Source organism: Pleurodeles waltl, chromosome 10 (genome assembly GCF_031143425.1).
Source record: "Pleurodeles waltl isolate 20211129_DDA chromosome 10, aPleWal1.hap1.20221129, whole genome shotgun sequence".
Classification (NCBI taxonomy): Eukaryota; Metazoa; Chordata; class Amphibia; order Caudata; family Salamandridae; genus Pleurodeles; species Pleurodeles waltl.
The window spans coordinates 1076273705-1076562062 of NC_090449.1; the positions used below are offsets into that span (position 1 = coordinate 1076273705).

General features: G+C 49.1%; 2 protein-coding genes across 6 annotated transcripts; one reads left to right on the forward strand and one right to left on the reverse strand.

The window, feature by feature from the left end:
- The first annotated feature begins 1324 nt into the window (after window positions 1-1324).
- On the forward strand, window positions 1325-155602 carry TMLHE (trimethyllysine hydroxylase, epsilon). 5 transcript variants are annotated; one of them, XM_069212136.1, is made up of 8 exons: window positions 1325-1438; window positions 59429-59615; window positions 106835-107011; window positions 114919-115198; window positions 125225-125344; window positions 138570-138806; window positions 139327-139465; window positions 150188-155602. In XM_069212136.1, exons 2-8 carry the CDS (start codon window positions 59435-59437, stop codon window positions 150317-150319), a joined length of 1266 nt encoding a protein of 421 aa, XP_069068237.1. In that variant the 5' UTR covers window positions 1325-1438; window positions 59429-59434; the 3' UTR covers window positions 150320-155602. The 5 variants fall into 5 exon arrangements, with proteins under 5 accessions (XP_069068237.1, XP_069068240.1, XP_069068238.1 ...); XM_069212139.1 differs by lacking the exon at window positions 1325-1438 and adding an exon at window positions 32744-32769; XM_069212137.1 differs by lacking the exon at window positions 1325-1438 and adding an exon at window positions 43927-44082.
- A 99786-nt stretch (window positions 155603-255388) lies between these two features.
- On the reverse strand, window positions 255389-256411 carry LOC138262487 (probable G-protein coupled receptor 34). The gene has a single exon (XM_069212380.1). It carries the CDS (start codon window positions 256409-256411, stop codon window positions 255389-255391), a length of 1023 nt encoding a protein of 340 aa, XP_069068481.1.
- Between the last annotated feature and the right edge of the window lie 31947 nt (window positions 256412-288358).

Genomic DNA, 288358 nt, shown 5'->3' on the forward strand with positions numbered 1-288358 from the left:
CTGTTTAGAGTTTGATGTGACGGGAGGATGCTTGACACCAGTGAGCCAGGTCATGGCATAGGCCGCATTCCACACTTTATGAGTTTCGGTTTCTGGACAATGCAGTTGTAAGTTCCTTTTGGAGCGTCATTTATCTGACTGCTGGTGTTTCACCGCATGATAGATTGCATACATTTGAAACTGTGCTGTATTGAATTGTCAGAAGCTTCAGTGTTATAGAAGTGACTTCATGAGCAGACATTTTCCAGAAGACTTCAGTTTACAGCACTCGTAAAAAAAAATAAAAAAAAATCCTTCTTTTGTTTCTGTTTCTTTCCTTTCGTTGATTTCTTCTTCGTTTTCTTACTTTTATTCCTGCTTTTCTTTTTATTTCATTCTTTCCTTCCTTTTTGTTTCTTTCCTTCTTTTGCTCTTTTTTTTATTTCTTTCCTTCTTTCATTTTTTTTATTTATTTCCCTCTTTCTTTCTCAAAGGTAAGAGGTGGCACATAATCACACAAGTGTTGTTAGCCAAGAGCTTCTGTTTTTACTAAGATTCTGCATGTAACTTATTCACTTGTGGGGATTTACAGCCACGTCATGCATGTGTCTGGCTGTGCCAGGCAGATTGTTCTGCAGCCCCCTCGAGCATGCATCATGGAGCAAGCTGGCAGCTCTCTGCAGCCACTGGCTCCAGCAGGGATCGTGGCCTGCTGCCCTTTCCCAAGGAGCACGTGCACACTAGGTATCCCCTTCAGTGCCAGGGACTGCTGCGGGCACCTGTGCTTTTTGAGAACAAAAATATTTTTGCCTTGAGTCATTTTTTTAATGACAGGCAAGCAGAAGCTGTCCAAACAATGAGGTTTTGGTTTTGCAAGGGACGGTTGGGGAGAAGGTGCATCCACGCTGGATCTCTCTACAAGCGTCTGCAGCTGGTGTGCGGCTTACCCGCCCTGAATACACTTTATTTTATGTGTTTACCGTACTGCCAACAATGCAGTCCCGTGAGAGCTCTTTTTGGGAGGGGGGGGGGGGGTTCGTGCTTGTCACGCAAACGGCGTGACTCCCAGAGTACCACCGGCCCTGGGGGGCTTTAAGTTAGCATCACTACAAACCCCCCCGCTAGCGCCGCCTTACACTGGTCACCCCGGGACGAGATATCAGCGCCCCCAGGGTACCATCAGTAAACTTAGTACCCCATGGCAAAATGCCGGTGCCCCGGGGGTACGGTCTGTGAACACGGTACCCCAGTCATGAGGTGCCGGTGCCCCAGGGGGACTGTCCATCTCCCCGTGCCATTACAGTGAGTTCTGCTGTGCGCTGCCTCCTTTCAATATGGCGCCGGTGGGTCCGCTGCTTCCCTATCCAAGATGGCGGCCCTTGCGGGGTGCTTCTGCCAACTCTGCACAGCGGAGACGGCGTAGCCGCGAGCCCGGGACTTCCGGCTGCAGCAGCGCGAGGTGAGCGGGGTTTATACTGGGGGGACAGGGGAGGCCGGACCCCGGCCCAGCCCTCCCTTCACCAGGGGGCAACTTTGATTCTTTCTTGTACCAGTGATATTTTCTACCCACTCATGCTCTGGGTTACTTTGTATCCACTCGCTGGAATACTGTGCATTCACTTACCCCAGGGATACTGTGCATACGCTCACTGCCTGGGATACTGTGCATCCACCCCCTGGGATACTGTGCATCCACTCACCCCCTGGGATACTGTGCATCCACTCACCCCCTGGGATACTGTGCATCCGCTCACCCCCTGGGATACTGTGCATCCGCTCACCCCCTGGGATACTGTGCATCCACTCACCCCCTGGGATACTGTGCATCCGCTCACCCCCTGGGATACTGTGCATCCGCTCACCCCCTGGGATACTGTGCATCCACTCACCCCCTGGGATACTGTGCATCCACCCCCTGGGATACTGTGCATCCACCCCCTGGGATACTGTGCATCCACTCACCCCCTGGGATACTGTGCATCCACCCCCTGGGATACTGTGCATCCACTCACCCCCTGGGGATACTGTGCATCCGCTCACCCACTGGGGATACTGTGCATCCGCTCACCCCCTGGGATACTGTGCATCCACTCACCCCCTGGGATACTGTGCATCCGCTCACCCCCTGGGATACTGTGCATCCACTCACCCCCTGGGATACTGTGCATCCACCCCCTGGGATACTGTGCATCCGCTCACCCACTGGGGATACTGTGCATCCGCTCACCCCCTGGGATACTGTGCATCCGCTCACCCCCTGGGATACTGTGCATCCGCTCACCCCCTGGGGATACTGTGCATCCGCTCACCCACTGGGGATACTGTGCATCCGCTCACCCCCTGGGATACTGTGCATCCGCTCACCCACTGGGATACTGTGCATCCGCTCACCCCCTGGGATACTGTGCATCCGCTCACCCCCTGGGATACTGTGCATCCGCTCACCCCCTGGGATACTGTGCATCCGCTCACCCCCTGGGATACTGTGCATCCGCTCACCCCCTGGGATACTGTGCATCCGCTCACCCCCTGGGATACTGTGCATCCGCTCACCCCCTGGGATACTGTGCATCCGCTCACCCCCTGGGATACTGTGCATCCGCTCACCCCCTGGGATACTGTGCATCCGCTCACCCCCTGGGGATACTGTGCATCCGCTCACCCCCTGGGATACTGTGCATCCGCTCACCCCCTGGGATACTGTGCATCCACTCACCCCCTGGGATACTGTGCATCCACCCCCTGGGATACTGTGCATCCACTCACTCCCTGGGATACTGTGCATCCGCTCACCCCCTGGGATACTGTGCATCCGCTCACCCCCTGGGATACTGTGCATCCGCTCACCCCCTGGGATACTGTGCATCCGCTCACCCCCTGGGATACTGTGCATCCGCTCACCCCCTGGGATACTGTGCATCCGCTCACCCCCTGGGATACTGTGCATCCGCTCACCCCCTGGGATACTGTGCATCCGCTCACCCCCTGGGATACTGTGCATCCGCTCACCCCCTGGGATACTGTGCATCCGCTCACCCCCTGGGATACTGTGCATCCGCTCACTCCCTGGGATACTGTGCATCCGCTCACCCCCTGGGATACTGTGCATCCGCTCACCCCCTGGGATACTGTGCATCCGCTCACCCCCTGGGATACTGTGCATCCGCTCACCCCCTGGGATACTGTGCATCCGCTCACCCCCTGGGATACTGTACATCCGCTCACTCCCTGGGATACTGTGCACCCACTCACTCCCTGGGATACTGTGCACCCACTCACCCCCTGGGATACTGTACATCCACTCACCCCCTGGGATACTGTGCACCCACTCACTCCCTGGGATACTGTGCATCCGCTCACCCCCTGGGATACTGTGCATCCGCTCACCCCCTGGGATACTGTGCATCTACCCCCCGGGATACTGTGCATCCGCTCACCCCCCGGGATACTGTGCATCCACTCACCCCGGGGGATACTGTGCATACGCTCACTGCCTGGGATACTGTGCATCCACTCACTCCCTGGGATACTGTGCACCCACTCACCCCCTGGGATACTGTGCACCCGCTCACCCCCTGGGATACTGTGCATCCGCTCACCCCCTGGGATACTGTGCATCCGCTCACCCCCTGGGATACTGTGCATCCACTCACCCCCAGGGATACTGTGCATCTACCCCCCGGGATACTGTGCATCCGCTCACCCCCTGGGATACTGTGCATCCGCTCACCCCCTGGGATACTGTGCACCCGCTCACTCCCTGGGATACTGTGCACCCGCTCACTCCCTGGGATACTGTACACCCGCTCACCCCCTGGGATACTGTGCATCCGCTCACCCCCTGGGATACTGTGCATCCGCTCACCCCCTGGGATACTGTGCATCCGCTCACCCCCTGGGATACTGTGCATCCGCTCACCCCCTGGGATACTGTGCATCCACTCACCCCCTGGGATACTGTGCATCCACCCCCTGGGATACTGTGCATTCACTTACCCAAGGGATACTGTGCATCCGCTCACTGCCTGATATACTGTGCATCCAATCCGGGGCTCCTGTGCATCCGCTCACCCCCTGGCATACTGTTCATCCACCCCCTGGGATACTGTGCATCCACTCACCCCCTGGGATACTGTGCATTCACTTACCCCTGGGATACTGTGCATCCGCTCACTGCCTGATATACTGTGCATCCGCTCACTCCGTGGGATACTGTGCATCCACTCACCCCCTGGGATACTGTGCATCCACTCACCCCCTGGCATACTGTGCATCCGCTCACCCCCTGGGATACTGTGCATCCGCTCACCCCCTGGGATACTGTGCATCCACTCACTCCCTGGGATACTGTGCACCCACTCACTCCCTGGGATACTGTGCACCCACTCACCCCCTGGGATACTGTGCATCCGCTCACCCCCTGGGATACTGTGCATCTACCCCCCGGGATACTGTGCATCCGCTCACCCCCCGGGATACTGTGCATCCGCTCACCCACTGGGGATACTGTGCATCCGCTCAACCCCCTGATATACTGTGCATCCGCTCACCCCCGGGGATACTGTGCATCCACCCCCTGGGATACTGTGCATCCACACACCCCAGGAATACTGTGCATCCACTCACCCCCAGGGATACTGTGCATCCACTCACCCCCTGGGATACTGTGCATCCATTCACCCCTGGGATACTGTGCATCCACTCACTCCCTGGGATACTGTGCACCTGTAGGAAAGTACCATCTTGCCTGGCATGTTACCCCCATTTTTCACTGTATATATGTTGTTTTAGTTGTATGTGTCACTGGGACCCTGGTAACCCAGGGCCCCAGTGCTCATAAGTGTGCCTGAATGTGTTACCTGTGTAATGACTAACTGTCTCACTGAGGCTCTGCTAATCAGAACCTCAGTGGTTATGCTCTCTCATTTCTTTCCAAATTGTCACTAACAGGCTAGTGACCATTTTTACCAATTTACATTGGCTTACTGGAACACCCTTATAATTCCCTAGTATATGGTACTGAGGTACCCAGGGTATTGGGGTTCCAGGAGATCCCTATGGGCTGCAGCATTTCTTTTGCCACCCATAGGGAGCTCTGACAATTCTTACACAGGCCTGCCACTGCAGCCTGAGTGAAATAACGTCCACGTTATTTCACAGCCATTTTACACTGCACTTAAGTAACTTATAAGTCACCTATATGTCTAACCTTTACCTGGTAAAGGTTAGGTGCAAAGTTACTTAGTGTGAGGGCACCCTGGCACTAGCCAAGGTGCCCCCACATTGTTCAGAGCCAATTCCCTGAACTTTGTGAGTGCGGGGACACCATTACACGCGTGCACTACATATAGGTCACTACCTATATGTAGCTTCACAATGGTAACTCCGAATATGGCCATGTAACATGTCTATGATCATGGAATTGCCCCCTCTATGCCATCCTGGCATAGTTGGCACAATCCCATGATCCCAGTGGTCTGTAGCACAGACCCTGGTACTGCCAAACTGCCCTTCCTGGGGTTTCACTGCAGCTGCTGCTGCTGCCAACCCCTCAGACAGGCATCTGCCCTCCTGGGGTCCAGCCAGGCCTGGCCCAGGATGGCAGAACAAAGAACTTCCTCTGAGAGAGGGTGTGACACCCTCTCCCTTTGGAAAATGGTGTGAAGGCAGGTGAGGAGTAGCCTCCCCCAGCCTCTGGAAATGCTTTGTTGGGCACAGAGGTGCCCAATTCTGCATAAGCCAGTCTACACCGGTTCAGGGGACCCCTTAGCCCTGCTCTGGCGCGAAACTGGACAAAGGAAAGGGGAGTGACCACTCCCCTGACCTGCACCTCCCCTGGGAGGTGTCCAGAGCTCCTCCAGTGTGCTCCAGACCTCTGCCATCTTGGAAACAGAGGTGCTGCTGGCACACTAGACTGCTCTGAGTGGCCAGTGCCACCAGGTGACGTCAGAGACTCCTTCTGATAGGCTCCTTCAGGTGTTAGTAGCCTATCCTCTCTCCTAAGTAGCCAAACCCTCTTTTCTGGCTATTTAGGGTCTCTGTCTCTGGGGAAACTTTAGATAACGAATGCATGAGCTCAGCCGAGTTCCTCTGCATCTCTCTCTTCACCTTCTGATAAGGAATCGACTGCTGACCGCGCTGGAAGCCTGCAAACCTGCAACATAGTAGCAAAGACGACTACTGCAACTCTGTAACGCTGATCCTGCCGCCTTCTCGACTGTTTTCCTGCTTGTGCATGCTGTGGGGGTAGTCTGCCTCCTCTCTGCACCAGAAGCTCAGAAGAAATCTCCCGTGGGTCGACGGAATCTTCCCCCTGCAACCGCAGGCACCAAAAAGCTGCATTACCGGTCCCTTGGGTCTCCTCTCAGCACGACGAGCGAGGTCCCTCGAATCCAGCGACTCTGTCCAAGTGACCCGCACAGTCCAGTGACTCTTCAGTCCAAGTTTGGTGGAGGTAAGTCCTTGCCTCACCTCGCTGGGCTGCATTGCTGGGAACCGCGACTTTTGCAGCTACTCCGGCCCCTGTGCACTTCCGGCGGAAATCCTTTGTGCACAGCCAAGCCTGGGTCCATGGCACTCTAACCTGCATTGCACGACTTTCTAAGTTGGTCTCCGGCGACGTGGGACTCCTTTGTGCAACTTCGGCGAGCACCGTTTCACGCATCCTCGTAGTGCCTGTTTCTGGCACTTCTCCGGGTGCTACCTGCTTCAGAGAGGGCTCCTTGTCTTGCTCGACGTCCCCTCTCTCTGCTGGTCCAATTTGCGACCTCCTGGTCCCTCCTGGGCCTCAGCAGCGTCCAAAAACGCTAACCGCACGATTTGCAGCTTGCAAGGCTTGTTGGCATTCTTTCGGCGGGAAAACACTTCTGCACGACTCTCCAATGGCGAGAGGGATCCGTCCACCAAAGGGGAAGTCTCTAGCCCTTTTCGTTCCTGCAGAAACCTCAGCTTCTTCTGTCCAGTAGAAGCTTCTTTGCACCCGCAGCTGGCATTTCCTGGGCATTTGCCCATCTCCGACTTGCTTGTGACTTTTGGACTTGGTCCCCTTGTTCCACAGGTACCCTAGATTGGAAATCCACAGTTGTTGCATTGCTGGTTTGTGTCTTTCCTGCATTATTCCTCTAACACGACTTCTTTGTCCTTAGGGGAACTTTAGTGCACTTTGCACTCACTTTTTAGGGTCTTGGGGAGGGTTATTTTTCTAACTCTCACTATTTTCTAATAGTCCCAGCGACCCTCTACAAGGTCACATAGGTTTGGGGTCCATTCGTGGTTTGCATTCCACTTTTGGAGTATATGGTTTGTGTTGCCCCTATCCCTATGTTTCCCCATTGCATCCTATTGTAACTATACATTGATTGCACTGTTTTCTAAGACTATACTGCATATTTTTGCTATTGTGTATATATATCTTGTGTATATTTCCTATCCTCTCACTGAGGGTACACTCTAAGATACTTTGGCATATTGTCATAAAAATAAAGTACCTTTATTTTTAGTATAACTGTGTATTGTGTTTTCTTATGATATTGTGCATATGACACTAAGTGGTACTGTAGTAGCTTCACACGTCTCCTAGTTCAGCCTAAGCTGCTCTGCTAAGCTACCATTATCTATCAGCCTAAACTGCTAGACACCCTATACACTAATAAGGGATAACTGGGCCTGGTGCAAGGTGCAAGTACCCCTTGGTACTCACTACAAGCCAGTCCAGCCTCCTACAGCACCCACTCACCCCCTGGGATACTGTGCATCCACTCACCCCCAGGGATACTGTGCATCTACCCCCCGGGATACTGTGCATCCGCTCACCCCCTGGGATACTGTGCATCCACTCACTCCCTGGGATACTGTGCATCCACTCACTCCCTGGGATACTGTGCACCCACTCACCCCCTGGGATACTGTGCATCCGCTCACCCCCTGGGATACTGTGCATCCACTCACCCCGGGGGATACTGTGCATCCACTCACCCCCTGGGATACTGTGCATCCGCTCACCCCCTGGGATACTGTGCATCCACTCACTCCCTGGAATACTGTGATACTGTGCATCCACTCACTCCCTGGAATACTGTGCACCCACTCACTCCCTGGGCTTCTGTGCATCCACTCACCCCTGGGATACTGTGCATCCACCCCCTGGGATACTGTGCATCTACTCACCCCCTGGGATACTGTGCATCTACTCACCCCCTGGGCTTCTGTGCATCCACTCACCCCTGGGATACTGTGCATCCACCCCCTGATATACTGTGCATCCATCCACCCCCTGGGATACTGTGCATCAACCCCCTGATATACTGTGCATCCGCTCACCCCCGGGGATACTGTGCATCCACCCCCTGGGATACTGTGCATCCACACACCCCAGGAATACTGTGCATCCATCCACCCCCAGGGATACTGTGCATCCACTCACCCCCTGGGATACTGTGCATCCATTCACCCCTGGGATACTGTGCATCCATTCACCCCTGGGATACTGTGCATCCACTCACCCCCTGGGATACTCTGCATCCATTCACCCCCAGGGATACTGTGCATCCACCCCCAGCGCTACTGTGCATCTACCCCTGGGATACTGTGCATCCGCTCACCCCCTGGGATACTGTGCATCCACTCACTCCCTGGGATACTGTGCATCCACTCACTCCCTGGGATACTGTGCATCCACTCACTCCCTGGGATACTGTGCATCCATTCACCCCTGGGATACTGTGCATCCATTCACCCCTGGGATACTGTGCATCCATTCACCCCTGGGATACTGTGCATCCACTCACCCTTTGGGATACTCTGCATCCATTCACCCCCAGGTATACTGTGCATCCACCCCCAGCGCTACTGTGCATCTACCCCCTGGGATACTGTGCATCCGCTCACCCCCTGGGATACTGTGCATCCACTCACTCCCTGGGATACTGTGCATCCACTCACTCCCTGGGATACTGTGCATCCACTCACTCCCTGGGATACTGTGCACCCACTCACCCCCTGGGATACTGTGCATCCACTCACCCCCTGGGATACTGTGCATCCGCTCACCCCCTGGGATACTGTGCATCCGCTCACTCCCTGGGATACTGTGCATCCGCTCACTCCCTGGAATACTGTGCACCCACTCACTCCCTGGGCTTCTGTGCATCCACTCACCCCTGGGATACTGTGCATCCACCCCCCGGGATACTGTGCATTTACTCACCCCCTGGGATACTGTGCATTCACTCACCCCCTGGGATACTGTGCATCTACTCACCCCCTGGGATACTGTGCATCTACTCACCCCCTGGGCTTCTGTACATCCACTCACCCCTGGGATACTGTGCATCCACCCCCTGATATACTGTGCATCCATCCACCCCCTGATATACTGTGCATCCATCCACCCCCTGGGATACTGTGCATCTACCCCCGGGATACTGTGCATCCACTCACTCCCTGGAATACTGTGCACCCACTCACTCCCTGGGCTTCTGTGCATCCACTCACCCCTGGGATACTGTGCATCCACCCCCCGGGATACTGTGCATTTACTCACCCCCTGGGATACTGTGCATTCACTCACCCCCTGGGATACTGTGCATCTACTCACCCCCTGGGCTTCTGTGCATCCACTCACCCCTGGGATACTGTGCATCCACCCCCTGATATACTGTGCATCCACTCACCCCCAGGGATACTGTGCATCTACCCCCGGGATACTGTGCATCCGCTCACCCCCTGGGATACTGTGCATCCACTCACTCCCTGGGATACTGTGCATCCACTCACTCCCTGGGATACTGTGCACCCACTCACCCCCTGGGATACTGTGCATCCGCTCACCCCCTGGGATACTGTGCATCCACTCACCCCGGGGGATACTGTGCATCCACTCACCCCCTGGGATACTGTGCATCCACTCACCCCCTGGGATACTGTGCATCCGCTCACCCCCTGGGATACTGTGCATCCACTCACTCCCTGGGATACTGTGCATCCACTCACTCCCTGGAATACTGTGCACCCACTCACTCCCTGGGCTTCTGTGCATCCACTCACCCCTGGGATACTGTGCATCCACCCCCTGGGATACTGTGCATTCACTCACCCCCTGGGATACTGTGCATCTACTCACCCCCTGGGTTTCTGTGCATCCACTCACCCCTGGGATACTGTGCATCCACCCCCTGATATACTGTGCATCCATCCACCCCCTGGGATACTGTGCATCAACCCCCTGATATACTGTGCATCCGCTCACCCCCGGGGATACTGTGCATCCACCCGTTGGGATACTGTGCATCCACACACCCCAGGAATACTGTGCATCCATCCACCCCCAGGGATACTGTGCATCCACTCACCCCCTGGGATACTGTGCATCCACTCACCCCCTGGGATACTGTGCATCCATTCACCCCTGGGATACTGTGCATCCATTCACCCCTGGGATACTGTGCATCCACTCACCCCCTGGGATACTCTGCATCCATTCACCCCCAGGGATACTGTGCATCCACCCCCAGCGCTACTGTGCATCCACCCCCAGCGCTACTGTGCATCTACCCCCTGGGATACTGTGCATCCGCTCACCCCCTGGGATACTGTGCATCCACTCACTCCCTGGGATACTGTGCATCCACTCACTCCCTGGGATACTGTGCACCCACTCACCCCCTGGGATACTGTGCATCCACTCACCCCCTGGGATACTGTGCATCCGCTCACCCCCTGGGATACTGTGCATCCGCTCACTCCCTGGGATACTGTGCATCCACTCACTCCCTGGAATACTGTGCACCCACTCACTCCCTGGGCTTCTGTGCATCCACTCACCCCTGGGATACTGTGCATCCACCCCCCGGGATACTGTGCATTTACTCACCCCCTGGGATACTGTGCATTCACTCACCCCCTGGGATACTGTGCATCTACTCACCCCCTGGGCTTCTGTGCATCCACTCACCCCTGGGATACTGTGCATCCACCCCCTGATATACTGTGCATCCATCCACCCCCTGGGATACTGTGCATCAACCCCCTGATATACTGTGCATCCGCTCACCCCCGGGGATACTGTGCATCCACCCCCTGGGATACTGTGCATCCACACACCCCAGGGATACTGTGCATCCATCCACCCCCAGGGATACTGTGCATCCGCTCACTGCCTGGGATACTGTGCATCCATCCACCCCCAGGGATACTGTGCATCCACACACCCCAGGGATACTGTGCATCCACTCACCCCCTGGGATACTGTGCATCCGCTCACTCCGTGGGATACTGTGCATCCACTCACCCCTGGGATACTGTGCATCCACTCATCCCTGGGATACTGTGCATCCGCTCACCCCCTGGGATACTGTGCATCCGCTCACCCCCTGGGATACTGTGCATCCACTCACTCCCTGGGATACTGTGCACCCACTCACTCCCTGGGCTTCTGTGCATCCACTCACCCCTGGGGTACTGTGCATCCACCCCCTGGGGTACTGTGCATCCACCCCCTGGGATACTGTGCATCCACCCCCTGGGATACTGTGCATCCATCCACCCCCTGGGATACTGTGCATCAACCCCCTGATATACTGTGCATCCGCTCACCCCCGGGGATACTGTGCATCCACCCCCTGGGATACTGTGCATCCACACACCCCAGGGATACTGTGCATCCATCCACCCCCAGGGATACTGTGCATCCGCTCACTGCCTGGGATACTGTGCATCCATCCACCCCCAGGGATACTGTGCATCCACACACCCCAGGGATACTGTGCATCCACACACCCCAGGGATACTGTGCATCCGCTCACCCCCTGGGATACTGTGCATCCACTCACCCCCTGGGATACTGAGCATCCGCTCACTCCGTGGGATACTGTGCATCCACTCACCCCTGGGATACTGTGCATCCACTCACCCCCGGGATACTGTGCATCCACCCCCTGGGATACTGTGCATCCATCCACCCCCTGGGATACTGTGCATCAACCCCCTGATATACTGTGCATCCATCCACCCCCTGGGATACTGTGCATCCACTCACCCCCTGGGATACTGTGCATTCACTCACCCCTGGGATACTGTGCATCCATCCACCCCCTGGGATACTGTGCATCCATCCACCCCCTGGGATACTGTGCATCCATCCACCCCCTGGGATACTGTGCATCCACTCACCCCCTTGGATACTGTGCATCCACTCACCCCCTGGGATACTGTGCATCCACTCACCCCCTGGGATACTGTGCATCCACCCCCTGGGATACTGTGCATCCGCTCACTCCCTGAGATACTGTGCATCCACTCTTAGTGCTACTGTACATCTACCCCCTGGGATACTGTGCATCCACCCCCTGGGATACTGTGCATTCACTCACCCCAGGGATACTGTGCATCCACCCCCTGGGATACTGTGCATCCATCCACCCCCTGAGATACTGTGCATCCATCCACCCCCTGGGATACTGTACATCCATCCACCCCCTGGGATACTGTACATCCATCCACCCCCTGGGATACTGTGCATCCGCTCACTCCCTGGGATACTGTGCATCCACTCTTAGTGCTACTGTGCATCCACCCCCTGGGATACTGTGCATTCACTCACCCCAGGGATACTGTGCATCCATCCTCCCCCTGGGATACTGTGCATCCACTCACCCCTGGGATACTGTGCATCCACTCACTCCCTGGAATACTGTGCACCCACTCACCCCCTGGGCTTCTGTGCATCCACTCACCCCTGGGATACTGTGCATCCACCCCCTGATATACTGTCCATCCACCCCCTGATATACTGTGCATCCGCTCACCCCTGGGATACTGTGCATCCACCCCCTGGGATACTGTGCATCCACCCCCTGGGATACTGTGCATCCACCCCCTGGGATTCTGTGCATCCACCCCCTGGGATTCTGTGCATCCACCCCCTGGGATACTGTGCATCCACCCCCTGGAATTCTGTGCATGCACTCACCCCCTAGGATACTGTGCATCCACTCACCCCCTGGGATACTGTGCATCCACTCATCCCTGGGATACTGTGCATCCACTCATCCCTGGGATACTGTGCATCCACTCATATACTGGGCACCAATCATATACTGTGCATCCACTCACCCCCTGGGATACTGTGCATCCACTCATCCCTGGGATACTGTGCATCCACTCATCCCTGGGATACTGTGCATCCACTCATCCCCGGGAATACTGTGCATCCACTCACCCCCGGGGATACTGTGCATCCACTCACCCCCGGGGATACTGTGCATCCGCTCACTCCGTGGGATACTGTGCATCCACTCACCCCTGGGATACTGTGCATCCACTCACCCCCGGGATACTGTGCATCCACCCCCTGGGATACTGTGCATCCATCCACCCCCTGGGATACTGTTCATCCACCCCCTGATATACAGTGCATCCATCCACCCCCTGGGATACTGTGCATCCACTCACCTCTTGGGATACTGTGCATTCACTCTCCCCAGGGATACTGTGCATCCACCCCCTGGGATACTGTGCATCCATCCACCCCCGGGATACTGTGCATCCATCCACCCCCTGGGATACTGTGCATCCATCCACCCCCTGGGATATTGTGCAGCCACCCCCTTGGATACTGTGCATCCGCTCACTCCCTGGGATACTGTGCATCCACTCTTAGTGCTACTGTGCATCTACCCCCGGGATGCTGTGCATCCACCCCCTGGGATACTGTGCATTCACTCACCCCAGGGATACTGTGCATCCACCCCCTGGGATACTGTGCATCCATCCACCCCCTGGGATACTGTGCATCCATCCACCCCCTGGGATACTGTGCATTCATCCACCCCCTGGGATACTGTGCATCCACCCCCTGGGATACTGTGCATCCGCTCACTCCCTGGGATACTGTGCATCCACTCTTAGTGCTACTATGCATCTACCCCCTGGGATACTGTGCATCCACCCCCTGGGATACTGTGCATTCACGCACCCCAGGGATACTGTGCATCCATCCTCCCCCAGGGATACTGTGTATCCATCCTCCCCCTGGGATACTGTGCATCCACCCACCCCCTGGGATACTGTGCATCCATCCACCCCCTGGGATACTGTGCATCCACTCACCCCCTGGGATACTGTGCATCCACTCACCCCATGGGATACTGTGCATCCACTCACCCCCTGGGATACTGTACATCCACCCCCTGGGATACTGTGCATCCGCTCACTCCCTGAGATACTGTGCATCCACTCTTAGTGCTACTGTGCATCTGCCCCCTGGGATACTGTGCATCCACCCCCTGGGATACTGTGCATTCACTCACCCCAGGGATACTGTGCATCCACCCCCTGGGATACTGTGCATCCATCCACCCCCTGAGATACTGTGCATCCATCCACCCCCTGGGATACTGTGCATCCATCCACCCCCTGGGATACTGTACATCCATCCACCCCCTGGGATACTGTACATCCATCCACCCCCTGGGATACTGTGCATCCGCTCACTCCCTGGGATACTGTGCATCCACTCTTAGTGCTACTGTGCATCCACCCCCTGGGATACTGTGTGTAGGAAGTTGGCTCTGCATGTGCTATTTCAAAGTAAGGAATAGCATGCACAGAGTCCAAGGGTTCCCCTTAGAGGCAAAATAGTGGTAAAAATAGATAATACTAATGCTCTATTTTGTGGTAGTGTGGTCGAGCAGTAGGCTTATCCAAGGAGTAGTGTTAAGCATTTGTTGTACATACACATAGACAATAAATGAGGTACACACACTCAGAGACAAATCCAGCCAATAGGTTTTTATATAGAAAAATATCTTTTCTTAGTTTATTTTAAGAACCACAGGTTCAAATTCTACATGTAATAGCTCATTCGAAAGGTATTGCAGGTAAGTACTTTTAGGAACTTCAAATCATCAAAATTGCATGTATACTTTTCAAGTTATTGACAAATAGCTGTTTTAAAAGTGGACACTTAGTGCAATTTTCACAGTTCCTGGGGGAGGTAAGTTTTTGTTAGTTTTACCAGGTAAGTAGGACACTTACAGGGTTCAGTTCTTGGTCCAAGGTAGCCCACCGTTGGGGGTTCAGAGCAACCCCAAAGTCACCACACCAGCAGCTCAGGGCCGGTCAGGTGCAGAGTTCCAAGTGGTGCCCAAAACACATAGGCTAGAATGGAGAGAAGGGGGTGCCCCGGTTCCGGTCTGCTTGCAGGTAAGTACCCGCGTCTTCGGAGGGCAGACCAGGGGGGTTTTGTAGGGCACCGGGGGGGACACAGGTCCACACAGAAATTTCACCCTCAGCGGCGCGGGGGCGGCCGGGTGCAGTGTAGAAACAAGCGTCGGGTTCGCAATGTTAGTCTATGAGAGATCTCGGGATCGCTTCAGCGCTGCAGGCAGGCAAGGGGGGGGTTCCTCGGGGAAACCTCCACTTGGGCAAGGGAGAGGGGCTCCTGGGGGTCACTTCTCCAGTGAAAGTCCGGTCCTTCAGGTCCTGGGGGCTGCGGGTGCAGGGTCTCTCCCAGGCGTCGGGACTTTAGGTTCAAAGAGTCGCGGTCAGGGGAAGCCTCGGGATTCCCTCTGCAGGCGGCGCTGTGGGGGCTCAGGGGGGACAGGTTTTGGTACTCACAGAATCAGAGTAGTCCTGGGGTCCCTCCTGAGGTGTCGGATCGCCACCAGCCGAGTCGAGGTCGCCGGGTGCAGTGTTGCAAGTCTCACGCTTCTTGCGGGGAGCTTGCAGGGTTCTTTAAAGTTGCTGGAAACAAAGTTGCAGCTTTTCTTGGAGCAGGTCCGCTGTCCTCGGGAGTTTCTTGTCTTTTCGAAGCAGGGGCAGTCCTCAGTGGATGTCGAGGTCGCTGGTCCCTTCGGAAGGCGTCGCTGGAGCAGGATCTTTGGAAGGCAGGAGACAGGCCGGTGAGTTTCTGGAGCCAAGGCAGTTGTCGTCTTCTGGTCTTCCGCTGCAGGGGTTTTCAGCTGGGCAGTCCTTCTTCTTGTTGCAGGAAGCTAATTTTCTAGGGTTCAGGGTAGCCCTTAAATACTAAATTTAAGGGCGTGTTTAGGTCTGGGGGGTTAGTAGCCAATGGCTACTAGCCCTGAGGGTGGGTACACCCTCTTTGTGCCTCCTCCCAAGGGGAGGGGGTCACAATCCTAACCCTATTGGGGGAATCCTCCATCTGCAAGATGGAGGATTTCTAAAAGTTAGAGTCACTTCAGCTCAGGACACCTTAGGGGCTGTCCTGACTGGCCAGTGACTCCTCCTTGTTATTCTCATTATTTTCTCCGGCCTTGCCGCCAAAAGTGGGGCCTGGCCGGAGGGGGCGGGCAACTCCACTAGCTGGAGTGTCCTGCTGGGTTGGCACAAAGGAGGTGAGCCTTTGAGGCTCACCGCCAGGTGTGACAATTCCTGCCTGGGAGAGGTGTTAGCATCTCCACCCAGTGCAGGCTTTGTTACTGGCCTCAGAGTGACAAAGGCACTCTCCCCATGGGGCCAGCAACATGTCTCGGTTTGTGGCAGGCTGCTAGAACTAGTCAGCCTACACAGATAGTCGGTTAAGTTTCAGGGGGCACCTCTAAGGTGCCCTCTGTGGTGTATTTTACAATAAAATGTACACTGGCATCAGTGTGCATTTATTGTGCTGAGAAGTTTGATACCAAACTTCCCAGTTTTCAGTGTAGCCATTATGGTGCTGTGGAGTTCGTGTTTGACAAACTCCCAGACCATATACTCTTATGGCTACCCTGCACTTACAATGTCTAAGGTTTTGCTTAGACACTGTAGGGGTACCATGCTCATGCACTGGTACCCTCACCTATGGTATAGTGCACCCTGCCTTAGGGCTGTAAGGCCTGCTAGAGGGGTGTCTTACCTATACTGCATAGGCAGTGAGAGGCTGGCATGGCACCCTGAGGGGAGTGCCATGTCGACTTACTCGTTTTGTCCTCACTAGCACACACAAGCTGGCAAGCAGTGTGTCTGTGCTGAGTGAGAGGTCTCCAGGGTGGCATAAGACATGCTGCATCCCTTAGAGACCTTCCTTGGCATCAGGGCCCTTGGTACTAGAAGTACCAGTTACAAGGGACTTATCTGGATGCCAGGGTCTGCCAATTGTGGATACAAAAGTACAGGTTAGGGAAAGAACACTGGTGCTGGGGCCTGGTTAGCAGGCCTCAGCACACTTTCAATTGTAAACATAGCATCAGCAAAGGCAAAAAGTCAGGGGGCAACCATGCCAAGGAGGCATTTCCTTACACAACCCCCCCCCAAACGAAAGAGGATGAGACTAACCTTTCCCAAGAGAGTCTTCATTTTCTAAGTGGAAGAACCTGGAAAGGCCATCTGCATTGGCATGGGCAGTCCCAGGTCTGTGTTCCACTATAAAGTCCATTCCCTGTAGGGAGATGGACCACCTTAACAGTTTAGGATTTTCACCTTTCATTTGCATCAGCCATTTGAGAGGTCTGTGGTCGGTTTGAACTAGGAAGTGAGTCCCAAAGAGGTATGGTCTCAGCTTCTTCAGGGACCAAACCACAGCAAAGGCCTCCCTCTCAATGGCACTCCAACGCTGCTCCCTGGGGAGTAACCTCCTGCTAATGAAAGCAACAGGCTGGTCAAGGCCATCATCATTTGTTTGGGACAAAACTGCCCCTATCCCATGTTCAGAGGCATCAGTCTGCACAATGAACTGCTTAGAATAATCTGGAGCTTTGAGAACTGGTGCTGAGCACATTGCCTGTTTCAGGGTGTCAAAGGCCTGTTGGCATTCCACAGTCCAGTTTACTTTCTTGGGCATTTTCTTGGAGGTGAGTTCAGTGAGGGCTGTCACAATGGATCCATATCCCTTCACAAACCTCCTGTAATACCCAGTCAAGCCAAGGAATGCCCTGACTTGAGTCTGGGTTTTTGGAGCTACCCAGTCCAGAATAGTCTGGATCTTGGGTTGGAGTGGCTGAACTTGGCCTCCACCTACAAGGTGTCCCAAGTAAACCACAGTTCCCTGCCCTATCTGGCATTTGGATGCCTTGATAGAGAGGCCTGCAGATTGCAGAGCCTTCAAAACCTTCCTCAGGTGGACCAGGTGATCCTGCCAGGTGGAGCTAAAGACAGCAATATCATCAAGATAAGCTGTGCTAAAGGACTCCAAGCCAGAAAGGACTTGATTCACCAACCTTTGGAAGGTGGCAGGGGCATTCTTTAAACCAAAGGGCATAACAGTAAACTGATAATGCCCATCAGGTGTGGAGAATGCTGTCTTTTCTTTTGCTCCAGGTGCCATTTTTATTTGCCAGTACCCTGCTGTCAAGTCAAAGGTACTTAGAAATTTGGCAGCACCTAATTTATCAATGAGCTCATCAGCTCTTGGAATTGGATGGGCATCTGTCTTGGTGACAGAATTGAGCCCTCTGTAGTCCACACAAAACCTCATCTCTTTCTTTCCATCTTTGGTGTGAGGTTTGGGGACTAAGACCACTGGGCTAGCCCAGGGGCTGTCAGAGCGCTCAATTACTCCCAATTCCAGCATCTTGTGGACTTCCACCTTGATGCTTTCCTTAACATGGTCAGACTGTCTGAAGATTTTGTTCTTGACAGGCATGCTGTCTCCTGTGTCCACATCATGGGTACACAGGTGTGTCTGACCAGGGGTTAGGGAGAAAAGCTCAGGAAACTGTTGTAGGACTCTCCTACAATCAGCCTGCTGTTGGCCAGAGAGGGTGTCTGAGTAGATCACTCCATCTACTGTGCCATCTTTTGGGTCTGATGACAGAAGATCAGGGAGAGGTTCACTCTCTGCCTCCTGATCCTCATCTGTTACCATTAACAGATTCACATCAGCCCTGTCATGGAAGAGCTTAAGGCGGTTCACATGGATCACCCTCTTGGGGCTCCTGCTTGTGCCCAGGTCCACCAGGTAGGTGACCTGACTCTTCCTCTCTAGCACTGGGTAAGGGCCACTCCATTTGTCCTGGAGTGCCCTGGGAGCCACAGGCTCCAGAACCCAGACTTTCTGCCCTGGTTGGAACTCAACCAGTGCAGCCTTTTGGTCATACCAAAACTTCTGGAGTTGTTGGCTGGCCTCAAGGTTTTTGGTTGCCTTTTCCATGTACTCTGCCATTCTAGAGCGAAGGCCAAGTACATAGTCCACTATGTCCTGTTTAGGCTCATGGAGAGGTCTCTCCCAGCCTTCTTTAACAAGGGCAAGTGGTCCCCTTACAGGATGACCAAACAGAAGTTCAAAGGGTGAGAATCCTACTCCCTTCTGTGGTACCTCCCTGTAAGCGAAAAGCAGACATGGCAGGAGGACATCCCATCTCCTTTTGAGTTTTTCTGGGAGCCCCATGATCATGCCTTTTAATGTCTTGTTGAATCTCTCAACCAAGCCATTAGTTTGTGGATGGTATGGTGTAGTGAATTTATAAGTCACTCCACACTCATTCCACATGTGCTTTAGGTATGCTGACATGAAGTTGGTACCTCTGTCAGACACCACCTCCTTAGGGAAACCCACTCTGGTAAAGATACCAATGAGGGCCTTGGCTACTGCAGGGGCAGTAGTCGACCTAAGGGGAATAGCTTCAGGATACCTGGTAGCATGATCCACTACTACCAGGATATACATATTTCCTGAGGCTGTGGGAGGTTCTAGTGGACCAACTATGTCCACACCCACTCTTTCAAAGGGCACCCCCACCACTGGAAGTGGAATGAGGGGGGCCTTTGGATGCCCACCTGTCTTACCACTGGCTTGACAGGTGGGGCAGGAGAGGCAAAACTCCTTAACCATGTTGGACATATTGGGCCAGTAGAAGTGGTTGACTAACCTCTCCCACGTCTTGGTTTGTCCCAAATGTCCAGCAAGGGGAATGTCATGGGCCAATGTTAGGATGAACTCTCTGAACAGCTGAGGCACTACCACTCTCCTAGTGGCACCAGGTTTGGGGTCTCTGGCCTCAGTGTACAGGAGCCCATCTTCCCAATAGACCCTATGTGTTCCATTTTTCTTGCCTTTGGACTCTTCAGCAGCTTGCTGCCTAAGGCCTTCAAGAGAGGGACAGGTTTCTTGTCCCTTACACAGCTCTTCCCTTGAGGGTCCCCCTGGGCCCAAGAGCTCAACCTGATAAGGTTCAAGCTCCAAAGGCTCAGTTCCCTCAGAGGGCAGAACTTCTTCCTGAGAAGAGAGGTTCCCTTTCTTTTGCTGTGTTGCAGTTGGTTTCCCAACTGACTTTCCTTTTCTCTTGGTAGGCTGGGCCATTCTTCCAGACTCCAGCTCTACTTGTTCACCCTGTGCCTTGCACTGTGCTCTTGTTTTCACACACACCAGTTCAGGGATACCCAGCATGGCTGCATGGGTTTTTAGCTCTACCTCAGCCCATGCTGAGGACTCCAGGTCATTTCCAAGCAGACAGTCCACTGGGATATTTGAGGAGACCACCACCTGTTTCAGGCCATTGACCCCTCCCCATTCTAAAGTAACCATTGCCATGGGATGTACTTTTCTCTGATTGTCAGCGTTGGTGACTGTGTAAGTTTTTCCAGTCAGGTATTGGCCAGGGGAAACCAGTTTCTCTGTCACCATGGTGACACTGGCACCTGTATCCCTCAGGCCCTCTATTCTAGTCCCATTAATTAAGAGTTGCTGTCTGTATTTTTGCATGTTAGGCGGCCAGACAGCTAGTGTGGCTAAATCCACCCCACCCTCAGAAACTAGAGTAGCTTCAGTGTGGACCCTGATTTGCTCTGGGCACACTGTTGATCCCACTTGGAGACTAGCCATACCAGTGTTACCTGGATGGGAGTTTGGAGTGGAACCTTTCTTGGGACAGGCCTTGTCTCCAGTTTGGTGTCCATGCTGTTTACAGCTATGACACCAGGCCTTTTTGGGATCAAAGTTTTTACCCTTGTACCCATTGTTTTGTGAAGAGGCTCTGGGCCCACCCTCCTGTGCAGGTTTTTGGGGGCCTGTAGAAGACTCTTTACTATTTTTAGTTTTGGTTGTCTCATCACCCTTCCCCTGGGGAGTCTTTGTGACCCCTTTCTTTTGGTCACCCCCTGTTGAAGTCTTGGACACCCTTGTCTTGACCCAATGGTCCGCCTTCTTTCCCAATTCTTGGGGAGAAATTGGTCCTAGGTCTACCAGATGCTGATGCAGTTTATCATTGAAACAATTACTTAACAGGTGTTCTTTCACAAATAAATTGTACAGCCCATCATAATTACTTACACCACTGCCTTGAATCCAACCATCTAGTGTTTTCACTGAGTAGTCAACAAAGTCAACCCAGGTCTGGCTCGAGGATTTTTGAGCCCCCCTGAACCTAATCCTGTACTCCTCAGTGGAGAATCCAAAGCCCTCAATCAGGGTACCCTTCATGAGGTCATAAGATTCTGCATCTTGTCCAGAGAGTGTGAGGAGTCTATCCCTACACTTTCCTGTGAACATTTCCCAAAGGAGAGCACCCCAGTGAGATCTGTTCACTTTTCTGGTTACACAAGCCCTCTCAAAAGCTGTGAACCATTTGGTGATGTCATCACCATCTTCATATTTAGTTACAATCCCTTTGGGGATTTTCAACATGTCAGGAGAATCTCTGACCCTATTTATGTTGCTGCCACCATTGATGGGTCCTAGGCCCATCTCTTGTCTTTCCCTCTCTATGGCTAGGATCTGTCTTTCCAAAGCCAATCTTTTGGCCATCCTGGCTAACTGGATGTCCTCTTCACTGGGGCTATCCTCAGTGATTTCAGAGGTGTTGGTCTCTCCTGTGAGGGAACCAGCATCTCTGACTATTATTTTAGGAGTCAGGGTTTGAGGGACCCTGTTCTCCCTAGATAGGACTGGTAGGGGGGAATTGTCCTCCAAGTCACTATCCTCTTCCTCTGAGTTGCCACCCTCAGAGGGGTTGGCCTTTTCAAACTCTGCCAAAAGCTCCTGGAGCTGTATTTTGGTAGGTTTGGGGCCCATTGTTATTTTCTTTAGTTTACAGAGTGACCTTAGCTCTCTCATCTGTAGATGGAGGTAAGGTGTGGTGTCGAGTTCCACCACATTCACATCTGTGCTAGACATTATGCTTCTAAAAGTTGGAATACTTTTTAAGAGACTAAAACTGATTCTAGAATCTAATTCAAACTTTTACAAACTTTTAAACTCTAAAAGAACTGCTAAACAGGATCTAACACAAGGCCCTAGCAGGTCTTTTAAGAATTTAGAAAACTTTTCAAATTGCAAAAATCAATTTCTAATGACAATTTTGGAATTTGTCGTGTGATCAGGTATTGGCTGAGTAGTCCAGCAAATGCAAAGTCTTGTACCCCACCGCTGATCCACCAATGTAGGAAGTTGGCTCTGCATGTGCTATTTCAAAGTAAGGAATAGCATGCACAGAGTCCAAGGGTTCCCCTTAGAGGCAAAATAGTGGTAAAAATAGATAATACTAATGCTCTATTTTGTGGTAGTGTGGTCGAGCAGTAGGCTTATCCAAGGAGTAGTGTTAAGCATTTGTTGTACATACACATAGACAATAAATGAGGTACACACACTCAGAGACAAATCCAGCCAATAGGTTTTTATATAGAAAAATATCTTTTCTTAGTTTATTTTAAGAACCACAGGTTCAAATTCTACATGTAATAGCTCATTCGAAAGGTATTGCAGGTAAGTACTTTTAGGAACTTCAAATCATCAAAATTGCATGTATACTTTTCAAGTTATTGACAAATAGCTGTTTTAAAAGTGGACACTTAGTGCAATTTTCACAGTTCCTGGGGGAGGTAAGTTTTTGTTAGTTTTACCAGGTAAGTAGGACACTTACAGGGTTCAGTTCTTGGTCCAAGGTAGCCCACCGTTGGGGGTTCAGAGCAACCCCAAAGTCACCACACCAGCAGCTCAGGGCCGGTCAGGTGCAGAGTTCCAAGTGGTGCCCAAAACACATAGGCTAGAATGGAGAGAAGGGGGTGCCCCGGTTCCGGTCTGCTTGCAGGTAAGTACCCGCGTCTTCGGAGGGCAGACCAGGGGGGTTTTGTAGGGCACCGGGGGGGACACAGGTCCACACAGAAATTTCACCCTCAGCGGCGCGGGGGCGGCCGGGTGCAGTGTAGAAACAAGCGTCGGGTTCGCAATGTTAGTCTATGAGAGATCTCGGGATCGCTTCAGCGCTGCAGGCAGGCAAGGGGGGGGTTCCTCGGGGAAACCTCCACTTGGGCAAGGGAGAGGGGCTCCTGGGGGTCACTTCTCCAGTGAAAGTCCGGTCCTTCAGGTCCTGGGGGCTGCGGGTGCAGGGTCTCTCCCAGGCGTCGGGACTTTAGGTTCAAAGAGTCGCGGTCAGGGGAAGCCTCGGGATTCCCTCTGCAGGCGGCGCTGTGGGGGCTCAGGGGGGACAGGTTTTGGTACTCACAGAATCAGAGTAGTCCTGGGGTCCCTCCTGAGGTGTCGGATCGCCACCAGCCGAGTCGAGGTCGCCGGGTGCAGTGTTGCAAGTCTCACGCTTCTTGCGGGGAGCTTGCAGGGTTCTTTAAAGTTGCTGGAAACAAAGTTGCAGCTTTTCTTGGAGCAGGTCCGCTGTCCTCGGGAGTTTCTTGTCTTTTCGAAGCAGGGGCAGTCCTCAGTGGATGTCGAGGTCGCTGGTCCCTTCGGAAGGCGTCGCTGGAGCAGGATCTTTGGAAGGCAGGAGACAGGCCGGTGAGTTTCTGGAGCCAAGGCAGTTGTCGTCTTCTGGTCTTCCGCTGCAGGGGTTTTCAGCTGGGCAGTCCTTCTTCTTGTTGCAGGAAGCTAATTTTCTAGGGTTCAGGGTAGCCCTTAAATACTAAATTTAAGGGCGTGTTTAGGTCTGGGGGGTTAGTAGCCAATGGCTACTAGCCCTGAGGGTGGGTACACCCTCTTTGTGCCTCCTCCCAAGGGGAGGGGGTCACAATCCTAACCCTATTGGGGGAATCCTCCATCTGCAAGATGGAGGATTTCTAAAAGTTAGAGTCACTTCAGCTCAGGACACCTTAGGGGCTGTCCTGACTGGCCAGTGACTCCTCCTTGTTATTCTCATTATTTTCTCCGGCCTTGCCGCCAAAAGTGGGGCCTGGCCGGAGGGGGCGGGCAACTCCACTAGCTGGAGTGTCCTGCTGGGTTGGCACAAAGGAGGTGAGCCTTTGAGGCTCACCGCCAGGTGTGACAATTCCTGCCTGGGAGAGGTGTTAGCATCTCCACCCAGTGCAGGCTTTGTTACTGGCCTCAGAGTGACAAAGGCACTCTCCCCATGGGGCCAGCAACATGTCTCGGTTTGTGGCAGGCTGCTAGAACTAGTCAGCCTACACAGATAGTCGGTTAAGTTTCAGGGGGCACCTCTAAGGTGCCCTCTGTGGTGTATTTTACAATAAAATGTACACTGGCATCAGTGTGCATTTATTGTGCTGAGAAGTTTGATACCAAACTTCCCAGTTTTCAGTGTAGCCATTATGGTGCTGTGGAGTTCGTGTTTGACAAACTCCCAGACCATATACTCTTATGGCTACCCTGCACTTACAATGTCTAAGGTTTTGCTTAGACACTGTAGGGGTACCATGCTCATGCACTGGTACCCTCACCTATGGTATAGTGCACCCTGCCTTAGGGCTGTAAGGCCTGCTAGAGGGGTGTCTTACCTATACTGCATAGGCAGTGAGAGGCTGGCATGGCACCCTGAGGGGAGTGCCATGTCGACTTACTCGTTTTGTCCTCACTAGCACACACAAGCTGGCAAGCAGTGTGTCTGTGCTGAGTGAGAGGTCTCCAGGGTGGCATAAGACATGCTGCATCCCTTAGAGACCTTCCTTGGCATCAGGGCCCTTGGTACTAGAAGTACCAGTTACAAGGGACTTATCTGGATGCCAGGGTCTGCCAATTGTGGATACAAAAGTACAGGTTAGGGAAAGAACACTGGTGCTGGGGCCTGGTTAGCAGGCCTCAGCACACTTTCAATTGTAAACATAGCATCAGCAAAGGCAAAAAGTCAGGGGGCAACCATGCCAAGGAGGCATTTCCTTACACTGTGCATTCACTCACCCGAGGGATACTGTGCATCCATCCTCCCCCTGGGATACTGTGCATCCACTCACCCCTGGGATACTGTGCATCCACTCACTCCCTGGAATACTGTGCACCCACTCACCCCCTGGGCTTCTGTGCATCCACTCACCCCTGGGATACTGTGCATCCACCCCCTGATATACTGTGCATCCACCCCCTGATATACTGTGCATCCGCTCACCCCTGGGATACTGTGCATCCACCCCCTGGGATACTGTGCATCCACCCCCTGGGATACTGTGCATCCACCCCCTGGGATACTGTGCATCCACCCCCTGGGATTCTGTGCATCCACCCCCTGGGATACTGTGCATCCACCCCCTGGAATTCTGTGCATGCACTCACCCCCTAGAATTCTGTGCATGCACTCACCCCCTAGGATACTGTGCATCCACTCACCCCCTGGGATACTGTGCATCCACTCATCCCTGGGATACTGTGCATCCACTCATCCCTGGGATACTGTGCATCCACTCATCCCTGGGATACTGTGCATCCACTCATATACTGGGCACCAATCATATACTGTGCATCCACTCACCCCCTGGGATACTGTGCATCCACTCATCCCTGGGATACTGTGCATCCACTCATCCCTGGGATACTGTGCATCCACTCATCCCCGGGAATACTGTGCATCCACTCATCCCCGGGAATACTGTGCATCCACTCATCCCCGGGAATACTGTGCATCCACTCACCCCCGGGGATACTGTGCATCCACTCACCCCCGGGGATACTGTGCATCCACTCACCCCCGGGGATACTGTGCATCCGCTCACTCCGTGGGATACTGTGCATCCACTCACCCCTGGGATACTGTGCATCCACTCACCCCCGGGATACTGTGCATCCACCCCCTGGGATACTGTGCATCCATCCACCCCCTGGGATACTGTTCATCCACCCCCTGATATACTGTGCATCCATCCACCCCCTGGGATACTGTGCATCCACTCACCTCTTGGGATACTGTGCATTCACTCTCCCCAGGGATACTGTGCATCCACCCCCTTGGATACTGTGCATCCATCCACCCCCGGGATACTGTGCATCCATCCACCCCCTGGGATACTGTGCATCCATCCACCCCCTGGGATACTGTGCAGCCACCCCCTGGGATACTGTGCAGCCGCTCACTCCCTGGGATACTGTGCATCCACTCTTAGTGCTACTGTGCATCTACCCCCGGGATGCTGTGCATCCACCCCCTGGGATACTGTGCATCCACCCCCTGGGATACTGTGCATCCACCCCCTGGGATACTGTGCATCCACCCCCTGGGATTCTGTGCATCCACCCCCTGGGATACTGTGCATCCACCCCCTGGAATTCTGTGCATGCACTCACCCCCTAGAATTCTGTGCATGCACTCACCCCCTAGGATACTGTGCATCCACTCACCCCCTGGGATACTGTGCATCCACTCATCCCTGGGATACTGTGCATCCACTCATCCCTGGGATACTGTGCATCCACTCTTAGTGCTACTGTGCATCTACCCCCTGGGATACTGTGCATCCACTCTTAGTGCTACTGTGCATTCACTCACCCCAGGGATACTGTGCATCCATCCTCCCCCTGGGATACTGTGTATCCATCCTCCCCCTGGGATACTGTGCATCCACCCACCCTCTGGGATACTGTGCATCTACTCACCCCCTGGGTTTCTGTGCATCCACTCACCCCTGGGATACTGTGCATCCACCCCCTGATATACTGTGCATCCACCCACCCCCAGGGTTACTGTGCATCCACCCCCTGATATACTGTGCATCCGCTCACCCCTGGGATACTGTGCATCCACCCCTTGGGATTCTGTGCATCCACCCCCTGGGATACTGTGCATCCACCCCCTGGAATTCTGTGCATCCACTCACCCCCTGGAATTCTGTGCATCCACTCACCCCCTGGGATACTGTGCATCCACTCATCCCTGGGATACTGTGCATCCACTCATCCCTGGGATACTGTGCATCCACTCACCCCCTGGGATACTGTGCATCCACTCACCCCCTGGGATACTGTGCATCCACTCACCCCCTGGGATACTGTGCATCCACTCACCCCCTGGGATACTGTGCATCCACTCACCCCCTGGAGATACTGTGCATCCACTCACCCCTGGGGATACTGTGCATCCCCTCACCCCTGGGGATACTGTGCATCCCCTCACCCCAGGGGATACTGTGCATCCACCCACCCCCGGGATACTGTGCATCCACTCACCCCCTGGGTACTGTGCATCCACTCACCCCCTGGGATACTGTGCATCCACTCACCCCCTGGGATACTGTGCATCCACTCACCCCCTGGGATAATGTGCATCCACTCACTCCTGGTATACTGTGCATCCACTCACCCCGGGGGATACTGTGCATCCCTCACCCCCTGGGATACTGTGCATCCACTCACCCCCTGGGATACTGTGCATCCACTCACCCCCTGGGATACTGTGCATCCACTCACCCCCTGGGATACTGTGCATCCACTCACCCCCTGGGATACTGTGCATCCACTCATCCTGGGGGATACTGTGCATCCATTCACCCCTGGGATACTGTGCATCCACTGACCCCCTGGGATACTGTGCATCCACTGACCCCCTGGTATACTGTGCATCCACTCACTCCTGGTATACTGTGCATCCACTCACCCCCTGGGATACTGTGCATCCACTCACCCCCTGGGATACTGTGCATCCACTCACCCCCTGGGATACTGTGCATCCACTCACCCCCTGGGATACTGTGCATCCACTCACCCCCTGGGATACTGTGCATCCACTCATCCCCTGTGATACTGTGCATTCAATCAAAACCCCTCCACTCCCCCACCACCATTCCTCCCCCGGACACTTTGTGTCCACTAACCCTCCTGGGATACGGTATAAGGTATATCCACCCCATGGATACTTTGTATCCACCCACCCACCCTCATACAATCCGTGAGTACTTGTGCCCGGAGCTCTCACCTGCCTAAGTATTTGTGGGTGCACGCTCGCCCCCGCCCCGCCTGCTGTTTAAGATGAGATGAATTATGAATGCGGCCGGTCACCCCGAGAGAGTTGTGCTTTTCGGTGAAAGTCTCAAGATGAGACCGCTGCTTCCACGCGAGACCTCAGCTGTGTCTCAGCTCACACGTGCTGGGGCTCTGCCCTGGACTGTCCCGACTGTGCCCCGGACTGTCCCGACTGTGCCCCGGACTGCCCCGACTGTGCCCCGGACTGCCCCGACTGTGCCCCGGACTGCCCCGACTGTGCCCCGGACTGCCCCGACTCTGCCCTGGACCTGTCCCGACTCTGCCCTGGACCTGTCCCGACTCTGCCCTGGACCTGTCCCGACTCTGCCCTGGACTTTCCCGACTCTGCCCTGGACTTTCCCGACTGTGCCCCGGACTGCCCCGACTCTGCCCTGGACCTGTCCCGACTCTGCCCTGGACCTGTCCCGACTCTGCCCTGGACCTGTCCCGACTCTGCCCTGGACCTGTCCCGACTCTGCCCTGGACCTGTCCCGACTCTGCCCTGGACCTGTCCCGACTCTGCCCTGGACCTGTCCCGACTCTGCCCCGGACCGCCCCGACTCTACCCCGACTCTACCCTGGACCTGTCCCGACTCTGCCCTGGACTTTCCCGACTCTGCCCTGGACTTTCCCGACTCTGCCCTGGACCTGTCCCGACTCTGCCCTGGACCTGTCCCGACTCTGCCCTGGACCTGTCCCGACTCTGCCCTGGACTTTCCCGACTCTGCCCTGGACCTGTCCCGACTCTGCCCTGGACCTGTCCCGACTCTGCCCTGGACCTGTCCCGACTCTGCCCTGGACCTGTCCCGACTCTGCCCTGGACCTGTCCCGACTCTGCCCTGGACCTGTCCCGACTCTGCCCTGGCCTTGTCCCGACTCTGCCCTGGCCTTGTCCCGACTCTGCCCTAGCCTTGTCCCGACTCTGCCCTGGCCTTGTCCCGACTCTGCCCTGGCCTTGTCCCGACTCTGCCCTGGCCTTGTCCCGACTCTGCCCTGGCCTTGTCCCGACTCTGCCCTCGCACTCAGTCATTTTACTCACATTCACCTCTACTCTTCAGGCCCCTCTGCTCACTTCAGATGGGCCCCTGCTCACTTCAGATGGGCCCCTGCTCACTTCAGATGGGCCCCTTCCCTTCAGATGGGGCCGTGGGGGGGGGGGGGGCGTTAGAGAAGCCAGGATCCGTTTTTGAACTAACCCCGTGTAAAGCAGAAGTTTGGTATATGCAAAAAGCAGAGAACGGCGTACATTTTAGAATGCCAAAATATGTCATTTCTGTGATCTAGAAGGGAGTAGGTAAGCGATTGGGTCACAGACTTGCAACAGGAATAGTGGAGAGATCTTCCACCAGGTCCTGAGTAGGAGGAAACCAGAAGTGGCGAGATTAATAGGCTTGAAAGCGAGTTGTTGCTCACTGGTGATGCTGATATCATGGGCTGGAGACACAGAAGTAAAGTGCAGCGAACACGATTGGTTGGGACCGTGTGAAATGTTGCAGAAGGACATGGGAGAACCAGCCCTGCTGCACCTTCTGTGTCAAGGACATGTCCTGCCCAGGCTGGAACCAGTTCCATCCCAGGTGGGAGACGGAACTCTCCTGGGCGCGAGCCGGTGCAGGCCTCATCCTCTCCCAGCGGTCCAGGCTCCTCATGTGTCCCAAACTCTAAACATAGTCTCCCCTAGCTCACATACCACAAAGGGGTGCTTTCCTTTGCCTCAAAGGCACCAGTTCTCTCTCCTACACGTTAGTTGCGCCTCCAGGGTGTCGTGTGGGAACATTCTGAAGCTTCTGTTGGCAGCGGGCACAAGCATGCCAGTTTTGTAGCCCTCACTAGGGGGGTCACCTAGAGCTGGAGGGGCCCAGTGACCCCGTCTTCATCCCTGCTGATGTCTGTTCACTAGAGGGAGGCTCAGTCATGTTCATTCCTGCATCCTGACACACAGCCCTGGCTTCCCCGCCAGCTGCAGCCCTCCTTACATGTTCCCAGCACATTCCAAGCCTTGTCAATGCCAAGGTGCAGCCATGATCCCCCCCCCCGCAGGCCCGGTGGACTTCGAGTTCTGTCTCAAATCTCGGGTTTTCCAGACAAAGCTCTCAGTTATTGAAATCTACAAAGCGTTGTCCTCAGACTTACTGTACGAGTTGGTTACAGTGTGATTTAAATGTGATTCATGAATAGCAATAGTTTGTGAATTTGTCTTATATAAATGTATTGATATGACTAATATGTGCTAGGTTATCTGAACTAAATACAGAAAACCACATTTCCCCTTGCATTATGCGTAAATGCACTTGGAAGACACCAGCCTTACCTTAGGTCTGAGACCCCTGAGGCAGGTGTCTCCACTGCCCCAAACAGATCACTCAGTGCGAACTGTTGGGACCACCCCAGGGTGTTGTCTACGGCACCAACTACACAAGCTTAAACTTGTCTTTATCGCGCCAAGATAACGAGAGTGTGGGACGATTCAAACTGGAGAGTGGATCTTGCTATGTGTGGGTATTTGTATGTTGTGTCTGCTGACCAGGAGTAGTTATGTGTCAAATGTGTCTGCGTTTTGCGTTCAGTCTCAGTGGGTTCTGATGATCATAGGACCCAGGTGGCTGTAGGTGTGTGGTATACACACAGGGAGGAGCGTGTTCTCATCTTTGGTGAGCGCGTGGTATGGACAACACAAATAAAGCCAAGAATGATCGTGGACCTTCTTTAATTTGTGGACCTCTCAAACACGTGGTACATGAGGGGCTGAAACCGGAGGAGGGACATGCAGGTGAGAAATGTCATCCTTCAGTAGCGACCCAGACATCTTGCAGATCACCAGAACTGGGAGCAAGATGCATATGTTCTTGGTGATTCCAGCAGCCAGGATCCTACTCCTGTTAAAGCATGATTCTGCTGCTGTGAATGCTGATTCCTCTGCTGTGAATGCTGCTGATTCTGCTGCTGTGAATGCTGATTCTGCTGCTGTGAATGCTGATTCTTCTGCTGTGAATGCTGACTCTGCTTCTGTGAATGCTGATTCTTCTGCTGTGAATGCTGATTCTTCTGCTGTGAATGCTGATTCTTCTGCTGTGAATGCTGATTCTTCTGCTGTGAATGCAGATTCTGCTGCTGTGAATGCTGATTATTCTGCTGTGAATGCTGATTATTCTGCTGTGAATGCTGATTCTGCTTCTGTGAATGCTGATTCTTCTGCTGTGAATGCTGATTCTTCTGCTGTGAATGCTGAATCTGCTGCTGTGAATGTTGATTCTTCTGCTGTGAATGTTGATTCTTCTGCTGTGAATGCTTATACATCTGCTTCTGTGAATGCTGATTCTTCTGTGAATGCTGATTCTTCTGCTGTGAATGCTGATTCTGCTGCTGTGGATGTTGATTCTTCTGCTGTGAATGTTCATTCTTCTGCTGCGAATGCTGATTCTGCTGCTGTGAATGCTGCTTCTTCTGCTGTGAATGTTGATTCTTCTGCTGTGAATGTTGATTCTTCTGCTGTGAATGCTGATTCTGCTGCTGTGAATGCTGATTCTTCTGCTGTGAATGCTGATTCTGCTTCTGTGAATGCTGATTCTTCTGCTGTGAATGCTGATTCTTCTGATGTGAATGCTGATTCTCCTGCTGTGAATGCTGAATCTGCTGCTGTGAATGCTGATTCTGCTGTGAATGTTGATTCTTCTGCTGTGAATGCTGATTCTTCTGCTTCTGTGAATGCTGATTCTTCTGCTTCTGTGAATGCTGATTCTTCTTATGTGAATGCTGATTCTTCTTCTGTGAATGCTGATTCTTCTGCTGTGAATGCTGATTCTGCTGCTGTGGATGTTGATTCTTCTGCTGTGAATGTTCATTCTTCTGCTGTGAATGCTGATTCTGCTGCTGTGAATGCTGATTCTGCTGCTGTGAATGTTGATTCTTCTGCTGTGAATGCTGATTCTGCTGCTGTGAATGCTGATTCTTCTGCTGTGAATGCTGATTCTTCTGCTTCTGTGAATGCTGCTGAGGACTGATGGTTGTCCGCATGCCTACCTCAAACATCATTCCTCCCTCACCGTTCCCACTGAGCTCCGGCCTAGTTCATGTCATGTCATGGTGAGGTGATGGTGGGTTGTGGTACTGAAGCGCCTCTTTGCATCTTTTCAGCACTAGAGGTGAGCTGGCACCTGGTGACTGGTTCCCCATCTTCACCCCGGAGTTTGGCTAGTCGTCTTGAGGCCTTTGAGTTTTAAGATTAAACGCTCCTGCTCTAGCGGAGGAGAAATCTACAAACTATTGAGAACAGACTGGCACAACACTCTTCAGGGGTGACTATTACTGCATACTTGTGGACTGAGTGTCATTAGTACAGACTTTTTTGAACAAAAACGTGTTGCATTGTCAGCGTCTTTTCCAAAACTGCATTTTTTGGCTAGCTTGGCCATGGGTTTTCAGCGCTGTTTATAATATGGTGGAAAGTTGACTCTTAACCTGTGCAGAGTGAAAAGCATAGATGGTTTTTGTTCTGTTTTGTTTGTGTTTGTGTTGTTTCATACTTGTAGTTGCTCGCCCTCGCTCCTTATCTCCAGAGTTCTTCTCTTGTGAACATCGCCCTGCTGGTCCGAGGTGGCTCCCGGCTGAGAGTGCGCAGGTGACCGCACTGAGACCCACCCCTGTTACTGCTTAACTCACCCTATAGCTGCGCAGGTCTTGGGCCAAAGTCCAGTTCCTTCCTCAGACCGCTGGGCGCAGGATCCCTTCCCACGACGGTAAGTCACCGCACAGCCCCGAGACCCTGGGGTCCACTTAGTCACGGTGGGCTCACTGGTGGGACAAGGCGAGCTGCCTGGTGGTCAGCTAGGGTTAGTTGTGGACTTTGAACGAGCCCCACGTGTATGCATTGCAGTATTCCCCACAACGATGACTGTGGTGTGCTGGGGGCCCCTCGGTGGAGCCACAGTGTTAGTGTAGATTCCTTCACACCTTTGTTAGCAGGTGAATGCTACAGATAAGCCTACAAGTAAACCAGGGCCCTGCCACCTTTGTTAGCAGGTGAACGCTACAGATAAGCCTACAAGTAAACTAGGGCCCTGCTACCTTTGTTAGCAGGTGAACGCTACAGATAAGCCTACAAGTAAACCAGGGCCCTGCTACCTTTGTTAGCAGGTGAACGCTACAGATAAGCCTACAAGTAAACCAGGGCCCTGCTACCTTTGTTAGCAGGTGAACGCTACAGATAAGCCTACAAGTAAACCAGGGCCCTGCCACCGTTGTTAGCAGGTGAACGCTACAAATAAGCCTACAAGTAAACCTGGGCCCAGCTACCTTTGTTAGCAGGTGAACGCTACAGATAAGCCTACAAGTAAACTAGGGCCCTGCTTTATCTTAGGAGGAGGGCTCGGGAGAGAGTTCAGTGGAAGGAAGGGTTTGGGACCCGCAGCTGCTTCTCTCAGATTGTGTTCCTTGGCCCCGTCACAGTGGGGGCCTCTTACCCCCCCACAGATTCCTGACCCGGGCGCCATCACATACACCCCTCTTGTTCCCCCATCCCTTCAGTGCGTCCTGCCTCGACATCTTAGTCAAGGGCGGCGGAGTCAGGTGCGGCAGGAAGGCCAGTCAAGGGCTCGGTAAGAAACTCCTGGGATTCGGCTTTTCAAATAGGTTCTGTTCAGTGCTTAATTTGTAAATAAAAACGTGCCGGAGCCCAAAGCTCTCCTCTGAAACACGCGGCTGCTGCCGTTAAATGTGTGAGCACGGAATACTGAGGGAGCGTAATCCTGAAGCCCTCTCGGGCCACTTCAATCTATTTAAAGCCACTCCCTGCCCCTTCAGCTCACTCTTGCAGCTTTCTTCTTTCTCTAATTGTGACGCTTTTTCATTTTTCCCTTCATCTGTCTTTCCCATAAGTGTCTTTTGCTCGCAGTAAATGTTTGAGGCAGGAGAATAAGCCCCGGCCCTCAAAAATAAGTGCCGGTGCTCAGCACCGGGAAAAAACAAGCACAAATTAAGCAGTGGTTCTGTTTCACTTTTAAGAAGCACGTATTCCTGTTGGATGCTGCGTGGTAGGGCACACTATGCGTACAAACCACCTTTACACTCACTGCTTAGAAGGCCTTTCCTGTGGAACCCACTGCCCACCCTTGTCTGAGCCTGGACTGAACTGCTGTTATTCTGCAGTCCCTCCCATATTGCACATGGTCATTCTGTTCATGGGCTTGTTGCCTGGCATGCTGTGGAGGGCGCCTTTGTGAATGATACTTGGTGGCAGGTGGGCTGCTCCTACCAGGACCTTCCATTCATTGGCTGAGAAGCTCCCGAAAGGTCATGGAGGTCGGACAGTAAAGGTCATCTCTGTGGGTCAGGGAGACGTACATCAAACGTCATCTCTAAACGTCATCGAGGTTGTACAGTAGCTTTCCCAGTAATTTGTTTTTGCAAAATGTGTTCTCCTTGTCTCACTTCTGTGGTTACTCCGTATCCATGAGAGATATTCTGCGCCCTTTCATCTGCTACATGAGCTCTTGTAAACGCCTCACTTGGGCACCACTTTCAGATTCTGACACATTTCATGATGGGCTTTCTTTCTTGCTACAAAGTGATTAAATCTCATCATTATGCCTCTGCCAGCTTCCCTTGGTTGAGAAAATAAAGCCCCGGAGCCTCTGGTTCGAGGACCAGCTTCGAACCGCTTGTTTCTTCACGCTTCGATGATGGACATTCCATTTGGTTGGTTCACCCTTCTCCTTTGAAGCCTGTCTCCACACTGCTGCTTCTCTGATTTGTGGCACAACCAGATGTTTCTACTGTTTACTATTCACTAGTTACACATGCGCTTTAGAGTTAAGGACACACTTTGGCAGACACCGGTCACGGCTCTTCTCTTGAGTAAGCTCTTCTGAGAGGTTCGGGTGTTGGGCTCGTCTCGGACCAGGAGGACACCGACGGTGGTCTCGAAGCTTCTGCCCCCGCTGCCTCCTCTAATAGGCACTCGATGCTGGGGGCTCCTCTAGGCACTCGATGCGGGGCTCCTCTAGGCACTCGGTGCGGGGCTCCTCTAGGCACTCGGTGCGGGGCTCCTCTAGGCACTCGGTGCGGGGCTCCTCTAGGCACTCGATGCGGGGCTCCTCTAGGCACTCGGTGCGGGGCTCCTCTAGGCACTCGGTGCGGGGCTCCTCTAGGCACTCGGTGCGGGGCTCCTCTAGGCACTCGGTGCGGGGCTCCGCTTTCACACAGGTCAATCCCTGTAAATACTCACCGTGTCCGAGTCCTTCCAGCCGCAGCCCTTGAGGACTCTGGGCCTCCCGTGGAGTGTGATGGGTGGGTTACTCTTACAAAAGTGGCAGGTGCCCAGGTCACTGTATTACACGTGCATTACACCATCGGCGCTCCAGGAAAGTGAAAACAATAACGTGTAAAAGAATTTCAAAGAATGAGTCGGATTCAGGCAGAACATGGACGCCCTCCCTGTAGCTGTTTACCCATCATTATAGCTCCATGCCCTCAAGCCTTTCAGTCAGGTTTCTGCTACCACATGGCATTCCTTTGGCTTTATCGCTCTTAGACATACATATTTAGCATTTTCTTGATTTAATTTAGATTTTAAACGTGCGGCAGGGGCAGTGGCACCAGGGCACAAGGTGGCACAACTCCTCTACACATTGATTATTGCTAAATGTTACTACTACAGAGGTAGTCAAAAGTGACATCTTGGAGGCGTGAGTCATGATTTGAATGGTGCAGCAGGTTCAGTGGCCCCATGGACAAAAGCTCTAGGAACTCCAATAAACACAAATTATTATTAAATTTTGCTACTAAACCGCAGGTCACAAGTGCAGTAAGCTTGCAGGCACTAGCATCATAGTTTTAATTGTGCAGCAGGTGCAGTGACACTTTGCTAATTACACATTACTGTACTCCAGTACAATTCCATATTAAATAAGGTCCAAATTACAAGTTTGGAACCCTCGGGTACTAATTCAACATACATCACAACTATAAAGAACTATGAACGATTTATCAAATGTAGAACAAATATTATTATAAACTTGTTTCTAATATTTATAATCCAGTTTGTAATATAGAATACAAAAGAAAAAAGAAAGGTGAAACCTATTGGCTTTGCCAATGCTTGTTGCTAGTAAGACGGCCATAATTGGGGTGCAGTGGCCCCCACGCCCTTGCTCCAGTCCCACGGCACCTGCTGCATTAATGGCAGTGATGGCCACATAAAAAGGACCCAGTATCGCCCCCACCTTTCTCAGGGCATCTCTGAGGACGCTGTCCGTCCATTTGTAAATGAAAAGAATCATTGTCCTGGGTCATCTCATCCACACCGAGCCATAGGTGTCGCTGCGTTTACCGAGCCATAGGTGTCGCTGCGTTTACCGAGCCATAGGTGTCGCTGCGTTTACCGAGCCATAGGTGTCGCTGCGTTTACCGAGCCATAGGTGTCGCTGCGTTCCTCTTTAAGGTCACTACGAGGGCCCCGGGGTCCACACAATGTGATTTCTGTCCACAGAGTCAGGGAAGGAACAGGACCCCCCACTAGGGTACCTGCAGCTAGAATCAAAAGCAAATGTGTGCGGTCGATTTATCACCAGAAACAAAGGCTGCGTGGGAGCCATTATTGGCTTTATTTAATGTAGTTATTCTTTTTCAGAGGCGAGTAAGCGTGTGATCGCCTGAGTTCTGGGGTGCATGCTCTCAATGGGCACTTCTCAGCATGTTTGTACTCGGTTCAGTGTGATTACATGTTACAAAAATATATACTTTGGAAATAGCTGTTCTATCTTAAACATCAAATCATTGTGTGCAGCCCATCGTGTGCTGTAAGTAATCTGATTCTAGAAAATGGCTTACATGGTCACAGTGCTTTGGTTATAAACTGGAACCTCGTAGCACTATAAATACACATCACTGTCCGGAGCCGGGCCAATCTGGATTCAGTTCTCTTACTTTCTGATCACAGATACAAACCTCTCCAGTGATTGGCCATTGCCCAGCTGGGGTTTCAGAAGGGAAGAGTGCATTCTCCACAGATTAGTTTAGTGTTTATTTTTGATCTCAGTGCCCACGCTTTGTTGCACATCAACTGCTCCATGTAAATGAAACAGCCTAGAAACACACCTGATATGTAAAGTCCCACTTCCAGGCCAGCTTCACTTACAAGCACTTGATGAGGTCCTCACCCCTCAAGAGGACCACCCTCATCCCTCCACCCTGGGAACACAGCAACACCCACCATGGGGGCACACCCCACAGTTTGAAGACCTCTGTTCTGAGCGAACTTTAACCTCTCTGATAACCTTAAAGAACCCTATAGTTAGACAATAGTAAATAAATCTTCCTGCCCGATGCAGAATGTAGTGGCGCCCAACCAGGTGATGTCCCTGCAGACCTGTAATCAGTGCTCCCAAGCTGCAGCAAAACAGTAACCAAAAGAAACCGACCTCCACTTCCACCAGCCCTCTACTCTTATGTGGGGACACTGCTCCCGAAACAGGAGATGACTGTCACCCTAACATGAGGAATTAGCTCAAAACAGCCTGCAAAAAATGGACAAATTCACAAAAAGCAATTCCCAATGGGGATACCTGCCAAAAGGGAGTAGGGTACACCTACCGGTTCCCATCTCTCACACTGAGCCGAAACTAAGCATACGTACAGATCATAATCCATATACAGAAATAAGGCATTCGCTGATCCTGCTCCTTCACAGGTTCATCTGGGCCACTCTGTCCCTTTACATCAGCCGGTTGACAAATCCGGTTGCATTTGCTGAATCTCACTCCTTACTTGCTTGCATTTGAGCGTTGGTGGTAACCGGCACTGCCCATCCTTCTTGCAGGGGTGGCATCACCCAAGCAGGATCTGGAGCTCATTCACCACGTTGTGTTCTCAGTCCTGAAGCCGCTTGGAATGATCAGAGCCTTTTTCTGGTCTCCATCCCTCAAGCCGCTCCCAGACGTCTCCAGGACTAAGAAAGAGCTTTGGTTTCCATTCAGCATTGACACAAACTCTGGCTTGAAAGAAAGTCATATACATCATTGTCAGCTTCCTAGTTCCCATCTGATGGCTTCCGAAGTCCACCTCTGCTTTTGGACGGTCTTTGTAAAATCAGGAAAACCTAGGATTTTCACATGGACTACAAGCAATGGACCATGAGCCTCCTGCAGAAGAGCAATGAGCCTCCTGCAGAAAAGCATCCCTCTGCATGTAATTAAAGTTCTGGATCATCCCTCAAGAAGGACACAAGCAATGGACCATGAGCCGCCTGCAGAAGAGCGTCCCTCTGCATGTAATTAAAGTTCTGGATCATCCCTCAACAAGGACACAAGCAATGGACCATGAGCCTCCTGCAGAAGAGCGTCCCTCTGCAGGTAATTAAAGTTCTGGATCATCCCTCGAGAAGGACACAAGCAATGGACCATGAGCCTCCTGCAGAAGAGCGTCCCTCTGCAGGTAATTAAAGTTCTGGATCATCCCTCGAGAAGGACACAAGCAATGGACCATGAGCCTCCTGCAGAAGAGCGTCCCTCTGCAGGTAATTAAAGTTCTGGATCATCCCTCGAGAAGGACACAAGCAATGGACCATGAGCCTCCTGCAGAAGAGCGTCCCTCTGCATGTAATTAAAGTTCTGGATCATCCCTCGAGAAGGACACAAGCAATGGACCATGAGCCGCCTGCAGAAGAGCGTCCCTCTGCAGGTAATTAAAGTTCTGGATCATTCCTCAAGAAGGACACAAGCAATGGACCATGAGCCGCCTGCAGAAAAGCGTCCCTCTGCAGGTAATTAAAGTTCTGGATCATCCCTCAACAAGGACACAAGCAATGGACCATGAGCCGCCTGCAGAAGAGCGTCCCTCTGCAGGTAATTAAAGTTCTGGATCATCCCTCGAGAAGGACACAAGCAATGGACCATGAGCCGCCTACAGAAGAGCGTCCCTCTGCACGTAATTAACGTTCTGGATCATCCCTCAAGAAGGACATCCGAGCAGAAATGGAGGAAGAGAAACCCTGAGGACAGAGTACCTTCAGCATCAGGCGCACCCCTGCCCTTGGGGTTGTGGTAGAGCTCTGGGTTGTGTGTATCGCTCATATGACCCTGCAATTCTGCAAGCTTAGTTGTCAGTCGAAGACACATCGCTTTTAGTTTTGACACTGCGCCTTCCAGACCTTTGGGTTCTGTTACCACTCTATTCACCTTCTACTGAAATGTACCCTTCTCTGAAATGTTATTAGCGCCTGCTCTCAGTAGACTCAGATCAGCAAACACAGGTCTTCAGTACCTGCCATCAGTACTCTTCTCGCCATGGGCTGTGGATTGGTTCCTTCTGCTGTGGTAACTCCTCACGCAGATGTCAACCTTGGGTCTTGGACCTCCATTGCACAAAAAAGCATACTGCTCCCGCTTATGTTTTGTTGCTGCAGTGGGTGGCTCAGTAGCGACCCATTGGCTCTGTACTTCTGAGGGAGCAGGTACTCAGCTCTGCGACTGATTGATCTTTCATCGAGGATCTCAGCCAGTGCCACCAGGGACCTCATGGCGACCACCGCAGCATTAAAAGTCCAAAAGGAAACAGACTCCACGTTCTCTGGCACTCTCATAGTCGTAGTAGAGAAGCCCTACTCCTGGTTGTGGAAGCAAAGGTCACCCCTTGAAGGGATGATGATGAGACAGGATGTTGGAATCCGGTCCCTGCGTGGAATCCTGGAGGAGAGGCAATCCTACGTCAGCAGTTGCTGCAGAGCAGTTGATGCTCCGGTTTATTAAAACTTATATTCGTACTTACCCAGGGGTGTTTGTGTCTCCTTCGCAGTCGTGACAAGCGACTCCAAACCCATCCTCCTCATCAGATCCGGAGTCCAGGTGCAGAATGTTGTGGGATTAGAGATTTCAGCATAGTCGTTTGGTTTAACCCTGCTGCTGGTCAGTGTGGTGGTTCCAGGAGGGTATCTGCATATTTGTTTCAGGGCTTTTTGAAATATTGACAAAAGTGAGCCACATACAATGCTTCCCCAGTGGGACTCCATACCAAGCCCCACTGACCATCGAAAAACATGCCTGTGCAACAGTGGCAGCCATTTTAACTGGCCTGGATGGAATCTGCCACCACCAACCATCAAAACTTGATGTTTACAGCACTGCCAGCGACCATTTTGGAAAGTTGGGAATCTTTCCATTACCAACGAGGAAAAACACGTGTTCCTTAGCACACAGTACTTCAGTCACCGTTACCTGCACTGGTTACATGGATTGCCTGCGTCAGTTGTCGTCGACAGGTACACCTTTGTGTAATAATTAACACTGCAAATCCTTCAATGATTATTGCCTGCCCTTTCGACGAGACGCACACCTTGTTGCATTTGAAAAAGACGTACATAGTGATGCACTTGTGCAGTGCTTGGGCCGTTGCATTGTTAAAGTTTGTTGTAAGTTATAACATTTGTCTTGTGCAGGTGACTTCCATTTCGCATTGCGACGGTTTGTTGCGGTAGCAACTCACTCATGTGGTCACCTTGTGGGAGTCCCTCACTTAGTGGGGGAGCTCTGGAGGCTCATTTGGAAGCAGTGGATGGTGACACTTTCACTTTTAAAAAGTAACGCGCACTTCTGGTGCACACCTCAGGTTCAGAGGCGTTTTGCAAACTCTGCGTTTGGATGCCGCGCGCGTCCACGAGGGAACCACTGGATGTGGGGGATGAAGAACTCTCCATCAGTAAAACTCTTGTCAAAAGATTCAATCCTACAAAGAACAGCTTGTTGGAGCGACGCACGTTTTTGTAAGTTATTCAGTTTCATAGAAAGTCCATCGAGGGACATTTTAAGGATTTGGGGGTCTGTGGGTCTAACCTATTTTGGGGCCCCTGTTCGGAACATCTTTGAAGTTATGACCCAGTTTCAGCTGTTGATGCCCTCTTTGTCCAGGTCACTGACAGCCACAGACCCCGGTCCACATTCTAGACGTGTCTACATCCAACATTCATGGACAGTGAGTTGTGTTTTCAATATCGTCACACAAAAGCATCTCGCGAATATTACTGCAAATGATCTCTGCCCCCCCCCCCCATTTCTCACATGCGAGCTCCTCTTTTCATCTGAAATAATGTGTTTTATCAATGTTGCTTGAAACAAAAACCCAAAGTTTCTTTGCAAAATGTCTGTAATAGAGTCTCACATGTCCCTGCATTAAACTACAGGAAGACGTATTTAAAACAATGTATTCCAGAATTCTCAGGAAAAGGCTGTCTGCAGAACAGAGCTGGCTCTATCAGAGGTCCCCACTGGAAGGCTGGGCCCAGGACCTTCACACCTCTGAGTCCATCAGTCATTTTGTTTCATGGCTGCCATGGCTTGGGATTTAAAGATGGAAGGATTCGAGACCATCTCACTGAGAGGAGTGACCAGAACACTCAGGAGAGACCTCAGTCCACTGAAGACCCGGAGTAGAACCGGCTTTGGTGTGGGCAGAAGTCCTGTCCATTCTCAGGTGTGGATGGGAGCGTTTCATGGCTGTGCCCAGTGAAGGGAGTGAGCTCCCTGTGAGGGTGACTGAGCCTTCAAAGAGGGCCCTCACTTGAGGGTGTGTAGGGCAGGAGGGAGGATAGGGCTGAGAGTTATGCAACTACAATGAAATGCTCAGTTGGTCTCAACAAGACTGAAGCCTCTGACATTCAAATTGAGCATTAAGCACTGCCAGGGGTCTCTTAAGGACAATGTCTGGTGGTCTAGCATGTCTTTAGAAAGAGTCAGGGGCCAAGGCGCCTGTTGCACAGTGTGTGCGCATCCAACGGCTCTCAGGCTACAATACTGGCGAAATAGTTCAGGTGGGCCATGGACTTGCTGCAGGGATCTGTGTTGAGTCCGCAAGGCACACTTGTGAATGGTAACACAATATTTCAGGACTTTGCTTGCCTTTCACGGAGGGCACTGTGTAGGCTGTAAATCAATGCTTTGAATGTTCCAGCCTGTGTGGCAGAGATGCTTGTGTAACCTCAAGGTGACGTGTCTATGCTGTGAGTAGCTCAGTCTGAACACATCTGTGTGTAACAAGCCAGAAATAAATCTAAGCCTTTCAGGGCTGACTCAGACTTTCACTCTTAAGGTGATGATTAATACTGATTGGCCACATAGTCTAGTTTGTATTGTCTGCTTCTAATTATTTAATTACACACAAACACCGGCAGAACTGTGCTGTGCCACATTAGATGCCTTCGGCGTTCAGTAAACTTGTGATTCTCCGAGTCCTAATCGACACAGGATGCAACACTTACTGCAGCGAGGAACTGCTGATGCGCCTTCTGGCTCCTCAGGTACAGCCACACACGCTTCTGGGCGCTTCCTCTAGGAATCTTTTACATTCAGACCCCGCCTACAGGCACCTTTAGCTGTCTGGTATTGAAAGACCTATTGGGTAAAATACCTCTACTTAAACAGAGCTTTGGCTCCGCCCACTGCTTACCATTGGTTGGCTTTACTGTCACTCTCATTTGCTTGCTTTTTATTCAATGGTTTCCCGTATCCATCCTAAGCCTGTCCCTTCCCTGCAGCAGTGCCAGTTTATTTGTGCCTTTTCACGGCTTACTTTTAGAGAACTGGTTTATTCTTTTGTGTTAAGTACTTACAAGAGTGCATGTGTTTTCCAGCTGTCTCTCTAGAATGCTTCGGTCCGTGTTACTCTTTCGCACCCATGTGTTTATGCCCGCTTTGCTTTCATGTCATTATGGTTCTCCCTCTTCCCAGGTCTGTGTTGTTTTCTCTCTTGCCCGCCTGCTTTCCTCCAGTCAGCCAACGCTTTGGATGTGTTTGTCCCTTCCCCCTTTTTGGTAATTCAAGGCCCTTTAGATGATGAGATGCGCACAGCTGGTGATGGAGGTTTAGGCCCCATCTTGGATCCTTCCTCTGGTGCCCATGTGCAAGGGATGAGCTTCTATGCGCTTGGTACCCTCTCCGGTTTCCTTGTAGAGGCCCGAGCACCTGCGGATGAGATGCGCACAGCTGGTGATGGAGGTTTAGGATGCCATCTTGGATCCTTCCTCTGGTGCCCATGTGCAAGGGATGAGCTTCTATGCGCTTGGTAACCTCTCCGGTTTCCTTGTAGAGGCCCGAGCACCTGCGGATGAGATGCGCACAGCTGGTGATGGAGGTTTAGGATGCCATCTTGGATCCTTCCTCTGGTGCCCATGTGCAAGGGATCAGCTTCTGTGCGCTTGGTACCCTCTCCGCTCTCCTTGTAAGAGCCCGAGCACCTGCGGATGAGATGCGCACAGCTGGTGATGGAGGTTTAGGCCCCCATCTTGGATCCTTCCTCTGGTGCCCATGTGCAAGGGATCAGCTTCTATGCGCTTGGTGCCCTCCCCACTCTCGTTGTAGAAGCTGAAGCACCTCCTAATGAGATGTGCACAGCTGGTGATGGAGGTTTAGGCCCTCATCTTGGATCCTTCCTCTGGTGCCCATGTGCAAGGGATCAGCTTCTGTGCGCTTCAGCAACTCCTCGTAGGACCTTGCGCCTTTAAGAGCAGCTCATAGCAGCAGGTTGGTTCCTAATCCCTTCAGCAGAGCCCTGCTCCTTGTTGAGATTTCACTGAAAGGTGCAGGCAGGTGCAAAGGGCACATGCCTCTGTGGCTGGGCAGAGAGTGGCTGTGCCAGGCCCTGGATGGATGTGGGCTGCATCCGCACACTGAACATGAAAGGCATTTTTCTGTCGCCCTCCAGCGGACCAGAAGTAACTCAATAAACAGGACACGGTCTGTTGACTTAGTCATGTGTCCTGGCACCGCCTCAGTAGGCCCAACCTGACGTCCAGGCGCTGGGCGAGCGCTGGGTGTCTGCGAACCGACGAACAGATTCTTGGGTCTCCTGGGAAGCAGGATTTGACGTCATTAAAAGCCAGTGGTGCCCACGTCCTTCCTCTCTAAAGAGGCAGATTCTGAGCAGCTGTCACTGGGGGATTGCAGCAGAGAGAAGGCTCTCAGCAGACCGGGGACAGAGCAGGAGCAGGCAGGGGCCATCTGTCTGTCTAGCACCAGCAGCAGGCACTGGTGAGAGGTCTGCCGAGGCCCAGGAGAGAGCAGGCAGAGGTGAGAGGTCTGTCTAGCACCAGGAGCAGGCAGAGGTGAGAGGTCTGTCTATCACCAGGAGCAGGCAGAGGTGAGAGGTCTGTCTAGGACCAGGAACAGGCAGGGGCCCTCTGTCTGTCTAGGACCAGGAGCAGGCAGGGGCCATCTGTCTGTCTAGGACCAGCAGCAGGCACTGGTGAGAGGTCTGCCGAGGCACAGGAGAGAACAGGCAGAGGTGAGAGGTCTATCTAGCACCAGGAGCAGGCAGGGGTGACAGGTCTGTCTGTCTAGGACCGGGAGCAGGCACTGGTGAGAGGTCTGTGTAGGACCAGGAGCAGGCACTGGTGAGATGTCTGTCTAGGACCAGGAGCAGGCAGAGGTGAGAGGTCTGTCTAGGACCAGGAGCAGGCAGGGAGCATCTGTCTGTCTAGGACCAGGAGCAGGCAGAGGTGAGAGGTCTGTCTGTCTAGGACCGGGAGCAGGCAGGGGTGAGAGGTCTGTCTAGGACCAGGAACAGGCACTGGTGAGAGGTCTGTCTAGGACCAGGAGCAAGCAGAGGTGAGGGGTCTGTCTAGCACCAGGAGAGAGCAGGCAGGGGTGAGATGTCTGTCTTGGACCAGGAGCAGGCAGGGGCCATCTGTCTGTCTAGGACCAGGAGCAGGCAGAGGTGAGAGGTCTGTCTGTCTAGGACCGGGAGCAGGCAGATGTGAGAGGTCTTTCTATGACTAGGAGCAGGCAGGGGCCATCTGTCTGTCTAGGACCAGGAGCAGGTAGAGATGAGAGGTCTGTCTAGCACCAGGAGCAGGCAGAGGTGAGAGGTCTGTCTAGCACCAGGAGCAGGCAGAGGTGGGAGGTCTGTCTGTCTAGCACCATGAGAAGGCACTGGTGAGAGGTCTGTCTAGGACCAGGAGCAGGCAGAGGTGAGAGGTCTGTCTAGGACCAGGAGCAAGCACTGGTGAGAGGTCTGTCTAGGACCAGGAGCAGGCAGGGAGCATCTGTCTGTCTAGGACCAGGAGCAGGCAGAGGTGAGAGGTCTGTCTGTCTAGGACCAGGAGCAGGAACTGGTGAGAGGTCTGTCTAGGACCAGGAGCAGGCAGAGGTCTGTCTAGGACCAGAAGTAGGCACTGGTGAGAGGTTTGTCTAGGACCAGGAGCAGGCAGAGGTGAGAGGTCTGTCTAGGACCAGGAGCAGGCACTGGTGAGAGGTCTGTCTAGGACCAGGAGCAGGCAGGGAGCATCTGTTTGTCTAGGACCAGGGGCAGGCAGAGGTGAGAGGTCTGTCTGTCTAGGACCAGGAGCAGGCAGAGGTGAGAGGTCTGTCTAGGACTAGGAGCAGGCACTGGTGAGAGGTATGTCTAGGACCAGGCAGAGGTGAGAGGTCTGTCTAGCACCAGGAGAGAGCAGGCAGGGGTGAGAGGTCTGTCTAGGACCAGGAGCAGGCAGGGGCCATCTGTCTGTCTAGGACCAGGAGCGGGCAGAGGTGAGAGGTCTGTCTGTCTAGGACCGGGAGCAGGCACTAGTGAGAGGTCTGTCTAGGACCAGGAGCAGGCACTGGTGAGAGGTCTGTCTAGGATCAGGAGCAGGCAGAGGTGAGAGGTCTGTCTAGGACCAGGAGCAGGCACTGGTGAGAGGTCTGTCTAGGACCAGGAGCAGGCAGGGAGCATCTGTCTGTCTAGGACCAGGAGCAGGCAATGGTGGGAGGTCTGTCTGTCTAGGACCAGGAGCAGGCAGGGGTGTGAGGTCTGTCTAGGACCAGGAACAGGCACTGGTGTGAGGTCTGTCTGGTCCTAGGCAGGGGTGTGCGGTCTGTCTAGGACCAGGAGCAGGCAGAGGTGAGAGGGTTTTCTAGGACCAAGAGCAGGCAGAGGTGAGAGGTCTGTCTAGCACCAGGAGAGAGCAGGCAGAGGTGAGAGGTCTGTCTGCCTAGGACCGGGAGCAGGCAGAGGTGAGAGGTCTGTCTAGGAGCAGGCATAGGTGAGAGGTCTGTCTAGCACCGGGAGAGAGCAGGCAGGGGTGAGAGGTCTGTCTAGGACCAGGAGCAGGCAGAGGTGAGAGGGCTGTCTAGGACCAGGAGCAGGCAGAGGTCAGAGGTCTGTCTAGCACCAGGAGAGAGCAGGCAGGGGTGAGAGGTCTGTCTAGGACCAGGAGCAGGCACTGGTGAGAGGTCTGTCTAGGACCAGGAGCAGGCAGAGGTCTGTCTAGGACCAGAAGTAGGCACTGGTGAGATGTCTGTCTAGGACCAGGAGCAGGGATTGGTGAGAGGTCTGTCTAGGACCAGGAGCAGGCACTGGTGAGAGGTCTATCTAGGACCAGGAGCAGGCAGGGAGCATCTGTTTGTCTAGGACCAGGGGCAGGCAGAGGTGAGAGGTCTGTCTGTCTAGGACCAGGAGCGGGCAGAGGTGAGAGGTCTGTCTGTCTAGGACCGGGAGCAGGCACTAGTGAGAGGTCTGTCTAGGACCAGGAGCAGGCACTGGTGAGAGGTCTGTCTAGGACCAGGAGCAGGCACTGGTGAGAGGTCTGTGTAGGACTAGGAGCAGGCAGGGAGCATCTGTTTGTCTAGGACCAGGAGCAGGCAGTGGTGAGAGGTCTGTCTGTCTAGGACCAGGAGCAGGCAGGGGTGTGAGGTCTGTCTAGGACCAGGAACAGGCACTGGTGTGAGGTCTGTCTAGGACCAGGAGCAGGCAGAGGTGAGAGGTCTGTCTAGCACCAGGACAGAGCAGGCAGGGGTGAGAGGTCTGTCTAGGACCAGGAGCAGGAAGGGGCCATCTGTCTGTCTAGGAGCAGGAGCAGGCAGAGGTGAGAGGTCTGTCTGTCTAGGACCAGCAGCAGGCAGAGGTGAGAGGTCTGTCTAGCACCAGGAGAGAGCAGGCAGGGGTGAGAGGTCTGTCTAGGACCAGGAGCAGGCAGAGGTGAGAGGGTTGTCTAGGACCAGGAGCAGGCAGAGGTCAGAGGTCTGTCTAGCACCAGGAGAGAGCAGGCAGGGGTGAGAGGTCTGTCTGCCTAGGACCGGGAGCAGGCAGAGGTGAGAGGTCTGTCTAGGAGCAGGCAGAGGTGAGAGGTCTGTCTAGGAGCAGGCATAGGTGAGAGGTCTGTCTAGCACCGGGAGAGAGCAGGCAGGGGTGAGAGGTCCGTCTAGGACCAGGAGCAGGCAGAGGTGAGAGGTTTGTCTAGGACCAGGAGCAGGCAGAGGTGAGAGGTCTGTCTAGCACCAGGAGAGAGCAGCCAGGGTGAGAGGTCTGTCTAGGACCAGGAGCAGGCAGGGGCCATCTGTCTGTCTAGGACCAGGAGCAGGCAGAGGTGAGAGGTCTGTCTTTGACCAGGAGCAGGCAGGGGCCATCTGTCTGTCTAGGACCAGCAGCAGGCAGAGGTGAGAGGTCTGCCTAGGTCGAGGTGCAGGCAGAGGTGAGAGGTCTGTCTGTCTGGGACCAGGAGCTGGCAGAGGTGAGAGGTCTGTCTTGAACCAGGTGCAGGCAGATGTGAGAGGTCTGTCTGTCTAGGACCAGGAGCAGGCAGAGGTGAGAGGTCTGTCTAGCACCAGGAGAGAGCAGGCAGGAGTGAGAGGTCTGTCTGTCTAGGACCGGGAGCAGGCAGAGGTGAGAGGTCTGTCTAGCACCAGGAGAGAGCAGGCAGGGGTGAGAGTTCTGTCTAGGACCAGGAGCAGGCAGGGGCCATCTGTCTGTCTAGGACCAGGAGCAGGCAGAGGTGAGAGATCTGTCTGTCTAGGACCAGCAGCAGGCAGAGGTGAGAGGTCTGTCTGTCTAGGACCTGCAGCAGGCAGAGGTGAGAGGTCTGTCTAGGACCAACAGCAGGCAGAAGTGAGAGGTCTGACCATCTAGGGCGTGGGACCAGGAGGAGGCATAAGTGAGTGGATTATCCGTGCCACACCAGGAACACACACAAGTAAGAATGTCTTGTTGGCACTAGTTGCACAAGTGAGAGGACGGTCAGTCTTTGATCTTGGACGACTATCAGGCATTGGTGAGAGGATTGTCAGTCTACAGTGACTGATTACAAGTAGGGACTGGTGAGGGGCTTACCAGTTCAGTATCAGGAACACACACACGTGAGAAAAGTGTCCTGTTGACACCAGAGACCCAGTACTATTGAGAGGACTCAGTGTGTGATCTTGGACCAGGAGCAGGCGTCGATGAGAAGAAATGTCCATCCGGCACCCAGGACCAGGATCAGGTGCTGGGGAGGGGAAAGGCCACCTGGGTTCAGCAACCACAAGCAGGCACCAGTGAGTGGTTTTTCAGTCCAGCATCAGAGACCAGGAAGGCACCCAAGTGAAAAGACCGCCTAGTTAATGTCTGGGACCAAGCACAGATTAGAGGGCCTGGTCTGTAACCCTGGATCAGAAGTGGGAGGGAGACCACCCATCCGGCAGCTGGACCAGGATCAGGCAAGTGAACGGTTCATCTGGAGCCGGAGGCTGAAGCTGGTGAAAGGACCAGGAGCCAAGGACCAGAGCAGGCACGTGAGACCATCTCTCTGTCTAGCAGGAGACACCAGAAACAGGCACTGGTTAGAGGTCTCTCTCTGCAGGACCAGGACCAGGCAACGCCAGTGACCTATACATGAAACTCTAGTGTGAAGATGCTTGAAGGTAGTTTGTGATGTCGCGCGACACCCTGTGCACCGGCTGCCTCCTCACACTCCAGACGTGTGCACTGGAGGCCTAGGCGCTGCCTGCTGACGTCTAGGAGCTCTGTGGGTTCAGGCCCCAGCCCGGTACCCGCGGCAGCACCCCTACTCACCAGCCAGACACATTCCCTAACAGGGACCTGACGGCTTCCAACTTTATTGTGACTGAGCCACTTGCCAGCTCAGTCAGTGGCAATCACAAACGTGAATGTGCACTTTGTGTTATGTCATTTCCTCACCTGTGTCACCTCGGTCTTCATATAGCTTTGTGACGTCAAGAGGTATGTATGTGATCAGGACTGCCCCATATCACCTTCCCTAGAGTTCACAGCTGTGAACCACAGTCTATGACCAGTCCGATAGGGGTCATTCCACCGTGGAGAGAGTGATTACTGTCAGCGGTGAGCTGAGGTCAGTTCCGCAGACTGTGTAAACGCATTTGATGACTGTGAGGAATCCTGACACGTGTCATGTGCTTTTCATGCATCATTTCTACCCCAGCACAAGTCAATAGTTGTCGATGGGGGTTTGTTGTCCATTCCACGTGGCCAATGGTGGTGCTCCTGTATTGTGAACTTCTAAACACTATAAACAGAATATTGATCATCAAAATATCAGGGAGGTATGTGTGTGTGTGTGTGTGTATATATATGTGTGTGTGTGTGTGTATATATATATGTATGTGTGTGTGTGTGTGTGTGTGTGTGTGTGTGTGTGTATATATATGTGTGTGTGTGTGTGTGTGTGTGTGTATATATATATATATGTGTGTGTGTGTATATATATATATGTGTGTGTGTGTGTGTGTGTGTGTATATATATGTGTGTGTGTGTGTGTGTGTGTGTGTGTATATATATATATGTGTGTGTGTATATATATATGTGTGTGTGTGTGTGTGTGTATATATATGTGTGTGTGTGTGTGTGTGTGTGTGTATATATGTGTGTGTGTGTGTGTGTGTGTATATATATATATGTGTGTGTGTGTGTGTGTGTGTGTATATATATGTGTGTGTGTGTGTGTATATATATATGTATGTGTGTGTGTGTGTGTGTGTGTGTGTGTGTGTGTGTGTGTATATGTGTATATATGTGTGTGTGTCTAGGTATATAGTATGGAGATATTCTGGCAATCCGCTATTATAATTTGTAGTGCAACATTTTTCTACTCGATAAAATCTTGAATATTTTAGAGAATAATCTGATTTTCTATGATTCCAATCAGTGACCTGTGGGAAATCAGCACTGTTCACTTTATTAAAGATCCCCCCCAGAACTCTATCATTAAACTGAATTTTCTTTTCAGAAAAACGTTGCAATTCCTTTAACCTTTTTTATAACCTGAATTTAGTGAGTAAGGGAAGCTGAAACCAGGCCTTGCATGGGATACCTGTGCTGCACACGGGATCTCTGACGCACTGCTCTGCAGTGGGAGTTGTTATGTATATATTACAGATTGTCTCTGGCTCATCATGTAATGACTGATGCCGAGGAGGTTCAGTGGGTGGGAAGTACTTTACGGTCTCTCTTTCTCAGGCCTGTGAATCTTTGAGGTGAGTGAGTCCTTGTAGGAAGTTGGCTCTGTATGCACTATTTCAAAGTAAGGAATAGCATGCACAGAGTCCAAGGGTTCCCCTTAGAGGTAAAATAGTGGCAAAAAGAGATAATACTAATGCTCTGTTTTGTGGTAGTGTGGTCGAGCAGTAGGCTTATCAAAGGAGTAGTGTTAAGCATTTGTTGTACATACACACAGGCAATAAATGAGGAACACACACTCAGAGACAAATCCAGCCAATAGGTTTTTGTATAGAAAAATATCTTTTCTTAGTTTATTTTAAGAACCACAGGTTCAAGATTTACATGTAATACTTCAAATGAAAGGTATTGCAGGTAGGTACTTTAAGAACTTTGAATTAGCAAAATAGCACATACACGTTTCACATAAATGACATAGCTATTTTAAAACTAGACACTTAGTGCAATTTTCAACAGTTCCTGGGGGGAGTAAGAGTTTATTAGTTTTTGCAGGTAAGTAAACCACCTACGGGGTTCAAGTTTGGATCCCAGGTAGCCCACCGTTGGGGGTTCAGAGCAACCCCAAAGTTACCACACCAGCAGCTCAGGGCTGGCCAGGTGCAGAGTTCAAAGAGGTGCCCAAAACGCATAGGCTTCAATGGAGAAGGGGGTGCCCCAGTTCCAGTCTGCCAGCAGGTAAGTACCCGCTTCTTCGGAGGGCAGACCAGGGGGGGTTTGTAGGGCACCGGGGGGGGACACAAGTCCACACAGAAAGTACACCCTCAGCAGCGCAGGGGGCAGCCGGGTGCAGTGTGCAAACACGTGTCGGGTTTTCAATAGGTTTCAATGGGAGACCCCTCTTCAGCGATGCAGGCAGGCAAGGGGTGGGCTCCTCGGGGTAGCCACCACCTGGACAAGGGAGAGGGCCTCCTGGGGGTCACTCCTGCACTGGAGTTCAGATCCTTCAGGTCCTGGGGGCTGCGGGTGCAGAGTCTTTACCAGGCGTCGGTATCTGAGGAGCAGGCAGTCGCGGTCAGGGGGAGCCTCGGGATTCCCTCTGCAGACGTCGCTGTGGGAGCTCAGGGGGGGCAACTCTGGCTACTCACGGTCTCGCAGTCACCGGGGAGTCCTCCCTGAAGTGATTGTTCTCCACAAGTCGAGCCGGGGGCGTCAGGTGCAGAGTAGCAAGTCTCACGCTTCCGGCGGGAAACGCAAGTTGTTTCAAAGTTGCTGCTTTGTTTCAAAGTTGCAGTCTTTGGTGAACAGGGCTGCTGTCCTCAGGAGTTCTTGGTCCTTCTAGAGCAGGGCAGTCCTCTGAGGATTCAGAGGTCGCTGGTCCCTGGGGAAAGCGTCGCTGGAGCAGTGTCTTTAGAAGTGGGGAGACAGGCCAGTAGAGCTGAGGCCAAAGGAGTTGGTGTCTCCGTCTTCTATGCAGGGTTTTTCAGCTTAGCAGTCCTCTTCTTCTTAGGTTGCAGGAATCTACTTTCTAGGTTCTGGGGAGCCCTTAAATACTAAATTTAGGGGTGTGTTTTGGTCTGGGAGGGCAGTAGCCAATGGCTAGTGTCCTTGAGGGTGGCTAAACCCTCTTTGTGCCTCCTCCCTGAGGGGAGGGGGGCACATCCCTAAACCTATTGGGGGAATCCTCCATCTGCAAGATGGAGGATTTCTAAAAGTCAGAGTCACCTCAGCTCAGGACATCTTAGGGGCTGTCCTGACTGGCCAGTGACTCCTCCTTGTTTTTCTCATTATCTCTCCTGGACTTGCCGCCAAAAGTGGGGACTGTGTTCATGGGGCGGGCATCTCCACTAGCTGGAGTGCCCTGGGGCATTGTAACACGAAGCCTGAGCCTTTGAGGCTCAATGCTAGGTTTTACAGTTCCTGCAGGGGGGAGGTGTGAAGCATCTCCACCCAGAGCTGGCTTTTGTTTCTGTCCCCAGAGAGCACAAAGGTCCTCACCACATGGGGTCAGAAACTCGTCTCTCAGCAGCAGGCTGGCACAGACCAGTCAGTCAACTTCCCAGTATTCAGTGTAGCCATCATGGAGCTCTGGAGTTCGTTTTTGACAGACTCCCAGACCATATACTCTTATGGCTACCCTGCACTTACAATGTCTAAGGTTTTGCTTAGACACTGTAGGGGCATAGTGCTCATGCACCTATGCCCTCACCTGTGGTATAGTGCACCCTGCCTTAGGGATGTAAGGCCTGTTAGAGGGGTGACTTGCCTATGCCATAGGCAGTGTGAGGTTGGCATGGCACCCTGAGGGGACTTAGTCATTTTCTCCCCACCAGCACACACAAGCTGGCAAGCAGTGTGTCTGTGCTGAGTGAGGGGTCCCTAGGGTGGCATAAGACATGCTGCAGCCCTTAGAAACCTTCCCTGGCATCAGGGCCCTTGGTACCAGGGGTACCAGTTACAAGGGACTTACCTAGGTGCCAGGGTTGTGCCAATTGTGGAAACAATGGTACATTTTAGGTGAAAGAACACTGGTGCTGGGGCCTGGTTAGCAGGGTCCCAGCACACTTCTCAGTCAAGTCAGCATCAGTATCAGGCAAAAAGTGGGGGGTAACTGCAACAGGGAGCCATTTCCTTACAGTCCTGTTTAGGGTTCCTCGGGTAGCGGACTTGTGTTTGGCAGTACATATGGTCGGGTGTGCCATACAGATTGTCCTACTTAAGTGCCAGATAATGTAATGCCCCATTCTGGGTGTTGCCCTTCTGGAGAGACATTTCAGAATGATATTAACATAAACCGCTGAGAAGTGGGGTCTTGGCTGGAAAGAGAAGGCGGAGTACACAGAGACTACTGGGGAGGGGGGCAGGTGGAGTTGCAAAAATGCTAGATTGAATGGAAAGTTGGTGGAATGCAGGAGTACTGTGAAGGAACTCAGTAGAATGTTGGAGTACTGTGAAGGAACTCAGTGGAATGCTGGAGTACTGTGAAGGAACTTAGTGGAATGCAGGAGTACTGTGAAGGAACTCAGTGGAATGCTGGAGTACTGTGAAGGAACTCAGTGGAATGCAGGAGTACTGTGAAGGAACTCAGTGGAATGCTGGAGTACTGTGAAGGAAGTTAGTGGAACGCAGGAGTACTGTGAACGAACTCAGTGGAACGCTGGAGTACTGTGAAGGAACTCAGGTGTGAGGCGTACACAGGCTCAAGACTCAAAACACAAACAGTGACCACAATAAGCAGTTTCCCGTCCAATCCTCACTTGCAAGTAGCCATACAAACCCAAATAACCCCCACAGCCTCTTAGGGTCAGCGCTGGTGTCATCCTGGGCAATGGCCCTGAAAGCCTCTTTCCCGTCTAGTGTTGCCGGTTATTCCCCATTTGATAATGGAGGTGAAGTTCGGATGTGAAACTCCTAGAACTGAAATTACGTTGTTGAATGTCTTGGGTTTCAGGGGAAAAACGGTTTTCTTTTTCTGTACAAATATATGTACTTAAAAAGAAAACCTTTCTTCCCCTGATACCCAAAGTCATTTTAGTTCTGTGGGTTTATCTTACATTGACAGATGAGTATTGGTTTGATGTTCACGTTCTAGGAGAGCATAGCCGGGTCCTCCTTAACTGTTGAGAAGGTCCCCCCTCCCTTCCAAGTGGTTTCTTTTCCCCTAAAAGAGAACCCACCTTTTCCGTTAATGACGTTCGCATGTGGCTGTGCTCGTCACCACGTAACAAGGTCTGAATTTAGCCTTAAGTCAACTTCAGCAGCACAAAGTCCTAAATTTGTCCAAGGCCCGTGGGAATTAATGTCCTAGAACAGTCACAGAATCAGATGCTGGGGGGCTGCGACCTCCTGCGCTCTTTTCCCGAAGACGCGTCAGAACGTCCTCAGTCTTATATGTCTATGTTGGACTCTCCTGAGACTCCTCAGCCCTCAGCTGGCCCGTGTGTATGTTGGACTCTCCTGAGGCTCCTCAGCCTGTGTCTATGTTGGACTCTCCTGAGGCTCCTCAGCCTTCAGCTGGCCCGTGTCTATGATGGACTCTCCTACGGCTCCTCAGCCTTCAGCTGGCCCGTGTCTATGTTGGACTCTCCTGAGGCTCCTCAGCCTTCAGCTGGCCCGTGTCTATGTTGGACTCTCCTGAGGCTCCTCAGCCTTCAGCTGGCCCGTGTCTATGTTGGACTCTCCTGAGGCTCCTCAGCCTTGTGCTTATAATTACAAAAAGAACCTTTGTCTATACATTTGACTTGTTGGAAGTGCCGGAATTTATTGTGACTGGACTCTGTACTTAAAAAAAAAAAAAAAAATTATATCTATATTGTTCAACTGCAAGTACCAGGAGGAAGATCAAAGACATTTTTTGGTGGCCGGGGTTAGATGGTACGGTAGACAGTTGGGTAAGAGAGTGTGGTAAGTGTGTATTGAGTGACAAGTCTGTGAAACCATTAGTGGCACCTTTACAGTTGGTTGAGTTGCCAGATGGCCCTGGGCGCAAAGTTGCGATTGATTTTAGGGGTCTGTTTGTTAACTTACCTGCTAAGGAAGAGTATGCGATTGTCCTAGTTGATTATTTTTCCAAATGGCCAGAGGTTCGTATGGTTGGCAATATAACTACTGATACTGTGATCGAATTCTTAAAAGATGTATTTGCGAGGGAAGGTATTCCTGAAACCACGAAAGTGAGCACTGCACATCTCTGTCTGGTGTTTGCGGTACTCACCTCGAACTAGCATTTCCAGGCTTTGGGCAACCACAGGCCTCCATGTCATTTACCTTCCTCTGGCACCCATGCACCCCAGCACGCACACACAATTGTCATGCGTTGCACAACGCTTCAGCACTACATGTTAGCCAAGAGTGAATTAAGAACACAGCTGTGGAATTAGACACTAGTGGGCCTGTAGGCACCAGGTAACTAGACCTTGGCACACTAGTGATTTCGATCAAAGACAAAACCTGTATGCTGTCTCCACTGTGCTTGTGTCTCTTAATTCCTGGCAAGGGCAGGTAGTGCTTGGTACGGCCCTCACTGTGTAACAAGATCCATTACCATGAGACAAGTCTAGGTGATGGTGCACACCAAAGATCCATGTTCACCAAATATCAAAATAAGTACCAGTGGTCCAGTTATTGGTGCAGCTGGGCACTCGGGCAGGGGTGCACCGCCACGTCCATGCAGGGGCTTTTCCATCTCAACAGTATCGCTCCGTCAAACAAAGTTAGCTGCATCACAATGGCAGAGCTGGCCAGGGTTCTTGTGAAAAATTGTGTCCTAGATCATTTTATAAAAATCTGGTTTTTCTGAATGTTTGCACCATTTAAACAGAGCATGACTTACACCAAAGTGGCGGCGTGGCACAAAACAGGGGTGCCCTTGCAGCTAATAAGGTGAACACAACATAATGCTAAACCTTGTGTGTTATTCCCCTTAAAAAAAATAAAAAGTATTAATTTGGTTTAAAAGGACACCAGGATCTTAACAGATATGTTGCTTGTTCTGCAGAGCTTTTGCACCCTCTATTGCTGCCCACTTCATATCTAGCTTGTCAGGGAATTGATGTTTTTTTAAAATTTATATTGGTAATAAACAAAACCACAAACCAGCTGGAGCTGCAAGGGCCCACCGTAATAGCGATAAAACAATCATTGCACACCAGTCCCGCAGCATAAATAGCTTATATTATAAGACAACATTCCACAGACTTGTCACCACCCGCCAGGTCTCTTGGGTAGGACCATCTGATGCTTCTGGGTGAGGCTTGTCACCACCCGCCGGGTCTCTTGGGTAGGACCATCTGATGCATCTGGGTGAGGCTTGTCACCACCACTGCCAGGTCTCTTGGGTAGGACCATCTGATGCTTCTGGGTGAGGCTTGTCACCACCCCGCCAGGTCTCTTGGGTAGGACCATCTGATGCATCTGGGTGAGGCTTGTCACCACCACTGCCAGGTCTCTTGGGTAGGACCATCTGATGCTTCTGGGTGAGGCTTGTCACCACCCGCCAGGTCTCTTCGGTAGGCCCATCTGATGCATCTGGGTGAGGCTTGTCACCACCACTGCCAGGTCTCTTGGGTAGGACCATCTGATGCTTCTGGGTGAGGCTTGTCACCGCACCCGCCAGGTCTCTTCGGTAGGCCCATCTGATGCATCTGGGTGAGGATTGTCACCACCCTGCCAGGTCTCTTGGGTAGGACCATCTGATGCTTCTGGGTGAGGCTTGTCACCACACGCCGAGTCTCTTGGTTAGGCCCATCTGATGCTTCTGGGTTAGGCTTGTCACCACCCCGCCGAGTCTCTTGGGTAGGACCATCTGATGCATCTGGATGAGGCTTGTTACCACCCCACCAGGTCTCTTGGGTAGGACCATCTGATGCTTCTGGGTGAGGCTTGTCACCGCCCGCCAGGTCTGTTGGGTAGGACCATCTGATGCTTCTGGGTGAGGCTTGTCACCACCACTGCCAGGTCTCTTGGGTAGAACCATCTGATGCTTCTGGGTGAGGCTTGTCATCACCACCCCGCCAGGTGTCTTTCGGTAGGACCATCTGATGCTTCTGGGTGAGGCTTGTCACCACCCCACCGAGTCTCTTGGGTTGGACCATCTGATGCATCTGGGTGAGGCTTGTTACCACCCCGCCAGGTCTCTTGGGTAGGACCATCTGATGCATCTGGGTGAGGCTTGTCACCACCACTGCCAGGTCTCTTGGGTAGGACCATCTGATGCTTCTGGGTGAGGCTTATCACCACCCGCCAGGTCTCTTGGGTAGGACCATCTGATGCTTCTGGGTGAGGCTTGTCACCGCACCCGCCAGGTCTCTTTGGTAGGACCATCTGATGCATCTGGGTGAGACTTGTCACCACCCCGCCAGGTCTCTTGGGTAGGACCATCTGATGCTTCTGGGTGAGGCTTGTCACCACCCCGCCGAGTCTCTTGGGTAGGACCATCTGATGCTTCTGGGTGAGGTTTGTCACCACCCTGCCGAGTCTCTTGGGTAGGACCATCTGAAGCATTTGGGTGAGGCTTGTTACCACCCCGCCAGGTCTCTTGGGTAGGACCATCTGATGCTTCTGGGTGAGGCTTTTCACTACCCGCCGGGTCTCTTGGGTAGGACCATCTGATGCTTCTGGGTGAGGCTTGTCACCCCCCCGCCGGGTCTCTTGGGTAGGACCATCTGATGCTTCTGGGTATGGCTTTTCACTACCCGCCGGGTCTCTTGGGTAGGACCATCTGATGCTTCTGGGTGAGGCTTGTCACCCCCCCGCCGGGTCTCTTGGGTAGGATCTGAGTTAGCCTTGTCCCTTCACCCAATGAAAATCATGACCCTCTGCAGAGAGGAGGTAGGAATGTTTGAATTAAGAAAGGCTCAAGATATAGGAACGGTTTTATCTGTGGTATGTAGTGTGCACTTGATAAATCTACATATCCCTGATCTATCATTAACCTTGTCGAAGCTGGAATTGAGGTCACTGATTAAACAAGCATTGGCAAAGCCAGTAGGACTGGCCTTTGTCTTTATTTTCTCTGTAACTGGCTTACAAATATTACAGAAATGTTATAATAATGTTTGTTTTAATAAATTAAAAGCAAACATTATTATAACATTTTTCTAATATTTGTAAGCCAGTTACATAGAAAAAGAGACACAGGTGAAATGTATTGGCATGCGTGTTAGAAGAAGACGGAAGACGGCAGAAGATGAGAAAAGATGAAAGAAGGCAGAAGACGGAACACAATGGAAGATGATGGAAGAAGAAGACAGAAGCAGTGTGAAGACGGTAGAAGACAGAAGATGTAAGAAGACAGAAGATGTGAGAAGGCAGAAGACAGAAGATGTGAGAAGACAGAAGGCGTGAGAAGACAGAAGGCGTGAGAAGACAGAAGCTGTGAGAAGACAGAAGACGGCATGCGGTAAAGAAGATAGTGAAGATGGAAGACGGTATGCAGAAACAAAAAGAAGACGGACTGCAACAAAGAAAGAAGACCGAGAAGAAGGCGTCAAAGAAAGAAGACATGAGTGAAGTAAGGAGATGGCATGCTGGAAGAAAAAAGAAGACTGCAATAAAGAAGGAAGACAGAGAAGACAGCAGTGTAGAAAGAAGACATCAGCGAAGAAAGAAGATGGCATGCAGGAAGAAAAATAAGTACCCTCAGTGTCGCAGCCAGAGGAAGGACACTGGCCAGTGCCCAATAGGAAGTGACCGGAAGGAGTACTTGGTACATAGGCAACTAGACGGCAAGATCGGTGAAGAAGACAAAGATGATGACAGGAAGTGACTTGAAGACGATGTTCTGGCCACTGCGAAGGAGGTACATCAGAGCAGCATTGGATAGGCCGGTGTTGAGTTCAGGTAAGTAAGGGGCTGGTTCTAAGCCACTTTAAACTTTTTTTATTTTTTGTTATACTAACAAAAGATTTCGCAAGCAGGCGCAAATGCACATGCAGACAAAACCTAGAAAGGATCAAGAGAAATGGATTCCGTTTATCTAAATAAGTTCTACCAAGTTTTTAAGAGTCACTGCAAGAAGTCTCTGTTTATCTATATATTGATTACCTACCTATCCCTGAGATATGACTTGTCTTATTAAAATTTAGAATAGGGTTAAATTCCCACTATCCTCAACCTGAGCTCATTACTGGTATTCATATAAATGAGAGTAAATGTATCTGCAGGCTGAAAGCAAACTGTAGCACTGCACACAGTTTGTTATATTGTTTGCGGCACATATGAAGGATAATGTTGAAGCCTATTCTAATAAAAAATGGTATCAGAATTATTGTTTAAACTCTTTTAAACAATTCTAAATGTGTTCATGAAATTTTACAAATTATCCTAACTTTACTTATATTATTTAAAAAGTTGTGTGATTTTGTAAAATTACTTCTTTGACAGACTAAATTTGACTGACTGACACCTTACTGTTCAGATATGGGGTCCTTTGCTTTCCTCACCTTACCATTCAGACACTCGGTCCTTCACTTTGGATACCTTACCAGTCCAATCTAAGGCCCCAAATTTGGACACCTTACCATTTAGACACAGGAACCTCACTTTGGATTTTCTATCCATGTATAGACAGGATCCCTCCCTTTGGACAACCAACCTATTTAAGACAGATGATTCCTCCCTTTGCATACCTCACCCTTCAACAAAGGACCATTTTCAGTATTCATAACCTTTTCCTACTGGGTACCATCAGTGTCTGCTGTTTTGGAGGTTCTGGTTCTTTGATCTCATTGTCCCCCGTTTTGTTTCCCTAGGGCAGGATGTGGTGTGGTAGCCTGGCGCGGCTATTTTCTGGCACTCGGCATGCATTGAAGAGAAGCGCTACACGACCTGGACCAAGGTATTGTCACCTAAGAGGGGTGGTACCCGCTGCCGCCCGCTGGCACAGCAGTGCCCCTGATTCCATCCCTTACTCTTGGACTGTGCATGATGATCACTTTGGTAAGTGGGGTGCTGGTCACCCAGTGGGCATGAAAATGGCATTGTTCTCACATTTGTCTGCAGTAATGGAGCTTGTATGTGTCTTTAGTGGGGGTCCAAGTGAAAGAAGTTCTTAAGGTTCCTTTTGTGACCAGCCGGTGCTAGGCTTCTGGGGTTTTAGGTTGGGAAGAGGATGGACGTGGACCATTCTGACGCAGCTGCATGGCATGGTGGCAGGCACGCCCAGTGTGAGGTTGCTCACATCTGAAGGAAGACTACCCCTTCAGGGCTCAGGGTGCACTTTTCAATCTGAATTCATGGCTGGTCAATGGCGGTACACCCTGGGAGGGCGAGCAAGAAGTGATGGCTGTGCATTGTACAGTGTCCCACTTCCCCGCATCTCGATGGTTGGGGAAGAAGTGTCTGTTAGTGGTGCAGCTCTCCACCTGTACAGACCACTGTAGGAGGCTGGCCTGGCTTGTAGTGGGTACCAGAGGTACTTACACCTTGTGCCAGGTCCAGTTATCCCTTATTAGTGTAGAAGAGGTGTTTCTAGCAGCTTAGGCTGATAGAAGGTAGCTATGGCAAAGCAGCTTAGGCTGAACTAGGAGACATGTAAAGCTCCTACTATACCACTGGTGTCATATGCACAATATCATAAGAAAACACAATACACAGAATTACTAAAAAATAAAGGTACTTTATTTTTATGACAATATGCCAAAAGTATCTCAGTGAGTATCCTCAGTATGAGGATAAGTTATATACACAAGATATGTGTACACAAACCAAAATTAGGTAAGTAATAGCAAGAAAAGTAATGCAAACAGTGTAGCATTACAATAGATTGCAATAGGAGCACATAGGTATAGGGGCAACACAAACCATATACACCAAAAGTGGAATGCGAACCACGAATGGACCCCAAACCTATGTGAGCTTGTAGAGGGTCGCTGGGGCTGTAAGAAAACAGTGAGGGTTAGAAAAATAGCCCACCCCAAGACCCTGAAAGGTAGGTGTAAAGTGCATCTACTACCCCCAGAGAGCTCAGAAGTCGTGATAGGGGGATTCTGAAGGAAGAACAAACACCAGCAATGCAACAACAGTGGATTACCGGACCTGAGTACCTGTAAGACAAGGGGACCAAGACCAATAGTCGCAACAGTGTCGAGAGTGGGCAGGAGCCCAGGAATGCCAGCTGAGGATGCAAGGAAGCTGCCACCTGTTGGAAGAAGCTTGGAGTTCTGCAAGAAAGAAGAGAGCTAGGGACGTTTCCTTTGGAAGACGGATATCCTGCGTCGCGTTGAAGCTTGCAGAGGTGTTCCCACGCAGAAAGACCACAAACAAGCCTTGCTAGCTGCAAGGGTCACGGTAGAGGTTTTTGGGTGCTGCTGTGGCCCAGGAGGGACCGGGATGTCGCCACTTGGAGGAGGAGACAGAGGGGGCACCCAGCAACTCAGGGAGCCCTCACAGAAGCAGGCAGCACCTGCAAAAGTGCCTGTACAAGAGGGAGTCCCACGACGCCGGAGGACAACTCAGCAGGTTGTGCACTGCAGGATAGAGTGTCGGGGACCCAGGCTTGGCTGTGCATGGAGGAAATCCTGGAAGAGTGCACAGGAGCCGGAGCAGCTGCAAATCAAGCGGTACCCAGCAATGCAGTCTAGCGTGGGGAGGCAAGGACTTACCTCCACCAAACTTGGACTGAAGAGTCACTGGACTGTGGGAGTCACTTGGACAGAGTTGCTGAGTTTCAGGGACCACGCTCATCAGGATGAGAGGGGACCCAGAGGACCAGTGATGCAGTCTTTTGGTGCCTGCGTTAGCAGGGGGAAGATTCCGTCGACCCACGGGAGATTTCTTCAGAGCTCCTAGTGCAGAGAGGAGGCAGGCTACGTCCAGAGTATGCACCACCTGGAAACAGTCGAGAAAGCCAGCAGGATGAGGCGATACAAGGTTGCTAGTAGTCGTCTTGCTACTTTGTTGCGGTTTTGCAGGCGTCCTGAGCAGTCAGCAGTCGATCCTTTGGCAGAAGGTGAAGAGGAAGATGCAGAGGAACTCTGGTGAGCTCTTGCATTCATTATATAAAGAATTCCCCAAAGCAGAGACCCTAAATAGCCAGAAAAGGGGGTTTGGCTACCAACAAAGGAGGATTGGCTACCAATACAGGTAAGAGCCTATCAGAAGGAGCCTCTGATGTCACCTGCTGGCACTGGCTACTCAGAGCAGTCCAGTGTGCCCCCAGCACCTCTAAATCCAAGATGGCAGAGGTCTGGGACACACTGGAGGAGCTCTGGGCACCTCCCCTGGGAGGTGCAGGTCAGGGGAGTGGTCACTTCCCTTTCTTTTGTCCAGTTTCCCACCAGAGCAGGGCTGGGGGATCCCTGAACCGGTGTAGACTGGCTTATGCAGAGATGGGCATCATCTGTGCCCATCAAAGCATTTCCAGAGGCTGGGGGAGGCTACTCCTCCCCAGCCTTCATACCTATTTCCAAAGGGACAGGGTGTAACACCCTCTCTCAGAGGAAATCCTTTGTTTTGCCTTCCTGGGCCAGGGCTGCCTGGACCCCAGGAGGGCAGAAACCTGTCTGAGGGGTTGGCAGCAGCTGCAGTGGAGACCCGGAAAGGCAGTTTGGCAGTACTCGGGTACTATGCTAGAGACCCGGGGGACCATGGAATTGTCACCCCAATGCCAGAATGGCATTGGGGTGACAATTCCATGATCTTAGACATGTTACATGGCCATGTTCGGAGTTACCATTGTGCCGCTCTACGTAGGTAGAGACCTATGTATAGTGCACACGTGTAATGGTGTCCCCGCACTCACAAAGTCCGGGGAATTTGCCCTGAACGGTGTGGGGGCTAGTGCCATGGTGCCCACACACCAAGTAACTTTGCACCCAACCTTCACCAGGTGAAGGTTAAACATATAGGTGACTTATAAGTTACTTAAGTGCAGTGGTAAATGGTGGTGAAATAACGGACGTTATTTCACTCAGGCTGCACTGGCAGGCCTGTGTAAGAATTGTCAGAGCTCCGTATGGGTGGCAAAAGAAATGCTGCAGCCCATAGGGATCTCCTGGAACCCCAATACCCTGGGTACCTCAGTACCATATACTAGGGAATTATATGGGTGTACCAGTATGCCAATGTGAATTGGTAAATTTAGTCACCAGCCTGTTAGTGACAAATTTGGAAAGCAGAGAGAGCATAACCACTGAGGTTCTGGTTAGCAGAGCCTCAGTGAGACAGTTAGGCATCACACAGGGAACCCATACAGGGCACATACTTATGAGCACTGGGGCCCTGCCTGGCAGGGTCCCAGTGACACATAGACTAAAACAACATAAATACAGTGAAATATGGGGGTAACATGCCAGGCAAGATGGTACTTTCCTACAACCACCAGCTATGCCTTACTGCTCCTGAACAGTCTCCTAGCTCGTCCTGAAACAAAGCACCAGCCCTTCCCCTTGACAGTCCCCAGCTATGCCTTCCTGAACAGTCCACCAGCCCAGCATTACTCTTTGACTTTCCACTAGCCCTTACCATTGATTGTGCACTTGGCCAGACCACCAGCCCTGTTGTTTCTTGTGCCAGTGCAGACCACCAGCCCTGCATGTGGAGAGATCACCATCCATGTGTCAGAATAGACCACTAGCCCTGTGTCCATCCACTAATCACTACTTCTCTGTGCGAAGTCTGTGGATGCAAGTGACGACTGGTGGCTGTTAATGGTGCAGCTCTGCCCCTGGACAGACCCATCAACCTGGCTTCTACACAGGCCACCAGCCCTGCACCCCTTCAGTAATCACCACTGCCCTGTGTACTGTCCTGGACAGTAGGTGAAGAATGTTGTCTGTAGGTGGTGCAGCCCTGTACCTGGGGAGACCACTAGTGGTGTTCCTGCACAGATCACCATCCCAGCACTTGGACAGATGACTAGCCCTACAGCCTGACAGACCACCAGCCACGTGTTCCTAAACTAGTCACCCTGCCCCAGGTACAGTTTAGGGAGGCTGGTGAACAATGATGACAGGCCATCAGCCCTGCTTTGACCCTGGACAAACCACCAGCCCTGACACTGGGCACCCCACCAGCCCTGCCGCTGGGCAGTCCACAGCCCCTGCCCCAGGACAGACCACCAGCCCATCACCTGGGCAGGCCAGGAGCCCTGCAGCTGGACAACCCACCAGCCCTGTGCTCCTTTACTGGTCTCCTCAGCCCCATGTGCAGCCTGGGGAGGCTGGTGAACAATGGTGGCTGTTCATCGGGCAGCACCAGCCCTACATACCATCTGCATTGCCCCCGGACAGATCACCAGACAGGTTTCTGAGAAGACCACCTGCTTTGCCTCCCTCTACTAATCAACCCCACCCCTCCACCTCTCTGGTGGGAAGGTCCAGAATGGTAGCTTTCATTGGGCAGGCCAGCGCCTGGACAGATCACCTGCCTTAAGTCTCTCCACTAACCTCCCCTTTACTGTTTTGGAGACTGGTGAGCAATGTCAGATGTTTATAGGCTGAGGGTGTCTCCCTAGACTCTGAGCATTTATTATATCTTGTTGTGAGAACAACATCCTTTTGGCTCTGATCACCCCCATTTTGTGACTGATAATAGTGGTTACTGATGCGGACTGTGCCCACGGCACTGCTAACCAGTCCCAGGGCCCATGCTCTGTTTAAAAGTGTAAGGAAATGCCTCCTTGGCATGGTTACCCCCTGACGTTTTGCCTTTGCTGATGCTATGTTTTGATTTGAAAGTGTGCTGAGGCCTGCTAACCAGGCCCCAGCACCAGTGTTATTTCCCTAAACCTGTACTTCTGTGTACACAATTGGCACACCCTGGCATTGAGGTAAGTCCCTTGTAACTGGTACCCCTGGTACCAAGGGCCCTGATGCCAGGGAAGGTCTCTAAGGGCTGCAGCATATCTTATTCCACCCTGGGAACCCCTCACTCAGCACAGACACACTGCTTGCCAGCTTGTGTGTGCTGGTGAGGACAAAACGAGCAAGTCGACATGGCACTCCCCTCAGGGTGCCATGCCAACCTCACACTGCCTATGCAGTATAGATAAGTCACCCCTCTAGCAGGCCTTACAGCCCTAAGGCAGGGTGCACTATACCATAGGTGAGGGCACCAGTGCATGAGCACTGTGCCCCTACAGTGTCTAAGCCAAACCTTAGACATTGTAAGTGCAGGGTAGCCATAAGAGTATATGGTCTGGGAGTCTGTCATACACGAACCCCACAGCACCATAATGGCTACACTGAAAACTGGGAAGTTTGGTATCAAACTTCTCAGCACAATAAATGCACACTGATGCCAGTGTACATTTTATTGTAAAATACACCCCAGAGGGCACCTTAGAGGTGCCCCCTGAAACCTTAACCAACTATCCGTGTAGGCTGACATGTTGCTGGCCACATGGGGAGAGTGCCTTTGTCACTCTGTGGCTAGTAACAAAGCCTGTACTGGGTAGAGATGCTTATCACCTCCCCCTTGCAGGACTGTAACACCTGGCGGTGAGCCTCAAAGGCTCACCCCCTTTGTTACAGCACCACAGGGCATTCCAGCTAGTGGAGTTGCCCGCCCCCTCCGGCCATGGCCCCACTTTTGGCGGCAAGGCCGGAGGAGATAATGAGAAAAACAAGGAGGAGTCACTGACCAGTCAGGACAGCCCCTAAGGCAACCTGAGCTGAAGTGACTCTGACTTTCTTGCAGATGGAGTATCCCCCCAATAGGGATAGGAATGTGACCCCCTCCCCTTGGGAGGAGGCACAAACAGGGTGTAGCCACCCTCAGGGCTAGTAGCCATTGGCTACTGCCCTCCCTGACCTAAACACACCCCTAAATTCTATATTTAGGGGCTCCCCTGAACCTAGGAACTCAGATTCCTGCAACCTAAGAAGAAGAGGACTGCTGAGCTGAAAAACCCTGCAGAGAAGACGGGGACACCAACTGCTTTGGCCCCAGCTCTACCGGCCTGTCTCCCCCCCCCTTCTCAAGATACTGCCCCTGCGATGCTTTCCCCAGGACCAGCGACCTATGAATCCTCAGAGGACTGCCCTGCTCTAGAAGGACCAAGAAACTCCAGAGAACAGCGGCCCTGTTCACCAAAGACTGCAACTTTGTTTCCAAAGAAGCAACTTCAAGACAACTGCCTTTCCCGCCGGAAGCGTGAGACTTGCTACTCTGCACCCGACGCCCCCGGCTCGACTTGTGGAGAAACAACTCTTTAGGGAGGACTCCCCGGCGACTATGATACCGTGAGTAGCCAGAGTTGCCCCCCCTGATCCCACACAGCGACGCCTGCAGAGGGAATCCCGAGGCTCCCCAGACCGCGACTGCCTGGCTCCCAGATCCCGACGCCTGGAAAAGACTCTGCACCCGCAGCCCCCAGGACCTGAAAGATCGGATCCCCAGTGCAGGAGTGACCCCCAGGAGGCCCTCTCCCTTGCCCAGGTGGTGGCTACCCCGAGGAGCCCACCCTTGCCAGCCTGCATCGCTGAAGAGACCCCTTGGTCTCCCATTGATTCCAATTGAAAACCCGATGTGTGTTTGCACACTGCACCCGGCCGCCCCCGTGCTGCTGAGGGTGTACTTTCTGTGCTAACTTGTGTCACCCCCCCCCCCCCCGGTGCCCTACAAAACCCCCCTAGTCTGCCCTCCGAAGACGCGGGTACTTACCTGCTGGCAGGCTGGAACCGGGGCACCCCCTTCTCCATTGAAGCCTATGCGTTTTGGGCACCAGTTTGAACACTGCACCTGACCAGCCCTGAGCTGCTGGTGTGGTAACTTTGGGGTTGCTCTGAACCCCCAACGGTGGGCTTCCTTGGACCCAAATTTGAACCCCGTAGGTGGTTTACTTACCTGCAAGAACTAACAATTACTTACCTCCCCTAGGAACTGTGACAATTGAACTGTGTCTAGTTTTAAAATAGCTATATGTGTTTTATTTGAAAAGTATATATGCTATTGTGATTATTCAAAGTTCCTAAAGTACTTACCTGCAATATCTTTCATGCAAAGTATTACATGTAGAATTTGAACCTGTGGTTCTTAAAATAAACTAAGAAAATATATTTTTCTATACAAAAACCTATTGGCCTGGAATTGTCTCTGAGTGTGTGTTCCTCATTTATTGCCTGTGTGTAGGTACAACAAATGCTTAACACTACTCCTTTGATAAGCATACTGCTCGACCACACTACCACAAAATAGAGCATTAGTATTATCTCTTTTTGCCACTATCTTACCTCTAAGGGGAACCCTTGGACTCTGTGCATACTATTCCTTACTTTGAAATAGTGCATACAGAGCCAACTTCCTACAAAAAGGTATATGCAAATTAGGTGTAATTATAATAAGCTCTGACATCCTACCAGTAAGTCCCTAGTATATAGTAGGGCATCATTATAATTTGCTCTGACTATATGGTAGGGCATGTAGCTTTAGCAACCCCAGTTGAGTTATTGCGCCCATGGCTGCACTGCAGACCTGCCTTGCTGTCTGCTCATAAATTAAAGTTAACCCCAATTTGGACTTTGGAATTAAAAGTACTTCCACAGTCTCAAACTACCTTATTTCACACGTGTCACCTCTAAAGTCTGTCCTAGGTGCCCCCAAGGGTTGGGTGCAGTGTAAATATAAGCACAGACATTATAAAAGATGTTTTATAATCCCTGCCATATTTGGTTTTCCCCTTTGTAGTGCATTCGTTCCATAGGCTAACATTGGAAGGCTCTATAGTCTCATTTCGCCTAGGGAGGAGCTAAATATATCATGTTTGATATCAAGTTTATAGAATAAATCCAACAACTTGCCAATGTTATATTTATTATAACTGTTACAGGGAAAGCGATTTAGACCTTTTTAGAACTCTTTCAGAAAGTTACCAAAATGAGCCTTCTAGTGCCCTTTCCTGATTGGTCAGCATCTGGCAGCCTGGGCCAGGCTACCTTAATGAGGTGTGAAGTGACCTGGGCTGAAACAAATGAAGTTACTGGTGGAAGGAGAACTGCTGTAGCAGATGGCAGAGAAGGTAGGGGTAGGATGGCCATACGGGTCTTCAAAGGAGGGAATGCCACCTAGGACAGAAACCAGACTCCCCCCATTTTTTGCTCCCCAGCCAGATGGGTGACCCAGCAATTAGATCAGGAGAGGAGCTGAATTGGATATGTTAGGGAAACTTAGCCACACCAGTGCATGTGCTCAGCCAGGAGAGATTTTCTCCATCTTGGATTTTTGAAGACTGTTTCTTTGCAGGATTGATTTTTGCCACATGTCGCAGGAAGTGGTCACCCTAGGCCATGAGCCATGACCCCACATTTAGGCTATTGGTACCACTCAGAGTGGGGAGAAGCGGAGGAGGGTGTGGCGGAGAGAAAAGTTCTAACATGATTTATTTTTTCCAAGGTTTTGATGCCTAGAGATGGAAAATATGTGATTGCAAGTCATCACTCTTTGCTTTTTGTCTGATATTATTGGATTAGCAACCATAGCCGAAAAACTAATGGCTTTCATATTTTTGATAAATAGTGTACACATTCATCATAATATGTGAAAAATAAATCAAATTCCATCAGACTGGTTAAATTCACTGTAATTTAAAAATATTGATGATTATTAATTGTAATCATAACCGCATAGTCCTTAAAATAACAATAAAACTTCATTGTATTCCTCATATATTGATTTATATTATATGCATAATTTTCACTTATAATTTTAAATAATATTAGGTGTCACATATTACATAGGCAATGTATGTCACGAGTGAACATAAACACAATTTTATCATTAACATTAGTTGTAGTCTTCTTCTGAACAGCTGTCATCATTCTCTGCGTCTGATTCTCACAGGCGGGAAGTCTGCACGTCAGTGCACTTGAGGTCCTTTAGACAGCAGACACATGCTGGCAGTTTGCAGTTGCTAATGCAGTTACAAGCGTAGATCTAACACAGCCCGAGGTGCTGGCTGCCCCTCCATCCAGTCCGCTACCAGTCTGTCTGCTCCCTCGTGTTTGCCGACTTCCACCCTCTCCCAATGGGAGTAGGGCCTGTGGATCATTCAGAAGGCATCTCTTGCTTATAGCAGCTTGATAATTCTCACATTCAGCATTTTTCTTCAGACAGTCCCTGCAAGGTGGAAGTTGATGACTGTCTACTTCACCCTTCTTTGCGCAGAATAGGTGATATCTCAAGTCATTCACATAATAAACCGAAGATTTTGGTGCATACAGCATGCACAATAATTGCTCCAATTTGTCCATTAGTTCTTTAGAGAGATCCCATTTGTCTCTGAGCTGTGGAAATGTTTCCTGTGTATGTCTGCTGGCAGACAGGATTGTGAATGCACTTACATTTCCTTTCCCCACAAATGCTCCTACTGTCACATTCTGTAAATGTGTGGAGACCTGTCATAGCTCGACAAACATTTTCACCAACAGTTGAAGCTACTTTCCCAATGTCAAGGACTCACATGCGTATTTTAGTACCACATTTCAGAAACAATTTAGCCATGACTCTGTCATGGAATCCTCATGGAATCCCAAACACATGATCGACTCATCTGTGTCATCTGAGCTTACCGTTACTGCCTCGTAACCCTCATTAGCAGCGTGTGCAGCATCAAACAACCAGCTGCCTCCTGTTGTGTCCTGTTGAGATCGGACACTGCAGATGTGATTTTGTAGAATTTATCTTCACAGTTTGTGAACAATGTTTTATTCTTAAGTTTTACAGAATATTCTGGTTTTCTCCATTCGTTAACAAGAAATGCAACAAGAGTTTTTTTATTCCTTACGTGGCTTAGGCATTTCCTCCACTGTCCGACACTATGGGAAGGTGAGATGCTCTGTGACTGGTGTCCGAGTTCTTTCCCTCTGATTGTCCTTTTTCTGTTCTTAATAGACGTCTCATTGTACATATCAATCACAACATCGATTCTTTGACTCTTATCTCCTTCCCGCAAAGCCATGGACAAGACAGACGTAGCCACCTCACCCAAGTTTGATTGCTCTCCTTTTACTCCCTGAACAAGACCCATACCATCGCTCAGTATGTTGCTGAAACAGCTTTGTTTGTCTTTCACAACAGGCGTTCTGGAGTTGCTAAGGCCCATGGTAAAGGTCCTAAGGGATGAGAGGGTACATCTGCCATTTGAAGGTTCCTATTCTGTGCTGTCACAGTGATTCAACCAAACAGTGCTTTGCGTTCATGATGATTGCCGTGCCACTGCTGTTCACTGTCTTCTTCTCGGACATGTTAATGAAGGTTTTTAGTTTGTTCATTTTCATTGGGTCATGAAACTTCTTAATAGGTGGATCATTCTCAAGTTTGAAGTCTGTATAGCACTGTTCACCTATTTCATACAGCTTTATTACCTCAGATACTGTGTCTTGAGATGCCTTTTTGCAGTGGAGAGACTAATCGTATCATGTGGCCCAACAAATGGGTTTATCCAACTTTGAACCAGACTAACAGCTCTCGTAACAGTATCTTTGTCTTTTCAATTTGTGACTTATGTAGGTCAGCGTAAGATCTGATCTGTTGTTACAATCCTTATCCAACCCAAAAAGGTGCTTATGTATTCAGCCGTCATATAATATCTTTTCACAGTACCCACCGTGAGGTTGAACCTTGTTGTACCACCTGATTTCTGTGCGTCTTTGTTGACTGTTACCTGTATTGCTTGATTGACGGGAATTCATCCAAATGGATTCATATCTGACAGTTGAACTGAAAAGCATCCATTGATGAAGTTGTGGTGATCTCTTGATTTTTCATTGCAAGTAATGTCATTTTGCCTTAGTATACAGGAAGATATCTAGCTTAGTTCATCCTGTCATATGCAAAGCACCATGGGATCATAGAGCATATGGCGGTAAGATGTAAATTCCAATGTCCTTCTTGAGCAGCACGCAGCTGAGCCAGGAACACACTTTGAACAATATCCACATACAATATCCAAAATGCAAAGAGCTCTCCATTGTCATGACGAAGATGTTCTAGGAATCCATCCCAAAGCTGTTTTACTTCGGCAAAGGTCACATTCTGCAAGAGGTCATCTAATATCTGTTGGCATAGGTCTTTTGCAAAGTCATTAATATCCTCAATGAAGGAGTAATCTGCCTGAATGTTCTCTTCATGAATTCTTCTCCACCCAGGGGATAAATTCCAACCAAGTCAGTCTCAACATAGTTTCATGCTCGCACTTGTGTACTCTAACTGCTCAATTGTACATATAACCTTGTAGTATTGATGATATTGATACTTGATCCTTCTGCTACCTTGAAAGCATTTTCCAAGATTGGACATGACATTGCAAATGATGTGAAAGGTGCCCATTTCAAGAAAGATTCTGTCATACGTTGCTTTATGGTTCCACACAATCTCAGTTCCTTTTGCGTAGAGAGGTTGATCCATGGCCTCGACAATTTTTGCCAAATGCAGTGATTCCCTTATCAGCTCTGACTGTTTAAAAATTTCAGAAACAGTTGTCAACTCAGTTGCAGGGGCATTAATAGTGAGCAAGTAGCCAATGGAATCGTGTGATACACTAACTAGGTCTATATTACTGATGTTAAATCCTGTTCAGCTTGGTATTAGCTGTGTGAGGCTTGCTTCATGTCTTGTAACAACCCAGATTATGTTCTTATTTTGTGCACGCTTCAATTGTGCAACACATTCGGGCATGACTCCAGTAATTGTCAATAATGGCTGAGGCCCAACATTTTCACCAGAAACTTACATGAGCAATTCATCAGCATTTGTGGTGGTCAATGTTCTTTACCTTGGTTTCTTAGTGCTTAGGAAAGGAGCTTTAAAAGGTTATGGTCCAAACAGCTTGGGCTGCACAGCTATACCGTTGACTTGATGAGTTGTCCTTACCAGTAAGTCTCTTCCAGCCTATCAATGTTATACCATGTTAAGTTAGTGACGACATGAGGCTAAATGTCGGATGGAAGATCAGCTTGTTCATTTAAGGTAGCAGCAAGTTTCTGAAGGCACAAGGCAATATAATTTTCTTCCAGTTGTGAGTATGAAATCCCATGACCAAGTCTGTTTAGTGTGGGAATGATTTCAACATTACGTGTAAGCGTTTTTACAGCGTATGGAAGCAACAGGTGGCCAGGCGGGTTCATTCTGCTGGTCATTTGTGACTGCAAATATATGACTGAAGGATTGCATAAGCAATGTGACCCTTTTGAACAGCTTTGTGCTTTCTGGATCTCCAGCCAGAAGTCCTAATAGGAACCGTTTAAGGTAACCAGGGAATGTAAATGAATCTTTATCAATGTTTGATGGATGATATGGTCATGGTGGTGATGTCAGGTATGTTTTAATCATTGTTCTTTTGTGCGATTATGTTTGATCAATACCCTTGTTCATGTCTGTTGCCTTAACCTTTAAAACAGATAATTCCTTTTTCAAACTCTGGTTTTCTCTTACAACGTCCTGTGAAATGACACTATCAGGTTGGGCCAATCATTTCCCTTGGTTGTCTGGGAATATGTGGTGACTGTCACCGAACACAGAGTCCAATTTTCTTTGAATATGCTTCTTGGCTGATTGGTCCATTCCCTGTATTCCTCTGCGTGTCATGAGCGTTTCAAGTCTCTCAGTGAGAGTCGTAACATATATTACCTCGTTAGGAATATTCACAGTTCTAATTTATTGAAATAGTTCATCATAATCTTCATCTCTCATATTTTTGTAGTGCTCATCGGTTTGAATGCTAGATGCATGATCTTCCTCCTTTGCTTTAACCCTTGCATAGTTCTATAACAAGATGCATGATAATGGGCTTCTGCAGACACTATGGCCCTCATTACGACCCTGGCGGTATAGAACCGCCAGGGCCGCGGCACGCGGGAGCACCGCCGACAGGTCAGAGAAGGGAAACCGGCGGTCTCCCGCCGGTTTCCCGCTGCCCCCAAGTAATCCTCCAAGCCGGCGCAGCTTGCTGCGCCGGCTTGGGGATTCCGACTCCCCCTCCCGCCATCCAGTTCCTGGCGGTTCTCCCGCCGGGAACCGGATGGCGGGAGGGGGAGTCGCAGGGGCCCCCGTAAGAGGGCCCCAAAATGTATTTCACTGTCTGCATAGCAGACAGTGAAATACGCGACGGGTGCAGTAGCACCCGTCGCACCTTCCCACTCCGCCGGCTCGATTACGAGCCGGCTTCATGGTGGGAAGGTCGTTTTCCCCTGGGCTGGCGGGCGGCCTTTCGGCGGCCGCCCGGCTGCCCAGGGGAAAACTCTGAATACCCGCCACGGTCTTCCGACCGCGGTGCGGTATTCACGATGCGCAACTTTGGCGGGCAGCCTCCGCCGCCCGCCAAAGTTGTAATGAGGGCCTATGTCCCTACTACAAACTGCTAAGATCTTTGAATCACAAATAATGGTTGCGCACTCTTGCGGCCTTTTGCCAACTTTAAGCTCTGTGGCCTTGATTAGTTTCTCCTGTGTTGATGTTCCCTTGTACCTTTTTAACTTTCCACAAAATATACATTCTTCAGCATACACATTTGACTTTTAAGATGTTCTTCTGTTTAAGCATTTACTCGTGCACTCACTCATTCCAGCATCATCACTGACACTTGCTTCAGCTTTTTGCTTGACAGTCTGTAAATCTCTCTTCATAGTAAACAGTCTCCTGCACCTCCTGTAGTAAAATACTTGGGGAGCTGTGTTGCTTTCCACATTTCTCGCAATGTCTAACAGTGGAATTTGATTCCTTTCTTGAGCTGCCTCTAACAAAGTTTTCTGTGATGAGTGGTCCTGTGGCTTGTCAACGTAACTCCATGTTGGACGTTTGACCCTAAATTAATTATACACCGGGGATCAGAGGGACAACACGTGCTTGTTTCAGTCTTCTTCATGATGCTGCACGTCATTCATCACCAGCGCTGTAAAAATAAATTAATTTAAACAATTATAAATTTAATTTGGTGTACTTAATATACTCATACTTACTATTATAATTATTATCAATTTATATAATCACATTTACTGTAATTGCAATTTTTACTAATAAATTCACAGTAATAAAAATTATTTAAAAAAAATCCAATTACATCAGGGTATCTTGGGAGTGGAGTGGTGACTCTCAAAAGGCAACGAGTGATGACTTGCTATCACATATTTTCCATCTCTAGGCATCCATACCTTGCCAATAAATCATACTAGAACCCATCCCCCCAAGTGGTACTGATCACATGGTTGCCTCAAGGTCTACCTCAGAGAGTGGTGCCCTGCACCCCATCAGTCAGGGGCACCCCCCTGCTTACCAACCCAGCATGGATAAATATGGAACACTTGCCCAGCATCTCAGATCCCTGCTGGAAGAAAGACGGAAGAAGAAAGACTGCAGTGCTGAACCCGTGGTCTGCACCTGAAGAGCCAAGAGTGGACTCCCTGTAAGCAACAGGTACAAAGCAGCTACCAAGAGTCCCCAACATCAAGTCCTGCAAGAAAAGCTCAACTGGCCAGTGTTCAGTGGATTTTGGAGGATTCTGACCAAGTACATTCTGGGATTTATAGTTCAAACTCCCAAGGAGCAACTCAGAACTCTCAGGAACCTTGGACCAAGTTTGTGAATACTGCAAGATCCCAAAACTGACTCCTGGAAGAAGATACTGATGTTTGGAGCAACTTTGTAAAAAAGCTCCATAAGCTGACTAACTCGACGACTAGAGTCAAGCTGGTGACGTTGAACCACAACCTTGTCTGAATTTCAGGTTTGTCCCGCTGAAACTCTGTATGTGCTATTTCAAAGTAAGGAATAGCATGCACAGAGTCCAAGGGTTCCCCTTAGAGGTAAGATAGTGGCAAAAAGAGATAATACTAATGCTCTATTTTGTGGTAGTGTGGTCGAGCAGTAGGCTTATCAAAGGAGTAGTGTTAAGCATTTGTTGTACATACACACAGGCAATAAATGAGGAACACACACTCAGAGACAATTCCAGGCCAATAGGTTTTTGTATAGAAAAATATCTTTTCGTAGTTTATTTTAGGAACCACAGGTTCAAATTCTACATGTAATATCTCATTTGAAAGGTATTGCAGGTAAGTACTTTAGGAACTTTGAATAATTACAGTAGCATTTATACTTTTCACATAAAACACAAATAGCTATTTTAAAAGTGGACACAGTACAATTTTCAACCGTTCCTGGGGAGGTAAGTTATTGTTAGTTCTTGCAGGTAAGTAAACCACCTACGGGGTTCAAATTGGGGTCCAAGGTAGCCCACCGTTGGGGGTTCAGAGCAACCCCAAAGTCACCACACCAGCAGCTCAGGGCCGGTCAGGTGCAGAGTTCAAAGTGGTGCCCAAAACACATAGGCTTCAATGGAGAAGGGGGTGCCCCGGTTCCAGTCTGCCAGCAGGTAAGTACCTGCATCTTCGGAGGGCAGACCAGGGGGGTTTTGTAGGGCACCGGGTTGGACACACAGAAAGTACACCCTCAGCAGCGCGGGGGCGGCCGGGTGCAGTGTGCGAACAAGCATCGGGTTTGTAATAGGTTTCAATGAGAGACCAAGGGGTCTCTTCAGCGGTGCAGGCAGGCAAGGGGGGGCTCCTCGGGGTAGCCACCACCTGGGCAAGGGAGAGGGCCTCCTGGGGGTCACTCCTGCACTGGAGTTCCGATCCTTCAGGACCTGGGGGCTGCGGGGTCTTTTCCAGGCATCGGGATTTTGGATTGAGACAGTCGCGGTCAGGGGGAGCCTCGGGATTCCCTCTGCAGGCGTCGCTGTGGGGGCTCAGGGGGGACAACTTTGGTTACTCACAGTCTTGGAGTCGCCGGAGGGTCCTCCCTGAGGTGTTGGTTCTCCACCAGTCGAGTCGGGGTCGCTGGGTGCAGTGTTGCAAGTCTCACGCTTCTTGCGGGGATTTGCAGGGGTCTTTAAATCTGCTCCTCTGTAACAAAGTTGCAGTCTTTTTGGAGCAGGGCCGCTGTCCTCGGGAGTTTCTTGTCTTTCTTGAAGCAGGATTCAGAGGTCGCTGGTCCTGGGGAAAGCGTCGCTGGAGCAGGTTTCTTTAGAAGGCAGGAGACAGGCCGGTAGGTCTGGGGCCAAAGCAGTTGGTGTCTTCTTTTCTTCTTCTGCTGGGGTCTTTCAGCTCAGCAGTCCTCTTCTTCTTGTAGTTGCAGGAATCTAACTTCTTAGGTTCAGGGAAGCCCTTAAATACTAAATTTAAGGGCGTGTTTAGGTCTGGGGGGTTAGTAGCCAATGGCTACTAGCCCTGAGGGTGGGTACACCCTCTTTGTGCCTCCTCCCAAGGGGAGGGGGTCACAATCCTATACCTATTGGGGGAATCCTCCATCTGCAAGATGGAGGATTTCTAAAAGTTAGAGTCACTTCAGCTCAGGACACCTTAGGGGCTGTCCTGACTGGCCAGTGACTCCTCCTTGTTATTCTCATTATTTTCCCCGGCCTTGCCGCCAAAAGTGGGGCCGTGGCCGGAGGGGGCGGGCAACTCCACTAGCTGGAGTGCCCTGTGGTGCTGGAACAAAGGGGGTGAGCCTTTGAGGCTCACCGCCAGGTGTTACAGCTCCTGCCTGGGGGAGGTGTTAGCATCTCCACCTAGTGCAGGCTTTGTTACTGGCTTCAGAGTGACAAAGGCACTCTCCCCATGGGGCCAGCAACATGTCTCGGTTGTGGCAGGCTGCTGGAACCAGTCAGCCTACACAGATAGTCGGTTAAGGTTTCAGGGGGCACCTCTAAGGTGCCCTCTGGGGTGTATTTCACAATAAAATGTACACTGGCATCAGTGTGCATTTATTGTGCTGAGAAGTTTGATACCAAACTTCCCAGTTTTCAGTGTAGCCATTATGGTGCTGTGGAGTTCGTGTTTGACAAACTCCCAGACCATATACTCTTATGGCTACCCTGCACTTACAATGTCTAAGGTTTGGCTTAGACACTGTAGGGGAACAGTGCTCATGCACTGGTGCCCTCACCTATGGTATAGTGCACCCTGCCTTAGGGCTGTAAGGCCTGCTAGAGGGGTGACTTATCTATACTTGCATAGGCAGTGAGAGGCTGGCATGGCACCCTGAGGGGAGTGCCATGTCGACTTACTCGTTTTGTTCTCACCAGCACACACAAGCTGGCAAGCAGTGTGTCTGTGCTGAGTGAGGGGTCCCCAGGGTGGCATAAGACATGCTGCAGCCCTTAGAGACCTTCCCTGGCATCAGGGCCCTTGGTACCAGAGGTACCAGTTACAAGGGACTTACCTGGATGCCAGGGTGTGCCAATTGTGGATACAAAAGTACAGGTTAGGGAAAGAACACTGGTGCTGGGGCCTGGTTAGCAGGCCTCAGCACACTTTCAATTCAAAACATAGCATCAGCAAAGCCAAAAAGTCAGGGGGTAACCATGCCAAGGAGGCATTTCCTTACACAACCCCCCCCAAATGAAAGAGGATGAGACTAACCTTTCCCAAGAGAGTCTTCATTTTCTAAGTGGAAGAACCTGGAAAGGCCATCTGCATTGGCATGGGCAGTCCCAGGACTGTGTTCCACTATAAAGTCCATTCCCTGTAGGGAGATGGACCACCTCAACAGTTTTGGATTTTCACCTTTCATTTGCATCAGCCATCTGAGAGGTCTGTGGTCAGTTTGAACTACAAAGTGAGTTCCAAAGAGGTATGGTCTCAGCTTCTTCAGGGACCAAACCACAGCAAAGGCCTCCCTCTCAATGGCACTCCAACGCTGCTCCCTGGGTAGTAACCTCGTGCTAATGAAAGCAACAGGCTGGTCAAGGCCATCATCATTTGTTTGGGACAAAACTGCCCCTATCCCATGTTCAGAGGCATCTGTTTGCACAATGAATTGCTTGGAGTAATCTGGAGCTTTTAGAACTGGTGCTGTGCACATAGCTTGCTTCAGGGTGTCAAAGGCCTGTTGGCATTCTACAGTCCAGTTTACCTTCTTGGGCATTTTCTTGGAGGTCAGTTCTGTGAGGGCTGTCACTATTGATCCATATCCCTTCACAAACCTCCTATAGTACCCAGTCAAGCCAAGGAATGCCCTGACTTGAGTCTGGGTTTTTGGAGCTGCCCAGTCCAGAATAGTCTGGATCTTAGGCTGGAGTGGCTGAACTTGGCCTCCACCTACAAGGTGTCCCAAGTAAACCACAGTTCCCTGCCCTATCTGGCATTTGGATGCCTTGATAGAGAGGCCTGCTGATTGCAGAGCCTTCAAAACCTTCTTCAGGTGGACCAGGTGATCCTGCCAGGTGGAGCTAAAGACAGCAATATCATCAAGATAAGCTGCACTAAAGGATTCCAACCCAGCAAGGACTTGATTCACCAACCTTTGGAAGGTGGCAGGGGTCTTTAAACCAAAGGGCATAACAGTAAACTGATAATGCCCATCAGGTGTGGAGAATGCTGTTTTCTCTTTTGCTCCAGGTGCCATTTTGATTTGCCAGTACCCTGCTGTCAAGTCAAAAGTACTTAAGAATTTGGCAGCACCTAATTTATCAATCAGCTCATCAGCTCTAGGAATGGGATGGGCATCTGTCTTGGTGACAGAATTAAGACCTCTGTAGTCCACACAAAACCTCATCTCTCTCTTTCCATCTTTGGTGTGAGGTTTGGGGACTAAGACCACTGGGCTAGCCCAGGGGCTGTCAGAGTGCTCAATTACTCCCAATTCCAGCATCTTGTGGACTTCCACCTTGATGCTTTCCTTAACTTGGTCAGACTGTCTGAATATTTTGTTTTTGACAGGCATGCTGTCTCCTGTGTCCACATCATGGGTACACAGGTGTGTCTGACCAGGGGTAAGGGAAAAGAGCTCAGCAAACTGCTGCAGGACCTTCCTACAGTCAGATTGCTGTTGGCTAGAGAGGGTGTCTGAATAGATCACTCCATCCACTGAGCCATCTTTAGGGTCTGATGAGAGGGGATCAGGGAGAGGCTCACTCTCAGCTTCCTGGTCCTCATCTGTTACCATCAACAGATTCACATCAGCCCTATCATGGAAGAGTTTTAGGCGGTTTACATGGATCACCCTCTTGGGGCTCTTGCTTGTGCCTAGGTCCACCAGGTAGGTGACCTGACTCTTCTTCTCTAGGATAGGGTAAGGGCCACTCCATCTGTCCTGAAGTGCCCTGGGAGCCACAGGCTCCAAAACCCAGACTTTCTGCCCTGGTTGAAATTCAACCATGGCAGCCTTTTGGTCATACCAAAACTTCTGGAGCTGTTGGCTGGCCTCAAGGTTTTTACTTGCCTTTTCCATGTACTCTGCCATTCTTGAGCGAAGGCCAAGTACATAGTCCACTATGTCTTGTTTAGGCTCATGAAGAGGTCTCTCCCAGCCTTCTTTAACAAGAGCAAGTGGTCCCCTTACAGGGTGGCCAAACAGAAGTTCAAAGGGTGAGAACCCTACTCCCTTCTGAGGCACCTCTCTGTAAGCGAAAACCAGACATGGCAAGAGGACATCCCATCTCCTTTTGAGTTTTTCTGGGAGCCCCATGATCATGCCCTTTAAGGTCTTGTTGAATCTCTCAACAAGGCCATTAGTTTGTGGATGATATGGTGTAGTGAACTTATAAGTCACTCCACACTCATTCCACATGTGTTTCAGGTATGCTGACATGAAGTTGGTACCTCTGTCAGACACCACCTCCTTAGGGAAGCCCACTCTGGTAAAGATACCAATGAGGGCCTTGGCTACTGCAGGGGCAGTAGTCGACCTAAGGGGAATAGCTTCAGGATACCTAGTAGCATGATCCACTACTACTAGGATATACATATTTCCTGAGGCTGTGGGAGGTTCAAGTGGACCCACTATGTCCACACCCACTCTTTCAAAGGGGACCCCCACCACTGGAAGTGGAATGAGGGGGGCCTTTGGATGTCCACCTGTCTTACCACTGGCTTGACAGGTGGCACAGGAGACACAAAACTCCTTAACTTTCTGGGACATGTTGGGCCAGTAGAAGTGGTTGAGTAACCTCTCCCACGTCTTGGTTTGTCCCAAATGCCCAGCAAGGGGAATATCATGGGCTAAGGTCAGAATAAACTCTCTGAACTCCTGAGGCACTACCACTCTCCTAGTGGCACCAGGTTTGGGATCTCTTGCCTCAGTGTACAGGAGTCCATCTTCCCAATAGACCCTATGTGTTCCAGTTTTCTTGCCATTGGACTCTTCAGCAGCTTGCTGCCTAAGGCCTTCAAGAGAGGGACAGGTTTCTTGTCCCTTACACAACTGTTCCCTTGAGGGTCCCCCTGGGCCCAAGAGCTCAACCTGATAAGGTTCCAGCTCCATAGGCTCAGTTCCCTCAGAGGGCAGAACTTCTTCCTGAGAAGAGAGGTTCTCTTTTTCTTGTTGTGTTGCAGCTGGTTTCCCAGCTGACTTTCCTTTTCTCTTGGTAGGCTGGGCCTTTCTTCCAGACTCCAGCTCTACTTTTTCACCCTGTGCCTTGCACTGTGCCCTTGTCTTGACACACACCAGTTCAGGGATACCCAGCATGGCTGCATGGGTTTTCAGTTCTACCTCAGCCCATGCTGAGGACTCCAGGTCATTTCCAAGCAAACAGTCTACTGGGATATTTGAGGAGACCACCACCTGTTTCAGGCCATTGACCCCACCCCACTCTAAAGTTACCATAGCCATGGGATGTACTTTAGTTTGATTGTCAGCATTGGTGACTGGATAAGTTTGTCCAGCCAGGTATTGGCCAGGGGAAACCAGTTTCTCTGTCACCATAGTGACACTGGCACCTGTATCCCTCAGGCCCTCTACACTTGTCCCATTAATTAAGAGCTGCTGCCTGTATTTTTGCATGTTAGGGGGCCAGGCAGCCAGTGTGGCTAAATCCACCCCACCCTCAGAGACTAATGTAGCTTCAGTGTGGCACCTGATTTGCTCTGGGCACACTGTTGATCCCACTTGGAGACTAGCCATTCCAGTGTTAGCTGGAGTGGAGTTAGAAGTGATTGTTTTCTTGGGACAGGCCTTGTCTCCAGTTTGGTGTCCAGGCTGATTACAGCTACGACACCAGGCCTTTTTGGGATCAATGTTTTTACCCTTGTACCCAAAATTGTTTTGTGAAGAGGCTCTGGGCCCACCCTCCTGTGCAGGTTTTTGGGGGCCTGTAGAAGACTCTTTACTATTTTTGTTTTTGGCTGTCTCACCACCCTTCCCCTGGGGAGGTTTTGTGACCCCTTTCTTTTGGTCACCCCCTGTGGAAGTTTTAAACACCCTAGTCTTGACCCAATGGTCCGCCTTCTTTCCCAATTCTTGGGGAGAAATTGGTCCTAGGTCTACCAGATGCTGATGCAGTTTATCATTGAAACAATTACTTAACAGGTGTTCTTTCACAAATAAATTGTACAGCCCATCATAATTACTTACACCACTGCCTTGAATCCAACCATCTAGTGTTTTTACTGAGTAGTCTACAAAGTCAACCCAGGTCTGGCTCGAGGATTTTTGAGCCCCCCTGAATCTAATCCTATACTCCTCAGTGGAGAATCCAAAGCCCTCAATCAGGGTACCCTTCATGAGGTCATAAGATTCTGCATCTTTTCCAGAGAGTGTGAGGAGTCTATCCCTACACTTTCCTGTGAACATTTCCCAAAGGAGAGCACCCCAGTGAGATCTGTTCACTTTTCTGGTTACACAAGCCCTCTCAAAAGCTGTGAACCATTTGGTGATGTCATCACCATCTTCATATTTAGTTACAATCCCTTTAGGGATTTTCAACATGTCAGGAGAATCTCTGACCCTATTTAAGTTGCTGCCACCATTGATGGGTCCTAGGCCCATCTCTTGTCTTTCCCTTTCTATGGCTAGGATCTGTCTTTCCAAAGCCAATCTTTTGGCCATCCTGGCTAACTGGATGTCCTCTTCACTGGAGTTATCCTCAGTGATTTCAGAGAGGTTGGTCCCTCCTGTGAGGGAGCCAGCATCTCTGACTATTATGCTTGGAGTCAGGGCTTGAGAGGCCCTGTTCTCCCTAAATAGGACTGGTAGGGGGGAATCACCCTCCAAGTCACTATCATCATCCTCTGTGTTGCCATCCTCAGAGGGGTTGGCCCTTTCAAACTCTGCCAGCAGCTCCTGGAGCTGTAGTTTGGAAGGTCTGGGGCCCATTGCTATTTTCTTTATTTTACAGAGTGACCTTAGCTCCCTCATCTTAAGATGGAGGTAAGGTGTGGTGTCGAGTTCCACCACATTCACATCTGTACTAGATATTATGCTTCTAAAAGTTGGAATACTTTTTAAGAATCTAAAAACTAGTTCTAGAATCTAATTCAAACTTTTACCAAACTTTTAAACTCTAAAAGCAATGCTAACAGGGAATAACACAAGGCCCTAGCAGGACTTTAAAGAATTTAGAAAAAAAATTCAAATTGCAAAAATCAATTTCTAATGACAATTTTTGGAATTTGTCGTGTGATCAGGTATTGGCTGAGTAGTCCAGCAAATGCAAAGTCTTGTACCCCACCGCTGATCCACCAATGTAGGAAGTTGGCTCTGTATGTGCTATTTCAAAGTAAGGAATAGCATGCACAGAGTCCAAGGGTTCCCCTTAGAGGTAAGATAGTGGCAAAAAGAGATAATACTAATGCTCTATTTTGTGGTAGTGTGGTCGAGCAGTAGGCTTATCAAAGGAGTAGTGTTAAGCATTTGTTGTACATACACACAGGCAATAAATGAGGAACACACACTCAGAGACAAATCCAGCCAATAGGTTTTGTTATAGAAAAATATCTTTTCTTAGTTTATTTTAAGAACCACAGGTTCAAATTCTACATGTAATATCTCATTTGAAAGGTATTGCAGGTAAGTACTTTAGGAGCTTTGAATAATTACAGTAGCATTTATACTTTTCACATAAAACACAAATAGCTGTTTTAAAAGTGGACACAGTGCAATTTTCACAGTTCCTGGGGGAGGTAAAGTATTGTTATTTTTAGCAGGGAAGTAAATCACTTACAGGTCTCAGTTTTGGGTCCAAGGTAGCCCACCGTTGGGGGTTCAGAGCAACCCCAAAGTTACCACACCAGCAGCTCAGGGCCGGTCAGGTGCAGAGGTCAAAGAGGTGCCCAAAACACATAGGCTTCAATGGAGAGAAGGGGGTGCCCTGGTTCCGGTCTGCCAGCAGGTAAGTACCCGCGTCTTCGGAGGGCAGACCAGGGGGGTTTTGTAGGGCACCGGGGGGGACACAAGTCCACACAAAAAGTACACCCTCAGCAGCGCGGGGGCGGCTGGGTGCAGTGTGCAAACAAGCGTCGGGTTCTCTGTAGGTTTCAATGGGAGACCAAGGGGTCTCTTCAGCGGTGCAGGCAGGCAAGGGGGGGGCTCCTCGGGGTAGCCACCACCTGGGCAAGGGAGAGGGCCTCCTGGGGGTCACTCCTGCACTGGAGTTCCGATCCTTCAGGACCTGGGGGCTGCGGGTGCAGGGTCTTTTCCAGGCGTCGGGATTTCAGAGTCAGGCAGTCGCGGTCAGGGGGAGCCTCTGGATTCTCTCTGCAGGCGTCGCTGTGGGGGCTCAGGGGGGACAACTTTGGTTACTCACAGTCTTGGAGTCGCCGGAGGGTCCTCCCTGAGATGTTGGTTCTCCACCAGTCGAGTCGGGGTCGCCGGGTGCAGTGTTGCAAGTCTCACGCTTCTTGCGGGGATTTGCAGGGGTCTTTAAATCTGCTCCTCTGTAATAAAGTTGCAGTCTTTTTGGAGCAGGGCCGCTGTCCTCTGGAGTTTCTTGTCTTTCTTGAAGCAGGGTAGTCCTCTGAGGATTCAGAGGTCGCTGGTCCTGGGGAAAGCGTCGCTGGAGCAGGTTTCTTTAGAAGGCAGGAGACAGGCCGGTAGATCTGGGGCCAAAGCAGTTGGTGTCTTCTTTTCTTCTTCTGCAGGGGTCTTTCAGCTCAGCAGTCCTCTTCTTCTTGTAGTTGCAGGAATCTAACTTCTTAGGTTCAGGGAAGCCCTTAAATACTAAATTTAAGGGCGTTGAAGAACCAGAACCTTATGGGCCTGGCGGCGCAGGGTACGCCTGAAATCTCCTTGGATTCACCTGCCTCAACTAACAGAGACACGGGACACTCTGTCAGGCGTAAAAGATCAGATTTTATTTGCTGCAGCTAGTACAGTTGTCCAAGAAGTACACAAGGTATGTTCTCAGGAGACTGCCACTTTACTTTGTGGCGCACAATTTTATATACCGTATAAAAACCATTTATTAACTACATACACTCCCAGAACACATAGAAAGGAGCCAGTAAGAATAATGTAAAGATAGAACAGAGCCAATAGAAATGTCGGAAAACAAGACAGCACCAATAGAAGGAATTGGAAAACAAAGTATCAAGTGACTTAAGGTTGCCTCCCCTCCAGCTGTGTTTGTCACCCCTCCCTTGAACTAATTCATTAACCGATCCACAACGAAGTTGCATGTGGTGCGATAAGTTTGTGTGCGTTTGGAGGACAGTTGTGAAATGAGAGATTACTAGCAAAGGACAGCGAAGGCCAGACGATAAGATAAGATCGGCGGAGAATAGTGTGAGCCTACAGATAGTTGAAACAAGGATTAGAAAACCAGACAGGGATTAGTGTACTCGGTCAGACCTTAATACCAGCCTTGTAAAGATAGAGGCAGAAGGCTGTTTTGAACACCATGTTGCAGAATAAGCAGAAAAGGCAGAATGGACTTCGTTCGCTGTGCTGCCTGAGTGAAGGCAACATAAAATGGCGGCGGGCCACAAAATGGCGGGTCGATACGATCGTATTAAAAATCGAATTTCCTCAGACCCTCCTTTTGCCAGAACTCAGGCAAGATACACAAACTCATGTTAATCTGAGTCGATGTTTATGGCCATGAGGTCATCAAGCTGTTGCTGTACCATCATTTTGATATTCTCTGCTCTTTGTGACTTGGGTTTGGGAATACATGCAGTAGCACATAGGTTGCAGATGGCAGGACCGCAGTGCATACAAAGACAACAAGAGAATATAAAAGCTAAAATTACTCCAAAGAATGTCAATACCTTCCAACCCCATTTGGACAGTAATCCCCAAAACCACTCTGAAAAGGACCAATCTCCTTCGTCCTGATGAATCGACTCGGAGATTATGTGTAACTTAGAGATAGCTTGGTATACTGTCGGAGCGTCATTAGGTATGAAAATACAGCAACTTGATCCGATCAATTTGCATACTCCACCACGGTCCGCAAGAACAAAGTCTAAGGCAACACGGTTCTGCAAGGTCATAAGACGATCAGCCTGTAGTTCAGCTGTAATGTTACTTAAAGCTCCTACAGTGATGTCTATGGTGGTTTCTACGACACGAACCAATTGCCTTATATTTCTGCTGTTGGCCATTGGACCGCAGAAGGGAAGAAATCCTTTGAGGAAATCTCCTCCCTCTTGTCCTGCTGTGTCTTTCGAATCCACAATCCCTCTGCCATATCTATTTTTATGATGGTTCGCAGGAGCGGTGTATGTAGGGGGAAGAAGAAAGGCTATATAACAAGTACCAGAGAAATCAGCTGGCAACCATGTATAAGCCCTATCGTGGCAAACGAAGTATGTACCTTGAGATGGTACTAACGGCAGTGAATTCAGGGCTGAATAAACATATGTATGGGAACATAAACTTTCTCTTTGTCCGGTGTTTGGAGTTCTACCATTTATTTGCAGACAGAAATTTCCTTGTTGGGGTATGACCCGTATCGGAGGAGATTTTCCTTGCTCAACCTTATCATTGAGGCTGGAAATGTAATTAGTTATGTTCCAATTGGTATATGCTTTTCTTTCATCTATGGAAGCTTCATTTTTTTCCATGATTTTAGCCATAGCTACCATTCCCTTTATCAATAAATTATGACTGAAATCTGAACCAACACTATGTGAACTGACAGGTTGTTTAATTTTACTTTGATATGCATTATTGAAAATGACAAAATAAGCCCAAGCGGAACCTTCATAGGAGAATGGAAGAACTAAATATGGCATTCCTTTTTCTACCGTATGTGGTATGAGTCCACACACCCAACAGTCAGTTGTATTGATCACTAACTGATGTTGATGTAACAACTGGACGAAGGAATTGTTAAAGTATTCAGTTCTTCTGATGAGTTCATGCTGGGGAAGAGTGTGAAATAGGTGCGGAGAGATAGTAGAAGAAGATGTAGAGGTAGGAGAAGAGACAACTTTTTGCTGCAGAGTAATAATGATCCAGTTTACAGATGCCAAAAGAATACACGACAATATAATGACGCATAGAGCAATACTACAACGACTACATATTTCTTTACAATTATTCTTTACATTTTTACTTTCTCTTTTATCTAATGTAGCCTCCATCTTTCTAAGTGGATGCTCACGGCAATCTTCCTCAATCACTGTAGTCACGATTATCTACCGTCCTATGACACTGTGAGGTCCTGCAGGCCTATTGCCACTTACTCAGGTCGTAACTAAGACTCCTACCGTGACCCTGCAACCGGGATAGAGTACTACATAGGAGAGAAATTTACAAGTTCTTTGGTCTTGGTCTCAAATTATAGCGTTCCTGTCCAGAGGCAGTCTGGTTTTGAAACAATGTTCCTGGATTTGTCGTGTTCAAGCGACGATGCGATGGTATTGCTTTTTGAAGGATGTTGTCGTCCTCTTTCTCAGAAAGTGTTCCAATTAGACGCGCATCACTGAATGGTACAAATTGCGGAACTTTCTCACTTTCAGAGTCACTGATGCCTCTACGGACCCACTGATCGAAAGGCAAGGGCAAAGGCACTTTCTTGCAGTGCACGGCATGCACCCAGTTTTTCTTTCCTTCGACTTTAACTGCTGTTCTTGTGGTCAAAAGAACCAGGCGTGGCTCTCTCCATCTGGGCTCCAAATTTCTCTGTCGTTGGAAATTTTTCGTGCAGACCCAGTCACCTGGTCGGATGGAATGACCTGGGTCTGTGGAAGCCTCTGGTAGAGCACTCTGAACCTGTTGATGAAGAACACGCAATTTAGTTGTAAGGTCATGCAAGTAGTCAATCAACATCGGGTATGGCAAGTCTGAGTATTTCTTAGGGCGAGGAACTCCCCATACATTAGCTGGGCGACCAAATATCACTTCGTAAGGGCTAAGCCCCAAACGAGAGTGTACTGCTGTTCTGGTGGACAGAAGAGCCAATGGTAAAGCATCAGGCCAATTAAGTCCTGTGCTAGCTTGCACCTTAGCAATTTTAAGCTTCAAGGTTCCATTGTAGCATTCTACTAAACCAGCCGACTGTGGGTGATTCGCCGCGTGGAACTTCTGTTTTATGCCAAGACCTGCACAAACTTTTTGCATGACTTGACCCACAAATTCGCTCCCATTGTCACTCCAGACAATGCGCGGCAAACCAAACCTAGGGAAGAATTCTTTCAAAAGTATTTTGGCAGTTGATAAAGCAGTATTGTCCTTCAGAGGGTAGGCTTCTACCCATCTAGAAAAAGCACATACTACCACCAGAACATATTTGAGGTTGTTGCATCGTTCCATGTGAATATAATCGATCTGCAACACCTCAAATGGATATGTTGGAGGAGCAAAATGACCTGCTGGAGTTGGGGTTCCCTTTCCCGGATTGTACATCAAGCAAACAATACAATGTTTTACTACATTATTTGCACACTTTGGGATCCCCTCATTTTGCCACACTGGAGCCAGAAGTTTACATATTCCTTTTGCACTTAGGTGAGCTGGACCATGTGCCATAGTAACTACAGGTAGTACATAAGCATCTGGTAACAGCCAACGTTGATGTTCTGATAATTCAACCCAACATCCCATCTCATCTAACATTCCTGTACTTTCCTTCCACTTTCTCAACTCATTCTCCGTAGCCTCTCCTTGAATTGATTTCACACTCTCTACTGTATCTTCACACATTCCCTTTTCTCTTACGCAGTTTGCGGGACCTGCAACATACATTCGACTTGTGTTGTCTCTGGCTGTCTTTTTCGCTACCTCATCTGCAAATGCATTTCCTCGACCAACATCGTCCACAATCTTTTTGTGTGCACTACACTTCACGATCGCTATCTGAGTAGGCATTGTAAGTGACTCAAGAAGTTCAGTCACTAATTGACCATGTTGTATCTTAGTACCATGGGAAGTAAAGAATCCTCTTTCCTTCCATAAACGCCCAAAGTTAAACGCTACACCAAAAGCGTATTGGCTATCAGTGTACACGTTTACTCTTTTTCCTTTGGATAACACACACGCTCTAGTTAAGGCTATCAATTCAGCTGCCTGAGCTGAATTATGTCTAATGCGTGCTGTCTCCACAATCGTATGCAAAGTAGTAATAGCGTAGGCTGAAACTGTATCTCCATTCGGGAGCTTGAAACAAGAACCATCTACCCATAGTGTTCCATCTGGATTCACTAATGGCGTGTCTTTTAGGTCAATTCTACCCTTAGTCTCTTCTTCAGTACGGAGAAAACAATCATGCTGTTCAGAGACATCTCTCTCTTCTGGAAGAGGCAACAAAGTAGCTGGATTCAGGGTATTACATCGTTTGATGTGTATGTGACTAGCCAAAAGCGTCAGCTCATATCCGGACAACTGAGCACTCGTAAGATGCTGCGTTTTTGTCCTATTTAGTAAAGTATCCACTGCATGTGGCACCATAACAATGAGAGTATTATCTAGCACTACTCCAGCAGACTGTCGAATAGAAATTGCTGCTGCCGCTGTCGCCTTAAGACAACTAGGCAATGCTTTAGCTACTGGATCTAACGTAGCTGAGAAATATGCGCATGGTCGCTGTTGATCTCCAAAACGCTGCGTTAAGACTGACAATGCACAACCCTCTCTTTCGTGGACATAGAGCGTAAAGGGCTTACTGTAATCAGGAGTACCCAATACAGGAGCAGAACACAAAGCAATACGCAAATCAGTAAAACTCTTCTGACATTCGTCAGTCCACGGAAGAGGCTGAGGCGTATCTTTTAAAGTTAGCGCCAACAGCGGTTTAGCCAATAAAGAGAAACTCGGAATCCACTGTCTACAATAAGAAGTAATGCCCAAAAAGGCACGTACCTCTCTTTGTGTGGATGGCACTGACATTTGTGCAATTGCCTGAATTCGTTCGGGGGTCAATCGTCGTCCCTCCTTTGACAAGAGATGACCCAAATAAGTCACCTCGCGACAGACATATTGTAATTTAGAAGGAGAAACCTTGTGATTCAGATCAAACAAATGACGCAACAGTGCAACGGTCACGTTTTTGCAAATCTCCTCTGAATCAGCTGCAACTAATAAGTCATCCATGTACTGAATGAGAGCGGCACCGGACGGTAAGGAAAAGGCATCAAGATGACATTTTAGAGCTTGACTGTAAATAGAGGGACTTTCACAATAACCTTGAGGTGCGCGTTTAAACCGGAAGCTTCGGCCTCCGAGGGAAAAACCAAAAATATCTCTACTCTCTTCGGCGATGGGAATACTAAAGAAAGCATTCTTTAGATCAATAACTGAAAACCATGTCGCTGTAGAAGGTATCATCGTCAACAGAGCAGTGATATCTGGGACTACAGGAAACTGCGGTACGACAATCTTGTTTACCTCCCGAAGATCAATTACAAAACGATAAACAGGAGGCTGAGAAGGATCAGTGCGTTTAAGAACCGGAAGAACAGGACTGTTACATGTATTTCCTCTCGTTTCCTCAACCACACCCTTCTGAATCAAATCATGGACAATTTCCAGAAGTGCTTTCTCACCTTCAGTAGAGATTCTGTATTGCGGAATACGTGGCATTTCAGCATTGGGCTTAAGAGTAACAACATAAGGTGGGATCTCAAGACAACCAACGTCATTCGGACCCGTAGCCCAAAGCGTTTCGGGAAGAGAAAGCAATTCAGGTGGGAATTGATCTTTTGATAAGTACATTGGACTAGTCATTTTCTGTCCTAGAGTGAGGTATACACCAGAAGGTGAACAATATATCGTAGCATGCATTCTTTTTAATAGATCTAAACCCAACAGATTTTCACCACAACCATTCGTCAGAAGAAGCGGAGCTTCTAAATCATAAGGGCCTATTGAAACAGGCAAAGGGCAAGAAACTGGATTGCGAACAGGGGCGCCAGAAAATCCTACAGATACATTCGTTAAGCCAGACAAAGGTGCGCCAGGGAGTTTAGAATGAATGATAGAGCTTCTCATGGCACCAGTATCTAAAAGAAATGGCTCTGAAACACCCATTGTAGTGACATTAACATAAGGTCCATTCTGATCCACTGGAATTGACGTAACCCCCTTACTTTGTCCATGGCTGTCCTATTCAAAATGAAGACTTTCATTCCCTCCTTCAATATACTGATCCTCACTGTAATACTGTGTAGACCTAACATTTTGCTGGTCAAAGTAATTTCCGGAATTTGGAGGAACAAAAGAACGCTGCTCTTGGGTTAACACACCTCGACCTCTACCTCTATTTGCTGACTGAAGACCACCACGACCTCGTGAAGCAGATGTTGCTCCATTACGCTGCAACAATGCCGGACAACTGTTCTTAAAATGACCTTCCTCCCTACAATAAGCACATTGATTGGGACCTAGCAAAGGTCTTGGAATGAATGGTTCAGGCTTTTGATACAACCTCTGAAACTGCGGAGGCTGTTGAAACTGAGGCTGAACATAACGAGGAGGATAAGCCTGTTGCAAGAGAACTTTAGTTTTTAATTCTTTCGTCTTTTTCTCTTGTTTTTCCCTTTCTTCTTTGTCTCTATTTTCATAATATTGTGCAGTAGCCAATATCTGGGCGGAAGAAGAAACTGCCCATGAACTCTCGGAGTCTTTTAGCTTGTGTGATAGTTCAGGAAGCAAGTTATATACGAACTTATCCACAAATAATCGCTGTCCCCCTTCTGTAGCCATATCTTGACCACTGTGATCAATGAATGTCTCCTCGAATCGGGTAAAGAAATCGGAAACACTTTCATCTTTCTTTTGTTTACATGCTGCTAGCTTATCCCAATTAACTCTCAAAGCAGGCATCATTGTTTTCATTAATGTAATAATCCTACCAGGGAGTTCTGAGATCAAAGCGTCGGGCTTTGCACCACCTACTTGACCTCTATCTGCGGCAATAATAGCGTTCCAATCGCCGCCTAATTCTTGAGCGTGATCCTCTCTACGAATTTTAGCCCATATTGTCTGTGGAACTACATTTCCCATCAACATGTCAATATCTGCTAGATTCATAGTACATGCATCAACTGTTTGCGACAACTCTTTATAGTAACCAGCAGGATTTTTGCGTGGATCTGGTAGTGACTGTTTAAGTGCTAAAACTTCAGACCTTTTCCAGGGGACATGTATCCATATGCGCTGAAAATGCGCAGGAATAGCTGGATTAGCACCTGCTGCTGCAACTTCTTCCTTCCATATTGGAGAAACCTCTCTCATGGGATAGTTTTTCAGTGCTGTCCTAACTGAAGGATCAGAATCAGGAAAAGTCTGTGAGAACAATAGGGATCTGAAAGAAATAAGTGTTCTGACAGCGTTTTCAACCTTAGGACCCACAATAAGTCCTTTGTCAAAGTCAGCCTGAACATCTAACAGATCCTGTGGGACCGAACCCAAATTCATATCCTCCCATTCTTTAGCGAGAGTATCGCACATAACTTTAAAAACATATCTCTGCGTAGGTGCGTTCCATTGCAGAAAGGTGGACATAATATCAGACGTACTATATTGGGGACCCTTCTTGATCCATCTACAAGCAAGTGAGTCCAATTTTTCTCGCTCTTCGGAGTCTGGGAATTGACTACGAGACTGTCTTCGAGAAAAAGCTGGAGACACATTTAAAGCTTCAAAGAAAGGTGATAAGAGACCAGAGACAGTATCTGCAAATCGCTTACGCATAGATGGAGAATTTGACATAAGGATAGGGGACAAGGTATTAGGTGAATTAACTAAAGGAGCATTAGGAATTGCCAAAGGAGCAGAAGGCAAAGGAGTTAAAGGCAAAGCTGGCATAGGCAATACTTGAGGAGGCAAATGTGGAAAAGCTGGAGCAGGCGGAAGCACAACTGGCGGCTGAACAGGCTGTAACATCGGGGGTGCATTAGCACCTTGTACATAGGGCGGAGGCAATTTCAATAAGTGGGACATTAAGGAATCTTCCTCAAAATCTTTTCTCTTATCAAGGGAAGAGATAGGCAACGTCGGATAGCATTTATCTATTGCCATTCGATGCTGTCTGTCTGAAATTTCCATTGCATTATCTATTTCATCATCTTTGAATTGCTGAGCAGCCTGTATAATCGTCATTCCCTGTGTTTTCCTATCTCGTTTCGCTTGTTTAATTTCTCTCTGTTTGGCTTCCTTACGCCAAAGGCGAAAAGAGTCAAACATTGCCGGCCGGGCTTTTCTTTTAAATAACGTTGCTTCTAAATTATCTAGCACATCAGTTTCGAAACTACCATTTTCTGGCCATTTTAAAACACCATCTTTCTTTGTATATCGGGTCCATGTCTTATTAAAGGCAATAGGACCAACACCATGTTTAGAATAGAGCTCATATGTGGGAGTTCCAACCGAAGGAATCGGACAGGAGTCCTCAAGCTGGGAGTCCCTATTACAACCAAAGCAACAAAGTTTTCCAAACTTAGTCAGACCAGACATCTCACGATTTTTACTGGCTGTTCACAAACATCAAGGGGGTAAAAACTTTCAGTTTACACAGCACAAATGCACTTACCCCTCGGCTTTGGCCACTGCAATGGCCAAATCTAAGGACCTAAGGACAAAACAAAGACCAAAATTTGTGGGCGCGACCCACCAAATACTTAACTAAGGATGTCTTCTTACACCAACAGAGGCCCGTCTATCGTCTCGCTTTACCATACATCATTAAAGAAAGGGCCAAGGCAGGGCGGCAGTCAGGGCAGCAGTCGTCAGTAGCCGTCAGGAAGGAGTAACCGCGCTGAAAAAGACCTTCGGACCACTTCGACATACAGGGGTCGCTTGACGTGGCTCGCGATTCCTCCAGAATTTTCTTGCGGGGTTCCTCACGACCTTCAGGCAGAACCGGTACCGCTGAAGCCGCCCCACGTTGGGCGCCAGTTGAAGAACCAGAACCTTATGGGCCTGGCGGCGCAGGGTACGCCTGAAATCTCCTTGGATTCACCTGCCTCAACTAACAGAGACACGGGACACTCTGTCAGGCGTAAAAGATCAGATTTTATTTGCTGCAGCTAGTACAGTTGTCCAAGAAGTACACAAGGTATGTTCTCAGGAGACTGCCACTTTACTTTGTGGCGCACAATTTTATATACCGTATAAAAACCATTTATTAACTACATACACTCCCAGAACACATAGAAAGGAGCCAGTAAGAATAATGTAAAGATAGAACAGAGCCAATAGAAATGTCGGAAAACAAGACAGCACCAATAGAAGGAATTGGAAAACAAAGTATCAAGTGACTTAAGGTTGCCTCCCCTCCAGCTGTGTTTGTCACCCCTCCCTTGAACTAATTCATTAACCGATCCACAACGAAGTTGCATGTGGTGCGATAAGTTTGTGTGCGTTTGGAGGACAGTTGTGAAATGAGAGATTACTAGCAAAGGACAGCGAAGGCCAGACGATAAGATAAGATCGGCGGAGAATAGTGTGAGCCTACAGATAGTTGAAACAAGGATTAGAAAACCAGACAGGGATTAGTGTACTCGGTCAGACCTTAATACCAGCCTTGTAAAGATAGAGGCAGAAGGCTGTTTTGAACACCATGTTGCAGAATAAGCAGAAAAGGCAGAATGGACTTCGTTCGCTGTGCTGCCTGAGTGAAGGCAACATAAAATGGCGGCGGGCCACAAAATGGCGGGTCGATACGATCGTATTAAAAATCGAATTTCCTCAGCGTGTTTAGGTCTGGGGGGTTAGTAGCCAATGGCTACTAGCCCTGAGGGTGGGTACACCCTCTTTGTGCCTCCTCCCAAGGGGAGGGGGTCACAATCCTATCCCTATTGGGGGAATCCTCCATCTGCAAGATGGAGGATTTCTAAAAGTTAGAGTCACTTCAGCTCAGGACACCTTAGGGGCTGTCCTGACTGGCCAGTGACTCCTCCTTGTTATTCTCATTATTTCCCCTGGCCTTGCCGCCAAAAGTGGGGCCGTGGCCGGAGGGGGCGGGCAACTCCACTAGCTGGAGTGCCCTGTGGTGCTGGAACAAAGGGGGTGAGCCTTTGAGGCTCACCGCCAGGTTTTACAGCTCCTGCCTGGGGGAGGTGTTAGCATCTCCACCTAGTGCAGGCTTTGTTACTGGCCTCAGAGTGACAAAGGCACTCTCCCCATGGGGCCAGCAACATGTCTCGGTTGTGGCAGGCTGCTGGAACCAGTCAGCCTACACAGATAGTCGGTTAAGGTTTCAGGGGGCACCTCTAAGGTGCCCTCTGGGGTGTATTTCACAATAAAATGTACACTGGCATCAGTGTGCATTTATTGTGCTGAGAAGTTTGATACCAAACTTCCCAGTTTTTAGTGTAGCCATTATGGTGCTGTGGAGTTCGTGTTTGATAAACTCCCAGACCATATACTCTTATGGCTACCCTGCACTTACAATGTCTAAGGTTTGGCTTAGACACTGTAGGGGCACAGTGCTCATGCACTGGTGCCCTCACCTATGGTATAGTGCACCCTGCCTTAGGGCTGTAAGGCCTGCTAGAGGGGTGACTTATCTATACTTGCATAGGCAGTGAGAGGCTGGCATGGCACCCTGAGGGGAGTGCCATGTCGACTTACTCATTTTGTTCTCACCAGCACACACAAGCTGGCAAGCAGTGTGTCTGTGCTGAGTGAAGGGTCCCCAGGGTAGCATAAGACATGCTGCAGCCCTTAGAGACCTTCCCTGGCATCAGGGCCCTTGGTACCAGAGGTACCAGTTACAAGGGACTTACCTGGATGCCTGGGTGTGCCAATTGTGGATACAAAAGTACAGGTTAGGGAAAGAACACTGGTGCTGGGGCCTGGTTAGCAGGCCTCAGCACACTTTCAATTCAAAACATAGCATCAGCAAAGGCAAAAAGTCAGGGGGTAACCATGCCAAGGAGGCATTTCCTTACAGCCAATACCTGATCACACGACAAATTCCAAAAATTGTCATTAGAAATTGATTTTTGCAATTTGAACTATTTTTCTAAATTTTTAAAAGTCCTGCTAGGGCCTTGTGTTAGTCCCTGTTAGCATTTCTTTTAGAGTTTAAAAGTTTTGTGAAAGTTTGAATTAGAACCTAGAACTAGTTTTAGATTCTTAAAAAGTATTCCAACTTTTAGAAGCATAATGTCTAGTGCAGAGATAAATGTGGAGGAACTCGACCCCACACCTTACCTCCATCTTAAGATGAGGGAGCTAAGGTCACTCTGCAAAATAAAGAAAATAGCAATGGGCCCCAGACCTTCCAAACTACAGCTCCAGGAGCTTTTGGCAGAGTTTGAAAGAGCCAACCCCTCTGAAGATGGCAACACAGAGGATGAAGATAGTGACTTGGAGGAAAATTCCCACCTACCAGTCCTAACTAGGGAGTACAGGGCCACTCCAGCCCTGTCTCCAAATATAATAGTCAGAGATGCTGCTTCCCTCACAGGAGGGACCAACATCTCTGAAATCACTGAGGATAACCCCAGTGAAGAGGACATCCAGTTAGCCAGGACGGCCAAAAGATTGGCTTTGGAAAGACAGATCCTAGCCATAGAAAGGGAAAGACAAGAGATGGGCCTAGGACCCATCAATGGTGGCAGCAACATAAATAGGGTCAGAGATTCTCCTGACATGTTGAAAATCCCTAAAGGGATTGTAACTAAATATGAAGATGGTGATGACATCACCAAATGGTTCACAGCTTTTGAAAGGGCTTGTGTAACCAGAAAAGTAAACAAATCTCACTGGGGTGCTCTCCTTTGGGAAATGTTCACTGGAAAGTGTAGGGATAGACTCCTCACACTCTCTGGAAAAGATGCAGAATCTTATGACCTCATGAAGGGTACCCTGATTGAGGGCTTTGGATTCTCCACTGAGGAGTATAGGATTAGATTCAGGGGGGCTCAAAAAACCTCGAGCCAGACCTGGGTTGACTTTGTAGACTACTCAGTAAAAACACTAGATGGTTGGATTCAAGGCAGTGGTGTAAGTAATTATGATGGGCTGTACAATTTATTTGTGAAAGAACACCTGTTAAGTAATTGTTTCAATGATAAACTGCATCAGCATCTGGTAGACCTAGGACTAATTTCTCCCCAAGAATTGGGAAAGAAGGCGGACCATTGGGTCAAGACTAGGGTGTCCAAAACTTCCACAGGGGGTGACCAAAAGAAAGGGGTCACAAAGCCTCCCCAGGGGAAAGGTGTTGAGACATCCAAAAACAAAAATAGTAAAGAGTCTTCTACAGGCCCCAAAAAACCTGCACAGGAGGGTGGGCCCAGAGCCTCTTCACAAACCAATTTTGGGTACAAGGGTAAAAACTTTGCTCCCAAAAAGGCCTGGTGTCATAGCTGTAATCAGCCTGGACACCAAACTGGAGACAAGGGCTGTCCCAAGAAAAGTACCACTTCCAACTCCACTCCAGCTAACACTGGAATGGCTAGTCTCCAAGTGGGATCAACAGTGTGCCCAGAGCAAATCAGGTGTCACACTGAAGCTACATTAGTCTCTGAGGGTGGGGTGGATTTAGCCACACTGGCTGCCTGGCCTCCTAACATGCAAAATACAGGCAGCAGCTCTTAATTAATGGGACAAGTGTAGAAGGCCTGAGGGATACAGGTGCCAGTGTCACTATGGTGACAGAGAAACTGGTTTCCCCTGGTCAATACCTGACTGGACAAACTTATCCAGTCACCAATGCTGACAATCAAACTAAAGTACATCCTATGGCAATGGTAACTTTAGAATGGGGAGGGGTCAATGGCCTGAAACAGGTGGTGGTCTCCTCAAACATCCCAGTAGACTGTCTGCTTGGAAATGACCTGGAGTCCTCAGCATGGGCTGAGGTAGAGCTAAAAACCCATGCAGCCATGCTGGGTATCCCTGAACTGGTGTGTGTAAAAACAAGAGCACAATGCAAGGCTCAGGGTGAAAAAGTAGAGCTGGAGTCTGCAAAAAGGGCCCAGCCTACCAAGAGGAAAGGAAAGCCAGCTGGGAAACCAGCTGCAACACAACAACAAAAAGAGAACCTCTCTTCTCAGCAAGAAGTTCTGCCCTCTGAGGGAACTGAGCCTATGGAGTTGGAACCTTATCAGGTTGAGCTCTTAGGCCCAGGGGGACCCTCAAGGGAGCAGTTGTGTAAGGGGCAAGACACCTGTCCTTCTCTTGAAGGCCTTAGGCAGCAAGCTGCTGAAGAGTCCAATGGCAAGAAAACTGGAACACATAGGGTCTATTGGGAAGATGGGTTCCTGTACACTGAGGCAAGAGATCCCAAACCTGGTGCCACTAGGAGAGTGGTAGTGCCTCAGGAGTTCAGAGAGTTCATACTGACCTTAGCCCATGATATTCCCCTTGCTGGGCATTTGGGACAAACCAAGACGTGGGAGAGACTAGTCAACCACTTCTATTGGCCCAACATGTCCCAGAAAGTTAAGGAGTTTTGTGTCTCCTGTACCACCTGTCAAGCCAGTGGTAAGACAGGTGGACATCCAAAGGCCCCCCTCATTCCACTTCCAGTGGTGGGGGTCCCCTTTGAAAGAGTGGGTGTGGACATAGTGGGTCCACTTGAACCTCCCACAGCCTCAGGAAATATGTACATCCTAGTAGTAGTGGATTATGCTACTAGGTATCCTGAAGCTATTCCCCTTAGGTCGACTACTGCCCCTGCAGTAGCCAAGGCCCTCATTGGTATCTTTACCAGAGTGGGCTTCCCTAAGGAGGTGGTGTCTGACAGAGGTACCAACTTCATGTCAGCATACCTGAAACACATGTGGAATGAGTGTGGAGTGACTTATAAATTCACTACACCCTATCATCCACAAACTAATGGCCTTGTTGAGAGATTCAACAAGACATTAAAGGGCATGATCATGGGGCTCCCAGAAAAACTCAAAAGGAGATGGGATGTCCTCTTGCCATGTCTGCTCTTCGCTTACAGAGAGGTGCCTCAGAAGGGAGTAGGGTTCTCACCCTTTGAACTTCTGTTTGGCCACCCTGTAAGGGGACCACTAGCTCTTGTGAAAGAAGGCTGGGAGAGACCTCTTCATGAGCCTAAACAAGACATAGTGGACTATGTACTTGGCCTTCGTTCAAGGATAGCAGAGTACATGGAAAAGGCAAGTAAAAACCTTGAGGCCAGCCAACAGCTCCAGAAGTTCTGGTATGACCAAAAGGCTGCAATGGTTGAATTTCAACCAGGGCAGAAAGTCTGGGTTTTGGAGCCTGTGGCTCCCAGGGCACTTCAGGACAGATGGAGTGGCCCTTACCCAGTGCTAGAGAAGAAGAGTCAGGTCACCTACCTGGTGGACCTAGGCACTAGCAGGAGCCCCAAGAGGGTGATCCATGTGAACCGCCTAAAGCTCTTCCATGATAGGGCTGATGTGAATCTGTTAATGGTAACAGATGAGGACCAGGAAGCTGAGAGTGAACCTCTCCCTGATCTCCTCTCATCAAACCCTAAGGATGGCTCAGTTGATGGAGTGATCTATTCAGACACCCTCTCTAGCCAACAGCAATCTGATTGTAGGAAGGTCCTGCAACAGTTTGCTGAGCTCTTTTCCCTAACCCCTGGTCAGACACACCTGTGTACCCATGATGTGGACATAGGAGACAGCATGCCTGTCAAAACCAAAATTTTCAGACAGTCTGACCAAGTTAAGGAAAGCATCAAAGTGGAAGTCCATTAGATGCTGGAATTGGGAGTCATTGAGCACTCTGACAGCCCCTGGGCTAGCCCAGTGGTCTTAGTCCCCAAACCCCACACCAAAGATGGAAAGAGAGAGATGAGGTTTTGTGTGGACTACAGAGTGTAGGAGGCTGGACTGCCTTGTAGTGAGTACCAAGGGGTACTTGCACCTTGCACCAGGCCCAGTTATCCCTTATTAGTGTATAGGGTGTCTAGCAGCTTAGGCTGATAGATAATGGTAGTTTAGCAGAGCAGCTTAGGCTGAACTAGGAGACGTGTGAAGCTACTACAGTACCACTTAGTGTCATATGCACAATATCATAAGAAAACACAATACACAGTTATACTAAAAATAAAGGTACTTTATTTTTATGACAATATGCCAAAGTATCTTAGAGTGTACCCTCAGTGAGAGGATAGGAAATATACACAAGATATATATACACAATAGGAAAAAATATGCAGTATAGTCTTAGAAAACAGTGCAAACAATGTATAGTTACAATAGGATGCAATGGGGAAACATAGGGATAGGGGCAACACAAACCATATACTCCAAAAGTGGAATGCGAACCACGAATGGACCCCAAACCTATGTGACCTTGTAGAGGGTCGCTGGGACTATTAGAAAATAGTGAGAGTTAGAAAAATAACCGTCCCCAAGACCCTGAAAAGTGAGTGCAAAGTGCACTAAAGTTCCCCTAAGGACAAAGAAGTCGTGTTAGAGGAATAATGCAGGAAAGACACAAACCAACAATGCAACAACTGTGGATTTCCAATCTAGGGTACCTGTGGAACAAGGGGACCAAGTCCAAAAGTCACAAGCAAGTCGGAGATGGGCAAATGCCCAGGAAATGCCAGCTGCGGGTGCAAAGAAGCTTCTACTGGACAGAAGAAGCTGAGGTTTCTGCAGGAACGAAAAGGGCTAGAGACTTCCCCTTTGGTGGACGGATCCCTCTCGCCGTGGAGAGTCGTGCAGAAGTGTTTTCCCGCCGAAAGAATGCCAACAAGCCTTGCTCGCTGCAAATCGTGCGGTTAGCGTTTTTGGACACTGCTGTGGCCCTGGAGGGACCAGGAGGTCGCAAATTGGACCAGGAGAGAGAGGGGACGTCGAGCAAGACAAGGAGCCCTCTCAGCAGCAGGTAGCACCCGAGGAAGTGCCAGAAACAGGCATTACGAGGATGCGTGAAACGGTGCTCACCCGAAGTCGCACAAAGGAGTCCCACGTCGCCGGAGACCAACTTAGAAAGTCGTGCAATGCAGGTTAGAGTGCCGTGGACCCAGGCTTGGCTGTGCACAAAGGATTTCCGCCGGAAGTGCACAGGGGCCGGAGTAGCTGCAAAAGTCGCGGTTCCCAGCAATGCAGCCCAGCGAGGTGAGGCAAGGACTTACCTCCACCAAACTTGGACTGAAGAGTCACTGGACTGTGGGGGTCACTTGGACAGAGTCGCTGGATTCGAGGGACCTCGCTCGTCGTTCTGAGAGGAGACCCAAGGGACCGGTAATGCAGCTTTTTGGTGCCTGCGGTTACAGGGGGAAGATTCCGTCGACCCACAGGAGATTTCTTCGGAGCTTCTGGTGCAGAGAGGAGGCAGACTACCCCCACAGCATGCACAAGCAGGAAAACAGTCGAGAAGGCGGCAGGATCAGCGTTACAGAGTTGCAGTAGTCATCTTTGCTACTATGTTGCAGGTTTGCAGGCTTCCAGCACGGTCAGCAGTCGATTCCTTGGCAGAAGGTGAAGAGAGAGATGCAGAGGAACTCGGATGAGCTCTTGCATTCGTTATCTAAAGTTTCCCCAGAGACAGAGACCCTAAATAGCCAGAAAAGAGGGTTTGGCTACCTAGGAGAGAGGATAGGCCACTAACACCTGAAGGAGCCTATCAGAAGGAGTCTCTGACGTCACCTGGTGGCACTGGCCACTCAGAGCAGTCCAGTGTGCCAGCAGCACCTCTGTTTCCAAGATGGCAGAGGTCTGGAGCACACTGGAGGAGCTCTGGACACCTCCCAGGGGAGGTGCAGGTCAGGGGAGTGGTCACTCCCCTTTCCTTTGTCCAGTTTCGCGCCAGAGCAGGGGCTAAGGGGTCCCTGAACCGGTGTAGACTGGCTGATGCAGAATTGGGCACATCTGTGCCCAACAAAGCATTTCCAGAGGCTGGGGGAGGCTACTCCTCCCCTGCCTTCACACCATTTTCCAAAGGGAGAGGGTGTCACACCCTCTCTCAGAGGAAGTTCTTTGTTCTGCCATCCTGGGCCAGGCCTGGCTGGACCCCAGGAGGGCAGATGCCTGTCTGAGGGGTTGGCAGCAGCAGCAGCTGCAGTGAAACCCCAGGAAGGGCAGTTTGGCAGTACCAGGGTCTGTGCTACAGACTACTGGGACCATGGGATTGTGCCAACTATGCCAGGATGGTATAGAGGGGGCAATTCCATGATCATAGACATGTTACATGGCCATATTCGGAGTTACCATTGTGAAGCTACATATAGGTATTGACCTATATGTAGTGCACGCGTGTAATGGTGTCCCCGCACTCACAAAGTTCAGGGAATTGGCTCTGAACAATGTGGGGGCACCTTGGCTAGTGCCAGGGTGCCCTCACACTAAGTAACTGTGCACCTAACCTTTACCAGGTAAGGGTTAGACATATAGGTGACTTATAAGTTACTTAAGTGCAGTGTAAAATGGCTGTGAAATAACGTGGACGTTATTTCACTCAGGCTGCAGTGGCAGGCCTGTGTAAGAATTGTCAGAGCTCCCTATGGGTGGCAAAAGAAATGCTGCAGCCCATAGGGATCTCCTGGAACCCCAATACCCTGGGTACCTCAGTACCATATACTAGGGAATTATAAGGGTGTTCCAGTAAGCCAATGTAAATTGGTAAAATGGTCACTAGCCTGTTAGTGACAATTTGGAAAGAAATGAGAGAGCATAACCACTGAGGTTCTGGTTAGCAGAGCCCCAGTGACACAGTTAGGCACCACACAGGGAACACATACATATAGGCCACAAACTTATGAGCACTGGGGTCCTGACTAGCAGGGTCCCAGTGACACATAACAAACATACTGAAAACATAGGGTTTTCACTATGAGCACTGGGCCCTGGCAAGCAGGATACCAGTGAGACAGTGAAAACACCCTGACATACACTCACAAACAGGCCCTTAGTGGGGGTAACAAGGCTAGATAAAGAGGCTACTTTCTCACACAGAGGACTTAATTCTGTCACCAAGACAGATGCCCATCCCATTCCTAGAGCTGATGAACTGATAGACAAATTAGGTGCTGCCAAATTCTTAAGTACCTTTGACTTAACAGCAGGGTACTGGCAAATCAAAATGGCACCTGGAGCAAAAGAAAAGACAGCATTCTCCACACCTGATGGGCATTATCAGTTTACTGTTATGCCCTTTGGTTTAAAGAATGCCCCTGCCACCTTCCAAAGGTTGGTGAATCAAGTCCTTGATGGCTTGGAGTCCTTTAGTGCAGCTTATCTTGATGATATTGCTGTCTTTAGCTCCAACTGGCAGGATCACCTGGTCTACCTGAAGAAGGTTTTGAAGGCTCTGCAATCAACAGGCCTCTCTATCAAGGCATCCAAATGCCAGATAGGGCTGGGAACTGTGGTTTACTTGGGACATCTTGTAGGTGGAGGCCAAGTTCAGCCACTCCAGCCTAAAATCCAGAAAATTCTGGACTGGGCAGCTCCAAAAACCCAGGCTCAAGTCAGGGCATTCCTTGGCTTGACTGGGTACTATAGGAGGTTTGTGAAGGGATATGGATCCATAGTGACAGCCCTCACAGAACCCACCTCCAAGAAAATGCCCAAGAAGGTAAACTGGACTGTAGAATGCCAACAGGCCTTTGACACCCTGAAACAAGCAATGTGCACAGCACCAGTTCTAAAAGCTCCAGGTTACTCCAAGCAGTTCACTGTGCAGACAGATGCCTCTGAACATGGGATAGGGGCAGTTTTGTCCCAAACAAATGAAGATGGCCTTGACCAACCTGTTGCTTTCATTAGCAGGAGGTTACTCCCCAGGGAGCAGCGTTGGAGTGCCATTGAGAGGGAGGCCTTTGCTGTGGTTTGGTCCCTGAAGAAGCTGAGACCATACCTCTTTGGTACTCACTTTGTAGTTCAACCTGACCACAGACCTCTCAGATGGCTGATGCAAATGAAAGGTGAAAATCCAAAACTGTTGAGGTGGTCCATCTCCCTACAGGGAATGGACTTTATAGTGGAACACAGACCTAGGACTGCCCATGCCAATGCAGATGGCCTTTCCAGGTTCTTCCACTTAGAAAATGAAGACTCTCTTGGGAAAGGTTAGTCTCATCCTCCTTCGTTTGGGGGGGGGGGGTTGTGTAAGGAAATGCCTCCTTGGCATGGTTACCCCCTGACTTTTTGCCTTTGCTGATGCTATGTTTTGAATTTAAAGTGTGCTGAGGCCTGCTAACCAGGCCCCAGCACCAGTGTTCTTTCCCTAACCTGTACTTTTGTTCACACAATTGGCACACCCTGGCATCCAGGTAAGTCCCTTGTAACTGGTACCCCTGGTACCAAGGGCGCTGATGCCAGGGAAGGTCTCTAAGGGCTGCAGCATATCTTATGCCACCCTGGGGACCCCTCACTCAGCACAGACACACTGCTTGCCAGCTTGTGTGTGCTGGTGAGGACAAAACGAGTAAGTCGACATGGCACTCCCCTCAGGGTGCCATGCCAACCTCACACTGCCTATGCAGTATAGATAAGTCACCCCTCTAGCAGGCCTTACAGCCCTAAGGCAGGGTGCACTATACCATGGGTGAGGGCACCAGTTCATGAGCACTGTGCCCCTACAGTGTCTAAGCCAAACCTTAGACATTGTAAGTGCAGGGTAGCCATAAGAGTATATGGTCTGGGAGTCCGTCAAACACGAACTCCACAGCACCATAATGGCTACACTGAAAACTGGGAAGTTTGGTATCAAACTTCTCAGCACAATAAATGCACACTGATGCCAGTGTACATTTTATTGTGAAATACACCCCAGAGGGCACCTGAGAGGTGCCCCCTGAAACCTTAACCAACTAGCTGTGTAGGCTGACTGGTTTTAGCAGCCTGCCACACTCAAGACATGTTGCTGGCCACATGGGGAGAGTGCCTTTGTCACTCTGTGGCTAGTAACAAAGCCTGCACTGGGTGGAGATGGTATCACCTCCCCCAGGCAGGAGCTGTAACACCTGGCGGTGAGCCTTTAAAGGCTCACCCCCTTTGTTCCAGCACCACAGGGCATTCCAGCTAGTGGAGTTGCCCGCCCCCTCCGGCCACGGCCCCACTTTTGGCAGCAAGGCCGGAGGAGATAATGAGAAAAACAAGGAGGAGTCACTGGCCAGTCAGGACAGCCCCTAAGGCAACCTGAGCTGAAGTGACTCTGACTTTTAGGAATCCTCCATCTTGCAGATGGAGGATCCCCCCAATAGGGATAGGAATGTGACCCCCTCCCCTTGGGAGGAGGCACAAAGAGGGTGTAGCCACACTCAGGGCTAGTAGCCATTGGCTACTGCCCTCCCTGACCTAAACACACCCCTAAATTCTGTGTTTAGGGGCTCCCCTGAACCTAGGAAATCAGATTCCTGCAACTTACGAAGAAGAGGACTGCTGAGCTGAAAAACCCTGCAGAGAAGACGGAGACACCAACTGCTTTGGCCCCAGCCCTACCGGCCTGTCTCCCCCCTTCGGAAGAAAACTGCTCCAGCGACGCTTTCCCCAGGACCAGCGACCTCTGAATCCTCAGAGGCCTGCCCTGCTCTAAAAGGACCAAGAAACTCCCGAGAACAGCGGCCCTGTTCACCCAAGACTGCAACTTTGTTTCCAAAGAAGCAACTTAAAGACAACTGCATTTCCTGCCAGAAGCGTGAGACTTGCAACACTGCACCCGGCGACCCCGACTCGACTGGTGAAGAAACAACGCTACAGGGAGGACCCTCCGGCGACTCCAAGACTGTGAGTAACCAAAGTTGTCCCCCCTTAGCCCCCACAGCGACGCCTTCAGAGGGAATCCCGAGGCTCCCCCTGACCGCGACTGTGTGAATCCAAAATCCCGATGCCTGGAAAAGACCCTGCACCCGCAGCCCCCAGGACCTGAAGGATCGGAACTCCAGTGCAGGAGTGACCCCCAGGAGGCCCTCCCCCTTGTCCATGTGGTGGCTACCCCGAGGAGCCCCCCCCCTGGCTTGCCTGCATCGCTGAAGAGACCCCTTGGTCTCTCATTGAAACCTATTACAAACCCGACACTTGTTCACACACTGCACCCAGCCGCCCCCGCGCTGCTGAGGGTGTACTTTCTGTGTGGACTTGTGTCCCCCCCCCGGTGCCCTACAAAACCCCCCTGGTCTGCCCTCCGAAGACGCGGGTACTTACCTGCTGGCAGACTGGGACCAGGGCACCCCCTTCTCCATTGAAGCCTATGTGTTTTGGGCCCCACTTTGAACTCTGCACCTGACCGGCCCTGAGCTGCTGGTGTGGTGACTTTGGGGTTGCTCTGAACCCCCAACGGTGGGCTACCTTGGACCCCAATTTGAACCCCATAGGTGGTTTACTTACCTGCAAGAACTAACAATAACTTACCTCCCCCAGCAACTGTTTAAAATTGCAGTGTACACTTTTAAAATAGCTATATGTGTTTTATGTAAAAAGTATATATGCTATTGTGATTATACAAAGTTCCTAAAGTACTTACCTGCAATACCTTTCAAATGAGATATTACATGTAGAATTTGAACCTGTGGTTCCTAAAATAAACTAAGAAAATATATTTTTCTATACAAAAACCTATTGGCCTGGAATTGTCTCTGAGTGTGTGTTTCTCATTTATTGCCTGTGTGTATGTACAACAAATGCTTAACACTACTCCTTTGATAAGCCTACTGCTCGACCACACTACCACAAAATAGAGCATTAGTATTATCTCTTTTTGCCACTATCTTACCTCTAAGGGGAACCCTTGGACTCTGTGCATACTATTCCTTACTTTGAAATAGTGCATACAGAGCCAACTTCCTACAAAGGGCTACCGCTCAATGTACCCAACTTGTGCTCCATTGCGGTCAGCCTTAAACTTTGATGTTGCCTTGGTCAAGCACGACCAGATGTCCACAATTGGCTCTTTTTGCTTTTAGGCTCTAGAAGGCACATTTTTATATTTAATCTATAAAAATGTATATCTCTGGTTCCCTACATGGTTTTTTTGTCATTTTGGAATAAAAATGTTTCCTATTTTTATAAATTGGTGTTGGGTTCCTATTTTGTGTTGTGTTTTGCTTATTTACTGTTTTGTTGTTAAATGCTTTGCACACTTGTCTCCTAAGTGAAGCCTAAGTGCTCATGGGCCAAGCTTCCAAGGGTTGGGCAAGCATTGATTTATTGAAACCTTGACTGGACCCTATGTGAGCTTGTGGCCTATTACTAAGTGTAAGTACCTACCTGCCCTTACTAATAATCCATTTTCCAACACTTGTCACTCTCTATTCCTTATTAAAGTCTCATCTTTTCCTCATCACCTTTCACTGTTAGACTTCACATTCACCAATGCTTGATTACACTTGTGCTGTTTCTAACCAGTAGAAAAATGCAAATAAAAAGAAGGGGAACACCCAAATACCTCTGTACCACCCTGGGCAGAAGATGCATGCACTTAAAGTATCTTTAGGCCTGGCACTCTCTGATCTACTCTCTAATACCCTTGTTTTCTTCCTATTGTTTGTTTGCCAAGGGGACGTATAGTACTCTTGTGTTAGTTCAACTATACCTCTCTGTTCCATAATTTTGTCAATATCAAGTGTATATTTAATATAATATAATCCATAATGGCACAGCTATAGGGAAAGGCACATCTTGCAAGGAGACTAGCCAGATAAGATTTACATATTGTACCATTTATCATACATATTTATTTCCCACGATTGACCATAAGGTGCCTCGTACAACAGCTGGAACGTGTGCTCAGGATGATGTTTGCGACACTTCCTAGATGCACACCAAGGCTGTGTATTTTGTTATTTCTCCTCGGTATTGCGTATATTGATTCAGATGCAGATTTACAGTAATTGAGATACATCCAACGTGTGCTTTGCCCCCGAGTGGCTAGCAAGCCCGGGCCTTTCCCAAGGCTGAAATATTGGAATATTAGAATGTGGATATGATAGATTGTCTGTTCTTACTTTTTTCTTATTATCAATCCCTTGGGTCAGGTGCCGCTGTATATGTGAGAACATAGCTCTCCGGTGGTAAACATCGCACACGTGCCACTAAACTGTATCTTTACACAGGTGAAAGTGACTCCATGGTTCGACCATCTGAGTGGTTTACACCAAAGTTGATATCTAACTGACTTGCACTGTTTTCACTTGAGTATAACTGGTTCTTTTGTTACAGAGTTCAAATATGCCGATACGTGCATGCGGTTTGATTTCTTCTGGTTGCGAGACCACTGCCGCTCGACCACATGTTACAATACAAAGACCCACCAGCGCATGCTGGACACGTGCTCCGTAGATCTGGACATCAAGCCGACGAACGTGCGAACAGATGAGGACTCAATCTACTTCACCTGTGAGTATCAGCCGACGTCTTGCTCGATGTGGTCATATATTTGGGACATTCCATGTGTCCCAAATAATCATGTGTACTAATAAACACAGATTCACACATTTATTATCTCAGTGTAATCAGGGCTGGACTAGGAACTTAAAACCGCCCTGGCAAAAGCTATAAATTCAGCTCCCATGTGCAGATGGGCTAAGGCCCACTAGAACCAGAGCAACGTGCACCACCACTCCTGGAGTCAGAAAATGAACTCCAAGTGTCAAAACCAACCTCCTGGGGCTGCAGCCTCTCGGGGGATTGCCCGGTTGCCCAGCTGGCCAGTCCGGCCATTACTGTAAAGATCAAATTCCATGATATTACCAGAGAACAGTCTAACTGACTTCAGGAAACACTGCTTATTGTTCCAGAAATTCCTTTCTAGGCTCAGTTTACACAAGAAAACAATAGGAGCCTACTCACTGGGCCTACTTATTGTGATTTTGTATCACTGCACATACTTAACTCCCTGTGTTCTGGTTCTGCTTTAATCCCTTTGTTTACAGCTGCTATGCCTAAAAAAAACAGCATTTAATACAGCACACGTGCAGTGCTTAATATGCTGTTTATTACCCCTGCAGAAGTCGGGGAGGGACATGATAACCACTCCAGGCTTCGCCTCTCGTGAGTCACGGCCCCTCCCTACTTGCAACAGTGGTGTAAAAATCATATTGCACATAGGACATCTGCATGCATACTACTCAAACCATAGCAGTGTAATAAGCGTGGCCCAGTGGTACATTATTTAGAGTAAGTGTACTAATAAACACACATTATTACTGCAGTGGAGAGGGCGGATTCTGTGTTATTACCACAGGGTGGCATAACTCTGCTCATTGCCTTACAGAGCACAGGCTGCTCTGGTTTCCCAGCTCTGCTAATAGACGCGAGGCCTGTTGAGTGTAGTATTATCCCAGAGCATGGATTCAACCCCTTGCATCCTGGTTAAATGCATTTGTTTATAACAGCTACTCATGGCCTAATCCATACATGCAGATTACTAATATGACATCTATGACTTTTGTTGAGGGAAGGGAGGGGCAGTCTAACCCTCTGGGGGCTTCACCTCTTCTGAGTCATTGACGCTGCTACGCACAAAGCTGATTATAAGTAGCACATTACACTATGTGCTCATGGGTCTGAATCTCAAAGCACTGATGTACATTTACACCTGTGCGCTTGTTCTTGCACATAGGTCTGAATGTACCACTTTGTGAAAGGCACAAACATCACAACTGGTGGGTCCTTCTGTGTGTAGCACTGGGTTTGTCGTGACATTTACTGTTTCTCCAACACAAAGCTGAACGCACTTTACATGGTTTGATGGGGGAAAGGTAACCGTCTGAGCAAATGTATGTTTTTATTGCATAGTTTTTTCAACAGGAAAAGCATTTATTTACTGTGGTGAAACAGCTTGTCAAACACGCCTATGAAGTTTGGAGGTTTTCCACCCCCTTTCCAGCCTCGAAGTGGGGTAACTCCGGTAATTGGCCGCAGCAATTCCTTGACTGATTCCAGTGGGTGTGGGGACAGGTCGTAGAGTAGTTGATGGATACCAGCAGGCTCACAGGATGTTACATGTTCACAAATTCTTGAGACAAACCATCTCTTGATGCTCCCAGCCCCCACTCTTTGCATAGTGCTTACTGTTGTATAAGTGTCCACAGTTATGGCATGCTGTTACGCAGTGGTAATCCCAGTCAAACATATACGTATCAGGCACCGATCACCGGCCGAGGGACATGGCTGCTTTTTATAAATATGCACTGGGAACCGTACCAAGGCCTTCGATAGATCACAATGAACAGACGTTCTTGACTTGACTGGTAAATCACACTTTTGAAATGGATTAAAGCAGGCCATTCGAGTTAAGAAGAAGACTTCTCTTACCCTTTTCCTACTGGGGCCATTTGACCCACATTGGGGAATTCCTGAGAGGCTATCAGGATTTGTATTGTACCTATTTTCTGAAACACACATTTGTGTATTGGCTATTGACCTGAAGAAGTCCCGGTGTATGGGACGAAACACGTGCCGACTGATTCCTCAACTCGATTAGGAAGATGGCTAAAAAAACTACAATCTTCATTTGTATCATGATTATAAATCATTACTCACCTCAAGAATCATACTAAATGTATAATAGGGTTCCATGTAAAATGATGCTTTCCTACTGAATTGCATGATTGTTTTTGTCATTTAACCATTATACTTGATTAAAGTACATTAAGATATTTTTGTTTGACTTTGTGATATGTTTCATAGGGTGCTCCATTACTTTATGTTGATAGTAATCCCAGTTATAGTAAACCCATTTACACTTAGTAGGTATCGTTCAGACACACGTAACTGGAGATGATTTAATCTGCAAGCTTGGATTTGGGTTACCAATGGGTGTCTGAACTGGACCCCCTCAAACATCGTTGTGGATGTTTCGGGTAATTCCCAAACATGGGGATGAATACACGGCCCACAGAGCACAATAAATAGGAATTAACGTTAACGAGGGAGAACACAGGAATAGTAATCTGAGGGGAGAAGAGAAAAAGAAAGGAAAGGAGTGACGAGAAGTGTGAGCACTAGCAAAGGAGGAGTAATCTGTACATAAGGTGGCAGTGAAGAGGCGCGTCTGTAGGACTGTCATAAAAGGCATTGAGGCAGCTGTGGAACACCTCTTCCTCGGTAGGAAGCTTCGGGTCTTAGAAACAAGCAGAAGGGTCTTTAATGCTTTGGCTATAAATTGTCCACGATGAGACTAACTGGTTGCCTCTTTGTTCTACAGACCCAAGCAATCAATATTTGATCATGTAAGTGGGAGGATTGGTCTAGGTGGTAGATAAGTTGCAGACGATGCATTTCTTGGAAGTGATGCTTGCCTTTGTGGGACTAAATATTAAATACAACACTGCCCTACAGGGGAATCCAACATACATTCACATATCATAGAACAACATAGGTGAAAATCCAACAAACTTCTTATTCATAGACATCTACATTAAAAAACATCTTCCTAGAAACATCACATGGGAACAACCCATTTCATAAACATAAAAACCAGGACAAACCAGTGCAGGAAAAGTGCTCGTGATAGAGCCGGGGAAACTGGGCGATCTGAAGGGGCTAAGAGCATCTGAAGAGTAGACATGCAGAATGAAGGCTGGCTTTCATGGGGTGAAGTATGGTGAGGGAGTGAGGATATGGGAAGACCGGCTAGTTGGACTTTCTCACCATCGATCTGCAATGGTACCAAACGTCAGCCGGGGACCTCAAGCAGCAGTCTTTTAATATGTGTAACTTCACCTTTAAACTGAGGAGCGGTGGAGCTGAATACGTGCAGGGGTGTCTGAGCCGAAAGCTTGACGCTGAGCTCACACCATGGACATTCCATTTCTAATGCGCACCATATCTCTGTTCTCTAATCTCTAAAGATTACCACCTACACCTGGACTTTGATATTCACACATAGCAAAGTGCACAACAGTGTAAAGTGCATGACAAACCCTATCCAGAGATGAAAAGCACACTTCTACATCTGTTGTGCTCCCAGATCCACCAGTGCTCCTTGTTGAAACCTCGTCCCAGAAGGAATCTCCCCTGCAAGCAGATATAGAAGGCAAACAGTCTAACATTGATTACCTCCTTTTCATAGGCCTGTGCCCCTAAGGCCGAGGATGGAAGTGTGGTTCTTATCAGATAGATGCATGCCTTATGTAAACCTTTTTATCACAAAGCAGACCTTTCTGAAAGGTTATTTTCCCATTCACTGAAAGTATGAATTCAAAGTGTGTAAACCTATGAGAACATTTCATTTAACTTCAGTCATCTCTTTTTTGTCACACTTTGTCCTGCCTGCCAGTACTCTAGTATTGCTACCAAAGGCTTCAGCCCTCTAACCAACTACATTAATTACATGTGTTTTATATAGTACTACATATCACACTGCCATTTTGGTGTACTTCAAACAACATTACTGTTGGCAAATGTACTGAATTTACTGTCCTCAGAAGGCTGAGTTGCCCTTGTCAGGATTCACATTTGTGGCCATCAGATCACAGCAGATGTTAGCAGTGACTCTATAACTCACTGATGTACTCTGCTAGCACTAGAGCCATCCTATACCCCTGGGCTGGGATGTGAGTCCAGCCCGGTTCAAAGATGGCCATAAAGTTGCAAAGCTTCTACTGATCACCTGCTCCTTCTCCCCTTCATCTGGTGCCAAAAAACATCTCTCACCATAACAACCCAGTGATGTGTTGCATCTGGCTAGAGTGCGCCACTGTATGTGCATGGGCACGGTCTATGTCATCAGCAAAGCCTGTAGCTAAGCGGACCCGTGTGCAGGAATCCAGGGTGGCACCTGGTGTCAGAGGCTGCTCTCTCACCACAGATGGAGGCCTGTACCTGCCTTGTTGAGGGCGGCACCAACCGTTATGTTCATAAAACCACACTGTGAGTGGTGGCTACTTGTGAGCCATCTCCTATGGGCTCTCTTAAAACACAATACATTCTATTGACCTTTGTAGCTGACATGAAGACTTTGTTATTGTTGGACCTGGCCCTTTTGCAGGGTCATCCCATCTGTTTGCTTCCTTCCTCCTATTTGTTTTCGACAAGTTTTTGTTGGCTTTTGGGCTTTAGCCTCTTTACCACTGCTAATCAGTGCTGAAGTGCATATTCTCTCTCTGTAAATTGTAGGGGTGATATCCATGGTTTATCCATGATTGCCATATTTGATTTACTAGTAAGTCCCTAGGAAAGTGCACTAGAGGTGTCCAGGGCCTGTAAACCAAATGCTACTAGTGGGCCTGCAGCACTGATTGTGCCACCCACATGAGTAGCCCTGTAAACATGGCTCCGACCTGCCACTGCAGTGTGTGTGTGCAGTTTTAACCTGCCAAATCAACCTGTTAAGTGTACCCACTTGCCAGGCCCAAACCTTCCCTTTTTATATATGTAAGGTACCCCTAAGGTAGGCCTTAGGTAGCCCCATGGGCAGGGTGCATTGTAAGTTAAGGGTGGGATGTGTTTTACATGTCCTAACAGTGAAATACTGCCATATTCAGGTTTCACTGTTGCAAGGCCTGTCCCCTCTCATAGGTGAACATGGGGGCTGCCTTTAAATATCCTTAAAGTACAGTTTCCCTTTGAGATCAGATAGAAATATGGAGTTTGTGGTCCCTGTACTCACAATTTAAAAATACATCTTTTGGTAAAGTTGGTTTTTAAATTGTTTGTTTGAAAATGCCACTTTTAGAAAGTAGGCATTTTCTTGCTTAAACCATTCTGTGCCTCTGCCTTCTTGTACATTCTCTGTCTGAATCAGACTGACAGTTAGGCTGTTTGTGAATCCCCTTCAGACAGTGACACAAAGGGAGCTGGGGTGTAGCCTGCATATCCCGATGAGCCATCTGAGCTAGAGTGGAGGGAGGAGTGGTCAATTACACCTGAAAGGGCTGTGCCTGCCCTCACACGATGCAGTCTCCAACCTCCTGATGTGTGTCTGGGGCTAGGCCTGGGCAAGGCAGGATCTTGTGAACAACAGAGACTTTCCATTGAAGTTTGCCCACTTCAAAGGCAGGAAGGGGTAGAAGTAGTGGTCCCAAAACCCCAGATTTTCAGATTTCTTCAAGATCATTTCAGGGTTCAAGAGGAACCTCTGCAAAGGAGAAGAGCTGAGGAGAAGTGCTGCCCTGCCTGTGACTGAGCTTTGTTGGGCTATCCTGCAGTTGCTGCTTCTGCCTGTGAAAGGGGACAAAGAGTGGACTTTGTTGTACATTCCTGCTTGCGCAGAATCTTCATGGGCGTAGACTGAGCTTGCCTCCTGTTTTGAAGTCTCTGGGCCTTCAAAGACTTCCTCTGCCAGCATCTGGGCTCTGCTGAGACTCCTGCCCTGCCAAGTGGTGCCCCACCCAGTCCCTGGGCCCTTGAAAGGTGAAATTAGCTGAACAAGTCCTGAAATCCACGCACAGAACAATGTGCAAGGACATTTTTCGACTCACCACCTGCAACGCGGCTGAAAAACGACCCGTCGGGCTGGAGAAACGATGCAGCACCCGCTTGCTGCTGCTAATAACGGCGCAAACCCCATGCGGCACGGTTTTCCAACACCGTGTGATCGGATTTCTCACGCATTGTCGCTGGGCATCAAAGTCATCGTGAACCTGCGCTGATCCGAGGTACCCTGTCTGGAAATCGATGCATCGCTCTCTTGCAAGGGAGAAAAACGACGCATCGCCTACCGGACTGGAGAAGAAACAACATACGCCCTCACTTGTGAGTAAGGAATCGAAGCATCGCTGACTTTTCCAACGCACGCTCACCTGTGCGACTTTTTTTGACATAAAACAGATACTTTGTGTAAAATCAACGTTTCCATTATTTTCTATGGAATAAGACTCTGTTTACTTTGAAAATTCATATCTTGACTTGTGTATGTTGGATTTTTGTCATTTTTTTGTCTTGTTTGATTTAGATAAATATTACCTATTTTTCCAAACTGATGTGGTGTCCATTTTGTAGTGTTTTCACTGTATTACTGTGTGTGTTTGTACAAATACTTTACACATTTCCTCTGGGATAAGTCTGACTGCTTGTGCCAAGCTACCAAGGGGGTGAGCAGGGGTTATCTAAGTGAGTATCACCATTGCCCTGAATGGAGTGAGGGTCCCTGCTGGGACAGAGTGCAAACTGACTGCCAACCAGAGACCCGATTTCTAACAGTTATCTGTAATAGAGTACAGTAACATGACCATATAACATTAAGGACTAAGGTGGTCATTACAACCCTGGCGGTACAGGACCGCCAGGGCTGAAATGACGGACGCACCGCAAACAGGCTGGCGGTGCTTCCCATAGTATTACGACTGTGGCAGAAGCACCGTGGTCGCACCGCCGGGGCCGGCGGTTTCCCGCCACAATGGCCCCGGCGGTAGTAATCCGCCAGCCTTTTCCTGGCGGTTTGAATGTCCATGAAAAGGCTGGCGGTACGGGGAGTCGCAGGGCCCCTGGGGGCCCCTGCACTGTCCATGCCACTGGCATGGGCAGTGCAGGGGCCCCCTAACAGGGCCCCATACTGCTTTTCACTGTCTGCTATGCAGACAGTGAAAAGGGCCACGGAAGCAACTGCCCCCGTCGCACAGCCGCAACACCGCTGGCTCCATTTGGAGCCGGCTCCCATGTTGCAGCCCAGCAGGGATGTCAAAATGGGCACTGCAGGAGTGCGGCCGCATTGGCGGTTGCACAGCGGTTACAACTTGGCGGGCGGCGGTTGCCGCCTGCCAATGTTGTAATGAGGGTCTAAATCTTTACATCAAGTGCCAGTGTGCATACAAAGGGGTGGAAAGAATGCCAGGGCGCATCCTCACATATGTGTGTTGCCAAAAGGCAATCAATACCCTTCCTGAGAACCTTCATAAGTATTGAATCCACTGTAAGGTCTGTTGAAAGGATGTTTACCAAGTGGAACAGTTATTCACTGAGCTCTTTTCCCCATTTTGAGGCATAGAGGGTCCAGGGATGGGAGACCAAGTCAAGACTGGAAGTTATGGGAGTTTGTGAAACCTGCACAATTGAGAGCAGTGTTAAAATGGACTAAAGCAATACACGCACCCACAGCTTTATCACGGTTTCTTCTCCAGCATCGGAGCTGCTGGTGCATAAGTGTTCCTAAACTGTACACGCACCCACCACTTTATCACGGTTTCTTCTTGTTCGGCATAGGAGCTGCTGGTGGCTTAAGTATTCCTAAACAGTACATGCACCCACAGCTTTATCATGGTTTCTTCTTCTCCAGCATAGGAGCTGCTGGTGGATAAGTGTTCCTAAACAGTACACACACCCACAGTTTTATCATGGTTTCTTCTCCTCTTCCTCCCTAGGGCCCGATGGACACAGGACGAAGTACGGCCTGGAGTGGCTCTATAAGAACAGCTATGAAGCACAGAAGGGCCAAGTTATCCAACCACGAGTTCTGTGGAACGTAGAGAGCTACAACCAGGCCAAGGTGCCTCCTGTGCCGATGAAGGACTTCATGGAGACCGAAGAAGGGCTTCGGACATTCCTGAAGAATTTTTTGCTCTATGGCATTGCTTTTGTGGAAGATGTCCCTGCGACCATGGAGGCTACAGCCGAGGTGGCAAAGAGGGTCAGCTTCATCAGGTAACCACGTTGAAGGGGCTCATTTCAGAGCATGTGGGGGCGCGAGGGCAGAGGATTCAGGTAAGCAATCTATCAGACTCGTGAACTAGTCCTTCTGCGAGAGCGGAACGGCACCCTTCTTTGAGCATACCATGGGTGTCTCACTTTTACACAATGTGAAAGAAGGTTAGTGCCTGTACTGATGACACAGTGAATTAGAACTCATTTTCCAAATGACGTATAGTGACTATTGCAGTACACACAACATTGCATGTGGTGCAGCACCTCCTGGGTCAGGCAGAGATGCTGTTGCCAGTTTGACAGTGATTCGCTCCTCGTCTGAGGCACCTTACCCTGTCAGCGAGGTGCCTCAATCAGTTAAGCACCCGCCACTGACATCAGGTCATGAAGAGGCTATATAGATGTCATCCTTCAGAGGTTGAGGAGTTCAGTGTCATTACACTTACATCCCTATGAAGTGGACAAAGCTGACCAGGCACCAGTCGACCCAATGAGAGAACAGGATGCTCACTGACCAGCATTATACATGTGATGAACCAAGACAAGGCTTTGGCAAGGACAGCGTTCCATGAACAGATTACAATGCATACGCTGTTGACAAAAATAGTTCTAATAATTATTATTATTACAAGGTGTGAAAACTAATCTTTTGCAGATGGGGATAAGCGGTTTTGAGATGCCCGTCATCGACAACCGGCAGACCGATTTCATTGAAATTATTGGCTGCGTTTGATACATATAACCACTAGGTTTTGCAGCAAATGTAGAAGAAAAGATGTGCCTTAGTCACAACGTCCCTGAAGGCAAGATGGTGAAAGGTGAAGGTTATTCCTTCATAACTGTGTCTAATGCCACAGACGGGTGGCCCTTCTGGGGTCTGCACTATTCACAGTCTTCACGCAGGTGTAGGATTCCACTAGTGCATTCATTTGGGGTGTAATAAGAAGTTCCAGATGTCTACTGAATAGCTCCTCATCAAGTCTGGCCCTCATTTGGGATTTTGGGGTGGATGAGCAAAAGTAAATACTTCATAAGATAAGCTGTGAACTCATCACCTGATGGGTCAGTTGAGCGTCTACTGCTGGTCTGGAGTGGATTGCTAGTCCCCTCTCATAGACGGTTAATAATGTTTGGGGTGTTTTTCGGTCATAGCCTGCATAAGAGCAGATCAATCCTTGCAGTGGAGAGGGTGCACCCTGTCTTCAAGGTCTTGGGTCAGGGATTGGAGACTGGGAGCTGCTCCGATTGTTAGCGACATGTGCCACTGGTGTACCCACACCATCAGTGATGACAGCTAAGGTACTAAGGTTGGACACTTCATGCTTAGGTATAGCGAAGACAAGAAAGTCAGGTTTGCCTCCAGGAGGTAGTAGCGGGTTCGACTCTTAGGTACCTTGTGACTCAATACACAATAAACCAAAGGCGCTTACTCGCACACCGGTAACATAGGGCAGCTAACTCGAGGATGAAGACCGCAAACCAGACAGAGGTAACACCTTCTGGGTAGAAAGTACAATTCCAAACGTTTTTATAGCATTAAAACTCCGGGTGCAATAGAAACAAATGTATTAACCTCAACGGCTAGCGTATTTTCAAATTGACTAGTTCGACTCACTGTAGCCTATGGTCCAAGTCTGGACTAAAGATTTTATCATGTTTTTGCTCTCAGTTTACCATGGTCACAGACCTTGGATATACAAAGTATTTAATTAGAAATGATCTACCTATTGTCAGCCCTGGTTTCTGTGAGGATCTTGTTCAAAGGCTGGAGAGTTCATTCATTTAAGGTGTTTCTGTTGTTTCACCAGCCAGACCAGACCGAACATCCCTCAGCCCCATAATTCACTGTTCAGGCAGGAAGAGGCACCCCACCCATTGCTAGTGATGAAGAGTTAGCTAGCCAGGGTTGACTCTTCAGAGTCCCAAGTCCAGTTAATAAAGTTAACTGGTGTCGGAGGAATCGTGTCCAGTGGGATACATTTCAGGGGTGAAACGAATTAAGGAGATTTAAGGTGGAGCTACTTATGGAGTGGAGTGAGCAGCCATGGCGCTGCCACCCCAGATAAGAGATTACAGGTTTTGTATATCAAAATGGAATTAATTTTAGTCAACTTTCCTTAGTTAGCAAGGGCACCATGCAGAAGGTCTTGAAGTCTTTCTTTGCCTGTTACCTCTAATCTCTGTCGAGCATCACTGAGCAGAGCAGGGGTTAACCACTCATGTTTGTGGGATTCAGCAAACCTATGAGGTCTGGGGTTCGTGAGCCTTGAATCACGCAACCTGCGGCTCCTTTTTAACCAGCCGAGCTCAGCTCAAAGCAGTTTATATAGAGAGAGTGCTTTGCAGTTCTAAGCCCCAGCACGCCCAATTGCGAAATAGTGCAATATGTAGAAATAACTGCCATTGCATAACGCCAAGGAGACCAGTGAGATATTCCGCTCGTCTCCTGAAGACATTGTGTTATTTTTGCATTTGTACAGCATTTCATCAGCCATTGTAGGAGGACAGACCTTCATTGGACAGGCACCACACTACAGCAGAAAGGATTTCTTCATTTGAAGAGTGTTGTGTTTGCTGTGATCCTGAGTAGCAAACATTTTAGTGTTGTGCGTGAGTGACGAGTGGTGCTATTATCATGCCATAGGCCACAGCTTTTGGCTGTGACAGAGATGGGACAAGTGAGGGATTGGGCATGCTCAGGTTGTATTAGCTCACTATTATAATTTACTTTGCGTGTCCCACAATAAGTTTATGGTGGATTTTCAAAACTACTTCCTGCGCTGAATGCAACCATTAGGCCATCACACCTTGAATCTTGAGGGTCTACGGAGGGGAGGCCAAGGTCAGAGTGAGGACAGAGGTCTGCTTCAGTGGTCTGCATTGCACTTGTCCTTTCTTGAACTCCGCTGTAGGGGTCCGGTTTTTGAATAGTGTGAGATGTGAGCTAGATCTGCCATGATGGACTATGTAAACTTCCCCCAGGATGCCAGTTCAGCTTGCTCCACTGCAGACTTTAGCGATTATTCGACCTGCTCTGAGATATAAACATAATCTCTGTACTATACACAAACAAGTATTAGATAAATATGAATAAATCACAGCACTGTGGAAGGATTTTTAGACCCTCAGTTGCATAAATCACTTCACTGTGGAAGCAGCGTTGGACCCTCACTTGTATAAATCACTTCACTGTGAAAGCATTGTTAGACCCTCACTCGCTTCACTGTGGAAGCAGCGTTGGATCCTCACTTGCATAAATCACTTCACTGTGGAAGCATCGTTAGACCCTCACTTGTATAAATCACTTCACTGTGGAAGCAGCATTAGACCCTCACTTGTATAAATCACTTCATTGTGCCGTCAGCATTAGATCCTCATCTGAATAAATCACAGCACTGTGGAAGGATTGTTAGACCCTCAGTTGTATAAATCACTTCACTGTGGAAGCAGCGTTGGACCCTCACTTGTACGAATCACTTCACTGTGGAGGCAGTGTTGGACCCTCACTTGTATAAATTACTTCAATGTGGAAGCAGCGTTGGACCCTCACTTGTATAAATCACTTCACTGTGGAAGCAGCGTTAGACCCTCACTTGTATAAATCACTTCACTGTGGAAGCATCGTTAGACCCTCACTTGTATAAATCACTTCACTGTGGAAGCAGGATTAGACCCTCAATTGTATAAATCACTTTACTGTGAAAGCAGAGTTAGACCCACTCTTGTATAAATCACTTCACTGTGGAAGCAGCTTTAGACCCTCACATGTGTACATCAGTTCACTGTGGAAGCAGCATTAGACCCTCATTTGCATAAATCACTCCACTGTGGAAGCAGTTAGACCCTCACTTGTATAAATCACTTCATTGTGCAGTCAACATTAGCAATTATTCGACCTGCTCTGAGATATAAACATAATCTCTGTACTATACACAAACAAGTATTAGATAAATATGAATAAATCACAGCACTGTGGAAGGATTTTTAGACCCTCACTTGTATAAATCACTTCACTGTGGAAGCATTGTTAGACCCTCACTCGCTTCACTGTGGAAGCAGCATTAGACCCTCACTTATAATAATCACTTCACTGTGGAAGCAGCGTTGGATCCTCACTTGTATAAATCACTTCACTGTGAAAGCATTGTTAGACCCTCACTCGCTTCACTGTGGAAGCAGCGTTGGATCCTCACTTGCATAAATCACTTCACTGTGGAAGCATCGTTAGACCCTCACTTGTATAAATCACTTCACTGTGGAAGCAGCATTAGACCCTCACTTGTATAAATCACTTCATTGTGCAGTCAGCATTAGATCCTCATCTGAATAAATCATAGCACTGTGGAAGGATTGTTAGACTCTCAGTTGTATAAATCACTTCACTGTGGAAGCAGCGTTGGACCCTCACTTGTATAAATCACTTCACTGTGGAAGCAGCGTTAGACCCTCACTTGTATAAATCACTTGACTGTGGAAGCATCGTTAGACCCTCACTCGCTTCACTGTGGAAGCAGCATTAGACCCTCACTTATAATAATCACTTCACTGTGGAAGCAGTGTTGGATCCTCACTTGTATAAATCACTTCACTGTGGAAGCATCGTTAAACCCTCACTTGTATAAATCACTTCACTGTGGAAGCAGCATTAGACCCTCACTTGTATAAATCACTTCATTGTGCAGTCAGCATTAGATCCTCATCTGAATACATCATAGCACTGTGGAAGGTTTGTTAGACTCTCAGTTGTATAAATCACTTCACTGTGGAAGCAGCGTTGGACCCTCACTTGTATAAATCACTTCACTGCGGAAGCATTGTTAGACCCTCAGTTGTATAAATCACTTCACTGTGGAAGCAGCGTTGGAACCTCACTTGTATAAATCACTTCACTGTGGAAGCAGCATTAGACCCTCACTTGTATAAATCACTTCATTGTGCAGTCAGCATTAGATCCTCATCTGAATAAATCACAGCTCTGTGGAAGGATTGTTAGACCCTCAGTTGTATAAATCATTTCACTGTGGAAGCAGCGTTGGACCCTCACTTGTATAAATCACTTCACTGTGGAAGCAGCGTTAGACCCTCACTTGTATAATTCACTTGACTGTGGAAGCATCGTTAGACCCTCACTCGCTTCACTGTGGAAGCAGCATTAGACCCTCACTTATAATAATCACTTCACTGTGGAAGCAGTGTTGGATCCTCACTTGTATAAATCACTTCACTGTGGAAGCATCGTTAAACCCTCACTTGTATAAATCACTTCACTGTGGAAGCAGCATTAGACCCTCACTTGTATAAATCACTTCATTGTGCAGTCAGCATTAGATCCTCATCTGAATAAATCATAGCACTGTGGAAGGATTATTAGACTCTCAGTTGTATAAATCACTTCACTGTGGAAGCAGCGTTGGACCCTCACTTGTATAAATCACTTCACTGTGGAAGCAGCGTTAGACCCTCACTTGTATAAATCACTTGACTGTGGAAGCATCGTTAGACCCTCACTCGCTTCACTGTGGAAGCAGCATTAGACCCTCACTTATAATAATCACTTCACTGTGGAAGCAGTGTTGGATCCTCACTTGTATAAATCACTTCACTGTGGAAGCATCGTTAAACCCTCACTTGTATAAATCACTTCACTGTGGAAGCAGCATTAGACCCTCACTTGTATAAATCACTTCATTGTGCAGTCAGCATTAGATCCTCATCTGAATACATCATAGCACTGTGGAAGGTTTGTTAGACTCTCAGTTGTATAAATCACTTCACTGTGGAAGCAGCGTTGGACCCTCACTTGTATAAATCACTTCACTGCGGAAGCATTGTTAGACCCTCAGTTGTATAAATCACTTCACTGTGGAAGCAGCATTGGAACCTCACTTGTATAAATCACTTCACTGTGGAAGCAGCATTAGACCCTCACTTGTATAAATCACTTCATTGTGCAGTCAGCATTAGATCCTCATCTGAATAAATCACAGCTCTGTGGAAGGATTGTTAGACCCTCAGTTGTATAAATCATTTCACTGTGGAAGCAGCGTTGGACCCTCACTTTTATAAATCACTTCACTGTGGAAGCAGCGTTAGACCCTCACTTGTATAATTCACTTGACTGTGGAAGCATCGTTAGACCCTCACTCGCTTCACTGTGGAAGCAGCATTAGACCCTCACTTATAATAATCACTTCACTGTGGAAGCAGTGTTGGATCCTCACTTGTATAAATCACTTCACTGTGGAAGCATTGTTAAACCCTCACTTGTATAAATCACTTCACTGTGGAAGCAGCATTAGACCCTCACTTGTATAAATCACTTCATTGTGCAGTCAGCATTAGATCCTCATCTGAATAAATCATAGCTCTGTGGAAGGTTTGTTAGACTCTCAGTTGTATAAATCAATTCACTGTGGAAGCAGCGTTGGACCCTCACTTGTATAATTCACTTCATTGTGCAGTCAGCATTAGATCCTCATCTGAATAAATCATAGCACTGTGGAAGGATTGTTAGACTCTCAGTTGTATAAATCACTTCACTGTAGAAGCAGCGTTGGACCCTCACTTGTATAAATCACTTCACTGTGGAAGCAGCGTTGGACCCTCACTTGTATAAATCACTTCACTGTGGAAGCAGCGTTAGACCCTCACTTGTATAAATCACTTGACTGTGGAAGCATCGTTAGACCCTCACTCGCTTCACTGTGGAAGCAGCATTAGACCCTCACTTATAATAATCACTTCACTGTGGAAGCAGTGTTGGGTCCTCACTTGTATAAATCACTTCACTGTGGAAGCATCGTTAAACCCTCACTTGTATAAATCACTTCACTGTGGAAGCAGCATTAGACCCTCACTTGTATAAATCACTTCATTGTGCAGTCAGCATTAGATCCTCATCTGAATACATCATAGCACTGTGGAAGGTTTGTTAGACTCTCAGTTGTATAAATCACTTCACTGTGGAAGCAGCGTTGGACCCTCACTTGTATAAATCACTTCACTGCGAAAGCATTGTTAGACCCTCAGTTGTATAAATCACTTCACTGTGGAAGCAGCGTTGGAACCTCACTTGTATAAATCACTTCACTGTGGAAGCAGCATTAGACCCTCACTTGTATAAATCACTTCATTGTGCAGTCAGCATTAGATCCTCATCTGAATAAATCACAGCTCTGTGGAAGGATTGTTAGACCCTCAGTTGTATAAATCATTTCACTGTGGAAGCAGCGTTGGACCCTCACTTGTATAAATCACTTCACTGTGGAAGCAGCGTTAGACCCTCACTTGTATAATTCACTTGACTGTGGAAGCATCGTTAGACCCTCACTCGCTTCACTGTGGAAGCAGCATTAGACCCTCACTTATAATAATCACTTCACTGTGGAAGCAGTGTTGGATCCTCACTTGTATAAATCACTTCACTGTGGAAGCATCGTTAAACCCTCACTTGTATAAATCACTTCACTGTGGAAGCAGCATTAGACCCTCACTTGTATAAATCACTTCATTGTGCAGTCAGCATTAGATCCTCATCTGAATAAATCATAGCTCTGTGGAAGGTTTGTTAGACTCTCAGTTGTATAAATCAATTCACTGTGGAAGCAGCGTTGGACCCTCACTTGTATAATTCACTTCATTGTGCAGTCAGCATTAGATCCTCATCTGAATAAATCATAGCACTGTGGAAGGATTGTTAGACTCTCAGTTGTATAAATCACTTCACTGTAGAAGCAGCGTTGGACCCTCACTTGTATAAATCACTTCACTGTGGAAGCAGCGTTGGACCCTCACTTGTATAAATCACTTCACTGCGAAAGCATTGTTAGACCCTCACTTGTATAAATCACTTCACTGTGGAAGCAGCGTTGGAACCTCACTTGTATAAATCACTTCACTGTGGAAGCAGCATTAGACCCTCACTTGTATAAATCACTTCATTGTGCAGTCAGCATTAGATCCTCATCTGAATAAATCACAGCTCTGTGGAAGGATTGTTAGACCCTCAGTTGTATAAATCATTTCACTGTGGAAGCAGCGTTGGACCCTCACTTGTATAAATCACTTCACTGTGGAAGCAGCGTTAGACCCTCACTTGTATAATTCACTTGACTGTGGAAGCATCGTTAGACCCTCACTCGCTTCACTGTGGAAGCAGCATTAGACCCTCACTTATAATAATCACTTCACTGTGGAAGCAGTGTTGGATACTCACTTGTATAAATCACTTCACTGTGGAAGCATCGTTAAACCCTCACTTGTATAAATCACTTCACTGTGGAAGCAGCATTAGACCCTCACTTGTATAAATCACTTCATTGTGCAGTCAGCATTAGATCCTCATCTGAATAAATCATAGCACTGTGGAAGGTTTGTTAGACTCTCAGTTGTATAAATCAATTCACTGTGGAAGCAGCGTTGGACCCTCACTTGTATAAATCACTTCACTGCGGAAGCATTGTTAGACCCTCAGTTGTATAAATCACTTCACTGTGGAAGCAGCGTTGGAACCTCACTTGTATAAATCACTTCACTGTGGAAGCTTCGTTAGACCCTCACTTGTATAAATCACTTCACTGTGGAAGCTTCGTTAGACCCTCACTTGTATAAATCACTTCACTGTGGAAGCAGTATTAGACCCTCAATTGTATAAATCACTTTACTGTGAAAGCAGAGTTAGACCCACTCTTGTATAAATCACTTCACTGTAGAAGCAGCTTTAGGCCCTCACATGTGTACATCAGTTCACTGTGGAAGCAGCGTTAGACCCTTACTTGTATAAACCACGTCACTGTGGAAGCAGCATTAGACCCTCATTTGCATAAATCACTCCACTGTGGAAGCAGTGTTAGATCCTCACTTGTATGAATCATTTCCATGGGATGCAATGTCAGAATGTCACTCATATGAATCACTTCATTGGGGAAGCAACATTAGACCCTCACTCACTTCTCTGTGGAAGCAGCGTTAAACCATCACTTGTATAAGTAACTTCACTGTGAAAGACGTATTAGACCCTCACTTGTATAAATCACTTCACTGTGGAAGCAGTGTTAGACCCTCACTTGTATAACTCACTTCACTGTGTAGGCAGCGTTAGAACCTCACTTGTATACATTACTCCACTGTGGAAGCAGCATTGGACCCTCACTTCTATAAATCACTTTACTGTGAGAGCATAGTTAGACCCTCACTTGTATAGGTTCACTTCACTATGGAAGCAGGATTAGATCCTCCCTTGTATAGATCATTAACCTATGGAAGCAGCATCAGATTCTCACGCTTGCTGTACAGATTGCCACAACATGTAAGTGGGGATAGGCTCTCGTTGATGTGTCTTACTTCTCTGTAGGAGCCTCGTCTGACCCTCATTTGTATAGATCACTTCTGTAGAGATCCTGCGCTTCACCCTCATTGTATAGCTCCATATCTCTGGAAGCAGTGCTCTAAACGCTTTTGTAGATGATACTTCGCCGTTGAAGCAGCGTTCAACCCTAATTTGCTGTAATGTCGGTTTGGATTCCTCGTTTGTCGTGATGTCCTTTTTGTTCTCTCATTTTTCACAGTGTTCTGAGTTTCTCTCATTCGTAGTCGTGTCCGGTTGGCCCTCTAGTTGGTGGTCCTGTTCTTCATTTCCTCTTTTGTCATGCACTTCATGTGCCTTGGTTTGTGATGCCCTACCCTTTCCCTCGATGTCTTGTTCGATCCTACATTTGTTATGCCTTGTTCATCTTGTCAGTTGTTTCAATATCTGTTTGGTTTCTCTCATTTGTTGTGTTGCCAGTGTTAGTTCTCTCATTTGTAAATCAGCCCTGTTGGTTACTTTACTTGTTATACCCTATCGATCATGTCTGCTGTTGTAATATCCTCTTAGTTTCATCATTTGCTATGTCTTGTTTCTGTCATAGGTTGTGCACCTCATGTATTGTGGTGTCTCCTTGTGTGTTGAGATGTCCTGTTAGATCTTTGTCTTCTCTTATTTTATATTCTGTTTCCTCATTTCTGGTGCTTGTTGTTGGTTCTCAGGCAGACCATCTTTGGCGAGATGTGGACCTTCACATCAGACTTCTCCCGTGGAGACACAGCATACACAAAGATTGCCCTGGATCGCCACACAGACACCACCTACTTCCAGGAGCCCTGCGGGTGAGTAGTACCTCAAACCTTGTTCTTGGATATAATTAATCAGTGGCAGACACTCCACTGATCTCTCAGTGGTTCTTAGGATGTGGAAGAGTTTGGCTGTGGAGCGTTTAAGTCATAAAATAGATGATACACACAGTGCATACAAGAGTATGTGGAGACCACTGTTAGAGATAATGTGTCAAGGCTTGCCAAGCATGCATGGCTCCGCGGTGACAAACCACCGGTCCTTTCATTGAGTAGGGAATGGTGCACTCTTAGAGGGTTGATGGTTATGGGTTAACGAAACTGGTCACATCTCGCTGTGTGCAACCTGCAGAGGAATGTGGCCATGTACTAGAGACTGAAAGTGATTGGATGACTTCATCAGGGAGGAGGACTGATGGGGGGGGTTGGATTCGTGTTTTCTCTTATGATTCTTTTTCAGCTGGGTGTAGGTGAGGGACAAGGTACAATATATCTGTAGCACACCTGGTGTGAAAATTGTATTATATTACTCGTTTGAAAATTGTCAAGTTTCACATGTAGAAATATAGAGTGTCAAATACTTGTTAAGACAGTGTAATTAATGCCGGTACCTAGTAGCCTTTTTCCTCTCCCTGGTAGCTAAACTCATCAAGGGTGCTGATACTCCCGCTTGGCCACATGCTGCTGCGTATTACTGTTCAAACTCTGGGAAGACCTAAGGATCACATCAAACAAGTTAGACAAGTGCATTTTCCAGCGACCTTAAAGAGAATGCTCCCTAATTTTGGAGCCAGCCCTGGACTAGTGTTTACGCAGAGAAACCCTAGCTATATCTCAGACTAGATAGTGGATTTCACACACTAGGTCGATGAACCAAACCAAATCTGTTTTGAGAAAATGTCATTCTCAATATGTCATAAACATTGCATATAACATATGAAAATCAATCCAACTATAATAACCACACCAGTTTATTAAGAAGGTAAAGACGTATTTCCCTATATTAACAATGCTAAAGTCATGAAAATAATTCTCAAACACAAATGATACATATAGAGGAACAACAAAGGCAGATTCGAACGCCGTATATATCTGAGTTTAATCAACGCAAAAAGACAAATTATCTCAATGATTATAACACAAAACCATAGCAATAGAATCGGTGCAAGAGAAATAGAACACATCGGAATAATAAGACAAAGAAAATATCAGAGACAGATCATGAGCATGTGAGTAACGCCTCACTAACCACTAATTAGCATTGACATGTTGGGCTTCATGTAAAAGTTTTAGTAACACAAATATAGAAAATATCTAGCTATGGTGCTATCAAAATTAAGCAGCAGTAAGTAATTTCTGCTGGCACCTGAAAAACAAAAGACAGCATTCACAATTAATACATTACCAAATCACAACAGTCAGCAACAACGTTTACTTCGTCAGTGGGACAACAGCATCAGGCACCAACATCAGGACAGGAGCAGGAATTTGGGTAAGGGTAATGGCTTCAAACTTTGGACTATAAGATACACCAAACCATTTCAACATTAGTTCTTCATAGAATGATAGAATCTCTAAATCTCAGGGTACACGAGAATCCCAAAGAAGAAGAATCCAAGAACATTGACCCACCATCAATGGTGTCTGAACACAATTCTAAACTTGTTGAATTAAAATGATTGGATAAACCATATGGTGAGAAAGTTATGATCAATCAGAACATTAACAGATATCAAATTGTACAATTAGTTTACTCCAAGCTCCTCTATCTGCTCTTATTCCATTGACAAAATCTAAACGAATACATTAGTATCTTAGACTTCCTCTTCTTCCGCCTCATCCGCGGATCCTTTGTTTCCGCTCCACCGAAATACGAAGTCACAGGAAGAACGAATACAAAATATGTTACTTAACCATTTCTTTAACCTCCAGGAAAAACATACAAGTTAGAAATGTATCTTCAAACAATGAAGTCAGTCAAGCTGTGAAACATATTAGAAACATTTTAAACAGCTTGCATTACACAATGACCTTGCGTCTGCTTCCACTTCAGTCAGCAGAGGCCACTAAATGCAGATTTATTTTTACCATTTGTTTTGGTTAAGAAACACACTCTCTTGTAAAGACAGGATAATTCCATCATCTTAAGTTAGCATGGACAAAATATAGGCCTTACATAAGATGGTGGCCATTAAATGAGTCACATTTTCGTAAACATAATATTGTTATTTAAGTAATTCACACATTAATCTGTAAGTATAGTTACGTAAAGACTCGACATTTTATCAGTAAAACCTCTTCTCTCACACTAGTACAGACTCGTGTTGACTGGATTGTGATGAGAGACCACACAGAAGGCAAAAATATGTTGGTTGGAGTGCTAGTTATTTTCCTAAAATTATATGTATAAAATACTTACTTCTATGGGCTTTCTGTCACCCTTCTTGATTCATAGATCTGCTATTGTGTCACTAACATGTTCTTCCACCTATTGTAGCATACAGTATAGGTCTCTGGGTCAGCTGACTTCAGTGATTGGCTAATTCTATGTGAGTGACAGCATTCTGCCCTTTCACAAGCAGCACATTCAGACACTCTCTAGTCCTCTTAAGTACCAAGGACTACTATGGCAATGTGTGCATTTTACGACCAAAATAATATTTTTGGTTGTAGCCATTTTTTTAGATTGGCTTGGCCCGGCAGTTCCCAAGCAATAAAGTTTTGCACATTTCCTGGCTAAAGAAAACAAGCCAAGACAATCCCAGAAGGCTGGCAGCCAACACCACCCACTTGCCTGGCTAGAGAAAACCATCAAAGACAAACCCCGAAGGCTGGCAGCCGACACCAGCCGCTTGCCTGGCTAGAGAAAACCATCAAAGACAATCCCATAAGGCTGGCAGCCGACACCAGCCGCATGCCTGGCTAGAGAAAACCATCAAAGACAATCCCATAAGGCTGGCAGCCGACACCAGCCGCTTGCCTGGCTAGAGAAAACCATCAAAGACAATCCCATAAGGCTGGCAGCCGACACCAGCCGCATGCCTGGCTAGAGAAAACCAATACAATAAATAGACAGTTCGGGACAAATCCGAAAATTTATTTACAGAAATCAGTAATCACTCCTAATTTCTGGGTTGATTTCTTTCCCATATTTATTTAGATCATTATATCATAGGACAACAGAGACTCGTCATAAATCACTACATCACACATAATACACCAAATTATCCAACATAACATAAACATAAATGTAATCATTTCACAATTAAATACACACATATATACACAAATATACAAAAGGGAGAGATATGCCCACTGTCACTTCTTTACAATGTGGTCACTCTTTACAGAACTATAGGTGTGATCCACTAAATTGTGGTGAACAAGGGCATCAACTGCACCCAGCTGTAAAATACCTAAATATCTTTCAAAGGTATTTCAATGATGCAAGCAGACTTAAAATATACATTAATTGGCTTTCAACCCCTTGCTCCCACTATAGAGAAGTCTACGCGTTTCGGCCTCGTCACTTGTGTCCTCTTCAGGACTGCCAGGGGGCACTGGTATCTCTTTCTTCCGTCCAATAGCCTCTAATTACCAAGAACACGATAAGTTCTAAAATTGCTGGTAATCTCTCTCTCTCTATTCGAATAGTATGTCCCATCTTTAGGCTTTATACGTTGTGAGACAGTAGAATCAAGCCTCTTGTCGGACCAGTAATTATTTAAATTGTCATCTGGTCCACAATCGCTAATGCGCTGACCTTTAGCGCGTGTTTCTCATATTAGCTCCTGATCGCCATCAAAGCCAAACCCCGATCTGCCAGTGCTGGGTTTATCTATGTGTTTGGCATTAATGGCCATTGCTTACTCCCATGAGAGGGGCTCCCTTCACAGGGGAGCTGATATAATCGATAAATTGTGCCCTGTTTATTCCTCACGGGAGCACAGCCGCCCGAACACTGCACACAGGAGAGCAATCATTGCATTTCACGTCTTCCTGCCTCCACAACACGAGCGTTTGAAGTGTTGAGATGTGTGAGGAGCCCTGGCTTGCTGACTGCTTCACACATCTAGGTGCTGAGAGATGATTTCTACCTCACATTCTACCCTTAAATATCATCTTGTCAGTGTTTCCAACTTCTCGAGGTCTGTATTAACTCCCATTAATGGAAGTGACTCATACCTTGCACTTTTGTTTAACCCTCCACAGTTTGTGGAAACAATTGAAGACAATCTGGGAGTGTGAAGTTACAACTTTTCTACACTTACTGCCTGTCCCATAACCTCAGCGAACACTACACACGTTGCTTGTCAGAAAAGCTTTGACTCTCTCAATGTCCTGCTTTTAAACCTGGTAGGATTTCAGTACATAATGTAGTTTGGTTATAGTAACAAAGGCCCCCCTTTCTCAGTTCTTGTGTTAAGGACATCAGCCTTTGTAGGAGCTTGGAGAGGGTTGTGAGGTCCAGTTTGTGCACCTTGGAATGTGTCCGGTTGTAGTTTTTCCATCTGAACAGATGACGTGTAGACATGTTCACAAATTACAAATAGGGCCTTCACCTTTCCCGCTGAGTTTTGGGAAGAATTTGTTTCACAAATAAATCGGTCATTCGTTCCTCTCTTGCAGATCAGTTCAGAAGTGAGATGTGTGTTTTACAATAATCATTTGTGTAGAACGTAATAAAGATTTAATACATTGCTTCTTATCCCACCGATTGTGTTTAAATGATGTGGATATCCAATGTTTGTAGCGCCCACTCTGTTGGGACTGGATCTTTTAACCTCGGAACCCTGGAAGGGTGAGTCCAAGTCTCACACCTGCTGGTCACGTGTTCCAGCATCAGGTTGTCATCAGCTCAGGAAGCCACGGAGCTCCCTACAAACTGCACCCAATAGAAATGTTAGCAACACCCATGAGAAGCCATGTTATAATCCCACAGTGACCACACATTGCGATGACTTGAAGGCCACATGAACCCGCTTGGCGCAGGGGCAGAACTCACTGAGCGCCCTTACCATCATTGTAAATGATGACCTTTCGGTTCCCAAGGCTGTCCGCAACAAGCCGAGCCCCCCTGAGCGAGCTTCATGAGATACAGATGTGTGACCAGACAGTGCACGCAGGTCCCGTGACCCCCTAAGCATTGCATGGCTGCAGCCTGTGAGCAGATGTTACTCCCAGGTCCCCCCTGCAAGTCTCTTGCCGATCTGAGCTTCTCTTCAGGATATTACATCCTGAGGATTGATGGAGACAGATGTCTGCAGCATCCATCTCTCAAGCAGCCAATCAGGACGGTGCTTTCCTGTCACATAGTCCCTCGTCACTTTCTTTCCGATAGATGCCACACATCACACAATGTGCAGATGCCACACATCACACAATGTACAGATGCCACATATCACACAATGTCAGATGCCACACATCACACAGTGTACAGATGCCACATAACACACAATGTGCAGATGACACCTATCACACAATCTACAGATGCCACATAACACACAATGTGCAGATGCCACATATCACACAATGTGCAGATGCCACACATCACACAATGTGCAGATGGCACACGTCACACAGAACAGAGGCAGCGCCCTCTTGCATTGTGTACAGTGCCATTTGCACTGATTTTACAGTGTGGGACAAACACCTGGCGCTAAAAATCAGCACAAACGGTGCCACCTAACACACTCTGCCACATTGTGGAACACCGCATAGCGTGGTGAAGTTTTTAGGTCACTTTGCTGCGAACCCAGGCCTAGTGGAGAGCTGGAATGGGGGAGACACACATTGCTCTTTAGTGGAGGCCACAACGCTGGAATGGAGAATATGTGAAGTATGACATTAAAGATAAACATAGAACCCTGATGTGTGATGAACAGACATGAAATCCAATGTTAAATTCTGACTCTGAAGCGTGGTGGTCTCCAGTGACGTGCTACTTTTTTAACATTGTGACCTGGAAGCAAAGGGTGTCTAGAAGATGGTCACTGTTTCCTCTATCCATAAAGGGGCAGGGAAAGGGTGTAGCAATTAGACATGAACTGGCAAGACAGAATAGATGGTGGCACCGCTAGAGACAAATAAGGCCGGGTAAAGTCCAGGTGTCAACAGGTCTCCCTCGTGCTGGCACAGTGATTTCAGACACACAGAAGTGTAGGGTAGGGCGAGATCAGAATTAGTTCATAAGAGGGTGTAGCTTCAGTGGGGGGTTGTGTTACACCCCCTAATTATTGTATTAACAAATAGTTGGGTACAGGAGTTTCTGTTGGGTAGGGGGAGGTGTTTGTCGGGTTTCACCTGGGATTTGTAAATACTCAGACAAAAACACAGACACATACACGCTTGTCTCTGTTCGGAGGGGCTTAAAACATGGATATTTTATAAAACTGTTTTAAGTACCCCTCACAATCTGCACTCCTTTCCTTTTCCAGTGACCCTTAGGCAACCCCCAAGCTATGCCTCTGTCTGTAGATCTGCCGAAGTGCCAATGCGCATGCGTGAGGCCATGTTCTATGAGTGCCATTATAAGACCCAGAATCAATATATCGTATTGTGGTGGAAGTGAGACAATGTTACATTTGTGGAATACTAGAAAAGGCCAGAGTGAGTAGGAAAGAAGCCGTGGAGGGACTCTAGGGCCTGTGGTGGACTCTACCTTTTAAGTTACTGTCTTATCCAGGTGACCGGTTGACACCTGTTCGGTATAAGTCAATAAGGACGCTCAATGAAGGACCACACACCAATTATGAATACAATTTAGCTTTACTAGAATTTCAGGTAAATGTATGCATTTAGCACGTCAGCAATGGTAGAATAAACAAAATAGCAAAGAAGAGCATCTATTTATATATGAGTACACTACAAAGAGCATCTATGTGTATATATATATGAGCAAGGAGTTCATTGACAGATATAAGCTTTGATGAACTGTATACCAAAATGCGTCACACTACGATGTTCAGGAAGCAAAATATAAATGAGCTGAATACTTCAGATAAGCTTTGATTTACGGCATACCAAAATGCATGTTTCAATTACTGGAGTAAGCTCACACTACGATGTTCAGAAAGCAAAATATTAACGAGCTGAATACTTCAGATTACAAACACAGTGCAAGCATAATAATCAATCATAATAATAGAGCAGAGAAACAAAGGCCTTTCATCCCTGGGTAGAACTTAACTTAGTCCACGAGTGCTGGGAAGCCCTCTACCGCCTGCTTGGACCTCTCTCCCCCTCGATCGTCACGGTCTCTGAACAGCAAACAGGGAGGCAGCGCTGGGCCTGGAGATGACAGTTTTCACAACTCCATCTGCGAGCTTCAATCCCCTCACCCGCCCTTCAGTGCTTAAATAACCTGAAGCTTGGATTCTATCCCTTTCCAGCAGTTTCTAGCTATGTATGTTATCAGCACGTCTCTTGGCTGCTCTGCCATTCTCTGGCCATTGTTTTCATTCCATCTTTTTACTGTGGTCTCGTTCTCAAGGTTGAGACGGAATCTCCTACACAACCTGTTTCTTACACATGCAGCTGCGAATACGTTTATCTACGGAATGTTAAAAAACAAGCTTGAAAGCGAACATCGTGAACTTTTCCACGTTGCTCTGGCTTCAGCAGGCATCACACTCATCCACACTTTTCAAGCTAATTAACCCTTTGCGTCACAATGTCTTCCGCACCTTCCCCTATACTGATCAGTTACACACTATGTACAGGCATCATGTGGGATGGGAGTAACAGAGGGGTCGCTTAAGCAACGGCTACAAAGAATCTTCTATTTATTGTTCGCTTCAGTGTCGGTGATACTATCTCATATTGGCGCCATTACGTACCAGTAATGCTCATCACTCCGAGTGTCGTGCACCCTTGCCACAGTCGCTACTCACAGAGGCGAGCCTTCACTCAGGAGGTAGGTGTGGTGTCGTGGATCCAAGGCCCACTTGCTAAGTGAAAAGACGAGATGGCCATTTAATTGGCAGGGTCACCCTAGTGGTAGTACCTGTGAGGGATGGGTGTGGGGTGAGTGTAGGTACAGCCTCAGCAGAGAGACTGCATTGTTATGTGTACAGCAGGACACTACACTGGGAAGCGCCTTGCCTCTTTTTACAGACACAGCTTTTCCCATAGATAAAACCAAGGTATTTATTTTTTAAATCCTTTCTAGGCATGAGCGGTGAACCCGCTCTGCTCACTGAGTTTGCAGAGTTTTTCTAACTCTGCGCTCCGCGTAGAGCGCGGAGTTCCAAAAAACTCTGCAGAGCGGAGTTTTTTCCTCGTTCACGCTCACCAGCTTAAAGTTGGAGAGCCCGAGCGAGGAAAGTCACCACCCCCCAGTGTGATTTCTCAACGCAGGTGGTTACGGATGGTCACGGATGGTCGCCACTGCCCGCATTGAGAAATCTTCCGTTCGCATTGAGGAAGTTGCCGCTCGAGTAGAAAATCTACTCAAGTGGCAGAGGGGTAGCAGCGCCCTCTTGCGCTGCTTGTGGTGCCGTTCGCACTGATTTTTCAACGCGGGACAAACACCTGATGTTAAAAGTCAGCGCGAATGGCAAGACCTAATGCACTCCACCGCATGCAGAGTTTTTTTTGTCACTTCGCGGAGTTCCGTGTAGCGGAACTCTGCAAACTCCCACTGGGCTTAATCCTTTCCCTTTCATGTAAAAAACACCCACTATGCTCACGACTCCACCTGTTACACTGCTAAGGCCTGAGCTGTGGCTAGAACCACCAGGGCATCAGCTGATTGGATGGCGTTAGTGATCTCAGTTTTATCGTCCTTATCCACTGGCGTTTCACCTTATTCTTGATTTTGTCCCGCCCCTGGAGCATAGCTTCTTTACCATAGTTTTGATTGATTGACTTCCGTCCTTTCACTACTGATCAAGGAACTATTTTTTTTATTTTTTTCTATTACTCAATGGGAGTACACACGTTTCCTCACTCTCTTCCTTTCCGTTCTTTTCATCCTGTGTATGACCCCCATTTATCCTTTTTTCCTCATCTGCGCCTTCCCAACTCAACTTCATTGGGCTTTTTTAATTTATTCATTTTTATTCCTGTTTAAAAAAATAAAAAAAATAATAACATTTCAAATTATTAACTTGTCCCATCCTCCCTCCTCCCACCTATTAGACAAGGAGAGAGATGTGAGTCACAAAGGGTGCAACTAAATATAAACCCATACATAACACTGGATCACTTAGACAGCATAATTGGTACTATCACATCAAATTACATCAGATCAGCATCCGAGACATATCAAAAGAGTATTCATCATCTGTCCCTTCCACATCTTGTCCCGGTTCAGGATCTCCCATTTCCTGTTGTGTCCGGACTTCTACTGAGTCCCGTTCCATCCTTCCTCCCTGTTCCACTCCGTTGTAAACCAGCCTTTCACAATGGCCCAACATTTGCATCCTGCTACTGATCTGTTTGCTTGTCCACTTGTGGATCACTAACCCCACCTGGTCTTCCGATTAAAAGGAAGTGGTGGGTAAACCATGCAACCTGCTAGTACTGATATAATTTCAGCTAGTTGTTCTTCACTGTCCCTTCTCAGCGCTGGCCTCACTCTCCACGATTCTCAGTAAAGATGACGTGTTTTCTGGTTACGCTCTCTGCTCTGTCGTTCCTCACTGATGTCCTCACGCTCCTTCACCATCAGTGAAGGTGGCGGGTTTGATGGTCACGCTCTCTGCTCTGTCGTTCCTCACTGATGTCCTCACGCTCCTTCACCATCAGTGAAGATGGTGGGTTTGATGGTCACGCTCTCTGCTCTGCCGTTCCTCACTGATGTCCTCACGCTCCTTCACCATCAGTGAAGATGGCGGGTTTGATGGTCACGCTCTCTGCTCTGCCGTTCCTCACTGATGTCCTCACGCTCCTTCACCATCCGTGAAGGTGGCGGGTTTGATGGTCACGCTCTCTGCTCTGCCGTTCCTCACTGATGTCCTCACGCTCCTTCACCTTCAGTGAAGATGGAGGGTTTGATGGTCACGCTCTCTGCTCTGCCGTTCCTCACTGATGTCCTCACGCTCCTTCACCATCAGTGAAGGTGGCGGGTTTGATGGTCACGCTCTCTGCTCTGTCGTTCCTCACTGATGTCCTCACGCTCCTTCACCATCAGTGAAGATGGCGGGTTTGATGGTCACGCTCTCTGCTCTGCCGTTCCTCACTGATGTCCTCACGCTCCTTCACCATCAGTGAGGATGGCGGGTTTGATGGTCACGCTTTCTGCTCTGTCGTTCCTCACTGATGTCCTCACGCTCCTTGACCATCAGTGAAGGTGGCGGGTTTGATGGTCACGCTCTCTGCTCTGTCGTTCCTCACCGCTGTCCTCACGCTCCTTCACCATCAGTGAAGGTGGCGGGTTTTCTGGTCACGCTCTCTGCTCTGTCGTTCCTCACCGCTGTCCTCACGCTCCTTCACCATCAGTGAAGATGGCGGGTTTGATGGTCACGCTCTCTGCTCTGTCGTTCCTCAATGATGTCCTCACGCTCCTTCACCATCAGTGAAGATGGCGGGTTTGATGGTCACGCTCTCTGCTCTGTCGTTCCTCACTGATGTCCTCACGCTCCTTGACCATCAGTGAAGATGGCGGGTTTGATGGTCACGCTCTCTGCTCTGTCGTTCCTCACTGATGTCCTCACGCTCCTTGACCATCAGTGAAGATGGCGGGTTTGATGGTCACGCTCTCTGCTCTGCCGTTCCTCACCGCTGTCCTCACGCTCCTTCACCATCAGTAAAGGTGGCGGGTTTTCTGGTCACGCCCTCTGCTCTGTCGTTCCTCACTGATGTCCTCACGCTCCTTCACCATCAGTGAAGGTGGCGGGTTTTCTGGTCACGCCCTCTGCTCTGTCGTTCCTCACTGATGTCCTCACGCGCCTTCACCATCAGTGAAGGTGGCGGGTTTGATGGTCACGCTCTCTGCTCTGCCGTTCCTCACCGCTGTCCTCACGCTCCTTCACCATCAGTGAAGGTGGCGGGTTTGATGGTCACGCTCTCTGCTCTGCCGTTCCTCACTGATGTCCTCACGCTCCTTGACCATCAGTGAAGGTGGCGGGTTTGATGGTCACGCTCTCTGCTCTGCCGTTCCTCACCGCTGTCCTCACGCTCCTTCACCATCAGTGAAGATGGCGGGTTTTCTGGTCACGCTCTCTGCTCTGTCGTTCCTCACTGATGTCCTCACGCTCCTTGACCATCAGTGAGGATGGCGGGTTTGATGGTCACGCTCTCTGCTCTGTCGTTCCTCACTGATGTCCTCACGCTCCTTGACCATCAGTGAAGGTGGCGGGTTTGATGGTCACGCTCTCTGCTCTGCCGTTCCTCACCGATGTCCTCACGCTCCTTCACCATCAGTGAAGATGGCGGGTTTGATGGTCACGCTCTCTGCTCTGTCGTTCCTCACCGCTGTCCTCACGCTCCTTCACCATCAGTAAAGGTGGCGGGTTTGATGGTCACGCTCTCTGCTCTGTCGTTCCTCACCGCTGTCCTCACGCTCCTTCACCATCAGTGAAGATGGCGGGTTTGATGGTCACGCTCTCTGCTCTGCCGTTCCTCACTGATGTCCTCACGCTCCTTCACCATCAGTGAGGATGGCGGGTTTGATGGTCACGCTCTCTGCTCTGTCGTTCCTCACCGCTGTCCTCACGCTCCTTCACCATCAGTGAAGATGGCGGGTTTGATGGTCACGCTCTCTGCTCTGCCGTTCCTCACTGATGTCCTCACGCTCCTTCACCATCAGTGAAGATGGCGGGTTTGATGGTCACGCTCTCTGCTCTGCCGTTCCTCACCGCTGTCCTCACGCTCCTTCACCATCAGTGAAGATGGCGGGTTTGATGGTCACGCTCTCTGCTCTGTCGTTCCTCACCGCTGTCCTCACGCTCCTTCACCATCAGTGAAGGTGGCGGGTTTGATGGTCACGCTCTCTGCTCTGTCGTTCCTCACTGATCTCCTCACGCTCCTTGACCATCAGTGAAGATGGCGGGTTTTCTTGTCACGCTCTCTGCTCTGTCGTTCCTCACCGCTGTCCTCACGCTCCTTCACCATCAGTGAAGGTGGCGGGTTTTCTGGTCACGCTCTCTGCTCTGTCGTTCCTCACCGCTGTCCTCACGCTCCTTCACCATCAGTGAAGGTGGCGGGTTTTCTGGTTACGCTCTCTGCTCTGCCGTTCCTCACCGCTGTCCTCACGCTCCTTCACCATCAGTGAAGATGGTGGGTTTTCTGGTCACGCTCTCTGCTCTGTCGTTCCTCACCGATGTCCTAACGCTCCTTCACCATCAGTGAAGGTGGCGGGTTTGATGGTCACGCTCTCTGCTCTGCCGTTCCTCACTGATGTCCTCACGCTCCTTGACCATCAGTGAGGATGGCGGGTTTGATGGTCACGCTCTCTGCTCTGCCGTTCCTCACCGCTGTCCTCACGCTCCTTGACCATCAGTGAATATGGCGGGTTTGATGGTCACGCTCTCTGCTCTGCCGTTCCTCACTGATGTCCTCACGCTCCTTCACCATCAGTGAGGATGGCGGGTTTGATGGTCACGCTCTCTGCTCTGTCGTTCCTCACCGCTGTCCTCACGCTCCTTCACCATCAGTGAAGATGGCGGGTTTGATGGTCACGCTCTCTGCTCTGCCGTTCCTCACTGATGTCCTCACGCTCCTTCACCATCAGTGAGGATGGCGGGTTTGATGGTCACGCTCTCTGCTCTGTCGTTCCTCACTGATGTCCTCACGCTCCTTCACCATCAGTGAAGATGGCGGGTTTGATGGTCACGCTCTCTGCTCTGTCGTTCCTCACTGATGTCCTCACGCTCCTTCACCATCAGTGAAGGTGGCGGGTTTTCTGGTCACGCTCTCTGCTCTGTCGTTCCTCACCGCTGTCCTCACGCTCCTTCACCATCAGTGAAGGTGGCGGGTTTGATGGTCACGCTCTCTGCTCTGTCGTTCCTCACTGATGTCCTCACGCTCCTTCACCATCAGTGAAGATGGCGGGTTTGATGGTCACGCTCTCTGCTCTGTCGTTCCTCACCGCTGTCCTCACGCTCCTTCACCATCAGTGAAGGTGGCGGGTTTTCTGGTCACGCTCTCTGCTCTGTCGTTCCTCACTGATGTCCTCACGCTCCTTGACCATCAGTGAAGATGGCGGGTTTTCTGGTCACGCTCTCTGCTCTGTCGTTCCTCAGTGATGTCCTCACGCTCCTTCACCATCAGTGAAGATGGCGGGTTTGATGGTTCTCCTCATTCTTTCCTTTCCCAGGATGCAGGTCTTTCACTGCCTGGCGCACAGTGGCACGGGGGGTCGTACGCTGCTGGTGGACGGATTCTACGCAGCAGAGCAGCTACGCCAGCACCACCCAGAAGACTTCCAGCTTCTCAGCACGGTGCCCCTGAAGCACGAGTACATCGAGCATACACACGTCTGCGACAACCACATGATCGGTGTGGGGCCGGTGCTCAGCGCCTACTCCTGGAACAACGAGCTCTACATGATCAGGTGATCCCCTAGGAATGGTGATCTGCCTTGCAAACAGGGAAATTACTTTTTCTTTCCACCTGAATCTATCATGAGTTTCTCAAAGTAAAGTTATTTGGTTATTTTTTACTTGTAACTAGACCCAGGGTTCCTCTTAAAGTTCAAACACAAGAGACTTATGGAGAAGAAAGGTCTGCAATTGGTGAGAAGCAGCCTGGGATTGGTTGAGAGCCCTGCAGTGTGTTTCTGCGCTTGGTCTGTGAATGTTTGGTGGCCCATAACTAAACCCTGCACTGATCGTCATGGAGGTCCTGCAGGAAGTCTCTCATTAGGGGGCTCCGTTTTTCTGTTTTTAAGGGGCTACTGGCATTCGCTGTAGTGTGCCAGGCAATGCAGGACTTTATACTGGGCTGTGGCAGATCCCTTCTGGGTCTCTGATTGTTGGAGGGGGCTGTGGAAAGCCTTATGTTTCATGGTCTGAATGTACCCCCATGTTTGAATTATTTGAAGACTTACTCATTCCTTCTCTCGCTGTCCCTAGATATAACAACTATGACCGTGCTGTCATCACCACTGTTCCTCATGACGTTGTGCACCGCTGGTACGTGGCACACCGAACTCTGACCACAGAAATGAGGAAGCCGGAGAACGAGCTTTGGGTGAAGCTGAAACCAGGATTGGTAGGTTCTAGAGATCCTGTACCCTGGTGTCCCTGGGCAGTGGTGCATGTTGTTGCTAGATGCATGTCCCTAACCTGTCATATTGTGTTCCTTGGCTTGGTGTGTGCTCGCTGAGAGAGGGCTTCTTTCATGGGAGGCCACTTGGCAACACATGGTTTACTTATTGATGGAAGCAACCCTGTCCTGAAAGAGTGTAAATAGTTTAGAAGCCTTGTCTGAGGTTAGTAGGGAACCACAACCATTGATTCAAGCTGTGAGCGTCCAGTGGTTTTACCATCAACCAAACTACTAACAACCCCTGACCCGTCCCTCAGAAAACTGCTTGTTGTGTCACCAGCAGACTATTTGTCTGAGTTTTTGGCAGCCGTTCAGACTCCTGTTCTTTACTGGTGCAATGTCTGCAGCACTTTGAGTAAAAGAACTGTATAACACTGAAGAGAAGCTACAAAAGTTAAATGTCCCCTAAATGTAATAGTAACAAACTGCAGCAAAGAAGAATTAAAAACAAAATGCTAAAGAAAAGACTTGTGTCAGTACCAGTTAGAAGAATGATATCATTAAAAAATTATGAATTGCAGTCTCACTGCAATCCCTCAAAGAGAAATGCAAATACCAGGGCAGAGACGCCAACTTCAGAGCCATTGGGTGAGTGGACTCCCTGCCCCTAAACCACGACATCCCCAACACAGCAGGAAATGTCACATATACACAGGGATCACACCTTGCCGAAAACAGGAAGGTGATGCTGCAATCCCTTTCCAAAAACTGATGGAAGCACAAAATGCGGTGGAGGCTCCTAACCAGAGGTGGAGCCACAAAGGGTCCATCCGCCTGTGATCCAGCAGACGCCACCATATCTAGAGGTTCAAGGAGGCTGCAGGTTCCAAGTACCACTGACCAAGCAGCCCCCCATCCCCCTGCAAGCTATTGCAAGGCACGGACATTGAAAAGAAGTGAGGACAGATATATATGCCAAGAAGTAACACCAGAGGGACAAGCGCTTGTCCCAAGGACCCCATCTGGGGAGCCAGAAGATGCTGACCGAGGCACTTACGCCTACCAGGCAGGACACTATCCTGCGAGGGTCGATCTGTCACGATGTGCAAAAATAGGGGGGATTGAAGCACCTACAGCAGTATCTCCATCAGTGGCTGCTGTACGCTAGGCTGCAGTCCATGTGCAAATTGTCACAGACTGTGATCTTGTTTTATTAGATGCCGCAGTCTCTTACTTGCAAGGCTGCCTGGTGGAGACAGCATTTGACTCCTGTTCCCCTTGTTCGGCTCCTTTAGGTTTGCTTAAATAATGAAGCGTACACACACACACACACCTGGATAAGTTCCGTTTAAACATTGCTTCATTTACCCATCATCTGGAAATATCCATCAGACGCCCAATCTGACCGGTGATGACTTATATACTCCATTCAATCAGCTGATGGTCATTGAACCATCACACAGTAAACATCCACTGCATTGTAATATGCATGTCTATTCAGGAATGCAAACCCTACACCCTGACATAACCTCCAGACTCCCTTCTGAAACCCTACTTCAAGCATGTTTTCTAACACTGCACCTCTTCTGTCAACTACCAGGAGAGGAGGCCGGACCCGTTAACACAACCTTATCCTCCTAAGCCCTTCACATGCTTTCGTAGTCTAAACTCTGAACAGGATCCTGTTTGTTGTGCAGGTGTAGCCTGGTGGCTGGAACTTCACCCTTTCACTGTCAATTCCTGAAGATTCCCTTCAGGGTTCTTGCAGTTTGTCAGTACTGCTGCAGTCATTGGTTGGTTTCAGTACTGCTGCAGTCATTGGTGGGTTTCAGTACTGCTGCAGTCATTGGTGAGTTTCAGTACTGCTGCACTCATTGGGGGTTTCAATACTGCTGCAGTCTTAGGTGGGTTTCAATAATGCTGCAGTCATTGGTTGGTTCCAGTACTGCTGCAGTCGTTGGTTTTTAAATGAAGGGTTTCAGTACTGCTGCAGTCATTGGTGGGTCTCAGGACTACTGCAGTTGTTGGTTGGTAAAGAGTTTCAGTACTGCTGCAGTCATTGGTTGGTTCCAGTACTGCTGCAGTCATGGGTTGGCTTCAGTCCTGCTGCAGTCATTAGGTGGTTTCAGTCATGCTGCAGTCATTAGGTGATTTCAGTCCTGCTGCAGTCATGGGTTGGTTTTAGTCCTGCTGCAGTCATTGGGTGGTTTCAGTCCTGCTGCAGTCATTAGGTGGTTTCAGTCCTGCTGCAGTCATGGGTTGGCTTCAGTCCTGCACCAGTCATGGGTTGGCTTCAGTCCTGCTGCAGTCATTGGGTTTCAGTCCTGCTTCAGTCGTGGTTTTTAAATGAAGGGTTGCAGTACTGCTGCAGTCATTGCTTGTTAAACAAAGGGTTGTAGTACTGCTGCAGTCATGGGTTGGCTTCAGTCCTACTGCAGTCATTGGTTGGCTTCAGTCCTAATGCAGTCATTGGTTGTTAAACAAAGGGTTTAAGTACTGCTGCAGTCAGTTGTTAAACGGACGGTTTCAGTACTGCTGCAGTCCTTGGTTGTGAAAAGAAGGGTTTCAGTACTGCTGCAGCCAGTGGTTGTTAAAAAAGGGTTTCAGTAATGCTGCAGTCATTGGTGGGTTTCAGTCCTGCTGCAGTCATTGGGTGGTTTCATTCCTGCTTCAGTCATTGGCTGGTTTCAGTCCTGCTACAGTCATGGGTTGGCTTCAGTCCTGCTGCAGTCATTGGGTGGTTTCAGTCCTGCTGCAGTCATTAGGTGGTTTCAGTCCTGCTGCAGTCATGGGCTGGCTTCAGTCCTGCTGCAGTCATTGGGTGGTTTCAGTCCTGCTGCAGTCATTGGTTGTGGTTTTGCACAGACCTCTGCACAGGGGGGTGGTAGGAGTCACTAATACTCATCCAGGAGTGTCTTCACATTGAGGGAGACCACTGACTCTCAGAAGGTGCTTTGTTGTTGATCGTCTGGCTGTGGGTGGGTGGTGGTGTCTGGGGTACGCTCTATAAATGTTCAAACTCACTCACACCCCTGCCCATGTTTTTCATGCACCCCCTCGGATTACTTAATTCCAAAACACAATGTCTACCTGTAAACGTGTCTGCAGGTGGTCAACAATGCCACAAAACCCATCTCCAACAAGGAGCAATATAGCTCTAACATCTATTTGTCTAAAACCTCTTTACTGCCTGCTATACGAAAGAGAGCTACGTTTAAGTTTCTCTGCTATACCCAGAGGGCTCTTCATGACTCTGGCCCTCTGCTTCTCAGACAGAAGGTGGAATTTTACCAACCTATCAGAAACTTCAGATCGACTAACCTTGCCATATCCAAAATAAAACGCATCAAGAAGGCCAGATTGGGTGGTCGCTTCTTCACCTGCCTGGATGCGACCCACTGGATCTCTCTTCCTTTGGGTATTCATCTGATTGAGAACTACTTTGGGTTTAGGAAAAAACTAAAAACATAGCTGTTCCCAGATTAATGAACCCACTCTCCGTGCCCCACCCTGTCTCTCCTCTGCTGACCAAACAAATGGCCGTATCAGCACCATGATATCCCTCTGTGGAATGAATGTTAGCGCTCTATATAAATACTACAAATAAATAATATGTTGCTGCTGCAGAGCTCTGACAAGAGCCCATGGCTGGGCAGTCCTGGTGCAAACAGATAGAAATCTATGGTATCCAGTCATTGTTCTAGAGCAGCGTCTCTTCTGTTCGAGCCTGTTGGTGTGTGTGTCACGATGCGTGATGTCTATAGTGTGAGGTTTCTAGCCCTGCCGGTGTGGGGTTGTGTCTACATACAGAGGCTCAGCTGGTTACATCCTCACTCCTGGTGAGGTTCCCTTATTTGTAGCTTGTTAGAGCTAGGCTGGGTCTGCGTTTTGTTTGGAAGTACATTTAGGACTCATAGAACAATGTGATAAGTATCAGAGATGGACTGGGTCTGCGTCTCGTTTGGATGTACGTCAGAGATTCATAAAACAATGCAATAAGTATCAGCAATGGACTGGGTCTGCGTCTTGTTTAGAAGTATGTCTGGGACTCATAGAACAATGCAATAAGTATCAGCAATGGGCTGGGTCTGCGTCTTGTTTGGAAGTACGTCTGGGACTCATAGTACAATGCAATAAGTATCAGAGATGGGCTGGGTCTGCTTCTTGTTTAGAAGTACGCCTGGGACTCATAGTACAATGCAATAAGTATCAGAGATGGGCTGGGTCTGCTTCTTGTTTAGAAGTACGCCTGGGACTCATAGTACAATGCAATAAGTATCAGAGATGGGCTGGGTCTGCGTTTTGTTTGGAAGTACATCCAGGACTCATAGAACAATGTGATAAGTATCAGAGATGGACTGGGTCTGCGTCTCGTTTGGATGTACGTCAGAGATTCATAAAACAATGCAATAAGTATCAGCAATGGGCTGGGTCTGCGTCTTGTTTGGAAGTACGTCTGGGACTCATAGAACAATGCAATAAGTATCAGAGATGGGCTGGGTCTGCGTCTTGTTTGGAAGTACGTCTGGGACTCATGAACAATGCAATAAGTATCAGCAATGGGCTGGGTCTGCGTCTTGTTTAGAAGTACGCCTGGGACTCATAGTACAATGCAATAAGTATCAGCAATGGGCTGGGTCTGCTTCTTGTTTAGAAGTACGCCTGGGACTCATAGTACAATGCAATAAGTATCAGAGATGGGCTGGGTCTGCGTCTTGTTTGGAAGTACGTCTGGGACTCATAGAACAATGCAATAAGTATCAGAGATGGGCTGGGTCTGCATCTTGTTTAGAAGTACGCCTGGGACTCATAGTACAATGCAATAAGTATCAGAGATGGGCTGGGTCTGCGTCTTGTTTAGAAGTACGTCTGGGACTCATGAACAATGCAATAAGTATCAGAGATGGGCTGGGTCTGCATCTTGTTTGGAAGCAGGTCTGGGACTCATAGAACAATGCAATAAGTATCAGAGACGGGCTGGGTCTGCTTCTCTTTTTAGAAGTACGTCCGGGACTCATAGAACAATGGACTGGGTCTGTGTCTTCTTTGGAAGTGCGTCCGGGACTCATAGAACAATGCAATCAGTGTCAGAGATGGGCTGGGTCTTTGTCTTGTTCGGAAGTACGTCTGGGACTCACAGAACAATGCAATCAGTATCAGAGATGGGCTGGGTCTGCGTCTTGTTTGGAAGTACGTCCGGGACTCTTTGAACAATGCAATAAGTATCAGAGATGGGCTGGGTCTGCTTCTTGTTTAGAAGTACGCCTGGGACTCATAGTACAATGCAATAAGTATCAGAGATGGGCTGGGTCTGCATCTTGTTTAGAAGTACGTCCGGGACTCATAGGACAATGGGCTGGGTCTGCGTCTTGTTTGGAAGTACGTCCGGGACTCTTTGAACAATGCAATCAGTATCAGAGATGGGCTGGGTCTGCGTCTTGTTTGGAAGTACGTCCGGGACTCTTTGAACAATGCAATAAGTATCAGAGATGGGCTGGGTCTGCGTCTTGTTTGGAAGTACGCCTGGGACTCATAGTACAATGCAATAAGTATCAGAGATGGGCTGGGTCTGCGTCTTGTTTGGAAGTACGTCCGGGACTCATAGAACAATGCAATAAGTATCAGAGATGGGCTGGGTCTGCGTCTTGTTTGGAAGTACGTCCGGGACTCATAGAACAATGCAATCAGTGTCAGAGATGGGCTGGGTCTGCATCTTGTTTGGAAGCAGGTCTGGGACTCATAGTACAATGCAATAAGTATCAGCAATGGGCTGGGTCTGCGTCTTGTTTAGAAGTACGCCTGGGACTCATAGTACAATGCAATAAGTATCAGCAATGGGCTGGGTCTGCTTCTTGTTTAGAAGTACGCCTGGGACTCATAGTACAATGCAATAAGTATCAGAGATGGGCTGGGTCTGCGTCTTGTTTGGAAGTACGTCTGGGACTCATAGAACAATGCAATAAGTATCAGAGATGGGCTGGGTCTGCATCTTGTTTAGAAGTACGCCTGGGACTCATAGTACAATGCAATAAGTATCAGAGATGGGCTGGGTCTGCGTCTTGTTTAGAAGTACGTCTGGGACTCATGAACAATGCAATAAGTATCAGAGATGGGCTGGGTCTGCATCTTGTTTGGAAGCAGGTCTGGGACTCATAGAACAATGCAATAAGTATCAGAGACGGGCTGGGTCTGCTTCTCTTTTTAGAAGTACATCCGGGACTCATAGAACAATGGACTGGGTCTGTGTCTTCTTTGGAAGTGCGTCCGGGACTCATAGAACAATGCAATCAGTGTCAGAGATGGGCTGGGTCTTTGTCTTGTTCGGAAGTACGTCTGGGACTCACAGAACAATGCAATCAGTATCAGAGATGGGCTGGGTCTGCGTCTTGTTTGGAAGTACGTCCGGGACTCTTTGAACAATGCAATAAGTATCAGAGATGGGCTGGGTCTGCTTCTTGTTTAGAAGTACGCCTGGGACTCATAGTACAATGCCATAAGTATCAGAGATGGGCTGGGTCTGCATCTTGTTTAGAAGTACGTCCGGGACTCATAGGACAATGGGCTGGGTCTGCGTCTTGTTTGGAAGTACGTCCGGGACCCTTTGAACAATGCAATCAGTATCAGAGATGGGCTGGGTCTGCGTCTTGTTTGGAAGTACGTCCGGGACTCTTTGAACAATGCAATAAGTATCAGAGATGGGCTGGGTCTGCGTCTTGTTTGGAAGTACGCCTGGGACTCATAGTACAATGCAATAAGTATCAGAGATGGGCTGGGTCTGCGTCTTGTTTGGAAGTACGTCCGGGACTCATAGAACAATGCAATAAGTATCAGAGATGGGCTGGGTCTGCGTCTTGTTTGGAAGCAGGTCTGGGACTCATAGTACAATGCAATAAGTATCAGCAATGGGCTGGGTCTGCGTCTTGTTTAGAAGTACGCCTGGGACTCATAGTACAATGCAATAAGTATCAGCAATGGGCTGGGTCTGCTTCTTGTTTAGAAGTACGCCTGGGACTCATAGTACAATGCAATAAGTATCAGAGATGGGCTGGGTCTGCGTCTTGTTTGGAAGTACGTCTGGGACTCATAGAACAATGCAATAAGTATCAGAGATGGGCTGGGTCTGCATCTTGTTTAGAAGTACGCCTGGGACTCATAGTACAATGCAATAAGTATCAGAGATGGGCTGGGTCTGCGTCTTGTTTAGAAGTACGTCTGGGACTCATGAACAATGCAATAAGTATCAGAGATGGGCTGGGTCTGCATCTTGTTTGGAAGCAGGTCTGGGACTCATAGAACAATGCAATAAGTATCAGAGACGGGCTGGGTCTGCTTCTCTTTTTAGAAGTACGTCCGGGACTCATAGAACAATGGACTGGGTCTGTGTCTTCTTTGGAAGTGCGTCCGGGACTCATAGAACAATGCAATCAGTGTCAGAGATGGGCTGGGTCTTTGTCTTGTTCGGAAGTACGTCTGGGACTCACAGAACAATGCAATCAGTATCAGAGATGGGCTGGGTCTGCGTCTTGTTTGGAAGTACGTCCGGGACTCTTTGAACAATGCAATAAGTATCAGAGATGGGCTGGGTCTGCTTCTTGTTTAGAAGTACGCCTGGGACTCATAGAACAATGCAATAAGTATCAGAGATGGGCTGGGTCTGCATCTTGTTTAGAAGTACGCCTGGGACTCATAGTACAATGCAATAAGTATCAGAGATGGGCTGGGTCTGCGTCTTGTTTAGAAGTACGTCTGGGACTCATGAACAATGCAATAAGTATCAGAGATGGGCTGGGTCTGCATCTTGTTTGGAAGCAGGTCTGGGACTCATAGAACAATGCAATAAGTATCAGAGACGGGCTGGGTCTGCTTCTCTTTTTAGAAGTACATCCGGGACTCATAGAACAATGGACTGGGTCTGTGTCTTCTTTGGAAGTGCGTCCGGGACTCATAGAACAATGCAATCAGTGTCAGAGATGGGCTGGGTCTTTGTCTTGTTCGGAAGTACGTCTGGGACTCACAGAACAATGCAATCAGTATCAGAGATGGGCTGGGTCTGCGTCTTGTTTGGAAGTACGTCCGGGACTCTTTGAACAATGCAATAAGTATCAGAGATGGGCTGGGTCTGCTTCTTGTTTAGAAGTACGCCTGGGACTCATAGTACAATGCCATAAGTATCAGAGATGGGCTGGGTCTGCATCTTGTTTAGAAGTACGTCCGGGACTCATAGGACAATGGGCTGGGTCTGCGTCTTGTTTGGAAGTACGTCCGGGACCCTTTGAACAATGCAATCAGTATCAGAGATGGGCTGGGTCTGCGTCTTGTTTGGAAGTACGTCCGGGACTCTTTGAACAATGCAATAAGTATCAGAGATGGGCTGGGTCTGCGTCTTGTTTGGAAGTACGCCTGGGACTCATAGTACAATGCAATAAGTATCAGAGATGGGCTGGGTCTGCGTCTTGTTTGGAAGTACGTCCGGGACTCATAGAACAATGCAATAAGTATCAGAGATGGGCTGGGTCTGCGTCTTGTTTGGAAGCAGGTCTGGGACTCATAGTACAATGCAATAAGTATCAGCAATGGGCTGGGTCTGCGTCTTGTTTAGAAGTACGCCTGGGACTCATAGTACAATGCAATAAGTATCAGCAATGGGCTGGGTCTGCTTCTTGTTTAGAAGTACGCCTGGGACTCATAGTACAATGCAATAAGTATCAGAGATGGGCTGGGTCTGCGTCTTGTTTGGAAGTACGTCTGGGACTCATAGAACAATGCAATAAGTATCAGAGATGGGCTGGGTCTGCATCTTGTTTAGAAGTACGCCTGGGACTCATAGTACAATGCAATAAGTATCAGAGATGGGCTGGGTCTGCGTCTTGTTTAGAAGTACGTCTGGGACTCATGAACAATGCAATAAGTATCAGAGATGGGCTGGGTCTGCATCTTGTTTGGAAGCAGGTCTGGGACTCATAGAACAATGCAATAAGTATCAGAGACGGGCTGGGTCTGCTTCTCTTTTTAGAAGTACGTCCGGGACTCATAGAACAATGGACTGGGTCTGTGTCTTCTTTGGAAGTGCGTCCGGGACTCATAGAACAATGCAATCAGTGTCAGAGATGGGCTGGGTCTTTGTCTTGTTCGGAAGTACGTCTGGGACTCACAGAACAATGCAATCAGTATCAGAGATGGGCTGGGTCTGCGTCTTGTTTGGAAGTACGTCCGGGACTCTTTGAACAATGCAATAAGTATCAGAGATGGGCTGGGTCTGCTTCTTGTTTAGAAGTACGCCTGGGACTCATAGTACAATGCAATAAGTATCAGAGATGGGCTGGGTCTGCATCTTGTTTAGAAGTACGTCCGGGACTCATAGGACAATGGGCTGGGTCTGCGTCTTGTTTGGAAGTACGTCCGGGACTCTTTGAACAATGCAATAAGTATCAGAGATGGGCTGGGTCTGCTTCTTGTTTAGAAGTACGCCTGGGACTCATAGTACAATGCAATAAGTATCAGAGATGGGCTGGGTCTGCTTCTTGTTTAGAAGTACGCCTGGGACTCATAGTACAATGCAATAAGTATCAGAGATGGGCTGGGTCTGCGTCTTGTTTGGAAGTACGTCCGGGACTCTTTGAACAATGCAATCAGTATCAGAGATGGGCTGGGTCTGCGTCTTGTTTGGAAGTACGTCCGGGACTCATAGAACAATGCAATAAGTATCAGAGATGGGCTGGGTCTGCGTCTTGTTTGGAAGTACGTCCGGGACTCTTTGAACAATGCAATAAGTATCAGCAATGGGCTGGGTCTGCGTCTTGTTTGGAAGTACGTCTGGGACTCATGAACAATGCAATAAGTATCAGAGATGGGCTGGGTCTGCGTCTTGTTTGGAAGTACGTCCGGGACTCATAGAACAATGCAATAAGTATCAGAGATGGGCTGGGTCTGCGTCTTGTTTGGAAGTACGTCCGGGACTCATGAACAATGCAATAAGTATCAGCAATGGGCTGGGTCTGCGTCTTGTTTGGAAGTACGTCCGGGACTCATAGAACAATGCAATAAGTATCAGAGATGGGCTGGGTCTGCGTCTTGTTTGGAAGTACGTCCGGGACTCTTTGAACAATGCAATAAGTATCAGAGATGGGCTGGGTCTGCGTCTTGTTTGGAAGTACGTCCGGGACTCATAGGACAATGGGCTGGGTCTGCGTCTTGTTTGGAAGTACACTTGGGACTCGTAGAGCAGTATGATAAGTAGCAATGATATATTGGCTCTGCATCCTGCTTGGAAGTATGTCCGGTACTCCTACAGCACTGCAGAAAGTAACAGAGATGGGCTGAGTCTGCATGTTATTTGGAAGTAAGTCTGGGACTCATAAAGCAGTGCAGATGGACTGGGTCTGCATCTAGTTTGGAAATATGTCGGTCACACAAAGAGTCATGTAGAAGGTACCAGAGATCGGCTGTTGTTTGCATCATCTTAGGTGCGAAGAAATTCCTATCTGGTCATTAAGTGCTGAAGAAATATGCTCTGTAGATTAGAGAAGTCTGTCGGTCTTTCTTCCATAGAGCCAGGTCATTAGTGCAAAAATTGCTGTTCAGAACAGTCTCTGCCCCACAACAACTGAAATAAAAAGCAATAGAGAAGTTCTAATAATAGTACAAATAATATTAATAACTAAGCAGAGCTTGTATGGGGCTGCAAGATGAGAAAATGTAGGCCTGACACATTTCCTTTCCTTTTAGGCACTGTTTGTGGACAACTGGCGTGTCCTGCATGGCCGAGAGTCTTTCAACGGATACCGGCAACTTTGCGGCTGCTATCTCACCAGGGATGATGTACTGAATGCTGCCCGCCTGCTTGGACTTCAAGCTTAGAGGAAAAAGTAGACATGAAACTTGATTTGCCAAAAGCTTTGAAGATCTTTCCAGAAAGAAAAGTCTTGACACTCCTTGGATGAAGAATGATGCACTTTGTGGGTGTCGAGAGCCTCGCCTCATGCTGTTGGGCTGTTCTACGACGATGAAAACACTGATTAGTGCCGGCTGGTGGTGGCTGCAGCCTGTCCCGTGCTGGTGCGCCATCTCACTCCAGTGTTAGTTGCTACTAGCTATATGCTTGTGTGCTTTTTATAGTGCCTTCCGAGAACATTGCAAGCTTCCTGTGCTCCCAGGTGCTGCTTGTAGGATATCGGTAGAGGACAGCGACAATGCCTTAGTGGCTTGTGTTGATACTGCCTCGTCACTTGTCTGTGTTTTTAATTAATCCAATGATCCAGGTCTGGCTGAGTGAGTCACAGTGGAGCACTAGCAATCCATGTTCACTCTTGGCTCACAGGAGTAATTGCAGACCCATTTCATCAGTTCCCAATCACAGGTGCTTAGACTGATGCTGGTCTTTGCTTCTACCACTTAACGGGAATGGGGGACTCTAAAGTTTTGGATTATGTTACAGCTTTGCCTATACACAAGTTGAGAGCCCCTTACACTCGTGTCTCAGAACTCCTCCCAGGCCTGTTGGTGCGTCTTCTGAGTCCCCCCTTCTACCAATCTGTCCGCTGGCTTTCATTCCCGGGTACCTTCTCTCTGCTGGAGGAAGCTGGACTTTATTGTTGCACAGGTTAGAGGTAATTTTTGCACAGGAGGCACACACATAGGTTTTTTTCCTTGGAACGCCTCAGTGGTCTTGTTGTTTTGATACGTTTACTGCAGGTCCCTGGCTTCAAGGATTGGTGAGGTTGAAACTTTAAAGATTTTTCATTTGAGGTCCCATGCACTCAGAATCTCTCTGTGCTCGTTTGGTTTCTCCAGATGAGGTCCAGTGCACTCAGTGTCTCTCTGTGCTCTCCTGTGATTTCTTCAGCTGAAGGTCCCATGCACTCAGTGTCTCTCTGTGCTCTCCTGTGATTTCTTCAGCTGAAGATCCCGTGCACTCATTATCTCTCTGTGCTCTCCTGTGATGTCTTCAGGTGAAGGTCTCTGTGCTCGTTTGGTTTCTCCAGATGAGGTCCAGTGCACTCAGAATCTCTCTGTGCTCGTTTGGTTTCTCCAGATGAGGTCCAGTGCACTCATTATCTCTCTGTGCTCTCCTGTGATTTCTTCAGCTGGGGCTCCAATGCACGTAACATCTCTCTGTGCTCTCTGGGGGTTTCTTCAGCGGTAGGTCCTGTGCACTCAGCATCTCTCTGTGCCCTCCTGTGATTTCTTCAGCTGAGGTCCCATGCACTCAGGATATATTTGTGCTCTCTTGTGGTTTCATCAGCTGAAAGTCCGGCACACTCAGGATCTCTCTGTGCTCTCCTGTGATTTCTTGAGCTGAGGTCACGTGCACTCAGGCTCTCTCTGTGCTCGCCTGTGATTTCTTGAGCTGAAGATCCCATGCACTCAGTGTCTCTCTGTGCTCTCCTGTGATTTCTTCAGCTAAAGATCCCATGCACTCAGTTTCTCTCTGTGCTCTCTTGTGATTTCTTCAGGTGAAGGTCCCATGCACTCAGTGTCTCTCTGTGCTCTGTTGTGATTTCTTCAGGTGAAGGTCCCGTGCACTCAGGATCTCTCTGTGCGCTCCTGTGATTTCTTCAGCTGAGGTCCCGTGCACTCAGGGTCTCCCTGTGCGCTCCTTTGATTTCTTGAGCTGAGGTCACGTGCACTCAGGCTCTCTCTGTGCTCGCCTGTGATTTCTTGAGCTGAAGATCCCATGCACTCAGTATCTATTTGTGCTCTCTTGTGATTTCTTCAGCTGAAGATCCCATGCACTCAGTGTCTCTCTGTGCTCTCCTGTGATTTCTTCAGCTAAAGATCCCATGCACTCAGTGTCTCTCTGTGCTCTCTTGTGATTTCTTCAGGTGAAGGTCCCGTGCACTCAGGATCTCTCTGTGCGCTCCTGTGATTTCTTCAGCTGAGGTCCCGTGCACTCAGTGTCTCTCTGTGCTGTCTTGTGATTTCTTGAGCTGAAGATCCCATGCACTCAGTGGCTCTCTGTGCTCTCTTGTGATTTCTTCAGCTGAAGATCCCTTGCACTCAGTGTCTCTCTGTGCTCTCTTGTGATTTCTTCAGCTGAAGATCCCTTGCACTCGGTGTCTCTCTGTGATCTCTTGTGATTTCTTCAGCTGAAGATCCCATGCACTCAGTATCTCTCTGTGCTCTCCTGTGATGTCTTCAGGTGAAGATCCCTTGCACTCAGTGTCTCTCTGTGCTCTCTTGTGATTTCTTCAGCTGAAGATCCCATGCACTCAGTATCGCTCTGTGCTCTCCTGTGATGTCTTCAGGTGAAGGTCCCGGGCACTCAGGATCTCTCTGTGCGCTCCTGTGATTTCTTCAGCTGAGGTCACGTGCACTCAGGCTCTCTCAGTGCCCTCCTGTGATTTCTTGAGCTGAGGTCACATGCACTCAGGCTCTTTCGGTGCCCTCCTGTGATTTCTTGAGTTGAAGCCCGTGCACTCAGGATCTCTGTGTGCTCTCCAGTGATTCCTTTCCTTCAGCTGAGGTCCTGTGCACTCAGGACCACTCTGTGCTCTCTTATGCTTCTCTTTCTGATTCAGCCCCAAGAACAGCTGCTCCTGAATGAGTGAGTCTTGGTGAATTAGCCATGAGCCGCTCGGTCCTCTCTTTTCTACTGGCTAATTTTATAGATTCCTGGTCCGTGAGCAGCTCATAGAATGCTGCTCAAGGCTTGGTTCCTTCTGCTCTCTACAGCCATAGCATTGCTTCTCCACCCAACGGCCTTGGGGGTACCTTCCTAGTGAAGTCTGTTTAATCGCAGTGTTTAAGTTGCTGTCGCAGACATTTTAACCAAGTATGCCCCTTATTTGAGCAGTCCAGTAAGCTCACTCGGAGTCTAGGGAGTTTCTTTACTCCAGCAGCTCTACTGATGATGCAGACTCTGCCCTAAGCTTCTATTACAGCCTCACTTTGACTGTTCTTTCCAACAGGCCTGAGCCTCCTGGCTGTGTGCATCCAGTTTCGGAGCCATCCCTTGCCCATTCCTTCTAACTATTGGGGGCCAAAGCTGTCCATTCCACTCCTGGGTTACCCGGGCACGGACCTCGGCCCTGGCAAGATGGTACTGAAGGATATTGTAGTGTAGCAAACCCACCACAGACACTGGGCAGCACCATGGGATGGACTGGGTAATTTATTTTGGCCCAGGCACTTTCCCAAAAGCCCTTTCAAGTACCCACCATCCTGATTTAAACGGAAGGGTGCTGTATTTGCTAACGGCATTACTCTGCCGTGAAGTGATGCGGTACATGAAGCTAGACCTTAGTTGATCATTCTTGCTTGGCATTGGGGAGAACTCAATGGAGCCAGAAGCCTGTCTTCCTCTGTAGCGCTGGAAAAGGAAGTCAAGTTTTTGACACAGTGGGTAAGAGGTCTTATAAAAAATTAGCTAGGCTTTTAAGCCAAGCTTTTTCTTAAGGTGTAGTTATAAGGCAAAACATTTTTTTTTAGCTTTTGCCTTAAATCATAGTGACATGTTACCTTTCACCTCTCTCTCAAAGCAGAAGAAAAGGGAAATGATCAGCCATAGCTTCAACAGGCTTCAAACTCATGGTCCATGGCTGGACGAGTGACTAAGTGACATAAAGATCTCTGGTTATCCTAACTACTGCACATCCTCCCGTGATATCTCACCCACCTGCTGCTGCCTCTTAAGGCCGACTGGGCAAGATCTGTTCATGGTATATGGGGATAACCATTTGCAGCACCAGACCAGCATATCCCCAGTGCCAGAGGAGAAAGGCCCTAGGTTCATTGAGGATTTTATTGGTTCATTGAAGCAAAAGGCATAATGGCGCCAGTGGTTTCCTATACAAAATATTTCTTTGAGTATTCTTCCTTCAAACCACATTTTAAAAGGTTGCTTTGCCTATTTGCACGGACAGTCCTGCACTCTTTAGCATTTAATTGCATTATTTGTGCTGCCTCATGGGCCCTTTGAATCTGCAGCTTCTTGTGACATTAAACAAATGACCCGGAACACCATCTTTCTCAATGTGGTCACCTCTGCTAGAAAGGCAGTCGATTCTGTAGTCTTATCCCTGACAAACCTTCTATTTGATAATGCGCTCTGGTAGTTCAAAACTTCTGGGGAGCGCCAGTCCTTCTACCTAAAGTTCAGTCAGATTTTTATATGAAGAAGTACATTTTGCTTCATGCTTTCTTTCCAAAGTCCTCTTTGAAGGTGAAGAGGCTGTCCACAGCTTACGTGTGTTGTAGTCAAATGGTAGGGGCATGCAGGTTTTATTTGGAGTCTGCAGAATTCTTCAGGTTGTTCTTTAGAATGTTGTTACCGGCAGTGATCCTCATGCGGGCAGTAGCGCTTTGAAAGGCTCCTTAGTGCCGTGAGTCGCCAGTTGGATTCTATAATTGTTCACCATTTCTCAGCTCCCTCCTGTGAGGTAGTTAGACTCAAGCCACCGGGCCAAGGCAACAACAGTGCCTTCGCTTCCCACTAAACACTGACATTGGCCAAACCATGTTCAAGGGCACACTTGGCTAGTTCTCATGTTTCTTTGACCGTTGATTACCCACGTATGATCTGGGTGATTTAGAATCTTCTTGCGCGTCTGGGGGACAAGGGGCTGACTTGGAGTAAGAGAGGGTTCCGGTAGGGGCAGCTGTCCTCTTGGTACTGCGGGCACCACTTCCTTTGATGACATGCCCACCGTCCTCCCCTTCTGGTACATGTCTTGGTGTAGATGAGAAAGAGGCTGAAGTATGCCAGCTGGCCTGTGTGGTACATGACGACTCTTTGGCGTAGATGTGAAGGCACCATTCAAACTCCTTTTCATGCTGGGCACAGGTGTGTTTGGCTCTGCTTCCTGTCAGGGAAACCCCATGAGCTCAGAGGCAGGAGGTGATGTTGAAGTAAGACCACCAGTGTTGCTCCTGGGAGAAACCTTTCTTTGATGTAATGTTCAGTTTCTAGGTCACATAATCCGTCACTGATGAGCACCCTGCGTCCTTGACCCCTGTGCACTCAGCCCCCACTTCTAAAGCAGTAGTGATAAGTATTTTGATCAATTTGTCTATGGTACGTTACAGAGTGAGTGGTTGTAGAGCTTCCACACTGGATTTGGGCAGCAAAGCTACCAGCATATTTTACAGTCAATGTTTTCTCTTTAAATAACGGAAATAAATCTTCCACTTTCTGGTAGTGCACTACTGACTTCAGTTATTTCTTTGGCTTACATGTTATTCACTGAGTCTTAAGGCTCCTTCATAAAAAGATGATGTGAAGTAATTTACCGTGCCATTTGTGCCATAATTCAAGGGGTGCCGAGTGCATGCACTGATGCAGCTTGGCTGTCCTTGCTTTAGGGTGCAGGGCTGTGTGCGCTCAAGCAGCTTCACATCCTTGCTTTGGAGTGCTGGGTGCATGCACTGGCACAGCTTGGCTGTCCTTGTTTTAGGGTGCAAGGCTGCGTGTGCTGGTGCAGCTTAACATACTTGCTCTGGGATGCTGGATGCATGCACTGGCACAGCTTGGCTGTCCTTGCTCTGGGATGCTGGATGCATGCACTGGCACAGCTTGTCCATCCTTGCTCTGGGGTGCTGGGTGCATGCACTGGCACAGCTTGGCTGTCCTTGCTCTGGGATGCTGGATGCATGCACTGGCACAGCTTGGCTGTCCTTGCTTTGGAGTGCTGGGTGCATGCACTGGCACAGCTTGGCTGTCCTTGCTCTGGGATGCTGGGTGCATGCACTGGCACAGCTTGTCCATCCTTGCTCTGGGGTGCTGGGTGCATGCACTGGCACAGCTTGGCTGTCCATGCTCTGGGATGCTGGATGCATGCACTGGCACAGCTTGGCGGTCCTTGCTTTGGAGTGCTGGATGCATGCACTGGCACAGCTTGGCTGTCCTTGCTCTGGGGTGCTGGGTGCATGCACTGGCACAGCTTGGCTGTCCTTGCTCTGGGATGCTGGATGCATGCACTGGCACAGCTTGGCGGTCCTTGCTTTGGAGTGCTGGATGCATGCACTGGCACAGCTTGGCTGTCCTTGCTCTGGGATGCTGGATGCATGCACTGGCACAGCTTGGCTGTCCTTGCTCTGGGATGCTGGGTGCATGCACTGGCACAGCTTGTCCATCCTTGCTCTAGGGTGCTGGGTGCATACACTGGCACAGCTTGGCTGTCCTTGCTCTGGGATGCTGGGTGCATGCACTGGCACAGCTTGGCCGTCCTGGCCTCGGGGTGCTGGGTGCATGCACTGACACAGCTTGGCTGTCTTTCCTGTGGAGTGATGGGTACCTACGATGGCACAGCTTGGCCGCCCCTGATTTGGGGTACTGGCTGCATGCACTTGCACAGCTAGGCCATCCTTTCTTTGGGGTGCTGGGTGCATGCACTTGTGCAGCCTGGCCGACCTCGCTTTGGGGTGCTGGGTGCATGCACTGGCACAGCTTGGCCATCCTTGCTTTGGGGTGTAGGGCCGCGTGCGCTGGAGCAGCTTAACATACTTGCTCTGGAGTGCCGTGTGCATGCACGTACACAGCTTGGCGGTCCTTGCTTTAGAGTGCTGGCTCCATGCACTTGCACAGCTAGGCCATCCATTCTTTGGGGTGCTGGGAGGGAAGCACGGTGTCTCTGAGGGTCTGGACTGCTACAGAAGGCAATGGGGGAGGGAAGCACAGTGTCACTGAGGGTCTGGACTGCTACAGAAGGGCACATGAGGGAAGCAAGGTGTCACTGAGGGTCTGGACTGCTACAGAGGGGCACAGGGGGGAAGCACAGTGTCACTGAGGGTCTGGACTGCCTCAGAAGGGCACAGGAGGGAAGCACGGTGTGACTGAGGGTCTGGACTGCTACAGAAGGCCATGGGAGGGAAGCACAGTGTCATTGAGGGTCTGGGCTGCTACAGAACGGCAGAGGAGGGAAGCACCATATCATTGAGGGTCTGGACTGCTACAGAGGGGCACAGGAGGGAAGCACTGTATCATTGAGGGTCTGGACTGCTACAGAGGGGCACAGGAGGGAAGCACGGTGTCACTGAGGGTCTGCTCTGCTACAGAAGGGCACAGGAGGGAAGCTCAGTGTCACTGACGGTCTGGACTGCTACAGAAGAGCAAAGGAGAAACGCACAGTGTTACCAACGTACTTGACTGCTACAGAAGGGCATGGGGAGGGAAGCACGGTGTCACTGATGGTCTGGACTGCTACAGAAGGGTAGGGGTGAGGACACCATTGTGTCCTGAGGGTCTGGACTGCTACAGAGGGGCACAGGAGGTAAGCACCGTATCATTTAGGGTCTGGACTGCTACAGAGGGGCACAGGAGGGAAGCACAGTGTCACTGAGGGTCTGGACTGTTACAGAAGGGCACAGGAGGTAAGCACAGTGTCACCGAGGGTCTGGACTGTTACAGAAGGGCACAGGAGGGAAGCACAGTGTCACTGAGTGTCTGGACTACTACAGAAGGGCACAGGAGGTAAGCACAGTGTCACCGAGGGTCTGGACTGCTACAGAGGGGCACAGGAGGGAAGCACGGTGTCACCGAGGGTCTGGACTGCTACAGAGGGGCACAGGAGGGAAGCACAGTGTCACCGAGGGACTGGACTGTTACAGAAGGGCACAGGAGGGAAGCACAGTGTCACTGAGTGTCTGGACTACTACAGAAGGGCACAGGAGGTAAGCACAGTGTCACCGAGGGTCTGGACTGCTACAGAGGGGCACAGGAGGTAAGCACAGTGTCACCGAGGGTCTGGACTGCTACAGAAGGCCATGGGGGAGGGAAGCACAGTGTCACTGAGTGTCTGGACTGCTACAGAAGGGCACAGGAGGGAAGCACGGTGTCACTGAGGGTCTGGACTGCTAAGGAAGGGCACAGGAGGTAAGCACCGTATCATTGAGGGTCTGGACTGCTACAGAAGGGCACAGGAAGGAAGCACGGTGTCACTGAGGGTCTGGACTGCTAAGGAAGGGCACAGGAGGTAAGCACCGTATCATTGAGGGTCTGGACTGCTACAGAGGGACACAGGAGGGAAGCACGGTGTCACTGAGGGTCTGGACTGCTACAGAAGGGCACAGGAGGGAAGCACGGTGTCACTGAGGGTCTGGACTGCTACAGAAGGGCACAGGAGGGAAGCACGGTGTCACTGAGGGTCTGCACTGCTACAGAAGGGCACAGGAGGGAAGCACTGTATCATTGAGGGTCTGGACTGCTACAGAGGGGCACAGGAGGGAAGCACTGTATCATTGAGGGTCTGGACTGCTACAGAGGGGCACAGGAGGGAAGCACAGTGTCACTGAGGGTCTGGACTGCTACAGAGGGGCACAGGGGGGAATCATGGTGTCACTGAGGGTCTGGACTGCTACGGAAGGGCACAGGAGGTAAGCACCGTATCATTTAGGGTCTGGACTGCTACAGAGGGGCACAGGAGGGAAGCACAGTGTCACTGAGGGTCTGGACTGCTACAGAAGGGCAAAGGAGGGAAGCACAGTGTCACTGAGGGTCTGGACTGCTACAGAAGGGCACATGAGGGAAGCACTGTATCATTGAGGGTCTGGACTGCTACAGAAGGCCATTGGAGGGAAGCATGGTGTCACTGAGGGTCTGGACTGCTACATAATGGAACAGGGGGGAAGCATGGTGTCACTGAGGGATCTTGACTGCTATAAAAGGGCACAGGAGAGAAGCACAGTGTCACTGGGGATCTGGACTGCTACAGAAGGCCATGGGAGGGAAGCACAACGTCACTGAGGGTCTGGACTGCTACTGAAGGGCACAGGAGGGAAGCACAGTGTCACTGAGGGTCTGGACTGCTACAGAAGGGCACGGGGAAGCACTGTATCATTGAGGGTCTGGACTGCTACAGAAGGGCACAGGAGGGAAGCACAGTGTCACTGAGGGTCTGGACTGCTAAGGAAGGGCACAGGAGGTAAGCACCGTATCATTGAGGGTCTGGACTGCTACAGAAGGGCACAGGAGGGAAGCACAGTGTCACTGAGGGTCTGGACTGCTACAGAAGGGCACATGAGGGAAGCACAGTGTCATTGATGGTCTGGACTGCTACAGAGGGGCACAGGAGGGAAGCACTGTATCATTGAGGGTCTGGACTGCTACAGAGGGGCACAGGAGGGAAGCACAGTGTCACTGAGGGTCTGGACTGCTACAGAGGGGCACAGGGGGGAAGCATGGTGTCACTGAGGGTCTGGACTGCTACGGAAGGGCACAGGAGGTAAGCACTGTATCATTTAGGGTCTGGACTGCTACATAAGGGAACAGGGGGGAAGCATGGTGTCACTGAGGGATCTGGACTGCTATAGAAGGGCACAGGAGAGAAGCACAATGTCACTGGTGATCTGGACTGCTACAGAAGGCCATGGGAAGCACAACGTCACTGAGGGTCTGGACTGCTACTGAAGGGCACAGGAGGGAAGCACAGTGTCACTGAGGGTCTGGACTGCTTCAGAAGGGCAGAGGAGGGAAGCACAGTGTCACTGAGGGTCTGGACTGCTACAGAAGGCCATGGGAGGGAAGCATGGTGTCACTGAGGGTCTGGACTGCTACATAAGGGAACAGGGGGAAGCATGGTGTCACTGAGGGATCTGGACTGCTATAGAAGGGCACAGGAGGGAAGCACGGTGTCACTGAGGGTCTGCACTGCTACAGAAGGGCACAGGAGGGAAGCACTGTATCATTGAGGGTCTGGACTGCTACAGAGGGGCACAGGAGGGAAGCACTGTATCATTGAGGGTCTGGACTGCTACAGAGGGGCACAGGAGGGAAGCACAGTGTCACTGAGGGTCTGGACTGCTACAGAGGGGCACAGGGGGGAATCATGGTGTCACTGAGGGTCTGGACTGCTACGGAAGGGCACAGGAGGTAAGCACCGTATCATTTAGGGTCTGGACTGCTACAGAGGGGCACAGGAGGGAAGCACAGTGTCACTGAGGGTCTGGACTGCTACAGAAGGGCAAAGGAGGGAAGCACAGTGTCATTGAGGGTCTGGACTGCTACAGAAGGCCATTGGAGGGAAGCATGGTGTCACTGAGGGTCTGGACTGCTACATAATGGAACAGGGGGGAAGCATGGTGTCACTGAGGGATCTTGACTGCTATAGAAGGGCACAGGAGAGAAGCACAGTGTCACTGGGGATCTGGACTGCTACAGAAGGCCATGGGAGGGAAGCACAACGTCACTGAGGGTCTGGACTGCTACTGAAGGGCACAGGAGGGAAGCACAGTGTCACTGAGGGTCTGGACTGCTACAGAAGGGCACGGGGAAGCACTGTATCATTGAGGGTCTGGACTGCTACAGAAGGGCACAGGAGGGAAGCACAGTGTCACTGAGGGTCTGGACTGCTAAGGAAGGGCACAGGAGGTAAGCACCGTATCATTGAGGGTCTGGACTGCTACAGAAGGGCACAGGAGGGAAGCACAGTGTCACTGAGGGTCTGGACTGCTACAGAAGGGCACATGAGGGAAGCACAGTGTCATTGATGGTCTGGACTGCTACAGAGGGGCACAGGAGGGAAGCACTGTATCATTGAGGGTCTGGACTGCTACAGAGGGGCACAGGAGGGAAGCACAGTGTCACTGAGGGTCTGGACTGCTACAGAGGGGCACAGGGGGGAAGCATGGTGTCACTGAGGGTCTGGACTGCTACGGAAGGGCACAGGAGGTAAGCACTGTATCATTTAGGGTCTGGACTGCTACATAAGGGAACAGGGGGGAAGCATGGTGTCACTGAGGGATCTGGACTGCTATAGAAGGGCACAGGAGAGAAGCACAATGTCACTGGTGATCTGGACTGCTACAGAAGGCCATGGGAAGCACAACGTCACTGAGGGTCTGGACTGCTACTGAAGGGCACAGGAGGGAAGCACAGTGTCACTGAGGGTCTGGACTGCTTCAGAAGGGCAGAGGAGGGAAGCACAGTGTCACTGAGGGTCTGGACTGCTACAGAAGGCCATGGGAGGGAAGCATGGTGTCACTGAGGGTCTGGACTGCTACATAAGGGAACAGGGGGAAGCATGGTGTCACTGAGGGATCTGGACTGCTATAGAAGGCACAGGAGAGAAGCACAGTGTCACTGGGGATCTGGACTGCTACAGAAGGCCATGGGAGGGAAGCACAACGTCACTGAGGGTCTGGACTGCTACTGAAGGGCACAGGAGGGAAGCACAGTGTCACTGAGGGTCTGGACTGCTTCAGAAGGGCAGAGGAGGGAAGCACAGTGTCACTGAGGGTCTGCTCTGCTACAGAAGGGCACCGGAGGGAAGCACGGTGTCACTGAGGGTCTGGACTGCTACAGAAGGGCAGAGGAGGGAAGCACAGTGTCACTGAGGGTCTAGACTGCTACAGAAGGGCACAGGAGGGAAGCACGGTGTCATTGAGGGTCTGGACTGCTACATAAGGGCAGATGACGGAAGCACGGTGTCACTGAGGGTCTGGACTGCTACACAGTATCACTGAGGGTCTGGACTGCTACAGAAGGGCACAGGAGGGAAGCACAGTGTCACTGAGGGTCTGGACTGATACAGAAGGGCAGAGGAGGAAAGCACAGTGTCACTGAGGGTCTGGACTGCTACAGAAGGGCACAGGAGGGGAGCACGGAGTCCCTGAGGGATCTGGACTGCTACAGAAGGGCACAGGAGGGAAGCACAGTGTCACTGAGGGTCTGGACTGCTAAGGAAGGGCACAGGAGGTAAGCACCGTATCATTGAGGGTCTGGACTGCTACAGAAGGGCACAGGAGGGAAGCACAGTGTCACTGAGGGTCTGGACTGCTACAGAAGGGCACATGAGGGAAGCACAGTGTCATTGATGGTCTGGACTGCTACAGAGGGGCACAGGAGGGAAGCACTGTATCATTGAGGGTCTGGACTGCTACAGAGGGGCACAGGAGGGAAGCACAGTGTCACTGAGGGTCTGGACTGCTACAGAGGGGCACAGGGGGGAAGCATGGTGTCACTGAGGGTCTGGACTGCTACGGAAGGGCACAGGAGGTAAGCACTGAATCATTTAGGGTCTGGACTGCTACATAAGGGAACAGGGGGGAAGCATGGTGTCACTGAGGGATCTGGACTGCTATAGAAGGGCACAGGAGAGAAGCGCAATGTCACTGGTGATCTGGACTGCTACAGAAGGCCATGGGAAGCACAACGTCACTGAGGGTCTGGACTGCTACTGAAGGGCACAGGAGGGAAGCACAGTGTCACTGAGGGTCTGGACTGCTTCAGAAGGGCAGAGGAGGGAAGCACAGTGTCACTGAGGGTCTGGACTGCTACAGAAGGCCATGGGAGGGAAGCATGGTGTCACTGAGGGTCTGGACTGCTACATAAGGGAACAGGGGGAAGCATGGTGTCACTGAGGGATCTGGACTGCTATAGAAGGGCACAGGAGAGAAGCACAGTGTCACTGGGGATCTGGACTGCTACAGAAGGCCATGGGAGGGAAGCACAACGTCACTGAGGGTCTGGACTGCTACTGAAGGGCACAGGAGGGAAGCACAGTGTCACTGAGGGTCTGGACTGCTTCAGAAGGGCAGAGGAGGGAAGCACAGTGTCACTGAGGGTCTGCTCTGCTACAGAAGGGCACCGGAGGGAAGCACGGTGTCACTGAGGGTCTGGACTGCTACAGAAGGGCAGAGGAGGGAAGCACAGTGTCACTGAGGGTCTAGACTGCTACAGAAGGGCACAGGAGGGAAGCACGGTGTCATTGAGGGTCTGGACTGCTACATAAGGGCAGATGACGGAAGCACGGTGTCACTGAGGGTCTGGACTGCTACACAGTATCACTGAGGGTCTGGACTGCTACAGAAGGGCACAGGAGGGAAGCACAGTGTCACTGAGGGTCTGGACTGATACAGAAGGGCAGAGGAGGAAAGCACAGTGTCACTGAGGGTCTGGACTGCTACAGAAGGGCACAGGAGGGGAGCACGGAGTCCCTGAGGGATCTGGACTGCTACAGAAGGGCACAGGAGGAAAGCACAGTGTCACTGAGGGTCTGGACTGCTACAGAGGGGCAGAGGAGGGAAGCACAGTATCACTGAGGGTCTGGACTGCTACAGAAGGGCACAGGAGGGAAGCACGGTGTCACTGAGGGTCTGGACTGCTACAGAAGGGCACAGGAGGGAAGCACGGTGTCACTGAGGGTCTGCACTGCTACAGAAGGGCACAGGAGGGAAGCACTGTATCATTGAGGGTCTGGACTGCTACAGAGGGGCACAGGAGGGAAGCACTGTATCATTGAGGGTCTGGACTGCTACAGAGGGGCACAGGAGGGAAGCACAGTGTCACTGAGGGTCTGGACTGCTACAGAGGGGCACAGGGGGGAATCATGGTGTCACTGAGGATCTGGACTGCTACGGAAGGGCACAGGAGGTAAGCACCGTATCATTTAGGGTCTGGACTGCTACAGAGGGGCACAGGAGGGAAGCACAGTGTCACTGAGGGTCTGGACTGCTACAGAAGGGCAAAGGAGGGAAGCACAGTGTCACTGAGGTTCTGGCCTGCTACAGAAGGGCACATGAGGGAAGCACTGTATCATTGAGGGTCTGGACTGTTACAGAAGGCCATGGGAGGGAAGCATGGTGTCACTGAGGGTCTGGACTGCTACATAATGGAACAGGGGGGAAGCATGGTGTCACTGAGGGATCTTGACTGCTATAGAAGGGCACAGGAGAGAAGCACAGTGTCACTGGGGATCTGGACTGCTACAGAAGGCCATGGGAGGGAAGTACAACGTCACTGAGGGTCTGGACTGCTACTGAAGGGCACAGGAGGGAAGCACAGTGTCACTGAGGGTCTGGACTGCTACAGAAGGGCACGGGGAAGCACTGTATCACTGAGGGTCTGGACTGCTACAGAAGGGCACAGGAGGAAAGCACGGTGTCACTAATGGTCTGGACTGCTACAGAAGGGCACAGGGGGGAAGCACTGTATCATTGAGGGTCTGCTCTGCTACAGAAGGGCACCGGAGGGAAGCACGGTGTCACTGAGGGTCTGGACTGCTACAGAAGGGCAGAGGAGGAAAGCACAGTGTCACTGAGGGTCTAGACTGCTACAGAAGGGCACAGGAGGGAAGCACGGTGTCATTGAGGGTCTGGACTGCTACATAAGGGCAGATGAGGGAAGCACGGTGTCACTGAGGGTCTGGACTGCTACACAGTATCACTGAGGGTCTGGACTGCTACAGAAGGGCACAGGAGGGAAGCACAGTGTCACTGAGGGTCTGGACTGATACAGAAGGGCAGAGGAGGAAAGCACAGTGTCACTGAGGGTCTGGACTGCTACAGAAGGGCACAGGAGGGGAGCATGGAGTCCCTGAGGGATCTGGACTGCTACAAAAGGGCACAGGAGGAAAGCACAGTGTCACTGAGGGTCTGGACTGCTACAGAGGGGCAGAGGAGGGAAGCACGGTATCACTGAGGGTCTGGACTGCTACAGAAGGGCATGAGAGGGAAGCACAATGTCACTGAGGGTCTGGACTGCTACAGAAGGGCACAGGAGGGAAGCACAGTGTCACTGAGGATCTGGAGGTCTGGTCTGCTACAGAAGGGCACAGGAGGAAAGCACAGTGTCACTGAGGGTCTGGACTGCTACAGAAGGGCAGAGGAGAGAAGCACAGTGTCACAGAGGGTCTCGACTGCTACAGAAGGGCACAGGAGGGAAGCACGGTGTCACTGAGGGTCTGGACTGCAACAGAAGGGCACAGGAGGGAAACACATTGCCACAGTGTAGGAGGCTGGACTGGCTTGTAGTGAGTACCAAGGGGTACTTGCACCTTGCACCAGGCCCAGTTATCCCTTATTAGTGTATAGGGTGTCTAGCAGCTTAGGCTGATAGATAATGGTAGCTTAGCAGAGCAGCTTAGGCTGAACTAGGAGACGAGTGAAGCTCCTACAGTACCACTTAGTGTCATATGCATAATATCATAAGAAAACACAATACACAGTTATACTAAAAATAAAGGTAATTTATTTTTATGACAATATGCCAAAGTATCTCAGAGTGTACCCTCAGTGAGAGGATAGGAAATATACACAAGATATATATATACACAATACCAAAAATATGCAGTATAGTCTTAGAAAACAGTGCAAAAACTGTATAGTTACAATAGGATGCAATGGGGATACATAGGGATAGGGGCAACACAAACCATATACTCCAAAAGTGGAATGCGAACCACGAATGGACCCCAAACCTATGTGACCTTGTAGAGGGTCGCTGGGACTATTAGAAAATAGTGAGAGTTAGAAAAATAACCCTCCCCAAGACCCTGAAAAGTGAGTGCAAAGTGCACTAAAGTTCCCCCAAGGACATAGAAGTCGTGATAGAGGAATAATGCAGGAAATACACAAACCAACAATGCAACAATGATGGATTTCCAATCTTGGGTACCTGTGGAACAAGGGGACCAAGTCCAAAAGTCACAAGCAAGTCGGAGATGGGCAGATGCCCAGGAAATGCCAGCTGTGGGTGCAAAGAAGCTTCTACTGGACTGAAGAAGCTGAGGTTTCTGCAGGAACGAAAAGGGCTAGAGACTTCCCCTTTGGTGGACGGATCCCTCTCGCCATGGAGAGTCGTGCAGAAGTGTTTTCCCGCCGAAAGAACGCCAACAAGCCTTGCTAGCTGCAAATCGTGCGGTTAGCGTTTTTGGATGCTGCTGTGGCCCAGGAGGGACCAGAAGGTCGCAAATTGGACCAGCAGGTAGAGGGGACGTCGAGCAAGACAAGGAGCCCTCTCAGCAGCAGGTAGCACCCGGAGAAGTGCCAGAAACAGGCACTACGAGAATGCATGAAACGGTGCTCACCCGAAGTTACACAAAGGAGTCCCACGTCGCCGGAGACCAACTTAGAAAGTCGTGCAATGCAGGTTAGAGTGCCGTGGACCCAGGCTTGGCTGTGCACAAAGGATTTCCGCCGGAAGTAGTTGCAAAAGTCGCGGTTCCCAGCAATGCAGTCTAGCGAGGTGAGGCAAGGACTTACCTCCACCAAACTTGGACTGAAGAGTCACTGGACTGTGGGAGTCACTTGGACAGAGTTGCTGGATTCGAGGGACCTCGCTGGTCGTGCTGAGAGGAGACCCAAGGGACCGGTAATGCAGCTTTTTGGTGCCTGCGGTTGCAGGGGGAAGATTCCGTCGACCTACGGGAGATTTCTTCGGAGCTTCTAGTGCAGAGAGGAGGCAAACTACCCCCACAGCATGCACCACCAGGAAAACAGTCGAGAAGGCGGCAGGATCAGCGTTACAGAGTTGCAGTAGTCGTCTTAGCTACTATGTTGCAGTTTTGCAGGCTTCCAGCGCGGTCAGCAGTCGATTCCTTGGCAGAAGGTGAAGAGAGAGATGCAGAGGAACTCGGATGAGCTCTTGCATTCGTTATCTAAAGATTCCCCAGAGACAGAGACCCTAAATAGCCAGAAAAGAGGGTTTGGCTACTTAGGAGAGAGGATAGGCTAGCAACACCTGAAGGAGCCTATCAGGAGTCTCTGACGTCACCTGGTGGCACTGGCCACTCAGAGCAGTCCAGTGTGCCAGCAGCACCTCTGTTACCAAGATGGTCTGGAGCACACTGGAGGAGCTCTGGACACCTCCCAGGGGAGGTGCAGGTCAGGGGAGTGGTCACTCCCCTTTCCTTTGTCCAGTTTCGCGCCACAGCAGGGCTAAGGGGTCCCTGAACCGGTGTAGACTGGCTTATGCAGAAATGGGCACTAAATGTGCCCATGAAAGCATTTCCAGAGGCTGGGGGAGGCTACTCCTCCCCTGCCTTCACACCATTTTCCAAAGGGAGAGGGTGTAACACCCTCTCTCAGAGGAAGTCCTCTGTCCTGCCATCCTGGGACAAGCCTGGCTGGACCCCAGGAGGGCAGAAACCTGTCTGAGGGGTTGGCAGCAGCAGCAGCTGCAGTGAAACCCCTGAAAAGGCAGTTTGGCAGTACCAGGGTCTGTGCTACAGACCACTGGGATCATGGGATTGTGCCAACTATGCCAGGATGGCATAGAGGGGGCAATTCCATGATCATAGACATGTTACATGGCCATATTCGGAGTTACCATTGTGAAGCTACATATAGGTAGTGACCTATATGTAGTGCACGCGTGTAATGGTGTCCCCGCACTCACAAAGTCTGGGGAATTGGCCCTGAACAATGTGGGGGCACCTTGGCTAGTGCCAGGGTGCCCTCACACTAAGTAACTTTGCACCTAACCTTTACCAGGTAAAGGTTAGACATATAGGTGACTTATAAGTTACTTAAGTGCAGTGTAAAATGGCTGTGAAATAACGTGGTCGTTATTTCACTCAGGCTGCAGTGGCAGGCCTGTGTAAGAATTGTCAGAGCTCCCTATGGGTGGCAAAAGAAATGCTGCAGCCCATAGGGATCTCCTGGAACCCCAATACCCTGGGTACCTCAGTACCATATACTAGGGAATTATAAGGGTGTTCCAGTAAGCCAATGTAAATTGGTAAAATTGGTCACTAGCCTGTTAGTGACAATTTGAAAGAAATGAGAGAGCATAACCACTGAGGTTCTGGATAACAGAGCCTCAGTGAGACAGTTAGGCACCACACAGGGAACACATACATATAGGCCACAAACTTATGAGCACTGGGGTCCTGACTAGCAGGGTCCCAGTGACACATAACAAACATACTGAAAACATAGGGTTTTCACTATGAGCACTGGGCCCTGGCTAGCAGGATCCCAGTGAGACAGTGAAAACACCCTGACATACACTCACAAACAGGCCAAAAGTGGGGGTAACAAGGCTAGAAAGAGGCTACTTTCTCACACAACCCCCCCCCCCCCCCAAACGAAGGACAATAAGGCTAACCTTGGCCAGTTGAGACTTTATTGTCTAAGTGGTGATAAGTAGAGAGTAGCTCTGCAATAGACTGGTTACTCCCTTTATCATCCGCTGTATGGTTACTTCCCTGTGGGGATGTAAACCACCCTGTTTGAAGTTTTTTAGCTAAGCAACAATGTGAAGATGTATTTTCAGAGTTTCTATCAGTAAGTTTTAGTTTAGAGCAGTGGGAATTGTCCACTTAACCTATTTGTAATGATGGAAATGCCAGACAGGGATGCTGTCTCAGTAAAGACATAGCTGGGCAAAAACTTTGTCCATATGGCTGGAAGAGAGAACAGGGATGCTGTTTCTCTTGAGTTGGAGCAGGGCAGGGATGCTGTCCTATGAGCTCCACACTAGGGCAGGGATGCTGTCCTAAGTATTGTGAGGCAGTGCAGGGTTTCTGCACTAAAGTTTCTCTGGGAGGGTTGGAGGGATGCTCCATGTTAACTAAAATGGTGCTCTTTTTCTCACCAATGTTAGTTATCCCACAGAGAGGTACTTCTAACTCAGGGAGTCCAGCTTTGCCAGCTGATGATTCCCTTGGAACAGGTGCCACCCCAGGAGAGGTTTCTCCCACCACAGGAATGGTATCCTGAATGGTAGGGTGGTTAGGGGATACTGTGATACCCTTTTTACCTGTTGATGGAGAGGGATCCTGAGTTTTTAGGCCTTCTCTCCTTTGCTTTTTCATTTCAGTAGAAATGAGAGGGAACAATTCCTCAGGGATGCCCAGCATGGCTGCATGGGCATAAAACTCTACATCAGCCCAACCTGAGGCCTCTAGGTCATTACCTAAGAGACAGTCTACAGGTAAGCTAGGTGATACCACCACCTGCTTAGGGCCAGTAACTCCACCCCAACTAAACTGAATTATAGCTAAGGGAAGAAACTTAGTGGAGTTATGGACATCAATAATCTTATACTGTTGTCCAATGATGTGTTGTTCAGGATGCACTAGGTTTTCAGTCACCAAAGTGATACTGGCACCTGTGTCCCTGTAGGCCAAGGCCTCAACACCATTTATTGAAACTGTCTGCCTGTACTTATCCATTGTAAGGGGACAAGCAGCCAGTGTGGCAAGGCCAATGCCACTAGGTGTGACAGAAACTGTCTTGGGACTGACTACCCCAGTTTCTACTATGGACCCATAAGTGAACCCAACTACACCCTTAACTTGACTGTTGCCAGCAGTCCCACCACTAGTACCACTACTGCTAGGGGCACTAGAGCTTGATGTATTAGTGGTGGTAGGCTCAGGGGGTTTACCTGGACAGGACTTATCCCCTGGCCTATGGCCTCTATTTTTACACACAAAGCACCAAGGCTTCTTAAATTGTGTAGGTTGAGAAGAAGAGGAAGAATTTGTTTTATCCCCACACCCTGAAGAGTGTTTAAGATTTGAAGTGGGATCTTTGGTTTTACCCTTATCCCTATGCTTATCTTGAGATTTTTCACCATCTTTCCTCTTATTGTTCTCTTTGTCACCACCTGTATGAACTTTTCTGTTCACCCTTGTTCTGACCCATTTGTCTGCCTTCTTTCCCAATTCTTGGGGAGAGGTCAGATCAGAGTCCACCAAGTACTGGTGCAACAAATCAGACACACAATTATTAAGAATATGCTCTCTCAGGATCAAGTTATACAGGCTGTCATAATCAGTAACTTTACTGCCATGTAACCACCCCTCCAAGGCCTTCACTGAATGGTCAATGAAATCAACCCAGTCTTGTGAAGACTCCTTTTTGGTCTCTCTGAACTTTATCTTGTATTGTTCAGTGGTTAAGCCATAACCATCCAGGAGTGCATTCTTAAGAACTGTAAAATTATTGGCATCACTTTCTTTCACAGTAAGGAGCCTATCCCTACCTTTTCCACTAAATGATAGCCATAGGATAGCAGCCCACTGCCTTTGAGGGACATCCTGTACAACACAGGCCCTCTCAAGTGCAGCAAACCACTTGTTAATGTCATCCCCCTCCTTATAAGGGGGAACTATCTTATGCAGATTCCTGGAATCATGCTCTTTTGCAGGATGACTATGGGGAATACTGCTGCTGGCACCATGGGTTTCTAAACCCAACTTCTGTCTTTCCTTCTCTAGTTCTAAAGACTGTCTATCCAAATCCAGCTGTTGCTTTTTAAGCTTCAGTCTGGTTTGTTCCACCCTCAACTTATTGAGTTCCCTTTCTAACAATCTGTCATCAGGGTTGGTGGGAGGGACATTCCTAGACACAGAGGTATGATGGGAATGAACAGAAGGAGACCTGTCCCTTACAGAGGGCACCCTAACAGCTTGGCTGACAGTGTAATGTGAGAGCACACCATCTGTATGATGTGACTCCACCTCAGTACCAACTATGCTAGACTGTCTAGTAATGGGCAGGCTAAAAAGTTTCTTTCCTGAATCTTTTCCTGGGGGAGTTCCTGGATCAGATTGGGAACCATTTGCTACTTTTTCAACAGATGTGGCCCCTTTGGCCTTATCTTGTTCTCTAAGCATGTTAAGCAATAATTCCAAAGAAGGATTCTTCCCTACACTCAAACCTCTCTCTATGCAGAGACTCCTTGCTCCTTTCCAGCTAAGGTGATCATATGCAATTTTGGAGAGATCAACATTTTGGCCTGTGCCAGACATTTGTAGAGAGAGTTAAAGTGATAGAAAAAAAAGAAAAAAGTTTTCAGAACTTTTTAGAAAGACAGAAAAAACTTTTTAAACTTTTTAGAACTTTTTAGAAAGTTTAGAAGTACTTTACAGCACTTAGAAAAGAGTGAAAAGAGGAAATGCAAAACTTTTTGGTTATGTGTATATACACTGAACTTGTTTTGTATATTTTTCTCTTATGAAAAGTACAATGACAAGAGTGGTAAGTAGTCTCAAAGCACTTATCCCACCGCTGCACAACCAATGTAGGAGGCTGGACTGGCTTGTAGTGAGTACCAAGGGGTACTTGCACCTTGCACCAGTCCCAGTTATCCCTTATTAGTGTATATGGTGTCTAGCAGCTTAGGCTGATAGATAATGGTAGCTTAGCAGAACAGCTTAGGCTGAACTAGGAGACGAGTGAAGCTCCTACAGTACCACTTAGTGTCATATGCACAATATCATAAGAAAACACAATACACAGTTATACTAAAAATAAAGGTAATTTATTTTTATGACAATATGCCAAAGTATCTCAGAGTGTACCCTCAGTGAGAGGATAGGAAATATACACAAGATATATATACACAATACCAAAAATATGCAGTATAGTCTTAGAAAACAGTGCAAAAACTGTATAGTTACAATAGGATGCAATGGGGATACATAGGGATAGGGGCAACACAAACCATATACTCCAAAAGTGGAATGCGAACCACGAATGGACCCCAAACCTATGTGACCTTGTAGAGGGTCGCTGGGACTATTAGAAAATAGTGAGAGTTAGAAAAATAACCCTCCCCAAGACCCTGAAAAGTGAGTGCAAAGTGCACTAAAGTTCCCCCAAGGACATAGAAGTCGTGATAGAGGAATAATGCAGGAAATACACAAACCAACAATGCAACAATGATGGATTTCCAATCTTGGGTACCTGTGGATCAAGGGGGCCAAGTCCAAAAGTCACATCAAGTCGGAGATGGGCAGATGCCCAGGAAATGCCAGCTGTGGGTGCAAAGAAGCTTCTACTGGACTGAAGAAGCTGAGGTTTCTGCAGGAACGAAAAGGGCTAGAGACTTCCCCTTTGGTGGACGGATCCCTCTCGCCATGGAGAGTCGTGCAGAAGTGTTTTCCCGCCGAAAGAACGCCAACAAGCCTTGCTAGCTGCAAATCGTGCGGTTAGCGTTTTTGGATGCTGCTGTGGCCCAGGAGGGACCAGAAGGTCGCAAATTGGACCAGCAGGTAGAGGGGACGTCGAGCAAGACAAGGAGCCCTCTCAGCAGCAGGTAGCACCCGGAGAAGTGCCAGAAACAGGCACTACGAGAATGCATGAAACGGTGCTCACCCGAAGTTACACAAAGGAGTCCCACGTCGCCGGAGACCAACTTAGAAAGTCGTGCAATGCAGGTTAGAGTGCCGTGGACCCAGGCTTGGCTGTGCACAAAGGATTTCCGCCGGAAGTGCACAGGGGCCGGAGTAGTTGCAAAAGTCGCGGTTCCCAGCAATGCAGTCTAGCGAGGTGAGGCAAGGACTTACCTCCACCAAACTTGGACTGAAGAGTCACTGGACTGTGGGAGTCACTTGGACAGAGTTGCTGGATTCGAGGGACCTCGCTGGTCGTGCTGAGAGGAGACCCAAGGGACCGGTAATGCAGCTTTTTGGTGCCTGCGGTTGCAGGGGGAAGATTCCGTCGACCTACGGGAGATTTCTTCTGAGCTTCTAGTGCAGAGAGGAGGCAAACTACCCCCACAGCATGCACCACCAGGAAAACAGTCGAGAAGGCGGCAGGATCAGCGTTACAGAGTTGCAGTAGTCGTCTTAGCTACTATGTTGCAGTTTTGCAGGCTTCCAGCGCGGTCAGCAGTCGATTCCTTGGCAGAAGGTGAAGAGAGAGATGCAGAGGAACTCGGATGAGCTCTTGCATTCGTTATCTAAAGATTCCCCAGAGACAGAGACCCTAAATAGCCAGAAAAGAGGGTTTGGCTACTTAGGAGAGAGGATAGGCTAGCAACACCTGAAGGAGCCTATCAGGAGTCTCTGACGTCACCTGGTGGCACTGGCCACTCAGAGCAGTCCAGTGTGCCAGCAGCACCTCTGTTTCCAAGATGGTCTGGAGCACACTGGAGGAGCTCTGGACACCTCCCAGGGGAGGTGCAGGTCAGGGGAGTGGTCACTCCCCTTTCCTTTGTCCAGTTTCGCGCCACAGCAGGCCTAAGGGGTCCCTGAACCGGTGTAGACTGGCTTATGCAGAAATGGGCACTAAATGTGCCAATGAAAGCATTTCCAGAGGCTGGGGGAGGCTACTCCTCCCCTGCCTTCACACCATTTTCCAAAGGGAGAGGGTGTAACACCCTCTCTCAGAGGAAGTCCTCTGTCCTGCCATCCTGGGACAAGCCTGGCTGGACCCCAGGAGGGCAGAAACCTGTCTGAGGGGTTGGCAGCAGCAGCAGCTGCAGTGAAACCCCTGAAAAGGCAGTTTGGCAGTACCAGGGTCTGTGCTACAGACCACTGGGATCATGGGATTGTGCCAACTATGCCAGGATGGCATAGAGGGGGCAATTCCATGATCATAGACATGTTACATGGCCATATTCGGAGTTACCATTGTGAAGCTACATATAGGTAGTGACCTATATGTAGTGCACGCGTGTAATGGTGTCCCCGCACTCACAAAGTCTGGGGAATTGGCCCTGAACAATGTGGGGGCACCTTGGCTAGTGCCAGGGTGCCCTCACACTAAGTAACTTTGCACCTAACCTTTACCAGGTAAAGGTTAGACATATAGGTGACTTATAAGTTACTTAAGTGCAGTGTAAAATGGCTGTGAAATAACGTGGTCGTTATTTCACTCAGGCTGCAGTGGCAGGCCTGTGTAAGAATTGTCAGAGCTCCCTATGGGTGGCAAAAGAAATGCTGCAGCCCATAGGGATCTCCTGGAACCCCAATACCCTGGGTACCTCAGTACCATATACTAGGGAATTATAAGGGTGTTCCAGTAAGCCAATGTAAATTGGTAAAATTGGTCACTAGCCTGTTAGTGACAATTTGAAAGAAATGAGAGAGCATAACCACTGAGGTTCTGGATAACAGAGCCTCAGTGAGACAGTTAGGCACCACACAGGGAACACATACATATAGGCCACAAACTTATGAGCACTGGGGTCCTGACTAGCAGGGTCCCAGTGACACATAACAAACATACTGAAAACATAGGGTTTTCACTATGAGCACTGGGCCCTGGCTAGCAGGATCCCAGTGAGACAGTGAAAACACCCTGACATACACTCACAAACAGGCCAAAACTGGGGGTAACAAGGCTAGAAAGAGGCTACTTTCTCACACAACCCCCCCCCCCAAACGAAGGACAATAAGGCTAACCTTGGCCAGTTGAGACTTTATTGTCTAAGTGGTGATAAGTAGAGAGTAGCTCTGCAATAGACTGGTTACTCCCTTTATCATCCGCTGTATGGTTACTTCCCTGTGGGGATGTAAACCACCCTGTTTGAAGTTTTTTAGCTAAGCAACAATGTGAAGATGTATTTTCAGAGTTTCTATCAGTAAGTTTTAGTTTAGAGCAGTGGGAATTGTCCACTGAACCTATTTGTAATGATGGAAATGCCAGACAGGGATGCTGTCTCAGTAAAGACATAGCTGGGCAAAAACTTTGTCCATATGGCTGGAAGAGAGAACAGGGATGCTGTTTCTCTTGAGTTGGAGCAGGGCAGGGATGCTGTCCTATGAGCTCCACACTAGGGCAGGGATGCTGTCCTAAGTATTGTGAGGCAGTGCAGGGTTTCTGCACTAAAGTTTCTCTGGGAGGGTTGGAGGGATGCTCCATGTTAACTAAAATGGTGCTCTTTTTCTCACCAATGTTAGTTATCCCACAGAGAGGTACTTCTAACTCAGGGAGTCCAGCTTTGCCAGCTGATGATTCCCTTGGAACAGGTGCCACCCCAGGAGAGGTTTCTCCCACCACAGGAATGGTATCCTGAATGGTAGGGTGGTTAGGGGATACTGTGATACCCTTTTTACCTGTTGATGGAGAGGGATCCTGAGTTTTTAGGCCTTCTCTCCTTTGCTTTTTCATTTCAGTAGAAATGAGAGGGAACAATTCCTCAGGGATGCCCAGCATGGCTGCATGGGCATAAAACTCTACATCAGCCCAACCTGAGGCCTCTAGGTCATTACCTAAGAGACAGTCTACAGGTAAGCTAGGTGATACCACCACCTGCTTAGGGCCAGTAACTCCACCCCAACTAAACTGAATTATAGCTAAGGGAAGAAACTTAGTGGAGTTATGGACATCAATAATCTTATACTGTTGTCCAATGATGTGTTGTTCAGGATGCACTAGGTTTTCAGTCACCAAAGTGATACTGGCACCTGTGTCCCTGTAGGCCAAGGCCTCAACACCATTTATTGAAACTGTCTGCCTGTACTTATCCATTGTAAGGGGACAAGCAGCCAGTGTGGCAAGGCCAATGCCACTAGGTGTGACAGAAACTGTCTTGGGACTGACTACCCCAGTTTCTACTATGGACCCATAAGTGAACCCAACTACACCCTTAACTTGACTGTTGCCAGCAGTCCCACCACTAGTACCACTACTGCTAGGGGCACTAGAGCTTGATGTATTAGTGGTGGTAGGCTCAGGGGGTTTACCTGGACAGGACTTATCCCCTGGCCTATGGCCTCTATTTTTACACACAAAGCACCAAGGCTTCTTAAATTGTGTAGGTTGAGAAGAAGAGGAAGAATTTGTTTTATCCCCACACCCTGAAGAGTGTTTAAGATTTGAAGTGGGATCTTTGGTTTTACCCTTATCCCTATGCTTATCTTGAGATTTTTCACCATCTTTCCTCTTATTGTTCTCTTTGTCACCACCTGTATGAACTTTTCTGTTCACCCTTGTTCTGACCCATTTGTCTGCCTTCTTTCCCAATTCTTGGGGAGAGGTCAGATCAGAGTCCACCAAGTACTGGTGCAACAAATCAGACACACAATTATTAAGAATATGCTCTCTCAGGATCAAGTTATACAGGCTGTCATAATCAGTAACTTTACTGCCATGTAACCACCCCTCCAAGGCCTTCACTGAATGGTCAATGAAATCAACCCAGTCTTGTGAAGACTCCTTTTTGGTCTCTCTGAACTTTATCTTGTATTGTTCAGTGGTTAAGCCATAACCATCCAGGAGTGCATTCTTAAGAACTGTAAAATTATTGGCATCACTTTCTTTCACAGTAAGGAGCCTATCCCTACCTTTTCCACTAAATGATAGCCATAGGATAGCAGCCCACTGCCTTTGAGGGACATCCTGTACAACACAGGCCCTCTCAAGTGCAGCAAACCACTTGTTAATGTCATCCCCCTCCTTATAAGGGGGAACTATCTTATGCAGATTCCTGGAATCATGCTCTTTTGCAGGATGACTATGGGGAATACTGCTGCTGCCACCATGGGTTTCTAAACCCAACTTCTGTCTTTCCTTCTCTAGTTCTAAAGACTGTCTATCCAAATCCAGCTGTTGCTTTTTAAGCTTCAGTCTGGTTTGTTCCACCCTCAACTTATTGAGTTCCCTTTCTAACAATCTGTCATCAGGGTTGGTGGGAGGGACATTCCTAGACACAGAGGTATGATGGGAATGAACAGAAGGAGACCTGTCCCTTACAGAGGGCACCCTAACAGCTTGGCTGACAGTGTAATGTGAGAGCACACCATCTGTATGATGTGACTCCACCTCAGTACCAACTATGCTAGACTGTCTAGTAATGGGCAGGCTAAAAAGTTTCTTTCCTGAATCTTTTCCTGGGGGAGTTCCTGGATCAGATTGGGAACCATTTGCTACTTTTTCAACAGATGTGGCCCCTTTGGCCTTATCTTGTTCTCTAAGCATGTTAAGCAATAATTCCAAAGAAGGATTCTTCCCTACACTCAAACCTCTCTCTATGCAGAGACTCCTTGCTCCTTTCCAGCTAAGGTGATCATATGCAATTTTGGAGAGATCAACATTTTGGCCTGTGCCAGACATTTTTAGAGAGAGTTAAAGTGATAGAAAAAAAAGAAAAAAGTTTTCAGAACTTTTTAGAAAGACAGAAAAAACTTTTTAAACTTTTTAGAACTTTTTAGAAAGTTTAGAAGTACTTTACAGCACTTAGAAAAGAGTGAAAAGAGGAAATGCAAAACTTTTTGGTTATGTGTATATACACTGAACTTGTTTTGTATATTTTTCTCTTATGAAAAGTACAATGACAAGAGTGGTAAGTAGTCTCAAAGCACTTATCCCACCGCTGCACAACCAATGTAGGAGGCTGGACTGGCTTGTAGTGAGTACCAAGGGGTACTTGCACCTTGCACCAGGCCCAGTTATCCCTTATTAGTGTATATGGTGTCTAGCAGCTTAGGCTGATAGATAATGGTAGCTTAGCAGAACAGCTTAGGCTGAACTAGGAGACGAGTGAAGCTCCTACAGTACCACTTAGTGTCATATGCACAATATCATAAGAAAACACAATACACAGTTATACTAAAAATAAAGGTAATTTATTTTTATGACAATATGCCAAAGTATCTCAGAGTGTACCCTCAGTGAGAGGATAGGAAATATACACAAGATATATATACACAATACCAAAAATATGCAGTATAGTCTTAGAAAACAGTGCAAAAACTGTATAGTTACAATAGGATGCAATGGGGATACATAGGGATAGGGGCAACACAAACCATATACTCCAAAAGTGGAATGCGAACCACGAATGGACCCCAAACCTATGTGACCTTGTAGAGGGTCACTGGGACTATTAGAAAATAGTGAGAGTTAGAAAAATAACCCTCCCCAAGACCCTGAAAAGTGAGTGCAAAGTGCACTAAAGTTCCCCCAAGGACATAGAAGTCGTGATAGAGGAATAATGCAGGAAATACACAAACCAACAATGCAACAATGATGGATTTCCAATCTTGGGTACCTGTGGATCAAGGGGGCCAAGTCCAAAAGTCACATCAAGTCGGAGATGGGCAGATGCCCAGGAAATGCCAGCTGTGGGTGCAAAGAAGCTTCTACTGGACTGAAGAAGCTGAGGTTTCTGCAGGAACGAAAAGGGCTAGAGACTTCCCCTTTGGTGGACGGATCTCTCTCGCCATGGAGAGTCGTGCAGAAGTGTTTTCCCGCCGAGAGAACGCCAACAAGCCTTGCTAGCTGCAAATCGTGCGGTTAGCGTTTTTGGATGCTGCTGTGGCCCAGGAGGGACCAGAAGGTCGCAAATTGGACCAGCAGGTAGAGGGGACGTCGAGCAAGACAAGGAGCCCTCTCAGCAGCAGGTAGCACCCGGAGAAGTGCCAGAAACAGGCACTACGAGAATGCATGAAACGGTGCTCACCCGAAGTTACACAAAGGAGTCCCACGTCGCCGGAGACCAACTTAGAAAGTCGTGCAATGCAGGTTAGAGTGCCGTGGACCCAGGCTTGGCTGTGCACAAAGGATTTCCGCCGGAAGTGCACAGGGGCCGGAGTAGTTGCAAAAGTCGCGGTTCCCAGCAATGCAGTCTAGCGAGGTGAGGCAAGGACTTACCTCCACCAAACTTGGACTGAAGAGTCACTGGACTGTGGGAGTCACTTGGACAGAGTTGCTGGATTCGAGGGACCTCGCTGGTCGTGCTGAGAGGAGACCCAAGGGACCGGTAATGCAGCTTTTTGGTGCCTGCGGTTGCAGGGGGAAGATTCCGTCGACCTACGGGAGATTTCTTCGGAGCTTCTAGTGCAGAGAGGAGGCAAACTACCCCCACAGCATGCACCACCAGGAAAACAGTCGAGAAGGCGGCAGGATCAGCGTTACAGAGTTGCAGTAGTCGTCTTAGCTACTATGTTGCAGTTTTGCAGGCTTCCAGCGCGGTCAGCAGTCGATTCCTTGGCAGAAGGTGAAGAGAGAGATGCAGAGGAACTCGGATGAGCTCTTGCATTCGTTATCTAAAGATTCCCCAGAGACAGAGACCCTAAATAGCCAGAAAAGAGGGTTTGGCTACTTAGGAGAGAGGATAGGCTAGCAACACCTGAAGGAGCCTATCAGGAGTCTCTGACGTCACCTGGTGGCACTGGCCACTCAGAGCAGTCCAGTGTGCCAGCAGCACCTCTGTTTCCAAGATGGTCTGGAGCACACTGGAGGAGCTCTGGACACCTCCCAGGGGAGGTGCAGGTCAGGGGAGTGGTCACTCCCCTTTCCTTTGTCCAGTTTTGCGCCACAGCAGGCCTAAGGGGTCCCTGAACCGGTGTAGACTGGCTTATGCAGAAATGGGCACTAAATGTGCCAATGAAAGCATTTCCAGAGGCTGGGGGAGGCTACTCCTCCCCTGCCTTCACACCATTTTCCAAAGGGAGAGGGTGTAACACCCTCTCTCAGAGGAAGTCCTCTGTCCTGCCATCCTGGGACAAGCCTGGCTGGACCCCAGGAGGGCAGAAACCTGTCTGAGGGGTTGGCAGCAGCAGCAGCTGCAGTGAAACCCCTGAAAAGGCAGTTTGGCAGTACCAGGGTCTGTGCTACAGACCACTGGGATCATGGGATTGTGCCAACTATGCCAGGATGGCATAGAGGGGGCAATTCCATGATCATAGACATGTTACATGGCCATATTCGGAGTTACCATTGTGAAGCTACATATAGGTAGTGACCTATATGTAGTGCACGCGTGTAATGGTGTCCCCGCACTCACAAAGTCTGGGGAATTGGCCCTGAACAATGTGGGGGCACCTTGGCTAGTGCCAGGGTGCCCTCACACTAAGTAACTTTGCACCTAACCTTTACCAGGTAAAGGTTAGACATATAGGTGACTTATAAGTTACTTAAGTGCAGTGTAAAATGGCTGTGAAATAACGTGGTCGTTATTTCACTCAGGCTGCAGTGGCAGGCCTGTGTAAGAATTGTCAGAGCTCCCTATGGGTGGCAAAAGAAATGCTGCAGCCCATAGGGATCTCCTGGAACCCCAATACCCTGGGTACCTCAGTACCATATACTAGGGAATTATAAGGGTGTTCCAGTAAGCCAATGTAAATTGGTAAAATTGGTCACTAGCCTGTTAGTGACAATTTGAAAGAAATGAGAGAGCATAACCACTGAGGTTCTGGATAACAGAGCCTCAGTGAGACAGTTAGGCACCACACAGGGAACACATACATATAGGCCACAAACTTATGAGCACTGGGGTCCTGACTAGCAGGGTCCCAGTGACACATAACAAACATACTGAAAACATAGGGTTTTCACTATGAGCACTGGGCCCTGGCTAGCAGGATCCCAGTGAGACAGTGAAAACACCCTGACATACACTCACAAACAGGCCAAAACTGGGGGTAACAAGGCTAGAAAGAGGCTACTTTCTCACACAACCCCCCCCCCCAAACGAAGGACAATAAGGCTAACCTTGGCCAGTTGAGACTTTATTGTCTAAGTGGTGATAAGTAGAGAGTAGCTCTGCAATAGACTGGTTACTCCCTTTATCATCCGCTGTATGGTTACTTCCCTGTGGGGATGTAAACCACCCTGTTTGAAGTTTTTTAGCTAAGCAACAATGTGAAGATGTATTTTCAGAGTTTCTATCAGTAAGTTTTAGTTTAGAGCAGTGGGAATTGTCCACTGAACCTATTTGTAATGATGGAAATGCCAGACAGGGATGCTGTCTCAGTAAAGACATAGCTGGGCAAAAACTTTGTCCATATGGCTGGAAGAGAGAACAGGGATGCTGTTTCTCTTGAGTTGGAGCAGGGCAGGGATGCTGTCCTATGAGCTCCACACTAGGGCAGGGATGCTGTCCTAAGTATTGTGAGGCAGTGCAGGGTTTCTGCACTAAAGTTTCTCTGGGAGGGTTGGAGGGATGCTCCATGTTAACTAAAATGGTGCTCTTTTTCTCACCAATGTTAGTTATCCCACAGAGAGGTACTTCTAACTCAGGGAGTCCAGCTTTGCCAGCTGATGATTCCCTTGGAACAGGTGCCACCCCAGGAGAGGTTTCTCCCACCACAGGAATGGTATCCTGAATGGTAGGGTGGTTAGGGGATACTGTGATACCCTTTTTACCTGTTGATGGAGAGGGATCCTGAGTTTTTAGGCCTTCTCTCCTTTGCTTTTTCATTTCAGTAGAAATGAGAGGGAACAATTCCTCAGGGATGCCCAGCATGGCTGCATGGGCATAAAACTCTACATCAGCCCAACCTGAGGCCTCTAGGTCATTACCTAAGAGACAGTCTACAGGTAAGCTAGGTGATACCACCACCTGCTTAGGGCCAGTAACTCCACCCCAACTAAACTGAATTATAGCTAAGGGAAGAAACTTAGTGGAGTTATGGACATCAATAATCTTATACTGTTGTCCAATGATGTGTTGTTCAGGATGCACTAGGTTTTCAGTCACCAAAGTGATACTGGCACCTGTGTCCCTGTAGGCCAAGGCCTCAACACCATTTATTGAAACTGTCTGCCTGTACTTATCCATTGTAAGGGGACAAGCAGCCAGTGTGGCAAGGCCAATGCCACTAGGTGTGACAGAAACTGTCTTGGGACTGACTACCCCAGTTTCTACTATGGACCCATAAGTGAACCCAACTACACCCTTAACTTGACTGTTGCCAGCAGTCCCACCACTAGTACCACTACTGCTAGGGGCACTAGAGCTTGATGTATTAGTGGTGGTAGGCTCAGGGGGTTTACCTGGACAGGACTTATCCCCTGGCCTATGGCCTCTATTTTTACACACAAAGCACCAAGGCTTCTTAAATTGTGTAGGTTGAGAAGAAGAGGAAGAATTTGTTTTATCCCCACACCCTGAAGAGTGTTTAAGATTTGAAGTGGGATCTTTGGTTTTACCCTTATCCCTATGCTTATCTTGAGATTTTTCACCATCTTTCCTCTTATTGTTCTCTTTGTCACCACCTGTATGAACTTTTCTGTTCACCCTTGTTCTGACCCATTTGTCTGCCTTCTTTCCCAATTCTTGGGGAGAGGTCAGATCAGAGTCCACCAAGTACTGGTGCAACAAATCAGACACACAATTATTAAGAATATGCTCTCTCAGGATCAAGTTATACAGGCTGTCATAATCAGTAACTTTACTGCCATGTAACCACCCCTCCAAGGCCTTCACTGAATGGTCAATGAAATCAACCCAGTCTTGTGAAGACTCCTTTTTGGTCTCTCTGAACTTTATCTTGTATTGTTCAGTGGTTAAGCCATAACCATCCAGGAGTGCATTCTTAAGAACTGTAAAATTATTGGCATCACTTTCTTTCACAGTAAGGAGCCTATCCCTACCTTTTCCACTAAATGATAGCCATAGGATAGCAGCCCACTGCCTTTGAGGGACATCCTGTACAACACAGGCCCTCTCAAGTGCAGCAAACCACTTGTTAATGTCATCCCCCTCCTTATAAGGGGGAACTATCTTATGCAGATTCCTGGAATCATGCTCTTTTGCAGGATGACTATGGGGAATACTGCTGCTGCCACCATGGGTTTCTAAACCCAACTTCTGTCTTTCCTTCTCTAGTTCTAAAGACTGTCTATCCAAATCCAGCTGTTGCTTTTTAAGCTTCAGTCTGGTTTGTTCCACCCTCAACTTATTGAGTTCCCTTTCTAACAATCTGTCATCAGGGTTGGTGGGAGGGACATTCCTAGACACAGAGGTATGATGGGAATGAACAGAAGGAGACCTGTCCCTTACAGAGGGCACCCTAACAGCTTGGCTGACAGTGTAATGTGAGAGCACACCATCTGTATGATGTGACTCCACCTCAGTACCAACTATGCTAGACTGTCTAGTAATGGGCAGGCTAAAAAGTTTCTTTCCTGAATCTTTTCCTGGGGGAGTTCCTGGATCAGATTGGGAACCATTTGCTACTTTTTCAACAGATGTGGCCCCTTTGGCCTTATCTTGTTCTCTAAGCATGTTAAGCAATAATTCCAAAGAAGGATTCTTCCCTACACTCAAACCTCTCTCTATGCAGAGACTCCTTGCTCCTTTCCAGCTAAGGTGATCATATGCAATTTTGGAGAGATCAACATTTTGGCCTGTGCCAGACATTTTTAGAGAGAGTTAAAGTGATAGAAAAAAAAGAAAAAAGTTTTCAGAACTTTTTAGAAAGACAGAAAAAACTTTTTAAACTTTTTAGAACTTTTTAGAAAGTTTAGAAGTACTTTACAGCACTTAGAAAAGAGTGAAAAGAGGAAATGCAAAACTTTTTGGTTATGTGTATATACACTGAACTTGTTTTGTATATTTTTCTCTTATGAAAAGTACAATGACAAGAGTGGTAAGTAGTCTCAAAGCACTTATCCCACCGCTGCACAACCAATGTAGGAGGCTGGACTGGCTTGTAGTGAGTACCAAGGGGTACTTGCACCTTGCACCAGGCCCAGTTATCCCTTATTAGTGTATATGGTGTCTAGCAGCTTAGGCTGATAGATAATGGTAGCTTAGCAGAACAGCTTAGGCTGAACTAGGAGACGAGTGAAGCTCCTACAGTACCACTTAGTGTCATATGCACAATATCATAAGAAAACACAATACACAGTTATACTAAAAATAAAGGTAATTTATTTTTATGACAATATGCCAAAGTATCTCAGAGTGTACCCTCAGTGAGAGGATAGGAAATATACACAAGATATATATACACAATACCAAAAATATGCAGTATAGTCTTAGAAAACAGTGCAAAAACTGTATAGTTACAATAGGATGCAATGGGGATACATAGGGATAGGGGCAACACAAACCATATACTCCAAAAGTGGAATGCGAACCACGAATGGACCCCAAACCTATGTGACCTTGTAGAGGGTCGCTGGGACTATTAGAAAATAGTGAGAGTTAGAAAAATAACCCTCCCCAAGACCCTGAAAAGTGAGTGCAAAGTGCACTAAAGTTCCCCCAAGGACATAGAAGTCGTGATAGAGGAATAATGCAGGAAATACACAAACCAACAATGCAACAATGATGGATTTCCAATCTTGGGTACCTGTGGATCAAGGGGGCCAAGTCCAAAAGTCACATCAAGTCGGAGATGGGCAGATGCCCAGGAAATGCCAGCTGTGGGTGCAAAGAAGCTTCTACTGGACTGAAGAAGCTGAGGTTTCTGCAGGAACGAAAAGGGCTAGAGACTTCCCCTTTGGTGGACGGATCCCTCTCGCCATGGAGAGTCGTGCAGAAGTGTTTTCCCGCCGAAAGAACGCCAACAAGCCTTGCTAGCTGCAAATCGTGCGGTTAGCGTTTTTGGATGCTGCTGTGGCCCAGGAGGGACCAGAAGGTCGCAAATTGGACCAGCAGGTAGAGGGGACGTCGAGCAAGACAAGGAGCCCTCTCAGCAGCAGGTAGCACCCGGAGAAGTGCCAGAAACAGGCACTACGAGAATGCATGAAACGGTGCTCACCCGAAGTTACACAAAGGAGTCCCACGTCGCCGGAGACCAACTTAGAAAGTCGTGCAATGCAGGTTAGAGTGCCGTGGACCCAGGCTTGGCTGTGCACAAAGGATTTCCGCCGGAAGTGCACAGGGGCCGGAGTAGTTGCAAAAGTCGCGGTTCCCAGCAATGCAGTCTAGCGAGGTGAGGCAAGGACTTACCTCCACCAAACTTGGACTGAAGAGTCACTGGACTGTGGGAGTCACTTGGACAGAGTTGCTGGATTCGAGGGACCTCGCTGGTCGTGCTGAGAGGAGACCCAAGGGACCGGTAATGCAGCTTTTTGGTGCCTGCGGTTGCAGGGGGAAGATTCCGTCGACCTACGGGAGATTTCTTCGGAGCTTCTAGTGCAGAGAGGAGGCAAACTACCCCCACAGCATGCACCACCAGGAAAACAGTTGAGAAGGCGGCAGGATCAGCGTTACAGAGTTGCAGTAGTCGTCTTAGCTACTATGTTGCAGTTTTGCAGGCTTCCAGCGCGGTCAGCAGTCGATTCCTTGGCAGAAGGTGAAGAGAGAGATGCAGAGGAACTCGGATGAGCTCTTGCATTCGTTATCTAAAGATTCCCCAGAGACAGAGACCCTAAATAGCCAGAAAAGAGGGTTTGGCTACTTAGGAGAGAGGATAGGCTAGCAACACCTGAAGGAGCCTATCAGGAGTCTCTGACGTCACCTGGTGGCACTGGCCACTCAGAGCAGTCCAGTGTGCCAGCAGCACCTCTGTTTCCAAGATGGTCTGGAGCACACTGGAGGAGCTCTGGACACCTCCCAGGGGAGGTGCAGGTCAGGGGAGTGGTCACTCCCCTTTCCTTTGTCCAGTTTCGCGCCACAGCAGGCCTAAGGGGTCCCTGAACCGGTGTAGACTGGCTTATGCAGAAATGGGCACTAAATGTGCCAATGAAAGCATTTCCAGAGGCTGGGGGAGGCTACTCCTCCCCTGCCTTCACACCATTTTCCAAAGGGAGAGGGTGTAACACCCTCTCTCAGAGGAAGTCCTCTGTCCTGCCATCCTGGGACAAGCCTGGCTGGACCCCAGGAGGGCAGAAACCTGTCTGAGGGGTTGGCAGCAGCAGCAGCTGCAGTGAAACCCCTGAAAAGGCAGTTTGGCAGTACCAGGGTCTGTGCTACAGACCACTGGGATCATGGGATTGTGCCAACTATGCCAGGATGGCATAGAGGGGGCAATTCCATGATCATAGACATGTTACATGGCCATATTCGGAGTTACCATTGTGAAGCTACATATAGGTAGTGACCTATATGTAGTGCACGCGTGTAATGGTGTCCCCGCACTCACAAAGTCTGGGGAATTGGCCCTGAACAATGTGGGGGCACCTTGGCTAGTGCCAGGGTGCCCTCACACTAAGTAACTTTGCACCTAACCTTTACCAGGTAAAGGTTAGACATATAGGTGACTTATAAGTTACTTAAGTGCAGTGTAAAATGGCTGTGAAATAACGTGGTCGTTATTTCACTCAGGCTGCAGTGGCAGGCCTGTGTAAGAATTGTCAGAGCTCCCTATGGGTGGCAAAAGAAATGCTGCAGCCCATAGGGATCTCCTGGAACCCCAATACCCTGGGTACCTCAGTACCATATACTAGGGAATTATAAGGGTGTTCCAGTAAGCCAATGTAAATTGGTAAAATTGGTCACTAGCCTGTTAGTGACAATTTGAAAGAAATGAGAGAGCATAACCACTGAGGTTCTGGATAACAGAGCCTCAGTGAGACAGTTAGGCACCACACAGGGAACACATACATATAGGCCACAAACTTATGAGCACTGGGGTCCTGACTAGCAGGGTCCCAGTGACACATAACAAACATACTGAAAACATAGGGTTTTCACTATGAGCACTGGGCCCTGGCTAGCAGGATCCCAGTGAGACAGTGAAAACACCCTGACATACACTCACAAACAGGCCAAAACTGGGGGTAACAAGGCTAGAAAGAGGCTACTTTCTCACACAACCCCCCCCCCCCAAACGAAGGACAATATGGCTAACCTTGGCCAGTTGAGACTTTATTGTCTAAGTGGTGATAAGTAGAGAGTAGCTCTGCAATAGACTGGTTACTCCCTTTATCATCCGCTGTATGGTTACTTCCCTGTGGGGATGTAAACCACCCTGTTTGAAGTTTTTTAGCTAAGCAACAATGTGAAGATGTATTTTCAGAGTTTCTATCAGTAAGTTTTAGTTTAGAGCAGTGGGAATTGTCCACTGAACCTATTTGTAATGATGGAAATGCCAGACAGGGATGCTGTCTCAGTAAAGACATAGCTGGGCAAAAACTTTGTCCATATGGCTGGAAGAGAGAACAGGGATGCTGTTTCTCTTGAGTTGGAGCAGGGCAGGGATGCTGTCCTATGAGCTCCACACTAGGGCAGGGATGCTGTCCTAAGTATTGTGAGGCAGTGCAGGGTTTCTGCACTAAAGTTTCTCTGGGAGGGTTGGAGGGATGCTCCATGTTAACTAAAATGGTGCTCTTTTTCTCACCAATGTTAGTTATCCCACAGAGAGGTACTTCTAACTCAGGGAGTCCAGCTTTGCCAGCTGATGATTCCCTTGGAACAGGTGCCACCCCAGGAGAGGTTTCTCCCACCACAGGAATGGTATCCTGAATGGTAGGGTGGTTAGGGGATACTGTGATACCCTTTTTACCTGTTGATGGAGAGGGATCCTGAGTTTTTAGGCCTTCTCTCCTTTGCTTTTTCATTTCAGTAGAAATGAGAGGGAACAATTCCTCAGGGATGCCCAGCATGGCTGCATGGGCATAAAACTCTACATCAGCCCAACCTGAGGCCTCTAGGTCATTACCTAAGAGACAGTCTACAGGTAAGCTAGGTGATACCACCACCTGCTTAGGGCCAGTAACTCCACCCCAACTAAACTGAATTATAGCTAAGGGAAGAAACTTAGTGGAGTTATGGACATCAATAATCTTATACTGTTGTCCAATGATGTGTTGTTCAGGATGCACTAGGTTTTCAGTCACCAAAGTGATACTGGCACCTGTGTCCCTGTAGGCCAAGGCCTCAACACCATTTATTGAAACTGTCTGCCTGTACTTATCCATTGTAAGGGGACAAGCAGCCAGTGTGGCAAGGCCAATGCCACTAGGTGTGACAGAAACTGTCTTGGGACTGACTACCCCAGTTTCTACTATGGACCCATAAGTGAACCCAACTACACCCTTAACTTGACTGTTGCCAGCAGTCCCACCACTAGTACCACTACTGCTAGGGGCACTAGAGCTTGATGTATTAGTGGTGGTAGGCTCAGGGGGTTTACCTGGACAGGACTTATCCCCTGGCCTATGGCCTCTATTTTTACACACAAAGCACCAAGGCTTCTTAAATTGTGTAGGTTGAGAAGAAGAGGAAGAATTTGTTTTATCCCCACACCCTGAAGAGTGTTTAAGATTTGAAGTGGGATCTTTGGTTTTACCCTTATCCCTATGCTTATCTTGAGATTTTTCACCATCTTTCCTCTTATTGTTCTCTTTGTCACCACCTGTATGAACTTTTCTGTTCACCCTTGTTCTGACCCATTTGTCTGCCTTCTTTCCCAATTCTTGGGGAGAGGTCAGATCAGAGTCCACCAAGTACTGGTGCAACAAATCAGACACACAATTATTAAGAATATGCTCTCTCAGGATCAAGTTATACAGGCTGTCATAATCAGTAACTTTACTGCCATGTAACCACCCCTCCAAGGCCTTCACTGAATGGTCAATGAAATCAACCCAGTCTTGTGAAGACTCCTTTTTGGTCTCTCTGAACTTTATCTTGTATTGTTCAGTGGTTAAGCCATAACCATCCAGGAGTGCATTCTTAAGAACTGTAAAATTATTGGCATCACTTTCTTTCACAGTAAGGAGCCTATCCCTACCTTTTCCACTAAATGATAGCCATAGGATAGCAGCCCACTGCCTTTGAGGGACATCCTGTACAACACAGGCCCTCTCAAGTGCAGCAAACCACTTGTTAATGTCATCCCCCTCCTTATAAGGGGGAACTATCTTATGCAGATTCCTGGAATCATGCTCTTTTGCAGGATGACTATGGGGAATACTGCTGCTGCCACCATGGGTTTCTAAACCCAACTTCTGTCTTTCCTTCTCTAGTTCTAAAGACTGTCTATCCAAATCCAGCTGTTGCTTTTTAAGCTTCAGTCTGGTTTGTTCCACCCTCAACTTATTGAGTTCCCTTTCTAACAATCTGTCATCAGGGTTGGTGGGAGGGACATTCCTAGACACAGAGGTATGATGGGAATGAACAGAAGGAGACCTGTCCCTTACAGAGGGCACCCTAACAGCTTGGCTGACAGTGTAATGTGAGAGCACACCATCTGTATGATGTGACTCCACCTCAGTACCAACTATGCTAGACTGTCTAGTAATGGGCAGGCTAAAAAGTTTCTTTCCTGAATCTTTTCCTGGGGGAGTTCCTGGATCAGATTGGGAACCATTTGCTACTTTTTCAACAGATGTGGCCCCTTTGGCCTTATCTTGTTCTCTAAGCATGTTAAGCAATAATTCCAAAGAAGGATTCTTCCCTACACTCAAACCTCTCTCTATGCAGAGACTCCTTGCTCCTTTCCAGCTAAGGTGATCATATGCAATTTTGGAGAGATCAACATTTTGGCCTGTGCCAGACATTTTTAGAGAGAGTTAAAGTGATAGAAAAAAAAGAAAAAAGTTTTCAGAACTTTTTAGAAAGACAGAAAAAACTTTTTAAACTTTTTAGAACTTTTTAGAAAGTTTAGAAGTACTTTACAGCACTTAGAAAAGAGTGAAAAGAGGAAATGCAAAACTTTTTGGTTATGTGTATATACACTGAACTTGTTTTGTATATTTTTCTCTTATGAAAAGTACAATGACAAGAGTGGTAAGTAGTCTCAAAGCACTTATCCCACCGCTGCACAACCAATGTAGGAGGCTGGACTGGCTTGTAGTGAGTACCAAGGGGTACTTGCACCTTGCACCAGGCCCAGTTATCCCTTATTAGTGTATATGGTGTCTAGCAGCTTAGGCTGATAGATAATGGTAGCTTAGCAGAACAGCTTAGGCTGAACTAGGAGACGAGTGAAGCTCCTACAGTACCACTTAGTGTCATATGCACAATATCATAAGAAAACACAATACACAGTTATACTAAAAATAAAGGTAATTTATTTTTATGACAATATGCCAAAGTATCTCAGAGTGTACCCTCAGTGAGAGGATAGGAAATATACACAAGATATATATACACAATACCAAAAATATGCAGTATAGTCTTAGAAAACAGTGCAAAAACTGTATAGTTACAATAGGATGCAATGGGGATACATAGGGATAGGGGCAACACAAACCATATACTCCAAAAGTGGAATGCGAACCACGAATGGACCCCAAACCTATGTGACCTTGTAGAGGGTCGCTGGGACTATTAGAAAATAGTGAGAGTTAGAAAAATAACCCTCCCCAAGACCCTGAAAAGTGAGTGCAAAGTGCACTAAAGTTCCCCCAAGGACATAGAAGTCGTGATAGAGGAATAATGCAGGAAATACACAAACCAACAATGCAACAATGATGGATTTCCAATCTTGGGTACCTGTGGAACAAGGGGACCAAGTCCAAAAGTCACAAGCAAGTCGGAGATGGGCAGATGCCCAGGAAATGCCAGCTGTGGGTGCAAAGAAGCTTCTACTGGACTGAAGAAGCTGAGGTTTCTGCAGGAACGAAAAGGGCTAGAGACTTCCCCTTTGGTGGACGGATCCCTCTCGCCATGGAGAGTCGTGCAGAAGTGTTTTCCCGCCGAAAGAACGCCAACAAGCCTTGCTAGCTGCAAATCGTGCGGTTAGCGTTTTTGGATGCTGCTGTGGCCCAGGAGGGACCAGAAGGTCGCAAATTGGACCAGCAGGTAGAGGGGACGTCGAGCAAGACAAGGAGCCCTCTCAGCAGCAGGTAGCACCCGGAGAAGTGCCAGAAACAGGCACTACGAGAATGCATGAAACGGTGCTCACCCGAAGTTACACAAAGGAGTCCCACGTCGCCGGAGACCAACTTAGAAAGTCGTGCAATGCAGGTTAGAGTGCCGTGGACCCAGGCTTGGCTGTGCACAAAGGATTTCCGCCGGAAGTGCACAGGGGCCGGAGTAGTTGCAAAAGTCGCGGTTCCCAGCAATGCAGTCTAGCGAGGTGAGGCAAGGACTTACCTCCACCAAACTTGGACTGAAGAGTCACTGGACTGTGGGAGTCACTTGGACAGAGTTGCTGGATTCGAGGGACCTCGCTGGTCGTGCTGAGAGGAGACCCAAGGGACCGGTAATGCAGCTTTTTGGTGCCTGCGGTTGCAGGGGGAAGATTCCGTCGACCTACGGGAGATTTCTTCGGAGCTTCTAGTGCAGAGAGGAGGCAAACTACCCCCACAGCATGCACCACCAGGAAAACAGTCGAGAAGGCGGCAGGATCAGCGTTACAGAGTTGCAGTAGTCGTCTTAGCTACTATGTTGCAGTTTTGCAGGCTTCCAGCGCGGTCAGCAGTCGATTCCTTGGCAGAAGGTGAAGAGAGAGATGCAGAGGAACTCGGATGAGCTCTTGCATTCGTTATCTAAAGATTCCCCAGAGACAGAGACCCTAAATAGCCAGAAAAGAGGGTTTGGCTACTTAGGAGAGAGGATAGGCTAGCAACACCTGAAGGAGCCTATCAGGAGTCTCTGACGTCACCTGGTGGCACTGGCCACTCAGAGCAGTCCAGTGTGCCAGCAGCACCTCTGTTTCCAAGATGGTCTGGAGCACACTGGAGGAGCTCTGGACACCTCCCAGGGGAGGTGCAGGTCAGGGGAGTGGTCACTCCCCTTTCCTTTGTCCAGTTTCGCGCCACAGCAGGGCTAAGGGGTCCCTGAACCGGTGTAGACTGGCTTATGCAGAAATGGGCACTAAATGTGCCCATGAAAGCATTTCCAGAGGCTGGGGGAGGCTACTCCTCCCCTGCCTTCACACCATTTTCCAAAGGGAGAGGGTGTAACACCCTCTCTCAGAGGAAGTCCTCTGTCCTGCCATCCTGGGACAAGCCTGGCTGGACCCCAGGAGGGCAGAAACCTGTCTGAGGGGTTGGCAGCAGCAGCAGCTGCAGTGAAACCCCTGAAAAGGCAGTTTGGCAGTACCAGGGTCTGTGCTACAGACCACTGGGATCATGGGATTGTGCCAACTATGCCAGGATGGCATAGAGGGGGCAATTCCATGATCATAGACATGTTACATGGCCATATTCGGAGTTACCATTGTGAAGCTACATATAGGTAGTGACCTATATGTAGTGCACGCGTGTAATGGTGTCCCCGCACTCACAAAGTCTGGGGAATTGGCCCTGAACAATGTGGGGGCACCTTGGCTAGTGCCAGGGTGCCCTCACACTAAGTAACTTTACACCTAACCTTTACCAGGTAAAGGTTAGACATATAGGTGACTTATAAGTTACTTAAGTGCAGTGTAAAATGGCTGTGAAATAACGTGGTCGTTATTTCACTCAGGCTGCAGTGGCAGGCCTGTGTAAGAATTGTCAGAGCTCCCTATGGGTGGCAAAAGAAATGCTGCAGCCCATAGGGATCTCCTGGAACCCCAATACCCTGGGTACCTCAGTACCATATACTAGGGAATTATAAGGGTGTTCCAGTAAGCCAATGTAAATTGGTAAAATTGGTCACTAGCCTGTTAGTGACAATTTGAAAGAAATGAGAGAGCATAACCACTGAGGTTCTGGATAACAGAGCCTCAGTGAGACAGTTAGGCACCACACAGGGAACACATACATATAGGCCACAAACTTATGAGCACTGGGGTCCTGACTAGCAGGGTCCCAGTGACACATAACAAACATACTGAAAACATAGGGTTTTCACTATGAGCACTGGGCCCTGGCTAGCAGGATCCCAGTGAGACAGTGAAAACACCCTGACATACACTCACAAACAGGCCAAAAGTGGGGTAACAAGGCTAGAAAGAGGCTACTTTCTCACACAACCCCCCCCCCCAAACGAAGGACAATAAGGCTAACCTTGGCCAGTTGAGACTTTATTGTCTAAGTGGTGATAAGTAGAGAGTAGCTCTGCAATAGACTGGTTACTCCCTTTATCATCCGCTGTATGGTTACTTCCCTGTGGGGATGTAAACCACCCTGTTTGAAGTTTTTTAGCTAAGCAACAATGTGAAGATGTATTTTCAGAGTTTCTATCAGTAAGTTTTAGTTTAGAGCAGTGGGAATTGTCCACTGAACCTATTTGTAATGATGGAAATGCCAGACAGGGATGCTGTCTCAGTAAAGACATAGCTGGGCAAAAACTTTGTCCATATGGCTGGAAGAGAGAACAGGGATGCTGTTTCTCTTGAGTTGGAGCAGGGCAGGGATGCTGTCCTATGAGCTCCACACTAGGGCAGGGATGCTGTCCTAAGTATTGTGAGGCAGTGCAGGGTTTCTGCACTAAAGTTTCTCTGGGAGGGTTGGAGGGATGCTCCATGTTAACTAAAATGGTGCTCTTTTTCTCACCAATGTTAGTTATCCCACAGAGAGGTACTTCTAACTCAGGGAGTCCAGCTTTGCCAGCTGATGATTCCCTTGGAACAGGTGCCACCCCAGGAGAGGTTTCTCCCACCACAGGAATGGTATCCTGAATGGTAGGGTGGTTAGGGGATACTGTGATACCCTTTTTACCTGTTGATGGAGAGGGATCCTGAGTTTTTAGGCCTTCTCTCCTTTGCTTTTTCATTTCAGTAGAAATGAGAGGGAACAATTCCTCAGGGATGCCCAGCATGGCTGCATGGGCATAAAACTCTACATCAGCCCAACCTGAGGCCTCTAGGTCATTACCTAAGAGACAGTCTACAGGTAAGCTAGGTGATACCACCACCTGCTTAGGGCCAGTAACTCCACCCCAACTAAACTGAATTATAGCTAAGGGAAGAAACTTAGTGGAGTTATGGACATCAATAATCTTATACTGTTGTCCAATGATGTGTTGTTCAGGATGCACTAGGTTTTCAGTCACCAAAGTGATACTGGCACCTGTGTCCCTGTAGGCCAAGGCCTCAACACCATTTATTGAAACTGTCTGCCTGTACTTATCCATTGTAAGGGGACAAGCAGCCAGTGTGGCAAGGCCAATGCCCCTAGGTGTGACAGAAACTGTCTTGGGACTGACTACCCCTATGTTGCAGTTTTGCAGGCTTCCAGCGCGGTCAGCAGTCGATTCCTTGGCAGAAGGTGAAGAGAGAGATGCAGAGGAACTCGGATGAGCTCTTGCATTCGTTATCTAAAGATTCCCCAGAGACAGAGACCCTAAATAGCCAGAAAAGAGGGTTTGGCTACTTAGGAGAGAGGATAGGCTAGCAACACCTGAAGGAGCCTATCAGGAGTCTCTGACGTCACCTGGTGGCACTGGCCACTCAGAGCAGTCCAGTGTGCCAGCAGCACCTCTGTTTCCAAGATGGTCTGGAGCACACTGGAGGAGCTCTGGACACCTCCCAGGGGAGGTGCAGGTCAGGGGAGTGGTCACTCCCCTTTCCTTTGTCCAGTTTCGCGCCACAGCAGGGCTAAGGGGTCCCTGAACCGGTGTAGACTGGCTTATGCAGAAATGGGCACTAAATGTGCCCATGAAAGCATTTCCAGAGGCTGGGGGAGGCTACTCCTCCCCTGCCTTCACACCATTTTCCAAAGGGAGAGGGTGTAACACCCTCTCTCAGAGGAAGTCCTCTGTCCTGCCATCCTGGGACAAGCCTGGCTGGACCCCAGGAGGGCAGAAACCTGTCTGAGGGGTTGGCAGCAGCAGCAGCTGCAGTGAAACCCCTGAAAAGGCAGTTTGGCAGTACCAGGGTCTGTGCTACAGACCACTGGGATCATGGGATTGTGCCAACTATGCCAGGATGGCATAGAGGGGGCAATTCCATGATCATAGACATGTTACATGGCCATATTCGGAGTTACCATTGTGAAGCTACATATAGGTAGTGACCTATATGTAGTGCACGCGTGTAATGGTGTCCCCGCACTCACAAAGTCTGGGGAATTGGCCCTGAACAATGTGGGGGCACCTTGGCTAGTGCCAGGGTGCCCTCACACTAAGTAACTTTACACCTAACCTTTACCAGGTAAAGGTTAGACATATAGGTGACTTATAAGTTACTTAAGTGCAGTGTAAAATGGCTGTGAAATAACGTGGTCGTTATTTCACTCAGGCTGCAGTGGCAGGCCTGTGTAAGAATTGTCAGAGCTCCCTATGGGTGGCAAAAGAAATGCTGCAGCCCATAGGGATCTCCTGGAACCCCAATACCCTGGGTACCTCAGTACCATATACTAGGGAATTATAAGGGTGTTCCAGTAAGCCAATGTAAATTGGTAAAATTGGTCACTAGCCTGTTAGTGACAATTTGAAAGAAATGAGAGAGCATAACCACTGAGGTTCTGGATAACAGAGCCTCAGTGAGACAGTTAGGCACCACACAGGGAACACATACATATAGGCCACAAACTTATGAGCACTGGGGTCCTGACTAGCAGGGTCCCAGTGACACATAACAAACATACTGAAAACATAGGGTTTTCACTATGAGCACTGGGCCCTGGCTAGCAGGATCCCAGTGAGACAGTGAAAACACCCTGACATACACTCACAAACAGGCCAAAAGTGGGGTAACAAGGCTAGAAAGAGGCTACTTTCTCACACAACCCCCCCCCCCAAACGAAGGACAATAAGGCTAACCTTGGCCAGTTGAGACTTTATTGTCTAAGTGGTGATAAGTAGAGAGTAGCTCTGCAATAGACTGGTTACTCCCTTTATCATCCGCTGTATGGTTACTTCCCTGTGGGGATGTAAACCACCCTGTTTGAAGTTTTTTAGCTAAGCAACAATGTGAAGATGTATTTTCAGAGTTTCTATCAGTAAGTTTTAGTTTAGAGCAGTGGGAATTGTCCACTGAACCTATTTGTAATGATGGAAATGCCAGACAGGGATGCTGTCTCAGTAAAGACATAGCTGGGCAAAAACTTTGTCCATATGGCTGGAAGAGAGAACAGGGATGCTGTTTCTCTTGAGTTGGAGCAGGGCAGGGATGCTGTCCTATGAGCTCCACACTAGGGCAGGGATGCTGTCCTAAGTATTGTGAGGCAGTGCAGGGTTTCTGCACTAAAGTTTCTCTGGGAGGGTTGGAGGGATGCTCCATGTTAACTAAAATGGTGCTCTTTTTCTCACCAATGTTAGTTATCCCACAGAGAGGTACTTCTAACTCAGGGAGTCCAGCTTTGCCAGCTGATGATTCCCTTGGAACAGGTGCCACCCCAGGAGAGGTTTCTCCCACCACAGGAATGGTATCCTGAATGGTAGGGTGGTTAGGGGATACTGTGATACCCTTTTTACCTGTTGATGGAGAGGGATCCTGAGTTTTTAGGCCTTCTCTCCTTTGCTTTTTCATTTCAGTAGAAATGAGAGGGAACAATTCCTCAGGGATGCCCAGCATGGCTGCATGGGCATAAAACTCTACATCAGCCCAACCTGAGGCCTCTAGGTCATTACCTAAGAGACAGTCTACAGGTAAGCTAGGTGATACCACCACCTGCTTAGGGCCAGTAACTCCACCCCAACTAAACTGAATTATAGCTAAGGGAAGAAACTTAGTGGAGTTATGGACATCAATAATCTTATACTGTTGTCCAATGATGTGTTGTTCAGGATGCACTAGGTTTTCAGTCACCAAAGTGATACTGGCACCTGTGTCCCTGTAGGCCAAGGCCTCAACACCATTTATTGAAACTGTCTGCCTGTACTTATCCATTGTAAGGGGACAAGCAGCCAGTGTGGCAAGGCCAATGCCACTAGGTGTGACAGAAACTGTCTTGGGACTGACTACCCCAGTTTCTACTATGGACCCATAAGTGAACCCAACTACACCCTTAACTTGACTGTTGCCAGCAGTCCCACCACTAGTACCACTACTGCTAGGGGCACTAGAGCTTGATGTATTAGTGGTGGTAGGCTCAGGGGGTTTACCTGGACAGGACTTATCCCCTGGCCTATGGCCTCTATTTTTACACACAAAGCACCAAGGCTTCTTAAATTGTGTAGGTTGAGAAGAAGAGGAAGAATTTGTTTTATCCCCACACCCTGAAGAGTGTTTAAGATTTGAAGTGGGATCTTTGGTTTTACCCTTATCCCTATGCTTATCTTGAGATTTTTCACCATCTTTCCTCTTATTGTTCTCTTTGTCACCACCTGTATGAACTTTTCTGTTCACCCTTGTTCTGACCCATTTGTCTGCCTTCTTTCCCAATTCTTGGGGAGAGGTCAGATCAGAGTCCACCAAGTACTGGTGCAACAAATCAGACACACAATTATTAAGAATATGCTCTCTCAGGATCAAGTTATACAGGCTGTCATAATCAGTAACTTTACTGCCATGTAACCACCCCTCCAAGGCCTTCACTGAATGGTCAATGAAATCAACCCAGTCTTGTGAAGACTCCTTTTTGGTCTCTCTGAACTTTATCTTGTATTGTTCAGTGGTTAAGCCATAACCATCCAGGAGTGCATTCTTAAGAACTGTAAAATTATTGGCATCACTTTCTTTCACAGTAAGGAGCCTATCCCTACATTTTCCACTAAATGATAGCCATAGGATAGCAGCCCACTGCCTTTGAGGGACATCCTGTACAACACAGGCCCTCTCAAGTGCAGCAAACCACTTGTTAATGTCATCCCCCTCCTTATAAGGGGGAACTATCTTATGCAGATTCCTGGAATCATGCTCTTTTGCAGGATGACTATGGGGAATACTGCTGCTGCCACCATGGGTTTCTAAACCCAACTTCTGTCTTTCCTTCTCTAGTTCTAAAGACTGTCTATCCAAATCCAGCTGTTGCTTTTTAAGCTTCAGTCTGGTTTGTTCCACCCTCAACTTATTGAGTTCCCTTTCTAACAATCTGTCATCAGGGTTGGTGGGAGGGACATTCCTAGACACAGAGGTATGATGGGAATGAACAGAAGGAGACCTGTCCCTTACAGAGGGCACCCTAACAGCTTGGCTGACAGTGTAATGTGAGAGCACACCATCTGTATGATGTGACTCCACCTCAGTACCAACTATGCTAGACTGTCTAGTAATGGGCAGGCTAAAAAGTTTCTTTCCTGAATCTTTTCCTGGGGGAGTTCCTGGATCAGATTGGGAACCATTTGCTACTTTTTCAACAGATGTGGCCCCTTTGGCCTTATCTTGTTCTCTAAGCATGTTAAGCAATAATTCCAAAGAAGGATTCTTCCCTACACTCAAACCTCTCTCTATGCAGAGACTCCTTGCTCCTTTCCAGCTAAGGTGATCATATGCAATTTTGGAGAGATCAACATTTTGGCCCGTGCCAGACATTTTTAGAGAGAGTTAAAGTGATAGAAAAAAAAGAAAAAAGTTTTCAGAACTTTTTAGAAAGACAGAAAAAACTTTTAAAACTTTTTAGAACTTTTTAGAAAGTTTAGAAGTACTTTACAGCACTTAGAAAAGAGTGAAAAGAGGAAATGCAAAACTTTTTGGTTATGTGTATATACACTGAACTTGTTTTGTATATTTTTCTCTTATGAAAAGTACAATGACAAGAGTGGTAAGTAGTCTCAAAGCACTTATCCCACCGCTGCACAACCAATGTAGGAGGCTGGACTGGCTTGTAGTGAGTACCAAGGGGTACTTGCACCTTGCACCAGGCCCAGTTATCCCTTATTAGTGTATAGGGTGTCTAGCAGCTTAGGCTGATAGATAATGGTAGCTTAGCAGAACAGCTTAGGCTGAACTAGGAGACGAGTGAAGCTCCTACAGTACCACTTAGTGTCATATGCACAATATCATAAGAAAACACAATACACAGTTATACTAAAAATAAAGGTACTTTATTTTTATGACAATATGCCAAAGTATCTCAGAGTGTACCCTCAGTGAGAGGATAGGAAATATACACAAGATATATATACACAATACCAAAAATATGCAGTATAGTCTTAGAAAACAGTGCAAACAATGTATAGTTACAATAGGATGCAATGGGGACACATAGGGATAGGGGGCAACACAAACCATATACTCCAAAAGTGGAATGCGAACCACGAATGGACCCCAAACCTATGTGACCTTGTAGAGGGTCGCTGGGACTATTAGAAAATAGTGAGAGTTAGAAAAATAACCCTCCCCAAGACCCTGAAAAGTGAGTGCAAAGTGCACTAAAGTTCCCCCAAGGACATAGAAGTCGTGATAGAGGAATAATGCAGGAAAGACACAAACCAACAATGCAACAACGATGGGTTTCCAATCTTGGGTACCTGTGGAACAAGGGGACCAAGTCCAAAAGTCACAAGCAAGTCGGAGATGGGCAGATGCCCAGGAAATGCCAGCTGTGGGTGCAAAGAAGCTTCTACTGGACAGAAGAAGCTGAGGTATCTGCAGGAACGAAAAGGGCTAGAGACTTCCCCTTTGGTGGACGGATCCCTCTCGCCGTGGAGAGTCGTGCAGAAGTGTTTTCCCGCCGAAAGAACGCCAACAAGCCTTGCTAGCTGCAAATCGTGCGGTTAGCGTTTTTGGATGCTGCTGTGGCCCAGGAGGGACCAGAAGGTCGCAAATTGGACCAGGAGGTAGAGGGGACGTCGAGCAAGACAAGGAGCCCTCTCAGCAGCAGGTAGCACCCAGAGAAGTGCCAGAAACAGGCACTATGAGGATGCGTGAAACGGTGCTCACCCGAAGTTACACAAAGGAGTCCCACGTCGCCGGAGACCAACTTAGAAAGTCGTGCAATGCAGGTTAGAGTGCCGTGGACCCAGGCTTGGCTGTGCACAAAGGATTTCCGCCGGAAGTGCACAGGGACCGGAGTAGTTGCAAAAGTCGCGGTTCCCAGCAATGCAGTCTAGCGAGGTGAGGCAAGGACTTACCTCCACGAAACTTGGACTGAAGAGTCACTGGACTGTGGGAGTCACTTGGACAGAGTTGCTGGATTCGAGGGACCTCGCTTGTCGTGCTGAGAGGAGACCCAAGGGACCGGTAATGCAGCTTTTTGGTGCCTGCGGTTGCAGGGGGAAGATTTTGTCGACCCACTGGAGATTTCTTCGGAGCTTCTAGTGCAGAGAGGAGGCAGACTACCCCCACAGCATGCACCACCAGGAAAACAGTCGAGAAGGCGGCAGGATCAGCGTTACAGAGTTGCAGTAGTCGTCTTAGCTACTATGTTGCAGTTTTGCAGGCTTCCAGCGCAGTCAGCAGTCGATTCCTTGGCAGAAGGTGAAGAGAGAGATGCAGAGGAACTCGGATGAGCTCTTGCATTCGTTATCTAAAGATTCCCCAGAGACAGAGACCCTAAATAGCCAGAAAAGAGGGTTTGGCTACTTAGGAGAGAGGATAGGCTAGCAACACCTGAAGGAGCCTATCAGGAGTCTCTGACGTCACCTGGTGGCACTGGCCACTCAGAGCAGTCCAGTGTGCCAGCAGCACCTCTGTTTCCAAGATGGTCTGGAGCACACTGGAGGAGCTCTGGACACCTCCCAGGGGAGGTGCAGGTCAGGGGAGTGGTCACTCCCCTTTCCTTTGTCCAGTTTCGCGCCAGAGCAGGGCTAAAGGGTCCCTGAACCGGTGTAGACTGGCTTATGCAGAAATGGGCACTAAATGTGCCCATGAAAGCATTTCCAGAGGCTGGGGGAGGCTACTCCTCCCCTGCCTTCACACCATTTTCCAAAGGGAGAGGGTGTAACACCCTCTCTCAGAGGAAGTCCTTTGTTCTGCCATCCTGGGACAAGCCTGGCTGGACCCCAGGAGGGCAGAAACCTGTCTGAGGGGTTGGCAGCAGCAGCAGCTGCAGTGAAACCCCTGAAAAGGCAGTTTGGCAGTACCAGGGTCTGTGCTACAGACCACTGGGATCATGGGATTGTGCCAACTATGCCAGGATGGCATAGAGGGGGCAATTCCATGATCATAGACATGTTACATGGCCATATTCGGAGTTACCATTGTGAAGCTACATATAGGTAGTGACCTATATGTAGTGCACGCGTGTAATGGTGTCCCCGCACTCACAAAGTCCGGGGAATTGGCCCTGAACAATGTGGGGGCACCTTGGCTAGTGCCAGGGTGCCCTCACACTAAGTAACTTTGCACCTAACCTTTACCAGGTAAAGGTTAGACATATAGGTGACTTATAAGTTACTTAAGTGCAGTGTAAAATGGCTGTGAAATAACGTGGTCGTTATTTCACTCAGGCTGCAGTGGCAGGCCTGTGTAAGAATTGTCAGAGCTCCCTATGGGTGGCAAAAGAAATGCTGCAGCCCATAGGGATCTCCTGGAACCCCAATACCCTGGGTACCTCAGTACCATATACTAGGGAATTATAAGGGTGTTCCAGTAAGCCAATGTAAATTGGTAAAATTGGTCACTAGCCTGTTAGTGACAATTTGAAAGAAATGAGAGAGCATAACCACTGAGGTTCTGGATAACAGAGCCTCAGTGAGACAGTTAGGCACCACACAGGGAACACATACATATAGGCCACAAACTTATGAGCTCTGGGGTCCTGACTAGCAGGGTCCCAGTGAGACATAACAAACATACTGAAAACATAGGGTTTTCACTATGAGCACTGGGCCCTGGCTAGCAGGATCCCAGTGAGACAGTGAAAACACCCTGACATACACTCACAAACAGGCCAAAAGTGGGGGTAACAAGGCTAGAAAGAGGCTACTTTCTCACACATGAAGGGTCTGGCCTGCTACTGAGCGGCACAGGAGGGACGCACAGTGTCACGGAGGGTATGGACTGCTACAGAGGGGCACAGCAGGGAAGCACAGTGTCACTGTGGGTCTGGACTGCTACAGAAGGGCACAGCAGGGAAGCACGGTGTCACTGAGGGTCTGGACTGCTACAGAAGAGCACAGGAGGAAATCACCGTATCATTGAGGGTCTGGACTGCTACAGAAGGGCACAGGAGGGAAGCACGGTGTCACTGAGGGTCTGGACTGCTTACAGAAGGGCACATAAGGGAAGCACCGTATCATTGAGGGTCTGGACTGCTACAGAATGGCACAGAAGGGAAGCACTGTATGCTACAGAAGGGCACAGGAGGGAGGCACAGTGTCACGGAGGGTCTGGACTGCTACAGAAGGGTAGAGGAAGGAAGCACCATATCATTGAGGGTCTGGACTGCTACAGAGGGGCACAGGAGGGAAGCATAGTGTCACTGAGGGTCTGGACTGCTACAGAAGGGCACATGAGGGAAGCACCGTATCATTGAGGGTCTGGACTGGTACAGAAAGGCACAGTAGGGAAGCACCATATAATTGAGGGTCTGGACTGCTACAGAAGGGCAGAGGAGGGAAGCACGGTGTCACTGAGGGTCTGGACTGCGGCAGAGGGGCACAGGAGGGAAGCACGGTGTCACTGAGGGTCTGGACTGCTACAGAAGGGCACGCGGGGAAGCACGGTGTCACTGAGGGTCTGTACTGCTACTGAAGGGCACAGAAGGGAAGCACGTGTCACTGAGGGTCTGGACTGCTACAGAAGAGCACAGGGGGGAAGCAAAGTGTCACTGAGGGTCTGGACTGCTACAGAAGGGCACAGGGGGGAAGCACAGCGTCACTGAGGGTCTGGACTGCTACAGAAGGGCACGGGGGAAGCACGGTGTGACGGAGATCTGCACTGCTACAGAAGGGCACAGGGGGGAAGCACGGTGTCACTGAGGGTCTGGACTGCTACAGAGGGGCACAGGAGGGAAGCACAGTGTCACTGAGGGTCTGGACTGCTACAGAAGGGAACAGGAGGGAAGCACAGTGTCACTGAGGGTCTGGGCTTCTACAGAAGGGAACATGAGGGAAGCACCGTATCATTGAGGGTCTGGACTGCTACAGAAGGGCACAGGAGGGAAGCACGGTGTCACTGAGGGTCTGGACTGCAACAGAAGGGCACAGGAGGGAAGCACAGTGTCACAGAGGGTCTGGACTGCTACAGAGGGGCACAGGAGGGACGCACAGTGTCACAGAGGGTATGGACTGCTACAGAAGGGCACAGCAGGGAAGCACGGTGTCACTGAGGGTCTGGACTGCTAAAGAAGGGCACAGGAGGGAAGCATGGTGTCACTGAGGGTCTGGACTGCTACAGAAGGGCACGGGGAAGCACGGTGTCACTGAGGGTCTGCACTGCTACTGAAGGGCACAGGGGGGAAGCACGGTGTCACTGAGGGTCTGGACTGCTACAGAGGGGCACAGGAGGGAAGCACAGTGTCACTGAGGGTCTGGACTGCTACAGAAGGGCACAGGAGGGAAGCACAGTGTCACTGAGGGTCTGGACTGCTACAGAAGGGCACAGGAGGGAAGCACAGTGTCACTGAGGGTCAGGACTGCTACAGAAGGGAACATGAGGGAAGCACCGTATCATTGAGGGTCTGGACTGCTCCAGAAGGGCAGAGGAGGGAAGCACAGTGTCACTGAGGGTCTGGACTGCTACAGAAGGGAACATGAGGGAAGCACCGTATCATTGAGGGTCTGGACTGCTACAGAAGGCCATGGGAGGGAAGCACGGTGTCACTGAGGGTCTGGACTGCTACAGAAGGGCACTGGAGGGAAGCACGGTGTCACTGAGGATCTGGACTGCTACAGAAGGGCAGAGGAGGGAAGGACAGTGTCACTGAGGGTCTGGACTGCTACAGAAGGGCACATGAGGGAAGCACAGTGTCACTGAGGGTCTGGACTGCTACAGAAGGGCACAGGAAGGAAGCACGGTGTCACTGAGGGTCTGGACTGCTACAGAAGGGCATAAGGGAGGGAAGCACAGTGTCACTGAGGGTCTGGACTGCTATAGAAGTGCACAGGAGGAAAGCACTGTATCATTGAGGGGCTGGACTGCTACAGAAGGGCACAGGAGGGAACCACGGTATCATTGAGGGTCTGGACTGCTACAGGAGGGAAGCAAGGTGTCACGGAGGGTCTGGACTGCTACAGAATGGCACGGGGAGCACGGTGTCATTGAGGGTCTGGACTGCAACAGAAGGGCACAGGAGGGAAGCACGGTGTCACTGAGGGTCTGGACTGCAACAGAAGGGCACAGGAGGGAAGCACGGTGTCACTGAGGGTCTGGACTGCTACAGAAGGGCACGGGGAGCACGGTGTCATTGAGGGTCTGCTCTGCTAGAGAAGGGCAGAGGAGGGAAGCACAGTGTCACTGAGGGTCTGCCTCGCTACAGAAGGGCAGAGGAGGGAACCACGGTATCATTGAGGGTCTGGACTGCTACAGAGGGGCACAGGAGGGAAGCACAGTGTCACTGAGGGTCTGGACTGCTACAGAAGGGCACAGGAGGGAAGCACAGTGTCACTGAGGGTCTGGACTGCTACAGAGGGGCACAGGAGGGAAGCACAGTGTCACTGAGGGTCTGGACTGCCACAGAAGGGCACATGAGGGAAGCATCGTATCATTGAGGGTTTGTGTGAGAAAGTAGCCTCTTTCTAGCCTTGTTACCCCCACTTTTGGCCTGTTTGTGAGTGTATGTCAGGGTGTTTTCACTGTCTCACTGGGATCCTGTTAGCCAGGGCCCAGTGCTCATAGTGAAAACCCTATGTTGTCAGTATGTTTGTTATGTGTCACTGGGACCCTGCTAGTCAGGACCCCAGTGCTCATAAGTTTGTGACCTATATGTATGTGTTCCCTGTGTGATGCCTAACTGTCTCACTGAGGCTCTGCTAACCAGAACCTCAGTGGTTATGCTCTCTCTCAGCTTTAAAATTGTCACTGCAGGCTAGTGACTAATTTCACCAATTCACATTGGCATACTGGAACACCCTTATAATTCCCTAGTATATGGTACCTAGGTACCCAGGGTATTGGGGTTCCAGGAGATCCCTATGGGCTGCAGCATTTCTTTTGCCACCCATAGGGAGCTCTGACAATTCTTACACAGGCCTGCCACTGCAGCCTGAGTGAAATAACGTCCACGTTATTTCACAGCCATTTACCACTGCACTTAAGTAACTTATAAGTCACCTATATGTCTACCCTTCACTTAGTGAAGGTTGGGTGCAAAGTTACTTAGTGTGTGGGCACCCTGGCACTAGCCAAGGTGCCCCCACATCGTTCAGGGCAAATTCCCCGGACTTTGTGAGTGCGGGGACACCATTACACGTGTGCACTATACATAGGTCACTACCTATGTATAGCGTCACAATGGTAACTCCGAACATGGCCATGTAACATGTCTAAGATGGGGCCCTAGCACAGAACCCGGGTACTGCCAAAACTGCCTTTTCAGGGTTGCACTGCAGCTGCTGCTGCTGCCAACCCCTCAGACAGGTTTCTGCCTCCCTGGGGTCCAGGCAGCCCTGGCCCAGGAAGGCAGAACAAAGGATTTCCTCTGAGAGAGGGTGTTACACCCTCTCACTTTGGAAATAGGTGTGATGGGCTGGGGAGGAGTAGCCTCCCCCATCCTCTAGAAATGCTTTGATGGGCACAGATGCTGCCCATCTCTGCATAAGCCAGTCTACACTGGTTCAGGGATCCCCCAGCCCTGCTCTGGCGCGAAACTGGACAAAGGAAAGGGGAGTGACCACTCCCCTGACGTGCACCTCCCAGGGGAGGTGCCCAGAGCTCCTCCAGTGTGCCCCAGACTTCTGCCATCTTGGATTTAGAGGTACTGGGGGCACACTGGACTACTCTGAGTGGCCAGTGCCAGCAGGTGACGTCAGAGACTCCTTCTGATAGGCTCTTACCTGTCTTGGTAGCCAAACCTCCTTTCCGGGCTATTTAGGGTCTCTGCTTTGGGGAATTCTTCAGATAACAAATGCAAGAGCTCACCAGAGTTCCTCTGCATCTCCTTCTTCACCTTCTACCAAAGGATCGACCGCTGACTGCTCAGGACGCCTGCAAACCGCAACAAAGTAGCAAGACGACTACTAGCAACATTGTAGCGCCTCATCCTGCTGGCTTTCTCGACTGTTTCCAGGTGGTGCATGCTCTGGGGGTAGCCTGCCTTCACCCTGCACCAGAAGCTCAGAAGAAATCTCCCGTGGGTCGACTGAATCTTCCCCCTGCTAATGCAGGCACCAAAAGACTGCATCACTGGTCCTCTGGGTCCCCTCTCATCCTGACGAGCGTGGTCCCTGGAACTCAGCAACTCTGTCCAAGTGACTCCCACAGTCCAGTGACTCTTCATTCCAAGTTTGGTGGAGGTAAGTCCTTGCCTCTCCATGCTAGACTGCATTGCTGGGTACCGCGTGATTTGCAGCTGCTCCGGCTGCTGTGCACTCTTCCAGGCTTTCCTTCGTGCACAGCCAAGCCTGGGTCCCCAGCACTCCGTCCTGTATTGCACAACCTTCTCAGTTGTCCTCCGACGTCGTGGGACCCCCTTTTGTAACTTCGCGTGGAATCCAGTTCACTCTTCTTCCAAGTGCTTTTTGCGGGTGCTGCCTGCTTCTGTGAGGGCTCCCTGAGTTGCTGGGTGCCCCCTCTGTCTCCTCTTCCAAGTGGCGACATCCTGGTCACTCCTGGGCCACAGCAGCATCCAAAAACCTCTACCGCGACCCTTGAGGCTAGCAAGGCTTGTTTGCGGTCTTTCTCCGTGGGAATACCTCTGTAAGCTTCATCGCGACGTGGGACATCCATCCTCCAAAGGGGAAGTTCCTAGTCCTCTTCTTTCTTGCAGAACTCCAAGCTTCTTCCAACAGGTGGCAGCTTCCTTGCATCCTCAGCTGGCATTTCCTGGGCTCCTGCCCACTCTCGACACTGTCACGACTATTGGACTTGGTCCCCTTGTCTTACAGGTACTCAGGTCCGGAAATCCACTGTTGTTGCATTGCTGGTGTTTGTTCTTCCTGCAGAATCCCCCTATCACGACTTCTGTGCTCTCTGGGGGTAGTAGGTGTACTTAACTCCTACTTTTCAGGGTCTTGGGGTGGGGTATTTTTCTAACCCTCACTGTTTTCTTACAGTCCCAGTGACCCTCTACAAGCTCACATAGGTTTGGGGTCCATTCGTGGTTCGCATCCCACTTTTGGAGTATATGGTTTGTGTTGCCCCTATACCTATGTGCTCCTATTGCAACCTATTGTAATTCTACCTTGTTTGCATTACTTTTCTTGCTATTACTTACTTGTTTTGGGTTTGTGTACACATATCTTGTATATATATCTTATCCTCATACTGAGGGTACTCACTGAGATACTTTTGGCATATTGTCATAAAAATAAAGTACCTTTATTTTTAGTAACTCTGTGTATTGTGTTTTCTTATGATGTTGTGCATATGACACCAGTGGTATAGTAGGAGCTTTGCATGTCTCCTAGTAAGGCCTAAGCTGCTTTGCCATAGCTACCTTCTATCAGTCTAAGCTGCTAGAAACACCTCTTCTACACTAATAAGGGATAACTGGACCTGGCACAAGGTGTAAGTACTTCTGGTACCCACTACAAGCCAGGCCAGCCTCCTACATTGGTTGTGCAGTGGTGGGATAAGTACTTGTAACTACTTACCACTTTGTCATTGTGTACTTTTTATAAGAGAATAATATACAAAACAGTTCAGTGTATGTACACTTAACCAAAAAGTTTTGCTTTTCTCCTCTTAAACTTTTTACAAAGTTCTGAAAAGTTTCTCTAAACTTCTAAAAGTTTTCTAAAAGTTAGAAAAAGTTTTTTTCTCTGTTCTTTAAAAAGTTCTGAAACTTTTTCTTCCTTCTCACTATTTCTAAACCTTTTGCCATCATGTCTGTGGTAGAATCCACTCTTAAAACTGTCAATGCTACTTATGACAATTTAAATTACAAGAGCCTAAGGAGTATCTGCTTAGATAGAGGTTTAGTGATAGGAAAGAACCCTACAAAAGAGTTTCTGTTTAACATTCTTATTGTAAATGATGAGTCCCAAGCAGGCCCATCAAATGAGAGGTTAATAGAAGGCTCCCATTCTGACTCGGGGGATCTTCTTGGGGGAGGTGGGGAGGGTTCTGAACAAGATCTGCCCCCTAGCAGGACACTGTAGGAAAGTACCATCTTGCCTGGCATGTTACCCCCATTTTTCACTGTATATATGTTGTTTTAGTTGTATGTGTCACTGGGACCCTGGTATCCCAGGGCCCCAGTGCTCATAAGTGTGCCTGAATGTGTTACCTGTGTAGTGACTAACTGTCTCACTGAGGCTCTGCTAATCAGAACTTCAGTGGTTATGCTCTCTCATTTCTTTCAAATTGTCACTAACAGGCTAGTGACCAATTTTACCAATTTACATTGGCTTACTGGAACACCCTTATAATTCCCTAGTATATGGTACTGAGGTACCCAGGGTATTGGGGTTCCAGGAGATCCCTATGGGCTGCAGCATTTCTTTTGCCACCCATAGGGAGCTCTGACAATTCTTACACAGGCCTGCCACTGCAGCCTGAGTGAAATAACGTCCACGTTATTTCACAGCCATTTTACACTGCACTCAAGTAACTTATAAGTCACCTATATGTTTAACCTTTACCTGGTAAAGGTTAGGTGCAAAGTTACTTAGTGTGAGGGCACCCTGGCACTAGCCAAGGTGCCCCCACATTGTTCAGGGCCAATTCCCCGGACTTTGTGAGTGCGGGGACACCATTACACGCGTGCACTACATATAGGTCACTACCTATATGTAGCTTCACAATGGTAACTCCGAATATGGCCATGTAACATGTCTATGATCATGGAATTGCCCCCTCTATACCATCCTGGCATAGTTGGCACAATCCCATGATCCCAGTGGTCTGTAGCACAGACCCTGGTACTGCCAAACTGCCCTTCCTGGGGTTTCACTGCAGCTGCTGCTGCTGCCAACCCCTCAGACAGGCATCTGCCCTCCTGGGGTCCAGCCAGGCCTGGCCCAGGATGGCAGAACAAAGGACTTCCTCTGAGAGAGGGTGTTACACCCTCTCCCTTTGGAAAATGGTGTGAAGGCAGGGGAGGAGTAGCCTCCCCCAGCCTCTGGAAATGCTTTCTTGGGCACAGATGTGCCCAATTCTGAATAAGCCAGTCTACACCGGTTCAGGGGACCCCTTAGCCCTGCTCTGGCGCGAAACTGGACAAAGGAAAGGGGAGTGACCACTCCCCTGACCTGTACCTCCCCTGGGAGGTGCCCAGAGCTCCTCCAGTGGGCTCCAGACCTCTGCCATCTTGGAAACAGAGGTGCTGCTGGCACACTGGACTGCTCTGAGTGGCCAGTGCCACCAGGTGACGTCAGAGACTCCTTCTGATAGGCTCCTTCAGGTGTTGCTAGCCTATCCTCTCTCCTAGGTAGCCAAACCCTCTTTTCTGGCTATTTAGGGTCTCTGTCTCTGGGGAAACTTTAGATAATGAGTGCAAGAGCTCATCCGAGTTCCTCTGCATCTCTCTCTTCACCTTCTGCCAAGGAATCGACTGCTGACCGTGCTGGAAGCCTGCAAAACTGCAACATAGTAGCAAAGACGACTACTGCAACTCTGTAACGCTGATCCTGCCGCCTTCTCGACTATTTTCCTGGTGGTGCATGCTGTGGGGGTAGTCTGCCTCCTCTCTGCACTAGAAGCTCCGAAGAAATCTCCCGTGGGTCGACGGAATCTTCCCCCTGCAACCGCAGGCACCAAAAAGCTGCATTACCGGTCCCTTGGGTCTCCTCTCAGCACGACGAGCGAGGTCCCTCGAATCCAGCAACTCTGTCCAAGAGACTCCCACAGTCCAGTGACTCTTCAGTCCAAGTTTGGTGGAGGTAAGTCCTTGCCTCCCCACGCCAGACTGCATTGCTGGGAACCGCGACTTTTGCAGCTACTCCGGCCTCCGTGCACTTCCGGCGGAAATCCTTTGTGCACAGTCCAGCCTGGGTCCACGGCATTCTAACCTGCATTGCACGACCTCCTAAGTTGTTCTCCGGCGACGTGGGACTTCTTTGTGCGACTTCGGGTGAGCACCGTTTCACACATCTTCGTAGTGCCTGTTTCTGGCACTTCTCCGGGTGCTACCTGCTGCTAAGAGGGCTCCTTGTCTTGCTCGACGTCCCCTCTACCTCCTGGTCCAATTTGCGACCTCCTGGTCCCTCCTGGGCCACAGCAGCATCCAAAAACGCTAACCGCACGATTTGCAGCTAGCAAGGCTTGTTGGCGTTCTTTTGGTGGGAAAACACTTCTGCACGACTCTCCACGGCGAGAGGGATCCGTCCACCAAAGGGAAAGTCTCTAGCCCTTTTCGTTCCTGCAGAAACCTCAGCTTCTTCTGTCCAGTAGAAGCTTCTTTGCACCCACAGCTGGCATTTCCTGGGCACCTGCCCATCTCCGACTTGCTTGTGACTTTTGGACTGGGTCCCCTTGTTCCACAGGTACCCTAGATTGGAAATCCATCGTTGTTGCATTGTTGGTTTGTGTCTTTCCTGCCTTATTCCCCTATCACGACTTCTTTGTCTTCTGGGGAACTTTAGTGCACTTTGCACTCACTTTTCAGGGTCTTGGGGTGGGCTATTTTTCTAACCCTCACTATTTTCTAATAGTCCCAGCGACCCTCTACAAGGTCACATAGGTTTGGGGTCCATTCGTGGTTCGCATTCCACTTTTGGAGTATATGGTTTGTACGAGGATGCGTGAAACGGTGCTCACCCTAAGTTACACAAAGGAGTCCCACGTCGCCGGAGACCAACTTAGAAAGTCGTGCAATGCAGGTTAGAGTGCTGTGGACCCAGGCTTGGCTGTGCACAAAGGATTTCTGCCGGAAGTGCACAGGGGCCGGAGTAGCTGCAAAAGTCGCGGTTCCCAGCAATGCAGTCTAGCGAGGTGAGGCAAGGACTTACCTCCACCAAACTTGGACTGAAGAGTCACTGGACTGTGGGGGTCACTTGGACAGAGTTGCTGGATTCGAGGAGACCCAAGGGACCGGTAATGCAGCTTTTTGGTGCCTGCGGTTGCAGGGGGAAGATTCCGTCAACCCACGGGAGATTTCTTCGGAGCTTCTAGTGCAGAGAGGAGGCAGACTACCCCCACAGCATGCACCACCAGGAAAACAGTCGAGAAGGCGGCAGGATCAGCGTTACAGAGTTGCAGTAGTCGACTTTGCTACTATGTTGCAGTTTTGCAGGCTTGCAGCGCAGTCAGCAGTCGATTCCTTGGCAGAAGGTGAAGAGAGAGATGCAGAGGAACTCGGCTGAGCTCTTGCATTCGTTATCTAAAGTTTCCCCAGAGACAGAGACCCTAAATAGCCAGAAAAGAGGGTTTGGCTACCTAGGAGAGAGGATAGGCTAGCAACACCTGAAGGAGCCTATCACAAGGAGTCTCTGACGTCACCTGGTGGCACTGGCCACTCAGAGCAGTCCAGTGTGCCAGCAGCACCTCTGTTTCCAAGATGGCAGAGGTCTGGAGCACACTGGAGGAGCTCTGGACACCTCCCAGGGGAGGTGCAGGTCAGGGGAGTGGTCACTCCCCTTTCCTTTGTCCAGTTTCGCGCCAGAGCAGGGCTAAGGGGTCCCCTGAACCGGTGTAGACTGGCTTATGCAGAATTGGGCACATCTGTGCCCAACAAAGCATTTCCAGAGGCTGGGGGAGGCTACTCCTCCCCTGCCTTCACACCATTTTCCAAAGGGAGAGGGTGTCACACCCTCTCTCAGAGGAAGTTCTTTGTTCTGCCATCCTGGGCCAGGCCTGGCTGGACCCCAGGAGGGCAGATGCCTGTCTGAGGGGTTGGCAGCAGCAGCAGCTGCAGTGAAACCCCAGGAAGGGCAGTTTGGCAGTACCAGGGTCTGTGCTACAGACCACTGGGATCATGGGATTGTGCCAACTATGCCAGGATGGCATAGAGGGGGCAATTCCATGATCATAGACATGTTACATGGCTATATTCGGAGTTACCATTGTGAAGCTACATATAGGTAGTGACCTATATGTAGTGCACGCGTGTAGTGGTGTCCCCGCACTCACAAAGTTCAGGGAATTGGCTCTGAACAATGTGGGGGCACCTTGGCTAGTGCCAGGGTGCCCTCACACTAAGTAACTTTGCACCTAACCTTTACCAGGTAAAGGTTAGACATATAGGTGACTTATAAGTTACTTAAGTGCAGTGTAAAATGGCTGTGAAATAACGTGGACGTTATTTCACTCAGGCTGCAGTGGCAGGCATGTGTAAGAATTGTCTGAGCTCCCTATGGGTGGCAAAAGAAATGCTGCAGCCCATAGGGATCTCCTGGAACCCCAATACCCTGGGTACCTCAGTGTCAGGTGCTAGCCGGCGCCTACAGGGCCGATCGGGAGATTGTAGTCATTAGGGACTACACCTCCCATGAAGCCCAGCGCGGTAGAGATCGCGTAAAAGTCGGCGCACCCTGGAAAGGGTGTGCGTTATTTGTGCTAATGAGGCAGGTCGGAGCCTCAACGAAGTAGGAGCGGACGGCGTTCCCCAGGGGGGAATTCATCGGCGGCCGGAAAAAAGGAATGAGATTCATCAGGGCCCCCTCCTGGAAACTGACTTTTTACCGGCAGAAGGAGTTCCTAGCTGCTCCTCCTTTCGAATTCCAAGTACTAAGAAGGTGGTAAGCGGCAAGCTTGCTACTTGCCGGAGGCTATCGCCTTTCTTTATTTCTGCATTCCTTACGGCCAGGTTGTGGGTGACTGTCATATATTGGAGCACTTTACTTTTTGAGGTACCATAATAAAGGAACGGCGATCTTATGAGACATAGGGCCTGATTACAACATTGGAGGACGGTGTTAATCCGTCCGAAATGTGACGGATATCCTGCCCACCGTATTACGAGTTCCATAGGATATAATGGACTCGTAATACGGTAGGTGGTATATCCGTCACATTTGGGACGGATTAACACCGTCCTCCAATGTTGTAATCAGGCCCATAATCTTTTGGCTTTTTGTTGGCGGCAATTCAGAATGAGATTTACTGTTTGCAGGATTCCAAACAGCCGGGACAAATAATTCTTGTCAACATTCACTGAGATATGAACGAGTTACTTCTTCAAATATACGTGACATTAACGAAAGGCTTAGTGGGTTAACTGAATCATAGGAAGAAGTACAAAATAGATTTTCTTCACCTTATTCTTTCTCCTCATGTTTGTTTCGTTATACGTACTGTAGTATTGTTTAGGAGGAAGGGCGGTGAGACCCTTAGGTGATTATTAGTGGCCGTAGTTGGCTTGGGTCATCCATTGGTGATACTGATGGAACATAGTCAGGCTTTGGACTAGTTCTGCCCTTATGAGTTATGGGCAGGCCAGGTCGTTTTGGTTTTAGTGAGACCTTATGAGAATAGACAGACAATGTGATAATTAACACTGTGTATTTTTCTTTACAGTTATCCCGTCCCTGCTGATCCTTCCCCTTCCTTCCCTCGCTTGATTACTCCAATGCACTGTGGTTTTTTATCAGTGACTTGGTGGTGTCAGGAGGTGGACCTTGTTTGCATCACACCGAGTCTGAGGAGTACCTACACCGTGACAGAATAACGCACCCACGAATAATACTCCTCCTGCTCGGTGTAATGCAAAGATGGCATCTATGGATGATGTATTACAGGCGTTAGTGTTAGTGCAGCAAGAGTTGGCAGATTCTAGGGTGGAGGCAGCGGCACTAAGGGACAAGGTAGAAAGGCTTACTAGGAATCCCTTCGATGCCTCAGCATCTACACCGCAGATAACCGTGAACGTCTCCCCTCCAATCCCTTTGGCCAGTCCGGAACGTTTTTCAGGGGACCCCAGGAAAGTTCAGGCTTTTTTAACGCAGTTGTCTCTTCAATTCTCATGTAGACCGGCGTCTTTTCCCTCTAACCTTTCCAGGGTAATGTTCGCTATTTCTTATCTCTCGGGAGATGCAGCCAACTGGGCAGTGCCGTTAGTTAGAAACGATGACCCATTATTATCGGATTGGAATGCCTTTCGGTCGGCCTTTGAGAAGGTGTTTGATCACAGAACAACCACCTTTAGTGCTGATAGAGAATTGCTGGAACTGAGACAGGGGAGGTCTGACCTGGTTACTTATCTTACCACCTTCAATAGACTGGTGGTGGAATCAGAGTGGCCAGAGGAGAAGAGAATGTCTCTCTATTATCAAGGATTAAGAGACGACATGAAGGATATCCTAGCCCAAATAGATCCACAGCCTTCCACGTGTACTGAACTTGTGAATCTTACCTTGAGATTGAATCATCGGCTAGCAGAGAGAAGGGGAGAGCGTAGAGCGGGTGATAGGCGGCCGGTCATTCCAGAAAGAGAGGGGCGACCAGTCCCTAATTCCCATGATTTATGCGGGGAACCTATGGAAGTGGGAGCCGTTAGGGCACCTCTGTCAAAAGCCGAAAAAGAGAGTAGGAGGGTACAGGGGTTGTGCATGTATTGCGGCAGGAAGGGTCATTATGTGAGAGAATGTCCCCAAAAACCAAGAAAAAGGTTCTCCTACTCCCCCACTCAAAAGGCCGCGGTGACGTCAGGGAAGATATCAGAGAAAGAGGATTTGTCCTTTATAGAACCCCTATCGGGGTTCCGGTTGACTTCTTTAACCCTCTTGCCACAAGAAGAAAAGGCGTCACACCTGTTGTTATCCGTAGAGCTGGTGTCCCAAGATCGAAACCATCCTGTATGGGCAATGATAGACTCAGGAGCCACGGGAAATTTCATAGATGAAGGGGTGGTTAAGAGACTGGGACTTCTGAGAATTCCAAGAAAGAACCCCGAAATTGTGTTGGCAGTTGACGGTACACCACTGAAGTCTGGACCCCTTACTGAACAAACTGAGGATGTGGGGTTGGTTTTCAGTGGAGTATCTCCGGCACGCAGAGAAATAATCAGGCTAGATATAATAGAGGCTCCTCAGTATGAAATAATTTTGGGAATGCCCTGGCTAAGAAAGAGCAATCCTGTTATCGATTGGCAAACCAAGACGGTTAGTTTTCAGTCCGTGAGGAGTGAGAAAGTCTGTTCCTTATATGATAACCCCCCCGCGTTAGCGTTGGCTCAAGGGTTACAGTTGGCCACAGTGGTGGAGAAAGCAGTGATATTGCCCTCTGTTTACGCCAAGTTCAAGGATTTGTTCGACGAAGGTCAGGCGGAGACATTGCCACCCCATCGTATATACGATTGCAAGATAGATCTGATTCCGGGAGCACTCCTTCCTTCTTGTAGGGTATATGCTCTATCAGACCCAGAAACCAAACATTTGCGAAGATATCTGGACCGTTTCCTGGAAATCGGGTTCATTAGACCATCTTGTTCTCCGGCAGCTTCTCCACTCTTTTTCATAGCTAAAGCGAATAAAGAGTTGAGAACCTGCATCGATTATCGAATGCTGAACAAGAACACGATAAGGAATAGATACCCTCTTCCCCTCATTCCTGTGTTATTGGAACAGGTGAAAGAGGCAACTATCTATACAAGGTTGGATCTGAAGGGGGCTTACCATCTGGTCAGAATCCGTGAAGGGGATGAATGGAAGACGGCGTTCAAGACCCGTTATGGCCTGTTTGAATACTTGGTAATGCCGTTCGGGTTGTGTAACGCCCCGGCGGCTTTCCAATACTTTCTGAACGATGTTCTCAAAGAATACGTAGACCACTTTGTGATCGTTTATATAGATGACATATTGGTGTATTCTACCTCCTTAGAGCGGCACATGGAACAAGTTTCCCTAGTACTCCAGGCATTGCAACAGCACCATCTTTATTGCAAACTGAGCAAATGCGAGTTCCATGTACAGAAGGTTGAGTTCTTGGGGGTGGATTTAAGCCCGGAAGGGTTCTGCATGTCGACAAGAAAAATACAGGCGGTTCAAGAGTGGCCAGTGCCCACTAGTGTGAGAGACGTGCAATGCTTCCTGGGGTTTTCCAATTACTATAGAAGATTCATCTGTCATTTTTCCCACATTGTGTCACCTATAACAAGGTTGCTAAGAAAGGGAGTGTCTTTTGTTTGGTCAGAGGAGGCAGAGGAGGCCTTCTGCTTCTTAAAACAGGCCTTCTGCTCAGCGCCTATACTTCAGCATCCACAGCCAGAAGTACCTTTTATAGTCGAAGCAGATGCCTCGGATATAGCCATTGGGGCTGTGTTATCCCAAAGAAACAAGACCTCGGGACAGCTTCATCCGGTGGCGTTTTTATCTAAGAAGCTATCTGCTGCGGAACTCAACTATACGGTGGCAGAAAAAGAACTACTAGCCATCAAGAAGGCATTTCAGGAATGGAGACACTATCTCTGGGGGGCCCAACACCCGGTCACGGTATATACTGATCACCGAAACCTGCAGTATATGAAGGAGGCTAGACAGCTTACCCAGCGGCAAATGAGGTGGATGCTGTTCTTTTCAGAATATGAGTTTGTAGTAACCTTCCGTCCTGGGGTCGACAATCGCAAGGCAGATTCACTGTCTAGACAAAGGGACGCGAGGAACATCACTTCAAGACCTGATGAAGCAATCATCCCACCGGAAAAAGTGCTTTGTGCCCTTCATATATCTCACTTCCTAGAAAAGGTCTCTAAGCATAAGTCTGCTGCTCAGTGGAAGGAGTGGGCCGAAGTAAGTCAGGACCGTACCCTTAAGCATGGAATACCGTTGCAAGGTAATCGTTTGTATTTACCAACACCTGAACTTCGAATGCAAGCCTTCAATTGGTGTCATGATGCGGTAACAGCTGGTCATCCGGGGTACACCAAAACTGCGCAAATAGTTCAACGACATTTCAGGTGGAAAGGTTGGGCTAAGGACGTTGCGACATGGGTAGCTCGGTGTGAGATATGTGCTCGATCCAAGGGAGAAAACGCGAAGAGCCAGGGCAAGCTGATGCCTTTGCCCACTCCGGAAAAACCATGGCAAACCATCAGCGTGGATTTTGTGGTAGGATTGCCAATGGATCAGGGGTACAATGCTATCATGGTGGTAATCGATAGTCTTACCAAGATGGGTCACTTTCTCCCTTGTAGAAACCTACCTACAGCAAGTCAGACCGCCCATCTAATTCTGTCTCAAGTGGTGCGGTTACATGGTTTACCAAGAACCATTATTTCAGACAGAGGCCCCCAGTTCGTTGCTAGGTTTTGGCGCATGTGGTGCAAGGTTCTGCGCATTGAATCCGCCCTATCCACCAGTTTTCACCCACAAACCGATGGCCAGACGGAGCGTCTCAACCAAACCCTGAAGAAATATCTGAGGTGCTATGCAAAAGACGCGCAGGAATCGTGGGTGTCATTGCTATGGCTGGCCGAACTATCGTACAACAATGCTTGGCATAGCTCGATAAGGGAGTCTCCTTTTCGTGCTAACACAGGGTTCCACGCGGAGATGTTGCCCATAATCATACCTCGGGATGTCACGGATCAACCTACTGTCCATGCTATGGTTAAGAACCTACAATCCATGCAAAAAAAAATACGACTTAATTTGGATAAAGCCAAGGAACAGTATAAGAAATGGGGTGATGTACATCGGCGTGAGGGGCCGGTGTATCAGCCAGGGGACCGAGTGTGGCTTTCCACCAAGTATATACGTTTTAAGATGCGTAGCATCTTTCATCCTCGTTACATTGGTCCTTATGAGGTGGTACGCAAGATAAACCCTGTGGCTTACCGTCTCAACTTACCTGCTTCCTTAAGAATCCATCCGGTGTTTCATTGCAGCCTTTTGAAGCCAGCTCTGTCCGCGACCCGGCGGGCGGTGCCTCCGGTGGTTAGAGACGGGCAGCTGGAGTATGAGGTGCGCAAGGTGTTGGATTCCAAACTACGGGGGGTAAGTTATGGTACTTGGTGTCGTGGAAAGGGTATGAGGCCGAGGAGGATTCATGGGAGCCGGAAGGCAATGTTCATGCCCCTAGGGCGGTGCAACGGTTTCATGCTTGTCATCCCACTAAACCTGGCCCTAGGAGGCGCTTTGGAGGTGGGCGTACTGTCAGGTGCTAGCCGGCGCCTACAGGGCCGATCGGGAGATTGTAGTCATTAGGGACTACACCTCCCATGAAGCCCAGCGCGGTAGAGATCGCGTAAAAGTCGGCGCACCCTGGAAAGGGTGTGCGTTATTTGTGCTAATGAGGCAGGTCGGAGCCTCAACGAAGTAGGAGCGGACGGCGTTCCCCAGGGGGGAATTCATCGGCGGCCGGAAAAAAGGAATGAGATTCATCAGGGCCCCCTCCTGGAAACTGACTTTTTACCGGCAGAAGGAGTTCCTAGCTGCTCCTCCTTTCGAATTCCAAGTACTAAGAAGGTGGTAAGCGGCAAGCTTGCTACTTGCCGGAGGCTATCGCCTTTCTTTATTTCTGCATTCCTTACGGCCAGGTTGTGGGTGACTGTCATATATTGGAGCACTTTACTTTTTGAGGTACCATAATAAAGGAACGGCGATCTTATGAGACATAATCTTTTGGCTTTTTGTTGGCGGCAATTCAGAATGAGATTTACTGTTTGCAGGATTCCAAACAGCCGGGACAAATAATTCTTGTCAACATTCACTGAGATATGAACGAGTTACTTCTTCAAATATACGTGACATTAACGAAAGGCTTAGTGGGTTAACTGAATCATAGGAAGAAGTACAAAATAGATTTTCTTCACCTTATTCTTTCTCCTCATGTTTGTTTCGTTATACGTACTGTAGTATTGTTTAGGAGGAAGGGCGGTGAGACCCTTAGGTGATTATTAGTGGCCGTAGTTGGCTTGGGTCATCCATTGGTGATACTGATGGAACATAGTCAGGCTTTGGACTAGTTCTGCCCTTATGAGTTATGGGCAGGCCAGGTCGTTTTGGTTTTAGTGAGACCTTATGAGAATAGACAGACAATGTGATAATTAACACTGTGTATTTTTCTTTACAGTTATCCCGTCCCTGCTGATCCTTCCCCTTCCTTCCCTCGCTTGATTACTCCAATGCACTGTGGTTTTTTATCAGTGACTTGGTGGTGTCAGGAGGTGGACCTTGTTTGCATCACACCGAGTCTGAGGAGTACCTACACCGTGACACTCAGTACCATATACTAGGGAATTATAAGGGTGTTCCAGTAAGCCAATGTAAATTGGTAAAATGGTCACTAGCCTGTTAGTGACAATTTGGAAAGAAATGAGAGAGCATAACCACTGAGGTTCTGATTAGCAGAGCCTCAGTGAGACAGTTAGTCACTACACAGGTAACACATTCAGGCACACTTATGAGCACTGGGGCCCTGGGTTACCAGGGTCCCAGTGACACATACAACTAAAACAACATATATACAGTGAAAAATGGGGGTAACATGCCAGGCAAGATGGTACTTTCCTACACAACCCCCCCCCCAAACGAAGGACAATAAGACTAGCCATGACCTGATGAGTCTTCATTGTCTAAGTGGAAATATCTGGAGAGTCCATCTGCATTGGAGTGGCTACTCCCAGGTCTATGTTCCACTGTATAGTCCATTCCCTTTAGGGATATGGACCACCTCAACAATTTAGGATTTTCACCTTTCATTTGTTTTAGCCAAAGTAGAGGTTTGTGGTCTGTCTGAACAATGAAGTGAGTGCCAAACAGGTATGGCCTCAACTTCTTCAGAGCCCAGACCACAGCAAAGGCCTCCCTCTCAATGGCAGACCAACGCTTTTCTCTAGGGGTCAACCTCCTACTAATAAAAGCAACAGGTTGATCCTGGCCCTCAGAATTAAGTTGTGATAGGACTGCCCCTACTCCTAATTCAGATGCATCAGTTTGGACATAGAATTTTTTAGAGTAACAAGGGCTTTTCAGGACAGGTGCAGAGCACATGGCCTGCTTCAGCTCCTCAAAAGCTTTCTGACAGTTTGCTGTCCATAATACCTTTTTAGGCATTTTCTTGGATGTGAGGTCATTAAGAGGGGCTGCAATGGAGCCATAGTTCTTAATGAACCTCCTGTAATACCCAGTGAGGCCTAGGAAGGCTCTCACCTGAGTCTGAGTGGTAGGGGGAACCCAATCAATAATTGTTTGGATTTTCCCCTGAAGTGGTGCAATCTGTTCCCCACCAACAAGGTGTCCCAGATAAACCACCTTACCCTGTCCTATCTGGCACTTTGAAGCCTTGATAGTGAGGCCTGCCTTTTGCAGGGCCTCCAAAACTTTCCATAGGTGGACCAGGTGATCATCCCAGCTGGAGCTAAATACAGCTATATCGTCCAAATATGCTGCACTGAAAGCTTCCAGCCCTTGCAGGACTGTATTCACCAACCTCTGAAAAGTGGCAGGTGCATTTTTCAAACCAAAAGGCATTACAGTAAACTGGTAATGGCCTCCAATGGTTGAAAATGCAGTCTTAGGTTTAGCATCTTCTGACAATTTGATCTGCCAATACCCTGCAGTCAAATCAAAAGTGCTTAGATACTTGGCAGATGCCAGTGTATCTATGAGCTCATCTGCCCTGGGTATAGGGTGAGCATCAGTTTTGGTTACCAAGTTGAGACCTCTATAGTCTACACAAAACCGCATTTCCTTCTTTCCATCTTTGGAATGGGGTTTTGGTACAAGCACCACAGGAGAAGCCCATGGACTGTCAGAGTGCTCAACCACTCCTAGTTCTAACATTTTCTGGACCTCTTGCTTTATGCAGTCCCTGACATGGTCAGGCTGCCTATAGATCTTACTTTTGACAGGCAAGCTGTCTCCAGTATCTATAGTGTGCTCACACCAAGAAGTGGTACCTGGCACAGTAGAGAAGAGTTCAGAGAATTGATCTAGGAGGTTTATGCAATTGTCTTTCTGCTCAGCAGTAAGACAATCAGCCAAAACTACACCTTCCACCAGAGCATCTTGTTCTGTGGAAGAGAAGAGATCAGGTAGAGGATCACTGTCTTCTTCCTGTCCCTCATCTGTTGCCATGAGCAGGGTGAGATCAGCCCTGTCATAGTAGGGTTTCAGGCGGTTGACATGGAGCACCCTAAGGGGACTCCTGGCAGTGCCTAAGTCAACTAAATAGGTGACTTCTCCCTTTTTTTCAACAATTGTGTGGGGTCCACTCCATTTATCTTGGAGTTTTCTTGGGGCCACAGGCTCCAAGACCCACACTTTCTGCCCTGGTTGGTACTGAACCAAAACAGCCTTCTGGTCATGCCATTGCTTCTGGAGCTCTTGGCTGGCCTGAAGGTTTTTGCTGGCCTTTTTCATGTACTCAGCCATCCTTGATCTGAGGCCAAGTACATAATCCACAATATCCTGCTTAGGAGCTTTTAAAGGTTGTTCCCAACCCTCCTTTACAAGTGTGAGTGGACCCCTAACAGGGTGTCCAAAAAGAAGTTCAAAGGGGCTGAAGCCCACTCCTTTCTGGGGTACCGCCCTGTAGGCAAAAAGGAGGCATGGTAGAAGGATATCCCATCTCCTGCGGAGTTTTTCAGGGAGACCCATAATCATGCCTTTGAGAGTTTTATTAAATCTCTCCACCAGTCCATTTGTTTGTGGATGATAGGGTGTAGTGAACTTGTAAGTTACACCACACTCCTTCCACATGGCCTTTAAGTATGCAGACATGAAATTGCTTCCCCTGTCTGATACTACTTCCTTTGGGAAGCCCACCCTAGAAAATATTCCTAGGAGGGCCTTTGCCACTGCAGGTGCTGTAGTGGTCCTTAAAGGAATTGCTTCAGGGTATCTTGTGGCATGGTCCACTACCACCAAGATAAACCTATTGCATGAAGCAGTAGGAGGGTCAAGGGGGCCAACTATGTCAACCCCTACCCTTTCAAAGGGTACCCCAACCACAGGCAGTGGAATAAGGGGTGCCTTTGGAGTTCCACCTGTCTTGCCACTGGCTTGACAGGTTCCACAGGACTTACAAAATTATTTTGTGTCCTCAGACATCCTAGGCCAATGAAACAATGAACCAGTCTGTCCCAAGTTTTCATTTGACCCAGGTGCCCAGCTAGGGGAATGTCGTGGGCAAGAGTTAGGAGGAACTTTCTGTACTCCTGAGGAATCACTAATCTCCTGGCAGCTCCAGGTTTAGGATCCCTATGCTCAGTGTACAAGAGGTTGTCCTCCCAGTAAACTCTGTGAGAGTCACTGACATCCCCATTAGCCTGTTTGACAGCTTGCTGTCTGAGACCCTCTAATGTGGGACAGGTTTGCTGTGCCACACTCAGCTCCTCTCTGGCAGGCCCTCCTTCACCCAAAAGCTCAGCAGTGTCTGCTTCCAGCTCCTCTGGTGTAGGTTCTGCACAGGGAGGGAATTCTTCTTCCTCAGAAGTTGAATCCACTGTAGAGGGAGGGATAGTAGGAAGTGGTTTGCTTCTACTAGCCCTAGCTTTAGGGAGCACTTGGTCCATTGTTCCAGGATCCAAGCTTCCCTGTCCTTTTTGCTTTTTGGCCTGAGCCCTTGTCAAAGCAAAAATATGCCCTGGGATGCCCAGCATTGCTGCATGGGCCTCCAACTCCACATCTGACCAAGCTGATGTCTCCAAATCATTCCCTAATAGACAGTCTACAGGTAAATCTGAAGCTACCACAACTTTCTTTGGACCAGTAACCCCCCCCCAGTTGAGATTAACAACAGCCATGGGGTGGCTAAGTGTGTTGTTGTGAGCATCGGTTACTTGGTACTGGTGTCCAAGTAGGTGTTGTTCAGGGTGGACCAGTTTCTCTATGACCATAGTAACACTGGCTCCAGTGTCCCTGTAGGCCTGAACCTCAACACCATTTATTAGGGGTAGCTGCTTGTACTTATCCATATTAAGGGGACAAGCAACTAAGGTGGCTAAATCAATAGCCCCCTCAGAGACTAACACAGCCTCTGTGGCCTCCCTAACAAGGCCAACCCCAACTAAGTTACCAATAGTGAGCCCAGCTACTCCCTTGGATTGGCTATTAGTAGGTTTGCTCCCACCACCACTGCTATTAGTAGGGACACTAGGGGTAGCAGTAGGGGTTGTAGTGGTAGGAGCATTGGTGCTTTTCTTTGGACAACTGGGATCTGTTGTCCAATGGCCTTTTATTTTACATAAATAGCACCATGGTTTCTTTTCCTTGTTCTGATTAAAAGAGGATTTGGGACCACCACCCCCACCAGAGTGTTTTTGTGGACCTGATGAAGACTCATTTTTAGATTTGTCCCCACCCTTGTCAGAAGATTTACCATCCTTCTTTTTGTTGCCATCTTTGTCACCCCCTGTATGAACTTTTCTGTTCACCCTTGTTCTGACCCATTTGTCTGCCTTCTTTCCCAATTCTTGGGGAGAGGTCAGATCAGAGTCCACCAAGTACTGGTGCAACAAATCAGACACACAATTATTAAGAATATGCTCTCTCAGGATCAAGTTATACAGGCTGTCATAATCAGTAACTTTACTGCCATGTAACCACCCCTCCAAGGCCTTCACTGAATGGTCAATGAAATCAACCCAGTCTTGTGAAGACTCCTTTTTGGTCTCTCTGAACTTTATCCTGTATTGTTCAGTGGTTAAGCCATAACCATCCAGGAGTGCATTCTTAAGAACTTGGAAATTATTAGCATCATTCTCTTTCACAGTAAGGAGCCTATCCCTACCTTTTCCACTAAATGATAGCCATAGGATAGCAGCCCACTGCCTTTGAGGGACATCCTGTACAACACAGGCCCTCTCAAGTGCAGCAAACCACTTGTTAATGTCATCCCCCTCCTTATAAGGGGGAACTATCTTGTGCAGATTCCTGGAATCATGCTCTTTTGCAGGATGACTATGGGAAATACTGCTGCTGCCACCATGGGTTTCTAAACCCAACTTCTGTCTTTCCTTCTCTAGTTCAAAAGACTGTCTATCCAAATCCAGCTGTTGCTTTTTAAGCTTCAGTCTGGTTTGTTCCACCCTCAACTTATTGAGTTCCCTCTCTAACATTCTGTCATCAGGGTTGGTGGGAGGGACATTCCTAGATACAGAGGTATGATGGGAATGAACAGAAGGAGACCTGTCCCTTACAGAAGCCACCCTAACAGCTTGGCTAACAGAAACATTACTACCAGTATGGTGAGATTAAATGCTTTTGCTATGATGTGAGACAACACTATTTGTATGGTGTGGCTCTTCATCATTACCAACTATGCTAGACTGTCTAGTAATGGGCAGGCTAGGAAGTTTCTTTCCTGAATCTTTTCCTGGGGGAGTCCCTGGATCAGATTGGGAACCATTAGCTACCTTTTCAACAGATGGGGCACTTCTTGCCTTATCTTGTTCTCTAAGCATGTTAAGTAACAATTCCAAGGAAGGATTCTTCCCTACACTCAAACCTCTCTCTATGCAGAGACTCCTTGCTCCTTTCCAGCTAAGGTGATCATATGCAAGTTTGGACAGATCAACATTTTGGCCTGTGCCAGACATTTTTAGACAGAGTTAAAGTGATAGAAAAAGAAAAAAGTTTGTCAGAGCTTTTAGAAAGACAGAGAAAAAAAACTTTTTAAACTTTTTAGAACTTTTTAGAAAGTTAGAAGTACTTTTCAGCACTTAGAAAAGAGTGAAAAGAGGAAATGCAAAACTTTTTGGCTATGTGTATATACACTGAACTTGTTTTGTATATTTTTCTCTTATGAAAAGTACAATGACAAGAGTGGTAAGTAGTCTCAAAGCACTTATCCCACCGCTGCACAACCAATGTAGGAGGCTGGACTGGCTTGTAGTGAGTACCAAGGGGTACTTGCACCTTGCACCAGGCCCAGTTATCCCTTATTAGTGTATAGGGTGTCTAGCAGCTTGGTCTGATAGATAATGGTAGCTTAGCAGAGCAGCTTAGGCTGAACTAGGAGACGTGTGAAGCTACTACAGTACCACTTAGTGTCATATGCACAATATCATAAGAAAACACAATACACAGTTATACTAAAAATAAAGGTACTTTATTTTTATGACAATATGCCAAAGTATCTTAGAGTGTACCCTCAGTGAGAGGGTAGGAAATATACATAAGATATATATACAGAATAGCAAAAATATGCAGTATAGTCTTAGAAAACAGTGCAAACAATGTATAGTTACAATAGGATGCAATGGGGAAACATAGGGATAGGGGCAACACAAACCATATACTCCAAAAGTGGAATGCGAACCACGAATGGACCCCAAACCTATGTGACCTTGTAGAGGGTCGCTGGGACTATTAGAAAATAGTGAGAGTTAGAAAAATAACCCTCCCCAAAACCCTGAAAAGTGAGTGCAAAGTGCACTAAAGTTCCCCTAAGGACAAAGAAGTCGTGTTAGAGGAATAATGCAGGAAAGACACAAACCAACAATGCAACAACTGTGGATTTCCAATCTAGGGTACCTGTGGAACAAGGGGACCAAGTCCAAAAGTCACAAGCAAGTCGGAGATGGGCAGATGCCCAGGAAATGCCAGCTGCGGGTGCAAAGAAGCTTCTACTGGACAGAAGAAGCTGAGGTTTCTGCAGGAACGAAAAGGGCTAGAGACTTCCCCTTTGGTGGACGGATCCCTCTCGCCGTGGAGAGTCGTGCAGAAGTATTTTCCCGCCGAAAGAACGCCAAAAAGCCTTGCTAGCTGCAAATAGTGCGGTTAGCGTTTTTGGACGCTGCTGTGGCCCTGGAGGGACCAGAAGGTCGCAAATTGGACCAGGAGAGAAAGGGGACGTCGAGCAAGACAAGGAGCCCTCTCAGCAGCAGGTAGCACCCGGAGAAGTGCCAGAAACAGGCACTACGAGGATGCGTGAAATGGTGCTCACCCGAAGTTACACAAAGGAGTCCCACGTCGCCGGAGAACAACTTAGGAGGTCGTGCAATGCAGGTTAGAGTGCCGTGGACCCAGGCTGGACTGTGCACAAAGGATTTTCGCCGGAAGTGCACGGAGGCCAGAGTAGCTGCAAAAGTCACGGTTCCCAGCAATGCAGTCTAGTGAGGTGAGGCAAGGACTTACCTCCACCAAACTTGGACTGAAGAGTCACTGGACTGTGCGGGTCACTTGGACAGAGTTGCTGGATTCGAGGGACCTCGCTCGTCGTGCTGAGAGGAGACCCAAGGGACCGGTAATGCAGCTTTTTGGTGACTGCGGTTGCAGGGGGAAGATTCCGTCGACCCACGGGAGATTTCTTCGGAGCTTCTAGTGCAGAGAGGAGGCAGACTACCCCCACAGCATGCACCACCAGGAAAACAGTCGAGAAGGCGGCAGGATCAGCGTTACAGAGTTGCAGTAGTCGTCTTTGCTACTATGTTGCAGTTTTGCAGGCTTCCAGCGCGGTCAGCAGTCGATTCCTTGGCAGAAGGTGAAGAGAGAGATGCAGAGGAACTCGGCTGAGCTCTTGCATTCGTTATCTAAAGTTTCCCCAGAGACAGAGACCCTAAATAGCCAGAAAAGAGGGTTTGGCTACCTAGGAGAGAGGATAGGCTAGCAACACCTGAAGGAGCCTATCACAAGGAGTCTCTGACGTCACCTGGTGGCACTGGCCACTCAGAGCAGTCCAGTGTGCCAGCAGCACCTCTGTTTCCAAGATGGCAGAGGTCTGGAGCACACTGGAGGAGCTCTGGACACCTCCCAGGGGTGGTGCAGGTCAGGGGAGTGGTCACTCCCCTTTCCTTTGTCCAGTTTCGCGCCAGAGCAGGGCTAAGGGGTCCCCTGAACCGGTGTAGACTGGCTTATGCAGAATTGGGCACATCTGTGCCCAACAAAGCATTTCCAGGGGCTGGGGGAGGCTACTCCTCCCCTGCCTTCACACCATTTTCCAAAGGGAGAGGGTGTCACACCCTCTCTCAGAGGAAGTTCTTTGTTCTGCCATCCTGGGCCAGGCCTGGCTGGACCCCAGGAGGGCAGATGCCTGTCTGAGGGGTTGGCAGCAGCAGCAGCTGCAGTGAAACCCCAGGAAGGGCAGACCCTGCAGTGGCAAAGGCCCTCCTGGGAATATTTTCCAGTGTGGGTTTCCCTAAAGAGGTAGTATCAGGCAGAGGTAGCAACTTCATGTCTGCATACTTGAAAGCAATGTGGAAGGAGTGTGGTGTTACCTACAAGTTCACCACTCCTTATCACCCACAAACTAACGGACTGGTAGAGAGGTTTAATAAAACTCTCAAAGGTATGATAATGGGACTCCCTGAAAAACTCAGGAGGAGATGGGATGTCCTGTTGCCTTGCCTTCTTTTTGCTTACTGGGAGGTACCCCAGAAAGGAGTGGGCTTCAGCCCCTTTGAACTCCTCTTTGGACACCCTATAAGAGGTCCACTAACACTTGTGAAGGAGGGTTGGGAACAACCTTTAAAATCTCCTAAACAGGACATAGTGGATTATGTACTTGGCCTAAGATCCAGAATGGCTGAGTACATGAAAAAGGCCAGTAAAAACCTTCAGGCCAGCCAGGAGCTGCAAAAGCAATGGCATGACCAGAAGGCTGTTCTGATCCAGTACCAACCAGGACAGAAGGTGTGGGTATTGTAGCCTGTGGCCCCAAGAGCACTCCAAGACAAATGGAGTGGACCCCATCAGATTATTGAAAAGAAGGGTTAGGTTACCTATTTGGTAGACCTGGGCACTGCCAGGAGTCCCCTTAGGGTGATTCATGTCAACCGCCTGAAACCCTACTATGACAGGGCTGATCTCACCCTGCTCATGACAACAGATGAGGGACAGGAAGAAGAGAGTGACCCTCTCCCTGATCTCTTTTCCACCACTGAAACAGATGCTTTAGTGGAGGGAGTAGTTTTGGCAGATTGTCTGACTGCAGAACAGAAAGACAACTGCATAAATCTCCTTGGACAATTTTCTGACCTCTTTTCAATTGTGCCAGGAACAACTTCCTGGTGTGAACACACAATTGATACTGGAGACAGCTTGCCTGTCAAAAGTAAAATCTATAGGCAGCCTGACCATGTCAGTGACTGCATAAAACAAGATGTGCAGAAAATGCTTTATCTAGGAGTGATTGAACCTTCTGAAAGCCCATGGGCGAGTCCTGTGGTGCTTGTACCAAAGCCTCACTCAAAAGATGGAAAAAGGGAGATGAGGTTTTGTGTAGACTACAGAGGTCTCAATCAGGTAACAAAAACTGATACTCACCCTATACCCAGGGCAGATGAGCTCATTGATACACTGGCATCTGCCAAGTATCTAAGCACCTTTGATTTGACTGCAGGGTATTGGCAGATCAAAATGGCAGAGGATGCTAAACCAAAGACTGCATTTTCAACTATAGGAGGGCACTACCAATTTACAGTGATGCCCTTTGGCTTGAAGAATGCACCTGCCACTTTTCAGAGGCTGGTGAACACAGTCCTGCAAGGGTTGGAAGCTTTTAGTGCAGCATATCTTGATGATATAGCTGTCTTTAGCTCCACCTGGGATGAGCACCTGGTCCACCTTTGGAAAGTTTTGGAGGCCCTGCAAAAGGCAGGCCTCACTATCAAGGCCTCACAGTGCCAGATAGGGCAGGGAAAGGTGGTTTATCTGGGACACCTGGTAGGTGGAGAACAGATTGCACCACTACAGGGGAAAATCCAGACAATCATGGATTGGGTTCCCCCTACAACTCAGACCCAGGTGAGAGCCTTCTTAGGCCTCACAGGGTATTACAGGAGATTCATTAAAAACTATGGGTCCATAGCAGCCCCTCTTAATGATCTCACAAGTAAGAAAATGCCTAAAAAAGTATTATGGACAGCTAGCTGTCAGAAAGCTTTTGAGGAGCTCAAACAGGCCATGTGCTCTGCACCTGTCCTAAAAAGCGCATGTTACTCCAAGAAATTCATTGTTCAAACTGATGCATCTGAATTAGGGGTAGGGGCAGTCTTATCACAACTGAATTCTGAGGGCCAGGATCAACCAGTTGCTTTTATCAGCAGAAGGTTGACCCCTAGAGAAAAGCGTTGGTCTGCCATAGACAGGGAGGCCTTTGCTGTGGTCTGGGCACTGAAAAAGTTGAGGCCATACCTGTTTGGCACTCACTTTATTGTTCAGACAGACCACAAACCTCTACTTTGGCTAAAACAAATGAAAGGTGAAAACCCTAAATTGTTGAGGTGGTCCATATCTCTACAGGGAATGGACTATACAGTGGAACATAGACCTGGAGTACCCACTCCAATGCAGATGGACTCTCCAGATATTTCCACTTAGACAATGAAGACTCATCAGGTCATGGCTAGTCTTATTGTCCTTCGTTTGGGGGGGGGGGTGTAGGAAAGTACCATCTTGCCTGGCATGTTACCCCCATAATTCACTGTATATATGTTGTTTTAGTCTATGTGTCACTGGGACCCTGCCAGGCAGGGCCCCAGTGCTCATAAGTATGTCCCCTGTATGTGTTCCCTGTGTGATGCCTAACTGTCTCACTGAGGCTCTGCTAACCAGAACCTCAGTGGTTATGCTCTCTCTGCTTTCCAGATTTGTCACTAACAGGCTAGTGACTAAATTTACCAATTCACATTGGCATACTGGTACACCCATATAATCACCCTGTATATGGTACTGAGGTACCCAGGGTATTGGGGTTCCAGGAGATCCCTATGGGCTGCAGCATTTCTTTTGCCACCCATAGGGAGCTCTGACAATTCTTACACAGGCCTGCCACTGCAGCCTGCGTGAAATAACATCCACGTTATTTCACAGCCATTTACCACTGCACATAAGTAACTTATAAGTCACCTATATGTGTAATCTTCACTTAGTGAAGGTTGGGTGCAAAGTTACTTAGTGTGTGGGCACCCTGGCACTAGCCAAGGTGCCCCCACATTGTTCAGGGCAAATTCCCCGGACTTTGTGAGTGCGGGGACACCATTACACGCATGCACTATACATAGGTCACTCACTACCTATGTATAGCTTCACAATGGTAACTCCGAACATGGCCATGTAACATGTCTAAGATCATGGAATTGTCACCCCGGGGACAATCCCATGATCCCCCGGGGCTCTAGCACAGAACCCGGGTACTGCCAACACTGCCTTTCCGGGGTTTCACTGCAGCTGCTGCTGCTGCCAACCCCTCAGACAGGTTTCTGCCCCCCTGGGGTCCAGGCAGCCCTGGCCCAGGAAGGCAGAACAAAGAACTTCCTCTGAGAGAGGGTGTTACACCCTCTCCCTTTGGAAAAGGTGAGAAGGGCTGGGGAGGAGTAGCCTCCCCCAGCCTCTGGAAATGCTTTTATGGGCACAGATGCTGCCCATCTCTGCATAAGCCAGTCTACACCGGTTCAGGGATCCCCCAACCCTGCTCTGGCGCGAAACTGGACAAAGGAAAGGGGAGTGACCACTCCCCTGACCTGCACCTCCCAGGGAGGTGCCCAGAGCTCCTCCAGTGTGCCCCAGACCTCTGCCATCTTGGATTTAGAGGTGCTGGGGGCACACTGGACCGCTCTGAGTGGCCAGTACCAGCAGGTGACGTCAGAGACTCCTTCTGATAGGCTCTTACCTCTCTTGGTAGCCAATCCTCCTTCCTAGGTAGCCAAACCTCCTTTCCTGGCTATTTAGGGTCTCTGCTTTGGGGAATTCTTCAGATAACGAATGCAAGAGCTCACCAGAGTTTCTCTGCATCTCCCTCTTCACCTTCTACCAAGGATCGACTGCTGACTGCTCCAGGACGCCTGCAAAACCGCAACAAAGTAGCAAGACGACTACCAGCAACATTGTAGCGCCTAATCCTGCCGGCTTTCTCAACTGTTTCCTGGTGGTGCATGCTTTGGGGGGAGCCTGCCTTCACCCTGCACCAGAAGCTCCGAAGAAATCTCCTGTGGGTCGATGTAGGAAAGTACCATCTTGCCTGGCATGTTACCCCCATTTTTCACTGTATATATGTTGTTTTAGTTGTATGTGTCACTGGGACCCTGTCACCCAGGGCCCCAGTGCTCATAAGTGTGCCTGAATGTGTTACCTGTGTAGTGACTAACTGTCTCACTGAGGCTCTGCTAATCAGAACCTCAGTGGTTATGCTCTCTCATTTCTTTCAAATTGTCACTAACAGGCTAGTGACCAATTTTACCAATTTACATTGGCTTACTGGAACACCCTTATAATTCCCTAGTATATGGTACTGAGGTACCCAGGGTATTGGGGTTCCAGGAGATCCCTATGGGCTGCAGCATTTCTTTTGCCACCCATAGGGAGCTCTGACAATTCTTACACAGGCCTGCCACTGCAGCCTGAGTGAAATAACGTCCACGTTATTTCACAGCCATTTTACACTGCACTTAAGTAACTTATAAGTCACCTATATGTCTAACCTTTACCTGGTAAAGGTTGGGTGCTAAGTTACTTAGTGTGTGGGCACCCTAGCACTAGCCAAGGTGCCCCCACATTGTTGAGGGCCAATTCCCCGGACTTTGTGAGTGCGGGGACACCATTACACGCGTGCACTACATATAGGTCACTACCTATATATAGCTTCACAATGGTAACTCCGAATATGGCCATGTAATATGTCTATGATCATGGAATTGCCCCCTCTATACCATCCTGGCATAATTGGCATGATCCCAGTGGCCTGTAGCACAGACCCTGGTACTGCCAAACTGCCTTTCCCGGGGTTTCACTGCAGCTGCTGCTGCTGCCAACCCCTCAGACAGGCATCTGCCCTCCTGGGGTCCAGCCAGGCCTGGCCCAGGATGGCAGAACAAAGGACTTCCTCTGAGAGAGGGTGTTACACCCTCTCCCTTTGGAAAATGGTGTGAAGGCAGGGGAGGAGTAGCCTCCCCCAGCCTCTGGAAATGCTTTCATGGGCACATTTGGTGCCCATTTCTGCATAAGCCAGTCTACACCGGTTCAGGGACCCCTTAGCCCTGCTCTGGCGCGAAACTGGACAAAGGAAAGGGGAGTGACCACTCCCCTGACCTGTACCTCCCCTGGGAGGTGCCCAGAGCTCCTCCAGTGTGCTCCAGACATCTGCCATCTTGGAAACAGAGGTGCTGCTGGCACACTGGACTGCTCTGAGTGGTCAGTGCCACCAGGTGACGTCAGAGACTCCTCCTGATAGGCTCCTTCAGGTGTTGCTAGCCTATCCTCTCTCCTAGGTAGCCAAACTCTCTTTTCTGGCTATTTAGGGTCTCTGTCTCTTGGGATTCCTTAGATAACGAATCCAAGAGCTCATCCGAGATCCTCTGCATCTCTCTCTTCACCTTCTGCCAAGGAATCGACTGCTGACCGCGCTGGAAGCCTGCAAAACTGCAACATAGTAGCAAAGACGACTACTGCAACTCTGTAACGCTGATCCTGCCGCCTTCTCGACTGTTTTCCTGGTGGTGCATGCTGTGGGGGTAGTCTGCCTCCTCTCTGCACTAGAAGCTCAGAAGAAATCTCCCGTGGGTCGACGGAATCGTCCCCTTGCAACCGCAGGCACCAAAGAACTACATCACCAGTACCCTGGGTCTCCTCTCAGTACGACGAGCGAGGTCCCTTGAATCCAGCAACTCTGTCCAAGTGACTCCCACAGTCCAGTGACTCTTCAGTCCAAGTTTGGTGGAGGTAAGTCCTTGCCTCCCCCGCCAGACTGCATTGTTGGAAACCGTGACTTTTGCAGCTACTCCGGCCTCCGTGCACTTCCGGCGGAAATCCTTTGTGCACAGTCCAGCCTGGGTCCACGGCACTCTAACCTGCATTGCACGACCTCCTAAGTTGTTCTCCGGTGACGTGGGACTCCTTTGTGCGACTTCGGGTGAGCACCGTTTCACGCATCCTCGTCGTGCCTGTTTCTGGCACTTCTCCAGGTGCTACCTGCTGCTGAGAGGGCTCCTTGTCTTGCTCGACGTCCCCTCTGTCTCCTGACGCAATTTGAGACATCCTGGTCCCTCCTGGGCCACAGCAGCATCCAAAAACGCTTACCGCACGATTTGCAGCTAGCAAGGCTTGTTGCCAGTCTTTCGGCGGGAAAACACTTCTGCACGACTCTCCACGGCGTGAGGGATCCGTCCTCCAAAGGGGAAGTCTCTAGCCCTTGTCGTTCCTGCAGAAACCTAAGCTTCTACAGTCCAGTAGCAGCTTCTTTGCACCCGCAGCTGGCATTTCCTGGGCATCTGCCCATCTCCGACTTGCTTGTGACTTTTGGACTTGGTCCCCTTCTTCCACAGGTACCCTTGACTGGAAATCCATTGTTGTTGCATTGCTGGTTTGTGTCTTTCCTGCAGAATTCCCCTATCACAACTTCTATGTCCTTTGGGGAACTTTAGTGCACTTTGCACTCACTTTTCAGGGTCTTGGGGTGGGCTATTTTTCTAACCCTAACTATTTTCTAATAGTCCCAGCGACCCTCTACAAGGTCACATAGGTTTGGGGTCCATTCGTGGTTCGCATTCCACTTTTGGAGTATATGGTTTGTGTTGCCCCTATCCCTATGTTTCCCCATTGCATCCTATTGTAACTATACATTGTTTGCACTGTTTTCTAAGACTACTACTGCATATTTTGGTATTGTGTATATATATCTTGTGTATATTTCCTATCCTCTCACTGAGGGTACACTCTGAGATACTTTGGCATATTGTCATAAAAATAAAGTACCTTTATTTTTAGTATAACTGTGTATTGTGTTTTCTTATGATATTGTGCATATGACACTAAGTGGTACTGTAGGAGCTTCACTCGTCTCCTAGTTCAGCCTAAGCTGCTCTGCTAAGCTACCATTATCTATCAGCCTATGCTGCTAGACACCCTATACACTAATAAGGGATAACTGGGCCTGGTGCAAGGTGCAAGTACCCCTAGGTACTCACTACAAGCCAGTCCAGCCTCCTACAGTCGACTGAATCTTCCCCCTGCTAACGCAGGCACCAAAAGACTGCATCACTGGTCCTCTGGGTCCCCTCTCATCCTGACGAGCGTGGTCCCTGGAACTCAGCAACTCTGTCCAAGTGACTCCCACAGTCCAGTGACTCTTCAGTCCAAGTTTGGTGGAGGTAAGTCCTTGCCTCCCCACGCTAGACTGCATTGCTGGGTACCACGTGATTTGCAGCTGCTCCGGCTCCTGTGCACTTTTCCAGAATTTCCTTCGTGCACAGCCAAGCCTGGGTCCCCAGCACTCCGTCCTGCATTGCACAAGTTTCTGAGTTGTCCTCCGGCGTCGTGGGACCCCCTTTTGTAACTTCGCGTGGACTCCGGTTCACTCTTCTTCAAAGTGCCTGTTCAGGTACTTTTGCGGGTGCTGCCTGCTTCTGTGAGGGGTCCCTGAGTTTCTGGGCGCCCCCCCTGTCTCCTCCTTCAAGTGGCGACATCCTGGTCCCTCCTGGGCCACAGTAGCACCCAAAAACCTCTACCGCGACCCTTGCAGCTAGCAAGGCTTGTTTGCGGTCTTTCTGCATGGCAACACCTCTGCAAGCTTTATCGCGACGTGGGACATCCATCCTCCAAGGGGGAAGTTCCTAGTCCTCTTCTTTCTTGCAGAACTCCAAGCTTCTTCCAACAGGTGGCAGCTTCCTTGCACCCTCAGCTGGCATTTCCTGGGCTCCTGCCCACTCTCGACACTGTCGCGACTATTGGACTTGGTCCCCTTGTCTTACAGGTACTCAGGTCCAGAAATCCACTGTTGTTGCATTGCTGGTGTTTGTTCTTCCTGCAGAATCCCCCTATCACGACTTTTGTGCTCTCTGGGGGTAGTAGGTGTACTTTACTCCTACTTTTCAGGGTCTTGGGGTGGGGTATTTTTCTAACTCTCACTGTTTTCTTACAGTCCCAGCGACCCTCTACAAGCTCACATAGGTTTGGGGTCCATTCGTGGTTCGCATTCCACTTTTGGAGTATATGGTTTGTGTTGCCCCTATACCTATGTGCTCCTATTGCAACCTATTGTAATTCCACACTGTTTGCATTACTTTTCTTGCTATTACTTACCTGTTTTGGGTTTGTGTACATATATCTTGTGTATATATCTTATCCTCATACTGAGGGTACTCACTGAGATACTTTTGGCATATTGTCATAAAAATAAAGTACCTTTATTTTTAGTAACTCTGTGTATTGTGTTTTCTTATGATATTGTGCATATGACACCAGTGGTATAGTAGGAACTTTGCATGTCTCCTAGTTCAGCCTAAGCTGCTCTGCTATAGCTACCTTCTACCAGCCTAAGCTGCTGGAAACACTTCTTCTACACTAATAAGGGATAACTGGACCTGGCACAAGGTGTAAGTACCTCTGGTACCCACTACAAGCCAGACCAGCCTCCTACACAGGTTCGATGTCATGGAAAGCGCTCGACTTCTGCCAAGCGAGATCGCGCTGCGAAAAAAGATAAAAATTAGTCCACAAACCGGACAGAAAACAGCGAGCCTCGTATGTTTTCAGTAGTTGGCCAGTGCGCTCGAGGAGGGATAACCACCGGAAAAGGCATGACGTATGCATGCCTTCCACTAATGAAAGCAAGCACATTTTAACAGGCAAGCCCACGAACCAATGAAAGATACTGACGTGACATGGGCGGGGCTCCGAGCCCTTTTCTAACTACTAAAGCGTGTCGCTAGCGCATGCTCAACCCTGAAATGGCTCTTCCTGCCACGCTTTTTTTAATTTTCAAGATATCTCGCCATACTCTTAACCCGAATTTTTTTGCGTTATTTACATGCAAATATTTTCAGGTCTGAGCTCGTGCGCGGGCTCTTGGAGCCCAGCCAGACTCTCGGCTCGGCTAGGCTCTCCCTGATGACGTGCTGGCTCGCCCACCTTTAGCTATAGCATCGGCGGGTCCCCGACCGTGGCGAGAGCTCTCATGGAAGGTGTTTCCCTCCCACCTTTTTGTTAGCGATTGAAACCAGCAAGTAATAACCCAAGTGCGCGCACCAGACCCTGCGCAAGGAAGCGACAGAGTAATGGACTCTATGGAGAGCGGGCACGCCTGGCGGGAGCGCGCCTTTCCAGTGCTGGCAAGCCCAGTGAGATCCACTGAAGATAGCTCAGTGGGGTGAGGCTCCTGCAGCACAAACCTCGGCGTGTTTTGCAGCTAGCAGGATAACTTCTCAAGGGGTTGAAGTACTGTTGTAACTTTCCAAAATGAATTAATGACACTTTTCATAAATAATACTAACATTACCAATCGTAACAACTGCAACTGCATTGTAGTTGCTATTTATTAAAAGTGTTATTTTATAAAAATGCTTGTTTTGTCCTGACTGAAAGGGCCAGAGCCCCGCCTCTACCAATGCATTGATGGATTGTGCAGGTATTTGGTGAGTTCACAGATGTCTCCGTGGGCACCTGTCAGGAAGGGGAGAGGCTGGGCAGGTAACTCACTGTGTATTTATTGACTATAGATCGGCACAGATCCGCACATATGTTGATCAGGCAGGATGTGTTTAAATATCAGCCAAGAGCAGGAACTGCAGACAACGAGGAGGGACGGCCAGGGGGTTTTAGACACAAGAGAGCTAAAGGTCAGAAGGGCTTAAAAGCCACTGATGGGAATGTGGCAGCCCAGAGACTGTTTAACAGCATCCCTTGCTGGAAGAAACTTGTGTCTTTAAAGATGCAATGGGCAAAGTTTGGAACTGGAAAATGAATTGAGAAAAAAGAAGTAAGACCCACTTTAATGAGAGTGAGGGGTGTTTGCCAAGGTGGGGTGTTTTGCACGAGCTCCAAGGAATGAGATCTCCAGGGGCGCCTGGGGTGAGTAGAGAGGAGTTTGTGAAAGACCCCATGTGGTCCTTCATGACCAAGATCACAGCAGTTCTGAGGTATAAAGTGTGTGCAGGAAAGGGATTTAAAGGCTTGGTCCCCATAATTGTTAAATGTTCTCCACTAAGTGGAAATCAAAGTCCAAATACCGGCACAAGAGAGAAAATGTGACTGGGCTCATCCTCCACTCTCTATCCAAAGAGACGTCTCAAGGGCTCACAGGCTTCGTCCCTCCCGGGTCTCCTGTTGCGAACCCAGTTCTACAGTCGGTCCCTGTGGGCTTCGAACTTCTTGGGCCATCGGCAACAACGCAGCCAATTAGCGCCTTTCAGCAGGCCAGGTTGCAGATATTTGGGGTTCCTCTGGATCACTTGCGTGCCTTCAGGCCCCAAGGATCCCCAAGGGTCATCTTTTGGGTCACTGTGGGCGAATCTTTCTTCGGCAGCTCCTGACCCCTCTGAAACTGTTCCAGACTTCGATCCCAGCCCCTCGGCCGACATCAGTCCCCCCTCATCAACCACAGACCCGGCTGCGCTGGAGGAGGATCCAGTGTGGTTCTGATGTCTGACCCAGACACGGCCGCAGGCTGATCCCGACCAATGTCACACCATGAAGTTACTCTTGAGCATCTGGTCGCCACACAGCCGATCCTGCACCTGTAGTAGGACGGATGAGCCAGAAATGCTCCGTTACCTTTTTGGCTCGTATTGTGACCAAAGATTGCCACCACCCAAAGATTATGATAGGGATGATCTACCCCCTTATTATGATGATAATATTTATATGGAGTGCATCGTTACAGTAGTGGTCCGGCAAGCAGCTCAGGTCTTCGACCTTCAGCAGCCCTCCAGTGATACTAAGACCAGTGTCTGTACAGAAATCGTACAACCTTGCTAGCCACATTTCAGCCCTTGCTCCTCTGCAGTGAGGCCCTCACCGGTACCTTAACGGGCTCCTGGCCCAAGCCTGTTCTTCCCACCAGTGAATAGGCAGGTGCCCAGACGCAACAGGCCGGCACCGGCGACCCTGCAGTTCTCAATAAACATCCTACTCCAGAGAGTCTGGTTGTTCAGGCTTCAACAGCAAGGTGAACCCCCCAGTTCACTCTTCAGACCCTTCTGGATAGGGAGGCTGAGAAGACTGAGGCATTTGAAAAACACATTTTCTTTTCAGCTAGCCTAGCATTCAGATCGGTCAATGCAGTCAGGTTATTGGGCTGATACGCACATGCCTTCTGGGATTTATCTGGCAATATCTTGCTGGTAGTCCAAGAAGACCTTAGGGCCTCACCGGCTCAATGATTGCTCAGGATGGGTAAGATTGGATCAAGCGCATGATTTGTGCTAGCTTTGTTACTACTGATTGTTTGGGAAAGGTGGGTGACACCAGTATGGTGCTCTGTTCCTGTCCATGGGTGCGCCCCACAGGATCTTCTGGAGCCGCACAGGCTTCTCGCATAGATATGCCTTTGTATGGCAGTATGGTGCTCTGTTCTTGTGCATGGGTGCGCCCCACAGGATCTTCTGGAGGCGCACAGGCCTCTCGCATAGATACGCCTTTGGATGGCAGTATGGTGCTCCGTTCCTGTGCATGGGTGAGCCCCGCAGGATCTTCTGGAGGCGCACAGGCCTCTCGCATAGATACGCCTTTGGATGGCAGTATGGTGCTCCGTTCCTGTGCATGGGTGCGCCCCGCAGGATCTTCTGGAGGCGCACAGGCCTCTCGCATAGATACGCCTTTCGATGGCAGTATGGTGCTCCGTTCCTGTGCATGGGTGCGCCCCGCAGGATCTTCTGGAGGCGCACAGGCCTCTCTCATAGATATGCCTTTGGATGGCAGTATGGTGCTCCGTTCCTGTGCATGGGTGCGCCCCACAGGATCTTCTGGAGGTGCACAGGCCTCTCGCATAGATATGCCTTTCGATTGCAGTATGGTGCTCCGCTCCTGTGCATGGGTGCACATCATAGGTTCTTCTGGAGGCGCACAGGCGTCTCGCATAGATACGCCTTTCAATGGCAGTATGGTGCTCTGTTCCTGTGCATGGGTGCGCCCCGCAGGATCTTCTGGAGGCGCACAGGCCTCTCTCATAGATATGCCTTTCGATGGCAGTATGGTGCTCCGTTCCTGTGCATGGGTGCACCCCGCAGGATCTACTGGAGGCGCACAGGCCTCTCGCATAGATATGCCTTTGGATGGCAGTATGGTGCTCTGTTCCTGTGCATGGGTGCGCCCCACAGGATCTTCTGGATGTGCCCCACAGGATCTCCTGGAGGCCCACAGGCCTCTCTCATAGATATGCCTTTCGATGGCAGTATGGTGCTCCGTTCCTGTGCATGGGTGCGCCCCGCAGGATCTTCTGGAGGCGCACAGGCCTCTCTCAAAGATATGCCTTTCGATCGCAGTATGGTGCTCCGTTCCTGTGCATGGGTGCGCCCCGCAGGATCTTCTGGAGCCGCACAGGCGTCTCGCATGGATATGCCTTTCGATGGCAGTATGGTGCTCCGTTCCTGTGCATGGGTGCGCCCCGCAGGATCTTCTGGAGGCGCACAGGCCTCTCTCAAAGATATGCCTTTCGATCGCAGTATGGTGCTCCGTTCCTGTGCATGGGTGCGCCCCGCAGGATCTTCTGGAGGCGCACAGGCCTCTCGCATAGATATGCCTTTGGATGGCAGTATGGTGCTCTGTTCCTGTGCATGGGTGTGCCCCGCAGGATCTTCTGGAGGCGCACAGGCCTCTCTCATAGATATGCCTTTCGATGGCAGTATGGTGCTCCGTTCCTGTGCATGGGTGCGCCGCACAGGCCTCTCTCATAGATATGCCTTTCGATGGCAGTATGGTGCTCCGTTCCTGTGCATGGGTGCGCCCCGCAGGATCTTCTGGAGGCGCACAGGCCTCTCACATAGATATGCCTTTGGATGGCAGTATGGTGCTCCGTTCCTGTGCATGGGTGCACCCCGCAGGATCTTCTGGAGGCGCACAGGCCTCTCGCATAGATATGCCTTTCGATGGCAGTATGGTGCTCCGTTCCTGTGCATGGGTGCGCCGCACAGGCCTCTCTCATAGATATGCCTTTCGATGGCAGTATGGTGCTCTGTTCCTGTGCATGGGTGCGCCCCACAGGATCTTCTGGAGGTGCACAGGCCTCTCGCATAGATATGCCTTTTGATGGCAGTATGGTGCTCTGTTCCTGTGCATGGGTGCGCCCCGCAGGATCTTCTGGATGTGCCCCACAGGATCTTCTGGAGGTGCACAGGCCTCTCTCATAGATATGCCTTTGGATGGCAGTATGGTGCTCCATTTCTGTGCATGGGTGCACCCCGCAGGATCTTCTGGAGGCGCACAGGCTTCTCTCATAGATATGCCTTTGGATGGCAGTATGGTGCTCCGTTCCTGTGCCTGGGTGCACCCTGCAGGATCTTCTGGAGGCGCACAGGCCTCTCTCATAGATATGCCTTTCGATGGCAGTATGGTGCTCTGTTCCTGTGCATGGGTGCGCCCCACAGGATCTTCTGGAGGTGCACAGGCCTCTCGCATAGATATGCCTTTTGATGGCAGTATGGTGCTCTGTTCCTGTGCATGGGTGCACCCCGCAGGATCTTCTGGATGTGCCCCACAGGATCTTCTGGAGGTGCACAGGCCTCTCTCATAGATATGCCTTTGGATGGCAGTATGGTGCTCCGTTTCTGTGCATGGGGGCGCCCCGCAGGATCTTCTGGAGGCGCACAGGCCTCTTGCATAGATATGCCTTTCGATGGCAGTATGGTGCTCCGTTCCTGTGCATGGGTGCGCCCCGCAGGATCTTCTGGAGGCGCACAGGCCTCTTGCATAGATATGCCTTTCGATGGCAGTATGGTGCTCCGTTCCTGTGCATGGGTGCGCCCCACAGGATCTTCTGGAGGCGCACAGGCCTCTCTCATAGATATGCCTTTCGATGGCAGTATGGTGCTCCGTTCCTGTGCATGGGTGCACCCCACAGGATCTTCTGGAGGCGCACAGGCCTCTCTCATAGATATGCCTTTCGATGGCAGTATGGTGCTCCGCTCCTGTGCATGGGTGCACCCCGCAGAATCTTCTGGAGGCGCACAGGCCTCTCGCATAGATACGCCTTTCGATGGCAGTATGGTGCTCCGTTCCTGTGCATGGGTGCGCCCCACAGGATCGTCTGGAGGCGCACAGGCCTCTCTCATAGATACGCCTTTGGATGGCAGTATGGTGCTCCGTTCCTGTGCATGGGTGCGCCCCACAGGATCTTCTGGAGGCGCACAGGCCTCTCTCATAGATACGTCTTTCGATGGCAGTATGGTGCTCCGCTCCTGTGCATGGGTGCGCCCCACAGGATCTTCTGGAGCCGCACAGGCCTCTCGCATAGATATGCCTTTCGATGGCAGTATGGTGCTCTGCTCCTGTGCAGTATGATGCTCTGCTCCTGTGCATGGGTGCGCCCCACAGGATCGTCTGGAGGTGCATAGGCCTCTCTCATAGATATGCCTTTCGATGGCAGTATGGTGCTCCGTTCCTGTGCATGGGTGCGCCCCACAGGATCGTCTGGAGGCGCACAGGCCTCTCTCATAGATATGCCTTTGGATGGCAGTATGGTACTCTGTTCCTGTGCATGGGTGCGCCCCACAGGATCTTCTGGAGGCGCACAGGCCTCTCTCATAGATATGCCTTTGGATGGCAGTATGGTACTCCGTTCCTGTGCATGGGTGCACCCCACAGGATCTTCTGGAGGCGCACAGGCCTCTCTCATAGATATGCCTTTGGATGGCAGTATGGTGCTCCGTTCCTGTGCATGGGTGCGCCCCACAGGATCTTCTGGAGGTGCACAGGCCTCTCGCATAGATATGCCTTTCGATTGCAGTATGGTGCTCCGCTCCTGTGCATGGGTGCACATCATAGGTTCTTCTGGAGGCGCACAGGCGTCTCGCATAGATACGCCTTTCAATGGCAGTATGGTGCTCTGTTCCTGTGCATGGGTGCGCCCGCAGGATCTTCTGGAGGCGCACAGGCCTCTCTCATAGATATGCCTTTCGATGGCAGTATGGTGCTCCGTTCCTGTGCATGGGTGCACCCCGCAGGATCTACTGGAGGCGCACAGGCCTCTCGCATAGATATGCCTTTCGATGGCAGTATGGTGCTCTGTTCTTGTGCATGGGTGCGCCCCACAGGATCTTCTGGAGGCGCACAGGCCTCTCACATAGATATGCCTTTGGATGGCTGTATGGTGCTCCGTTCCTGTGCATGGGTGCACCCCGCAGGATCTTCTGGAGCCGCACAGCGTCTCGCATGGATATGCCTTTCGATGGCAGTATGGTGCTCCGTTCCTGTGCATGGGTGCGCCCCGCAGGATCTTCTGGAGGCGCACAGGCCTCTCTCAAAGATATGCCTTTCGATCGCAGTATGTTGCTCCGTTCCTGTGCATGGGTGCGCCCCGCAGGACCTTCTGGAGGCGCACAGGCCTCTCGCATAGATATGCCTTTGGATGGCAGTATGGTGCTCTGTTCCTGTGCATGGGTGTGCCCCGCAGGATCTTCTGGAGGCGCACAGGCCTCTCTCATAGATATGCCTTTCGATGGCAGTATGGTGCTCCGTTCCTGTGCATGGGTGCGCCGCACAGGCCTCTCTCATAGATATGCCTTTCGATGGCAGTATGGTGCTCCGTTCCTGTGCATGGGTGCGCCCCGCAGGATCTTCTGGAGGCGCACAGGCCTCTCACATAGATATGCCTTTGGATGGCAGTATGGTGCTCCGTTCCTGTGCATGGGTGCACCCCGCAGGATCTTCTGGAGGCGCACAGGCCTCTCGCATAGATATGCCTTTCGATGGCAGTATGGTGCTCCGTTCCTGTGCATGGGTGCGCCGCACAGGCCTCTCTCATAGATATGCCTTTCGATGGCAGTATGGTGCTCTGTTCCTGTGCATGGGTGTGCCCCACAGGATCTTCTGGAGGTGCACAGGCCTCTCGCATAGATATGCCTTTTGATGGCAGTATGGTGCTCTGTTCCTGTGCATGGTTGCGCCCCGCAGGATCTTCTGGATGTGCCCCACAGGATCTTCTGGAGGTGCACAGGCCTCTCTCATAGATATGCCTTTGGATGGCAGTATGGTGCTCCATTTCTGTGCATGGGTGCACCCCGCAGGATCTTCTGGAGGCGCACAGGCTTCTCTCATAGATATGCCTTTGGATGGCAGTATGGTGCTCCGTTCCTGTGCCTGGGTGCACCCTGCAGGATCTTCTGGAGGCGCACAGGCCTCTCTCATAGATATGCCTTTCAATGGCAGTATGGTGCTCTGTTCCTGTGCATGGGTGCGCCCCACAGGATCTTCTGGAGGTGCACAGGCCTCTCGCATAGATATGCCTTTTGATGGCAGTATGGTGCTCTGTTCCTGTGCATGGGTGCGCCCCGCAGGATCTTCTGGATGTGCCCCACAGGATCTTCTGGAGGTGCACAGGCCTCTCTCATAGATATGCCTTTGGATGGCAGTATGGTGCTCCATTTCTGTGCATGGGGGCGCCCCGCAGGATCTTCTGGAGGCGCACAGGCCTCTTGCATAGATATGCCTTTCGATGGCAGTATGGTGCTCCGTTCCTGTGCATGGGTGCGCCCCGCAGGATCTTCTGGAGGCGCACAGGCCTCTTGCATAGATATGCCTTTCGATGGCAGTATGGTGCTCCGTTCCTGTGCATGGGTGCGCCCCACAGGATCTTCTGGAGGCGCACAGGCCTCTCTCATAGATATGCCTTTCGATGGCAGTATGGTGCTCCGTTCCTGTGCATGGGTGCACCCCACAGGATCTTCTGGAGGCGCACAGGCCTCTCTCATAGATATGCCTTTCGATGGAAGTATGGTGCTCCGTTCCTGTGCATGGGTGCGCCCCACAGGATTGTCTGGAGGCGCACAGGCCTCTCTCATAGATATGCCTTTCGATGGCAGTATGGTGCTCTGTTCCTGTGCATAAGTGTGCCCCACAGGATTGTCTGGAGGCACACAGGCCTCTCTCATAGATATGCCTTTCGGTGGCAGTATGGTGCTCCGTTCCTGTGCATGGGTGCGCCCCACAGGATCTTCTGGAGGCGCACAGGCCTCTCTCATAGATATGCCTTTCGATGGCAGTATGGTGCTCCGTTCCTGTGCATGGGTGCGCCCCACAGGATCTTCTGGAGGCGCACAGGCTTCTCGCACAGATATGCCTTTCGATGGCAGTATGGTGCTCCGTTCCTGTGTATGGGTGCGCCCCGCAGGATCTTCTGGAGGCGCACAGGCCTCTCGCATAGATATGCCTTTTGATGGCAGTATGGTGCTCTGCTCCTGTGCATGGGTGCACCCCACAGGATCTTCTGGAGGCGCACAGGCTTCTCGCATAGATATGCCTTTCGATGGCAGTATGGTGCTCCGTTCCTGTGTATGGGTGCGCCGCACAGGCCTCTCTCATAGATATGCCTTTCGATGGCAGTATGGTGCTCTGCTCCTGTGCAGTATGGTGCTCCGTTCCTGTGCATGGGTGCGCCCCGCAGGATCTTCTGGAGGCGCACAGGCCTCTCGCATAGATACGCCTTTCGATGGCAGTATGGTGCTACGTTCCTGTGCATGGGTGCGCCCCGCAGGACCTTCTGGAGACGCACAGGCCTCTCGCATAGATGCCTTTCGACGGCAGTATGGTGCTCTGCTCCTGTGCATGGGTGCGCCCCGCAGGATCTTCTGGAGGCGCGCAGGCCTCTCACATAGATACGCCTTTCGATGGCAGTATGGTGCTCCGTTCCTGTGCATGGGTGCGCCCCGCATGATCTTCTGGAGGCGCACAGGCCTCTCGCATAGATATGCCTTTCGACGGCAGTATGGTGCTCTGCTCCTGTGCATGGGTGCGCCCCGCAGGATCTTCTGGAGGCGCACAGGCCTCTCGCATAGATACGCCTTTCGATGGCAGTATGGTGCTCCGTTCCTGTGCATGGGTGCGCCCCGCAGGATCTTCTGGAGGCGCACAGGCTTCTCGCATAGATATGCCTTTCGATGGCAGTATGGTGCTCCGTTCCTGTGTATGGGTGCGCCGCACAGGCCTCTCTCATAGATATGCCTTTCGATGGCAGTATGGTGCTCTGCTCCTGTGCAGTATGGTGCTCCGTTCCTGTGCATGGGTGCGCCCCGCAGGATCTTCTGGAGGCGCACAGGCCTCTCGCATAGATACGCCTTTCGATGGCAGTATGGTGCTCCGTTCCTGTGCATGGGTGCGCCCCGCAGGACCTTCTGGAGACGCACAGGCCTCTCGCATAGATATGCCTTTCGACGGCAGTATGGTGCTCTGCTCCTGTGCATGGGTGTGCCCCGCAGGATCTTCTGGAGGCGCACAGGCCTCTGGCATAGATACGCCTTTCGATGGCAGTATGGTGCTCCGTTCCTGTGCATGGGTGCGCCCCGCAGGATCTTCTGGAGGTGCACAGGCCTCTCGCATAGATATGCCTTTCGATGGCAGTATGGTGCTCTGCTCCTGTGCATGGGTGCGCCCCGCAGGATCTTCTGGAGGTGCACAGGCCTCTCGCATAGATATGCCTTTCGATGGCAGTATGGTGCTCTGTTCCTGTGCATGGGTGCGCCCCGCAGGATCTTCTGGAGGCGCACAGGCCTCTCGCATAGATATGCCTTTCTATGGCAGTATGGTGCTCTGTTCCTGTGCATGGGTGCACCCCGCAGGATCTTCTGGAGGCGCACAGGCCTCTCTCATAGATATGCCTTTCGATGGCAGTATGGTGCTCTGTTCCTGTGCATGGGTGCGCCCCACAGGATCTTCTGGATGTGCCCCACAGGATCTACTGGAGGCGCACAGGCCTCTCGCATAGATACGCCTTTCGATGGCAGTATGGTGCTCCGTTCCTGTGCATGGGTGCGCCCCGCAGGATCTTCTGGAGGCGCACAGGCCTCTCGCATAGATACGCCTTTCGATGGCAGTATGGTGCTCCGTTCCTGTGCATGGGTGCGCCCCGCAGGATCTTCTGGAGGCGCACAGGCTTCTCGCATAGATATGCCTTTCGATGGCAGTATGGTGCTCCGTTCCTGTGTATGGGTGCGCCGCACAGGCCTCTCTCATAAATATGCCTTTCGATGGCAGTATGGTGCTCTGCTCCTGTGCAGTATGGTGCTCCGTTCCTGTGCATGGGTGCGCCCCGCAGGATCTTCTGGAGGCGCACAGGCCTCTCGCATAGATACGCCTTTCGATGGCAGTATGGTGCTCCGTTCCTGTGCATGGGTGCGCCCCGCAGGACCTTCTGGAGGCGCACAGGCCTCTCGCATAGATATGCCTTTCGATGGCTGATACTTGTTCAGTGAAAAAACTGATTCTGCCTTGGAACACTTTAAGGAAATCTTAGCTTGACATGCTCTCTTGGTCTTTTGACCCCTACTAAACAGTTTCCTCACCAGTTTAAACATTTCTGAGGCTGCTCTACGAGGTTGGCGTATAGGCAGCGTTGATCTCCGCAGCCTCTGCAGTCTTTTCATGGCTGACGACGTGGACCTGGCAGGCAATGTGCAGTCCAACAAGGGCATCATTCCTCCCAGTCCTCTTCCCCTGTCACAACAGTCACCGTTAAGTTGCCATTAGTGGAGCACCAACATCCTGTGGGAGGCGGGATACAGCACTTTCTCCCCGGGCAGCAATCCATCACCTTAGACAGATGGGGCCTTCCAATCGTTCAGCATGATTTCGCGTTACCTTTTCTTTGTGCATCGCCTAGCCTCCCCCCCCCCATCAGAGCGGTTTTCAGGGGAACAACTATCCATTCTATTGCAAGAGAAGTGAGTTTTACTTTACAAAAAAGCTATCAATAGGATTCCGAAATAGGAGATGGTTACTACTGTCACTATTTCCTTGTACTGTAGAAGGAAGGTGGATCCCAACCCCTTTCAGACCTTCGACCCCGAATGCACATGCTCATGCTGGCCCAGATCCTGCCTGCACTGGACAGGAGCGATGGGATGTGTCCTTGGACCTGGAGGGCATGTATTTCCATATACCCATCCTGTGGTCCAACAGAGATTACCTGCGGTTCTAGGTGGGTCAGGAGCACTTTGTTTACTGCGCTGCCCTCCGGCCTCAGCGGTGACTATTGGGAGTTTACAAAAGTGATGGTAGTGGCTGCTGCCCATCTTCAGAAATCGGATATCCAGTTTTCATCTACCTTGACTACTGACTGTTTGAAGGCAGGCTCACCTCAGTCAGTTGTAAACCACATCCAGGTGACTGCAAACCTCCTGACCTCTTCGAGGATCAGATCAAGAAGCTGAAGTTGAACCAGACTTCTTTGCAGAGGCTTCATTTCATTGGAACTCTCCTGGATACTGTACAGCGTGCAGACTTCCCTCCTTTGTAACACGTCCAGGACATTCATCCTATGATCCTGATATTTCAGCCTCAGTCCTGGATAGCAGAGTACCTCTGAGGCTTCCTGGCCTGGTTTTCTCTGCCATCACCCTGGCTAACCTTGCCAGGTGGCATATGCGGGCTCTGCAACAGAATGTAAAGTTTCAATGTGCCCAGCACCAAGATCACCTATTGGATACCATCCATAACTTGAAGAAGGCTGTGCACAATTTCAATCGGCGGGTACCTGACAGAAGGTGGACCAGTGGCAGGCCCCTCTCCCTTTGCCACTGAAGGCTGACAGTGGTGGCAGATGCATTCCTGCTGTGCTGGAGAGTTGAAGATCAGAGGATTCTGGTAGCCAGTGGAAGCCTAATTCCATATGAATTTGCTGGATTTACAAGACATTTGCTTGGCCCAGAAGGCCTTCCTACCATCAAAGGCAGGTTCTCACAGAAGATACCACTTCCATGTGGTGTAGCAGCAATCAGGGCAGAGTGGGGTGTCTGTGCCGTGCTGCAGGGGACTCTGCACCTCTGACGCTTGTTGAAGCATCAGGGCATCTCCTGCTAGCAAACCACCCGGCAGAGTCTTTGAATGCCAGAGCCGGCAAGCTCAACAGAGGGCTTCTGACAGAACTAAAATGGTGACTGCATTTCCAGGTGTTGGCAGAGGGCATCTTCCTGCAGTAAGGAGACCAAAGCTGGATTTTATTGCCACAGTCGAGAATACGCAGTGTCAAAAGTTTTGCAAGCTAGCATTTTTACCAGAACACTCAGTAACAAGTAGGTTCAAGATTGAATAGAACTTGGGACTCCTGTAGGCCTTCTCACATCTGCCTCTCCTCCCCAAGTTTTGAAAAAGATCAGGAGAGACTGGGCCCAAGTCACTCTAGTTCAGTGGCGATGCCTTCAAGAGGGTGGAAGAGTGTCGCCCCTCCGCTGAAAGTGAAGGAAACACACAGTGTGAACACGAAAAATATAATGGTAATAAAACAAATGTATTACCATTTTAGTTTTCATTCTGCCAGCACAGCGGGTCTCAAAGGGCGGGGCCAGCAGCAGGAAGGAACAATGTGCACTTCAGTTTAAAGTGCGCATGTCACTTTGGGTGGCAATTTTGCAACAGCCAGCCTGACATGCACACTTTAAACAGTCCAGCCCAAGCTATCTTAGACAGCTGGGTGGAGAGCAAGCAAAGACCTCGAGGGCCAGAAGGAGCTTAGAATCAGCACACTCCAGCCAATCCTGGTGTTTCTCTCATGGTGCCTAAACAGCATGAGAGCAGTGCAAAGATTGGTAGAGAGGAGCTGAGCGAGGTTTTTAGCTCTTCTGTGGGCGTTTGTGTGTTAAAGAGACACTGTTGGTGACTATTGATGAGACATCATTTATCGTGCATGGGGCCCTGAGAGGGACAACACCCCGGGAACCACCTGATAAACTATATATGCTAGAGTGGTGCTATTTCTGATTAAGGGAAACCGAATCCCCCATAGAACTGCTAGAAAAGTGGCAGACCACGTAAACAAATTTACAGAAGGCCAAACTTTACTTAAAATGTAGGTATGTTGAACAACAAAGGTCCCGTAGCCAAAGTCACACTGTCACAAGAAGTTAGTGTGTTGTCTGACAGTAAATGCTTGCTGAAATGCAGGACTTGAGGGTCGCAGCATGACTCAATCAATCAATCAAAAAAAAAATTATAGAGCGCGCTACTCACCCGTAAGGGTCTCAAGGCGCTAGAGGGGGAGGTTGGGGGGGGGGAGGCCAGGAGGGTCACTGTTCGAACAACCATGTCTTGAGGTTCTTTCTGAAGAGCAGGAGGTCTTTGGTTTTGCAGAGGTTGGTGGGGAGGGAGTTCCAGGTTTTGGGGGCGAGGTAGGAGAAGGACCTGCCTCCTGTGGTGGTGCATTGGATGCAGGGGACTGTGGCTAGGACGAGGTCGGTTGATCGGAGGTTGCGGGTGGGAGTGTGGAAGTTCACTCTGTCGTTGAGGTAGGTTGGGCCGGTGTTGTGGAGGGATTTGTGTGCGTAGATGAGGATCTTGAATGTGATTCTCTTGTCTATGGGGAACCAGTGAAGGGATTTGAGGTGTGGTGAGATTCGTTTGTGGCGGGGGAGGCCAAGGACGAGGCGTGCGGCTGTGTTCTGGATTCTCTGGAGTTTACGTTTGAGTTTGAGTGTGGTGCCGGCGTAGAGGGCGTTACCGCAGTTTAGTCTGCTGCTGATGAGTGCATGGGTGACTGTCTTCCTGGTCTCTGGGGTAATCCATTTGAAGGATTTTTTTAGAGTGCGGAGTGTGTGGAAGCAGGAGGAGGTTAGAGCATTGATTTGCTGTGTCAATGAGAGGGAGGCGTCCAGGATGATGCTGAGGTTGCGTCCGTGGTTTGCGGTGGGGTGGGTGCGGGGCCTATGGCGGTGGGCCACAAGGAGTCGTCCCATATGGTTTTGTTGGGGCCGAAGATGATGATCTCTATTTTGTTGGAGTTAAGCTTGAGGTGGTTAGTTGTCATCCAGTTGGCGGTGTCGAGGAGAGCAGCGTGTAGGTTGGTTTTGGCGGTGGTGGGGTTGCGGGTGAGGGAGAGGATGAGTTGGGTGTCATCTGCGTAGGAGAGGATAGTGATTCCGTGTGATCAGAGGATGTTGGCTAGGGGGATCATGTAAATGTTGAAGAGTGTGGGGCTGAGGGAGGACCCTTGTGGGACTCCGCAGATGATGTTGGTAGCGGTGCACTAGAAAGGTGGATGGCGGACTCTCTGGGTCCGGTTGGTGAGGAAGGAGGTGAGCCAGTCTAAGGCTTTGTGGCGAATTCCTATGTTGTGGATGCGTGTGCGGAGTGTGTGGTGGCAGACAGTGTCAAAGGCTGCGGAGAGGTCTAGGAGGATGAGTGAGACGGTCTCGCCTTTGTCGACTTTGGTCCTGATGTCGTCAGTGCATACAATGAGGGCGGTTTCCGTGCTGTGGTTCTTGCGAAACCCGGATTGTGAGGGGTCAACATAAAAGTTAATTTGAACCCATCTTTCACTCTCAGGTTAGAAAATTCACATCCGGGATGCATATTGGCTGCTCCCCTCTACTCTGACGGTTCTGTGACCCCCTTTTGCGTGTTCCCTGTACAGGAGCCGCGCGGATGATGCCAGTATTGCCCCAAGCCTGCCCCAGGGTACCTGGCTGCCTCAGCTCTGGGTGGTGCTGGGGTCACTGATGCTTCCTTGGTTGTGTCTGCACACACATGTTTGCTGTCTCACACTTAAAGCCTATTGTGCTGTCTGCTTCTTACCTAACACACACAGACATATCTACATTGTGGCTACAAGAAGATCTGTGCTGTGTCTCTGGATGTAGATTCACACTGCATGAATCTACAGCATCCCAGCACTGGATGCAGGAGGGCGCCCAGAGAAGCTGTGGAGGGCTGTGTACCCCTGACTGGGACAGGAGAGGAGGAGAGGCCGGGGCAGCAGGGAAGAGTACATGATGAGGGAGAGGGCACAATGGGCGACACATCATCTTTATTTTAATACTGATTTCATTTAACTCACTGACAGACACTCTGAGAAACCTGCTGTGCCTTCAGTCTCCACACCAGAGCTCTCAATCGTGGCCTGTCATAAACACTGAAAACGGACCATGAATGAAAGCTTTGGCGTTGAGCCTATGGGGACTGATTTTTTTTCTCCCAGTGCCTGTCAGTGGATTAAAGATTCGCCCCACCAGCTTTGTTTGCCGCTGATAGCCACTGCGCTCGTGGTTCCAGATTGGGCCAGGAGAGTGTGGTCCCCAGAAAGTCTGGCTACCAGCAGCCGTCCTCTGATCACTGTTGTGTTCGGTGTGTGATATTGCTAGGCCTAATGTCGCAGCAGTAGTCGAATAGAAATGCACATAGCACTCGGACACTGATTCTGGGTTACTGGCCACGAGGGAAACTCCCTTGGCCTTTTTATTAGCTCCGGTTACGTCACCGGACACACCATCTGATATCTAGACCGCAGGGGAGATTGGCATAATCTCCCTCCACTTTTGTGCGTCATGGGCTGGCCCATGACAAACATAGCAGCCACCACTTCGGTGGGATCTTCTGTCGCAGCAGCAGGGCAGAGTCCTTCAGCAGAACAAGCGCAGTCTAACCACGTCTGGACATTCAGCAGGGGCAGTTGACTGCATTTTTTCTGCCCCCTGAAGTGGTGGATGTCTTTCTTGCTCTTAAATTTCTGGCCTATTGTACCTCCAAGACTGACCCTTTAAAAGCCAAGATGTTTTTTGTTGCTTTGTCTTCGGCCCAGAAAACCATTGCAGTGAACGCTATTAAAGATTATTTGTTGGCCCTTTCAGTCTTTTTCTAAGTTTGCAGGAACAACCGTCCGTGTTGAAACAACCTGTTGTGATGAGTTTCATAAAAACGCTGATGCATATTTCCTCCAAGACTGTTTGTTTTGCAACTTTGCTCCCTCCCCCACCTTTTCGTAGACAGTTTGGTGCTGAGGACTTGGGCAGCCTTCTTTGCCAAAGTGGTGACTCTTCTATGCTATCGCCCTGCCAGCGTACTTTCCCACTTCTTCAACTTTTGAAAAACAGAGAAGAGGTGTCATCAGTTGGAAGCTGTTATACTGATCATATGTAAGACAGCTGCATTGAAGGTCCGCATTCTGTGGGGTTCTCCATGGTGAGTAAAGGAACAAATATGCAAAAACGAACACTGTAGAGGTGGATAGTCCTCTGCATTAAGATCTCCTACTCACTGGACAAGATGCAGAAAGGCTTGAAAGGTCATTCCACTAGGGCTAAGGCTGCTACATTGCACTGGCACATGGTGTGCCTGTCATTGGCATCTGCCAGTCTGCAACCTGGGCATTGTTACATATGTTCACGAAGCACTGCTGCCTAGACAGCCAGGTCCAATGGGAAAGGCATTGTGTCCACTCTGTCCCATAGGACTTTTGTTCTGAGTCCTCGCCACAGCCCGTCCACCTGGGGGAGCCACTGCTCTGGTATCTATTGTCAGTTGTGGACACTGCAGCTAGAAGTATCCATCAGAAGAACAAGTTACTTGCATTCTGTAAGGTTGTTTCTTGTGGATTATCTATTTAACTACAGAGTCCTCACCACCCTCCCACCTTCCTGTTTTTCGAATGGCCTTCTTTTAACATCTAAAGTGGTCTCAAATTAGGAATCCACACACTGGTACCCACAATTGTTAAAGCTCCACATCTGAGGGCGTGCAAAGACAAAAATTAGGAAACTGTCATCAGCACACATGGCTGGTGCCTGTATGCGACTCTGCTCTGTCACTTCCGGGGCGGTATAAAGCCAGCACAAAGCTGTACAGTGGCATCTAGCAGCTTGTAGGATGATTGCTATAGAACAGTCTCTGGCTCCTGGGGAGTTTTTGAGGGTAAGGAATCTGCGGTTAGATAGAGAATCTGCCAGAAAAAGCATTACTTTAGGATACTAACTGGTTCATTGCTACTCGCTATGCACAGAAAAGTGAGTTGTGCGATGTCCGATCAGTGGTGAGGTTACCAAATTATTTTCTGATATATTTGCACAAGATCGCATGCACTTTGTGTCCATTTAAATGATGGGGATCTTTCGGCAGAGCAGGATCGCCCTGTGACATCCTCTGGGTAGCAGCACTCTTGGCCTATGCATATCGATGCATTCGATCACTTTGGTAAAATCACACAGCTGTAGTTGTATCATCCCAGATACTGCTACCTATCAATAACAAGTTCATGAGTGGGCACCAATGCCCAGTCTTCTAATGGACAGAGAGAGCAAAGTGCCTCGGATACCCTTTATCACACTAAGGCCCTCATTATGACATTGGCGGTAAGTGCTGCTTACCGCCATGCTGACTGCTGCCAACATACCGCGACGATATACCACTACGCGTATCATGATCCACACATAGAAATCTGCCACTATACAGACACACACACAAGTCCGCTAGCCCAAAGCTCAGTGATAAACTGGCGGTACCAAAACCCACACCATTACGCCAACAGAAATACGCCCACAGCATTATGACCCATGAATCACCGTGGCAGACATTCAACTGTGGTAAACCATTGGCGGTACATACTGCTGCGTTCAAAATACACACACACTAACAAAACAACACCACATTGGACAATTCGAACTACACACACCTGACACACATACACACACCACACCCACACCCTGCCCCTCCCTCCCCCCATCCTTCACTTCGGTCAAGGGTGGGCAGAACCCAGGCCAGCACCTCAGCCACCCAGTTCAAGGCCACTGTAATTTCTGCAGCTACTGCAGGTGTGAGAGGCTCCAAGGAGACACCTGTCAGCACTGCCAGTGTGCCTGCACCAGCTGCCAAGGGCAAGAAGCGTCCACCAGCTAGCCAGGCCAAGGAGGCACCACCAGTTATCAAGGGCAAAGGGGCACCACCAGCTAGCAAGGGCAAGGAGGCACCACCAGCTAGCAAGGGTAAAGGAGTCACCATCTGCTAGCAAGGACAAGGAGGCACCACCAGCTAGCAAGGCCAAAAAGGGGCCACCAGCTACCAAGGGCAGGAAGGGAACACCAGCTGCCAAGGGCAAGGGAAAAGGCACAGACACCGCAGGCAGGATGGATCAGGTGCCTGGTGCTGGAGCAGCATCTGGGGAAACAACACCAGCCATGGCACTTCAGCCGTCCGAGGCTGCAGGGGAAGGACTGGAGCCTCCCCCCAACACTGGCAGCACCGCTGCCAGCCCCGCAACTGCCACCACTGAGTAGCCGTCGGCGGGTAGTGTGAAGTCATGCCTACATGGGCTGTAGTGCGTCCTGGCCCCTGCAACAACTGCAGGTCCTGACACCCAGGTGAGAGACTGTGACCTTGCACCATCCAGGATCTGCATAGCTGGGCACAAAGCCCCCTCCAGAACCAGTGGAAGAAGGCATCCACTCAACTCCTCCTTGCCAGGATGAAGCACACTGGGCACAAAGCCCCCTCCAGAACCAATGGAGAAGCCATCCACTTGAGAGACTGTGGCTTTGCACTCCCCAGGACCAAGCAGTGGGCAAATCACCCACTTGAGAGACTGTGGCTTTGCACTCCCCAGGACCAAGCAGTGGGCAAACAATCCACTAGAAAGACTATGGCTTTGCACTCCCCAGGACCAAGCAGTGGGCAAACCACCCACTAGAGAGACTGTGGCTTTGCACTCCCCAGGACGTTGCAGAGGGCATGTAGCCACCTCCAGGAGCAGTGGCGTTTTACCATCTTCCAGCTGAGGTGCCCCCCTTCCTCTTCCCCCTGAGGTGCCTGTGTATCTTCGACCTGATGCTCCAGCAGTGTTCTCTCCGTATTGAGTCAAGAGTCAAGTGTGGCCTTTGCCTATATGTTATGCCCCTGTGGGCCACGGACATTTTGGACTGGTATTGTCCCTCCATTTGTATATATTGTAGATACTGTTTTGTGCTTTAAGGACGTATTTCTCGAAGTTTATATTATTACACTGGCTTTACTCATTTCCTTTTGTCATTGCATTATTCCTGATGGTTACTGGGTGGATATGTAATGTTGTTGCATCTGTTTGTGTGTATGGTGTTGAGGGTTGGGGTTGAGGGTGGGGGTGTTGCATGTGTGTGTCACTCTCTTCTCCCCCCCTCCCCTGTGTGCTAGGTGCGGTACTCACCGTGGTCGTCTTTGCCGGCGTTCGTGTTCCTGGTGTAGGAGGAGGTATACCAGCATGGGGAAGATCTGCAGTTCGGGCTCCATGGCGTCGTGGTTCTTCCTTGAGTGTCCAGAGGTGAGTCGTTTCCCTTCTGTGTACTGTTTCCGCCGTGCTTTTGATGGCGTTGGTACCACCCCGGAAAAGGTGGCGGATTGGCTTGTTGTAATACTGTGGGCGGTACATTGTCTTCCGCCTGGCTGTTGGCGCCGTGGTGGTCGGTGTGTTAAAGTGGCTGTCTGTGTTGGCGGTTTCCGCCGTGGTCAAAATTTCATTTTTTTTACCGCCGGCCTTTTGGCGGTACTACCGCCGCTTTATCACCGACCGCCAGGGTTGGAATGAGGGCCTAAGTGTCATACATAAATCTTGAACGTGGTTTGTGAAAATATATATATTTTAATTTTTATTTTCCAATTTGAGATGTTCACAAATATTGCAAATTCATAACACAATCCAAGATTTACTCCTGGCAAGTTGTGAAGCTCACCCTGGGTAACAGAGGTAAAATCATATATAGCATCATTAATTTTTCAGTCCCATGGGCCCCATACAATATGCATTCCCAAGGTTTTACATTCAAAACATTAACATGAGTCTGGTCTCCAAAAAGTTTTTGAACTCAGTTTTTCAAAATTTTGGTATCCTAGCCATTGACGTTTCAACTTCCATCCTTTTTAAATGAACCTTTGTAAGAGCATAGCGAATCATAATGAAATTTCCAACAAGTATGTATGAATTAAACATAAATATCAGAAATCCAGAGCTCATAGTCACTTTTCAAAAAATAAATATTCAAGGTTAACGTCTGTCGCTATCTATATCTTCAGGAAAGTGGGGTAGTGGTATTGTATTCCATGCTGTGTAGATACTTCAGAATGTACCATCTGCTTGGGTTTATGGAGAAGTGGCACTATGTGGTTTGATCAATGCCAAGCAGTTTCTTAGAAAGTTGGGGTTTGCCACACCTGCTAGTGTGAGCTGCTGACGTGTAATATGCTCATGTATGCTTACCTTCTTCCACGTGGCTTCTTGAGCCCTCCTATAGGGAAGAACTGGGCTGAGGCCTCTCCATGTAGTAACTAACTCAGAGTAAAGCAAATAGCTGGTGATTCATAATGTAGACAATCCTGCTGATCATCAAAATATCTCCGCAGAAGGCGAGGTCTTGTCCCTTCTATGCATCTTAAAAACCATCATGACTACAAAAGCCCAGCCCTCTATTTTCACCAGTGTTGGGTTTCAGAATAAATGATCAAGGGCCTGATTTAGAGTTTTGCGGATGGGTTACTTCGTCACACGCTTGACGGATATCCCGTCTGCCATATTGCTATTCTCATAGGATATAATGGGATCATAATACGACAGACGGGATATCCGTCACGCCAAACTCTAAACCAGGCCCTAAGCTCACTCCTAATATCACCAACCCAACCCTGCAGGAGATAAGAAGGATTGGCATCAGCCGATGGCCACGATTGAAGACTACCCACCTGACCTTGACACGCAAACAGGACGGAAGAGGGTAGCAGCTGTTTGTAATGTAATATTCAACAAACAGTAAGATTAAAGTGAAGGCTTAGAGATCTGTGATGGATCTGTTCCTGCTTGTATTTGACCAAGACTCTTTCAAAAATATTATCTTGAACTTTCCTTGAAGAGTGCACAGCATGGCTTTCCTGAAGCTGTTGGACAAGAAGAAGTAAATAACAGGGTCCATGCAGCTGTTGAGAGCTGAGATGCAGAGCGCCACCTCGTTGGCTGTGTGTAGCGCCTGTTTCCAAGCCACACTGGAGATGATGTCCAGCTGGGCCAGAACATAAGGCAGACGGACCGTGTGATAAGGAACAAAGGACACAATGAAAATGACTAAGACTACCAAGGTCTTCGTGACGGCCGTAGCACTGCTGCTCCGGCCCGGTTGCTCAGTCCTCCTGGGAGGGAGTCTGCAGAGTTTCTTGGATATCTCGGTGTATGAGCAGATGAACAGCACCAGAAGAACAAAGAAGACAACCACAGCGGTGATGTTGATGACGGCTGCCAAGAGACCTTTGCTGCGGAAGTGGAAGCACTTCTCACTGCAAGGTTCAGGTTTCCGGGCTTCAAAGAAGAAGGGTGTCATGCAGATCAGAGAGAAAAGCCAGACTAGGATGGAGACTGCCCTGCTCCAAGGGATGCTGTGCATTCTGTACTGCTGGTGGGGTCTGAGGATCTTTAGGTAGCGGTCCAAGCTTATCAGGCTGAGGAATGTGATACTGACGTACATGTTGAGGTAGAATAAGGCACCCACAGTATTACAGAGCAATAGAGGGCCAGGTTGGTTTTGATAGGCCACCCGCAGTGGCAGGCAGAGCACGAGCAACAGGTCAGATACCGCAACGTTCCACAAATACACGGCTGTGGACGACTTCCTCTGTGATCTGTACTGAAAGACCCAGAGAGCCAAGCCATTGCCCAGAAGACCAGTGCAGAAGATCAAAGCATACATTACAGGAAGCAGAAGAGCAAGGAAGCCATCATGGATCTCGCAGGTGGTGAGATTTCCAGTCAATGCTGAAGGCTGCTCAGTCAGAAGAGGCGGTGGCAGCGTCCCCTGAGCCATAGGATCTTCTGTAACGACAAAGGTCAGCGCAAAAGTATTTGAAAATCTGCAACAGATTAACTCCTTGTGAGAAAGTAGCCTCTTTCTAGCCTTGTTACCCCCACTTTTGGCCTGTTTGTGAGTGTATATCAGGGTGTTTTCACTGTCTCACTGGGATCCTGCTAGCCAGGGCCCAGTGCTCATAGTGAAAACCCTATGTTTTCAGTATGTTTGTTATGTGTCACTGGGACCCTGCTAGTCAGGACCCAAGTGCTCATAAGTTTGTGGCCTATATGTATGTGTTCCCTGTGTGGTGCCTAACTGTCTCACTGAGGCTCTGCTAACCAGAACCTCAGTGGTTATGCTCTCTCATTTCTTTCAAATTGTCACTAACAGGCTAGTGACCAATTTTACCAATTCACATTGGCTTACTGGAAGACCCTTATAATTCCCTAGTATATGGTACTGAGGTACCCAGGGTATTGGGGTTCCAGGAGATCCCTATGGGCTGCAGCATTTCTTTTGCCACCCATAGGGAGCTCTGACAATTCTTACACAGGCCTGCCACTGCAGCCTGAGTGAAATAACGTCCACGTTATTTCACAGCCATTTTACACTGCACTTAAGTAACTTATAAGTCACCTATATGTCTAACCTTTACCTGGTAAAGGTTAGGTGCAAAGTTACTTAGTGTGAGGGCACCCTGGCACTAGCCAAGGTGCCCCCACATTGTTCAGAGCCAATTCCCTGAACTTTGTGAGTGCGGGGACACCATTACACACGTGCACTACATATAGGTCACTACCTATATGTAGCTTCACAATGGTAACTCCGAATATGGCCATGTAACATGTCTATGATCATGGAATTGCCCCCTCTATGCCATCCTGGCATAGTTGGCACAATCCCATGATCCCAGTGGTCTGTAGCACAGACCCTGGTACTGCCAAACTGCCCTTCCTGGGGTTTCACTGCAGCTGCTGCTGCTGCCAACCCCTCAGACAGGCATCTGCCCTCCTGGTGTCCAGCCAGGCCTGGCCCAGGATGGCAGAACAAAGAACTTCCTCTGAGAGAGGGTGTGACACCCTCTCCCTTTGGAAAATGGTGTGAAGGCAGGGGAGGAGTAGCCTCCCCCAGCCTCTGGAAATGCTTTCTTGGGCACAGATGTGCCCAATTCTGCATAAGCCAGTCTACACCGGTTCAGGGACCCCTTAGCCCCTGCTCTGGCGCGAAACTGGACAAAGGAAAGGGGAGTGACCACTCCCCTGACCTGCACCTCCCCTGGGAGGTGTCCAGAGCTCCTCCAGTGTGCTCCAGACCTCTGCCATCTTGGAAACAGAGGTGCTGCTGGCACACTGGACTGCTCTGAGTGGCCAGTGCCACCAGGTGACGTCAGAGACTCCTTCTGATAGGCTCCTTCAGGTGTTAGTAGCCTATCCTCTCTCCTAGGTAGCCAAACCCTCTTTTCTGGCTATTTAGGGTCTCTGTCTCTGGGGAAACTTTAGATAACGAATGCAAGAGCTCATCCGAGTTCCTCTGCATCTCTCTTCACCTTCTGATAAGGAATCGACTGCTGACCGCGCTGGAAGCCTGCAAACCTGCAACATAGTAGCAAAGACGACTACTGCAACTCTGTAACGCTGATCCTGCCGCCTTCTCGACTGTTTTCCTGCTTGTGCATGCTGTGGGGGTAGCCTGCCTCCTCTCTGCACCAGAAGCTCCGAAGAAATCTCCCGTGGGTCGACGGAATCTTCCCCCTGCAACCGCAGGCACCAAAAAGCTGCATTACCGGTCTCTTGGGTCTCCTCTCAGCACGACGAGCGAGGTCCCTCGAATCCAGCGACTCTGTCCAAGTGACCCCCACAGTCCAGTGACTCTTCAGTCCAAGTTTGGTGGAGGTAAGTCCTTGCCTCACCTCGCTGGGCTGCATTGCTGGGAACCGCGACTTTGCAGCTACTCCGGCCCCTGTGCACTTCCGGCGGAAATCCTTTGTGCACAGCCAAGCCTGGGTCCACGGCACTCTAACCTGCATTGCACGACTTTCTAAGTTGGTCTCCGGCGACGTGGGACTCCTTTGTGCAACTTCGGCAAGCACCGTTTCATGCATCCTCGTAGTGCCTGTTTCTGGCACTTCTCCGGGTGTTACCTGCTTCAGTGAGGGCTCTTTGTCTTGCTCGACGTCCCCTCTCTCTTCAGGTCCAATTTGCGACCTCCTGATCCCTCCTGGGCCCCAGCAGCGTCCAAAAACGCCAAACGCACGATTTGCGACTAGCAAGGCTTGTTGGCGTCCTTTCGGCGGGAAAACACTTCTGCACAACTCTCCAAGGCGAGAGGGATCCGTCCACCAAAGGGGAAGTCTCTAGCCCTTTTCGTTCCTGCAGAAACCTCAGCTTCTTCTGTCCAGTAGAAGCTTCTTTGCACCCGCAGCTGGCATTTCCTGGGCATCTGCCCATCTCCGACTTGCTTGTGACTTTTGGACTTGGTCCCCTTGTTCCACAGGTAGCCAAGATTGGAAATCCATCATTGTTGCATTGCTGGTTTGTGTCTTTCCTGCATTATTCCTCTAACACGACTACTTTGTCCTTAGGGGAACTTTAGTGCACTTTGCACTCACTTTTCAGGGTCTTGGGGAGGGTTATTTTTCTAACTCTCACTATTTTCTAATAGTCCCAGCGACCCTCTACAAGGTCACATAGGTTTGGGGTCCATTCGTGGTTCGCATTCCACTTTTGGAGTATATGGTTTGTGTTGCCCCTATCCCTATGTTTCCCCATTGCATCCTAGTGTAACTATACATTGTTTGCACTGTTTTCTAAGACTATACTGCATATTTTTGCTATTGTGTATATATATCTTGTGTATATTTCCTATCCTCTCACTGAGGGTACACTCTAAGATACTTTGGCATATTGTCATAAAAATAAAGTACCTTTATTTTTAGTATAACTGTGTATTGTGTTTTCTTATGATATTGTGCACATGACACTAAGTGGTACTGTAGTAGCTTCACACGTCTCCTAGTTCAGCCTAAGCTGCTCTGCTAAGCTACCATTATCTATCAGCCTAAGCTGCTAGACACCCTATACACTAATAAGGGATAACTGGGCCTGGTGCAAGGTGCAAGTACCCCTTGGTACTCACTACAAGCCAGTCCAGCCTCCTACATTGGTTGTGCAGTGGTGGGATAAGTGCTTTGAGACTACTTACCACTCTTGTCATTGTACTTTTCATAAGAGAAAAATATACAAAACAAGGTCAGTGTATATACACATAGCCAAAAAGTTTTGCATTTCCTCTTTTCACTCTTTCCTAAGTGCTGAAAAGTACTTCTAACTTTCTAAAAAGTTCTAAAAAGTTTTAAAAGTTTTTTTTCTCTGTCTTTCTAAAAGCTCTGACAAACTTTTTATCTTTTACTATCACTTTAACTCTCTCTAAAAATGTCTGGCACAGGCCAAAATGTTGATCTGTCCAAACTTGCATATGATCACCTTAGCTGGAAAGGAGCAAGGAATCTCTGCCTAGAGAGAGGTTTGAGTGTAGGGAAGAATCCTTCCTTAGAACTGTTAATTAACATTCTTAGAGTACAGGATAAGGCCATAAGTGCCCAATCTGTTGAAAAAGTAGCTAATGGTTCTCAATCAGATCCAGGGACTCCCCCAGGAAAAGATTCAGGAAAGAAACTTCCTAGCCTGCCCATTACTAGACAGTCTAGCATAGTTGGTAATGATGATGAACCACACCATATAAATAGTGTTGTCTCACATCATAGCAAAAGCATTTATTCTCACCATACTGGTAGTGATGTTTCTGTTAGCCAAGCTGTTAGGGTGGCTTCTGTAAGGGACAGGTCTCCTTCTGTCCATTCTCACCATACTTCTGTTTCAAGGCATGTCCCTCCCACCCACCCTGATGACAGATTGTTAGAAAGGGAACTCAATAGATTGAGAGTGGAACAAACCAGACTGAAGCTTAAAAAGCAACAGCTGGAATTGGATAGACAGTCCTTAGAATTAGAGAAGGAAAGACAGAAGTTGGGTTTAGAAACCCATGCTGGCAGCAGCAGTATTCCCCATAGTCATCCTGCAAAAGAGCATGATTCCAGGAATCTGCACAAGATAGTTCCCCCTTATAAGGAGGGGGGTGACATTAACAAGTGGTTTGCTGCACTTGAGAGGGCCTGTGTTGTACAGGATGTCCCTCAAAGGCAGTGGGCTGCTATCCTATGGCTATCATTTAGTGGAAAAGGTAGGGATAGGCTCCTTACTGTGAAAGAAAATGATGCTAATAATTTCCAAGTTCTTAAGAATGCACTCCTGGATGGTTATGGCTTAACCACTGAACAATACAGGATAAAGTTCAGAGAGACCAAAAAGGTTGATTTCATTGACCATTCAGTGAAGGCCTTGGAGGGGTGGTTACATGGCAGTAAAGTTAATGATTATGAAAGCCTGTATAACACAATCCTGAGAGAGCATATACTTAATAATTGTGTGTCTGATTTGTTGCACCAGTACCTGGTAGACTCTGATCTGACCTCTCCCCAAGAATTGGGAAAGAAGGCAGACAAATGGGTCAGAACAAGGGTGAACAGAAAAGTTCATACAGGGGGTGACAAAGATGGCAATAAGAAGAAATATGGTGAAAAATCTCAAGATAAGCATGGGGATAAGGGTAAAACCAAAGATCCCACTTCAAATCTTAAACACTCTTCAGAGGGTGGGGATAAAACTAATTCTTCCTCTTCTTCTCAACCTGCACACATTAAAAAGCCTTTGTGCTTTGTGTGTAAAAACAGAGGCCATAGGCCAGGGGATAAGTCCTGTCCAGGTAAACCCCCTGAGCCTACCACCACTAATACATCAAGCTCTAGTGCCCCTAGCAGTAGTGGTACTAATGGTGGGACTGCTGGCAACAGTCATGTTAAGGGTGTAGTTGGGTTCACTTTTGGGTCCATAGTAGAAACTGGGGTAGTCACTCCCAAGACAGTTTCTGTCACACCTAGTGGCATTGGCCTTGCCACACTGGCTGCTTGTCCCCTTACAATGGATAAGTACAGGCAGACAGTTTCAATAAATGGTGATGAGGCCTTGGCCTACAGGGACACAGGTGCCAGTATCACTTTGGTGACTGAAAACCTAGTGCACCCTGATCAACACATCATTGGACAACAGTATAAGATTATTGATGCCCATAACTCCACTAAGTTTCTTCCCTTAGCTATAATTCAGTTTAGTTGGGGTGGAGTCACTGGCCCTAAGCAGGTGGTGGTATCACCTAGCTTACCTGTAGATTGTCTCTTAGGTAATGACCTAGAGGCCTCAGGTTGGGCTGATGTAGAGTTTTATGCCCATGCAGCCATGCTGGGCATCCCTGAGGAATTGTTCCCTCTCATTTCTACTGAAATGAAAAAGCAAAGGAGAGAAGGCCTGAAAACTCAGGATCCCTCTCCATCAACAGGTAAAAAGGGTATCACAGTATCCCCTAACCACCCTACCATTCAGGATACCATTCCTGTGGTGGGAGAAACCTCTCCTGGGGTGGCACCTGTTCCAAGGGAATCATCAGTTGGCAAAACTGTACTCCCTGAGGTGGAAGTACCTCTCTGTGGGATAACTAACATTGGTGAGAAAAAGAGCACCATTTTAGTTAACATGGAGCATCCCTCCAACCCTCCCAGAGAAACTTTAGTGCAGAAACCCTGCACTGCCTCACAACACTTAGGACAGCATCCCTGCCCTAGTGTGGAGCTCATAGAACAGCATCCCTGCCCTGCTCCAACTCAAGAGAAACAGCATCCCTGTTCTCTCTTCCAGCCATATGGACAAAGTTTTTGCCCAGCTATGGCTTTACTGAGACAGCATCCCTGTCTGGCATTTCCATCATTACAAATAGGTTCAGTGGATAATTCCCACTGCTCTAAACTAAAACTTACTGATAGAAACTCTGAAAATACATCTTCACATTGTTGCTTAGCTAAAAAACTTCAAACAGGGTGGTTTACATCCCCACAGGGAAGTAACCATATAGTGGATGATAAAGGGAGTAACCAGTCTATTGCAGAGCTACTCTCTACTTATCACCACTTAGACAATAAAGTCTCAACTGGCCAAGGTTAGCCTTGTTGTCCTTCGTTTGGGGGGGGGGGTTGTGTGAGAAAGTAGCCTCTTTCTAGCGTTGTTACCCCCACTTTTGGCCTGTTTGTGAGTGTATGTCAGGGTGTTTTCACTGTCTCACTGGGATCCTGCTAGCCAGGGCCCAGTGCTCATAGTGAAAACCCTATGTTTTCAGTATGTTTGTTATGTGTCACTGGGACCCTGCTAGTCAGGACCCCAGTGCTCATAAGTTTGTGGCCTATATGTATGTGTTCCCTGTGTGGTGCCTAACTGTCTCACTGAGGCTCTGCTAACCAGAACCTCAGTGGTTATGCTCTCTCATTTCTTTCAAATTGTCACTAACAGGCTAGTGACCAATTTTACCAATTCACATTGGCTTACTGGAAGACCCTTATAATTCCCTAGTATATGGTACTGAGGTACCCAGGGTATTGGGGTTCCAGGAGATCCCTATGGGCTGCAGCATTTCTTTTGCCACCCATAGGGAGCTCTGACAATTCTTACACAGGCCTGCCACTGCAGCCTGAGTGAAATAACGTCCACGTTATTTCACAGCCATTTTACACTGCACTTAAGTAACTTATAAGTCACCTATATGTCTAACCTTTACCTGGTAAAGGTTAGGTGCAAAGTTACTTAGTGTGAGGGCACCCTGGCACTAGCCAAGGTGCCCCCACATTGTTCAGAGCCAATTCCCTGAACTTTGTGAGTGCGGGGACACCATTACACGCGTGCACTACATATAGGTCACTACCTATATGTAGCTTCACAATGGTAACTCCGAATATGGCCATGTAACATGTCTATGATCATGGAATTGCCCCCTCTATGCCATCCTGGCATAGTTGGCACAATCCCATGATCCCAGTGGTCTGTAGCACAGACCCTGGTACTGCCAAACTGCCCTTCCTGGGGTTTCACTGCAGCTGCTGCTGCTGCCAACCCCTCAGACAGGCATCTGCCCTCCTGGGGTCCAGCCAGGCCTGGCCCAGGATGGCAGAACAAAGAACTTCCTCTGAGAGAGGGTGTGACACCCTCTCCCTTTGGAAAATGGTGTGAAGGCAGGGGAGGAGTAGCCTCCCCCAGCCTCTGGAAATGCTTTGTTGGGCACAGAGGTGCCCAATTCTGCATAAGCCAGTCTACACCGGTTCAGGGACCCCTTAGCCCCTGCTCTGGCGCGAAACTGGACAAAGGAAAGGGGAGTGACCACTCCCCTGACCTGCACCTCCCCTGGGAGGTGTCCAGAGCTCCTCCAGTGTGCTCCAGACCTCTGCCATCTTGGAAACAGAGGTGCTGCTGGCACACTGGACTGCTCTGAGTGGCCAGTGCCACCAGGTGACGTCAGAGACTCCTGCTGATAGGCTCCTTCAGGTGTTAGTAGTCTATCCTCTCTCCTAGGTAGCCAAACCCTCTTTTCTGGCTATTTAGGGTCTCTGTCTCTGGGGAAACTTCAGATAACGAATGCATGAGCTCAGCCGAGTTCCTCTGCATCTCCCTCTTCACCTTCTGATAAGGAAACGACCGCTGACCGCGCTGGAAGCCTGCAAACCTGCAACATAGTAGCAAAGACGACTACTGCAACTCTGTAACGCTGATCCTGCCGCCTTCTCGACTGTTTTCCTGCTTGTGCATGCTGTGGGGGTAGCCTGCCTCCTCTCTGCACCAGAAGCTCCGAAGAAATCTCCCGTGGGTCGACGGAATCTTCCCCCTGCAACCGCAGGCACCAAAAAGCTGCATTACCGGTCCCTTGGGTCTCCTCTCAGCATGACGAGCGAGGTCCCTCGAATCCAGCAACTCTGTCCAAGTGACTCCCACAGTCCAGTGACTCTTCAGTCCAAGTTTGGTGGAGGTAAGTCCTTGCCTCACCTCGCTGGGCTGCATTGCTGGGAACTGCGACTTTGCAGCTACTCCGGCCCCTGTGCACTTCCGGTGGAAATCCTTTGTGCACAGCCAAGCCTGGGTCCACGGCACTCTAACCTGCATTGCACGACTTTCTAAGTTGGTCTCCGGCGACGTGGGACTCCTTTGTGCAACTTCGGCAAGCACCGTTTCACGCATCCTCGTAGTGCCTGTTTCTGGCACTTCTCCGGGTGTTACCTGCTTTAGTTAGGGCTCTTTGTCTTGCTCGACGTCCCCTCTCTCTTCAGGTCCAATTTGCGACCTCATGGTCCCTCCTGGGCCCCAGCAGCGTCCAAAAACGCCAAACGCACGATTTGCGACTAGCAAGGCTTGTTGGCGTCCTTTCGGCGGGAAAACACTTCTGCACGACTCTCAAAGGCGAGAGGGATCCGTCCACCAAAGGGCAAGTCTCTAGCCCTTTTTGTTCCTGCAGAAACCTCAGCTTCTTCTGTCCAGTAGAAGCTTCTTTGCACCCGCAGCTGGCATTTCCTGGGCATCTGCCCATCTCCAACTTGCTTGTGACTTTTGGACTTGGTCCCCTTGTTCCACAGGTACCCTAGATTGGAAATCCACAGTTGTTGCATTGCTGGTTTGTGTCTTTCCTGCATTATTCCTCTAACACGACTACTTTGTCCTTAGGGGAACTTTAGTGCACTTTGCACTCACTTTTCAGGGTCTTGGGGAGGGTTATTTTTCTAACTCTCACTATTTTCTAATAGTCCCAGCGACCCTCTACAAGGTCACATAGGTTTGGGGTCCATTCGTGGTTCGCATTCCACTTTTGGAGTATATGGTTTGTGTTGCCCCTATCCCTATGTTTCCCCATTGCATCCTAGTGTAACTATACATTGTTTGCACTGTTTTCTAAGACTATACTGCATATTTTTGCTATTGTGTATATATATCTTGTGTATATTTCCTATCCTCTCACTGAGGGTACACTCTAAGATACTTTGGCATATTGTCATAAAAATAAAGTACCTTTATTTTTAGTATAACTGTGTATTGTGTTTTCTTATGATATTGTGCACATGACACTAAGTGGTACTGTAGTAGCTTCACACGTCTCCTAGTTCAGCCTAAGCTGCTCTGCTAAGCTACCATTATCTATCAGCCTAAGCTGCTAGACACCCTATACACTAATAAGGGATAACTGGGCCTGGTGCAAGGTGCAAGTACCCCTTGGTACTCACTACAAGCCAGTCCAGCCTCCTACACTCCTCTAATGCAATTTCATGACACGGTGCACAGGACCATTCATGTCTGTCCTGAGAGACACATTTAAAGTTGACATAGTTTGAAAATGTTTTTATTCTCCTGTTTGGGCATAAGACATCAGTGTGATGTGGACTTACTGAAGAAGGTACGTAATGGAACTAACGTAATATCCCATAACCAGTGGGTTCAGACCCCTCTGGACACGCGTCTTCCCTGAAGCATCAGCATAAGTTGCTAGTGCACTCTGTTTTAGTACTTTGCGTTGGTGTTTGCCAACATATTAAGGTCTGGACGGTTTGGTGAAACTCAATGACCAATGCACTATGAAGGTCTATTCTCAGAGGTCCAAAACCCTCTCCTAATTTCACCCCAAACTTAAGCCTCCTTTATAGCAATTCGATCAATACAATAAGAGACCACCTGGACACCAGCGTGGATAGGCGGCCAACCAACCATAGACAGTCTACATCATGGCCGGGAGGAAAACAGAGGGCTTCCAGGAAAAGTCCCTCATCTTCTGGTCCCTGAGAAAAATCTACTGGCGTCTGGTCAGACATTTCTTAAGAACCTCACGCCTGTACATAACCATGCAAACAACAGTTAATGTTCGCTCTCCCAACCATCAAAGAAAAAACAAACTACTCAGCCATCTACCCTGCCAGTCACTTCCTACTAATGATCTTAGTGGCCAGATGTTTGTGAACACAAGTCCTTTAAAGTCTATTTACAAAGTACTTTAAATACAGATTTCACATTCACGACACTTCATAGATCACGGAACTTAACATTTCACATCTTCATTTCTTTAAAAAAATTAATTAAATGTCCCTAATTTTAACCACCGAAATTGATATTGTGAAATAATTCTATTGTGGCAGTTTGAGTTTCTGTTACATGTTTTTGTAAATAAAGGCGTAAAAGCTTTGCTGTACCGCTATAAAATATACACATTCCCTTAATCGAACCATTGGCCCTTGAACCTGTTGTGTGGGATAAGTCCCAACACGAAGTATTAATATCTCTGCTGTGATACTGGTATCTCAGACCAGTCTCTACTTCTCTACCAGTACTTCAGACATATCTGTCCTCTGATACAAGTACCTCAGACCTGTCTCTCTACTTCTCTACCAGTACTTCAGATATATCTGTCCTCTGATACAAGTACCTCAGACCTGTCTCTCTACTTCTCTACCAGTACTTCAGACATATCTGTCCTCTGATACAAGTACCTCAGACCAGTCTCTCTACTTCTCTACCAGTACTTCAGACATATCTGTCCTCTGATACAAATACCTCAGACCAGTCTCTCTACTTCTCTGCCAGTACTTCAGACATATCTGTCCTCTGATACAAGTACCCAAGACATGTCTCTCAGCTTCTCTACTAGTACTTCAGACATATCTGTCCTCTGGTCCAAGTACCACAGACCAGTCTCTCTACTTCTCTACCAGTACTTCAGACATATCTGTCCTCTGATACAAGTACCCCAGACATGTCTCTCAGCTTCTATACTAGTACTTCAGACATATCTGTCTTCTGATACAAGTACCTTTGACATGTCTCTCTACTTCTCTACCAGTACTTCAGACATATCTGTCCTCTGACACAAGTACCTCACACGTGTCCCTCTGCTTTTCTACCAGTACTTCAGACATATCTGTCCTCTGATACCGGTACCTCAGACCAGTCTCTCTACTTTTCTACCAGTACTTCCGAAATATCTGTCCTCTGATACAAGTACCTCAGACATGTCTCTCTACTTTTCTACCAGTACTTCAGACATATCTGTCCTCTGACACAAGTACCTCGGACGTGTCTCTCTACTTCTTTACCAGTACTTCAGACATATATGTCCTCTGAAACAAGTACCTCAGACCAATCTCTCTGCTTCTCTACTAGTACTTCAGACATATCTGTCCTCTGGTCCAAGTACCACAGACCAGTCTCTCTACTTCTCTACCAGTACTTCAGACATATCTGTCCTCTGATACAAGTACCCCAGACATGTCTCTCAGCTTCTATACTAGTACTTCAGACATATCTGTCCTCTGACACAAGTACTTCAGACCCGTCTCTCTACTTCTCTACCAGTACTTCAGACATATATGTCCTCTGATACAAGTACCTCAGACCAGTCTCTCTACTTCTCTACCAGTACTTCAGACATATCTGTCCTCTCATACAAGTACCTCAGATGTGTCTCTCTACTTCTTTACCAGTACTTCAGACATATCTGTCCTCTATTACAAGTGCCTCAGATGTGTCTTTCTGCTTTTCTACCAGTACTTCAGACATATCTGTCCTCTGACACAAGTACCTCAGACATGTCTCTCTACTTCTCTACCAGTACTTCAGACATATCTGTCCTCTCATACAAGTACCCCAGACGTGTCTCTCTGCCTTTCTACCAGTACTTCCGACATATCTGTTCTCTGATACAAGTACCTCAGACATGTCTCTCTACTTCTCTACCAGTACTTCAGACACATATGTCCTCTGATACCAGTACCTCAGACATGTCGCTCCACTTTTCTACCAGTACTTCAGATATATCTGTCATCTGATACAAGTACCTCACACCTGTCTCTCTACTTCTCTACCAGTACTTCAGACATAAATGTCCTCTGATACAAGTACCTCAGACGTGTCTCTCTACTTCTCTACCAGTACTTCAGACATATCTGTCCTCTGATACAAGTACCCCAGACGTGTCTCTCTGCCTTTCTACCAGTACTTCCGACATATCTGACCTCTGATACAAGTACCTCAGATGTCTCCCTCTGCTTTTCTACCAGAACTTCAGACATATCTATCCTCTGATACCAGTACCTCAGACCAGTCTCTACTTTTCTACCAGTACTTCAGACATATCTGTCCTCTGATACAGGTACCTCAGACCAGTCTCTCTACTTTTCTACCAGTACTTCCGAAATATCTGTCCTCTGATACAAGTACCTCAGACATGTCTCTCTACTTTTCTACCAGTACTTCAGACATATCTGTCCTCTGACACAAGTACCTCGGACGTGTCTCTCTACTTCTTTACCAGTACTTCAGACATATATGTCCTCTGATACAAGTACCTCAGACCAATCTCTCTGCTTCTCTACTAGTACTTCAGACATATCTGTCCTCTGGTCCAAGTACCACAGACCAGTCTCTCTACTTCTCTACCAGTACTTCAGACATATCTGTCCTCTGATACAAGTACCCCAGACATGTCTCTCAGCTTCTATACCAGTACTTCAGACATATCTGTCCTCTGACACAAGTACCTCAGACCTGTCTCTCTACTTCTCTACCAGTACTTCAGACATATCTGTCCTCTGATACAAGTACCTCAGACCAGTCTCTCTACTTCTTTACCAGTACTTCAGACATATCTGTCCTCTATTACAAGTGCCTCAGATGTGTCTTTCTGCTTTTCTACCACTACTTCAGACATATCTGTCCTCTGACACAAGTACCTCAGACATGTCTCTCTACTTCTCTACCAGTACTTCAGACATATCTGTCCTCTGATACAAGTACCCCAGACGTGTCTCTCTGCCTTTCTACCAGTACTTCCGACATATCTGTTCTCTGATACAAGTACCTCAGACATGTCTCTCTACTTCTCTACCAGTACTTCAGACACATATGTCCTCTGATACCAGTACCTCAGACATGTCTCTCCACTTTTCTACCAGTACTTCAGATATATCTGTCATCTGATACAAGTACCTCACACCTGTCTCTCTACTTCTCTACCAGTACTTCAGACATATCTGTCCTCTGATACAAGTACCTCAGACGTGTCTCTCTACTTCTCTACCAGTACTTCAGACATATCTGTCCTCTGATACAGGTACCTCAGACCAGTCTCTCTACTTTTCTTCCAGTACTTCAGACATATGGGTGCTCTGATACCAGTACCTCAGACCAGTCTCTCTACTTTTCTTCCAGTACTTCAGACATATCTGTCCTCTGATACAAGTACCTGAGACATATCTCTCTACTTCTCTACCAGTACTTCAGACATATCTGTCCTCTGATACAGGTACCTCAGACCAGTCTCTCTACTTTTCTACCAGTACTTCCGAAATATCTGTCCTCTGATACAAGTACCTCAGACATGTCTCTCTACTTTTCTACCAGTACTTCAGACATATATGTCCTCTGATACAAGTACCTCAGACCAATCTCTCTGCTTCTCTACTAGTACTTCAGACATATCTGTCCTCTGGTCCAAGTACCACAGACCAGTCTCTCTACTTCTCTACCAGTACTTCAGACATATCTGTCCTCTGATACAAGTACCCCAGACATGTCTCTCAGCTTCTATACTAGTACTTCAGACATATCTGTCTTCTGATACAAGTACCTTTGACATGTCTCTCTACTTCTCTACCAGTACTTCAGACATATCTGTCCTCTGACACAAGTACCTCACACGTGTCCCTCTGCTTTTCTACCAGTACTTCAGACATATCTGTCCTCTGGTACAAGTACCTCAGACCAGTCTCTCTACTTTTCTACCAGTACTTCAGACATATCTGTCCTCTGATACCAGTACCTCAGACATGTCTCTCCACTTTTCTACCAGTACTTCAGATATATCTGTCCTCTGATACAAGTACCTCAGACCTGTCTCTCTACTTCTTTACCAGTACTTCAGACATATATGTGCTCTGATACAAGTACCTCTGACGTGTCTCTCTACTTCTCTACCAGTACTTCAGACATATCTGTCCTCTGATACAAGTACCTCAGATGTCTCCCTCTGCTTTTCTATCAGAACTTCAGACATATCTGTCCTCTGATACCAGTACCTCAGACCAGACTCTACCTTTCTACCAGTACTTCAGACATATCTGTCCTCTGATACAAGTACCTCAGACATATCTCTCTACTTCTCTACCAGTACTTCAGACATATCTGTCCTCTGATACAGGTACCTCAGACCAGTCTCTCTACTTTTCTTCCAGTACTTCAGACATATGGGTCCTCTGATACCAGTACCTCAGACCAGTCTCTCTACTTTTCTTCCAGTACTTCAGACATATCTGTCCTCTGATACAAGTACCTGAGACATATCTCTCTACTTCTCTACCAGTACTTCAGACATATCTGTCCTCTGATACAGGTACCTCAGACCAGTCTCTCTACTTTTCTACCAGTACTTCCGAAATATCTGTCCTCTGATACAAGTACCTCAGACATGTCTCTCTACTTTTCTACCAGTACTTCAGACATATCTGTCCTCTGACACAAGTACCTCGGACGTGTCTCTCTACTTCTTTACCAGTACTTCAGACATATATGTCCTCTGATACAAGTACCTCAGACCAATCTCTCTGCTTCTCTCCTAGTACTTCAGACATATCTGTCCTCTGGTCCAAGTACCACAGACCAGTCTCTCTACTTTTCTACCAGTACTTCAGACATATCTGTCCTCTGACACAAGTACCTCGGACGTGTCTCTCTACTTCTTTACCAGTACTTCAGACATATATGTCCTCTGATACAAGTACCCCAGACCAATCTCTCTGCTTCTCTACTAGTACTTCAGACATATCTGTCCTCTGGTCCAAGTACCACAGACCAGTCTCTCTACTTCTCTACCAGTACTTCAGACATATCTGTCCTCTGATACAAGTACCCCAGACATGTCTCTCAGCTTCTCTACCAGTACTTCAGACATATCTGTCCTCTGACACAAGTACCTCACACGTGTCCCTCTGCTTTTCTACCAGTACTTCAGACATATCTGTCCTCTGGTACAAGTACCTCAGACCAGTCTCTCTACTTTTCTACCAGTACTTCAGACATATCTGTCCTCTGATACAAGTACCTCAGATGTATCTCTCTACTTCTCTACCAGTACTTCAGACATATCTGTCCTCTGATACCAGTACCTCAGACATGTCTCTCCACTTTTCTACCAGTACTTCAGATATATCTGTCCTCTGATACAAGTACCTCAGACCTGTCTCTCTACTTCTTTACCAGTACTTCAGACATATATGTGCTCTGATACAAGTACCTCTGACGTGTCTCTCTACTTCTCTACCAGTACTTCAGACATATCTGTCCTCTGATACAAGTACCTCAGATGTCTCCCTCTGCTTTTCTATCAGAACTTCAGACATATCTGTCCTCTGATACCAGTACCTCAGACCAGACTCTACCTTTCTACCAGTACTTCAGACATATCTGTCCTCTGATACAAGTACCTCAGACATGTCTCTCTACTTCTCTACCAGTACTTCAGACATATCTGTCCTCTGATACAGGTACCTCAGACCAGTCTCTCTACTTTTCTTCCAGTACTTCAGACATATGGGTCCTCTGATACCAGTACCTCAGACCAGTCTCTCTACTTTTCTACCAGTACTTCAGACATATCTGTCCTCTGATACAAGTACCTGAGACATATCTCTCTACTTCTCTACCAGTACTTCAGACATATCTGTCCTCTGATACAAGTACCTCAGACGTGTCTCTCTACTTCTCTACCAGTACTTCAGACATATCTGTCCTCTGATACAAGTACCTCAGATGTGTCTCTCTACTTCTTTTTCAGTGCTTCAGACATATCTGTCCTCTGATACAAGTACCTCAGACCAGTCTCTCTACTTTTCTTCCAGTACTTCAGACATATGGGTCCTCTGATACCAGTACCTCAGACCAGTCTCTCTACTTTTCTACCAGTACTTCAGACATATCTGTCCTCTGATACAAGTACCTGAGACATATCTCTCTACTTCTCTACCAGTACTTCCGACATATCTGTCCTCTTATACAAGTACCTCGGACATGTCTCTCTACTTCTCTAGCAGTACTTCAGACATATCTGTCCTTTGATACAAGTACCTCAGACAAGCCTCTCTGCTTGGGTACCCATGCTTCACATATACCTCTCTGCTACTGTACTGGTACCTCAGATGTGTCTCTCTACTTCTCTACCAGTACTTCAGGCATAACTGTCTTCTGATTCAAGTACTTCAGACATGTCTCTTTACTTCTCTACCATTAGTTCAGACATATCTGTCCTCTGATACAAGTACCCCAGACGTGTCTCTCTACTTCTCTGCCAGTACTTCAGGCATATCTGTCCTCTGATACCAGTACATCAGACATGTCTCTCCACTTTTCTACCAGTACTTCAGATATATCTGTCCTCTGATACAAGTACCTCAGACCTGTCTCTCTACTTCTCTACCAGTACTTCAGACATATATGTCCTCTGATACAAGTACCTCAGACGTGTCTCTCTACTTCTCTACCAGTACTTCAGACATATCTGTCCTCTGATACAAGTACCTCAGATGTCATCCTCTGCTTTTCTACCAGAACTTCAGACATATCTGTCCTCTAATACCAGTACCTCAGACCAGTCTGTACTTTTCTACCAGTACTTCAGACATATCTGTCCTCTGATACAGATACCTCAGACCAGTTTCTCTACTTTTCTACCAGTACTTCAGAAATATCTGTCCTCTGATACAAGTACCTCAGACATGTCTCTCTACTTTTCTACCAGTACTTCAGACATATCTGTCTTCTGATACAAGCACCTCAGACCAGTCTCTCTACTTCTCTACCAGTACTTCAGACATATCTGTCCTCTGATACAAGTACCCAAGACATGTCTCTCAGCTTCTCTACTAGTACCTCAGACATATCTGTCCTCTGATAGAAGTACCTCTGACATGTCTCTCTACTTCTCTACCAGTATTACAGACATATCTGTCCTCTGACACAAGTACCTCACACGTGTCCCTCTGCTTTTCTACCAGTACTTCAGACATATCTGTCCTCTGATACAAGTACCTCAGATGTGTCTCTCTACTTCTCTACCAGTACTTCAGACATATCTGTCCTCTGATACAAGTATCTCAGATGTGTCCCTCTGCTTTTCTACCAGTACTTCAGACACATATGTCCTCTGATACCAGTACCTCAGACATGTCTCTCCACTTTTCTACCAGTACTTCAGATATATCTGTCCTCTGATACAAGTACCTCAGACCTGTCTCTCTACTTCTCTACCAGTACTTCAGACATATGTGCTCTGATACAAGCACCTCTGGCGTGTCTCTCGACTTCTCTACCAGTACTTCAGACATATCTGTCCTCTGATACAAGTAACTCAGATGTCTCCCTCTGCTTTTCTGTCAGAACTTCAGACATATCTGTCCTCTGATACCAGTACCTCAGACCAGTCTCTACATTTCTACCAGTACTTCAGACATATCTGTCCTCTGATACAAGTACCTCAGACATGTCTCTCTACTTCTCTACCAGTACTTCAGACATATCTGTCCTCTGATACAGGCACCTCAGACCAGTCTCTCTACTTTTCTTCCAGTACTTCAGACATATCTGTCCTCTGATACAAGTACCTGAGACATATCTCTCTACTTCTCTACCAGTACTTCAGACATATCTGTCCTCTGATACAAGTACCTCAGACGTGTCTCTTTACTTCTCTACCAGTACTTCAGACATATCTGTCCTCTGATACAAGTACCTCAGACCAGTCTCTCTACTTCTCTACCAGTACTTCAGACATATCTGTCCTCTGATACAAGTACCTCAGACCAGTCTCTCTACTTCTCTACCAGTACTTTAGACATATCTGTCCTCTGATACAAGTACCCCAGACATGTCTCTCAGCTTCTCTACCAGTACTTCAGACATATCTGTCCTCTGATACAAGTACCTCTGACATGTCTCTCTACTTCTCTACCAGTACATCAGACATATCTGTCCTCTGACACAAGTACCTCAGCAGTGTCTCTCTACTTCTTTACCAGTACTTCAGACATATATGTCCTCTGATACAAGCACCTCAGACCAATCTCTCTGCTTTTCTATCAGAACTTCAGACATATCTGTCCTCTGATACCAGTACCTCAGACCAGTCTCTACATTTCTACCAGTACTTCAGACATATCTGTCCTCTGATACAACTACCTCAGACATGTCTCTCTACTTCTCTACCAGTACTTCAGACATATCTGTCCTCTGATACAGGTACCTCAGACCAGTCTCTCTACTTTTCTTCCAGTACTTCAGACATATGGGTCCTCTGATACCAGTACCTCAGACCAGTCTCTCTACTTTTCTACCAGTACTTCAGACATATCTGTCCTCTGATACAAGTACCTGAGACATATCTCTCTACTTCTCTACCAGTACTTCAGACATATCTGTCCTCTGATACAAGTACCTCAGACGTGTCTCTTTACTTCTCTACCAGTACTTCAGACATATCTGTCCTCTGATACAAGTACCTCAGACCAGTCTCTCTACTTCTCTACCAGTACTTCAGACATATCTGTCCTCTGATACAAGTACCTCAGACCAGTCTCTCTACTTCTCTACCAGTACTTCAGACATATCTGTCCTCTGATACAAGTACCTGAGACATATCTCTCTACTTCTCTACCAGTACTTCAGACATATCTGTCCTCTGATACAAGTACCTCAGACCAGTCTCTCTACTTTTCTACCAGTACTTCAGACATATCTGTCCTCTGATACAAGTACCTGAGACATATCTCTCTACTTCTCTACCAGTACTTCAGACATATCTGTCCTATGATACAAGTACCTCAGACGTGTCTCTTTACTTCTCTACCAGTACTTCAGACATATCTGTCCTCTGATACAAGTACCTCAGACCAGTCTCTCTACTTCTCTACCAGTACTTCAGACATATCTGTCCTCTGATACAAGTACCTCAGACCAGTCTCTCTACTTCTCTACCAGTACTTCAGACATATCTGTCCTCTGATACAAGTACCTCAGACGTGTCTCTTTACTTCTCTACCAGTACTTCAGACATATCTGTCCTCTGATACAAGTACCTCAGACCAGTCTCTCTACTTCTCTACCAGTACTTCAGACATATATGTCCTCTGATACAAGTACCTCTGACATGTCTCTCTACTTCTCTACCAGTACATCAGACATATCTGTCCTCTGATACAAGTACCTCAGACATGTCTCTCCACTTTTCTACCAGTACTTCAGATATATCTGTCCTCTGATACAAGTACCTCAGACCAGTCTCTCTACTTCTCTACCAGTACTTCTGACATATCTGTCCTCTGATACAAGTACCTCGGACATGTCTCTCTACTTCTCTAGCAGTACTTCAGCCACATCTGTCCTTTGATACAAGTACCTCAGATGTGTCTCTCTGCTTTTCTACCAGTAATTGAGACATATCTGTCCTCCGATACAAGTACCTCAGACAAGTGTCTCTGCTTGGGTACCCATGCTTCACATATACCTCTCTGCTACTGTACTGGTACCTCAGATGTGTCTCTCTACTTCTTTACCAGTACTTCAGGCATATCTGTCCTCTGATTCAAGTACTTCAGACATGTCTCTCTACTTCTGTACCATTACTTCAGACATATCTGTCCTCTGATACAAGTACCCCAGACGTGTCTCTCTACTTCTCTGTCAGTACTTCAGGCATATCTGCCCTATGATACAAGTACCTCAGACGTCTCTCTCTCTACTTCTCTACCAGTACTTCAGACATATCTGTCCTCTGATACAAGTACCTCAGATGTGTCTCTCTGCTTTTCTTCCAGTACTTCAGACATATGGGTCCACTGATACCAGTACCTCAGACCAGCCTCTCTACTTTTCTACCAGTACATCAGACACATCTGTTCTCTGATACAATCACATCAGGCCAGTCTCTCTACTTTTCTATAAGTACTTCAGACATATTTGTCCTCTGATACAAGTACCTCAGACATGTCTCTCTACTTTTCTACCAGTACTTCAGGCATATCTGTCCTCTGATACAAGTACCTCAGACATGTCTCAATACTTCTCTACCAGTACTTCAGACATATCTGTCCTCTAATACAAGTACCTCAGACCAGTCGCTCTACTTTTCTACCAGTACTTCAGACATATCTGTCCTCTGATAAAAGTACCTCAGATGCGTCTCTCTGCTTTTCTCCCAGTACTTCCGACATATCTGTCCTCTGATACAAGTACCCCGGACATGTCTCTCTACTTCTCTAGCAGTACTTCAGACATATCTGTCCTCTGATACAAGTACCTCAGATGTGTCTCTCCGCTTTTCTACCAGTACTTGAGACATATCTGTCCTCTGATACAAGTACCTCAGACAAGTCTCTCTGCACGGGTACCCATGCTTCACATATACCTCTCTGCTACTGTACTGGTACCTCAGATGTGTCTCTCTACTTCTCTACCAGTACTTCAGATATATCTGTCCTCTGACAAAAGTACCTCACACGTGTCCCTCTGCTTTTCTACCAGTACCTCGGACATATCTGTCCTCTGGTACAAGTACCTCAGACCAGTCTCTCTACTTTTCTACTAGTATTTCAGACCTATCTGTCCTCTGATACAAGTACCTCAGATGTGTCTCTCTACATCTCTACCAGTACTTCAGACATATCTGTCCTCTGATACAAGTACCTCAGACGTGTCCCTCTGCTTTTCTACCAGTACTTCAGACACATATGTCCTCTGATACCAGTACCTCAGACATGTCTCTCCACTTTTCTACCAGTACTTCAGATATATCTGTCCTCTGAGTACCTCAGACCTGTCTCTCTGCTTTTCTACCAGTACTTCAGACCTATCTGTCCTCTTATACAAGTACCCCAGACCAGTATCTCTACTTCTCTACCAGTACTTCAGGCATATCTGTCCTCTGATACAAGTACCTCAGACATGTCTCTCTACTTCACTACCAGTACTTCAGACATATCTGTCCTCTGACACAAGTACCTCAGATGTGTCTCTCTGCTTTTGTACCAGTACTTTAGATATACATCTGCTCTGATAATTGTACCTCAGATGGGTCTCTCTGTTTGGGTGCTGGTAATTCAGATATACCTCTGCTTTGAAACTGGTACATAAGATGTGTCCCTCTGCTTGGGTACCGGTACCTTAGATATATTTCTGCTTTGATACTAGTACCCCGAATGTGTCTCTCTGCTTGGGTACTGGTACCTCAGATATGTTTCTGCTTTGATATTAGTACCTCAGATGTGCCTCTCTACCTGGGTACCCCTACTTCTCTTATACCTCCCTCTTTGCTCCTGTAGTGGTAATGCAAACATGACTTCTTATCGTGTTATTGGTATCTTGAAAGATCCTCGCTGCTCAGATGTCAGTACCTTAGATAGCACTCCCTTCCAGGGTGCTGGTACTTCTAATGTGCCTCTCTGGGTAGGTACCAGTATCTTAAATGTACCTCTTTGTTTGGGTACTTCTGCCTCAGACTTACCTCTCTGCTTGGGTACGGGAACTTCAGATGTGCCTCTCTGCTATGGTACTTGTGGCACAGGAGCTTTTTCTGGCTCAGCTGCGGGTGACCGAAAGACTGCTCTCTGCTTGAGTACTGGTTCCCAGATGATCCTCAGATCCTCTCTGCTTGAATACTGGTACCTTGAATGATACTCTCTACTCGAGTACTGGTACCACAGATGGTCCTTTCTGCTTGAGTACTGCCACTCAGATTAACTTCTCCACTCGATTACTGGTACCTCAGAAGAACCTGTCTGCTTGAATACTGGTACCTCAGATGATCCTCTCTGCTCCAGTATTGGTATTTCAGAAACGCCTCTCTGCTCAAGTACTGGTACCTCAGATGATCCTTTTTGCTCAGGTGCTTTTACCTCAGATGATCCTCTCTGCTGGAGGACTGATACCTCAGATGATCCTCTCTGTTTGAGTACTGGTACCTCAGATGATCCTCTCCGCTTGAGTACTGGTACCTTGGATGAACCTCTCTGCTCGAGTACTGGTACCTTGGATGATCCTCTCTGTTCAAATACTAGTACCTCAGAAGCGCCCCTCTGCTTGAGTACTCATACCTCAGATGATCTTCTCTGCTTAAGTACTGTTACTGCAGAAGCGTCCCTCTGCTTGAGTACCAGTACCTCAGATGATCCTCCTTGCTCTAGTACTGGCACCTCAGATGATCCTCTCTGTTTGAGTATTGGTACCACAGATAGACCTCTTTGCTCAAGGACTGGTACCTCAGATGATCCTCTCTCCTTGAGTACTGGTACCTCGGATGATCTTCTCTGCTCGAGTACTGGTACTTTAGGTGAACATCTGTGCTCGAGTACTGGTACCTTGGATGATTGTTTCTGCACTAGTACTGGTACCTCAGAAGCACCTCCCTGCTGAATTACTGGTACCTCAGATGAACCTCTGTGGTGGAGTACTGGTACCTCAGGAGTGCCTCTGCTCGAGAACTGCTACCTCAGATGATCCTCTTTCCTTGAGTACTAGTACCGCAGATGATCCTCTCTGCTCGAGTACTGGTACCTCGGATGATGCTCTCTGCTCGAGTACTGGTACCTCGGATGATTTTCTCTGCTCCAGCACCGATACCTCAGATGATCTTCTCTGCTCAAGTACTGTTTCTCACTGAGGTTTCTTTCATCATCTGTCACCTTTACAAACAGAGCCCAGCGGAATTTCCTGACCATAGAATTTGCATCAGATGATGCTGATTTCTCTAACTTTCATGCAGGCTCGAAGCACTTTGTCCCTGTGATGCTTTCAAAATGTGTCTCACCTACGCACTTAATAACTCTCTGTCATGCACAGACACGCACTTAGTATCCCTCTGTCTGTTACACACTCTGTTGCTCTTAAACACCCCAACTAGCCCTCGGTCTCTCTCACATCCATTACTACTCTGAGTGTCTCTCAAAGTATGTTATCTATCTCACAAACACAACCACTTAACTCTCAAATCTTCTCAGTTCCCTTCTGACTCTATCGCTGTTTCTTACCTTCTCAGTGCCTCATTGTCTAACAGCCAGACGTGGCTCCTCCGCTAGGGCAGAGGAGTGTCGCCCACACCCCACCCACCCCCCCAGCCAGCAGCAGCTGCAAACCTTTTACTACAAAACGATAATTAACTAAGTTTACCATCGTTTTGTAGTAAAAGGGGCATGTCCACGGGCTGTGACGAGCACTGAGGGCTCATTGTGCATGTATGTTTGGCCGGCTGTCTCGGGCCCGCCAAACAGACATGCGCACTGTGCTCGCTCCAGACTGACACTGTGTTGCCGGGCTGGAGAGAGCAGACACAGTCTCCTAGGTACGTGTCTTTTTTTTAAAGTAATTCTCCCAACCCCCGTACACTGCCCCACCTCTAGAAAGCACCATGAGCCGCTCTGCAGCCCCCTCTCTCTCACTCTCAGTAGCTTACTGTCTAACACTCAATAGCATCCTGTCTGTCGCTCTCAGTTGCACTCAGTTACCCCGTCTCTCACTCTCAGTTGCTCCCTGTCTAACAGCCAGTAGCTCCCTGTCTCTCACTCTCGGTTGCTCCCTGTCTAACAGCCAGTAGCTCCCTGTCTCTCACTCTCAGTTGCTTCCTTTATAACACTCAGTAGCCCCCTGTTTCTCACTCTCAGTTGTACACTAACACTCAGTAGCTCCCTGTCTCTCACTCTCAGTTGCACTCAGTAGCTCCCTGTCTCTCACTCTCAGTTGCTCCCTGTCTAACAGTCAGAAGCCCCCTGTCTCTCACTCTCAGTTGCTCCCTGTCTAACAGTCAGTAGCCCCCTGTCTCTCACTCTCAGTTGCTCCCTGTCTAACAGTCAGTAGCTCTCTGGCTCTCACTCTCAGTTGCTCCCTGTCTAACAGTCAGTAGCCCCCTGTCTCTCACTCTCGGTTGATCCCTGTCTAACGGTCAGTAGCCCCCTGTCTCTCACTCTCGGTTGCTCCCTGTCTAACAGTCAGTAGCTCCCTGTCTCTCACTCTCGGTTGCTCCCTGTCTAACAGTCAGTAGCTCCCTGTCTCTCACTCTCAGTTGCTCCCTGTCTAACAGTCAGTAGCTCCCTGTCTCTCACTCTCAGTTGCACTCAGTAGCTCCCTGTCTCTCACTCTCGGTTTCTCCCTGTCTAACAGTCAGTAGCTCCCTGACTCTCACTCTCAGTTGCTCCCTGTCTAACAGTCAGTAGCTCCCTGTCTCTCACTCTCAGTTGCTCCCTGTCTAACACTCAGTAGCCCCCTGTCTCTCACTCTCGGTTGCTCGCTGTCTAACGGTCAGTTGCCCCCTGTCTTTCACTCTCAGTTGCACTCAGTAGCCCCCCATTCTCACTCTCGGTTGCTCCCTGTCTAACAGTCAGTAGCTCCCTGTCTCTCACTCTCGGTTTCTCCCTGTCTAACAGTCAGTAGCTCCCTGTCTCTCAATCTCAGCTGATCCCTGTCTAACGGTCAGTAGCTCCCTGTCTCTCACTCTCGGTTGCTCCCTGTCTAACAGTCAGTAGCTCCCTGTCTCTCAATCTCAGCTGATCCCTGTCTAACGGTCAGTAGCCCCCTGTCTCTCACTCTCGGTTGCTCCCTGTCTAACAGTCAGTAGCTCCCTGTCTCTCACTCTCGGTTTCTCCCTGTCTAACGGTCAGTAGCTCCCTGTCTCTCACTCTCGGTTTCTCCCTGTCTAACGGTCAGTAGCTCCCTGTCTCTCACTCTCGGTTGATCCCTGTCTAACGGTCAGTAGCCCCCTGTCTCTCACTCTCGGTTGATCCCTGTCTAACGGTCAGTAGCCCCCTGTCTCTCACTCTCGGTTGCTCCCTGTCTAACGGTCAGTAGCCCCCTGTCTCTCACTCTCGGTTGATCCCTGTCTAACGGTCAGTAGCTCCCTGACTCTCACTCTCGGTTGATCCCTGTCTAACGGTCAGTAGCCCCCTGTCTCTCACTCTCGGTTGCTCCCTGTCTAACAGTCAGTAGACCCCTGTCTCTCACTCTCGGTTTCTCCCTGTCTAACAGTCAGTAGCTCCCTGTCTCTCACTCTCGGTTTCTCCCTGTCTAACAGTCAGTAGCTCCCTGTCTCTCACTCTCGGTTGCTCCCTGTCTAACAGTCAGTAGCTCCCTGTCTCTCACTCTCAGTTGCTCCCTGTCTAACAGCCAGTAGCTCCCTGTCTCTCACTCTCAGTTGCACTCAGTAGCCCCCTGTCTCTCACTCTCGGTTGCTCCCTGTCTAACGGTCAGTAGCCCCCTGTCTCTCACTCTCGGTTTCTCCCTGTCTAACAGTCAGTAGCTCCCTGTCTCTCACTCTCGGTTTCTCCCTGTCTAACAGTCAGTAGCTCCCTGTCTCTCAATCTCAGCTGATCCCTGTCTAACGGTCAGTAGCTCCCTGTCTCTCACTCTCGGTTGCTCCCTGTCTAACAGTCAGTAGCCCCCTGTCTCTCACTCTCGGTTTCTCCCTGTCTAACGGTCAGTAGCCCCCTGTCTCTCACTCTCGGTTGCTCCCTGTCTAACAGTCAGTAGCTCCCTGTCTCTCACTCTCGGTTTCTCCCTGTCTAACAGTCAGTAGCCCCCTGTCTCTCACTCTCGGTTGATCCCTGTCTAACAGTCAGTAGCTCCCTGTCTCTCACTCTCGGTTTCTCCCTGTCTAACGGTCAGTAGCTCCCTGTCTCTCACTCTCGGTTGATCCCTGTCTAACGGTCAGTAGCCCCCTGTCTCTCACTCTCGGTTGCTCCCTGTCTAACGGTCAGTAGCCCCCTGTCTCTCACTCTCGGTTGCTCCCTGTCTAACGGTCAGTAGCCCCCTGTCTCTCACTCTCGGTTGATCCCTGTCTAACGGTCAGTAGCTCCCTGACTCTCACTCTCGGTTGCTCCCTGTCTAACGGTCAGTAGCCCCCTGTCTCTCACTCTCGGTTGATCCCTGTCTAACGGTCAGTAGCTCCCTGACTCTCACTCTCGGTTGATCCCTGTCTAACGGTCAGTAGCCCCCTGTCTCTCACTCTCGGTTGCTCCCTGTCTAACAGTCAGTAGCCCCCTGTCTCTCACTCTCGGTTTCTCCCTGTCTAACAGTCAGTAGCTCCCTGTCTCTCACTCTCGGTTTCTCCCTGTCTAACAGTCAGTAGCTCCCTGTCTCTCACTCTCGGTTGCTCCCTGTCTAACAGTCAGTAGCTCCCTGTCTCTCACTCTCAGTTGCACTCAGTAGCCCCCTGTCTCTCACTCTCAGTTGATCCCTGTCTAACAGTCAGTAGCCCCCTGTCTCTCACTCTCGGTTTCTCCCTGTCTAACAGTCAGTAGCTCCCTGTCTCTCACTCTCGGTTTCTCCCTGTCTAACAGTCAGTAGCTCCCTGTCTCTCACTCTCGGTTGCTCCCTGTCTAACAGTCAGTAGCTCCCTGTCTCTCACTCTCAGTTGCTCCCTGTCTAACAGTCAGTAGCTCCCTGTCTCTCACTCTCGGTTGCTCCCTGTCTAACAGCCAGTAGCTCCATGTCTCTCACTCTCAGTTGCACTCAGTAGCCCCCTGTCTCTCACTCTCAGTTGCTCCCTGTCTCTCACTCTCGGTTGCTCCCTGTCTAACAGTCAGTAGCCCCCTGTCTCTCACTCTCGGTTTCTCCCTGTCTAACAGCCAGTAGCTCCATGTCTCTCACTCTCAGTTGCACTCAGTAGCCCCCTGTCTCTCACTCTCGGTTTCTCCCTGTCTAACAGTCAGTAGCTCCCTGACTCTCACTCTCGGTTTCTCCCTGTCTAACAGTCAGTAGCTCCCTGTCTCTCACTCTCGGTTTCTCCCTGTCTAACAGTCAGTAGCTCCCTGACTCTCACTCTCGGTTTCTCCCTGTCTAACAGTCAGTAGCTCCATGTCTCTCACTCTCAGTTGCACTCAGTAGCTCCCTGTCTCTCACTCTCGGTTTCTCCCTGTCTAACAGTCAGTAGCCCCCTGTCTCTCACTCTCGGTTTCTCCCTGTCTAACAGTCAGTAGCTCCCTGTCTCTCACTCTCGGTTTCTCCCTGTCTAACAGTCAGTAGCTCCCTGACTCTCACTCTCGGTTTCTCCCTGTCTAACAGCCAGTAGCTCCATGTCTCTCACTCTCAGTTGCACTCAGTAGCTCCCTGTCTCTCACTCTCGGTTTCTCCCTGTCTAACAGTCAGTAGCTCCCTGTCTCTCACTCTCGGTTTCTCCCTGTCTAACAGTCAGTAGCTCCCTGACTCTCACTCTCGGTTTCTCCCTGTCTAACAGCCAGTAGCTCCATGTCTCTCACTCTCAGTTGCACTCAGTAGCTCCCTGTCTCTCACTCTCAGTTGCTCCCTGTCTAACAGTCAGTAGCTCCCTGTCTCTCACTCTCAGTTGCACTCAGTAGCTCCCTGTCTCTCACTCTCAGTTGCACTCAGTAGCCCCCTGTCTCTCACTCTCAGTTGCTCCCTGTCTAACAGCCAGTAGCTCCATGTCTCTCACTCTCAGTTGCACTCAGTAGCCCCCTGTCTCTCACTCTCAGTTGCTCCCTGTCTAACAGTCAGAAGCCCCCTGTCTCTCACTCTCAGTTGCTCCCTGTCTAACAGCCAGTAGCTCCCTGTCTCTCACTCTCGGTTTCTCCCTGTCTAACAGTCAGTAGCTCCCTGACTCTCACTCTCGGTTTCTCCCTGTCTAACAGTCAGTAGCTCCCTGTCTCTCACTCTCAGTTGCACTCAGTAGCCCCCTGTCTCTCACTCTCAGTTGATCCCTGTCTAACAGCCAGTCGCTCCATGTCTCTCACTCTCAGTTGCACTCAGTAGCTCCATGTCTCTCACTCTCAGTTGCTCCCTGTCTAACAGTCAGAAGCCCCCTGTCTCTCACTCTCAGTTGCTCCCTGTCTAACAGTCAGTAGCTCCCTGTCTCTCACTCTCAGTTGCACTCAGTAGCCCCCTGTCTCTCACTCTCAGTTGATCCCTGTCTAACAGCCAGTCGCTCCATGTCTCTCACTCTCAGTTGCACTCAGTAGCTCCCTGTCTCTCACTCTCAGTTGCTCCCTGTCTAACAGTCAGTAGCCCCCTGTCTCTCACTCTCAGTTGCACTCAGTAGCCCCCTGTCTCTCACTCTCAGTTGCTCCCTGTCTAACAGTCAGAAGCCCCCTGTCTCTCACTCTCAGTTGCTCCCTGTCTAACAGTCAGTAGCCCCCTGTCTCTCACTCTCAGTTGCTCCCTGTCTAACAGTCAGTAGCTCCCTGTCTCTCACTCTCAGTTGCTCCCTGTCTAACAGTCAGTAGCTCCCTGTCTCTCACTCTCAGTTGCTCCCTGTCTAACACTCAGTAGCTCTCTGGCTCTCACTCTCAGTTGCTCCCTGTCTAACACTCAGTAGCCCCCTGTCTCTCACTCTCAGTTGCTCCCTGTCTAACAGTCAGTAGCTCCCTGTCTCTCACTCTCAGTTGCTCCCTGTCTAACAGTCAGTAGCTCTCTGGCTCTCACTCTCAGTTGCTCCCTGTCTAACACTCAGTAGCCCCCTGTCTCTCACTCTCAGTTGCACACTAACACTCAGTAGCCCCCTGTCTCTCACTCTCGGTTGCTCGCTGTCTAACGGTCAGTTGCCCCCTGTCTTTCACTCTCAGTTGCACTCAGTAGCCCCCCATTCTCACTCTCGGTTGCTCCCTGTCTAACAGTCAGTAGCTCCCTGTCTCTCACTCTCGGTTTCTCCCTGTCTAACAGTCAGTAGCTCCCTGTCTCTCAATCTCAGCTGATCCCTGTCTAACGGTCAGTAGCTCCCTGTCTCTCACTCTCGGTTGCTCCCTGTCTAACAGCCAGTAGCTCCATGTCTCTCACTCTCAGTTGCACTCAGTAGCTCCCTGTCTCTCACTCTCAGTTGCTCCCTGTCTAACAGTCAGTAGCTCCCTGTCTCTCACTCTCGGTTTCTCCCTGTCTAACAGTCAGTAGCTCCCTGTCTCTCAATCTCAGCTGATCCCTGTCTAACGGTCAGTAGCTCCCTGTCTCTCACTCTCGGTTTCTCCCTGTCTAACAGTCAGTAGCCCCCTGTCTCTCACTCTCGGTTTCTCCCTGTCTAACAGTCAGTAGCTCCCTGTCTCTCACTCTCAGTTGCACTCAGTAGCTCCCTGTCTCTCACTCTCGGTTGCTCCCTGTCTAACAGTCAGTAGCTCCCTGTCTCTCAATCTCAGCTGATCCCTGTCTAACGGTCAGTAGCCCCCTGTCTCTCACTCTCGGTTGCTCCCTGTCTAACAGTCAGTAGCTCCCTGACTCTCACTCTCGGTTTCTCCCTGTCTAACAGCCAGTAGCTCCATGTCTCTCACTCTCAGTTGCACTCAGTAGCTCCCTGTCTCTCACTCTCAGTTGCTCCCTGTCTAACAGTCAGTAGCTCCCTGACTCTCACTCTCGGTTTCTCCCTGTCTAACAGTCAGTAGCTCCCTGTCTCTCACTCTCGGTTTCTCCCTGTCTAACAGTCAGTAGCTCCCTGTCTCTCACTCTCGGTTGCTCCCTGTCTAACAGTCAGTAGCTCCCTGACTCTCACTCTCGGTTTCTCCCTGTCTAACAGTCAGTAGCTCCCTGACTCTCACTCTCGGTTTCTCCCTGTCTAACAGTCAGTAGCTCCCTGACTCTCACTCTCGGTTTCTCCCTGTCTAACAGCCAGTAGCTCCATGTCTCTCACTCTCAGTTGCACTCAGTAGCTCCCTGTCTCTCACTCTCGGTTGCTCCCTGTCTAACAGTCAGTAGCTCCCTGTCTCTCAATCTCAGCTGATCCCTGTCTAACGGTCAGTAGCTCCCTGTCTCTCACTCTCGGTTTCTCCCTGTCTAACAGTCAGTAGCTCCCTGTCTCTCACTCTCGGTTTCTCCCTGTCTAACAGCCAGTAGCTCCATGTCTCTCACTCTCAGTTGCACTCAGTAGCCCCCTGTCTCTCACTCTCAGTTGATCCCTGTCTAACAGTCAGTAGCCCCCTGTCTCTCACTCTCGGTTTCTCCCTGTCTAACAGTCAGTAGCTCCCTGTCTCTCACTCTCGGTTTCTCCCTGTCTAACGGTCAGTAGCCCCCTGTCTCTCACTCTCGGTTGCTCCCTGTCTAACAGTCAGTAGCTCCCTGACTCTCACTCTCGGTTTCTCCCTGTCTAACAGCCAGTAGCTCCATGTCTCTCACTCTCAGTTGCACTCAGTAGCTCCCTGTCTCTCACTCTCAGTTGCTCCCTGTCTAACAGTCAGTAGCCCCCTGTCTCTCACTCTCGGTTTCTCCCTGTCTAACAGTCAGTAGCTCCCTGACTCTCACTCTCGGTTTCTCCCTGTCTAACAGTCAGTAGCTCCCTGTCTCTCACTCTCGGTTTCTCCCTGTCTAACAGTCAGTAGCTCCCTGACTCTCACTCTTGGTTTCTCCCTGTCTAACAGTCAGTAGCTCCCTGACTCTCACTCTCGGTTTCTCCCTGTCTAACAGCCAGTAGCTCCATGTCTCTCACTCTCAGTTGCACTCAGTAGCCCCCTGTCTCTCACTCTCAGTTGATCCCTGTCTAACAGCCAGTCGCTCCATGTCTCTCACTCTCAGTTGCACTCAGTAGCTCCCTGTCTCTCACTCTCAGTTGCTCCCTGTCTAACAGTCAGTAGCTCCCTGTCTCTCACTCTCAGTTGCACTCAGTAGCCCCCTGTCTCTCACTCTCAGTTGATCCCTGTCTAACAGTCAGTAGCTCCCTGACTCTCACTCTCGGTTTCTCCCTGTCTAACAGCCAGTCGCTCCATGTCTCTCACTCTCAGTTGCACTCAGTAGCTCCCTGTCTCTCACTCTCAGTTGCTCCCTGTCTAACAGTCAGTAGCTCCCTGTCTCTCACTCTCAGTTGCACTCAGTAGCTCCCTGTCTCTCACTCTCAGTTGCTCCCTGTCTAACAGTCAGTAGCTCCCTGTCTCTCACTCTCGGTTTCTCCCTGTCTAACAGTCAGTAGCTCCCTGTCTCTCACTCTCGGTTGCTCCCTGTCTAACAGTCAGTAGCTCCCTGTCTCTCACTCTCAGTTGCTCCCTGTCTAACAGTCAGTAGCTCCCTGTCTCTCACTCTCAGTTGCACTCAGTAGCTCCCTGTCTCTCACTCTCAGTTGCTCCCTGTCTAACAGTCAGTAGCTCCCTGACTCTCACTCTCGGTTTCTCCCTGTCTAACAGTCAGTAGCTCCCTGTCTCTCACTCTCGGTTGCTCCCTGTCTAACAGTCAGTAGCTCCCTGACTCTCACTCTCGGTTGCACTCAGTAGCCCCCTGTCTCTCACTCTCAGTTGATCCCTGTCTAACAGTCAGTAGCTCCCTGTCTCTCACTCTCAGTTGCTCCCTGTCTAACAGTCAGTAGCTCCCTGACTCTCACTCTCGGTTTCTCCCTGTCTAACAGCCAGTAGCTCCCTGTCTCTCACTCTCAGTTGCACTCAGTAGCCCCCTGTCTCTCACTCTCAGTTGCTCCCTGTCTAACAGTCAGTAGCTCCCTGACTCTCACTCTCGGTTTCTCCCTGTCTAACAGCCAGTAGCTCCCTGTCTCTCACTCTCAGTTGCACTCAGTAGCCCCCTGTCTCTCACTCTCAGTTGCTCCCTGTCTAACAGTCAGTAGCTCCCTGTCTCTCACTCTCAGTTGCACTCAGTAGCTCCCTGTCTCTCACTCTCAGTTGCTCCCTGTCTAACAGTCAGTAGCTCCCTGTCTCTCACTCTCAGTTGCTCCGTGTCTAACAGTCAGTAGCTCCCTGACTCTCACTCTCGGTTTCTCCCTGTCTAACAGCCAGTAGCTCCCTGTCTCTCACTCTCAGTTGCACTCAGTAGCCCCCTGTCTCTCACTCTCAGTTGCTCCCTGTCTAACAGTCAGTAGCTCCCTGACTCTCACTCTCGGTTTCTCCCTGTCTAACAGTCAGTAGCTCCCTGACTCTCACTCTCGGTTTCTCCCTGTCTAACAGTCAGTAGCTCCCTGTCTCTCACTCTCGGTTGCTCCCTGTCTAACAGCCAGTAGCTCCATGTCTCTCACTCTCAGTTGCACTCAGTAGCCCCCTGTCTCTCACTC

Excerpts from the sequence above, each read along its gene's own strand:
- TMLHE (XM_069212136.1), top strand. The coding sequence starts at position 59,435 with ATGTGGTGTGGTAGCCTGGCGCGGCTATTTTCTGGCACTCGGCATGCA. Across the intron at positions 125,345-138,569 it reads TACTTCCAGGAGCCCTGCGG|GATGCAGGTCTTTCACTGCC; the intron begins GTGAGTAGTACC and ends TTCCTTTCCCAG. Across the intron at positions 139,466-150,187 it reads TGAAGCTGAAACCAGGATTG|GCACTGTTTGTGGACAACTG; the intron begins GTAGGTTCTAGA and ends CTTTCCTTTTAG.
- LOC138262487 (XM_069212380.1), bottom strand. The coding sequence starts at position 256,411 with ATGGCTCAGGGGACGCTGCCACCGCCTCTTCTGACTGAGCAGCCTTCA.